At 37.2% G+C, this 288,358-nt stretch overlaps 1 protein-coding gene and 1 pseudogene across 1 annotated transcript; both read right to left on the bottom strand.

The window, feature by feature from the left end:
• Window positions 1-63,016: 63,016 nt before the first annotated feature.
• Window positions 63,017-65,517, bottom strand: LOC114106121 (DNA endonuclease RBBP8 pseudogene; annotated as a pseudogene).
• Window positions 65,518-243,919: 178,402 nt separating this feature from the next.
• On the bottom strand, window positions 243,920-246,771 carry Msc (musculin). The gene is made up of 2 exons (XM_027947047.2): window positions 245,986-246,771; window positions 243,920-245,065 (listed from the first exon to the last, which is right to left on the bottom strand). The coding sequence occupies exons 1-2, from the start codon at window positions 246,517-246,519 to the stop codon at window positions 244,979-244,981; spliced, it is 621 nt and encodes a 206-aa protein (XP_027802848.1). The 5' UTR covers window positions 246,520-246,771; the 3' UTR covers window positions 243,920-244,978.
• Window positions 246,772-288,358: the final 41,587 nt, after the last annotated feature.

The raw sequence follows: 288,358 nt of genomic DNA, 5'->3' as shown, positions 1-288,358 counted from the left end.
AACATTTTAGTTTTAAACAAAAGCACATATAGTCTCAGTATTCATTCATGTACACAAAAATCTAACTTTATCAACCAATCTTTGGGCAAAAGTATATTTCAACATTTCCATTACAGATGTCTTTAAAAATTACCTAAATATGGTCTACACTGGAAGCTTGCTGTCCCTTTGTTACCATGTTGAGGACCTACATTGGAGTCGTATGTGCTTAGATCTGACAACTGTCTTAATGTTATGGTTGTCAGTCACATTTGTTTTATAGATAAGTTTAACTTGTTGCCGATATTCTTGGGTACAAAACATGTATTTGGTTTGCTTTTATAAAAATACGATTTCCCACGATTATGAAGAACATAACTGTATCTCATCTACCTACAATTTTTAGAAGGCATTACATTGTGTAGTCATTTAAGATTTCTTTTGCATGAAGGGTGAAAATAGCCATAACCTCCATCAATAGAAGATAACTTATGACACATATATATGCAAGATGACCATTTTTTAGTAGTAACCATTTTTATTTTGTTGATTTCAAAATATCTTCCTTGTCATGGGTGTAGTTCACTTCCTTGTCACGGGTCACTTCTGGTGTAGTTCAATATTTCTACAATTTCAAAAACAATATGATTGCAACTAGGGATGGTACGTAATTTGTGTTCTCAATACTTACATTTACCATGAAGATATTGCCAAAGGGGAAAAATCAGACCAGCAACAAATCACTGGAAGCTGTGATGTGTGTGCGCGCACGTGTGTGTGCGCGCGCGCACGTGTGCTTGTGTGTTGTATGTAAAAATAGTTTCATAATCCTACTATTATGAAAATTGCAATCTGATTATTTGACTACCAAGTTCTTTACACAGATTTTGAGAGCTCAGATTTTTATTATTATTATTATGAATTAACTCACTACCCTTCACAACAACTCTCTGGAGAAGCTGCCTTGATTATTCCCATTTTAGGAAGAAACTGAGTCACTGAAAAGTAACTATCTGAATCACACAGCTGGAATTTGGAACCTAAGTATTTTATTGGCAAATAATACAACACTGGGAACATTGACCTTCTATACTAATCTAGAAAATGATAAAAAATGCCTTAAAAGGCATAAACCTAACTTTGCCAACCAAGCTTTGGGCAAAAGTGTATCTCAACATTTCCATTACAGATGTCTTTAAAAATTACCTAAATTTGGTTTACACTGGAAGCTTGCCATCCCTTTGTCACCACTTAAAAGGAATTTAAGTGTCTACAAATCTTCACCCTCATTTTAAAAATTTGCCAGCATTGGAAGTACTATGTGAAAATAGGTGAAAAGTGGATAAATGCAGATCAAATATAGCTACTATAGGGGTACATCATAGTATTGGTTTAAGATGGTGTCATTTCCCCTCACCATTACATTTTATTTTATACATACACATCTGTGTACGTCAGTTGACAACCATGAAAGGATCTTATTGAGACAGGAAGAAAGAGGTCACTTCATAATTAGATGGGCACACACATATTAAAAAGACTTTCATCCTTAACCACATGGAAAAATTATTTTCAGTAGAAGGAAAAAGTAGTAGACCATAAAAAAGGAGGATGGAAGAACATTGACTATTTACATTTTTTAAAAGTAAATGAATTTAAAGAAGGGATTGGATTAAGGTGACAGCATTGTACAGGGGAAGAACTTTGTTTTGAAGTCAAGCTATACTGAGATCTTACACAAGGCTAGAGCCTCCATGTCCCCATCTCCAAAATGGAAGCAGTAAAAACTCATGAGTCTTTGAATATTATGGATGGTGATACCTTGAGAAGTAGGCTGGCCACCTAGGTTAAGGTAGCATTAGACAGTTGGTTCTCAATCCTTGCTCTATAAAACCAAGGTAAGTCAATTTTTCCAGACCACAGGTCCTTATCTGCTAGGTGATTGTGAAGAGAACTTCCTTACAACATTAGAAAATTGCAGGTTGAAAATTAGAAAACTGCAAATTAGAAAATATAGATTAGGCAACTAATAGAAATCTTGGCAAACAGTAGGCGCTCAGTAAGTGCCAATATAATTATGAACATTTGAGAGAGCAAAACAAGAATGGTAGAATTTGATCATCCCTATCCTTTCTACTCATTTAAAAACCCAATCAAATAATAAATTTCTACTTTGTGTATTATAGAAGCCTGTGTCCTACATTTATTGTCTTACCCCACTGTGTTTTTTATCATTTGAACTCTAGTTTCTTCATCTATATAATGGGTATATTTCTACTCCCTAACTCTGTACTGTTAAAGATATCATTAGAAAATCTTTATGTGGAATTAAATTTCTCAGATTTACATCTCTGTGTATAGCACACAAAAATGATTAATGAACAAACACTTAATGTTACATTAGCTATCATTTTGTTAGACTAAATTCTTAACCCTGGAAACTCAGGGGATCATTCTTAATCCCAGAATCTCTGTAAAAATCAATTCATTGACTTGAATAGGATGACAACCTATTCAAACAGATTTAATTCTAAAAAGTAATTTCTGAACAAGTCTTTCTTTTAAAACCCATCCTGCATACATATAAATTTCATGCAGCAACTTATAAATGCCAGTGGGAAAAACAAGTGAAAGAAAATATAAAACAATTTGTCCAGACTTAAAGGAAAGACTGTCAGTGGAGAATGTTTTGGGTGACCGTCACACTGTAAGTCACCAAGAAAAGATCAAGGCACTTTGGACAGTATCTCTGTGTTCTTTATATCTTGACCTTTGTTACAGCAGACTTGGAGTGATCTTGACTAAAAATTACCCCTGAGGGTACAATGAAATTTGCTCGTTAAACTATTTTAGTGTTTTTTCTGGATATCATGCATAGCATGCTGCTGTCTCTCCCTGGTGGAACCGAAAGCTAATAGCTTTTACTGATTCTGCAGATAAATATCATATGTCGCTACCCATTAAAAACCTGTTCTAAAATCCAAGTGTCCCCCTCCATTAATCAATGTTGTCTTTGTTTTCAAATAATTAACTTAAAAATAACACAAGAAAACTTATAGAGAGTCTGAAGTGCGTTAAAGATGGAAAATGTTCTAAACTAATCTTTGGTTTCTATGTATCTTCTTTATTTCCTTTGAAATATAATACTATGTTCAGTACTGTAGTTCATTTATCTAGAAAGAGCTGGACCATATATTTTACTTTCAAAGCAGGATGCTTTTGAGAATATTGCCCCAAATAGCAAGCTTGTCCTAGGATAGAAGGAAGGAATATCTCCCTAGCTATGAATAAAAGTATGAACCTAAAGATTTAATTCTGTAAATTGTGGAATAAGTTGGTAGCTTCCTGAAAAAAAAAAAAACTTTGTTTATCAGTTAACATCAATCAATATCAATGGTGATTATCAGATTACGCTGAAAACAAATGTGCAAGGGTCTTTAAATCCTAATAATTTTCAAATTAGAGAGAAGTCAGAAATCCATATTATTGTAGACTACTTGGTGTTCTTTGGATCAGATTACATGAACACTTTTACCTTTTCATTAAATGGCTTTAGATTTGTCAATTGAGAAGAACTCATTTTGAAATGAATCTAGTTATTATTTACTATTATTATTATTATATCTCTAGCATTTAAAACAGTTGTACTCACTAGATATTTAGTAAATGTCTGTTGAAGGAAGGAAAAAGTCAACCAAAATATTTCTGGTTAATTTGGGGCTCTATGGATAACTCAGACCTAATCAATAAATTAAACAATGTTCTTATTCTAAAACTTTATGCAAAAATAAGATCATGTTCTACTCTTTTTTAGAAGTTATTTACATATAAATATTTATAGAAACTATTTACTAAAAATCCAAGCCCTTATAGACACATAACTGAGATAAATCACATAATATATCCTCAGACACAAAAATGCCACCTCATTAACAAAATGAGTGGCACTGCTGGTTTAGTTAAGTGAACTATTTTTGGTGACTAGCATGTTCCTTCAAATTCTTGAAATATAATAAATATCCAATCATGACTAATGAGATAATTATTTAAAACTGGTGTGTTCTTTCATATTTAGATGCTATTTAATACTATAAACTAAGTTCATCTTCCAGAAAATAAAAATAATTTTTAATGTGTCTCCTCTTCAGACAATACAAATAATTGATAATGTCTTATTATCCTAGGGTTTCACTTTTTTTTTTTTTTGACCAAGTATTGAACCCAGGGGTGTTTAACCATTGAGCAATCTCCCCAGCCTTTTTAAAAATATTTTATTTAGAAACAGGGTCTTGCTGAGTTGCTTGGGTTTTGCGAGGTTGCTGAGGCTGACATTTAACTTGTGATCCTCCTGCCTCAGCCTCCCAAGTCACTGGGATTACAGGTTTGTGCCACTGTGTCCCGCCTTGGGTCTCATTTTTATATAGCAACTTGAAGCTTATCTGATACAAACACTTATCCACAATCTTTCACTCTATTCCAGTCCCCAAATGCCCTCTATTTTCTTATTCTTGACCCAACTCTGAGACTTGGGGAACTAAGAAGCCACTTTCATGAAGCTGTTATCAAGGACTAGTTGTTTATTTTCCAGCTCCCTATAGGACTTAGACCGACATTTTTTTTTTTCTATCCACTGCTGTCCTTAGATGTCCCACTTGAGGCTCATGCCATTCAGCTAGGCCATTCTTCTAACCTCACACGGAGACAGACACTGGCTTTTGGCTTATAGTCCTCTTTACCCCACACCCTGCCATCACAATGCGTTCGTTTAGTACCCAAGTTTCACCTGCCTTCACCAAGGCCTCAGTGCCTTCCCTCTTACCTCACTCCATATCATTTCAGCCATGCCAGCCAGTCTCACCTCAGATATCATCACCTGCAATACCACTAATTTTGGAGTCTGCCTCTGATCACAACTCTCTCATTTTCAGAGAATAATGTTCAGTGTATCTTTTCCTCTTGAGATAGTTATACATCTATAAGTGGTAACAGAGAGATTGAAAATTTTAACAGAACTCTAAGCATTTTTAAGGAGTTAAGGAGAAAAAAAATAGGAATTCAGGGGCATGGTAAAGACTTCATACATTCTGTGGGATCACTGAAGGGATTATACCCTATGGGTCAAAGTGAATTACAAAGACTTCCTAAAGACTAAAAACCAAACCAGAATCAATCCAGATTCTGATTTCTTTATGATTTTTTTCTATTTCCTGCTGGTTGATAATTTCTTTGTAAGAAAACATCATTCAGAGTCTCAAATGTATGATATTCAATCAAAATCAACAAGCATATCAAGAAACATGACTAAATGATTGAAAAGTAGGAGAATAATATAGACAAACAGACCTCCTGGAGATCTAGTTATTGAAGAATCAGATAGGAGCTTTGAAAAATCTGATTAATATGTTTAAAAAAGGGAGAACAATATGGTAACATTTATCATGTAATTAGAATATAAAATAAACATGAAAAAGAAACTCTGATACTGAAAATAAGCTAATTAAAATTAAGAACTCAGTAGTTAGGTTTAATAGCACATTAGATATAGCCAGAGAGAGGATTAATGAACTGGAAGATATGTCAACAGAAATGATTCACAAAGACAAAGGGGAACCATGTATAAGGGACTTGTGGAATGTGGTGGAGAGGTTAAGCGTATTGATTTTTGAGTTTCAGAAGGGAAAAGAAAAAGAAAATGGAATAGAAGCAAAATGAAGATATGAAGTCTAAAAGTTTGGAAAACTGATCAAATTCATCAACTGATAAACTCTATAATGATGCATGGGTTTTTGGTCTGAAAACCTGGGCATGTAGTATTATTTTCTAAAGATGGGTAACAGTGAGCAGAAAGCTTCCGTAGGGATGGGAATAGAGGGATCACAAATTCAGTTTTAGACATATCAATTTCAAAACATGATACTCTAGGAAAAAAGTTCCAGAGATAATTTGTTATACAATATATGTGTGAAAAAGAAACTGTAGTAAAAGTTTCCTGCTTATTTTCTCTAAGAATGACTTCTTATTCTTTTATTAGAGGTAAAAGCATAATTAAACTACAAGATCCATGTCACTTTGTATATACAATAATCTTTAAAATCAAACCAGTCAAAATATAATACTTAGAGAATTGAAAAAAAATACATATGATAAATATCTTAGACTTAAGATCTGATGCATAATATGTGACAGTCAGGATGGGAGTATATATTATTTACTTTAGGAGACCACTTAGGAAGTAGGCAAAGGGAGGGAAAATTCTGCAAAGATTTAGCCCTTGTTACTATCATACTTAGGATGTAGTTCAAGGAAGAGATTCTAGCACAAGACCTGGGAAGGAGGATCTAGTTGGGTGAGAGAAAACCCAGGTGAGTGGCATGTCCCAGAAACTCAATGAATAAAGGAAGGATTGACCATTAATACCAGATGTTGCTGAAAAGTCAAGATGAAAACTGGTAATTGACCATTCGAATTGCCAATTTGGGAGTCACTGGTAACCTTGAGAAGAACTGTTTTAGTGGAGTGATAGGGATGAAATTGTGATTTGAATGGTTTTATGAGAAAATGAGAGATTTATGCTTCTGGTAATGATACTCAAGGTCATTCAGACTAACCTTTCCACTAAGATAGTTAAAAAATATGGATAAATTATTTTTCTAAACTTCTAAAAGCAGTTGTGAGCCAACAACAAAAAAATGAGTAGTTGCAGGAATAAGATGCAGGAGAAGCTGGAAATGAAGAGAAAGGAGTCTGTGACAGGGGGTTGTTTTTGTGCAGGGAGTATTTGTTGATATGGAAGGTGTGGCCAAGAGAATAATCAGTGCTTTCACTCAAAGAATTGGTGAGTAAATGCTTTTGTCCAGCGTCTGGCATGGAGGGCGAGTCTTGGTAAACGATCATCTGCTTTGGGTGTCCTGAAAGTATGTACATTAGAAAGGAAAAAGGAAGCAAAAGTAAAACAAGTTCTGTACTGACACAGTCTTTGACACATCTTGCAAATACAAAAAACCTCAAACCCTGAAATTAAATCGAAATGATGCTGGTTTGTTCTGTCCCCATGTATTTGGCAGAAGAAGAAAAATATCCTCTCAGAAGGATAGATAGACAGATGGGATAAAGTAAAATGTTACAGGTGCTAACCAAAAAAATTCTTTAAAATAATCACTATAGTTGAACATTTAAAAACAAAATCTTGGTAAAAGAAGACAGATGTCTCTGGAGGAAAGTAATATTATTCAAAGTTTCAAATAATGTCCTCCCTACCAGTCTATAGATTATTTGTGTCCCCTCCCCACCCAAATCATATATTTTAATCTTACCCGCAAAGTGATGGCAATAGGAGGTTGGGCCTTTGGGAGGTGGTCAGATCACCGGACTCTTCCCTCTTGAATGGGGTTAGTGCCCTATAGAGAGACCTGAGAAAGCTTGTTCCCCACCCCCCTCTCTCTTTTCTCTCCATCCTGTGAAAATACAAGAAGTCAACAGTCTGGGACACAGAAGAAGGCCCTTGCTAGGACCTGATCATGTGACCCACAGATCTCAGACTTCCAGTGTCCAGAATTATGTGAACTACATTTCTGTTGGTTATAAGCCATCCAGTCTGTGGAACTTCACTACAGCAACTAGAACTAAGACACCAGGCAATCACCAGTCTACTCTACCTCACCAGAGATTAGTTTGTATTTTCTAGGTGTTTATATAAATGGAACCATAAACTATGTACATTTTGGGGGGAATACCTGGAATGATTTATTCCAGGATTAATTCGTGTTGTTGTCTGTGTGTCTTTTTTTGTTTTGTTTTATTTGGCAACACTGGTGGGACACAAACCCACAACTTGAGAGTTCTTTATATTTTCTAGAAACAAATCCTTTATCAAATTTGTGCTTTGTAAATATTTCACTCTGTGATTTCTTTAATTGCTCATCAGTGTTTTTCAAAGATTGTAGATCTTTGGTTTTATGAAGTCTAATTTATCAGTTTGTTCTTTTATTGCATTTGGTGTTTTATCTAAGAAATCTTAGCTTAATCCAAGGTCACAAAAATTTTCATTGTGAGGAATTTTTTTGTTTTATGTTTTGCATCTAGGTATATAATCCACTTTGAGTTTCTTTGTATATGGTATGAAGTACAGACTAAAGCAGAGCTTTTTGGCATACAAATAACTAATTTTTACAGTGCCATTTGTAAAAAAAAATGGCTAACAATTGCCTTGCTATTTGTTGAGAATCATATATAAAATCTATTTTTGGATACTCATCCTGCTTTATTGATACATCTATTTACCTTTAAACCAAAATCTTACTCTTTTAATTATTGTTGTTTTAAATTAAGTCTTCAAGTTATGTAGGATAGGTATTTGAACTTTGTTCTTTTCCAGAGTTCTTTTTTCAATTTTAGATTAAAATGATTTTTAGTCAGATTTTTTACAAAAACAAGCAAACCAAAAAACCTGCAGAGAATTTGGTTGGAATTCTGTCAAAGTATAGATCAGTTTGGGGGAGAATTGACATATTATCAATATTTCTGAGCCATGATTATACAATATCTATTTAGGTCTTCTTTAATTTCTTCTCAGAAATATTTTCTAATTTTAATAACTTAGTTTTCTACATTTTCACCAAATATACCACTCAGTATTTTTTATTTTTCAATTTATATATTTTTTAATTTTTAAATGTTTTATTGGTGCAGTATAATTATACATAGTAGTGGGATTCATTATACCATATTAGTACATGAACATATAATTTGACCAATTAATTCCCCAGTACCTTCTCTTTCCCTCCCCTCCTCCGTCCACCTGATTCACTCTCTACTGATTTACCTTCTATTATTACTACCAGTAATAATAGTAGGACATTATAATTATTATAATTGTGTGTGTGTGTGTGTGTGTGTGTGTGTGTGGTATATAATCCATTGTAGTATGTTCATGCATGGAAGTAGCATAATTAGATAGATTTTTGTGCCTTATTACTTCCCTATGCCCTTCCCTCTTCCCTTTTTCTTGATCAACTTCCTCTAGCAGTCTCTCTTCTACTTTCATGAAGCTCCCCTTTTAAAATTTAAATTTCTTTTTGTTTTCTCCCCCTCTCTAGTTTACACTTTTAAGAGAAAACATTCAATCTTTGACTTTCTGAGTCTGGCTTATTTCACTTAGCATGATGTTCTAAGTTCCATTCATGTACCAACAAATGCCATAATTTCCGTTTTCTTTATGGCTGAATAAATTGCATTGGGTATATATACCACATTTTCTTTATCCATTCCTCTATTGATGGGGACCTACACTGGTTCCATAAATTTGCTATTTTGAATTGTACTGCTATAAACATTGATATGCATGTATCTCTGTAATATGCTGATTTTAGTTCTTTTGGATAAATCCCAATGAGTGTGATAACTGGGTTTTGTGGTGTTCCATTCTTAGTCTTATGAGGAAATTCCACACTGCTTTTCAAAGTAATTGTACCAATTTGCAATCCCATCGTCAATGTATAATTGTATGTTTTCCTCCACATCCTTGCTAGCAATTATCATTTTTTTGTAATCTGGATGCTTGCCATTTGAACTGGAATGAGATAAAATCTTAGTGTATTTTGATTTATATTTCCTTGATTGCTAAGAATATTGAACATCTTTTCAAGTATTTTTTTTTTTTTTTTTTGGTCATTTGTGTTTCTTTTTGAAAACTGTTTACTTCTTTTGTCCCTAAGAATTTTATATATTTTAATGGTATTATAAAGCATATTTTTATTTCACTTTCCGTGCATTCTTACTAGCATAGAAATAATTGTTTCTGTATGTTGATCATGTATATTTCAACCTAGCTAAACTCTGCTTTACAATTCTAAAGCTTTTTTTTTTTTTTTTTTTGTAGATTTGGTTGGACTGACTTTCCTTTTACTCTCCCTCCCTCCCTCCCTCCTTCCCTCCCTTCGTCTCTCTTTCTTTCTTTCTTTCTTTCTTTCTTTCTTTCTTTCTTTCTTTCTTTCTTTCTTTCTTTCTTTCTTTCTTTCTTTCTTTCTTTCTTTCTTTCTTTCTTTCTTTCTTTCTTTCTTTCTTTCTTTCTTTCTTTCTTTCTTTCTTTGTACCAGGGATTGAACCAGAGGTGCTTAACCACTGAGCCACATCCCCAGCCCTCTTTACTTTTAATTTCGACATAGGGTCTTGCTAAATTGCTGAAGCTGACTGAGTTTGCAATTCTCCTGCCTCAGCCTTCAGAGCCTCTGGAATTATAGACGTGTGCTATTGCATCCAGCTGGATTTTCATTCTTGATGATTATTTTTTCTATGACCAGAGATAGTTACTTTTATTTTGAATACAGATATTTTTATTTGTATTTCTTTTTTGCACAGGGTAGTATCTCTAATACAATGTTGAATGGAGATGGTAAAGAAGAATTATTGCTCTTGGAGGGGAATCACTCAGCTTTTTATGCTTAAGTATGATTTAGGTGTGGGTTTGTAAAAGCCCTTGTCTGGGAGGTTTTTTTAATCAGAAATAGAGATTGTACTTGTTAAATGCTTTATCTGCAGCTCTTGAGATGATTGTGTGGTTTTTCTGTGTTCAATTTATACAGTCAACTGATGGATTTTTGCTTGTTAAATCAATATTGTATTCCTGGAACAGGCAACACTTTGTCATGATATGATAGTCATTTTATTATTCAATTTTCTGAAATTTTATTTATAATTGTTGCTTCTATGTTCATGTCAGGTATTTGTCTGTAGTATTCTTTTCTTTCTTCTTCCTCCTTTCCTCCTGCCCCACTTTTTCTTTTTCTTCCACCCCTCTTCATTTCTCCTTCCTTTTATTTATGTGTATAACATCCCTGTTGACTTAATTTTTTGTCTTTGAATGAGTTGGAACATATTTCCTCCTTTTCAATTTTGTAGAAAATATATAGACTTGATATTTTTATCTTCATGGAATGTTTCATAGAACTTGCAGAACTTGCCAGTGACACTACATGGGCCTGGAATTTTCTTTGTTGGAAAGGTTTTAATAATAGAGTTAGTTTTTTTTTAATAGGTATAGGGCTTTTCAAGCTCTTTATTTCTACCTGAGTGAGCTTAGGTAGTTCATGTCTCTCAGTGAATTCATTCAGTAAAACAAAACATATCTGGAAAATCTCCAACTATTTGGAAACTAACACATGTATAAATAACCTATGGGTCAAGGAATAAATCATAAAGTATGTTTATCTGAATATAAATGAAAATACAACATTTCAAAAGTTATAATTTATAGTCAAAGTAGTATTTACAGGTTAATTTAAAATGCTTAATGTCTATATTAGAAAATAACTCTTTAATTAATAACTATAGCTCCCACTGTAAGTAACTAGAAAAAGAAGCTAAAATACAAAGTAAGAACTGAACTCAGTGAATTCATTTTTTCAACAAAGCTCTTTATAATTTAATGGCATAAAGTTCTTCATAATACTAGTTTATTATATTATCTTTTAGCATATTTAGATTCTGTAGTGATATCACCTTTCTCATGCCTAATATTGATAATGAGTATCTGTTCCTTTTAATTCCTGGTCAGTGTGGCTAATAGGTTTATCAGTTTTATTGATCTTTAAGAATCAGCTTCTGGTTTCATTTTTTTAAATTGACACCAAATTCCTTTATTAAATATCAGTACACCAAATCTAAGAATACAAGAAAAGGAATGTACACCTTGACCAAATAGAGATTTTCCCAGGAATGTAAGGTTGACTCAACACTCGAAAAACAATTAATGCGGTATATATATATATATATATATATATATATATATATATATGCATATATGTGGTATATCATATATAAGCAATCTTCTCAGTTGATGCAGAAAATACATTTAAAAAATCAACATCCTTCAAGATAAGAGATTTCAGTAAATTTATAAGAAAAAATCCTCAACATGATAAAAGGGACATGGAAAACTTAGAGCTAATATCATACTTAATGGTGAGAAACTTAATGCAGTCCCTTGAAGTCTGGGAACAAGGAAATATTGTCTGCCTCCTCAGATTGGAGATAACAGTTGTATAGGTAGGTAATCCTAAGGGACCTATAGATTTAAAAATTGCTGGAGGGGCTGGGGTTGTGGCTCAGTGATAATGCACTTGCCTGGCATGTGTGAGGCATTGGATTGATTCTCAGCATCAGATATAAATAAATAAAATAAAGGTTTAGCAACAACTAAAAAAAATTGCTGGAAAAAGCTGGGTACAGTGGGGCGCGCTTGTAATTCCAGTAGCTGGGAGGCTGAGGCGGGAGGATCGGGAGTTCAAAGCCAGCCTCAGAAAAATTGAGGTGCTAAACAACACAGGGAGACCTGTCTCTAAATAAAAAATACAAAATAGGGCTGGGTATGTGCCTCAGTGGTCAAATGCCCCTGATTTCAATCCCTGGTTCCCACTCTCCCCAAAAATTGCCGGAAATAATAAGCAAATTTAGAAATTAAATTTATTATTACATTCTATGGAATGCAATATTAATTGACAAAAAATAAGTTGAATACCTCGATGAAAGCATGACACATGCAAATAAGAAAGCAATTAGCCAAAACATCAAAAAAATGAAGTATTTAGGAATAAATTAAACAAAAGAAGTTTAAAAGCAAATCCTAAAAACTATAAAACATGTTTTTATAGTTTCATTGAGAGAATTTAAAGATCTAAATAAAAGGAGAAATTTTCCATATTCATGCATTAGAAGACTTAACATTGTTAGAATGGCAGTTCTCAAAGAACAATGGGTATTCACATGCTTAAAGTAAATGAATCAAAAAAAATTACCTCACACTATATTCTTTTTTCCCACATACCATAGACCAAATTACTCAACTCATAATTCTAATTGTAAGAATTAAACCATAAATGTTGTGAAAGAATACAAGAGTAATTAAGCAAAGATATCTTAGATGTGATACCAAAAGCAGGACCCGTGACAAAAAAAAAAAAAAATAGAAACAAATTATACCTCCTCAAAAAATTTTAAAGCTCTTGAAAATATGGGGCAAAAGATAAAACTTCAGGAAGAAAATGAAGAAACAAATTATGGACTGGGGAAAATAATTTCAAATCATAGTCTAATAGTTTTTATATCAAAAGATAGATATTTTTGTTATTGATTTCTAATTTATTCTACTGTGGTCAAAGAACATACATTGTATGACTTAAAATATATTTAAATTTACTGAGAACTGTTTTATGGCCCAGGAGATGGCCTATCATAGTTAAAGTTCCATGTGTATTTGAAAATAATGTGTATTCTTATGTTGAGTGTAGTGTTCTACAAATGTCAATTGAATTGCTTCATACTATATTTCAAGTCTTTACTAATTTTCTGTCTACTGCTATTTCTATTAATTATCTCTCACTAAAATCTCTGATTTAAATTGTAAATTCATCTATTTCTTCTCACGAAGAAAAAGTTTAGAATTGTTATCTCCTGGATAAGTTGACACCTTTATCATCATGAACTAATCACCCTTATCTCTGGTAATACTTTTTTATCTGGAATCTAGCTTGCCTAATTGTACTATGGCAGATCTAGATTTCATCCACATGTCATTGCAATATTTCTTTTCTTTTATTTGTGGCCTATATTTTTTTAACATACCGAGTTTTTTCTTATACTTAGTATATTGTTAAATCTTGCTTTTTAATTCAATGGTATTATTTGCATCTGTTAATTGGGGTGTTCAGTGTTACATTTAATGTTGTTATTGATTTGGTTTCCTTTAAATCTACCATTTCGTTATTTATTTTCTGTTAGTTCCATTCAGGACTAACTACATAATTTTCAGGACCTGGTACAATATGAAAATATAGGGTCTTTGTTCATAAGTTACTTCGTGGATTGCAGAGCATTAAACCAAACATGGGCCTTTCCAATACAGGATCTCAGGTGACTGTACAACTCAAATACCATGAACTTTTCTCGGGTTCTATCTGTTTTCTGCCTTTTTTTTTTGGTCTTGTTTCCTTTTTCTGCCCTTTTCTAATCAAGAAAAAAGTTGGGTTTTTTTATTATTTCATTTCAGATCTTTTGCTGACCTATTAAATGTAATGCTTTGTTCTGCTATTCTAGTGATTGTTAGAATACATATCTACCTGGATATATCTACCTGTATACCTGTCTAGAGATACATATATATATATATATACATGTACACACACACACATAATCTTAACAGTTTACCTTCATTTTTTTTATTTTGGCCTCTTAGATATTGTTGCTATATATTTACTTATGAATATGTGGCAAGCCCTAAGTGCATTATTGTGTTTATTTTGAACAATGCTCTCTTAACTATGTTTAATAAGAAGTATTTATATTTACTTGTGTAGTTATCCTTTCTAATTCTTTGTTTTATTTCTTTGGGTAGATTCAGGTTTTCATCTGGCATCATTTTCTTTCTACTTTAAAAGAATTCTTTCATATTTTTGCATAATAGGTTTACTGGTACTATCTTTCAAGTAGGTCTGATATGCCCTTATCTCATCTTGGTCTCTGAAGTATATTTTTCACTGGATATAGAATTACAGGCTAACAGATTTTTTCTTAGTATTTTTATTGGTACAGATTAATTATAAAGAATGGTTTATTTTATTGTGGCATATCCAGGCATGCTTATAATATAGTTTGATCAAATTCATTTTCCTTACCTCCCCTTATCCTACCCTCCTTTCTCCCCCGATCTCCTTCATCTAATATTCTCCATTTCTCCATTATACATTCATGACATCGCTCCCCACCCCACCCACCTTCATTTCCTCCTTCCTCTAGCTTCCATGTCTGAGAGAAAACATGCAATATTTGTTTTTCTGTGTTCAACTTATTTTGTTTAACACCATGGTCTCCAGTTTCATTCATTTCCCTGCAAATGACATAAGTTCATTTTTCTTTATGGCTGAATGAAACTCCATTGTGTATACACTACATTTTCTTTATCAGTTCATCTGTAGATGCATACCTATACTGATTCCATAACTTGGCTCTTGGTGAATTGCGCTATGATAAATGTGGGTAGGCATATATCACTAAAGTAGTTTGATTTTAATTCTCTTGGGTAAATATCAAGAAGTAATGTTATGGTTTGAATCTAGAATGTCCTCCAAAAGCTCATGTGTTAGGCCATGCAGCAATGTCCACAGGCAGAGTTTTTAAGAAATGACTGGATTGTGAGGGCTGTAACCTCATTAGTGGATTAATTCCTTTGGTGGGTTAATAATTTGAATGGATTACTAGGTAGTAACTATAGGCTTGTGGGGCATGTTGGAGAAGGTAGATCACAGAGTGCATGGCCTTAAGGACTATATCTTGTTTTGGTCCTTTCCCTTCCTCTCTCTTCTCTTCTCCCTCCCTCCCTTCCTCCTCCTCCTCCTCTTCCTCCCCCTCCTCTTCCTCCTCCTCCTCTTTCTTCTCTCTCTCTCCTCTTTCCAGCTGCTATGCTGAGAAGCTTTCTTTGCTATACCTTTCTGCCTAACCCAGTCCCAAAGAAATGGACCCAGCTGACCATACACAGAACCCTCTTAAATTATGAGCCAAAATAAATCCTTCTCTAAGTCATTTGTTTCAAATATTTATCATAGTGACACAAAGCTGACTAACACAAGTGGTGATAACAGGATCATGTACTAGTTCTATCTTTAGTTTTTTGTTTGCTTTTAAGGTTTTCTCTGTATCATGCATCAAAATTTGATAATGACCAGTCTTGATGTACTTTGTTCATATTTATTGTGTTTGGTATTTGTTGAGTTTCAGGAATCTGTGGGTTAATAGTTTTCATCAAATTTGAAAACAAAATTAGCCATTACTGTTCAGGTATTTTTTTCCTTCACTTCTTTCTTTTCAGAGATTCCAAAGTGTGTGTGTGTGTGTGTGTGTGTGTGTGTGTGTGTGTGTGTGTTTGGCTTTGGTTGCATAAACTTATCTCAAAATTCACTGAACGCTGATAATCTGCCCCTTTTAGTGAATCCTTTTTCTCTCATTTCATTTTGGATATTTTTATTATTATGTCTTCAGGTTTACTCATGTTTTCTTTGTCTAATTAGACATTAATCTGATTCAGTTTGTTTTCATCTTAATCGTCGTGATTTTCATTTATAGAAATTTGATTTGTTCTAGTTTTAGATCTTTCCTGTATTAAGTTTCCTCTAACACAAGAACTGTTTTACTTTTCTGATAATTCTATTTTTTGTATCATGTCAGAGTTGAGTTCAATTAAGTTCAATTTTTCCCTCACAGTAGCTTAGTTTTTCTGCTTCTTTGCATATTTGGCAACTTTTGTTTAATGACAATAACTGTTTTTTTTGGGGGGGTGATAGATAATTGGTATTCCTATACATTTTCCTGAGCTTTATACTGGGATGTTCTTAAGTTATTTGGAATTAGTTGGATCTTCTTGGGTCTCTTTCGTTATATGAGACAAAAGTGGTATCTAGTATATAGTTAATTGTTCTCCTCTGCTAAGACAGGACCCCTTCCCCCATTTGTATTCTAATCTAACTAATGATTCATGAATTATGAGATTTTCCACTCTGGCTATTTAGAGTAGGTAATAGCCCTCTCTGAGTATTTGAAGCACACACTGACTATTTGAGGTAAGCATTTGGCAGATCTCTAGAGTTCCCCCTTTACATAGCTCTCTCCTCTTCCATACTTGGTTTTATAGAACCCAGTCACCGTGTTTCCTTTGATATCCCCCCAACTCAAAAATATACCTGGCTCCCTTGGAGGTTACCCTCTCTTCTCCACTACAGTCTGGAAACTTTCTCTAGTCAGTAGAAGACACAATGACAGCGTTTACCTCTTTGGTTTCTTGCCCCTCAGAACTTAATGTGTGCGGTTTCCTTATGTTCAGAGTCTTGAGCTATGTTTCACATATTTTGTCTATTTTTTCAGTTGTTTCAAATGACATAATGAATCTGGTCTCTGTTACTTAGTTTTGGCTGGAAGCAGTGTCTAATATTAGAGTTTCATAAGTCAAGGCTACATATTACAATTTTGGGCATAAGAACTAATAAAATATCAAGAAAACATTTAAGTTCCAAACCAAAAAAGAAAGAAATGGAAGAAAAAATTTTAAAAATAGCCTAAGATGTGGCAACAAGGGGGTGAAAAAGTAATAAAGAGCAGAGAAAACTAATAGCAAGTCATGGTGGAATGAAGCCCAGATATATTAGTAATTACCTTAAAAATTAAACATGCTAAATTATGCAATAAAAGGATTATACTGGATTAAGCAGAAACTACCTTGTGTTATTTTTATGAATAATCATTCATAGATAAGGGTACAAAATAGTCGAAAATTAAATAATGGGAGAAAGATACACACTGTTAACCTAAAAACAATTAAAGATGCAATGAAGTTTTATTAAAATCAGTAAAAAAAAAAAAAAGGAATTCTAGAACTTAAGGCAAAGATTATGACTAGAGATAAGAGGAGTCACTTCTTAATGACATCGTTAGTCATACATAATTTAAATTTATGTGACAAATAATAATCACTATGTCTCAAATAATAAAGCAAAAATGGAAACGACTGTAAGAAGTAAATAAATGAGGTGGAAGATTTGAACATCTCTCTCTCAGTAGTTAGTAAAACAAGCATGCACTAAGCCTGTAAAAATATATGCGATTTGAATAACACAATTACCAATTGTGATGTAATGGATATGTTGGATGTACAATTCAGCCATCAACTGCAGAGAAATCTTGGTTTTTTAATGCACACGGCGAACATTTGTGAATATTGATTGTATGGTGAAGCAAGAAGTCCATAAGAAGAATAGCTCCAAGACCATAAAATAATTAAAATAGAAATCAATAATAAAATGATATATAGAAATCTCTAGATGTTTGGAAAATAGGTCATATATCACTATGTGTAAGAAAGAAATTGCAAAGAAAATTAGAAAACATTCTGAACAGAATTGTAGTACATATATAATAGATTCATATTGATGGGAAATTTTATAGCCTTAAATAAATATATAAAAGAACCAAAGTTAAAAAATAAATAAGCATTTATCTCAGGTAATTAGAAAAAGAATTCCAATTCAATCTAAAAGAAGGAAATAATAAAGCTAGAAAAGACATTATTGAAACAGGAATAAAAAATAAATACTCATTATAGTTGACAAAATTCTGTCATCTTGAAACTGGAAGAATTAAAAAAAAATCCCCTCAAACCTAATTGATAAACTCCACTAAATACATTAGTACACAAAATTTCCAGAGAACTGAAAAAGTGGGAACACTTCTAAATAATGTTTATGAGATAAGCATAAAATTTGTCAGATTTAAATGTGACACTGATATTATAATTGAGGAATAATTTAGACAGACATTACTTATGAGGATGGAAGAAAAAAATTCTAAACAAAATACATGCAAGCAGGATTCAACAATACACAAATTGATAATGCAAGTCTAAACTCAATTGATTCCAGGAACGTAATATTGGTTTAACATTTGTGAAATTTTGCATCCAGAGGGTCTGTCTCATTAATGGAATAAAGGAAAAATTGCAATGATTGCAGGGAAAAAAGCACTTAATAAACTTTGCATTAGCTTATGATAAATATTCTTAGCAAACTAGGAACAGAAGGGAACCACCTTATCTATAAAACATCTGCAGCTAAGATCACACTGTGGACCACATGAATGATGTAAGTTGATGGAGTGATGTAACTGCCAAAGAACTTGACCCAAACTTAGAAGGAATCTCAGGGCTCTGCTCGAGGAAGGCAAAATCCTCTTCTCTGCTTAGATCACAGAATCTGGGATATTATGCTAGTTTGGAGGAGAAGGCACTCCTCTAATAGGGACATGGACAAACTGAATAGGCCAAAAAAGATGAAGACCATTAATCATAATTTGTAAGCAATGATGAAAACAGGCTTCATAAATGAGCACTTCTGTGGGAAGGAGAGTCTAAACTTATTTAAAGTATGTAGTGAGAGTGTAACTAGTATAAGAGAAAGGTAGTTAAAGATAAATGCACCTTGAAAATTTATAACCAAGAATTCTTTAACAATTAAAACTCTCAAAACAGTGGTACATGACCCAAACCCCAGCAACTCAGGAGGCTGGGGCAGGAGAACAACTTAGCAAAGGCCTAAGGACTTAGAAAGACCCTGTCTCAAAATAAAACATACATAAAAAGGGCTGGGGATGTGGCTCACTGGTTAAGTAACCCTGGGTTCAATCCCTGGTATAAAAACCAAAACCAAAAACCTGTCTGGGTAAGAGAATCATCTGCTTTCTAAATTTTCTGATGCTGTCATTATATATAAAGAGGCTGAAGGAGACTTCAGCAGGGATATTATGGAAAGGACTGGAATAAATAAGTAATATCTACTATAACTTCTATCCCTAAGATTCTATAATTTAATAACCACAGGTTAGAACTTCAATGTGTTTTATCAAAGGCCATCGCAAATTCACACCATGATACTTACGGAACCAAACACAACCCTCATAACAGCAGTTCTAGCTGTTAAATGCCTTTAGACCTCCTTTTCTGACTGTTGTAAGCAGTCACTGAACTCAAGTCATTTTTAGAAGACTCTGGGTCAGTCAATATAAGATTGAAGATGGTGCTTCAGTCTTTCACTTAGCTTCTACTTTTGCAGTCAGGATGCTTTGTGAGTGAGTAGCTCAAGGACCATCCTTAAGATGGCTCATGACTTCTCTTCCATTATATTCAATTTATGTATATCATGTGTCTTCTCTTAAGACTGGCTCTATTTCCAAACTGCCTTTCCTATTTTTTCCCACCTAAAACATCTTCTAAATTTAGTAATCACAAAAACGTATCATTGCCACAAAATTCCCCACCTAAATTTCTTGGAAATCATGACCGTGTTAATGTACACATCTAATTATTTGCATAACTAACTACTGTCTTTTATGAGCCATGGTCTATGAAAATCATATCCTATTTCTATGGGTTCATAGGAAGAGGAATACCTCATATTGCTATTAATTTGATTATATGTCATTTCCATCAAATATTGATATGGTTGCAATGTTTGCTAGAGAATTTTTGAATTTTGTTTTTTTCCCAAGTGATCAATGGTTCTTTGTAAGTGAAGACTTTGTTAGCTCAGTAGCGAGAGAGGGTGAGTCCCAAAGCCAAGCTTTGAAAACAGCAGCTTCAGCCAGAAGTCCTTCCTGACTCTAATGTTTGAAAACCACCCCTAGTCTCATGTTTCTCTCCAGAATCATCTAAGCATTGAGACAATGGTTAATGTCAAGGCTAGCACCCTCTCACCTGAAATCTAGCAATGTATCAAAAGGATGTACACACATGGATATTGCATATAATTCCCTAGTTATAACTCTTACTATATTCCAACTACAGTAGAAAGAGGTTTAAGTAAATCTTTGTCCTTCTTTTCAAATAAATGATTTTATTTAAGAAAATAGATATTTATTGTTTTGTTATTACTTATTTTTGTCATTTTATTACTTTAGCAGAGAAATTTTAATGGAATTAGAATATTTAGAAATTGTTAATACTGAGATTTTTAAAAATGCATTTAAGGATACTTTTAAGGATTCCTTTTTTAATTTTTATTTTTAAAATATTTTTATTAGGTGTTGATGAATCTTTATTTTATTGACTTATTTATTTATATGCAGTGCTGAGAATCAAACCCAGTGCCTCACACATGCTAGGCAAGAGCGCTACCACTGAGCCACAACCCAGGCCCTAAGGATTCCTTTTTTTAAAGATCAGTATTTATTTTTATCTACCCCCCAAAATTCAATAGAACCAAAGCCATATGTGAACTCTTAAGAAGTCCTTCCTAATTTATTTTTAAATTTACCTAAAACCTTCATTACATTATTTGAAAGTATACTATTTTACAATGCTAAGTCTTACGTGGTACATAATAGTTTAAATAACACACTAATAGCCCATCAAATTATATTTATAGGAAATACTGACACAGAAAAATCTCATAAACTTTTTTGCAAGTTCAATCTCTATAAAATGTTCACAAATTTAAACATTTGACCACAAGCAGGTATTTTAGTAATACATATATTTAGTTGCCTACAAATTTCTCTATGCAGAATTTCACAAAAAATAGATGATAAATTCCTATATCATAGTTTTGCTAAATGAAGTTGGATTGTATAATAAATAACAAAACAGGCAGAAAAACATTACAAAATGCATGGATGTTTTATTGTAACACAACATTATGTACAATTTGGTATAACACCGATTTGCTTGGGGTTCCTTCCAAAACAGATTACTTACTAGAAACACTGGAAGAGTTCATTCTGATATGGTGCTGCAGTCTGGATCTTGAGCACACAGTGAAAGAAATAGGGAGTAATTAAAAAGCAGTAAGTGGCTAGAAGGCCAATACAAATAGAAGTTGACCTTGTAGTAATTTGATGTTAGAAACCAAAAGTATATTTAGGACCTGGTTTTCCAAAGATCAAGTAGGCTTTTGCTTTCACCTCTCTTCATTTCACAAAATTTGTCCCCTAAAAGGGAAATAAGCTTTTAGCAAAAAGTTTTTAAAGTGCACAATTTACATATCCTCTGGGAAAAGTAAAAAGAAGATAATTCTATTTTATTTTGCTTTGATTTGCAATAAGATTCGAAAATGACAAGAGAAAACATAAATATCAAATTACTCTAACATGTTAAAAATAGACTTGAAATGATAAAACTCAAAAGATTTTATAACTATCTGATACAGAGGTACAAGTCAGGTGTGGCTACCTAAATTTAAATTTAGCATACAAAGTTAAAATTTTGTTTTCCTCAATTGCATTAGCCACTTTTTAAGGGCTCAATAGCCAAGTATGGTTAATGCTATAATATTGGGCAACACCAACATAAAACATTTCTCTCACCACAGAAAGTTCTATTGGACACTGTTGCTCACTCAAAAGTCATGCAGGTATTGAGTAGCAGAATTGATTGACAGTAGACCTTTATAGAGTGATAAAGCAAAAGAAGTACACAATAACATATCTGAGTAGTAAGAAGAATTGGGCAGCCTGGTTACTGAGAATAGATTTGGGCCCCTGTGGATGGAACTGACTGCTGTCCTTAAAAGACTTCCATATGACCAACTGGGAGGAGATGGAGTCATGTAACCCTGCAGGTTGTTCCTTCTGGGGCAATCCTCAGGCTCAGGGCTCAAGGCAGCAAGTGAACCAGAGAATTCTGGTCAGAGTGGGGGTCGGAAATTCTCTTCAAGACAGAAAAAATATTCAACCATGTAAATTCCAACCTTCAGAAACCAGTTCCAGGAAAACCACAGTGACTCAGCAGGAAAAGTGCTTATTTGAAAAAGTGTTTCTAAATAGAGACTCCAACTCTGCATTTGATTAAATCCACTTAAGAAGAAAACACCCTCATTTTGTGTTGGTCTATTTTCTTCACATGATTAAAATGATATCATTACCACTTATAAATTTTATATCTCCTTTAAAGATTACATTTTTGAGAACTACTTAAATGATACCATGCCACCATAAAAGGCAGTTTCTCCTCACACTGAAATAATATTCCCTTAGGGGTCAGATTTACATCTCATGCAATGCCATGGGAGAATTAGACTCCAAGAAAGCAAAGAGAATCCTCATAGAGTTACATAGGATGAAAATTTGGCACAGACATTATTTTTTAGATGGAAACCGATAAACAGAATAAAAGTTAAAATATACAGAAATGGTGATCCAAAGTAACAATGACGAAAGAAAGAAGTCTTTTGTTATTTCCAAATTGTTTTCTTCTCCCTTTTCTGTGCTATTTTGGTCAGGTCTCTCCTGTTTGTTCTTATAGTCTCCATGCTAAGGCCTGGTAAAATGAAAAAGTAGGAATTCAAGTAGCAAAAAATGGCTCCTTTTTCTCCTAAGCTTTCATAATGGTTAGCTTTGAGGTGGGTACTCCAACTGTTTCAAATTGTGAATTGGAATACCAGATTCTGCCTGAATAATTCAGAAATCAATCCATGAGTTCATGCAAAGCACAGGGCAGCAAATGCACAGAATGCCTCTCAACTATCAAGAGGCTCTGGGACTGGGGCATCCTTATGTTTAGAAAACCAGTGAGGTCTCATATATTTCATTTCTTTTTCTTATAATCATTTTCATGCTTATATTTTATTTCCTTTGCTTTATTGCTATCACAAAATATGCTAGTATGTTTGATGCTAATTCCAAGAGTGGATGAACTGTAGTCTACATTACTTATTATTACTCAAATAGCCTATAATAGCTCTTAGTAATTTTAAAACTCCAGTACATGGAATTCCTTCTCACTCTTTGCAAACACAACTTACTTTTTAGTTGCATGTGATATTTTCTATATTCTGGGCTGTTCTGAAATTACTTTTTGATTGATATTATTTGGAAGAAATTCAATTCCACAACCTTAAGTCATCTTACAGAATGTGGAAAATGTTATTTTATACCTGCATTAAGCATATTTTCAGATATTCCTAAAATGCTAATTTCTGATTTTAGAGACATAAGGCTAATTAATCCCATGTAATATATAAAAGAACCATATGCAGCTCAAAACACTGTCTTGTTCCTGTTCCTGTGGTATCTATGGATAGTTGCTAGTCTATGAGCTGTGATTGATACATTTAAAATTCCAGGTACTTTTCAATGAAGAAGCCAATACTGCAGTTGATTTGCAAATTGAAAAAAGCCATATGCCCGGGCTCCTATCTGCAAATGTGCATATGTGTGGGAACACTGCTCTGAGTCTTCAGATGTACTATTATTTCTTTAATTATCATATTGTCACTATTGTCCCCATTTTGCTGATAAAGAAATTGCCTAGAGAGGTTGTATAATTGGTCCAAAGACTCACAGCTAGAAAATGGAAGAATTATAACCTGACCCCCCCAAAAAATCTGACTTCAGAGGATCCATTGATTGCAGTGAGAAGTATACAACTGGATGTTGAAAGAATCATGAGGAATATTTAATGAGCTTTTGTATTTAATTGCTTAGTGTTCGTGAAGTCTTATTGACATCCACAACATAACAATAGCTTTATCAATTAAAGGAATGGTCCCAAACTTATTGAACACCTGTCGTTGCTCAGCACTATGTCATTTCATAAAGTCAGCAACAAAGTTTTAAAATATTTGATTTCCTACCATGTCAAAGGAGACATAATATTTCATATTCAAGTTTCTTAAATCATATTGAAATCTGCAAAAAAAGATCAGTAAGATTGGTGGCAAAAAAGATCAGTAAGATTGGTGGCAAATGAACAATTGAATTAAAAGAATAGTTGCCAATTTTCAACATGTGTTACAGTATGTAGACATTGGAGATTTAAAAGCATATGCTATTATGGTAAAAATATGCTGAAAGTGTGACAATTTTTTTTGAAAAAAATTCTATCTATCTTTGCATCTATCTTTTCTTCTATCCATTTAAGAATCTTTGCATAGAATTATGTTTTCTGTTACTTTATTTATAGATATTTAGTAACTTCATTTTTCTTTTTTGCTGAAAATTTCACTCCCTAATAGCTATGTGTCTCCATTAAACTTTTCTTCCATTGTTTGGTGGTCACTCTCAAGGAAAAGATGAAGGGGAAGCAAATTGTTCTTTCTTGGAACAATATATTTCCAATTCCACCTCTTTAGCTCCCCAAAGCTCCTCTTTACCATTATCACTACCCCTTTGGGCTTTTCATTTATTTACCCCAACATGGTCTCTGGGCTATTTTAGAACCACCATAATGCATAGTCAGAAGTCATTGTTCCGTGTGACCAGATAGAGCAAGTTTGAGCACCTGCACCTGTACAGGTATAGTGTAGAGGAGGCTTGGGTATGCATTCAGCCAAAACTTGTTTGAAGGGACTGAAGGAAATCCACGAGATGGTGCAATGCCATGATTGCATGTTTCAGGAAGACAGGAAAAAAGTTTTCTTTTTGCCAGAGGCAGTAAGCAGTGACCCCTACCTTCTCACTGTGGGGAAAAACAAAAGACTTTTTCCATTTTTGTTTGAAAAGGAGACAGAATAAGACTTGTTTGTCCCTTCTACAATGTAATCTTAAAAGCAGGAGAAAAGCCTGAATATTCATACTTGTATCTGCAAGGCTACCATCCTCTCCAGCATATTGTTGGTGTTTACTCTATGATTGTATAACAAATCAAAGAATTTGTATGTCGCCAGGGATGCTGAACTACAGGTGAAATATATTAGGAGATTGTAACAAATGTTTTGCAGGGGAGGTTGAAATATGGGCACATCTTGAAAAAAGCCTTAGACAGGTGTGTGATAACGTAGTATGTAAACAATCTGGAAAATATGCCTGGGTTCACCCCATCCCTGCTTCCTCACCCACCCTGTCTCAGAAAACTGCAAATAAATATTCAGATCATTTGGGGTGGGTAGGAACATCACAGAAAGAAGGAGGAAATTTAGAGATATCTGAATGCACCCACTCAATTGTATGAATCTATGAAATATTTATTGAAGGCCTACTATGTGTTCCAATAACTGTTCTGGGAATAGAAATACAAAGATGAATAAGACACTATTGTTGTCCTTAGAAACTAGCAATTCAGTGGGAGAAATAATTATAGTGGACTGGAACTGCCAGGACAAATAATAATAATAATAATAATAATAATAATAATAATAATAACAACAACAACGATGATGATGATGGAACTGTCCGAAGGTATTGTGGGGCCAGAATGGAGGCACCTACCATGGCCCTCCAGATGAGGGAGACTTCTTGAAGGAAGGAAGTGATGCCTGAGTGAAATGCTAATGGTTAAGTCAACCTTGCATGTAAGAGGAAAGAAAAGAGTAAGACAGTAGAAGAGAAGAGCCTCTCACAGAAACTATATGCATGCTAGAGTTATGAAGTAGCAGACAGATTTAGAAAACTACATGAAATTCAGTGTTATACAAGCACAATGTATAATGTAGGGACGTGAGGCCCCAAACATGGGCCGGCACCAGAAGATCTCACTCCAAATAAACTTGGCAACATGATCAAATTTCCATCCAGTGAGATCTGGGAAGGGTGTCTAGGGAGGCTCTTATGTTAGTAAAAATGAGAGATGATGAAGGGGCATCATGGGCAGTTCCAGTAAGGATCAAGTAGGATGAAGAAGGGAGAATAGTCAAAAATGTTCCTGCTTTCTGCCTCAAAAGACTGAGTGGGTGAATACTGCTTCTATCTGGACAAAAGAATCTAGAGAAGTAGGTTCTAGAAAAAAGTGATGAGTTCCATTCTGGATATATTGAGTTTGAAGGGCTTAAGAAAAACCCAGGTGATGTGCTTGAGTTTAGTGCCTTAGCTCAAATGTTTGTGTAACTCCAAAATTCATGTTGAAACTCAATCCCCAATGCAATGGTGTTATGAGGTGTACCTCATCTATGGGAGGTGATTAGTGAGGGTTCTGCCCTCATGCATGGTACTAGTGCACCTATGAAATGGCTCAAAGGATCTGGATAATCCCTTTTGCTCTTCTGCCCTATGAGGAAGCAACAAGAAAGTGCCATCTTGGAATCAGAAAGCAACTCTCACTCGACATTAATCTGCTGGCATCTTTATGTTGGAAGATCTGGAATAGGAGCCTCCAGAACTGTGAGAAAAGATTTTATGCCTTTTATAAATTACCCAGTCTAAGTATTTTGTTATAGCAGCAGGAGTGGACTAAAACAGTTACTTAGAAACATCGAGAGTGAAGGAGGAGTCTGGGTTGTAGATTAAGAGCTAGAAAGTTCCCCTATAAAGGTGGTCAGTAACATGGAGAGTACATTGTATAATCCAAGGACTGAAGAACCTTAAGAAACATAACTATTTAGTAGCTGAAAGAAGGAAAGAGATAACCAAGGAGAGAAAGAAATCTCTGAGAAGCACAAGGACTAAAGTATGGTGAATCAGAAGTCTTCTTGACACTTCCCCTTTGGATGCTTTTCTTCTGTGCTCCTCTAACATTATGAACATATTTGCTTTACTGTTTACCAAAGAGCATTGATAATATTGATATCTTATTTTTTTTTGCATCTTTCCTCACTAGACTGGAGGCTCCTACCGAGCTAGAACTGGGTCATCATTGATCATTAGTGCCCAGCACAAAGAACAGACTCAATCTATAATAAGCATTCAATCTATAAGACAAATATAAGCAATACAAACATACACACCCAGTACTCCTTGTTTCTTCCATGAGAATATTTTGATTGTAAGTTATAGAGACTCAACTTGAATTTGATTGTGGCTCACAGTATCCAAAAAAGTGTTAAACACTCAAGCTCCATGAATGTCTGGGAAGGACCTTGGCTTCAGGGACAGGTATCAGGAAATGCAAGGTTATTAAGACTTTTTAAATCTTTCATTTCTTACTAGATGTTTTTTCCCCAACATCTTGAAAATATAACTACTAGTAGTGCCTGCATTTTGCATTTCATATATTCAATCACTAGACAGAGGTTAATCTGAAACTTCACTTGGTCCAAATCCAGAAATCCTGGGGCTTAGTTAGATTGATTGGCCTAGTATAGATCAAGTGACTATATCTTGATCATCTGACTATACCCATGGGATCAAGTCAATTTTTTCAAATGTTTGCCTTCAGTGAAACTATGAAAATAAGGAAGCAATTCACTGAGAAAAGGTAGCCCACCACAGTAGATTATGAACCTATTCAAGGGTCAAAGAATATGAGAAACGGAGAACACTGATTACTCAGGAATATTGAGAATCCTGGAAATAGCCTGTGGTTTGAAAAAGCATGGCGTAGTACAAAAATTTGTAGCCTTGACAGAGATTTCATCTCCAGCGTGTCTTTTATTACCTCTGCGGACTTGGTGAACTTATCTGGCTGGAGGTTTTTTCTTAGATATAATATGCAGATGATACTATTATCATGTTGTGAGGATAAAATGAGTTAATGCAATAATAACAGCCTTTACTGTATGTTTTAAAGATCTAGATATGGTTTTAAGTGCATTACATGTATCTATGATAGACTTCATTTTTCTTTTTTGTTTCCATTTCTTTTCCTCTCCTGGAGAAGAAGACTAAAATCTGACTTCCTAGGGTTTCACTGCCAAAAGTGATGAGTTGAAATTTTATCCCAGGTATGGAGTGACAGAGCTCAATTTATAAAACACTGCCTCCCTTATTAAATACTGTCATGATAAAGTATGTAAAGGACTTACAGTACCTGGTCCCATTTATGGAACAAATTCATTCATTAGACTAATAAGTATTGAGCATCTACTATGTCAGACACAGTTCTAGATACTGGAAGGAGACCCGTAAGACAAAAATCCCTGACTTCACCAAGTTTACATTGTAGTATGGCATGAAGTCTCATACATGCATAAGTAAAAATAAATGGATAATTTTAAGTAGTGATCAATATCATAAAGGAAGCAAAAGAGGTCCATAATGCAGGGTGTCTGGGTGGGGAAGGTCATTTCAGTTCAAGTGATATTTGATCTTTGACATAAATGATGAGAAGGACACAACCGTGTAAGTCCCAAGGGAAGAATTTTTCAGGGAGAGGACAAGCACTGCCAAGGCCCAAATGGGAACGAGTGTAGGTTTGAGGAACACAAAAGAGACCAATCTGGTTAGGGGCAGGTGCAGTTAAGGGGTAGGGGAGAAAAGATGTAGGATTGACTGGATTATTAGGAAGTTTATGGCATGGTGAAGAGTTTGGATTTTTTTCCTTGATGTAATAGTCTGTTTTAGGGTTTTGCGTAGGTAGTGATATCATCTGATTTAGACTTCAAAATAACTTTGATTGTTATCTGGAGAATGGAGAGTAGGCAGCAGGGAAATCAATCTGAGGATCCAAAAGATAATGATAGTTTACACTAGTTTTCCCTGATATGTGGATGCTAATTCACAATAAGGTGGGGGGGGGGCAGCTAGGAAAGAATAGACATACTTTGTATTAGACAGAGGGGAGTGAAAGGAGGGGAGGGGGCATGGGGGAACAAATGATAGTAGGATGAACCAGACAATATTACCCCATGTGCATGTATAATTACACAACTGGTGTAACTCTACATCAGGTACAACCCGAAGAATGCGAAGTTATACTCTGTTTTTGTATGATGTGTCAAAATGCCTTCTACTGTCCTGTATTGCCGCAGTCCGGCTGCAGCAAAATAACCGGGGTGTGACGAACAACTTGTGTATGTTGATACAGCAGGAATGGAAGCCGTTTATTGTAGGACAGGAGTGGTATTTATACATTCCACACAGCTTATCTTAATTAGCATAAACTAGATACATCAGTCAACCAATAAGGAATCTCCACACTTAATGGCTCGCTGGTGTTACTTCACAAACCACTCCCTCTGGCAATATGCCAGGCGCCATCCAGACTTGTTTACAGACTAACATTCCCCTGGCAAAATGCCAGGCGCCATCCTGACTTGTTTACAGACTCTAACACTGAACTAATTAGAGCAAATAAAAAACCAAAACAATTAAATATATACATATATATGTTTATGTATAATTTCTGTAAATTTTAGTCTAGTGAACCACTGTGTTCTGGTAAAAGCAGGAAACAATTCTTGTAAGACTTTTTTTTTAAATCCTATTTAGGTTCTTAGAGGTTGTACTGTAACAAGTCATCAGGTAGCAAATTGATCCATAAATCCTTCAAATCTCATTAGTTTGTAGCCCCACTTTCTCAGTCTACCTTTATGGCAATTGACAGACAGCTGGGACATAGGGGAAGGTCTTCACTGAAAGCCATGTAACCTGGGACAGGATTGCCTCACCCACCTAGACAATGGGGCTCTCAATACTTCTATCATTTTCTTCTGTCTTTGGGATAAGGGTAGATTTTCTCCAGAATTCATCAAGTATAGTGCTGCTGATTGGTGTAGTAACATGGTCTCTTTGTACTTTTCTAGGAGTTGGACAGACTCCAATTCCTGCTTCCCTGCAGATTTAGCCTAATTTCACAACATGGGAAAGTATCCAACCTACTTTTGAGGTGACCCACTCTCTATTTATTACCCTCCTATTTTGGCTCCCAGTTCTGAATACCATCTTTATGAGTGTGTAAGGACCATTACATACCAAAGATACTGCAGCCCCATCTGAGGCTTGTGTCCTAGGTCTTTCTTTCTTTCAAGAGTTTGGGTTTGACTCTGGTGTGACATTTATATATGCATTCAAATTAAGAGAGGTTTAACTCAGTGGTTTTAGAAGGTTTTCTACATAACACTGAAGCAGAGAGGATATCAAGCAAGGGCCCTGGGCCTCCCTCCTCCATGTCAGCCATAGCAGCTCCACATTTTTTTTTCCCTTCATATATTTGGGTTCCAAGTGAGGTGACATGCAGAATAACTGAGAAAAAAATGTTCAACAGGCACTTTTGATACAACTAGATCTGAGACTATAAAAAATAAGGCTAACAGGTTAAATTTGCACTCTTCCCTAGTTTAGTTTACTGTGTATACATCTTTCAGGGGCATAAAAATAGACCAGGGAACTGAGGTGAAGAAAACTTATGCTCCCCACATCAACACCCCACTTATCACCAGGAAGGGTTGGCTGCCCAGAAAAAGGAAGGGAAGAACAACATCTTTCTCTGTGTGCTGGCCTGAATTTTCTGAGTTGCTTTGGCTGGTGGTTTAGGCTAGAATCCTCATCAAGCTCATTTGTTCTTGAGGAGCATATATTGAGTGAGTGTTACTCTGTAGTTTACCAGTATTCTAACCATCCTTGTTGACTGCTGTGCATGCAGCAGGGCTGGATAGAGCAGCTGGTTTTTGTTTTCTCTCTTCAAGACACTGACAAGTTTTGGGGATCAGGGCTCAGAGCTGATCCAATTAAAAATCTTCCCTCTGGTTATCTTTTGTTAGGTCAAGAAGATGCGAATCAGCTTGTGGGTTCACCAGGATGATTTGTTATTTTCCATGGAAAACTAGAGAATTCTGTAGAGTCAGCAGCTTTTTTTCTGCTTCCTTCTCCTCCAGCCCTCTAGCCCCGTCATTCTGTAATTGGGTTTACAAAAAAATAAAAAAAAAAAGAAAGAAATATGGAAAACTTTCTCAACTGTACTAACACACGGGAACTTGTACTGCATCCAGAAATCCAGCAACTCCTTTGGGACCTGGCAGACAGATTCTGGCGTCAACAGGGCACCAAGCTCCAAGATCTAGCTAAAGGTCTACAAACAAAGGAGCTGTCCAAAAGGCTGTGAGGCTCTGATACCTGGACCTGCTACAGATACCACTTTCAACTTCTGGGTAGGGTCCTATCGGTTATATCTATAAGCTCTACTTAACAAGCTCACTATTAATGAGGTTCTTCTATGTGCTCCAGGAAACCATTTTTTTTCAGGTTAGTTTCACAGGGCTGTGCATCTTATGATCATTATGCTCCATCCAAGTTGCTAATGGGCTGAACTAAAGTAACTCTGAAAGAACAATATAAATACAGCATGACCTAATATTAATTGCTGAGATTTCAAGGAAAAAAGTTTCAACTAAGTTTTCTTCCAGTGCCCTTCCTCCAAAATGACTGTTTGATGAGCCTTCCTACTTTTTCCCCCCCAGAAACCTCTTCTACTTCAGTCCACATGGTTACTACAAGGGTTGGCCAGGATCTTATAGGATGCCCTGCTACTAGTTAGAGATAGTAGACACAATGTCCCTTGAAGTAGCTCACCCACTAACTGTAGGTAATTGACAGGGGGAAAAACATCAGTTACAAGTGTGTTCTATGGGCTCACTGACTGTGCTTGACATAGTCAGAGATAGGGGGAATTCCCTCCTCTATGGCTGGAGTACATAGCACTGCAGACCTATTGGTGGTCACATTTAGCGGCATGTAAGAAGCCATTTTTTCAAAACAAAATATTCTGCTTTGTTACATATGACAGCAGAATGCATTTCAATTCATATTACACACATACAACACATTTTTTATATCTCTGGTTGTATACAATGTAGAGTCACAATGAGTCATGTCTTTATACATGTATTTAATGATGTCCATCTCATTCCACTGCTTTTCCTACCCCCATGCTGCTTCCCTTCCCCTCTCTCTCCTTTGCCCTATTTAGAGTTCATCTATTCCTCCAGTGCTCACTGCACCTCCTACTCCCATCCCCATGCACAATTCACAATAGCTAAGAAGCCATTTTGCAGTAAGAGGAAAATAAATTGACTTGCAGAGAGTAGCTCTCTGGCTTTGCCTTGTAGTCTCCCACCTTCCTGCTCTGGCTCAAGCTCTTTCCTTGGCCTGAGATGTTCTTCATCCCTGACTCTACCTGGTGAAACTTATTCTTCAAGTAGTGGATCAGGTATAATTTCCATTGAGAAGTTTTCTTTCAGTTTCTCAGTTTCTGGTACAACAAACAGCTTTCATATCTCTATACTCCAAATCTCCTCAAGGACCTAGAGGGCAGGAACTGTGAACTTATTTCTTTTGGTAATTCTCCTGTCCTGGGTTTGTTGAGGAGAAATAAGCTGAGTCTTGACAAGCTGACACCAAATTGTCTTGTCAACTTGTCTGGGAAATGACTGGGAAAAAGTCTTCTCAATTGAGCTTTATTATGTGTCTCTGCAGCCTTGGGTGAAGAAACTCATGTCCCCTGATGGAATCAAGGTTTTAACTTCCCAGCTGATAGTGTTCCTTGTGGTGTCACAGCTTACCCGACATTGGAACAAGGTCTGTTCCTTGCCTTCACCAAATCTATCAATAAATTATTTTTTTCTGCAAATGTTCACAATTCCTGAGCCTCAACTTCATATCAAGGCATATAGGGTAAACAAAGCTTATTTGTTGAATTACAAAGTATGGGAGGATATGATTTCATAAAGAATTTCCTATGTCCACTTACCTGTGAACATGATGCCAGGGTTTACATATTTGGACAGTGTAGTTTATATATTCCTGAGATTCTGTGGGCTGGGAGCAAGGGGATGCATCTCTGAGAAGGGCTGAGCAATCTGCTTGACCCAAATATTATTGGTAAAGATCATAAACTCTATGCTGTCCTGCAAGAGAGATATCTACTCTATTTTGCTTCACCTTCTGTTGACTATACAAGTTTTGAGAGCAGTACTTGCAAGAGGAGACTGGACCTGTCATGTTCCATACAGAGAAGTGTTGTCAGCATAAATTTTTGAGTGCACTTGGGACTTACTTCAAATATATAATAAAATCTAGCATGCCATTTTTATCCATTAATTAATTAATTAATCCAAACTACTATGTGAACACAACAGGGAGCAAAACCTGACATGTCTCTGCCAGAGTATCTTGGAGTTTACCTCTAGTAGGGAAGAGAGACACATAAATTAATATGAAGTTGCTACTGATAGGTATTGCAGAATAGAGATAGCCAGGGCCATGAGCACCCTTAAGATTGGGCTGAATCAGGGAAGTGAAAGGGGCTTCTTTGAGGAAGATGAAAAGAAGGAAGAACTTTCCAGAATGTGCATCTGCAGATTCTGTGCAGCAGAACACAGCATAGTGAGCTCCAGATGCCACGAGAAGGCTGGTGACCCCTGAGGGCAGGAAGGAACAGGAGAGGAGCTTAAGGAAGGTCTGGGAGGAGTCCTACCATGTTATAGAGGTTTGGCTTGATCTTGAGAGAGATGGGAAACTTCAAGGGTTTTAAGTAAAGTGACATGATCCAATTCATATTTTTTTAATATTTTTAATTTTTTTTTTTTTTTTACTTTTTGGTAGACACAACTTCTTTATTTTATTTTTATGTGGTGCTGAGGATCAAACCCAGTGCCCTGCGCATGCCAGGCGAGCGCACTACCGCTTGAGCCACATCCCCAGCCCCCCAATTCATATTTTTAGAATGCTTTTTCTTTGTTCAAAATAGAAAATGAATTGTAGGAGGTCAGATGTGGTAAACTGGTTATTCTGCTACTGTGGTCCCAGTGAAAAATGATGGCAAATTGGACAAGAGTGATAGCAGAAGAAATATATCCAAAGGAAACAGATAGATTCGAGAAACAATTAGAATGTAGATGTACATTTTCCCAGGCAAGGTATAGAGAAGATTTTTGTGTTACTAGGGATTGAACCCACAGCCCTACACATGCTAGGCAGGTGCTCTCCACCACTGAGCCACATATCCAACTGTTGTTTTTTTTTTTTTTTTGTTGTTGTTGTTTAATTTTGAGACAGACTCTAAGTTGCCTAGATTGGCTTGGAACTTACTACCCTCCTCCTTCAGCCTCTTGAGTCACTGGATTCCAGACATGTGCCATCACGCCCTGCTGTAGAGAACTTCTTATGTGGTAGGATTGATTTCTGATCCTTGAGTCAGAGCACTGAAAGTATATTAATGCTTTTTTTCAGAAAAAAATGTTTTATTTATAAGAAAGAAAGAAATACAGAAGACAAAAAGAAAGGAGAAAAGTCATGAGTCTTCTATTCCACGTAAGCTATTGGACTAGAAAGAGTTATCTGAAACTTCCAGGCACAAAAATAATCCTACCTCATGTGGCTTGTGCTTAATATTAAGATGGGATAGAAAAGGTTTAAAAAAGGGAGATTTTAATGTGACTTAAAGCTTTCAATAAATGTGTAGCAGCAATTTTAATTTACTTACTTTTTGGTACCAGGGGTTGTACCCAGGGGTGCTTAACCACTGAGTCACCCCAGCCCTTTTTATATTTTGAGACATACAGTCTCACTATGTTGCTTAGGGCCTCAGCAGCAACTTAATGTGACTATTTATTGATGCTAATTTTTTTTTCATGTGGGATTCCTCATTGTTAAGATATTTTGGAAGGTAAATGACCATTTCTACTCCTGAAAACAAAATAATTCATTCGAAGAGAGTAATTGTAGTCAAGGAGAAATCAGTTATTTGGAGTAGGCAGTTTTTAGTGAAAACATTCCAAGCCCAACAAGCAATTTTATTCCTGTGTTTATCCCTGGGACTCCATTCCTATACCACAGAGACACAGGGTCTTCTGTGTGTCTCTGAACAGGGATTTAATTAACCATGAAGGTGCTTGATGGTGAGGAATCCTGCTTATTCATGGTGTTTTAACATCTATGAAAAGGAAATACCATGGTTTTTAGGTCTGGTCACGCAGCCATACGTTTCCATTGAGAAACCTAATTGGGAGGGAACATATTCCTTAAATAAACAAACTAACTGAAAATACAGGCTGCTACAGATGAGATATTACAAAGACTGACAGTTCCTGTTCTTAGATGGATCAAAATAACTCAAATGAGAAGAATTTGTATATATGTGTGTTTGTATATTATAAACAATATATATAATATACTTACATATATATAATATACAAACACACACAACACACACAAACACACACACATATATACACACACATACATGTAATGCTGAATAAATGAGAATATATACTGATATTACACTGAGGCACATATTTGAATCAAGAAACATCTTACATGCGAAGTTAGACCTCTTGATGTAATTTCAAATTTTGCGACATAGATGTATCCCCCAGTGAGAATATATTTTTCAACAAGAATAGCCACAATTTGGGTTAACTAGAGGACTGGAAAAGAAAGACAGAAAAGCCACATGTGCCTCAACCAACTGTAAAATATGAAACAAAAACCATAAAGGTGAAGACTAAATTTCCAGGGCTTTCAACTTTTCAAATCTGTTTGAAGAAGGCACAATGCCATTTTTCATAAGGTGCCAAGTGTTACCTGGTGGTAATTTCCCCCAGCCCTGGATCCATTTTCGGCTGCATGAACCAGTAACTTTTGTTTGTAGCCGTCAGTTGGTCTAGACAGACAATTCTTTTGAGATCTGTTCTCTTTTGAAGGGTTTATCAGATTTCCATCCCCCAATTTTTCCTTTATAGTTTTCTATATCTTCCTGTCTCTTCTGCTCGCATGTGTGATGTAATGACACTCACCGGGAAAGGTCAATCAATGACCCAAAGTCTCCTATAGAAAGAGGAAGAGAAGGAGGAAGAGCAGGGTTCAATGTTGTCGCCACCACCCCAGCTCTAAACTTTCCTGTCAGGATAATTCCCTTCCCTACCTCCTTCCATAAAAATAACCACCTCAACCTCATTCTCTGTTTCTTTAAATGTTAAATACCAAGAAAAGTTCATGCTATCTAAGCAGCAATGAAATGGAAAATTGAGGAATATACACTACATGGACACTCAGTCTCCTGATCTAAGCCCTAAATTTGACACTATTAGATGTGTAACCCTAAGCAATTAATTAAACCTTGTTTCACTCATTTGCCCTATCCGTAAGGGTCCTGGTGTTGTTGTGAGGCTTTCTCAAAAAAGGCCTCAAAACTTCAATATGCAATGCCTATCATGTTATAAATAGATGTTAGTTATTTATAATAACTTTGATAATGAAAATAAATGTTAGTTATTATGAAAAGTCAAAGATGCATCACTGGAACTCCAGCAGGGAGACACTAGGAGCCTGGCATGTTGAATTCTGTGAGTACATTGTGCTGATATTTATTTCCTCTGGCAAGCTTTATTTTGTATGAGAACAAAAAAAGAGTTCTGTCCATAAAGAGGCTTACCTACAAAGAAAAAAAAGAAAAGAAAAGAAAGAATAGGTTGCTTTAATCAAGTTGTGGTCCACCATGGAGATATTTTTTGTTTATTTTCAAAGTTGGAGGATTTGGCACTGCTTGGCCTATCCTGCTGGATGTCTGAATTATTTAAAAATCAATTCCAGAAATCAAAGTAGTACTGTTCAAGATGCATCAGGGGCTAGACTTGGGACATCATCAATGTGAATCATGTGAAGGCATAGGTCACATAGGTGGTAAGTTGAACAAAATAGAAGGAGCATGACATGCTAACAGAAGAGTTAAAATCAGTAGAAAATAATCAGTTGAAAGTAACAAGTTTATTTCTGTAGACATACCACTTAGCCCTAAATATATAAGCACATACGTATATGATGGCTACAAATGAGCTTGCAACTTTCCTCCAAAAGTATTTGAACAGGAAATAAAACCTTTTCCCAGTGGATGAAATAACAGTGGTTTCTGCCAATCTAAGCAAGGCAGATTTAAATTTTATACATGTCCAACTGCTTGTTCCCCCTTAGCTAATAACCTGCATGCTGGAATCATTTCAAATAAAAGGGAGTTCACAGCCCCACGGCCCAGCTCTGAATATATCTACCATGCATGTAAACAAGTAAACCATTATGTTTCTTATTGAGATAAAGAATACAATGATAAGTGGGGACTTTCACAAAACAAAGAGCTTCCTATTGCGAGTGTGGATAATCTTCCAGAAAACCCTGTGTTTTGGCAAATCGCACCAGATTAATCTGTTAGGCATCTCCTTTCATTATCAAATTTCCGCTGCCTATCACAGTGGCTGCCTTATCAAGCATCCCTCTTTCAATAGCAGACCCATTCCTAAGATTTCAGATGCTAGCCCTCCCTGCTCAGAAAACAGGTGTCCCTACTGTTTTCAGACAGCAAAGGTCCCTGCACAGAAGCCTGGGAAAGGGCAGGGCTATCAGGCTCGGTTCTACCTGAAGGAACAGGTAACAGAAAACTGTTGATTCAATGAATATAACCTAATTGGCACACATTAGCCAGGAGTGAATGTTTTTTAGAATTAAAATTCTTTAAAAATTTCCCACTGACAAGAAAAGTTTAAAAAGAAAAAGTTACAGAAGATGGTTTTATAATAATCAAACAGATAGCTCCAAACAATGGAACCATTCTTTAGGGGATTCTTTTGTAAGCAAACTATTCACCAAATTCATTCTTAAAATGAAGTATGGCAGTTTACCACAACTTCACAAAGTTACCTACGGGGCTTACACTGCTGAGCACATTGTCCAGAGGAAATGCATTCCATGACTCTACAAAGGGCTAATATTCCAAGTCAATTAGTAAGATGTATTAAGTTTTCTGCTTCTCAAAGTCTCCATTGCCAGTCCGTCTTCTCTTTCTTACTTAATAAAACTGGGTGTGTGGTTTAGGACCAGACCTTTTGCATATTAGGTCAGGGATACCCACCAAGAGTGGGCGGTGAAGCCCACTGCTAACAAAAATCTCAGCTTCAACAGTGATGTTTGAGAATGTGAGCATACTTAACCACCCAGTTACGGTGTAGTATAGATAAATGTCATGCTTACATTAAGATTTATTCACAGGTGGTCATGCAGAGGCAGATAATCATTTTATTTTGCTTAGTCAGTGCCAAGATTTAACTTCTTCTTGTTAACTCAGTATGCAGCAAGTTCTTGTCTTTCTAGTAGATCTGTGCCCATCTGCATTCTCCAGCAAGTAGAAAGAACTCTATTCTCTGCCCTGAACTCAGCCCTTAAAAAACTTGGCTGGTGTGTACTTTACTGTAATAAAATAAAGGCATTCAGGAAGGCCACCGTACTGACAACCGGAAGATCCAGTCTGTCTGCTGCTTCCCTGCCTGATGGCAGGACAGCTTTGAGATGGGTGCTGGGTCTGCAGGGTGGGTAGGAAGCAATTGATAAGCGCATGCCTTTGCTTCCGGTCCTCTACAGCACCAGCTTTGTTTCATCTACAGATGATTAAATGGTCTACGAGGCAATTATGAACTGGAGGAAGGAACAGCCAACTCTATCCAGGTTTCCTCAATCAGCATGATTGAATTTCTCAAAGGCAGGCAGCAGTAGCAGAAGCCGTTTCAATGACTTTTCCTGGAAAATGTTCGGCAGCTCAGAATTGAGCCTTTCATTTAACTACTTGCTGTTTCATTTTATTATGTGCAAATTGTGACTTAATAGATTTACAGTCGCTATAAACTCTCAACAGTTAGAGTAGCCCAAGTGGCTAGTACATATTAAAATGAACCCAAGAAAATTGATAGTAGTGGATTTTAACCAGGGGTAGAATAAAGTCCATTTCAATAAATAGCACACTGACATCCTACACTATTTTCATTCTAGGAAATATAATATTTATATATATTATAAATGATAGGAAAGTGTAAGGTATTTATTTTTAAGGGGGGAAAAATGGAAGGAACTCTTGGGAAAAATGGAAATAACTATCATGTCACAGCTGAAAGGTAAAGTGCTCTTATTTAAATATATTGGCTTTGAAATTTATACAATAGGCAAATATTGTATAAATATTGTAAAATATTTATGTATATAAATACAAGTGTGATAAGTTTTATTTTTTTAATAAAAGTAGATATTAGAATGACTTTCTTTCATCTTCCCTGCATATTAAATATCAGCAAAACAAAACAATTCATTGTTGAAGTCTAATACATTAATTTCTAATTCTGTGGCAAAATATTCCTCATGGATTTCTATCAACAATGAACATAGCCAGATTAGAATCTCTATAGTTGGGTTACTTAGCAAATATGAATGATGTTCGTAGATATGTTGAAATAATCCATAATCCAAAAGGGGATTCTGAAAATAGCTTTATTAGAACTATGCATCTCATTTGAGCAGCTGTTTTATGAAAAGGAATCCTGGACTGGATGTCTGTGTCCCTGCAGATAGCACACTAACTTGTTGTTTGACCTTGAACTCAGGGACTTAGTATTGACCTTGGATTGCTGGGACTTGGATTCCTTATCTGTCCAATGGGGTTCTATCATTCCTGACTGGTTCAGGCCACTCGGTGAATAATAATAATAATACATTAATAATAATAAAAGTGAAATAGCTTTGACAAATATAAAATGGCCCACCAAAAGAATATCAATGTAACAATAACTCTTTGTCAAAAAGAAGTCATTGGATGGGTTGGATTGGTTGTCTATGTTAATTAGTTGTTTACCAAACATCAAAAGCATCTAAAAGGATTTAGATGGTGATAAAGAAAATACAGTCTGCAAGATGAAGGGGATAAAACAATTTAATGTCATAAATTCCTTTATGTTATGACTTGAGTTTCTGAGAGAATCACATAAAAAATGGCATATATTCTGTAATGGCATGCAGCCATTTTAAGCATAAGCAGCCAACAGTTTAGAGGCTACTGTTTGAATGCTCAAATTCAGGGGTGGTTAGGTCTGGACAATTTCATGAGTAGGCAGAACAAAGTGATTCCTAATTTTACATGACTTGTCGGAAACAAACACAATCAGTAAACACTGAATGACAAAAATGTCATATGAAGCTTTCATCAGGATAATATAATTTCTTTGGGTATCATTTAGAGTAAGAGAATCTTTTTGCCCTAAATTATATAATAAAACCTATGGTCAAATACTAATCTTAGGAATCTGAGTTTGAGCCACTGATTTAAGTGACATAATCTTTGAACATTGAAATGATATACTTTTACTCCACAGTAATTTTATTGACTGATTTATTTTTCCTCTAGTGTTTTCCAGAGGAAAAGCAAATTAATATATTGTAGATTGGATTAAAAAATTAGTGACTTATTCAGGCTGTAAATTGTCTATTTTAACATGTAGTGAAATCTATACAAGAAGGAAAATTACATGAAATTCAAGTCAATTAAATTGCAACCTTTTTTGAAATTGGTAAAACACTTGAAGTAGAAGGGAAAAAAAGGGAAAGATTGCACCATAAACTTTAGATCAGGTAGAGAATGTAATGCTGATTTGATTACATTTAAATTCACTACTATGCTTATCTGAGTTGACATTTTGTAACTTTTTGGAAATAATGAGAGGCAAAGCTAACATAGTCCAAATAGGGTAACAAATTCTTAAAAAGGGGGTTAAAATGTGTTAAAGCAAAACCCAACTATATAGAAGAATATCAAAATTGCTTCAGAATTTTAATTAGCTGCAATTTCTTTGAATTGTACTAAAAAATTTAAGATGTGTTTTAAAATCATTACATAAACCATTGAAATAAAATTAATGTGTACAGTCTTCTTTCGTTTACAAATTCCCAATTTTCCTGAAAACAAAGGAATATATAATTATTCACTAAAAAACATGATTTGAGAAAAATCTTCATTATATGCCTTTGACATAACATCTGTTTTATATAATCTAGATAAGAGAACAGTCTTCAATTCATCCATCCACACAGCCACTTAAAGTGTAAGAATATATAAAGTATAATATGATTTGCTACATTTTTGTTGTGAAACTTAATATTAAAATGGTTCTGATGCTTCTGAATATAATTTAAAAATTGCATAGACTTCTACACTTCATTAACAAAGTACAGATATATAATAAGGCTCTTTATTGGAGAATATGTTGTTTTGCAGCTGTTCGCACAATGCAGTAAAGGGGCCATTTGCAAATCTCATTAATAGTTCTACCATTTTCCACCACTTGAATGAAAAGTGATAATGTATAGATCTCACAGTCATTAAGAACTTTCCGTTATTCCTTTAGGATTAATTTGCGCTGACCCAGAATTTTGTATTTGCTTAACACAAGCCATGGGTTACTTTGATGTTATCTGCTTCTATAAACAGTAATATACAGTCCTCTCCTGGGCTAAAACAGCTCCTATTCCAGTGAGAATTGATGGTATTAATCATTCTGAAGTCCAAGAGTGCTGATCATAAATTGTACGAAGGGACCTCACTTAGTACCTCCCAGGACTCCCATACATCAGCAATTCCTCTTTTCCACCTGGATATAATGTACATAAAGAGTAATTTATCTCAGAAATTGGGCTCTGTGATCTTCTTGATGTCTAGTTGACATAAGAAACATTTGGCAACAAATAAATATTTATTCTCCTATCTTTTCAAATAAAGACCTAAATTACCTGCCATTTCTAAAGTCTGATTCCCTCAAGTGGCCAGAATGGAAAATGCACATCTTGCCTTAAAGTTTCATGCATACGAAATAAAACTAAAATGACAGCAAATAAAGGAATCATTTTTCAACAACATTAAAAATAAAAGATAATAACCTTAAATCATGACAAAAATATCAACACAGACTTATTTTTATCATACATTAAGGCTAAAAATGCTAGCCTACAATTTATGAACTGTCAGGTCTGCAAAATGTTGAGCATTATTTTTTTTAAATGCAAACTTGCAAGATCTGCAGAAATATTTACCTTAAACAAAAACTGAACTAATAACTCAGCTCACTATCAATACAAATCAAGAGAAAAGACAGAAATGAACTCCACTACGTAGATATTATTTCAGAATCTTCTTTCCACACCACCCAAATTAGCTGTCAGATCTGAGAAAGGGTGAATTTGATAATTTGCTTTTCAGGGAAAAATATATCCTCATAAAGGATGGAAGAAGATAAGCTACAGGAACAATAACCAGGACGGGTGGTTAGAGGCTACATGGGAATCTTGAATTTCAGGAGGTATACATTTCTCCATATGATCTCATTTGGTGACTTTGGAGATTTTTTCCTCATGTAAGTGCAAAAAAAGCAAACCACTACATACAGACTTAAACTCTTGACCATGGAGACATTTCTGCAACATTTCTGATTTTATCCTAAATTTAGCTTAGATTTCTAAATTTCAAAGCTCTCCCTGTTTCATTGTGAACATGTGGCTCTAAAATTTTGTGGCATTGCAAATTTATCAGTGTGAGTTTATATTATGTTTAGCATCTTAAAACTCCAATTCTTAAAATGCCAATAGAAACAACTAAAACATAAATAAATCATTGTACTGAGCCAAAAAATTTTGATTTCAGAAAGTAAACCTAAAATATCTTTGCCAGAATGTAAACTGAAATGCCTAAAAATCTTGCAAAAGCAATCTTTATATTTTTACTGCAACTATAAACTTCACAACATTTAAAAATTTATGTGATTAAAAACTGTGGAAATATATGATATGCAAAGTTATTCGATGAACTGCCATTTGACAGTCTTTGGAGCATTAATTTAGTTTGTGCAGAGTTCTGCAATCAGAACTCAATTTTCTTAGTATACCAGTAGTTCCTCACTAGATGACTAAAGGATACTTGTTCCCCTGTTAAAAAGTGTCTAAGTTTGACATTAACAACTTTATTGATCACTGAACATTGAACTAGTAATGAGTCAAGAATAATATAAATATTCTTGTTTCTACCTAGGAATTTAGCCTATTCCTTCACAGGTGATGTTATGAATGATATGAACAACATATTTGCAAATCATGTATCCTATACATGATGCATATTAAGAATATATAAAGAATTTTTGTAACTCAATAATAAAGACAAATAACCCAATTAAAATTATGCAAGAGATTTGAACAGCTGTTTCTCCACAAAATGATATGCAAATGTGTCATATACATATGGCAAGCATTATCAGAGAAATGCAAATTGGAAACACAGTGAGATGCCACTTCATACCTACTATGATAGTTATAATAGGCAAAGAGTAACAAGTGTTGACAAAGATGTGGAAAAATTGGGTCCTCTATACTTTGCTGGTAGGAATGTGAGATTATGAAGCTACTTTGAAAAACAATTTTTTAGAGAAAGTTAAACGGAGTGTGATAACATGACCCAGCAATTCTACTCCCAATGTCTAACCAAATTCAGTGAATATATATCTCCACACAAAGACTTGATTGTGAATTCTAACATTATCCATAATACCTCAAAAATAGGAAAGGCCTAAATTTCCATTAACTAATGAATGGATAAACAAAATTGTAGACACATATGACACAATACCACTCTACATTAAAAGGAAATGAAGTGCTGACCTGTGCTATAACAGAAAACCTCAAAACCATGAATTGTCAGGCCTGACAAGTGTCTAGAGAATGTTTTTCTTTTCATGCTCAGTGAAAGAAGACAGCCATGAAAGACTACTAATTATATAATTATATGTAAATGAAATGTCCGGAAGAAAAGGAAATGTATAAAGATAGAGAGTAGATTAGTGATTGCCTTGGGCTGGGGGTGGGAATAAGGAAGGGCTAAATGGACATGAGTCTATCTTTCAGGATGATGGAAATATGCTAAATCTAGATTGTGGTGATGATGGTATGACTCTGTAAATACATGAAAATGTTTTGAATTGCACATTTAAAACAGGTGAAACACAACTTTTTTGATGATAAGGCTGTCAAAAAAAATAACCAGAGAGTGAGGAGAGACACAGGGGGGACACCAGAGATGGATAATTGAGGATCTTATAAGCAGGTCACATTAAGGAGCTTTGTCTTTTCTGTAAAACAATGGAAAACCATAAAAGAATTTTAGTGAAGGGTGAGTGCAGGGATGATACGGTAAGATTTGCATTCTGATAAACACCAAAGCAAACATGTGCAATACAGCTTAGATGTAGTGGTAAGCCAGGTGGATTTTTTTTTTGTATGCTCATCAAGTCCTATGTTCCTAATTTCTAAGTTATCATATTCATTAGTGATTTATCCATTTATTTGCATATTTATTCTTTTTTTCTGTAGCACCACAATGAGTTCTGCAAGTAGAGACAGTGTTTATTTAACTTTGTATCCCCAGCACCCAACCCTTGGTCTGGTATATAGCAGGTTCCTGAAGAATGTTTATACAATGAATGATGTTGAAAGGAGCAGAGCACACAGGGCAAATACAACCTCCAGTTATCACTCTGCTAATTGGCTAGGATGGTTGTCTTCAGATCCAATTGGTAGTTTTGCAAATGGAATAATAGTTTGATCTCTAAGTAGAAGATTCTGCATTGTTATCATGTTACCCACTTTGAATGAAACTCTTTGGGAATCTATATTTTAGGCAAAAATAAACAAATTGAAAAATTATTTATGATGAGAACATACTCTCTGTGTCCACTGCAGCAGTGCAAACCTTGGTAACCAAATTTTAACTTAGATATTCCCTAATTTTATGTACTTTCAACTTGAAGTCTTAATAGCCTATTTCAATAGGTTGAATTTGGTTTCTTAAGCTAAATAAAGTGTGGTAAAACTGATTATGTTTCCAAATGAACTGATGTATAAGACAGGCAGACTAATAATATTAAATAACATGTTTTTTTGAGAGAGAGATTCATATAATTACTTGCTCATTATACTTCATTTTTAAGGGAAAGAGCAAAACAGTCTCACACAGTCCAATACGTAAAAACAAAGCCAAACCAAAACAACTCCCAGTCTATATCCTGGAGATAGTCCATGTTCAGTCCAATCACATTTAAAACATACATAGCATGTTTTGTAAAAGGCTCAAGGCCAGAATTATGTCCACGAGACTTTGAATGATTCTAAGCAGGAAATAAAGACTAGTACAGAGTAAGGATCAGAAGTAATGATAGAAACAAAGAACAGCTATGGAATTTAATTGGCCACAATTGTTTCCTATTATTTCATTTATCTGAAAACCCATTATACAAAAGTAAATAACTGGCACCCATTGAGTCCCATGGCACCATTCTCCAGGGATGTTAAAACCTTCCTGGAGTCCCTACTCCCCGAACAGAAAAAGTGGAGTTACATATTACATATATTATATGGATACATTATTGATCACCCTGTGGTTATCCTCTGTCCGATATTCCTGACCTATCAGGCAAAGCCAACTAGACACTTAAAAAAAAATTTTGTTCAACAACCATTTCAATCAACTGTATGGTTTAATTTTTTTTAAAGTCCAAATTGAACAGTTAACTAAATTGACAGATTGTTTTTGCATTTGTGTCTAGGGAGTAACTGTTGGCACACTTTTTGATTTGCTGTAATGAACCAGGCCAAGATCTTCATTGTTTTAGCCAATACAATCTTCAATTTCATATAAGTACTCTGGCATTTTCAAATAACTATATTAAATTTTTGGATAAAATTTTCCAATTTGCTTTTCTCATTGAGCTCTAACTAAAAGGACTGTCTGATATCCTAAGGTTTAGATGTATTTGAGTCATTTGAAAGATGAAAAAAAAGCCAAAAGAGGTAAAAATATGTTTCTTTCATGTTGCTCTCACTCAAAAATAAAAGCAGATTTTTCTCAGACTAGACCCCTACCCACAAATCAACTTTGGGAAGCATCAAACAGTAATTTAATTTCAAAAGAAAAATTTTTAGAAAATGACATAAGCCATTATGATTGTCTTGCTAAACAATTTGAAATCCATCTATGCCATAGAGTCTTTATAAGGTCACTGTGCTGTTTTAAACATTTTAACTTTAATAATTTCGATTATAGGTATGATATAAACCATCTGCATCTTTCTAGTTGTAAGCAGTGAATTTTCGTCTTGCAGCTGGCTTGGACTTAAATTCTGTGAGCTAGAGGACCAGCTGACCTCCTCATGTATGGTAGCCATCTTTTGTAATAGAATCCGAAATAAGAATATGCTGTGCAAAGTTGTATAATGTGGTCCTAACCTCTACTAAACATTATCTCTATTGTGTATTTTAAACTCAAGTCATTGTAGTTTAAAGGTCAGGGAAGATTCTGCAAAGACCCCAAAGTGTGGATTACTCAAAATTTTTCAGTCATCATAAAACTTCATAAGTTAGTCATCCAGAGTGAAAAACATCCATTAACAGATGTTGAGAATAGACTACCACAGCTTGGCAAATCTCAGGCTATTTGGTAAGGCACATGTGCACACATTCTTGAATTTGTCTAAAAAGTGCCATTAGAATTGATTTGTAAGTAGAGATGACAGAACAGTTCATGCAGTCTTCTCTTGGCATGTGTTTTAAAGCAGATAATCAGCCAGCTAAGATAACAGCGGTATCATTGTTAGACATCTCATGAGGATCCAGGAGGAGAATTAAAGGGAAGGAAGAATGGTACTCACCTCTGCAGCCTAAGACTTCCTTTAGAAAGTAGAAGGAAAGTCGAATGGAGCAGGCTTAGCAGGATGCAATCAAGTATTGCAAGAACAGTTTAAAAGAGGAACCACGGTGTCAGCAGACGGAGCAGAGGGTGCTGACTCAGCATGCAGAATCAGTAGTGAGGCCATAGTACCCAAGAATGGGACAGCATTGGTGAGAGAAGGATAGTACTCCATCCATGCTTTGCAATCTCACAGCCTTGCAAGGTTGCTACCCTTACTCCACCCCAATTCTTCTGGTGGGCTCGACTGGCACATTGTCTTCCTAAAAGGTACATATGGATTTGTCCTTTGGGTCAGCAAGGAGTGGGCCAAGCAGCCATTTCGTGTTGCCGTGATTTGTGTGCTTGTGTAGTTCTATATTCATACTTCTTGTTGCCAGACTCTGTAGCTTTCCAGCAGGTAAAAACAAGACTGTTAAGTAAAAGGGAACGTCTATTGGAAAAAACAATTCAGCAACTTTATGCAATGATGAGTTCTGGGTTAATTTTAACATGTCAGGGGAAAAAATGATGTAGCCATGCATGATAAACCCATTCTGACAGCTCAATGGAAGTTCAGTTTGTAATGGCTGGCGGCAAGCTTGGTGTGTGGTCAGCTGAATGAGAGTAGGAGCCAGGTTCAGTGGTACACATCTGTCATCCAACTACTCAGGAGGCTGAGGCAGGAGGATTGCAAGTTTGAGGCCAGCCTGGTCAACTTGCAAGATCTTTTGAAATAAAAAAAAAGGTTAGGGATGTGGTTTCAGTGGTAGAGAGATTACCTACTATGTGGAAGGCTCTGGGTTCAATCTCAGTATTGTGTGTGCGCGCACACAAACACATACACACACACTCAAATAGCATGCCAGGCACACATGTACTTCAGGATGCTCCAGTGATAGGTCACTACTATCCAAATATCCCCACAGTATACTAGACTGTGGCATGTATGCTGAAGCCACACTATTCCACAGGGAACTCATCACTTATGTGCTATACTCTTACTATAAATGTAAATCTACATACAAACCTACACTTTAATGATTTTTCTCTTAGAAAACACATGATAGAAAGAAATTAAAATATCCCTAATATCCTTTTAGTTTTTTTGTTTGTTTTAATATTTTTTTTAGATATTGATGGGCCTTTATTTTGTTCATTTATTTATAGGTGGTGCTGAGAATCCAACCCAGTGCCTCACACACGCTAGGCAAGCACTCTACCAGAACCCCAACTCAGCAACATCCCCAGCTTTTGGTTCTGAAATTGTTACACAGTGGGGAGTAGTTTTATCCTTAGGAAAAAAAATAGTGTAACTAGTTTAGAAAGAAGTAGTATACTTTAATAAACATTTGTGGAGTATCTGTTTTGTGCAAGGTAGGTACTATAAAAAATGCATAGGACATCGGCTTTACCCTGTATGCATGACCAGAGTCTAGTGAGAGATACTTGATAAATAACTAGTTATACTGTATGAAGGAAGGTAAGAGTACTTTCATAAAGGAACTTGTGAAATGCTGATAAGGTGGTGTGGAGCATGACTTTATTCTAGAGTGTTCTTGTAAAACACCAACATTGTATCTTCTAATGTGTGTCACCATTGTGCCTAATGCTGGAGCAAAAAGAACTGGTGCTATCCTTAATGAGGACATCTCAGTCATAGTGCATGGAGTATAAATGCTTTAGGGTAGATAACCATCTTGGAATTTAGACTCAGTCACTGAAAAGGTCACACTTCACTGAATTTTCTTCTTTCTCAGGAATTTGCCCCTCATCATGCCCAAGAGGTTGTTTGGGTGTAGGGGAGGTTATCTGGGTATCTGAGCATTGCATCAGTTGCTCAGTGGTGTTAGGTTCCATGTGGTTTATGGTGCTGGTCTCTGTCCTGGAGCATATGCTGCTGCCATACCTGGCCATACTAGTCAGTGGCAGCATCTCCTGCTGTTGTCTGAGGATTCTGTCTGTCCCTCTTCTCAGTGTGGTCAGCTGCATGAAAGGAGAGCCAAGAGCCACGTGCAGTGGAACACTTCTATCATCCCAACTACTCGGGAGGCTGAGGTAGGAGGGTTGCACACCTCAATTCTATTCATGGGGATGTACACACATGGGATCTCCTCCAAGTTAGGCCTAGGGAAAGTGTGTGGAAGCTCTTATGTTGGGCTTTTTCTTATCCTAAATATTCCATGCCACCATATTTTCTTTATTATGACCACCCCACATGGGAAACACTGTGAGGGTCCACCTTGTTGAAATTGCAGGTGGGAAGCAGGGCCAAGTCTCTTCTCTCAGAAGCCAGTCTGGAAATCCACTGTGGGGTTTCCTTTACCCATTAAGGTAAAAACTAGAGGCTAGCACCAAGGAGCTGAAGTCTGGCTTTCCCTTCTCTTTCTCTTCAGCCTCCTTCTGTCACATGTGGCAGGAGTGAGAGAGCTGAACCATATTTCAGCTCTTCTCCTTTCTGGTTTGGGGTGAAGACTCTCTCTTGATACCTAAAGAAAATGTTTGAGACTCAAGATAATCTTTCACTTTCAAGAACCAAGTTATTTCAAATAAAAAGATATTTGATTTCAGCTCATGTACTTGACTCTTGTCTACAGTTATCTTTACATTTTCAATTGTGTCCATCCTTGCTTGATTCAAGGGCCCCACAGGTGGAGAACTGCAGAGTTCTAGCACATCATCCAGATTATATGCAACTTTCCTATTCTGAATTATTGCAGATTTCTGTGAGTTGTAGAAAACTGATGCAATGCATATGATGCTTGTTAATAAAAATGAAAATAAGTTTTGTCTGGTGCAGATGCCTATTGGCTAGTTTTGCATCTGTTAGCAAGTTCACTTAAGAATTTCAAATGGTTTATGTATAGTGTTGTTTTGAATTCTCCTTTGTTCCTGTTGTAACAGTTAAACTACTTTCCTCCTTCATTAATGGGTTCAGCAAAATTCTTGATATATATTCATTTATATTTGTATGAGAATCATGCATTTATCTTTTACAATAATTATTTTTAAATCATTTTTAATCCTTGTTTTATTAGAGAAGGAGATCAAGGTTTAAACAATTCTACCAAATCACTCAAGATGAGAAAAGTAATAATTGATTAAAGAAAAATTTGAACCTATATATTTGATACCAAACCCAAGCTTTCAAATTCTGTACTGCTCCATGATTTAAGCACAAGGAAATTTGAAAATTATCTTAAAGGTCTGTGAACAAGTAATCTAAAAATAAAAATTCCATAATTGTCCCATATGATTTTTTTTTTATTTACTATGTAGGTCAGATCCAGTTTTGTGCCTGTGTTGAAAGGGAATTTATGTCCTTGGCATTGTAATTTTAAAGTAAAAAGATTTGGAACCCATTGTTATTATGCACATAATGTTATAATTAGCTACCACTGTCCTCCCCATGAGTTGGATGGTTGTCAAAGAAAAATAAAATTGTATGGCATTTCTGGACATACACTAGATTGATTTTTCCAAGTATATTTTAACACTATGCTTTATGGAAAATAATGGTGAGTCATAGCTAGAAAAAAATGCCTCCAATTTATATGCCACATAGTTAAATACTTCATATGGAGATAAGGGAGATAAAGGGGAATTATTAGAATCACCTAAAATTGTCTCTGCAGAAGGCCTGTGGTTAGAGGTATCTCAAATTTATTTTTGAGTGATTAATTAACCTATGTCCTGATATAGAACAAAGAACACATTGAGCAAAAACAGCAAATTTCAGCTACATTGCTTGTCAACATTTTATACTGTACTCTTCAACCACATTTCAAATAGATCCAATTTTCTTAAAAATGTCCCCATGTTTCAAAAAATTTTGAACTGTGCTAAACAAGACCAAGCACATGGATGAATTCATATTTTTAAATGAATTTTGAAAAACTCTAAGGGAGGATAAATGAAGATCCCAAGAAATAAGACGAGTTAGCCCCAGTAAGCAGTTCCCAGAACTATGTAATCTGTTTTAGGAGTTCCTTGAAAAAAAAGTCTAGTACTCTTCTTGGCTTGGGACACCTGGACTGAACAACTTTAGAGACAGCAACTGAATCTTGTTTCTTTTTTTCAGTCTGACAGGAGATGGAGTGCTGTGACAGAATGGTCCTTGGCTACCTCATCATCTTCCTTCCTAGCTAAAGGAAGATGTCACCACATTTTATTCAGGTCACAGGTGGAGTCCCTTAATTTCAGTGAAAGTAGACCTCTCTGAGGTCTTTCATCCCCAGTAAATAAAAGTTATGACTGGTTAATCAACACTGGCATACACGAGTTATGGTCATCTATGTCCATGAGTCAATCATATATGTATGGCCGTGACACTCAGTTTCAGTGAGATGTAATAGAAGTTCTCCTGGGTAGAAAGTCGAATCTTAAACCCTTCTTTCTGCTTGGGATGCTGTATGGGTCCCGATGACTTGAGCAGTGGCAGTCATTTTAAAAACATAAAGCAAAAAGTCAACATTGCTGAGGATTTTGAATCATCATAAAGGACAGAGACTTGTACCCTGATGGTATTACTGAGCTACTGCACCAAGCCTAGTATAGCTTCCCACCCCCAAATCTATTATGTGAACTAATTCAATGTCTTTATTGCTAAGCCACTCTTCAGTTTTGTTGTTTATGTTGAAAATATTACTAATAAGTTTTAGTTTTAATTTCATAAAACATTTCTAGTTTTAATTTTCAAAGCCTATTGTTCAATAGAGTCCATGTGGTGGGTCTTTGATATCACTGGTCCTAATCTGTTGAGAAAACCATTTTCTACTGTGAATAGAAATAGAAATACTTTGTGAAGATGACACCTCATTGCCATTGTCTTGCTGTTGAGGATAAGGCTCACAGCAGAACTTCCCACTAATGGTCTGTGTGCCCCCAACCCTGAGGCTTTCCTGGGCAGGCTTCAGTGCCACCAGACTTTTAGTCCCCATCTCAGCACCCACTCTAAACAAAGCCCCATGGCCTGGATTCTTTTGAAGAAATAATAATAAGTATCCAAGGAACAATAAACACGTTTTTTTCCTGTTACATATATCTGCCCACTTTTGATTCAGTGCTGAGGAGCAAACCCAGGGTCTTGTGCATGCTAAGCGCATGCTGTATCACTGAGCCACACCCCCAGGTCCCTAATATACAAAAACATATTTTGACAAATTGTGCTTATTTTGCAATTTTTTCACCTACTGTAATTTATAATTTAATATCAAATGGGTTATTTTAACTCAATACCATTCAGTTCACCTTGAGATATTTCATTTATCTCTGGTTGCATGTCCATTTTTTTTTTTCTTGGTGGAGGTGGTACCAGGGATTGAACTCAAAGGCATTTAACACTGAGCCACATCCCCAGCCCTATTTTGTATTTTATTTAGAGAAAAGGTCTCACTGAGTTGCTTAGTGCCTGGATGTTGCTGAGACTAGTTTTGAACTCTGAGATCTTCCTGCCTCAGCCTCCTGAGCTGCTGGGATTACAGGCATGGGCTACCATGCCCCGCTCATGTCCATTTTCTAATTTAGGAACAGTTGGGTGAATTATGCAACTATTTTTGTCTTTCTTCTCAATAGTAATATGTTTCTAATCATTTTCCCTTTTACTTAAGGCCTTGATCTTACAAACCTTGAGAACCAAACCTTGAGAGTGGTATTTTGTGCCTAGTGCACAGGAGGCAGCTAATAAGCAGCTGTGTTCTTGAGAACTACCATGAAAGTTCTGAATGCACTTTGTGATACAAATGCCAACAACATTAACTGTGGGTTTCTCTTTTCTGTTTACAGTGATGTATCTGTGATAGAAAATTTGGTAAATACGGGCAGGTGCAATGTTGAAAATTCCACTATAATATTTAACATGGGTAAATGCAATGCCTATGAATTCACAGAGAGGAGCACATAGGTAGAAAGCTGGGGGTCCTGGAGGACTGTGGAGACAGTTCAGTTCTGTTAGGCCTGGGAGTGCCCTTGGGATTGCATTTAATGCTGCACATGTTAATGCTGCTGTTCTTTCCTGCCCAGGGCCAATGATCTGTTACCCTTGGCTACTTTAAGTGAGACATTTCAGGGGTCCTGATCAATGTCTGTATCTTCTAGCTACAATTTGTGGGTGGTTTCTAGACAGAAGAGGAAAGGCCCACTTAACTTCAATCATTTGGTCATACCTCTATTTATGTGGTGAGACTGCACCAGGGGGGCAGTAGCTAACTTAAAAGATGTGATCACTGCTCTTTTTTAAGGAAGATGTTTAGGTAGAAAAGAGAAAGGATGCAAGAGACTGTTTCCAAGGTCCAACAAGGAACAGCAATTCTCTTCCAGTTAGTCAGGGGAGACTTAGCAACTGGAGCCACACAGTCACTTCTATGTTGGTGTTTTGGTTTTGCTCAGGAGAGGGATTTGTGCTGCTCCCAATTCCAACATTGAAGGCCACACTGCTTAATAGAGAGATGAGGAATTTTTAGTGATAGAAACATCAACAAAGGAAGAAACACTTTCCTATAGCAATTCATTTTGAACAATTTTTTTCCTTTCTGTTTTGGACAAAATTTCCAACATTGAGACTACTAGAAAAAATCATTTCTAAAAACTGTCTATCTACCAAGTCATCTCTCTTGTAGCTACCTGTCAACAATGGAATGATTCTCTCTGGCTGCATTTGTAGGCTCCTCTCTGCCATGACCACAACACACTTTTGAAAGTGCTCTGAGTTGGAGATTAAGCTCTGTTCCACCAGAGAACTCAGAAAATAACATTCTATTGCACCTCTCTCTCTCTCTCTCTCTCTCTCTCTGGATGCTCATGTCACATGCAGAGGGATTCTGTGTGACTTGAGAGGGGATATGATGCATTGCTCTGCTCTGAGATGTCTTTGGCTATTGTGAAACAATTCTATAATTTTACGAAGGGTCTCAGGGGAAAAGCAAACTCATTTTAAGGTATGGGGGGAAAATAATCTCCAGGGAAGAGAAAGTAATGGACCCCCAAGAGGAAATGTGATATTTCCAGGAATTTAGAAATGTAACTTTTGTATTTGATGTATCACTGAGATTAGAGGGCCATCTTCAGTTTCAAACCTGCTGGGTAACTCTTTCTATCATTAGCCAATAAAAGTCTGCTATGTTACATTTCTGTGGTCAATTCTCAGGGTTATAGAATTTCTCTGAGATTTTTCCCAAGGCTCCACTGCCTAACAAAGGGAAGAGGTAATGCCTTTGGCCATCAGCAAAAAAGTTACAAGCACACAGAAAATACATGATTGCAGAACAGAACACTTAATCATATCTAGAGGTATTAAAAGAAAGATCCCTTGAGCTAGCAGACCACAGGACAATGGATCAGCAATTTTGTAATCTATTTCTGACTCTATCATTGACTCAGGATACTGGGAAAGTCCTATATGTTTCTGTTTTTAAAAATTTATTGCACTATCATGGCAGTCATCATTCATTGGTATAAATGATGCTTGCTGAGCACCCAGAATCTCGAGACATTTTACCAGAGCAGAAAGTAAAATGATTTTTATCTGCAAACATAAGGGAAGAATATTAACTGCCAGCAAAAACATTTAAAGACATATACAGGGATGAAGGACTGGGATATGATATGGGGAATCTTTCTTTAAGGGCCCCTGAGAAGGTTTTATTTTCTCTGTGAGTTTGCACTCACAGAAAGGGGATTAAGGGCTGTGGAATATAATTTTCTTGTGGCCAGAACATGATGAACTTTGCTTTAAGGCCTAAATTAGGTAATATCTTCATTTTGCAAATGGGAATACTAAGCATGGAAGAATCTTGGAAAGTTTGATGAATCTGCTGGTCCTGGTGACTTGAAAGCCTGTACTTAACGCTTTTACTTTATGGATCTAAAAGTATTTCCCATAGTTAAGTGTTAATCCCATCCAGTGAACATTGCTTTCCTAATTTTATTCTGCTTCTCTATTAAATTTGTAAATTCCAGGGTTAGGTCTGGAAATATGGGGTATCTCCAGAACTCTGAGATTCAAGTATGCAGGGCTTACATGTGCAGATATTCTAATTATTATGAAAGGCCTCCCCAGGAAAGGGAAGTCCTCTGGTTCTGTTTTCATTAACAGAAGTAATTTCTGACTATTTCTACCAGTAGAGGGAATTTCAGGCTGAAACAAAGTTCTCACCCCTCTAGCCATCTCTGCTAGAAGAATGCATTTTCAGATTCACAGTGTTTGAATGGATAGTCCTTCTTCCTTGCTTCCTCCATAGTAGGTAGCAAGGTTTACTATCATGCATGCCAAAATTCCACTCTGGACTATCTAGGACAATCTTCCTTATTTAAAGCTAACTAATGGTGTGCTTTAATTTGCATCTATACAACACCTTCACAGAGCAGTACCTAGGTTAGTGTTTGGTTGAACAACTGTGAACTGGAGCCTAGACAAGTTGACACATCAAAAGACCATTGCAAACATGGAATAATTGATTATATTAAGTTTTCATAAGCCACAGGAGAGTTTTGGAGTCCCAGGTCTAGGAGAGAGAAGGTTGTCAGTGATAGTTATCAGAGGAAGCTTTTGTGCTATCACCTCTTCCCGGAGTCAGGTGGGTTTAACCCGTTTCTTGGTGGCCCAGCTCTCATTTAGTTCCCAGCAGATCTCTGCCTTCCAAATTTTCATACTAACAGTGATACTGGGCATTTGTAGGGAGATTCATATAGTAATTCTGGCTCTGTTGTTATATGACAGGAAACTAGAATGGTCTGCCTTAAGATTAGTCACAAGATGAACAGAGGCATATATACAGTTACTTTGCAAAGTAGACACTGAATCTGGAAAGCATTTATGATTGTGGACAAAAGAAACATACAGAAATACTAGTGGAGAAATTCAGAAAAAAAAAAAAAACATGCCATATTTAATTGTTCCATATTGTAGACTGAATGTTTGTATTCAACATTGTAAAGGCTTTGGGAGGTAACTAGGGTTAGATTACGTCCAGGAGTGGGGCCCTGGTCCAATGGGATTAAGGCCCTTATAAAGAAAGCGCACAGAGAGCTCACTCTCTCTCCCCCAGTATATGAAGACATAGTGAGAAGGCAGTTATCTGCAATCCAAGAAGAGAAACCTCACAACAACCAAACCCTGCTGAACCTTGGTCTTAGACTTTCTAGCCTCCAGTACTATAAATAAATAAATAAATAAATAAATAAATAAATAAATAAATAAACAAACAAACAAATAAATAAATAAATAAATATTGTTTAAACCATACATTTCATTGTAATTGTTTGTGGTGCCTGAATTGACTAATACATCCCTAAATTATTTTATCTTCTTCAAGCATCATTTCTACTATCTTTCAGAATCCTCACCAATGCAGTCCAATCCATTCATTGTTAACATTACTTTGACTCACCTGTTCATCTTGCTGAGACATTTGTCCATCATACACAACCTATTGCTTTTGAGATGTGAAATCTGAAAGCCAATTTTGGACAAGGATCTTTTTTATGGAAAAGAATTTTGGGGTCAGGAGGTAAAAATGGTGGTTGTAGGGGAGTTGCTAACTGTTGAAAAATTTAAAAGAAACAGACAGAAATTGTATACCTGCAAATAATGCATCCAGCATAAAAAACATTAAACTCCTTTACTTTTTGATAGAATTCTATTATCTGTCACACAAAAGCATTCTGATAAGGGTTAGAGGACTGGTAGAGTACTTGATTAGCATTCACAAGGCCCTGAGTTTGAGCTTCCCCCAATAAATAAATACTGATAGAAGAAGGCAGATATTATTATAAACATTGACAGCTTAAAGCAATGGAAAAATAATAATTGAATGAAAGAATGGGGACTGGGAATGATCAAAACTGGGATGATTAATTTTACAAATACATGCTCTAAATATGTTTTCTGATAGAGTCTCAGAAATACAAGTAGAGTCGTCTTTGTGTAAAAGCACCTGTGAGCTCTGCTTAGTGCGTCTCCACCTTCTCCTGGCTGTCCTGCCTCACAGTCTGTGCTGAGGCCAAATGCATGGTGAAACATGGGCCTTGATTGGCTACGTTCAGTGAACTATTTGGGTTTTCTCTCTAGGCTTAAAAACATTTGCACGTCTAACTTCAATGTGCTGATGCTGATGCCTTCATTTCTATATATTTATTTTCTCACAATTAATTTAAATGGAACTTGAATTCACAAGCCAAGGAGATAGGACTTTCTATAATCTTCTCATTCTCTTGGATTTTCTTGCTCAAGAACATGGAACTCAACGTGAGATGGGGACTACTGGAACTGTCTTGTATGAGGTTTTCCTCTTTCTAGCCTGTTACAAAGGTGAAAAAATAATTAGTTATTTCACACGAATTAATCCCATGTGATGAAATGTTAGGCTCCACCAAGCCAGAGAACAGTACAGAGAAGAGTAAAGGTGTGTTGAGGCTGGTGTATGTGTGTGGTGGTGGGGGTTCCTTTTTCTGTCCACATTGGAACTACCATCATTTGGGGGCTAAGATTTGCCTTGAGTGGAGCATACTTTCTGCTACTTATTCAGATCCTTCAAAGCTCAGATGAAGGTACTACCTCGACACACTCTTGCCTTACCTAGAGTGATCTTTCTCTTTTTGGAATTATTACAGTAAATGATATAAAAAACAGCCCACTTTATATAGGTTTGAATGTCTTACTAGGTATTTCATAAGCTTTTTTCTTGCTAAACAGAGATCAAGTCTCTTCCTCCTTCTGCCCTTCTGAATGCAGCTGGCATTGAAGAAATCGTAGTGTGAACCAAGTTTGTTTCTTTCACCCCTTTTCTTTTTCTAGTGCTCTACCCATAAGTTTCTAACCCCTTTATTTTTGTCATAGTAGAACTTTTCTGCGTCTCTTTTGAGTCCTATTATCTGCTCACTAAGATGATGATTAATATCTACTAAGTTAATCTTTCAAAGCATGGGTTCAGCCACATAAAATTGCATTTTTTTTGCCAACAAAAGCAGGAATTTCACACAGTTTAACTTTTTAAAGTCTTGGTATATTATCTCTCACACATGACATCCGGTGACACAAAATTATATCCCAGAAAAATGAAATTCATAAAAAATGTAATTTAGCCATAGCAGTTTAGCAGGGAAGAGAATCTGGGTATTAAGAGGCCTTGACAGCACATCTCAAGTACTATCCAATAGACAATTACCTTACCTGCAAATGTAGATGCTCGGGCCCCTGTCCTGGAAACATATGACATACTATTTGTTGACTTTCTTCTTCCTTAAGTGTGTTTCATATTGATAATAAAGTCTAAACATTAAGGAAAAAAAAAACTTGCCTGGTTGGAGCCAGGATGAATGGAAAGGGCCATGGATAAATGACAACTTATTTTTGCTACCAAACATCTTGTCATCTTGTGTGTGTGTGTGTATGTGTGTGTGTGTGTGTGTGTGAAGTTCAAACTAACAGAATGAGATTGTAGGATATGGAGAGAAGAGTGGAGAACAAGGTACATTGAACCAATTTCAAGTTAATGAAAATTTCTTTACATATATTTAAAATTTCTCTACATATATTTCTTTACATATATGCTTTATTATTTAAACTAACTCTTCTCTTCAGTATAACACTCTCCCAACTGAGCTATCTAGGTTCCTTCTAAAATGACCCCTCTCTTTAGAGCCTCATATAACACATTTGTATGAGTTTTCTAACTCATGCACTAAGAAGTTCAGATTAGATATATACGGTCTTTTGATTTTATGTTCTATAAAGGCACTTTATGGAGATTTTCACATAATGTTTCTGTAATACTTAAAAGTAAAACTGGAGTTTATTAAAGTCACGTGATACCCATATCCTACAATTAACTTTGCATTCATTTTCAATTCTTGCCTCCTTTAGTTTGAACTACTGAGGTTTTATTCTATTTTTCTGGAATAAATTTCATTAGTTTTTACCACAAAACAGATTCTATTTTTATTGGCTTTTTAGTTGGGAAATTTCAAAAGGGATCAGTTTATAGTTCAAGAGCTATATGGCCAAACAATTGTCTCTAGAGACAAGAGAACACTTTCAGGTTACGATTTCAGCTCTTGGGTCTTGCGTAGGTCCTCTAGAGGAACTTTTATTTTGTCTTTGTTATTTGCATATCTGTATACCTGCTTCCTCTATTAGACTGTAAGCTTTCTGAGGGGGGAGGCTACATATTACTCAACTTTATACCTTCTGAAACATCTAACACAATACCTTGCACATCAGAGGTGTTCAATTAATAGTTAAATTCCCTTATATTATAAATAACACAATAGAATTTCAGAGCCAGAGGAGAACAATTGAAATCATCACAAACATTTTACAACTGGGAAATCAGAAACCCAGAGGGGTTAAGACATTGGCCCAGGGTTATGTGGATTTTATTGACATGAAGAACTGTAACTGTGCCCAAGCCTTGGGGAATAAGCCCTGTTTTCTGTGTCTCAGAAACAACGGAGAGCCCACAGACTTTTCCCTGTTCCTTGATGGCTTACACCATGATGTGGCCACATATGCAAGTGTAAGAGAGCACTTTATTTATTTTGGGTAGCTTGATTCATGATGTAGTGTTAACCTGCTTTCCTGTGGTTATAATCACTCTTTCCTTCCCCCAATAAAGACTCTGGATTGTGTTGCATCTGCATGTGCCTCCAAGGAAATCGTGTTTCCGTAAGAGATGGATGACCTCTGAAAATGAAGTTTGTTGATAAGCTTAGGATGTTGCCACAGATGAACCCCAACAGACCTTTAAGTGCGTGTTGGTCTAACCCCTCAGGACCCCAGAGCTACATTTCATGCCACGTGCACACATCACAAGCTCTACCAACCTAGTAAGTGGAAGCGGAAGAAACTCTAAAACTAGCTCCCTATGGTTCTGATATTATATTGCTTGCTGTTCTATGCTATAAAATACTGTGAGAGCTACAGCATTTTCAGATACGAGTGTTCATACTAACTTCTCCTCTTATATCAAGAATAATATAATTTTATTGTAGGAAAACAGGAAATACAGAAAAACAAAATAAAAATCAATTACAATCCTAGTACATTAAGGTAGCTGTAGTTAATATTTCAGTGTGCATGTATACACACAGATATGTATATAATGTATACTTTAAATAGAATAGTACTTAAATATCTTTTCAAGAAAATGAATTTGATTCTAAATCTTTGTTATTGACCATATTATATTCCAATTAATTATTTATTGTTGTTTATAAAATTCTTTTCAAAGGCATGTATAGTTCTAGTCTTTCCATATTCAATGGTAATATAAGCATAGTCAGTAAGCTATTACATTATTTTTTTCCACTATTAATTGTTTTTCCTTGTTTTAGTGTTATAAAAATCTAACAAGACCACTTTAAAAATATGTGATATGTAACCATTTTTTATGAGCTAGTAGATAGAGTTCCTGTTGAAATCAACTTAGGAGCTGAGCATGAATAGGAACAGTATGTTTTGCTGTCTCAAGTCTTTTAGTAATCCAAGCTAGCTCACCCAGAATGGTGAATAGGGGAAAGATATCATTATGCTGAGAATTTTCATATGCAATTTCCCCCAGCAATGTAATATTTTATACCATCAACTAATAATAGCTAAACACAAACTACATGAGTGCCACTGGTTGAAAACTGAGAGGAATAGTTTACTACATGGGGCACCCTCCCACCTCACAGCCTCCTTCTTAGCTCAGTTTTGGCGACAAGCTGTGTCTTAGAAATCTTGTGATATCCTGTCCACATGTAAGCTTTCTATCCTGGTCTCCATAACTCAGCAGCCTCAACCTTTCCTTATTTCTTCTCCTATTAAGCTACATTCACTTAAAACAAAAAACAAAAACTCAGTGTCTTATCTGTGCAAGAATTTTTAATAGATATTTTCCTTGTTGGCATGGTGATTGGCTTTTTCTCTGTTCCACCCTCTTTCTCTTTAGGACACCCTCTTTCTCTTTGTGGGAGCTACTCTTAATTTTTATGTTAACCCTGATATTTTTAATATGAATATGCAGGATGTGGAGTCATTCATCAGTGCATATAGAATTTTGTGGCCAAAGTTGATCTCATGCTCAGGCTTCTGTGTACAGACAGCAGAATAAAACCAAGTCATAATAATCCCTCTACTGATCCTTCACAAAGTGATCCTCCCTGCCTCCAAGCAAGAGGAGAAAAACCCAGCAAAAACAACAACAGCAAACAACTACCAACACCAGACTGATAAAGTGACAAATGCCATGACATCAAGTTTGGAAAAGAACAGCTTTAATGTGCTAATTTCACCCCTGTGCTTTCAAAAAAGACTGTATCAGAGAAAGAAGGTAAGTAAGGAAAATCCAATGAATTCTTCCTTTTGTATCCCTTTGTGAGAGAAGGATGAGTATGAAATTTGAGGGCTGGGTATGTGGCTCAAGTGGTAGCACACTCGCTTGGCATGCGCGAGGCACTGGGTTCAATCCTCAACACCACATAAAGATTAAAAAAAAATAAAGATATGTGTCCACCTTAAAAAAATAAAAAATAAATATTTAAAAAAAAATTTGAGGAAAAAGTAGAGGAAAAATTCTCAAGAGTAGGAGTGCCTAGCTACTATCAGCAGCAGCTCATTGGAGAGGTGAACAGATTCTATATTCAATAATTTTAGGGGGCCATAGTCCAAACTTAAGGATCCAAAGCAGGAGTATCCTACCCAGGGAATGAACTACGCCCTCCACCAGGGGTAGGGATCAGGGTAGTGTTCAAACTGGTAAAGACATTTAACAAAATCAGGGAGAAAGCAAAACTTAATGTCATTTAATAAAAGTTACTTAAATTACAAACACTAGGTGGATCACATTTCCCAGTTCACAAATGGTAGTTTGAAGTGAGAGAAAAAAACACAAAACCAGTATGAGAGAGGCAATTAAGAATCATATAGTACCTCTATCAAATGTTTTGGAAGTCCTGAGCTGTGCTGTCCTTCTAAAAATAACCAGAAACAATAAATCTGTACAAATATCTATAGCACACTTCTAATTAAAAAAAAGAAAAGAAAAATAAGTGGGCAATGAATTTTCTGATTTCCTTGTGTTACAACTGAGTTGTGCAAGGTAACTATTTTCTCTGCAACTCTCTGAACTTCTTCACAGGTGCTCCATTGCTATGGGTAATAGAGACAAATCAGAGATAATGTCCTGATACAGAAATTAAGACAGAGCCCTAGGTAAACACTCAGATCTTTAATGCTGTGGATGCCACGTATATTACATCTACAGGCAGCAACAACTCCACCAGTTATGTTATGATTTTTGCTTTCAACAGCCAAACACATTTTAAAGGCCTTCAATGAAGAATAGTCATATTTACCCCAATATTTAACATTTCTGTTGCTCTTTTATCACTTCTGATGGCCTGTGTTCCCTTCTACATCCTGAGGAATTTCCTGTCCTATAAATTTTAGAGCTGATCTACCAGGATGATTCTGTTAGTGTCATCTCTGACAATGGCTTTATCTTGCCTTCATTCCCAAAGGATATTTCTTGCCAAACACAGAATTCTGGGTTGACAGTTCTTTTCTTTCAGTACTTGAGAGATATTATTTGACTGTCTTTTGTCTTTATAGCTTCTGATGAGAAAACCAGAGTTGAACAAATAATTATTCCCCTGAATAAGAAATATTACTTTTCTCTGGCTGCTTTCAAGATAATTGGCTTTCAGCAATTTGCTTATGATCGGATTGGGTATAGTTTTCTTTTTCATTTATCCTATTTGAGGTTTTCTGAATTTCTTCAATTTCTAAGTTTTTCTTTTGCACAAAATGTAGGAATTTTTCAGCCAACTATTTCTTCAAATACTTTTTTCTCTGCTGCACCCTCTTTCTCTTTGGGACACCAGTAAAACAAATGTTAGACTATTTGTTGTCCCACAGGTCCTCAGCATCTGTTCATTTTTTCCATATTTTCCCTATTCTTTTCAGACTAGATAATTTCTGTGAGTCTAACTTCAAGTTTCATGACTCTTTCCTCTGCGATCTCCACCCTGATATTGAGCCTGTTCAGTAATTTTTTTTTTAAATTTCACCTGCCGTGTATTTCAGTTCAAAAATCTTTTTTTTTTTAATTTTCAACACTGTAATAACCAAATAAAGTAAACAAAAAACTCTTAAGTTAGAGTGCAAAATGCACCTTATTGTTTTAAAGGTGCAAAAATAAGAAATATAAACTCATTCATATTTTAAATAGTTGTATGGTAAGTAAATTCCATTTAGAAACATTTTTTAATGGAAAAAAGATTTATTAATCAATTTACAAAAGATAAAAAAAATCAATTTTTAATATCAACTTTAAATAACTAAAAGGGGAAAAACTGTCCTCTATCTTTCTGTTTTCACTTCAAAATCTATGTCTTCTGCTTTTTGCCTTTTGGAGAAAACATTGCGTGGTGAGGCTACCATCTTTTTGGGCAAGAGCAAAGATCAAGATCTTCCTTAATACAAGTCTGTGTGGAAGGAAAACCAACTTCCCAGAAATTCTCTGGTGTGCTGGGTGGAATGTAGTGAGATCAGTGTCTTGAGCAGGAATCTCACTTCTTTTCTCTCTCTTCTGCTTGCATATCTGCATAATAAGTTTCACATTCCTTACGAGCCTGCCCAAGCAGATTTCTTCTCTCTTCTTTCTTCTGAACTATCTCAATATGATGAGAATTTTGGAAGCTGGGCTCTCTCTGATGGTCTTTACAATATGGCTCCACAAATGCTTTCTGCTGGATTTTATCCTGTTTATCACCATGTGTGTTTGGTTTCTCTGTGGCAGCGGACAATTCCTCCTCCACATCTGCCATCTGGGAGAAATTATCTGCCAAACAAGATTCGTATTCCTCATGTGTCATCGGATCAAACATATCTTCCAGGCTACCATCCATATTTTTTTCTCCATTTGAACTTTTTTCTCCTTTTTGCTCTGCTTCATTTTTTAAAGCATGGTGTCACTGACCAATGTACAGTCCATGTCCACTGTCTCTCCCAATCTTGACTGACTACCATTCTTTATCTATTATAGAAACATCCATTTTATACCTAGAGAAGTCTGCTCCTGGATCTATACTCCACTGTGGATCTCTACTCCACTCTATATTTTCAAAGGACACATCTTGATTGTTTTGCACAGACTTTGTTTTAGCAATTCCACAGGGATTTAATGAAGGACTCATGCAAGTTCATATGCTCCTTAGGCTGACTGGGTTTTAATTTTTATTGGCTCATGAGAACCAGCATCCTTTATGTCATCAAAGAGATTCTCTGTCTCCAAACTTTCACGTGGCCTTAGGGATTTTGAAGACAGGATTTTCTTCTTTTATTTGTAATGGTGTTTTGTTGGCTGGTGAGGATTGATTCAAGGATTGAAGGATGCAGTACTAGGGCTCCTCTGAGGAATCGTTGGGTAATATTCAGCTCCCACCCAAGGCCTTGTGGCCTGAGGAAGAGTCTTTTGGAATGGGCTTAAAAGCCTCATAAAGAGTCACTTGCTTAAATCTGTTTTTAAAGGTCTCATTTGCTGGGTTTTTTCTTTTGACACTGAGTAGCTGGAAATCCATCAGACAGATCCAGAGGTGTATTCATCACGTTGCCCTCATTCATAGAAAACTGACTATCCACTGGAAAAGGAGAAGCATTTTCTTTATCAAAAAGGACTTGTGGGCAACTTAACTTCATGCTCACTTTCTTCCTCAGTTTTTTTTTTTTTTTCCTTTTGGATATTCTGCCTTCCAAGGATCTCAGGAGCATCAGTAATATCATCTTTAATGTGATCAGTGTTATTCTGTTTACCTATGGATTCACTTATATTTTTATTTATAAGTATCTACCTATTAGAAGATGACTGGCTGATGACCTTGTTCAGTGCAAAGGGCACTGTCTTCAGATCTGGCGTAGGTTTCTCTGATTTAGAAATAGAAATGTTGCTGAAAGGGTTGTTTTCCAATGATTCTTTCCCCAGTGTCTAAAAGACAAGCATATATATTTGTATTCAAACATAAACTACTTTTCACATTAGAAGTAGCTCCAAATACAGGAGATGGACATTGAGTCTGAAAACCTTAAACTTATCTTTACTATTTCTTGTAGATGCCTCAAAAGGCTGTTTCTTGTGATCTGCTTCTGAACAGTGGTAGAGCTTATCACCAAGATAGATGGCTCAGAGGACTTTAAGATTCAGAGTCTTCTTGAGCACTAAATCCAAGTGTTTCAGCAACAACTGTCGCCAAATTAAAAGATGATTTATCAGTGGGATAACTGCTCGTTCCACATGTGTACATGCAGTACTCCAATTTACTCTGTGCTTTTTTCCATGTATGGAACATAGAGATTATCCTTTTTGTAGCTGGTTAATAACAGGAAATAAAAAGACTGTCATTGGTGAATCTGGAATAACATTTTTCTCACATTCAAGGTCAGTTGCTTTAATGCTATTGATCATTTTCGATTTTCTGCTGCAGTTGTTCAGAAAGCTTTTTATTTTCTTCCTGAAGAGTATTCTTTTCATTCATGAATCCTGTAATAAGTTTAAGATTCTGTTGTCAAATATTTTTCAAATTCTTGCTGCTATTTCTGCATATGTTCTTCAGTTACTGCACTGGCTCACATAATCCTGCCCTCCATCTCAAGTAAGTACCAGACTCACCCATCTTCTAAAACTTTAATGGTTTCATGAAGGACTTTCTGTTGCTCTCTCAGCAGCGGATTTTTAGTGAAGAATTCTTCTAGTCTTTGTGCTTAGTTACTTTTACTTGTAAACCTGTGCTTCTTTATCATGACATTCTTTTAGTTCTGTCCAAAGTTCCTTAAAGTCATTGGATAGATCTGCGGAATTAGGGCATCCACAACTGCTTCCAGAGATGTTCATCTTAAGAGCTTCACAGGTTCCACAGTTCCATTTGCTTAATGTTTTCTGTCATTTTCTGTTACATTATATAGGTATGAAGTTAGCAACTTCTTTGCATTAACGACTGTTGATAACTCTTAAGAATTTTTTTTTTCTTTTTGTCTTTTCTTTCCTTTTTTGGTCAGTGCTGGGCGTTGGGCGGGGGAGCTGTTAAATTCCTCTGGAGAATGTTGATTTGTATTTTTTAGGAGTCAATCAACCAGCTTATGTTTAGGCCATAACTTAGGTCTAACCCCCTCAGCCAGTGGTCCCAGTCAGGTTTTCTAAGCCTGTGCTCTGTGGTCCAGATCTGCCCTGCACATGTGTTACTCAGTGGTTAGACTGAGACTCTGGTAGTTTTGATCCTAGTTCAGATTCTAAGGCCTTTGCTGTTTCTTTCCCAGGGTAGCTCAGGGGTGAGCCTGGGTCTTAAGGTGGTTGATGCACAGACAGGGAAACCCTTGCTCCAGAAATTTCTCTCTGGGACCTTTCCCCCACACTTTCTGACCTTTGAGAGTCTTTCTCCTTAGCTCTCTGGCTAGAAAGCCGGGATTTTTCTCAGGATTCTCCTCCCAGGATCAAGATCATCATTGGCACTAAGCACTTGTGAGACAAAGGAGAAAGGAAAATGGCAGAAGCCCATCCCCATGCTCTTCACACTTCAGGGGCCCCTTACCCTGCTGTGGACAGAGAGGTGGGTTTTCTCCTGGAGATTCCAGGTGCCTTTACTGCCAGTGTCACTTGGTGGTACAATTTTATGACTAGGACTGCCATCAGGTAAGGACCAGAAAAGAAAAGTCAGAAAGGAAAAGAATGTTCTTCCCTGACCCCCCACACTCTCTCCAGCCCACAGAGGCCCTGCTTCACTCTCATCTGGTCAGCAGCAGGAGGCCTCCCCTGGAGATTTTGCCATCCACACCTGCCACTCAATCCAGAGCATCCCCCTAGGTCAATGTCAAGGATAAAGGAGGGTAACTCACTGCCATACGGGTCATTCTTCCAGCGCTGACTTTCCTCTCATCGGTCTGATCTTGGTAGCTTTCCAGAATGCTCATGCAGTTGCCTGATTGTTCTGTACAGAGTTGTTTGAATTAATGAGAGAGAGAGAGGCTCTAGTGGGCTTAGTCCATCTTGGCTGGTGCCAGAAATGCCTCTTTGTCTTTGTGTCAAATGCCCAGCCTCTTGGATAGTGTTCATCTCCATTTCCTGTTCCTGATTCTCTCTAGGAAAATATCTGGGTGATCAGGGTCAGGGTGTGTGTGTGTGTGTGTGTGTGTGTGTGTGTGTGTGTGTTGTGTATTCTACATAATACAATGTTAGCAGTAGAGTAGGGGGTCTCAGATTCCCTTCTGTGTCATTTAAGTATCCAAAGATACGTTGGTACCCATTGAACACAATTTCTATTGGGCTGCTATTGGTCCCAGCCAGCATTTGGGAGCCATGTTTTTTATTGATTCTTTTTAGTTATATATGACAATAGGATTCATTTTGGCATAATTATTATAGCATGGAATATAATTTGTTCTCATTCATTCATCAGTTCTCCCCCTTCCTTTCTCCCCCCACCTTCCTTCTGTTTTTTTTTTCTTCTACTCTACTGATCTTTCTGTTATTTACTTATAGTTTTTTGTTTAAATCAGTGTCTTGTGGATGTACATTATGTTAAGATGCACTGTGGTATACCCATATATGTACAGAGGAAAGTGAGGTCAGATTCATTCCACTGTCTTTCCCTGTCTCATACCTTCCTTCTCTTTATTCCTTTTGTATACTCCACTAATCTTTCTTCTATTTTTTTAATCCCCTGCCCCATTTTGTATTAGCTTCCATGTATCAGAGAAAACATTTGACCTTTGATATTTTGGGACTGGCTTATTTCACTTACCGTGATTGTCTCCAGTGCCATCCATTTACCAGCAAATGCCATAAATTCATTCTTCTTTATGGCTGAGTAATACTCTATTTCTTTATCAATTCATCTGTTGACAGACACTTAGGTTGATTCCAGAGCTTATATATTGTGAGTTGTGATGTGATAAATACTGATGTCACTGTGTTTCTGCTGATTTTAAATCCTTTGGATATATACTGAGGAGGTAACTGGGTCAAAGGGTGGTTCCATTCCTAGTTTGTTAAGGAATTTCCATGCTGCTTTCCAGAGTGGTTGCACAGTTTGCAGTCCATCAACAATGTTCGAGTGTACCCTTTTCCCCACATCCTTGTTTTTATTGTTATTTGTATCCTTGATAATTGCCATTCTGGCTGGAGTGAGATGGAATCTCAGTGTAGTTTTTAATTTGCATTTCTCTAACTGCTAGAGATGTTGAACATTTTTTTTTTCATTTATTTGTTGACCATTGTATTTCTTCTTTTGAGAAATGTCTGTTTAGTTCCTTTGCCTGCTTATTGATTGGGTTATTTTTGTTTTTGGTGTTAAGTTTTTTGAGTTCTTTGTAACCCGGATATTAAATCCCCTATCTGTGGCAAAGATTTTCTCCCATTCTGCAGGCTCTCTCTTCATGCTCTCGATTGTTTGCTGTGAAGAAACTTTTTAGTTTGATACTATCCCACTTATTGGTTCTTGATTTTATTTCTTGCTCTTTAGAAGTCTTGTTAAGGAAGTCAGTTCCTGAGCTGACATGTTGGAGTATTGGGCCTACATTTCCTCTAACAGTTGCAGGGTTTCTCATCTAGTTCCTAAGTATTTGATCCACTTGAGTTGACCTTTGTACAGGGTGAGAGATAGAGGTTAAGTTTCATTCTACTACATATGGGTTTCCAGTTTTCCCAGCTCCTTTGGTTGAAAAGGCTATTTTTTCTCCAATGTATGTTTTTTGGCACCTTCGTCTAGTATCAAATAACTGTATTTATGTGAGCTTTTCTCTATGTCTTCTATTCTATTCCATTGTCTTCATGCCTATTTTGGTGCCAGTACCATACTGTTTTTGTTATTATAGCTCTGTAATATAATTTGAGGTCTGGCATTATGATGCTTCTTGCTTTGCTTTTCTCACTAAGGGTTGCTTTGGCTATTTGGGGCCTCTTATTTTTTCAAATGAATTTCTTTTTTTTTTTTAAAGAGAGAGTGAGAGAGGGAGGGAGGGAGGGAGAGAGAGAGAGAGAGAGAGAATTTTTTTTAATATTTATTTTTTAGTTATCAGCGGACACAACATCTTTGTTTGTATGTGGTGCTGAGGATCGAACCCGGGCCGCACGCATGCCAGGTGAGCGCACTACCACTTGAGCCACATCCCCAGCCCCTTCAAATGAATTTTATGACTGCTTTTTCTACTTATATTAAGAACATCATTGGAATTTTAATAGGAATTGCATTAAATCTGTATAGAACTTTTAGTAGTATGGCCATTTTGATAATATTACTTCTGTCTATCCAAGAACATGAGTAGGCCATCTTCTAAGGTCTTCTTCAATTTCTTTCTTTAGCATTCTAAACTTTTCATTGTAGAGATACTTTACCATGTTTGATAGATTGATTGACAAGTTTTGTTGTTATTTTTGAGGATACTGTGAATGGGACAGTTTTCCTAATTTCTTTTTCAGCAGATTAATCATTGGAGTATAGAAATGTGATTAGTTTATGAGTGTTTATCTTGTGTCCTTCTAGTTTGCTGAATTCACTTGTAAGCTCTAGAAGGCTTCTGGAGGTTTGGTTTTTTTCCTCTTCTAATAATAAGATCATATTTTCAGCAGAGATAATTTGAACTCTTCTTTTCCTATTTGTATGCCTTTCATTTTCTTCTCTTGTGTAGGACTATGTTTGAATAAGTGTGATGAGAGTAGGCATCCTTGTCTTATTTCTTTTTTTAGAGAAAATATTTTTAGTTTTTCTCCATTCAGAATCATATTGGCCTTGGGTTTAATATATATAGCCTTTACAATTTTGAGGTAAGTTCCTTCTATCCCTAATTTTTCTAGTATTTTAACCATGAGTAGGTGCTATACTTTGTCAAATGCTTTTTCTGCATCTATTGAGATGATCGTGTGAGTTTTATCTTGAAGTCTATTTATGTGGTGAATGACATTTATTGATTTGCATATGTTGAACCAAACTTGCATCCCTGGGATGAAACCCACCTGACCATCGTGCACTCTTTTTAATGTGTTTCTGCATTCAGTTTGCCAATATTAAGAATTTTTGCATCAATGTACATCAAGCATATTGGTCTGAAGTTTTTTTCATTGATGTGTCTTTGTCTGGTTTTGGCATCAGGGTGATAGTGGCTTTGTTAAATGAGTTTCTGAGAGTCATATTTTGTCCACCCCCTGGAGCCACTATCTTATCATTTCCAACTTGAGTCAAAGTTCCTGTCTACTTCATCCTATTTCTCTCTTCTATCTCCTCTGGGCCTGTAAGAACCACAGATGTGGTTCAGTCTCATCTACTGTGTGCCTTCTGACACATCCTCCCTTTGACTTCTGTGCCATGCCATCAGTGATCCTCAGGAGCTGTTACTCTGGACTTTCAACTTCCCCTCTCATATCCAGAGAGTCAAATCTCCTGGCCCACTATACTCAGTCACCCTGCCCCCATTTGGCTGCTGTTGCAAGCCAAGCTCCAACCTCTGCAAAAAAGTGGATGTGTAAGACCCTGGCATCTCGCTGCCTCCCTTGTTCTCTGTCTCTATGCTTCCTTCTTCTTCAATTTCTCAGGCCTAAAGTCCCGGCTTGCTCCTTTCCCTTCCTGTCTAGCATAGATCTCTCACGTGTAAAATGATATTATCTTATTCTTGCTGTGTTTAAAAGAAAAACAAAGAGACCTAGAAATCCTGTTCAAAATCAGCCATAGTTAAGAACACAGAAGCTGTGATAAAGGAACACATATAATATTAAAATACAAGAGGGGTGGGCAAAAGTCTTTAGAGCAATCAAAATATGGTAATCTGACAATTTTTTTTATTTCTATTTCTTTTTTTTTATTGGTTGTTCAAAACATTACAAAGCTCATGATATATCATCTTTCATACATTTGACTCAACTGGGTTATGAACTCCCATTTTTACCCCAAATACAAATTGCAGAATCACATCGGTTACACACTCACATTTTTACATAATGGCATATTAGTGACTGTTGTTTTCTGCTACCTTTCCTATCCCCTACTATCCCCCTCCCCTCCCCTCCCATCTTCCCTCTCTACCTCATCTGCTATTGTTCAATTCTCTCCCTTGTTTTTCCCCCCTTTCCCCTCACAACCTCTTATATGTAATTTTGTGTAACATTGAGGGTCTCCTACCATTTCCATATGCTTTCCCTTCTCTCTCCCTTTCTCTCCCCCCACTCATCTTTGTTTAATGTTAATCTTTTCCTCATGCTCTTCCTCCCTGTTCTGTTCTTAGTTGCTCTCTTTATATCAAAGAAGACATTTGGCATTTGTTTTTTAAGGATTGGCTAGCTTCGCTTAGCATAATCTGCTCTAATGCCATCCATTTCCCTGCAAATTCTATGATTTTGTCATTTTTTAGTGCTGCGTAATACTCCATTGTGTATAGATGCCACATTTTTTTTATCCATTCATCTATTGAAGGGCATCTAGGTTGGTTCCACAGTCTAGCTATTGTGAATTGTGCCGCTATGATCATTGATGTGGCAGTATCCCTATAGTACGCTCTTTAAGATCCTCAGGGAATAAATAGTCCGAGAAGGGCGATAGCTGGGTCAAATGGTGGATCCATTCCCAGCTTTCCCAGGAATCTCCATACTGCAATTTTTCATTCAAATATTGAAAAAACACACATTTTCAAATATGGAAGAGCTCAGTGACTATGACACCTATGAGCTATTCTTAGAAATATAATTACAATAATCCAGCAATTTTAATTCTTAAAAAATTGTTGGAATAAGTCAAATGTTTAACTGCTTGAATGTTAATAAGAATGGAAATGCCATATGTCTTATGAATTATAATAAGAATAAAAATATCACAAATAAAAGTAGGAAATAAGGAAGGAAAGTTTAAACAACTTTTAGAGAAAAAAATCATTTTTAATATTGTCATTATATAGGATTTATAGATAATGAATTAATACAGTCTATCATCAACATATACATGTGACTTTAATTTCTTTGTGTGTTACCATATTTTTTCTTAACCTTGGTAGGAGTATTTGAGACTATATCTTGTAGCAAATAAACATAAACATTTCACTTCTATTTCTGCTAAATAAAAAGTTGCTGAAATTATGTGCACTGTGTAATGTCATTCTATAGGATTATTTAGATTAACGAATTCCCACCCTTCCAGGTGTGTGTGTGTGTGTGTGTGTGTGTGTGTGTGAGACATTTTCCTAACACTATAATAAAGCTACATCCAGAATTATGTCCATTAATGTTAATGATGTTTTTTTCCTAATTATCAATTTTGGCTATATTTATATAACCAAATATATATAACTGCCTGAATAATAATAATAATAATAATAATAATAATAATAATTATTATTATTATTATTATTATTATTTGGTACTGGATATAAACTAATTATCCAAAAATTCATTCAGTCCTCTTCTTGGGAATTTTGACAGACATAGGATGAACTGGAAAATGTCTCATGAGTGCATTTTCTTAGTTTTCATCCAGAAGGAGCAGCCATCTCTATTAGCATGAAGCTATTCGGCAAAGGTTAATTAAACTTTAAAGTGAACAGCCTCTTTATATAAAAAAAAATACAACCATATTTGCTAGCCTTCATCATTGCTAATGGCTCCCTATATTTTGCTGAACATTAAAAAACAGACACAACTCTTCGGTGTGGACTTTTTAAAAGGAATGATGGAAGGAGCTGTAGATGCTTATGCTCCCTTTTCTAAGATTCTAGCACCTACCAGTGCCCAGCACACTGTAGGAACTCAACCAATGCTTATTCCATTGAACTGAAGTAATAAAGGTTTTCACCTATTTCAAAGACTGACTGTAAAAGAGATTCTGCTTGTTCTGATTGATATCAGATGGCAGTACAAAGATCATGGGTGGAAGTCACTGGAACACAGACTTGACTCTATAGTAGAATAATATTTAGTCATTTAGAAATCACATGGGCTGCTTCAGAAGTGAAATGGCTTCCACTTCAACATGCTCAATAGAATCTGGGAATTATTTCAAGAGTACAAACAAAGCAGGGAAATGCCTCAGAGGCTGCCTCCAACCTCCTACTATTCCCACTCTGAGACTCTATGATTCTGTGAACTTGAAAAGGCAAGTGAACATTGGCATTGGGTGCCTTTAACCACTGAATTAGGGGCTTACCTTGATCACTGCCTGCATTTCCCATGGACAAAGTGAAAGAGCTGGCTACAGTGATTGTATTACTTTTCCAGTTCTAAATTTTTCTCATCCTATAATTTGCTGTATGTGAGGAATTTCTACAATCAAGTTTTAATTCTTTTCAGCAAATATCTACTAATTGCCAACTGTGTGCTAGGCACTGTGCAAGGTACTAAGATGGTAACTTTACTCTGTTTCTTCATGCTCTTTGTCTTAGAGGAGCACAGAACTGATGGGTAGAGAGGGGTGTCCAGCTGGCTTTAACACTGTATGTGAAAACCAGAAGTTAGTACTGTACAACATGCACAATGTTTGTTACCGGAAGGTTCAGACATTCTGTTTGTGCCGATTGACATCATCAAAGAGTTTCTGGCTGGCCTGACATATATTTTTTCCTTAGGATGGCTTTCTAGCAGTATGTCAAATCTTAAAATTCACAGAAGGCTCCCCAACTGCCCGGATGTGAGAGGTGTCACCTTAATCGATATAATGATTTAAAACTGTCCTACAGACCTAAACCTCAAGGAAGAAGTGAAAATGCATCTGTTTAAAAAAAATTGATAAATCAGGTGTGGTGGTGCACACCTGTAATCCCAGTGACTAGAGAGGCTGAGGCAGGAGCATCACAAATTCAAGACCAGACTCAGTAACCCTTGAGGCCCTAAGCAACTTAGAGAGACCCTGTCTCAAAAAAAAAAAAAAAAAATGGACTGAGAATGTGACTCAGAGGTTAAGAACTTCTGGGTTCAATTCCTGGTGCCAAAATAAATAAATAAATAAATTTATGATGAATGACATGGTGACACATTTTAGCTTCCTACCTGAAATGTATAAAGCATGATAGTCTTTAATTTTTACAATTTAAATAGTCAGTGACTACATTTTTTGAGGTAATCGCGAAGCACTCTCTCAAATGCATTTATTTTTCAGTGTAAATTTAATATAAAATTGCAATTAACTACCCCAAAATTAAGATCGTAAAATTTTTTATTTACTCAAATTGAGTTTTAAGCATAAAGTTTGGATTTCCTATTACCAATTTCTTCCACCACCTCATCTCTGTTGTTATTCACTCTGAGTACTGTTTATTGAATGCAGTCACGGGGTGGAAAGTCAACAAACCCAGATGATGCAGGTGTGGATGTGAGGAGAGCTGATAGACCCTATAGTCCCCAGTGAAAATAAACAGAAGCCATTGATTTAAGTGAACTTAAATGTTGTCTGTAACCCTGAGGTCATTATCCTTCCTCTCCCCCTTCCTTTATCTTCTACATATATGCATTTAAGTGACACATAAACATTCGGACTTAAAGATGAATTTGGGATAATTCCTCAAGGAATTTAAAAGATCTTGTTCATCATAAAAAAATCAAGATTAATAATGCCTCATTAGACAACATTTACAAGCAACATTTTGTTAAAACTTACCATCTCTGATGCAATGCTGACCCGGGAAAATGTTTTGCACTACTAATTTCTAAAAAGTACCATTGGGCAAGAATTGTTTCTGAATGAAATAAAACAAGCCTGGTTACTGTGAGAGAATCACACATAATTTAATACAAATTGCTTATAGTTGAAACCAAGCGTCTCTGTTTACCATGATTTTCCATTGTTTCCTACTCTCCAGCATCATAATTGTTCTGAACTTTCTTGGTCATTTTTACCTGGTTGGCTATGAATCTTTGAGTTTACAATATTTGTGTCAGGTGTAGAAAAAATACATTACCCTGCATTTAAAGAAGTTTTCTAGATTTAGATAAGTCTGGATAGTAACCCCTTATGTAGCTACTTTTAATTTCCATTAATAAATGTAAGTTTCCCTCATTGGTAGCCTATGGAGCTCTGCAGGAGGGTCATGCAGTTTCTCTAGGACACCTGAGCACTTTTAATAGGCTTCAAGGGGTAGAGGAATTTCTAAGAGTCTGTGGTGTAAGATTTCCTATACTTGTTTGACCACATGACTTTTCTTTGCAGTCAACTATTAATTAAACCAATGTCTTAAGTAGCAACCTTTAGGAAAGATTCAACTACAAAGATACAGGGGGGAAAAAACTAACAACATAAAAAACTCTAACTTAACACAAATACTTCTGGGTCTTTCTCCTCCCCTAAGGCTCATGCCCACACATTGTCACATTCTTGAACAAATCCAACCCTCAAACGTCTTTGGAAGATTTCCTTTTTTTTCTAGGTTTTTTTTTTTTTTTAAGTTCTCTTAAAGAAATCTAGGAGAGGGTTGGAGAGTGTGGGACATAGCAAAGCTTTCTAAAAATCTAATGAACAAGTGCTCCAATCACAGGATTTCTATGCCTCGTTGCATCATAGCTTATCTGGCTCTAACCTGTCCTAAGCCCCCATTCTCATGATCCCTCCAGATCTCACTTCCTTTGAGCAGTTGCAAGCTCTAAAGCTGACTAGGGTTCCACTGCATTTGCATCCTCTTCTCTTTCATGATTTAGCCAATCAAAAGGAACTATTTCTGGACTCAACCTCTTTTTTTTTTTTTTAGTTGTAGTTGGATACAATACCTTTATTTTATTTATTTATTTATTTGATGCTGAGGATTGAACCCAGCACCTTGCACATGCTGGGCAAGTGCTCTACTGCTGAGCCACAACCCCAATCCCAGCTCCAAACCTCTTTTAAAAACTTGGGACCACAGAAATGCAAATAATAATCCAATAGGGGAACTTCTTGGGGGAGATTAACTTGGGTCTTTTATTTTTTTATTATTCTACACTCGCCTAGGAAGGGTGAAATTGTTTTTCACCCACTCCCTCTACTCCTTCCCAGAAAGTAGCAGCCAGATTTTCATGTCACAGCGCCAGTTGTGTTTCAGGACTTGGTGGAAGTGTAGATTCTCTAGGAGGACCAGGTTAATTAGAAGACTCAGAGAGAGAATTAGTGTTTTTAGTCTACATGGGGTGGGAGGGAATGGACCAGGGTTGTGGGGTGTTCTGGAGGGAGCTGGAGTCCAGAGGAAGCTTGACTTAGAAGTCTGAACACTGCTGATGCTGGCTAAGGCCATTGATTGTCCATCCAATGTTTCCTGAAAAATTGAAGAAGGAGCATTCAAGACACTACCTTCATTGCTAGAAAACTGTGATAATACACAAATTTTGTTAGAAGGTGACACGTCACTGCCATCTGCTGAAACACTCTAAATAGATATGTGTATCTATGATGTTGACAATATGCGTGATGCTCCCATGCGTCATGCTGTTCCAACTTGTGCAACTTACTGTACACGATGGCCCTAATTCTGGCCTTGGAAGCTGGAGTGAGCATCTCTGAGCAGCATCTTGATCAGTACCTGGTCTTTTAGCAAAGATGAGATCTCAGAATCAGCAAAGAATTGAAATAGCCATGCTTCCTGAAGCTCTTCCTAAATGACAGAGGCGGCACTAATCCCCTCCTCTGGGTCACATCACTCCATTGTCATGATAATCTTTGAGGCTGATGCCACTGCTAATGCCACATGTTTGCCCATGTGAGGAGAAGCTGGCTTAAAACTATTAGCCAAAAGTGGTAGGGGCTATTTCTACTTCAACATCAGTTGAATTTTTAAATATCTTCACCTCTTTCTCATAAATGAGGTTTAAAGTTTTCATTACGATGACAGTTCTTATAAAATGCTATTTTTTCTTTTTTTGATTCTAATCAAGCTATATCTCTACAGAATGATTTCCCAAACCCTGCCTTATTATTATTATTATTATTATTTTTGCTTTTGCCAAGATTTTTCCCCACTTTGATTTTTCATGAAGCTTGAAGTGCAATATTTTGGGGTACAAGCTAAAGAAAATATGCAAAGCTTCATTCTTTTCCTTCTTTAAATATCTCTAGAAAATAGTGAAGTTTAGTTGATTTTTTTTCTAATTATGTCCAAATTTTTCTCTTTTCATGTATTTTGCATGTATAACTTCATTAGGGAAGCAGCATTGCAAATGGATATAGTTTAAATAAAAGTTTTCCTCTTATATAATTTAGGTATCCTCACATAATTAAGGACAAAAAAGCAGTGTTTTCTGTGTGAGCATGTGGCTTGAGCCCAGGGGCATTCTACCAACTTAGCTACACCTCCAGCTTTTTATATTTCTTATTTCGAGACAAAGCCTTGTTAAGTTACCTTGGCTGACCTCCTGCCTTGTGATCCTCTTGTTTTAGCCTCCTTTATGTTATGATGCTGCTTATTAATAATCATTCCATTCAGTAGGACTCACTTCTGATTTCAAAGTATCAATTGCCTCCAAACACACTTAAAAGTTAATTTCCCCTCTCTACCCAATTGCTTCCATACAGAATCTCTTACTCAAATGCCAGTTTTATGACAATAGAGCCAGCATTGTTTAGGGCCCTCAGTGGAGGATCCTATTTTATTTCTTCCCTTGCTACACTCAATCATAATCAAATCCTGCGATTTCTTTATCCCTATGCACTGAATTTATATTTCATGCCTTTATTACAGCCCAGGGTGCACTCACTGCTCTCCAGCCCCTCACACCAGCAATCTCGTAGTGGTGCCCCTGCATCTACTCTGGCTCTGTTCACCTGGCTCTGTCTACTGTTCATTCAGCTGATGGCTTAGTCACCCTGAATCATCCAGGGTGGGCATGCCATAAACAGAATTCAGCTGTGGGAGGGAAGCATTCTTTTAAAAATTAAAATTTAACAATTCACATATAGGTATAAATATTAAATATTGGCAGAGCTGAAACTGTGATGGCCTAAGCCACTGGCTTTTAAGTGTAATACATACATTGCAATAGGGGACTCCCTGGAAAATGGTGGGATGACTCTGGCTGAACCAGCCCAGCAGGAGAACAAGGGAGGGAGGAAGGAAGGTGGGACAAGAATGTACTGGCTTTTCTCACTCTCTCTTTTCTTTAGTCTTAGCTTTCTCTGCCTCTTACTGCTCACTCTTTGCTTACTCTCCTCTTCAGTCTCTATTTCCACTTTTTCCCACCATTTTATTCTCTTTCTACTTCTCTTTCACCTTTTCTCCTTCTCTTTTCCCTCCCCTCAAACAACTACATGGACTCACTCTCCCAGGGATCTCAGAGTATGTTTGTGTAGGTTGTGCAACCACCAAGCTCCGGGGGGGGGGGGGGGCGGGGTAAATCTCTGTGAATTTGATCCTCAGGAGTTGAGCAGTGTACAACCTAATCAGCCTTTGGCTGAGGACTGTGCATGTTAGCTGGCTTCACAGCGCATGACAGTTTGCATGGACATGCAGTGGATAATGTCAACAGAGGCAGACAGGGAGACTTGGGGGAAATGAGCAGATTCCTTGTTCCTGGTTCCTGCAACACTACACCCTACCTACTTGACAATGTTTATTGAATAGGTAGGTGCAAGTTACTATTTTAGGGGGTAGGATGCATCAGTGAACAAAACAAATATTCCAAAGATATGAGATGATAAAGAATAAACAACAACAACAACAAAAAAATCACAGCGGGTGACACAGAAAAATAAGGTGTGGGGGGAGTAGGGAGAGAATATGTATGTTGGTGGTAAGGGGGTTGCCATTGAAGTGGACAGTCAGGGAAAGACTCACTGAGAAAGTGACATTTGAGCTTGACCTGAGGAACATTAAGGAGGTGAGAGAGGTGATGTGGGGATTTGGGAGATACGCACCCCAGACGGAGCAGACAGGTGCAAAGGCCTTGGGCAGCCTGACACTGTTTGGTGATGCAGTCTATGGTTCCTACTGGTGACTACAAATAATGTCTGATCAGCTCATTTTAAAAATATCAATCTATGAGACAATGGTTTTCTTGTCAGTGACTGTCACACATTCTGGCTGTTGTTAATGCTTTCCTTGAGCTGTTCCTGGTGTTTTGTTAAATGCTTCAGTGGTAAGTGAAAGTTTTTGATCATGTTGCCGAGGGGGTAATATTGAATCAAGTTCCTGAAAAGGTTCTGCTGCACAAATAGATCAACAGCAGCTTTACTTATATATTCAGTTATTTAAAGAGCAAATGCTTATCAGGCTCTGGGTGTGGGCCAGGAGAAATACTATGTTTCAGGGATTGTGATGAGCAATAGGAAAGAATTCCACTTTGCTGTGGGGTCAGACAATAAAATGATTGATGATGATGATGATGATGATGATGATGATGATGATGATGATGATATAGTAGATTGCTAATAGAACTAGGAAAAAATAAATAGGATATGTTTAGAACATAAAGTATGGGAACTTTTTAATGTAAACAAAGAGAAGATGGTCCAAGAAGGTCACCCTGGGGAGTGACATTTAAGCCAAATCCTCAAAGCCAAGAAGGTGTGTTAGTTAGCTTTGTATTACTGTGACTAAATACCTGTGATAATCAACTTTAAAGAGTAAAGGTTTCAGAGGAATTGGAAATTCATGATTAGTTGACCCCATTGTTTTGGGCCTGTGGTGAGGCAGTGCATCATAGTGGGGAGCAAACTGCTAATTTCGTGGTGGTTGGGAAGTAAAAGAGAGAGAAGGGGCTGGCATATCAATTCTCTTTCAAGGATATGCCCCTGTGGCCTAACTTACAACTAGGATCTGCCTCTTAAGAGTTCCACTACCTCCCAACAGTGCCACAGGTTGGTGACCAAGTCTTTAACATGTGGGTCTTTGGGGACACTTATCCAAACCCTAACAGAAGACCGCAACTTGGCACAGAGGAGAAAAAGGACTGTTTCATACACAGAGTCTGAACTGGGCAGGGGATGCTATAACAATGAATAGAAATCCCCAGAACCCAGAGTTTGCTTATCAAGAGAGAAAGCATGAGGAGATGATGTTAGAAAAATAACTGAGGGCTAGGACAAATAAACTCAAAGAACATGGAAAAGGGCTTGGATTTTACTCTCTGCTCAATAGGGAGCCACTGGATGGGAAACACAAGGTCTCAGTGACAAGTACCCCCAGCACCAGTGTGCAGGCAGACTTGGAGGAAGTTACCAGTTGAAGTAGGCTGCCCACCCTGGAGGCTCTGTGTTTATCTGGGTTTTGGTTGTGCATGCCTGTAATCCTAGCCACTCAGGAAGCTGAGGCAGGAGGATCACTTTAAGGATAGCCTCAGCAACTTAGTAAGACCCTCAGCAACCTAGTGAGACCCTGTCTCAAAATAAAAAATAAAAAAAGGTTGGAGATGTTGCTCAGTGGTAAAGTGCTCCTGGGTTCAATCCCTAGAACCAAAAAAAAAAAAAAAAAGTCAGGGGAGGAGGGGAGGAAAAGTGTTTGTCTGGGGAAGATGCTTGAGGCATCATGCAATGGAGAGGGGTATGTGGGTAGGTGCTCCTGAAAGATATACTTTGAAGGAAGAGAAAGTAGGACCTGTGTCTGAATTGAACCTGACAGAAGGGAAGCAAATGGAAGGGTCATAAATACCTTCCCAGGTTTCTAGGATAGAAGATGCATGGTGGTGACCATTGCTAAAATGGGTAAACCTGAGTGGGGTAGAAGGAGACAGATTTGGGGGTCCCTTGTGATTTCCCTTGGTAGATGCCAGACAGTAAGTATGAGCTTCATTTATGACTCTTGGGTAACAGTTTGCCATAGGAAAGGGGACCCAGAGAGAGCCAACTGGGCCTCTACTGGGGAGCCCCCCACACCGCACCCCTCTACTGTCCCACAGGTCAGGTTGCAGGCAGGATGGACAGTACAAGAGACAGGAGCCTGGCCCAGGTTTGATAAACTGTGGGGTGCAGAGGGGAAGGTCTGATTCCTGCTTTTGAGATACAATCATTCACTTTGATTAATGAGGATCTCACAGGCAAGTGTCACTGCCCTGTTGCCCCTCCTGGGGAAGGCGGTGGAAGCCCCTCCTCGTTGACAAGAGAAACAATCATCAGGGGGTTTCCTTCAGCAGAACTCATTTGTCCAAGTTTAAGGAATCTACAGATGACAAAGAGGATGTGACAGGCCACAGTATTAAGTGATACTGTCTTTTACTGTTCCCCTTGCTGAAAACTCTGCTAAATAACCCTGACTTATGAATAGTTAAGAAACCTGAAAAAGTGAACACCAAGCCTAAACATCTATGGATGGATAATTACACATAGTAAAGTAAATTATTATCTGATCAGCATCATTATTTGTGAAGAAATTGACTTTTAGGGGTTATAACTCATCATTGGTATTGTCAGTACATAAAGAAAAATGTGTTGATTAAAAAAATTTTAAAAATTAATTCATTCTGTTTTAACAATTGCAGGTCCCAAAGAATGGCAAAGGTACTTGGTTTCAACTATAAAATTATTATTAAATATGTTTACTTAGTAAGTCAACTATAATAATAAAAGAGATCAAGTGAACATCTACATCAAACATACATTGAGTGTATTAATAAATAGATGCTAAGTTAATAAATTATTCTTCTCTAGTAAATGAAGTGCCCAGGTCAAGCTAACTAATGCTCTGATAGTACTCCTCAGCAGTGTGTTAAGTAAAACCTGAAATTAAAGCTCTTGTTTTCCTATCATAGGAATACCTACAGCTACTTCAAAGTCAGATAATAAGGAACCTATGGTTAATTATATGGCAAAAATGTTTGCTTTCATAAATAAAATCAAGATATTATTTAAAAATAATACTCTAAGAGAAATGACACTGCATTTACCTTGAAAACAAAAGTTTAATTTCGCAATGACCTTTGGGAGAATACCTGACAGTATGATATCATGGAAATTTTGTGAACTTCTGATTGGTCCTCCCTAGTCCACTCCACTTAGGTGGCCACTAGGGTGTGCAGGGTTCCAAGTAGGCTGAGACAGACACTTCAGGAGGAATCTTGGTCTGGTGGGGCTGGCAGGGACCAGAGGAAAGGGCCAAGGCTCAAAGGGACTAGCCAGGGAATGGGGTTAGAAATGAGGTAAATCCTCAAAGAAGCCCGGCCTGACCTATGTATAACTTTGTGGGCTGCATTTCTATCTTTAACATTTTAAATGTGATTTCTATTTCATTTTTAAGTAGGTAATTTATTCACATGATTCAAAAGGAAAAAAGGACTGATATTCACCTCTCAATATGTGTTCTTGCTTTCTTTCTCATCACAGCCAAAAAACTACTTTTCCCAGAAGACCTCTTGAAAAAGATCTTGTTGGTCACATGCCTAAGGACACTCAATGGTCTGTGGTGGGTTAGGTGGGACTTCTGGGAGCATTCTGAAAGGGTGAGTCTCCTCCTTCCCCCCCCCTCTACTTCTGGAAGTGGATCTGCTGTAGGGGCCACCTGAATACACAGGTCATACCCTGAGAGTCATAGTGGAGGGCAGGATAGATCCAGGGTTGGTCTATCAAATTGTCATTCAACCTTGGATTATCGACCTCTGGGTTTCCCTCTTGTTCTTTCCCTCTTGTTTAAGCCCTTATTATTTTGATTTTTCTGTTAAATGCTGCCAACCCTAATTTAACCTAATCTAGATTAATTGTGAAATTCCTCTCTTTTACCCAGATAACAAACCATATAATTCCCTTTAAGTCCTTGTTATTTTGATTTTTTTATTAAATGCTGCTAACCATAATTTAAACTAATCCAGGCTAAGTGAAATATCTCCTTCTTACCCGGATAGCAAACCATGTAATTTCCTCCCCGAAAAGATTGTGCATATCTTTTGAAGACATTAAGGTAGTATTTTATATAAGTTTGTGTGTATGCTTGTGTGTGTTATCTTGAGAATATTTTTATCAAAATGTGAAGAGCCTCCTCATTTGGGGGAGGGGGTGGTTGTAGAGATTTAGTTGGAGTGATGCACCGTAAAGAACAGATTTATTTGTAAATTACTTCCAATCTTTGGCTATTACAGATGCTGTCTTGTAAGTATATCTGTATGATAAATTCCCAAAAATCAGTGTCAGGCCAAAGAGAATGTACATTTTTAATATCTATAGCTGCCATTCATAGCTATTATGCAGATTCATCTTTTAATGGCAACATGTATGAATATCTACTTTTGAATCCTCATGCTTCCTAAAGAAGGCTGAATTCATCTTCTTTCTTGACCTGGAATTGAAGAAATGGAGGAAAGATGGAGAAAGAGAAGAATTGGTTAAGATACAAGTAAAAGGTTTATCTTTAAAACTGTCCATGTTAGGTGCATAGAGTCTGTAGTCAAGAGGTAACTTGGAAGGGTGAGACTTTTAGAAATTCAATTCAGTTTTCTTATGGAGAAGTGTTTTGTTTAAAGATGAGCATAAAAAAGCTTGGATGATTTACATGCTATAGAATGAATTGTGGTTTATGTGATGAATCTCCCAGAGATTAGTCTATGGCATGATTGCCAGGCTTGTGTTTACTAGATAACCTGCAGTGGTATGATTCTGCACTGATGTGGTTTGGAGCTTAGGAGTACATACTCTCCAAGTCCCTGAAACAAACTGGATGTCCTGAGGCAGGACTTCCTGCCTGCAGGGATCTCAAAGAAAGCCAGCATTGTACAGGATCTTGCTCACCTTGTTGTAAGACAGGTTAACTCTGGGCCAAATCCTGAACCTGAGGCACCCACCCACAAGCCATGGCCTGTCTGTACATTTCTCCCTGCTTTCATTGCAAGTTCTTTCTCTGGGGCTTAGCATTCTTGTGTTGCCTGGAGAAGCCATAAAAGACTCCACAGCACAGGTGAGGAAAAGCAGGCTCAATGATGATGACCATCTTATAAGTAAGAGCACTTGAACATACTAGCCCTTGGGGCATCACAACCCTATGTGTAGCACTTATTATCAACATCCTCATTTTATGGGACACTGAGGAACAGAGAGGTTAAGACAAGATCACCCAGATAGTAAGGAGTGGAGCTAGGATTTGAATCTAAACTGTCAGAATCCAAGTGAAAAACAAGGGTAAAGACAAAAAGTACTGAATGCACTCTGATGTCCAAACATCCTTTTTGGGATACCCAGTTAATCCAGTGGTCTACGTAGGAACTGGATGTGGTGTGCCACACATGGTCAGATGTGTGACAACTCCGCTAACTTAGATGCCAATTTTAGTCCATAGCTGTCAAAGTTTGGGATAACTTAGTTTGTAGGCCTTAAGCAACCATCTGTGCAAATACAGGTCCTTCACCTACAGTTGGCTTGGCTAAAGAACGGACTTGGATTTCTTTTCCCCATTAGTTGATAAAGACTCTCATGGGAGGGCTGGGGTTGTGGCTCAGTGGTAGAGTGCTCACCTAGCATGCTCGAGGCACTGGGTTCCATCCTTAGCACCACATAAATGTGAAATAAAGCTATTGTGTCCACCTAAAACTTAAGAATAAATATTAAAAAAAGACTCTCATGGCATGTGGCTATTGATTGAAATTGTGAAACTAATGATATGTGAAGTTTTATTTCTTATTAAATAAAGACTTGAATTCTTGGGAATGTTGGCAGACAGTGTACAATAACTTAAATCCTATCATGATGTTGTTATTGATGTTATACTGATTGTTTAGAGAAGAGACACATCAATGTGCTCACTTGAGTGGGGGCAAAATCCTTATCCCCATCAACAGTCAGAGTGTCAACAGAGGAGTCAGGTAACAAATTTTGAAATCAAAAAGTCTGTGATCTTGTGTATTTCTGTAATTATTTGTGAGTGTCCTCCACTGTTATCTATAATTATAATGGACCAGTAAAACAAAAATTAAAAAAAGTGTTTGTGAGTTTGTTCCTTTGGGGCATTTTGTGCCAAATCATACCTATGTATGAGCCACTTAACAGGAACAGAGAGCTTCTGAATCCTACCAATCTTCATCCACACCCTTTCTCATTCCCTTGAAATAAACATATAATCTAAGGAAAAGGAATATACTTTCTTAGAAATCCCTCTATCCAATTCAAACTTGCAGCTGCTACACCCTTCATACAGGGATATTCTGAGATGTCTTTGTATTTAGTTGATACATACCTGCCAGAAAGACCATTGTGACAACCCAAAATCTATGGTCTTTGACATAAAGGATGGCATGAGAATACTATTATATATAATACACATCTTATATTTGTCATTAACTTTCCAAGCACAAGGAAATTGTAAACATCATAAATACTGAAACTTAGGATGAGCGTTTATCAGTAGGAATAAGCAGATTTTTCATAGGCAATTGTGCACCCAAGTTTAAAAAGCTAGGCAAAGAGGGTTTCTACTATTCACATTTCTCATAGGTCAGTTCCTGTCATTGTAGACATTTGTTACTAGTCCCCCAAAGGCTCCCATTTTCATTTCTAGAAATCATTGACAAGCAGTGAGGTGGTGATACATGTGTACCACAAATCATTCCTGTGACCGAAGCTGTGCAGCTCAGAGGCTGATGCTTCTATTGTAATATCACACGCCAGGATGAAATTCACTACCAAGATTAAGAGGACAGTGGAGAAGCCGATATCACATGCAGCCCAACAGATTGGGATTCCAGAGTAGAAACTTAGGCCTGTTTTGAGAAAATGTAATTGTTTGTCATTTAGACTATTTTAATATATGTTGTCTTTCTTCCTGCATCATTGCCTTCGAGACTTCATTGACATTGAGATGCCTAATCTCAGGAGATTTTTTTCTGATACAGTGATTAATAAATAGCCCAAATGATTCAGGCCTTGAGGATATATATATATATATATATATATATATACACAAACACACACACACACATATATATATATATATATGATTATATAATAGTGTATATATGTAATAGTATTATATATATATAATTGTATTTTATATATATGTATACATATATATATATATACACATATATATATGCATATATATAATCAATGAGGGATTAAGTAGGAAAAGCCTTCAAAAACTGATGAGGTTGGGATTTCACAGAGGATACAGATTTCTGGAAGAATGAGAAAGGGACTAATTGAGTCCCATAAACTGTTTGATGATGCACTTAATTTAAAGACAAGAGACTTGTGACTGAAGGAAGGAGAGGAAATGGAGACAAACATAGATGCCAACAAAGGAAAATGAATTGTCGTTTCAAGATTCCCAAGAAGGGGGAATCCAACTTTGTGATAACATTAATGGCTTCTGACTGTTTAAGTACCCTCGAGTGATTGCTTGGAGCCAGCGGTCCATTTGTTTTGAGGCTGTGATGTTTTCCTTTATCTTTAAGAGTGCAATAGAAGCTTTGATGTAATAAGGTCAAATTCAACCACTTTTGCCCAGACTCTGTGCAAAAAATACTGGGTTTGAGTTTCCAGGGAACAGAAGAAGTCATTTCGGCCAAGCTTTTACCACCCAGAAGTCCTTTTAAAAGACTTTCAGAAGCATCCCGAATTTGCACATTACCTCCTTGACCTTGCAAGCAGGGGTCAGAGCTAGAGCACGTGGTTTCAATTGTCTGATAAGATGCATCGCTTCACTTCTGGCCCCGCTAGAGGTTAAACCAGCTGGTTTCTATCTCTTCTTCTCTAATCATTAGACATTAGGCAAGCCATGAAAATGTTACCATAGCATTTTATTAAAGTCGATACCAAGTTGCAGGGTGAATGGGGAAAATAGAGGCAAAGCAAACAAAACAAGAGCACTCTAACACAAATCTAGATTCCTAAATAAATTTTTAAAACTCATGATTCCTGGTAGTGAGAAAAACTGTTTTTTTTTTTTAAATTCAATAACAAGCTTGTCTCTTGAAACAGTCAAGCTTTCTTTTGTCAGAAATTGGAAATTATAAAATTCCATCTAATTTTTTGGGGAATTGGTTATTAAAATGTTTACACTTAACAGTACTGTTTATGGACTGTCCCAGAATTACATTATCCCCATTTCCTAAGCAATAATTTCTCCTTTCTCTACATGATTTCCTATTTTTAAAAATTTGAGTTAATATTATTTAATGTCACTTTAAAAATTATCATATTGAGCTTATAGTCAAATTGGATGTATTTTAATATAAACAAAAGCAAAGAAACAAACAAGATATCCCAAATTGTGACTGTTTACCTAATACATTATGTAATTTTAGTAATGACATTGACCTATAAGTCACCTTTGTAGACCTATTGAATATATCACTTTCCAATCAGTGTTTTGGGCTATATGAAAAGTAACCCTAAGCACTTGGAAAATGTATTTACTAGTATCTAAGACTCAAATACTTAAGACTCAAATGCTTAAGAACATAATGGAACCTGATGCTTTTATAAGGTAATAGCTACTGTATTAGGGCTCTTTCAATTGTATGTAATGAAAAATTCAACTCAAACTGGCTTAAGGTAGAAGGAAAATACATGGACTCGTAATTGAAAAATACTGGAGTGAACTTAAATACAGCTGAGTCCAAGAGCTAAACAATGTTGTCATGTGCCCCATTCCCACTGCCACTCTATGCCCAAGAGCACATACTTCATACTTCTCTCTCATGGACTGCATATTCTCTGGAAGTCAGCTTTCTTCTAATGGCGACAGATGGCTGCCACCAACAGCTACCTCATAGCCTATCCACTCATCGACCCAGCAGAAAAATTATTTTCAACAGGGCCAACAAAAGCCCTGCTGTTAAATCCGGTTGGTTCCAATTGATCCATGTGTCTACCTTCAAACTGCTCCCTGGGGCCAGGGGTGCATGGTAATTTATTTGAATCTTGTCTAAGCCACATGCCAACCCAAGGGTGTAGCTCCACACAAATCACATGGGCCAGGAATAGGGGATGGGCATTTTGAAGGGGGAAATCATGGAGCTGTCATCAGAAGGGAACAGGCAAAAATCACAGATGCCTGCTATACTATTTCACTCAACCAGACCATTTTTTTTTTTTTTTGGATCTTGTTTTTCCAGGAAATTGGATTTCTGCTTTAAAGTTAAGATTGATCATTGAACCAACTAGGAAAGGAAATCCTGGTCTTGCTTATTCACATGAGATGCCAATGAACTCCTGAAGAATTTATTAATAAAAACTGTACAGTGACATTAATGAGTGACATAGACCAAATTTTGTTTCCTAACACTATACTTGTGTCAGCATGTTAGCTTATTCAAATGCTTAACTGCACATTACTTTACAACCTTGCTAAAATGTGGAATGTTTCATCATTTTTAAAAATCTCTACATTACATTTATCACATGCAATGTTTTTGCCTATTCATTTTAGCCATGGTAGTTTGGAGGTTAAGGTAGGAATTAGTAACTCTTGATTGAATTATTTTCCTCTCTTACTCATCATAATTATTACAATAAAATGTATTTAAATATATATAATATGTCTACTGTGGAATTAAAAATAAAAAAGGTATGTAGACATGGATTTATGGCAAGAAGTGAGATCAATATATTTGACACTATTGTAGTTCTTCAGGGACAACAGAGTCCCAGAAATGTTCACACTTCATCTAACTTTAGTTAATCGTTTGATATGTGTGGGATATGATATCAGTGGAATGTTCAACCCTTGAGCAATTAGAAAAAAAAGAATAAAAGAATATAAAGGACAGAATAATTAGGTATGGCAGTAAGAGGTCAAATCTTCAGGAGTGGCCACTCTGCTGGATTTTGTGTTGGGTGTTGGAGAAAAAAAAAAAGAGCTCAAAAGATTAGCCTGTGATACATAATTCAAAGGGCAACAAAAAAAACAATAACAACAAAAATGTGTTTAATCATAAAGTGACCTTCCGGTGCAAATACACCCAGATGCTACCATGTCCTATTTGGGTAATCTCAGAAAAATTACTTGACACTTTAAAGTATAAGTTTACTGATTTTCAAAATTCAGACAGAATGCCTACTTCGTAGGGTCAATGGAAGCATTAAATGAAATAATAAATACAAAAATAGCAAATATTTTTGAAACACTTAATCTGGGCCAGACAGGTTTTTAAGTTCTTTACATTATGGGTTGAACATCCCTAATCTGAAAGTTTAAAATCCTGAATGCTCCAAAATCTGAAATTGAGTAATTGAAAAATACTGGGGTGAAGTTAAGTATAGCTGAATCCAAAAGCTAAACAGTGTCATCAGGTGTTCCCCTCCCGCTGCCACCACAAGTGGAAAATTCCACACCTAACCTCATGTGATGGATCACAGTCAGAACTCTAGTGCACTGGAAATGTGCATAAGATGCATATAAAACATAATCAAATATTGAGTTAAGATGTGGGTCCCATCCTCCGCCTATCTCATTATATATATATGCAAATATTCCAACATTTGAAAAAATAATCCCCAAATCAAAATACTTTGGGTCCCAGGTATTTTGGACAAGGGATGTTCCATTGGTATCAGTTCATAGAATTGTCACATAAGCCCATGAGGTAGGTACTATATTTTTTTCTCTAACTCCATTAAAACAATGTAGGAAAATCAAGACTCAGAGAAGTTAATGACCTTACTTAAGGTGGTGGACTCTGGATTTGAACTTGGTCTGGTGCTGAAGCCTTGCTCTTTTCAGTAGACACAGAAGTATGCCTCCAGATGACTCCTTAAGAAAAGCCTTGTTGTCTAGCTGTACTGGCTGCAGGGAGTGGAGCCCTTATAGCTCATAACTTGGTGAATGTCTCCCTTAGGGGCCTTGGGAGCCATTAACCAGGATCATGCCCTTCCTGGGGAAGCCCAGATCTGGTGACTAAGCAGTGTGCAATTATGACGCCTCACTGTTTCCACCTAACCCAGGACACTGTGACCAGGCATGTTCTACTGAGCACTCTTTACTAGGCTGACCAAGGCTTAGTCAGGTCTGCACTACCATCAGATTTCACCTCTGCTCGATTCTGCCTTCTTCTTCTTTTCACAAGTGAGAATGCCTCATCCAATTGCCCAGCTGCTTTACATTGCCCCACAACTCACTGATGCTCTGTTCAAGTTAAAATACTTGTCTTCTGTATTTCAGTTTGGATAGTTTTTATTGGTAAGTCTTCAAGTTCATTGATCTTTTCTTCTGCAATGTCTAATCAATATATTTCCCATCTTGTAACATTATCATTTTCATGTCTAGAAGTTAGATTTGGATGTTTAAAATTTTATTTCATGTCCTTAGGTATCTTTTGAATATATTTTTGAATACACTGAATATAGTTACAGTACCTCTTTTAATATACTGGTTTGCTAATTTTAGCTTTTGTATCTATTCTGCTTTGGTTTAGATTAATTTTACACCCCTCCCCATCATAGGTCTTATTTTACTGCTTGTTTGTAAATCTGATACTTTTATTTGACAACATCGTGGGTTTTACCTTGTTGGGTGCTGGGTATTTTACATGTCTATAAATATTCTTGAGCTTTGTTCTTTGAAGTCCATGCATTATGAGGTTTTTCTGCCTACTAGAAGCAGCCACTATTTTTTGCCCCCTTTTTAGTTTTTATTTGTTCTTTTTAGCTGTACATAACAGTAGACTCTAATTTGCTGTATTTATACAAGCATAGAATATATCTTATTCTAATTTTGATCCAAGTCTTGTGGATTTACAAGATGTTGAGATTCACTGTGCTGTATGCATATATGAATATAGGAAAGTTAAGTCAGATTCATTCCACTGTCTTTCTTTTTCCAATTCTCCCTTCCTTCCCTTCATTCCCTTTTGTCTAATCCACTGAACTTCTATCCTCCGTCCTCCCACCTTCTGGGTTAGCATCCGTATATTAGAAAGAACATTCTATCTTTGGTTTTGGGGGATTGGCTTATTTCTCTTAGCATTATAGTCTCCATATCCATCCATTTACTAGCAAATGTCATAAAAGTCATTCTTATTTGTGCTGAGAAATATTCCATTGTGTATATATACTACGATTTATTTATCCATTCATTTGTTGATCAGCATCTAGGTTAGTTCCATAGCAATTTATCTATTGTGCTGCTATAAATATTGATGTGGCTGTGCACTGTTGTATGCTGATTTTAACTCCTTTGGCTATATACCAGGGAATGGAATAAGTAGGTTAAGTGGTGGTTCCAGAGCTGCCACAGCCTGTTAAATGCTTGGGAACCAAGGACTCAGACCCATTGGTAATGACTGGGGATCCCTGTGAGCAAACTCCCTATCCTAAAGGCAAGACTTGCCACAGAGGTTGGTGAAGAGGTGGGTGACGTGCACAGGTTTCAGCTTTGTTTAGAACTGCTGAGAGGGCTACTGTTCACTGTTTTTAAACTCTGAGATTCCCAGGAAATAAAGTCAAGTTTAACTCTGCAATGCTGTTCCCAGGTGGAATAAATTTGCTACACGAAGAAACATATCTGAGTAGTATCAGCTTTGAACTATAGTTAACTCTGTGATGTTGTAGAATAATCCTTCAGGGTCAATGAACCATCCCTGTCTGCTGCTGGATCCTTAACAGGACTTGACCTTCGCAGCAGGGAAATACCCACCCAAGGTCATACACATTTTCAGAGGGTGGCCCACAGCCAATGACAGGCAGATGTGAGGATACAATTACTGGCCCCTTGCCTCCAGGGGGAACAACTCTAAGGAATCATCTTGTCAGGGGCTCAGCTGAACTGGAGAGAGGAGGGAAGCTCTCAGGTGACAGGGTAACCAATTAAAGCAGCAAGCAGCAAGTTAGATGTTCAGCCTGTAGTCATTTACTACATAAGAGAATTTAAAAACATGTTTCTTGCTGTCCTTTTGCTCAGGCTCTTCCCCTCCATACTTGGGCTTTGGGACCCATATAAATGTGTATTACCGCTTTTTGTGTTGATATTGGTTGTAAGTTCCTACATCCTGGGACTCCAAAAAGTATAGAGGCATGTTCCAGGGTTGCTGTAACAAAGTATCACTAACTGCGGCTTCAACCAGCAATGTGTTGTCTCAGTTCTGGACATTAGACATCCTAGGTCAAGGTGTTTATAAGGTTGGTTGCACCTGGGAGCTGTGAGGGAGTATCTGTCTACTTCTGGCTTCTGGTGATTTCCTGAGAATCTTTGGCATTTCTTGGCTTTTAGAAGCATCACCCGATTTCTGTCTTCACCTTCGCCTAGGAAATTCTCCCTGTACATGTCAGCATCCAAATAGCTTCTTCTAATAAGAATATCAGTGATTTTGGATCAGAGCCCATCCTACCCCCAAATGACCACATCTTAACTAATTATGTCTGCAGTGACATATTTCCAAGGCAGGCCACATTTTGTGGTATAGGGGTTGAGACTTCAACATATGGACTTTGGTTGGACTCCATTTAACTAGTAATCCCCTGTATTCTTGGAAGTTCTTACTGCAAGGAAGCTGCACTCCATTTCACTGGTCCCACACTCTCCAACTCTGCCATACTCTGTCTCTTGGACCATAAAGGAACTAGCCTGCTGTCCCACATGTCCTCAAGTCCCTCTGAGAACCACACCTTTAGCTTCTACTGTTGCTTCTCACTTGCTTAGGATCTGATGACATCTGGCAGTCTTGGGGGGACAAGCCCCAGGTTTTCTTTAGTCTTTCCCTCTCCCTGGTACCTGTGCACAAAAACATCCTCTTGTGTCCTTTTTTCCCCCTCCTATTACAAATTTTGCTTCAATAAATAGCCTTGTGATTACAGCTGTGTGAGAGACAATTACCTCTCATATTTGGGGGGCACACTTAGGAAAGCTCTTCACAGGTTTTGGTGTCAGATTTTTATATGTGGGAGGAGAGGTGCCTTTGGATACAATCATGTGCTGAGATTTACCTCAAAGCATGAGTACAGCAGAGCTACGCATTCAAGGCTGCCTCCTACCCTGCCCTGCCCCATACTCATGCCAATCAGCTTCTGGTTGGTAATGCTGCCCCAAATCATTGCTATCCTGCTCCAATCAATCACAGGTTAGGTCAAGATGGAATCTCAGACCTGCAATCACTTTTGTAGTTTAAAAAACCCTTTCACATAATCTGTATTATTTGATCTTGAGACAACCCTTTGGAGGACAGACAGAGAAAAAGAGCACCATAGGACTGAGCTTTTGGTAACTTGTGCTAAGCTTCAGAGAGTTAAGAGCTTGATTCTGAAATTCTGTACCTTACCATGTCCACGCTCACTGCAGCTAAATCTCTCTGCATCTGACCTACTTATTTTAGTCAGCTTTTTCTTCATTGTGATCAAAAGACCCAACAAAAACAATATGGAGGAGGAAGAGTTTATTTTGGCACATGGCTTCAGAGATCTCCATCCATGGATAGCTGACTTCATTGCTCTGGGCACAAGGTGAGGCAGGACGTCATGGCAGAAGGGCATGGAGAATAAACTAGTACAGAATATGGCAATCGGGTGAGAGCCGTGCTCAAAAAGGGACATAACGTAAACCCCAAAGGTGTACCTCCAGTGACCTACTTCTTCCAGCCATGCCCTATAGTTACTGCCCAGTTAATCCATATCAGTGATTAGGTTATGGCTGCACTGATTTGGTTAAGGCTCTCAAAACCCGATCATTTCACCTTTGAACTTTCTTGCATTGTTTCACACATGAACTTTTGTGGCAAGACTCATATCTAAACTATAATACTATCGTATGAAGAATGAGTAGAGTGCATGAGTGTACTTTTCATTGGTGAGTAATAATCTTAGAGAGTCACTGAATGACTCTAAGAATTCAAAAGAAAAGCCGAGGGGCTATCTAGAATGTCTAACCCTGTTAGCCCCACTTAAACTTTTTATTTGTTGGGAAGGTTTCTGAGATTTGCTTTTATGTTATATCTTATTGGTTTCGTTTATGAGTTCATTCTCGATGTACATAATATTGGAATTCACTTTGACATAATTATATAAGCATGGAATATAATGTGCTCCAATTCAGTCCCCAGTAATTCCCCTTTCCCTTCCCTCCTCCCTCCTGCTGTTCCCTTTCCTCTACTCTAGTGATACTTCTTCTATTTATTCATCGTTCTTTTTCTTTACATTGGTATATTGTGGTTATACATAAAAGCGAAATTCACTGTGGCACGTTCCTATGTACATAGGGAAGTTAGATCGGATTCATTTCCACTGTATTTTCCTTTTTCTCTCTCTCCTCCCTTTCTCTCAATCCCTTTCCTCTACTCCACTGATATCTCTTCTATTTTTATGAGATTCCCCTTCCCTCTCCCTCCCAACCTTCCTTCTTTCCTTCCCTTCCATTCTGTTCTATTCCTTCCCCTCCTCTTCCCTTTTCTTTCCCATCCTTTCTCTTTCTCTTTCTTATTTTGGTGTAGCTTCTGAATTTATTAGAGAAAGGATTCAACCCTTGACTTTCTGGGTCTGCATTATGTCACTTAGCATGATGTCCTCCAGTTTCTTCCAGTTACTGGAAAATGCCACAATTTTCATGCTTCTTTGTGGCTGAGTAAAATTCCATTGTGTATTGAAAGGCATCTAGCCAAGTTCCATAACTTGGCTATTGTGAATTGCATGTTCATGTGGGTGCAACCCTAAAGAATGCTGATTTTACTTCTTTTGGATATAGACCAAGGAGTGGAATAGCTGGGTCATATGGTAGTTCCATTCCTAGTTTTTTAAGGAATCTCCATATTCTTTCCAGACTAGTTGTACAAATTGGAAGTCCACCCACAATGTATGAATGTACCTTTTCCCCCACATCTTCACCAACATTTATTATTATCTGTACTCTTGATAATTGCCATTCTGACTGGAGTGAGATGAAATCTCAGTGTAGTTTTTATTTGCATTTCGCTAATAGCTAGTGATGTTGAACATTTTTCCATATATTTATTTGCCATTTGTACTTCTTTTGAGAAGGGTTTGTTTAGTTCTTTTGCCCACTTACTAATTGGGTTATTTGAGGTTTTTTTGGTGTTAAATTTTTTGATTCTTCATATAGTCTGATTATTAATCATCCATCTGAGAAGCAGGTGGCAAAGATCTTCTCCAGTTCTGTAGGCTCTATTTTCATGCTCCATTGCTGGGCAAAAATCTTTTTAATTTGATGCAATTTCACTTATTGATTCTTGTTTTTATTTCTTGAGCTTTAGGAGTCTTGTTAAGGAAGTTGATGCTTGTGCCAATATGTTGGAGTGTTGTGTATACGTTTTCTTCTAGCAGTTGTAGAGTATCTGGTCTAATTCCCAGGTGTTTTTTTTTTATCTACTTTGAATTGACTTTTGTGCAGGATAAAAGATATGGATCAAGTTTCATTCTTGTACATATGGATTATAGTTTCCCCAGCACAATTTGTTTAAAAGGCTATCTTTTCTCCATGTAAGTTTTGGCATCTTCTTTGAGTATCAGGTGACTCTCTATATGGCCTTGTCTCTGTGTCTTCTATTCTATTACACTGGTCTTCCTGTCTGTTTTGGTGCCAGTACCATGCTGGGTCCCCCCCCCCCATTTTTAGAGAAAATTCTTTTAGCTTTTCTTAATTTAGAATGAAGTTGACCTTGAGTTTGTCCTATATAGTCTTTACAAGATTGTGGCAAGTTCCTTCTATTTCTAGTTTCTCTAGTATTTTAAATATGAATGGGTGCTGAACTTTGCCAAATGCCTTTTCTGCATCTATTGAGATAATCATATGATTATTGTCCTTAACTCTATTTATGTGGTGTATTACATTTATTGATTTGTCCATGTTGAACCTAACTTGCATCTCTGGGATGAAGCCCACCTGATTCATAAGCTTCTGGGAAGAAAGTGAATTCAGTTTTTGATGAATGAAATATTCTATAGATGTCTTTTAAGTCCATTTTATTAAGAGTATTTTTAAGAGTCTTTTCTTAATTTATATCTGAATGATCTATCTAATGGTGAGAGAATTATATTGAAATCACCCAGTATTGTCATATTGTGGTCTATGTAATTATTTACACTGAGAAGTATTTGTTTTATATATGTAGATGCACCATTTTTTAGGGCATAAATATTTACAATCATTACTTTTTGTTGGATGATTCTCTTAACCAATATGAAGTGACCCTTTTGTGTCTTTTGATTGTCTTGAAGTCTATTTTTTTCTGATATGAGAGTAACTATCCCTACTTGCTTTCAGTTTTCATTTTCGTGATATATCTTTTCCCACTCTTTCACCTTTAGTCTGTGGATGTCTTTGTAGGGTGAGGTCTTATTAAAAGAAAAAAAAACATATATGTTTGGGTCTTGTTTTTAATCCTATCTGCCATTCTAGGTCTTTTGATTGATCAGATTAGAACATTTGCATTCACTGTTATTATAGAGAGATGATTTGTATTTCCTGCCATTTAAATTTATTTCTAAGGCTTAATTCAGACTTGATTAACTTTAATTGACTATTCTTTTAAGTCAATTCATTCCCAAGCTGGTTTTCATATTTATCTTTTATTTCTTCTGCATTAAATATTTCATTGAGTATGTTTTGTAATGTAGACTTAGTGGTTATGAATTCTTTCTGTTACTGCTTATCATGGAAGGTTTTATTTCACTTCAATTCTGAAGAATAATTTTACTGGATATATCTCCGTAGGCACCAATTTTCTTTCAGGGTTTAGACTATATTATTCCAAGTTATCCTGGCTTTTAGTTTTGAAACTGATCATTTGAAATATGAATTTCAATTTATCAGTTGAAATATAAATTTCCTCTATATGGGACATGCTGCTTTTCTCCTGTGGTTTTTAAAATTCTATCCTTATTCTGTGTTAGGCATTTTTATTATAATGTATCTTGGAGAGAATCTTTTTTGATCTCACCTATTTGGAGTTCTATGTGCCTCTTGTAATTAGATTGCCACCTTGTTCCTAAGTTTGAAAAGTTTTCTAATATTATTTCATTGAAGAAATTGTACATTTTTTAGTTTGTATTTTGGAGCCTTTTTCTACCCCAGTGATTCTTGAATTTGTTATCTTAATGTTACCCAAATTTTTAAAAAATATTCTAGTCATGATCTCTTAACATTTTTTTCCATTTATTTAAAATTTTTAAATTTGTTTTAATTAGTTATACATGACAGTAAAATGAACTTCAATACATCGTTTTGTTGACTTTATTTTCAAGATTATATACTTTGTCTTCACTGCCTGAAAATCTATCTTCAAAGTGGTCTAATTAATTGGTTATTGCTTTCCATTGATTTTTTTTTTATTTTGAGTCCATTTATTTTATTTATTTATTTATTTTTTAATTTTTTATTGTTGGCTGTTCAAAACATTACATACTTCTTGATATATCATATTTCACAATTTGATTCAAGTGGGTTATGAGCTCCCATTTTTACCCCATATACAGATTGCAGAATCACATCAGTTACACATCCATTGATTTACATATTGCCATACTAGTGTCTGTTGTATTCTGCTGCCTTTCCTATCCTCTACTATCCCCCCTCCCCTCCCCTCCCCTCCCCTCTTCTCTCTCTGCCCCCTCTACTGACATTCGTTTGTCCCCCTTGTATTATTTTTCCCCTTCCCCTCACTTCCTCTTGTATGTACTTTTGTATAACTCTGAGGGTCTCCTTCCATTTCCATGCATTTTCCCTTCTCTCTCCCTTTCCCTCCCACCTCTCATCCCTGTTTAATGTTAATCTTCTTCTCATGCTCTTCGACCCTACTCTGTTCTTAGTTACTCTCCTTATATCAAAGAAGACATTTGGCATTTGTTTTTTAGGGATTGGCTAGCTTCACTTAGCATAATCTGCTCTAATGCCATCCATTTCCCTGCAAATTCTATGATTTTGTCATTTTTTAATGCAGAGTAATACTCCATTGTGTATAAATGCCACATTTTTTTTATCCATTCATCCATTGAAGGGCATCTAGGTTGGTTCCACAGTCTAGCTATTGTGAATTGTGCTGCTATGAACATCGATGTAGCAGTGTCCCTGTAGCATGCTCTTTTTAGGTCTTTAGGGAATAGACCGAGAAGGGGAATAGCTGGGTCAAATGGTGGCTCCATTCCCAGCTTTCCAAGAAATCTCCATACTGCTTTCCAAATTGGCTGCACCAATTTGCAGTCCCACCAGCAATGTACAAGTGTACCCTTTTCCCCACATCCTCGCCAGCACTTGTTGTTGTTTGACTTCATAATGGCTGCCAATCTAACTGGAGTGAGATGGTATCTTAGGGTAGTTTTGATTTGCATTTCTCTGACAGCTAGAGATGGTGAGCATTTTTTCATGTACTTGTTGATTGATTGTATGTCCTCCTCTGAGAAGTGTCTGTTCAGGTCCTTGGCCCATTTGTTGATTGGGTTGTTTGTTCTCTTATTGTCTAATTTTTTGAGTTCTTTGTATACTCTGGATATTAGGGCTCTATCTGAAGTGTGAGGAGTAAAGATTTGTTCCCAGGATGTAGGCTCTCTATTTACCTCTCTTATTGTATCTTTTGCTGAGAAAAAACTTTTTAGTTTGAGTAAGTCCCATTTGTTGATTCTAGTTATTAACTTTTGTGCTATGGGTGTCCTATTGAGGAATTTGGAGCCCGACCCCACAGTATGTAGATCGTAGCCAACTTTTTCTTCTATCAGACGGCGTGTCTCTGATTTGATATCAAGCTCCTTGATCCATTTTGAATTAACTTTTGTGCATGGCGAGAGAAAGGGATTCAGTTTCATTTTGTTGCATATGGATTTCCAGTTTTCCCAGCACCATTTGTTGAAGATGCTATCCTTCCTCCATTGCATGCTTTTAGCCTCTTTATCAAATATAAGATAGTTGTAGTTTTGTGGATTGGTTTCTGTGTCCTCTATTCTGTACCATTGGTCCACCTGCCTGTTTTGGTACCAGTACCATGCTCTTTTTGTTACTATTGCTCTGTAGTATAGTTTGAAGTCTGGTATCGCTATACCGCCTGATTCACACTTCCTGCTTAGCATTGTTTTTGCTATTCTGGGTCTTTTATTTTTCCATATGAATTTCATGATTGCTTTCTCTATTTCTACAAGAAATGCCGTTGGGATTTTGATTGGCATTGCATTAAACCTATAGAGAACTTTTGGTAATATCGCCATTTTGATGATGTTAGTTCTGCCTATCCATGAACAGGGTATATTTTTCCATCTTCTAAGATCTTCTTCTATTTCTCTCTTTAGGGTTCTGTAGTTTTCATTGTATAAGTCTTTCACCTCTTTTGTTAGGTTGATTCCCAAGTATTTTATTTTTTTTGAAGATATTTTGAATGGAGTGGTTGTCCTCATTTCCATTTCAGAGGATTTGTCGCTGATATACAGGAATGCCTTTGATTTATGCGTGTTGATTTTATACCCTGCCACTTTGCTGAATTCATTTATTAGCTCTAATAGTTTCTTTGTAGACCCTTTTGGGTCTGCTAGGTATAGAATCATGTCATCTGCAAATAGTGATAATTTAAGTTCTTCTTTTCCTATTTTGATGCCTTTAATTTCTTTCGTCTGTCTAATTGCTCTGGCCAGTGTTTCGAGAACTATGTTGAACAGAAGTGGTGAGAGAGGGCATCCCTGTCTTGTTCCAGATTTTAGAGGGAATGCCTTCAATTTTTCTCCATTCAGAATGATGCTAGCCTGAGGCTTAGCATAGATTGCTTTTACAATATTGAGGTATGTTCCTGTTATCCCTAGTTTTTCTAGAGTTTTGAACATAAAGGGATGCTGTACTTTGTCGAATGCTTTTTCCGCATCTATCGAGATGATCATATGGTTCTTATTTTTAAGTCTATTGATGTGGTGAATAACATTTATTGATTTCCGTATATTGAACCAGCCTTGCATCCCAGGGATGAATCCTACTTGATCATGGTGCACAATTTTTTTGATATGTTTTTGTATCCGAGTGGCCAGAATTTTATTGAGGATTTTTGCATCTAGGTTCATTAGAGATATTGGTCTGTAGTTTTCTTTCTTTGAAGTGTCTTTGTCTGGTTTAGGTATCAGGGTGATGTTGGCCTCGTAGAATGAATTTGGAAGTTCTCCCTCTTTTTCTATTTCCCGAAGTAGCTTGAAAAGTATTGGTATTAGTTCCTCTTTAAAGGTTTTGTAAAACTCTGCTGTATACCCATCCGGTCCTGGGCTTTTCTTAGTTGGTAGTCTTTTGATGGTTTCTTCTATTTCCTCAATTGATATTGGTCTGTTTAGGTTGTCTATATCCTCCTGACTCAATCTGGGCAGATCATATAACTTAAGAAATTTATCTATGCCTTCACTATCTTCTAATTTATTGGAGTATAAGGATTCAAAATAATTTTTGATTATCTTCTGTATTTCTGAAGTGTCTGTTGTGATATTGCCTCTTTCATCCCGTATGTTAGTGATTTGAGTTCTCTCTCTTCTTCTCTTCGCTAGCATGGCTAAGGGTCTGTCAATTTTGTTTATTTTTTCAAAGAACCAACTTTTAGTTTTGTCAATTTTTTCAATTGTTTCTTTTGTTTCGATTTCATTAATTTCAGCTCTGATTTTAATTATTTCTTGCCTTCTACTTCTTTTGCTGTTGTTTTGCTGTTCTTTTTCTAGGATTTTGAGATGAAGTATGAGATCATTTATTTGTTGGTTTTTTCTTTTTTTAAGGAATGAACTCCAAGCAATGAATTTTCCTCTTAGAACTGCTTTCAATGTGTCCCATAGATTCCGATATGTTGTGTCTGTGTTTTCATTAATCTCTAAGAATTTTTTAATTTCCTCCTTGATGTCTTCTATAACCCATTGATCATTCAGTAACCTATTGTTCATTCTCCAAGTGATGTATTCTTTTTCCTTCCTTCTTTTATCGTTGATTTTCAGTTCCATTCCATTATGATCAGATAGGATGCATGGTATTATCTCTACTCCTTTATATTGTCTAAGAGTTTCCCTGTGACATAATATATGATCTATTTTTGAGAAGGATCCATGTGCTGCTGAGAAAAAAGTGTAACTGCTTGATGTTGGGTGGTATATTCTATATATGTCAATTAAGTCTAGGTTATTAATTGTGTTATTGAGTTCTATAGTTTCCTTATTCAACTTTTGTTTGGAAGATCTGTCCAGTGGTGATAGAGGTGTGTTGAAGTCTCCCATGATTATTGTATGGTGGTCTATTAGACTCTTGAACTTGAGAAGAGTTTGTTTGATGAACATAGCTGCACCATTGTTTGGGGCATATATATTTATGATTGTTATGTCTTGTTGGTGTATGGTTCCCTTGAGCAGTATGTAGTGTCCCTCTTTATCCCTTTTGATTAACTTTGGCTTGAAATCTATTTTATTTGATATGAGTATGGATACTCCTGCTTGTTTCCGAAGTCCATATGAGTGATATGATTTTTCCCAACCTTTCACCTTCAGCCTATGTATGTCTTTTCCTATCAAATGCGTCTCCTGTAGGCAGCATATTGTTGGGTCTTGTTTTGTGATCCATTCTACTAGCCTGTGTCTCTTGATTGGTGAGTTTAAGCCATTAACATTTAGGGTTATTATTGAGATATGGGTTGTTCTTTCAGCCATATTTGTTTATTTATGTTACTAAACATGGTTTGTTTTCCACTTTGATTATTTTTCCCCCTTTAGTGTCCTACCTCCCACTGTTGGTTTTCATTGTTATTTTCCATTTCCTCTTCCTGTAATGTTTTGCCAAGGATGTTTTGAAGAGATGGTTTTCTAGCTGCAAATTCTTTTAACTTTTGTTTATCGTGGAAGGTTTTAATTTCATCTTCCATCCTGAAGCTTAATTTCGCTGGAAACACAATTCTTGGTTGGAACCCATTTTCTTTCAGTGTTTGAAATATGTTATTCCAGGATCTTCTAGCTTTCAGAGTCTGTGTTGAAAGATCAGCTGTTATCCTGATTGGCTTACCCCTAAATGTGATCTGCTTCCTTTCTCTTGTAGCTTTTAAAATTCTCTCCTTATTCTGTATGTTGGGCATCTTCATTATAATGTGTCTAGGTGTGGGTCTCTTATGATTTTGCACATTCGGCGTCCTGTAGGCTTCTAGGATTTGGGGTTCTGTCTCATTCTTCAAGTCTGGGAAGTTTTCTCGTATTATTTCATTGAATAGATTGCTCATTCCTTTGGTTTGAAACTCTGTCCCTTCCTGTATCCCAATGACTCTTAAATTTGGTCTCTTGATGTTATCCCATATTTCTTGGATGTTCTGCTCATGGTTTCTTAACAGTCTTGCTGAGCTGTCTATGTTCTTTTCAAGTTGAAATACTTTATCTTCATTGTCTGATGTTCTGTCTTCTAAGTGTTCTACTCTGCTGGTAGTATTCTCAATTGAGTTTTTAAGTTGGCTTATTGCTTCCTGCATTTCTAGGATTTCTGTTTGTTTGTTTTTTATAACCTCTATTTCCCTGTATAGTTGATCTTTTGCTTCTTGGATTTGTTTATGTAATTCATTGTTGAAGTGATCTTTCATTGTCTGATTTTGCTGTCTGATGTCTTCCTTGAGACTCCAGATCATGTGAAGCATGTATATCCTGAATTCTTTATCTGACATTCCATCTGCTGCAGCTATTACCTCTTCTAAAGTTGAGTTGACCTGCAATGCTTGTGGTCCTTTCTTTCCTTGTCTCTTCATACTGTTCACGTTCCTTTCTCCTTGGTGAAACTGTTGTGCTATTGAATTTTCCCCCTATATATTTATATTGGTCTTGTATAGTTGCAACGTCTCCCTCGCAGGCGCGGGCGGTGGCTCTGCCCCTCCTCCAATTGGGGCAATGTGCCTACCACGCCGGCAGGCCGCTGGGCCTGCTCTGCCGGTCGGTAGCAGGTCCGCCGACCTTGCAGGCGTGGGCGGTGGCTCTGTCCCTCTGCGGGCCGCTAGGCTTGTTCTGTCGGTGGTCGCAGTTCTGCCTACTTTGCAGGCGCAGGCAGCGGCACTGCCCCTCTGCAGGCCTCTGGGGCTGTACTGCCAGTGGGTCGCAGGTCCGCCTACCTTGCAGGCGCGGGGGGGGGGGCGGCTCTACTCTTCCTCAGGCCACTGGGCCTGTTCTGTCTCTCGGTTGCAGGTCTGACCTGTTCTGATGGTGGTCACAGTTCCGTCTACCTTGCAGGCGCGGGGGGGAGGGGGCAGCTCTGCCTCTCAGCAGGCCGCTGCTCCTCTTCTGCTGGTGGGTCGCAGGCCCGCCTACCTTGCAGGAGTGATTGGAAGCTCTGTCCCGCTGCGGGCCACTGGGCCTTTTCTGTCGGTGGTCACAGTTCCCCTACCTGGCAGGCGCGGGCGGTGGGGGGCGGCTCTGCCCCTCAGCAGGCCACTGGGCCTGCTCTGTGTTTGGTCACAGTTCCCTCTACTATGCCGGCGCAGGGGGAGGGGGCAGCTCAGCCTCTCAGCAGGCCGCTGCTCCTCTTCTGCCGGTGGGTCGCAGGCCCGCCTACCTTGCAGGAGTGATTGGAAGCTCTGTCCCGCCGCGGGCCACTGAGCCTTTTCTGTCGGTGGTCACCGTTCCACCTACCTGGCAGGCGCGGGCGGTGGGGGGCGGCTCTGCCCCTCAGCAGGCCGCTGGGCCTGCTCTGTGTTTGGTCACAGTTCCCTCTACTATCTCCATTGATTTCTTAATTTGATTTATTCATTCTTTCATTTCCAAAATTTCCATTTGGTTCTTTTTTAGAGTCTTTCTTTATTGAAATGATATTTCACTTCCTGTATTTTATATCTAAGTTCATTTCTTACATCTTCTCTTTGCTCATTGAACATTTTAACTATAACCTTTCTAAGTTCTTTCTTCTACATTTCCATCACTGTTGTGTCCATGGGGTTAGTTGTTGAAGTGTCATGAGATGTTTGGGGTCATTTGTTTCCTTTCTTTTTCGTACTTCTTATATATCTAGCCATCTATTTAGATGGTTATTGCTTCTTCTTTTATGCAAGGGACCATTCAGTGAGCCTCTTTTTCCTAAGAGCACCAATCTGGGTAAATATCCAGGTATTGATACTTTCACTCAATGAGTGTCCTCTGCTGCTCCCAGTATCTGCACAACTTTGAGAGAAGTCATTGGATCCTACTTACTACCAGCATTTGAGAGCAAAGCCATGTTCTATTTGACCTTAGAAAAAGATAGAAAACTTGTTGATACTGTTCTCACAGTTCCTCAAATCCAGTTATAAACTTAAATAGTGATGTTCTAAAATAGATTGAAAAGTTGGTTATCAATGTAGTAAAATTGTTGTAACATTTTATAGGTGAGGAGATAAAAATTGGAGAAAAGAAGAGGAAAAAAATATCAGATAGAAAAGAATAATACACACCCAGGCAAAAAGAAGAAAAAGATAGATGGGGGGATTTGAGACAATAGCAGGTAATGTAAGCAGGAGAAGATGAAGTAAGAGGAGCAAGTGTAAACCTGAGCTAGGAAAACAAAAACATAGACTAATGCTTTTAAACCATTAAAAGAAATACAATCAAATGGCTTGAGGGTACAATATCAAATACTAGGACAACAACTATCAAATCAAAATGAAGAGTGAAGTATATATATATATTTTTTTTCAAAGTTTATGTTAGAGCTATTTATAGTATACCATGCCAAGGTAAAGAAAATTCTTACTGAGTCTTGTTTTGGATTTCATTAGTATTTGGGACCTTTCAAAGATGTGTATCACTTTTCAACTTCAGATTCCCCTAGAGGTGCTGGGGCACAGGAGCTACAGACCTCCTATCAGCTGGTTATAGTTTGTCAGCCCAGAGGCCTGAGGCTGACTGATTGGGAGGTGTTTCTATTGTGTAGGAACTCAGGATGCAGTGCTCTAGGCTGTAGCTCTGACTGTTGTACATTACCACATACCCATTCCCCTCCACAAGGTCCTCTTCAAAATAGTATAGTCCTGCCTGGTGACTGTCTGTAAGCATGGGACCTGTGGTTGTGGGTTCTCTGAGAGTGGTGTGCAGTGCAGAATTGTCCTCCCTAAACCGACAAAGATCACCAGGGAACTTGTCCATGGTACCTGGAAAGATTGTTCATCTGGGTTCTAGCTCCCTCTACCCAAGGTTGTGTCATGGGCAATGATTTCCTCCATGGACTGAGACAAAAATAGGCATCTCCATGCATGTCTAAACTCCTGCTGGCTGCAGCCACAAATTATGGGCACCATTGACCTCTGCCACCAAGGGGTGAGACTGCTTTACCATCTGGTTCTGCACTCTCACTTCCCACCACTGTGAATCAGGCATCTGCCCTGTCTCTATCTGGGCTCCCATGGAGGCTGTGTGGAGTGCAAGGTTAGGCAAGCACTTCCCAGTTCAGGTCTTCTCCACCCCATTTCCCTTGCCCTATTGAGGGGGAGGACATGTTAGCAACTTTCTGTTAGCAAGGATCCCTCTACAAGTTTCTTCCAGCTAGATTACTGAGACCTCCCACTACAAGGGTATTCCCTCTAGTTATATCTGTTATATCTGAAGGTAAGGAGATGCTGTGTTGATTTAATTTCTTTTAGTGAGACTGGCCAGAGGTCTCCACAAAATGGCTGTTATGCCCTGCACAACTTTTTCTTCATAATTTGGCTTAAACTGATTGATCTCCATTCATTGATCTCCATTAAATTTATCTCCATTAATTTAATCTACTGTGCTTTCCAGCTGCTGTTAAGGAAGTGACCTTATGTACTTTTCCCCTTTCTCTCTGTCTCTTGCCCCTTTCTGCACCCCACCCCAGTCTGGGTTCAGTTTTAAGAAACTGTGACCTTATTATCTGTTCCAGTAACTGAACTTCAAGTCTCTCCAAATCTCAGACTGTCAAATATTCAGTCTTAGAGCATTTAGTCTGTTACCTGCCTCACTGTTCACGACCTCTGTTCTGTGCTGTGGAGAGGCTGGGGATTGCTACCTAGCTTCACTCTACCATCTTCTCATCCAGAGACTAAGACTTACTCTTTTCCAGCTTTTAATCAAACCCTAACATGTTTTGTTTTTTTTTTAAATCATCTTCATGGTCTTTGAACTCTGTGTGCATGAAGGAGTGCAGCTATGTTTATTTCTGCAGTTCTGATTTTCTAATGGAGTCATTCTCCTCATTTCTTTAGAATCTCTGACAAGATGCAGATTAAACAATTAACAGGCTTCTGGGAGGAGGATGTGGTATAGCAAGTCTGGACAGGGCCAGTGAGAGAGATATTGTTTGCTTAATCTCTCTCTCTCTCTTATGTTTTAATGTTAATACATTTATGTGCTTGTTAAAATAAGCCAGCAAACACAAGTGTGATCTTGAGGTTAGCAAAAGTAAAATTCCAATGATAGTTCCAACTCTTATCAGTATGTAACTGTGACCAAAAATCCTGAAAAGACAGCTAAGAGAAGGAAAAGTTTATTTGGGCTCATGATTTCAGAAGTTTTAGTCCATGGTCAGCCGATTCCGTTGCTGTGGGTCCAAGGTGAGGCAATGCGTCATGGCGGAAGTGCATTACAGAGGAAAGCTGTTCACCTCATGACTGGCAAGAAGCATAGAAAAGTGCAAGATTCCAGGGACAAAATATGAACCCCAAAGGCATGCTACTTTCTCCAACCACACACTGTCTGCCTACAATTATTACATTCAAATTATTAATCTATCAAATGAGTGAATCCATTCATTGGGTTACAACTCCCGTAAACTAATCATTTCACCTCTGAATGTTCCAGCATCAATACACAAGCTTTTGTGAGACAACTCATATTCAAACTGTAATAACCGCAAATACCACAAGCTACAAGGCTCCTGTGAGTATGTGAACACACTGCTAGGATAGCTTCTAGGGCCTCAGCAAAGACCAATGGGAGAGGAGGACTTAGGACTTCAGCTTCCTCAGCTCCATGGTAGAAACTCCCATGTTCACTTCATTTGTGACTAAGCGGATTCAAGGAAATGAAGTTAGTGTGTGCTTGGCACACATCTATTCGTAAGTGCAAATCTCCAACCCTTTTCATGTCCCCCAAGAACTCCTCAGGCAAAGGAGGTCTTTAGGACATGCAGCTGTCCCATTGCTCATCCCACACATTCCTAATTTTTCCTCAATGTCAGTTTGAAATCATAATGGTAAAAACATTACAGAGAGTAACAGAGGATTAAATTAAATTAAATATGTAGAAGTGCCTCACTTAGTGCCTGGTTCCTATTGAATTAATATATAATTGGATTATGGCTGGATAACACCTCTAGGTAAGGGGAGTTTTAAGTTACTTGTGAAATAAGATACATGCACAGTAGTAGAAATATGGGAACATGGATCTAAGAAAGTGCTTGTTATCCTAGGAAGAGAAGACCTCTATTAGCGCCTTTAGAGAAATCTTGCTACCCAATTTGAAAAAACACATTCATTTAAAACAAGCCTTCACTTGAATTGCTTACTGTGTGAATCCAGTTTCATTGTTGATACTTTGCCATGTGTGTTGTCCTGTGTTGATTCCTACCTCAAATGACATATTCCCTTTAAGTCAAGAGGGTCAGGTAAAATGAGCATGGGATTCCAATTAGGAATTTTGTGAATGGTCTTGTGTGAATGTGTTGTGTATGTTGATATTCAACTTATGTAGTTTTAACTTTGTATGTATAAAATAGATCAGTTTAGAGTCATCTTTATTTGCATATGTATTTGTTTTTCTTTTCAATTGAACTTTTATTTTGCTTTTTTACACTTTCTCTCCTTTCCTTATCTTTTATGGAAAAGTAGTAATACGATTACTTTATTTTTTGAAGAAACTCAGATTACACAAAACATCTGTGAGAATTAAAACAAAAAAGAGAGGCATTTACTGGTAAATGCATAAGGAACCCATGAATCTTGACTGGAGAATGAGCCATCAAAGCAGTCAGATAGAATTTTGACTCAAAGTCCAAAATCCCAAACAGACCTACATCTTAATCCCTCTTATTTCTAAAAGTGGAGCTCCCATGAAAGCAGACAATCTGTACAAAATCTGCTTTATCCTCCTTTAAGACAGCTTTCCAACCAAGTCATTGGAATCAATAACTATAGCCAGACAAAGAGAAGCAAAAATATTTGGTAAAAATCAGACATTTTGGCTCTATACTGAGAAAACATCAAAATGCTTACATAGAAAATTCTTGAATCAAATTGAGTTATTAAATATCTGAATTTAACTAATTAACTCAATTAATTCAGCTACATTAAATGTCTTTAACTGCAAATTCAGTTCAATAATGGTAAATAGTAAATAATATTACATGTTAAGCAATAATAAATAATCTAAATAGTAAGAAAATCTTCTCATTATGTAGACAAACTAGTGAAATAGTGTCTTAGCTTTTCTGCATTGTTCTGATAGCAGGCAAATTGGAGAAAAAGATTAATATTTTAATATAGGAAAATCTTACTGATAAAGATTGAAGAAAAACCTGGTTTTCTGTATTAGAATGAGTAGACTTAACACATAAGAAAACGAATTCATTTTTGTAGACCCCTTAAGAAAAACTGAATAATTGAAATTATGTATACTTTTAGGTATACAAGTAAATGCAAAAGCATTTTAATCATACTGAGTATCTGGCACTAGATAGTACTGCAATTCTTCTTTGTGGATGACTTGTGCCTGGCCTAAACTAACATTTTTCCCTGGTATTAGTGATTGAACCCAGGGTCTCATACATACTAGGCACTCTACCACTGAGTTACACTTCCAACCTTTTTATGTTTTAAATTGAGATAGGGTCTCACTAAGTTTCCCAGGTTGGTTCTGAACTTGCAATCCTCTTGTCTCAGCCTCTTGAGTAGCTGGGATTACGAGTGTGTCCAGCCCAGGTTAACAATTTTTAGGGGCTGCGTAATAAAGCATCTTAGAATAAGATCAGAAAGCTCAGTTGTTCACCATTGCAACATAATTGAGTGGTTGGTTAGTTAAAGTGCCTATTCATCTTATTGAAGTTATAAAAATCAATCTTGTCATTTAATAATAAAAATGACTATCATTTACAGCGTTTTCACCATGCATCAAGCACTGCTGGTGCTGGAGTAATGATACCTATTACATGTGTAATCAGCACTGCTTGTGAGTATTACAAGGTCAATTAGGTAAGTGGTAGCAGAGACAGGGTCTTTTAGTCTGCTGAATCCCAAAGCTTGTTCTTTTCTCTAACGCTTGTGAATATATGCTATTGAATAAATGTTAACACAGACATCTATCAGAACATTTGTGGTAGTGAATTAGAGAATTAAAGATTTCAACCTATTAATTGCAATTCAGTGACTTGGAATTAGAAAAATAAAGCCATTTACCCAACTTTCCTCAATTAGCATGCACATGGGTGCTCAAGGAATTCCTGTGACATTCATTCTCTACTGGTGTACTGCAATCATAGTCCTTCTTGTTCTAAACAGCATTTAACTTTCAAGAAGGCAGCAGTTCACACTGTGAGCCTAGAATTCCATTGGTAGGCTCAGAGGAGCACTATGAGGCTTGTACCAAGAAGTGACAGGAATTCAGAAAGATCTGCCTCATTAATTCTAAGTAAATTTTATTGAATATTTGTTTCATTGATGCACAGTATTGCCTAGTCCAGAAAATGACCTCACTTTGAATTTCTGCTCAAAAGCATTCTCCACTGAGCTATATCCCCAGCCATCTGACTATTCTTTTTTGGGTTTACTTCTTCCAGGCCCAAGAGGCAACCATTGAGACACAGAGAAACTAGAGATGAACAGAAATTATTCTTTCTCTCTACCAAAAAATAGCATTCGATAGCCCATGTATTTCATGGTTATCCAGGAACTGAGCAAGCTGGAACAAACTAAGAATTTCTGTTTGGAATGTTGACATGAGTTTCGTCTTGTTATGTTTACAAGGAACAAGTATAACCCCTGTAGTTTGTCTTGATTAAAGGATGATTGTATTAGTCAGCTTTCTGTAGCTGTGACAGAATACCTGAGATAAATCACTTAAAATGAGAAATTGTTTATTTTGCTTGATGGTTACAAAGATGTCAATCTGTGGTTTCTTAGCCCCATGACTTTGGGGCCAGAGGCAAGCAGTATATCACAGCAGAAATGTGGTGGAACAAAACTGCTAACCTCATGGTGACTGAGAAACTAAGAGAGAGAGGAGGAGGGACCAGGGTTCTTCCAATATCAAGGGTACACCCACAATGACCTAACTTTGTCCCACTAGGCCCCACCTCATAAAGATTCTCTCACCTCCTAATAGTGCCACAGGCTGAAAACCAAGTCTTTAAACACATGACCTGTTGAGGGACATTTAAGATCTAAATCATTATAGTGATGTCTTCTCTGGCAAATTTTTGTTAGTTGTAACAATATATTCACCTTAAGAAAGATAAAAAAGGAAGAGTCCAGTGGAAAATGTGTAATTATTATAGATAATTACCACAAAATTACATATGGACAAAAATGAGAAAAGTTCAAATAAAGAAATTCTGAAAATGCAAAACAATGAAAATTTACAAAAGAATAATAATGAATCAAAAAAGAGAGGAAAAAAGTACAAGAAAAGTATGATACACAGGGCTGATGAAAGTTTCAGGAAACAGAACTCATTCTTCATTGATGCAAATGAAATTTGGGAGGATCTTTATATCTTTACACATTTCAAATTTTCATTAGAATTTCTTCTCTTGTTCATAAACATGAATTATTTAGAAGCAGGTGCTTTATTTCCCCTATGTATTTCTCTGTTAAAGACTACCACATGCACTTTTTATCAGAGACATTCCTAAAATGTAATGACACAGAAATCTTTCCTAACCTAAGGAAAGATTCTAGAGCCATATTGACTGATTTAAAAGTAGAGAGTCATTGGACAGACAAATCATAATTTACCAAAATATGTAACAATCCTAATTTTTTTCACATTCTTTCTCCTCTGCCCTATCTTTTAGTTTGTCTCTTAAAAACAAACAAACAAAAAAAAAACATGTAGCTGAATTTTTGAAAACTTCCAAACTGGCTCTGGATTCTGGTTTTTGTTTAGTTCTGGGGATTGAACCAGGTGGGGCGGGACAGTTACTACTGAGCTACATGCTCAGCCCCATTTATTTTTTTTTATTTTGAGAAGATCTTTCTAAGTTGCTAAGGCTGACCTTAAACTTGCCATCTTCCTGCTTCAGCTTTGGGATGGCAGGCATGTGTCACACCATTCCCAGCTCTATTGTCTTTTATCAAACAAAAAAAATAATTATCTTCATTCACAGGAATCACAAATAGAGTTGGATTTATTTGTACTATCTTATTTGTTCTTTATTATATTCCTGCTTTTTTTTCTTTCTTTAGTTTATCTTTATTTCCTTCTTTCTGTTGGATTATTGGAGTATTCATGATTCCCTTTTATTTCTCACTATTTGATTTCAAAGTTATACATCCTATTTTTATTATAGCAGATAGAAATTATCTTTCTACCATCAATACTTACTGAGATTAACTTTTCTTTCTCACTTCTAGTACTTGGATTTGGGTTCATTTCTCTCCTTGCTAAGTGCATTCTTTAGAAGTTATTTATTTCTTTTAGGGACTATGTATAATAACCTGTAATGTCTGAAATATAACTTCATCATACATAATTTCACTCAAGACTGACCAATTACTATGCACAATTACTATGCTTTGTTTTCTTTATTTGCTTTCTCTAGCAGACTTTAACATTTTCTCCTTATCCTCAATGTTCTGCATTTTCAGTACAGTGTGTCTGGTAGTGATTTATTCTTTATCCTATTTTATAATCAGTGTACCCTATCAATGTAAGGGCTTCTGTCTTCTTTTGGAAAAATCTTAGCTATTAATCACCTTGAATGTTATGTTAATCTCATTCTGTCTGTTTTCTGCATGTTTCATGATTTCTTCAATTCTCTCTTTATAAATTTTCTCTTTAACCCTGTCAAGTATACTTACCTAGGCTTGGACTGGGACCTAGGGATGGATAGCAGGTTGATGAATTGGTCCTCAAGTGTATGCATGGAAATAGGAAATTAAAGTCTCCATTAGATATTTCCTGTGGAAAACCTCAATTTATTTATGGGTGTTCTGCAGGAGTGAGATAGGTTTCCATTACTACTTGTGATATAACAGAAGTTCACCACGGATTGCAGATAAGGCTCCAATATCTCCTATAAAAAATAAACCTGTGGTGGACTCCTTGGTCAGGTTGCTGTGGTATAGTGAGGAAAGTAGACTAAGTTTCCATAATTCACATAAACTGACATGGGTGGGGGGGCTGGTTATTGGCTTGATCACTTCTGTCAACTCAAAAATCTCTGAGATATTCATCTTTCAGCTTCCAGTACCACCAAGTATCAAGTATATTCAGGACATGCTCCATGTAGTGTTATAGTGTGGACCTGAAATGTCCCCCAAAGGTTCACGTGTTGGAGGCTTGGTCCACTGTTGGGGGGTGGTGGAAACATTAGGAGGAGGGACCTATTTGGAGGATGTGGGGTCACTGGGGTGTGTTCTTGAAGGGTGTATATTGTGCCTAGCCTCCCTCACCCCCCACCCCGTCTCTTGGAGGCTGGGGTGAGAAACTTTGTTCTACCACACCCTCCCTGCCTTGATGTTCTACCTCACCACAGTTCACAGCAATTAGGCCAACTGACTCTTGGCTGGCACCTCTGAAACTGTGAGTCAAGGTGAATCTTTCCCCTTTTAAGTGGTTCTTCTCAGGTATTTTATCACAGTAACAGAAAGCTGACAAACACAGATGTTTCCCATTCACATTTTTCCCCCATTACTAGTTACTTATTGTTCTGGTGCCTAATGCACTGGATGTATTCTCAAAATCTAGTTAGAGTTTTGAAATCTATTTTTAAGTACTGACTTCTATTTAGGATTTCAGCGATATGAAAGAATCAAGTCAGTGGTGGTAATAGAAATACAGACAATGGTATATGGACTTTCATGCAGGGGAATTAAACATGAAAATATACCCAATATATATGTTTGGACTTACATGGCTATTGGTAGAGTGCTCTGTGAATTTAAGAGTCTGATACTCTGAATAACACTCTGTGGATGATGGTGGTATATTGGTGACTTTAAAGTTGAAGGGATTTCAACTGAGACTTCTAGATCTTGGAGAATGATTGCAAGCTGTGGCTAAGTACTCAGTGCAGGTCAAAGAACATATTAATAATAGGCTGACAAATAATTTTAAAAAGAGACTCAGTGAGGGGATGAAGCATGCCCTTAAGGTAAATTTGTCTACCATCACCAGGTTGTGGTTATGTCAATGTGAAGAGATAGGTAAGAGACATAATCAAGGATATTATGTTTCAGGGGTATTTGTGGTTGAAAGGAAATGCAATAATCTTTGAGGATGCTGAACTTGGTCTCAGGTAGTTGTATAATAAACAGGGTATTGTTACTATGACAGGTCCATTGGAGGTCCCTGAGGCCTTACCCAATTTCTCAAATGAGCCATAGCAAACTAGGTTGGTCCCTCTGTATTCAGGCACACAAGCAATTCCACATAGAATGTACATCAACACTTTCAGCAATCTGAATGGAATACATGTTCTCTTCGTATGGCTTGGATGAGTCCGACTCATCTACTTGGATTCATTTGAAGTGTACTTTCCTATCAAAGTAGTCTCTGACACCCATCTCCCCTACGTTCTGCCAACCCAGAATGCAAGCCTTCCTTGCTACCTGGGCCTCAAGTATCCTCTGCTTTGCTACCTTTGAATATTTATTATCCTTATAATCATTTATTCAGTTTTTAACTTTGTACTAGAGACTGTAAACCCCAGGAAGGCAAAGACAATATCTATCTACTACTGAGAACGAGGCTTACAATATGATTATAGTTGACAAAAAGAATGAATGAATGAATGGCCATGTCAGGGCATCCCTGCAATCCCCCAGACTTGGAAAGATTTTTGTTTGTTGTCTTTAAAGACACATCTCAGTAGCTTATAATTTTCAAGCCAAGGATCTTTCAGTGAAATATATGCTGCCTTTTAGTTTTCTGGCTACTGGTAAAAAGTGCATATTTGCTGGTTTGGTGATATAAGATAGCAAACTTAAAACACTCTTAAATAATGACCTAAACAGACACTTTAAAAATAAAAGTATGAATGCCAATAAGCAAATTAAAAATATTCAACATGATTATTTACAGGAAAATTCAAATCAAAGCCATATGAGAATACTATATACCCACTAGAATGGCTGAATTAAAAAATTTTTTTTAAACTAACAGTACCAAATATTAGTAAAGGCAAGCAGTTAGAACTCTTAAACTTTGCTGGTGGAAGTGAATAAAATGATACATCTACTTTGGAAAATAGTTTGGCAGTTTTTAGTAAAGATAACCCTACACCTATTGTATGAATCACTAATTCCGCTAATAGGCCTTTACCTAAGAGAAGTGAAAACAGATGTCCATAAAAGGACTTAATCATGAATGTTCATAGCAGCTTCATTAATAACAGTAAAAAACTGGAGACAGCCCAGGCATCAATCAGTAGCTGCATGCATCAACAATAATGGTATGCCCACGCAACAGAATACAAATTAGCAAAACAACAACAAAACTCAAAACCCAAATTACTGATACAAACATAGGTGAATCTCAAAAATGTTATGTCGAACAAAATAAACACAAATGAATACATTCTGTCTGACTTCATTTATTGCATTCTAGTTGGGCTGAACATAAACCAAATAGGCCTGATAGAGACCTTGGTTCCTATCTCAATGCATCTGCACAGGGAAACCTCTTTTTTTTTTTTGGTAGTATGTTTCCAACCAAGATCCATTGGACCAGTGGGAAGTGAGAAGCCTCTGAGACCCAGGGGTGGTGTGTCTATGGGTAAGCGGCCCAGGAGAACTTTACGGATTGACAGAAGTGTTCTATATCTTGACTCAGATGATGGTTGCATGGGTGGATAACTTGTCAAAATTCACCAAAATGTCAACTTAAAATCTGTGCATTTTATTCTCTATAAACCAGGCTTATTAAAATTAAAAAATAATAATTTATAAATTTAAAATGCAGAAATCTACCCCCTACCTTCCAGATCTTTGCTCACACAACAAACTAGTGATGGAAACCTTTCAACCCTGAATTTTGGGAACCTTCAAATCTATAAGGTGTTCTTCAAAGCGAATAGTTTCCATATTCTACTGTTCCAGTTGACCTCTGTTGGGACTACCCTACCAGTAAAGTATGTATCCAGGTGCAGATGAACTGAGTTCAGGACAAAGGCAACTTCAGCCAGGGCAACTTGGGCTGTGATCTACCCAGCTAGAATAAAACTACTAGAATGCCACAGTGGCCTTGAGGAACCAAAGCTTTCCTGCCTCCCTTTTAGGGAAAATGTTACTTGACTATAGTAGCAACAAAAAAAATTCATAAATACTACTAATATATGGGAATCATAGTATCTATATACTGAGCAAAGGACCCAGTATCTGAATTAAGTCTTGTGTAAAGGGTAAAGAACAAGAAAGGATTTAGAAAGAAAGGTTAGCAATAAGAAGTTGGAAAAAATAGAGATAAGAAGTTTGGAATCCTGAGAATGAAACTGCCTGGCTCCCAGTGATAGGGTATTTTAAATCCTCCCTGTAGAGGAGCTTGTGAATGAGGACAGACAGCTCAGGATGCTTTGGGCTGCCTTGAACAGTGGCCGGAAGTCATTTTGACAGAATGTTTTCTTTTTTAACCTATGATTGCATCATCCAGATGTAGCCACCGTCTGTGTTTTGTGCACACTTCAAAGTAATATTTTAAAGAGGAAGAATTATAAACGCTAGAAATCTGGAATCTCTCTTTGAAAAATAAGTTAAAAGTAATTTAAATTAAAATACACTGATTAAAATAGCCCTGTTTCAGATTTTGAGGCATGCCAATTCTTACTGATAATTATCTCTCAGTTATTTAATACAAACCACCCCTACATCAAGAGAACGAGGCAGAAGTTTTGTGATAAAACTCAGGAACTATTCACAAACAGCCCCAAACAGCTTCACAGATAGGCTCCTGAAGATATTTAATAAGTCTGTAATAATCAGGACATGATCCTCAAGAAATGAGAATAAGAAACAGCTGCTTTGTAGCAAATCCCAACTACAGTAGGGATTAATTCTAAACTCATGTCACATTTAGTCAGTTTTCATTTGGGACAACAAGGAAAATCTTTGCCAGGCTCAGGCCAATTATGTATTTGTCAAAACAGATGAAACATAAAATGTTAATTTTGCTTTTCTCTCAGATAAATATTTCTGTGGAACATGGAATCCTTTAATGTCAGAATAACCCATGAAGAAAGATGGCTAACAGTTCTTCCTGTGCCGGCCTTTCCCGGTCTCCCTCACTGTTTCAAATCTGATCTTAATTCACTTTGAAAATTCCTCGGTGGTGATGAATCTTTCCTCCATCCCTCCTTCATTCATCTCCACAATGCATTTACTCTTCATAAGGACTCATAATGCCACCCATGGCACATCTACTCACGAGTATGACTGTCTCTGAGAATAAATCAAATTGTGATTAAAAACTCAAAACTGTAGTGTTCCAAGTATCTAAACTTGAATCCCATTTCCACTATTTATAAGCTATGTGATTTTTCCAGGTTTTCATTTTTATTTATGAATTAGTCATTTCATCTCCAAAATGGGCATAATCATAGTAGTTTAGTTACACTGTAGTAAGGAGATTATTCATGACAAGCACAAGGTCAGCATGTGGCCAGTAATACATAAATGGTAGCTATGATGATGGTGGTGGTAGCAAATGTTCTGGAAGAGCTTCCTCATGTTAATTGCTGATGAATCACCCAGGCAGGATTCTGCTTTCATGGATTCTGCTTTAATAGGCCTGGTGATGAGCCTGGGACTCTTCCTATCCAGCAAGCTCCTACGGGTTGCTGGTGTTGCTGGTGCACAAAAAAAATCCTTTGAATAGCAAGGGTCTCCATCCCATTCTGGGGGCAAGACAGGGCAACCTGGTTGGTTCACTGATTGGTTGTCAGTTATGTGCTACTTTGCCTTCCTATCTTTCACTATATGATTTAATGAGCTTATCTCTTTCTAAGAGACCAAAATGGTCAAGATAGATGTACAGTTTTTAAATTACCTGGTTGTTTGGTCTATACTATGTCCCAAATTTTGGATGTTATGGAGAGCAAGTATATGATTGTTAATTTTTGAAATTTTTAATCACATAATGTTATGGTTTGGATTTAAATTCTACATTTATGGTTTAAATTCTACATTTAGTAAAATTATCTCAGTGAAGCTTTCAGTCCTGATGCCAGCTGCTATGTAGGGATACTAACTCCTGTCTGGCTGGTGTTCCTGGAAGATTTGGGCCACAGTGGATAAACTCTTAGGGACACAAAAGCATCGAGAATGCATTATCTCTGTAGAAAAATCACCTGAGTTTTGGAGTTTTGGGTGGTCAGGCAAAGAGCTGCAGATCCTATTATGTGTTCTCAGTAACTTGCATTGTGATTTCCATCAGGGAAGGCATCCTTTCTTTTTTGAAGTTGGTAGTTGATAAGTAGAATGAATTTACATAAACTGAAGGAACATTTTCACTTCTACTTTAATAGATAATATAGGTTAGCCAATGTAAAGAGTAGGAAATCTAGAATCAGATCAGGATTTAAATTTAAGCTTAATTTCTTATCAGCTATGAGAATTTGTATAGGTTCTTATATATACAAGATTTTTTTAAAAAAGTTTTGTAATGGAACCACTTTAAAAATGCCTACTGAATGATATTAAAAAATCTTAAAATATTCATGTACTTTTAAGTGTGTTTCAGCAATTATTAGCTCACAGCAAATCTCGTTTCATCTTTACTTCGACTATTCTCCATTCCCTACATTATTTAGAACCAAATCTCAGGTATCATATGAGTTTGTCAATAAGTAGCTTAGTATATATTTCTAAGATACAAGTATCTTAAAAGAAGAAAAAAAAAACTTGTATGCCTTGCCTGGAATGTTTAAAATTCTTTAATCTGATTAACATCTAATAAATGTTCAAATTTCTAATCATCTCATAATTTTGTTTTATGTTTGCTTGAATGAGGACCTGATTGCTTTAATTATTTCAGGAATCTTGTAATTTGTCTTTCCCCCACATTACATTTTTCCCTTGTAATTTATTTTTTGAAGAAACTGAATTGGTTATTCTGTAGAGTTTCCCATCAACTGACTTCTGTTTAGTGGGGAACTATAGTGTCACTTAGCATGTTCCTTTGTACAATTAAATAGTAAATTTCTATTTGGATCTAGAGGTTTAACAAGATCCAAGCTCAATTTTTGGAAGAAGGACATAGGTAGTGTTGTAGTTCTTCCATCAATGATCACATGTTTTATTTTCTCCCTTTGGTGATATAATAGCCATTGATGATCATTATAGACTCACTAATTCACTAGGAGTTGCAAAAATGTGATTATTTTGAATCTATAATTACTTCTTTAATTATTAGCTAACAAAACTATATAAAGAAAAACTTCTCCTCATCTGCTATTGGATTATTCAAAGGTGTCATTTGCACAGAAAAGATGAGTATTCAAAAGAGTGAATTGATAATATGAGCATCATTCAATAATGGCAAATAAGTTTATCTTTATAAACTTACATATTTAAATTCACTTGTTTTAATCCAATTATGATGATGTCCTTATTTATTTATCTGCATCCAATTTAGGCCAGTGGGTGACTCTTTGAGTTGATTCCTGCATGTTTTTATATGACTTTAGTCATGTTTTGTAGTGTCATTGCAATGTAGTGTAATGAATTGATCAAGATTCGTTATGTACATTTCTTAGTAAGAACTAGAAATATTTGAACCCCCTCCAAGTGTCTTAGTTCTTATTAATGGCAAACTGTATTTGGAGGTTTGTATCTGGGCACTGAGAGTACTCATTGCTATTAGGTTGGTTATTATTTCTAGATGTTTTTTATTAAAAAAAAACTAGGAAAAAATTTAAAAATAGAATTCATCAGCCAGGCACGGTTGCACACACCTATAAGAGGCTTGGTAAACTGAGGCAGGAGAATTGTGAGTTTAAAGCCAACCTCAGCAAAAAAAAATGAGGCACTAAACAACTCAGTGAGACCCTGTCTCAAAATAAAATACAAAATAGGGCTATGGATGTGGCTCAGTGGTCAAGTGCCCTGAGTTCAATCCCCAATACCTCCTCCACCCCCGCCCAAATAGAATTCATCATAAATTTAGATACTTCCAAATAAAATTGAGGACTATAGGATTTTTTTAAGGTCTTTGATCTTAAATCAAAATCTCCTTTTGCTCATGCTGAGAATGCGAGTTCTAGCGATATAGAGTGATAGAACATCAAATAATTTTATTTTTTTATCTCACAATATACCTGCAATAATCTCATAATAATAATAGTTCTATTTGCTTATCTCACAATATACCTGCAATAATCTCATAATAATAATAATAAAATATTTGCCCCAACCAAATGATTTTAATAAAAATAAATAAGTTTTTTTCAATTATTCATTTTTATTATTTAATTAATGAAACTAAATAATAAAAGAATATTTTCAATGAAAATTTTTTTCTTGTTTTAGGATATACTGTGTTAGAGATTACAGTCTAATTAGTATGTTTTAAGTCACTTGGCATCTCTGCATGGATATGCTACCAACTTATTTGGTTAATTTTTATTTTTATGAATTGTGTTTTTACTTTCATTTTTATGGTTATATAGAATATTTACATGGCCTACACCAAATCTATAAAACAAGTCTAGTTTCTCTCTCTGACTCCTATATCCTTTTTCTTTCTTCCCCCCATATGCAATCATTCTTTCCATTTTACATTTTATTTCCTATATTAGTTTTTAATTTCTGCCATAAAAGATTATCACAACTAGTGGCTTTAAGGAAACACAAATTCATTATCTATTCAGTTCTTAAGGTTAGAAGTCTGACACAAACTACAACCATTGTCTGCAGGGCTGTGCCTTTCTGGAGACTCTTGGGGGAAACCAATGCTGGCCTTTTGTAGCTTTTAGAGGCCACAAGTTTGCTTACTCCCAATGATCTAAAGACCTCTCACTAGGCTCCACCTCTTACAGGTTCTATCACCTTCCATTGGTGCCTCCCTGGGTATTAACCCTTCAACACATTTAAAGGGACATTTAAGATCCCAACTATAAGAGACAATAACTGCAAAATGCCATCCATCATCTGAAAGAGGCATCATAACTTCAGGGATGTAAAATGTGAAAATATATGTGCATCTTAAAGTTGATATTACTCCGTTCTTTAGGTATGCACAATTCCGACTCTGCAGAGTACCTTTCACCCCACTTGCCCCTGCCCTTCCCACATCAAACCACCAACAGAGCTCTGCATATACCTGTTTTTTGCCTCTGTGCATTTTCATGTGTAGCGTCCACTCTGTGATAGTCCCCTGTCTTTCCTCCCTGTGGCTGTAACTACAATTCTTACTCATCTCTCAAGGAAGAGCTCACATATTTCTTTACAGGACTAAGAAAACATGCTTTATCTCCCAACATAGTTCCCTTCCAGCTCCCTGTTGAATCATGCTCATGTTTCTTCCTGTGCCAATGCAGAGGATTGGGACTCCTTTTTTCTTTTTTTATTTCTTTTTTCTTTTCCTGTTTTACTGGATCTCCTTGAGAGCATAAGTTGTGGCTTTTACCATTTGATTCCCCTGTACAGTATCAATATATATGAGGCATAAAAAGAACTTCCCTAGATGATTGGATAATTTCTTAGACATCAGCCTTATAATAAGGGCATAGTTTTCACTCTAGAACTGATTGCTGAGGACAGTCTGTACAGATGACCAGTCCTGGGTAACAAAAGGGGGAAGAACCATGAAAGGCTAAAATATATCTACAAATAAATATTTCCAGTTGCTCAATTTATACATGAGCCAACAGCATGTTCCTAGTTCTGATTGTAGCAAAATCGCTTTTAATAGCCAAGCAATTGCCATTTTGGCCATACTTAGTGGCTGGTGTTAGGAAAAAGAATGAGCTTTTGGTGTGCAGTGAAATCTTATCAGTAAAGATCGTCTGTTAAATACAGCATGTTTATAATTCTGATTTTCATGCATAGTTGGATATCACCTTTGTTAATCTCATTAGGCTTTTTCTTGACCACTCACTTTCTGTGAAATGACTCTTAATGGACTCTATATCTCCACATCCCAAAACAATGATCTGCTTTCAGATATAAATTATGTCTCAATGTTCCTTTGCTGATAAAAACGACATATCAAATAAGCTTTTAAACAACATAAATGTGAATGATCCCAAGTTTGTAATAAATATCACATATTCTAAAGACTAACCAACATACCAGTATTTATTTAAAATGTCCTTTAGCTGTTATATCTTTGTATGAAGAATTCAAATTGCTCTTATCTGCTGCAAAGTCTGGGTATTGCTTTTAAATAGAAATTGCAAAGTACAGAGCTCATCCGATATAGTTATTTGGGTGAGGTAAATTGAGTATAGAAGAATCTACACTTCTGAGCTCTTGTGTTGTATATACTAAGTATATAACAAGTTTAAGGAGATCCAAAGTGGATAATATTTTTAATTTTCTGCTATTTAAATAAAAGTTTAAAAGCCCAAGTTTTAGTTTTGAGAGGAGAATAACACTATATGTATAATATAGTACAGAAGAACAACGAAAAGCTAAAATATATCTACAAATAAATATTTCCAGTTGCTCAATTCATACATGAACCAACAGCATGATGGTTCATGTATAAATTGTAATGATACATGTAATGATATATTACATGTATCACCAAAAAAAAAGCATATATATTGTAACACCTCCTTATATTTAGAATGAGGAATAAAAATTGAGGAAACAATGTTTTGAGTATCATTGGTAACTTGTGTGTGCCAAAGATGAGTTAATACATATTATACAATCATTTTATTTTTATGACTTCTTAATCAGGTGGCTAATTTTATAGATAATTAAGTTGCCTGTGTCCACTGAATAAATGAAATGCAATAAGCATCTCATTTGTCTCCCATTCTGATGTGGGCTTAATTGAGTTGAATTTGAGAAGTTGATTTAAAATATATGAAAGAACCTATGAAAGCTAAAGATAAAAAAGGAATTAAAAAAGGGAATCTTGAGAATAGAAGAAAGATCAGTGGAGATAAGAGAGTGGACCAACGAACGGCAAGGAAAGGGGATGGACTGGAGAATGTCACTGACAAAATCATACTAGGCACGTGTATGAATATATCATAATGTACTTCAATTTTATACACAACCCTGTGATGTTTTAATCAGCTTTTTTCACTGCTGTGACTAAATGACTTGACCAGCACAACCATAGAGGAGGAAAAGTTTACTTGGGTTGGGAGTTCGTCACAGTTTCAGAGGTCTTAGTCCATACAAGGCTGGCTCCATTTCCCAGAGCTCAAGGTGACCCTGAACATTATGGTGGGACAGGGTGGCAGAGGGAACCAGCTCACCTGGTGATCAGGAAGCAGACACAGAGAGACTCTACTCTCCAGATACAAAATATATATCGCATAGCCACACCCCACCTGCCTGCAGTTACCAATCAGTTAATTCCATCAGGGATTAATTCACTGATGAGGTTAAGGGTATAGCCCAATCATTTCTCCTCCAAACCTTCTTGCATTGTCTCAAATGTGAACTTTTTGGGGACACTTCACATCAAAACCATAATAAATGTATCAATTAAAACAATAAAGATATCAATACACAGAAGATCAGTAGAGTAGAGGAAGGGGATCAAGGGGAGGGAGAAAAGGAGGGAAGGGAATAGTACTTGAGATTGAAATGGAAAAAAACTATTTTGTATATTTATGGATATGTAAAAGTCCTATTATGTATAATTATAATGCATTAAAAATAAAATAGAAACAATGATAAAATATATGAAGGCAGTAAGAGACATGTGCTGCCATTTATTAATGTTTAAATTTCTTGTTCCCATTTCACAAAAAAATGTCAGTTAATACAAGGTTGTTGATATTGAGCATCTGTCTAGAGAACCTCTCTCTCTTTCTCTCTTTTATTTTTATTATTTATTTATTTATTTATTTTTGGTATCGGGGATTAAACCCAGGGACACTTCACCTCTAATCTACATCCCCAGTCCTTGTTGAGACACAGTCTCCTTAAGTTGCTGAGGTCCTCATTAAGTTGCTAAGGCTGGCCTTGGAACTTTCAATCCTCCAGCTTTGGCCTCCTGAGTTGCTGGAATTACAGGGTGTGTATCACTGTGTCTGGTCTCTAAATGTCTCTTACACTGAAGACAATCTCTGATAGTATGCAATTTAAAAATGCAATTAATAACTAGTAACTATGCAAAAAAGAATTTACAATATGGTATAGTTAAAGTATTAAAAATTAGGTATATTTGCATAATTTGTTGAGCAAGTGAAAAAGAGAATAATACATAATTCAGTGAGAAAAATCTCATTAAGGGAATAATGGAGAGAAGAACTTCAGTATGTCATTGTCATCACCATTATTCTCTTGTCATAAATATATGACAAAAATATACAAAAGAATGGAAAAGGAAGGTAAAAAATACGTATTCTATTATTTAACATATGCTATAATGTAAGACATTACAGAGGGTTAATGTTGGATATGGTCCATGTGACTAGTGACATGGAAGGCTCCTATCCTTTGTTGGAACATGGGACAGAAGGACACTGTTGGGCTGTGGTGCATCAGCATTGCCACTTGGGTCATCAAATTTTGGAGACCTTGTGTTGGAGTTTTAGTAGTTGAAAAGATACAGTGGGAAATGCTGTTTCTTTCTTTGGGAAAGAAAATGACAAAGATGCATGCAAATCTCAAGAAACATTGATTATGTAATACAATAAAAATGATACTTAATATGTGGATTAAAAACTGAGAGGGATCCAAAAGACTTGTTTAATAACATTATGTTAAAATGAGGTCGATCAGAGTTAACTCATTCTAAAATCCTTATATTACTTGGTAGAAAGATAAATGTTTTGATTAATTTTATATTTCTATATTTCTGTTTGCATTTTAAGAATAGCAATTGAAAAGGTTAAAATAGACTGAAACCTGCATACTATTATGAAGAAAATATGTAATGAAAAAATTTAAAACTCAATCTATATGAGACAATACTTGGAAAAAGAAGGGAAAGTAGAATAAATTGGATAAAATAAGTTTGCAGTAGAAATAAATTCAAATATACAATATAATATTTGCATGTCATAAAACTATGGGAAAAAAGCAAGAGAATAATAAACAAGGATTCATGATAGTTTCTCCTTGGGAGGGACAAAGTTGAATGCTGGCATGGAAGAGTACAGAAGAGCTTTAAATGGGGAGCAATGTTCTTTTTCTTAAGTTGGGTAATAGATCCTTAGATATCTGTCTGTGTTTCAATATATACAGATACAAAAATAGGAGGCATAAACTCTATTTCTTTAGCTATTGTACACCTATACATAAAAATGTTTATAAATTAAATTCAAATTCAAAGAACCAATTAAATTCAAATTGTTAATATTAATATAATGTCATTTTGTTGAAAATGGGCCAGGATGCTGCATTTTTTTTAAGTTTGGCACACCTTAATTACTGTGTATGCTATGTGATATTTCAATTCATTATTTAAAATCTATCTGAATTAACTTTAAAACCATATGTATAAACACTTCATTAACATATGTAATTTCCCTCTTTCTCAGTCTGAAGTTTGGTTTTAATATAACAGATGCTGATACTATTTTATAAGAAAAGGCAAACACCAGCATAGACATTGGTACAAATGCCCAGTGAAAGGGTCCTTCAAGGGAGCCAGAGTATGTAATTAGTTTTTAGATAATCATCTAAATAAGTGAAAACACAAATCATCTAAATAAGTGAAAACACATAATTAAAGTATTTTTCAGAAAACATTCCAAATCTTACAGATGAACTACATAGATCTCAGTCAAGAGAACTTCAATATTTCTTTGTTGAAATCGGATAATTATTTCTTAACATGCAGGGAGTGCTGTGTAAGACAATAGTTAAGCAATTTTCCTGATAAATTCCATGAGATCTACCAAGTGGAAAGATTTGCTTTCTCTTCTATACCTTTTTCCTGGAGCCAAAAGATATTTCCTTCCCGGGACACTAATGGCCCTTCATGGCATACACATTAATCTGAGAATTCAGAAACTTTGACTTGGAAGTCTGGATGCCAACAGTGGTGGGTGTAAAATGAAGTAATTTATGTGTCATAGCTAATTAAGATTATAGTATTTCAAGGCATTTAAAATTCAAGTTCAAAGAAATTTTAGTGCTTTGGTCTGATAGGTGGTGTCAAGGAGCCCTTGAGAGAGCTTCCTGCCTACAGCAACAGGCATGCAGTATCTCATTTACCATGTCCTATAATTAAATAAAGCAAAACTTCACTCAGGCTTCCTTTGAGTACCAACCTTTTCAAAGAAAATGTGGTCATTATTTGTTGCAATTTTATCAGAAAGAAGAAAGCTTTTGTGGGATTTATTTTATGATCTTTTCATTAGGAAATAGCTTTGATTGATTTAAACTATTTTTTTCTGATGTAGAAAAAGTATAAAATTATGAGTAGAAAGGAAGAAAAGACAATTGTACAGAAAAATTGTGCAGATTTATCTACTAGAACTAAAAACATTGATTATTATATCCAACAACAGGATTTTTTTCCCTCCTAAATGATGGATTCTGATTCTTGTCCAGTCCTACTGTGAAGTGGTGTGTCTACCACAACAATCTGTTTGCCTGTACACCAAGAGTTAGCTATGGGAAAACTTATAGCTGCAACATACAAAATAGTAGCTAGGCAGAATGGCGCATGCCTGTAAAACCAGTGGCTCTGTAGGCTGAGGTAGGCAGATCAGGAGTTCAAAGCCAGCCTCAGAAAAAGCAAGACACTAAGGCACTAAGCAACTCACTGAGACCCCTATCTCTAAATAAAATACAAAAAATAGGGCTGGGGATGTGGGGATGTGGCTTAGTGGTCAAGTGCCCCTGAGTTCAAATTCCGGTACCCCCCCACCCCCCCCCAAAAAAAAATATATATATTACACACACACACTTATTTATACATATGTATATATGTGTGTGTGTGTGTGTATATATATATATATATATATATATATATATATATATATATATATATACACACACACACACACACACATGTATACAAAAAGTAGTAAAAAACCTGGAAACAATAAAATGTCTATTCACCATATAATAAGGAAAAAAATGTGGTATAGTCATATAATGGAAAACCACACAACATTGAAAATGAACAAATTACAACTATACATTAGGACATGAGTGAATTCCACAAATAGTGAGGGAAAGACACTAGACACCAAATAATACATTCTGTGTGATTTAATTTACATTAGATTAAAAATAGGCAGACTAATTCATCATGCTAGAATTCTGTCTTGTGGTTACTTTGGGTAAAAGAGAACTGATTGATCGGGCATGAGGGGGCTTTAAAGTAGTGGCAGGGCTTGATTTCTGGGACAATACTTACTGAGTATTCATGGCTGAGTTCCTTAAACACTTGAAATTTCACTTGTGAAATGGGATTATGTTTACCTCAAGAGGTCATTGTAAAGATTTAATAACAACGTATGAGATTGGTGATGCACACTGTACCTGATATGTTAAATTCTCCAACAGCTGTAATTGTCACTGCTATTACTATCAGTATGCAGCTGTGCATTCAATATGTTTTGAAATTTTATATTATTAAACATGTTCAAATACATATATTTTGGAGGGGGAGCTAGCAGAGATCAAACCCAGGGGGTCTTAACCACTGAGCCACATTCCCAGCCTTTTTATTTTTTTATTTTGAAGTAGAGTTGCTAAGTTGCTTAGGGCCTTCCTAAATTGCTGAGGCTGGCTTTGGACTTGTGATCATCCTGCCTCAGCCTTCTAAACTGCTGAGATTAGACATGTGCTACCATGTCCACCCAGTCCCTATGATAGAGACCTACAAAGGAAAGATCTTTTTCTTAATATGGGAATTATTGTGCTTCTCCTAAACAAAAGTGTTGATTATTGTCTAATTTTAATTGTACACATATTGTGAATCCTATAAATATATATACTGGCTTCCTATTTTGCTATCAAATATCTTAAAAGAAAATCTGTGTGCTTACTTTATCAAAAGTGTAGAATCTTATAGCATGCATTTTCTGCATAAATTCCATTTTCCTTATTCAGTTGTTTTTATTTTGCTTTTTATTTCATTTTTATGTAAGTTACCTTAGATCATTTTTGAAGCAAGAAGAAGAGGGTCTAAATAAGTAAACAAATGAAAACAAATGACACCATATTGAATTTAGTTATGGAAATATTTGCCAAAGACAGTGGTACTTCATAGTTGACACTTCATCTTAAGTGAATACATGAGTGATTTGGCACCTGGGATGTCCTCACAAAGAGTGAAAACAGTGCAAGGTTTTGGAAAAAGTCAAAGCCTATAGCATTATTCATGAATAGTAAACTGGACTTAAATGCACTGAAAATGAATTGAGCCAAATCAATATGGCCCTGTGGGCAATAGAACATTCTATATACTGAGCATGGAAGTGCAGGCAGTAGATGATTTTTGATTGTAATGGAGGGCCAGGATGATAGCAGTGAATACACAGAAGAGACAAATCCAATTGGAAGAATTAATAATCCTGGTAACATATGATAAAGCAAGTGAAAATAACTAAGAAATAAGACTGTTTTTTGCTTAGAACAAGAGTGGGAATTTGAAGAAGAGCAAGCTAAAGAAGCAATATTCCAACAACTCATAAGATACTTTTAGAGGTCCAGGAAGTTAATTAATGGCTTTATTGTAAATTATTTACAAAATCTGAACCTGTGAACTCTGATGATTTAAGCTGTACATTTCATACACTAGGTCAATGTTATATAAATTTTTTTTCTTTGGGGTTGGGTGTAAGCAAAGACCAGTTCAGAACAACCAATGGATAGATCAGAGTGGGGAAAAATCCACTGTGGCTTCAGCATTTTAAAAACAAAACAAAATATAAAAGCACAGTTTGTATTAAAAAATCAGTAAAACCACTACTAACATGATCTACATTTAGTATTTTTTATTGATTTCTTTACCCTCAACTATTTATTAGTACCAAGTGCATACAAGGCCCAGTGGTAGACAGGAGGGAGATGAGTCTTCGGATAATTACTTCTTATATTTTGGGAGAACAACCCTAAATAAATATCTATTTCTATAAAATTACTCATATTTCTTTTTTATTTATTTTTTTGCATTACAATTCTTAATACACCATTATGCAATAATTTATCATATCTCTGATTATATATAAGGTATATTGACACCAAATTCACATCTTCATACATGTATTTTGTAAAATGATGAGGGTCTCCTTTCACCATCCATACTATTCCCCTTCTCTCTCCCTTTCCCTCCCACCCCTATTCCCTATCTAGAGGTAAAAATTACCCATATTTATAGTAAGCTTACTGATATAATAACTTCCTTTTTCTACTATGCTACAAAAAATGTTATCTACAAAATACAAATTGCTCTCTCTGTGTGATTAGTTCTGTAGATTTAAAATCACATTGCCACTTACAAAGCAGCATTACTAAAATAATGAATACTTCTTTCTTATTGATTTCTCTGGAAACTGTCTTCCTTATTTCATTCACACTTCATCTATAATTGGGAAAGGGAAACTACTAAATTGATAAATTCTACAAGAGGGGAATATATCTTGATACGAAGTGTTATTACTGTTGACAGTCCAATAAGAGAGACACAATGGAAGAATTTATGGGAGTTCTTGAAATTGGCTGAAGCAATTTTCAACACGCTGTATTTCATTCTTGGGAAAACTAAAGTCATATTTCTTACACATTTTTTTTTAGAAGTCAACATCTAACAGGCAATGGAGATTTCTCCAAAAGCTGTCTGACATTATCCAATTTCATCAACTTTTTAAAACTTAGGTATTTGAGTATTGGGACTTCTAATTGTGATGTCTAGTCATTTAATAATTCTAAGAAGTTTATTTTACAAGGTATGTGCCTGGCAATAACATTCCATAGTTGCTTAAATGCCTTACTTTTAGAACTGCCTGTGGGGAGCACTTGTAGTTACACCTGACTTGGGCACCGTGAATTTACTGGTCAGATAGGGAAACCTTAACTTGCATGACCTTGACATATCTACTCACCTGCTCTGGTTTTCATTTCTCCACCTTTCATTTGATTTTTTTCCTTTTGTTTTTTCCTCTATGAGGCATGTTTCTCAGGAAAAACTGGGGGGTCACTTTCCTCAGTATCTACTCATTCCTAACATCTTTTCCATGTTCTATTTTCCTTTCCTTCATTTTTTTCTTTGTTTTAAATACCTGTGTTGATAAGTGCTTTCACTCCATGGTTCTGAGGCTCCTGGATCAGATTGAAGCAGAGATTTGGGAGATGTATTTTAAAGTATATTATCATTATTTTAAAGGTGAAGAAGTCAGCTTTAGGTGAATTTCCTAGAGTTTAACAGAGTTCCATGTTCAGAACTGATATATAAATATGATGGCTCGTGAACAATGAGTCCTGGCTTCTTAATTCCTGAGTTCTATATGTTTTTCCATCATGGACCTTTACATTTATTTTCTTCTATATAGCAGTAGTGTATCCCATGTGTATTCATGGTCAAATTTGGTCAAGAGTACTCTGTAAATTGAGAAAATGACCCTAATATTGTGAACACAAAATAAAATTATTGTGTTTTTCATAGCTTAATAAATGATCTTGGCATGCCATTTAAATTTTAAATTATTTTAGTGATATTTGTATGTTTTACTTCACTTTTGAAAACATTAGAATATTTGTTCCTCAAAAATATTTGTCAGAAGAAAACTTTTCTTACAATGTTTAAATTATAGCAAGAAATGTTATTTGAAATAAATTATCGCTTTTTTGTTCATGCGTGGTGTCTTTCTGTTATTCTTACAAATGCTCCAAACACCAATCCTAAAGCATGCACATTGTCCAGTATGCCATCAACACATATGTAATGGATGTGCTTTATTAGTCTTGAAGAGATAAAGGAAATAAGTCAAATGACCAGTTTAGAAAGTGAGGTTGCCCTTCAATTTTGGGAAGGATCTTTGTTCATGCCATTTTCATACTTGAAGAGCTTTGATGAGGGCATACAATTCTTAGAGTAAAACTTATATCTGGCTTTTACCTTTCCAAAATTTTTCCTGCCCCATTACCTCTGTCAATCCTCACCCTAACCCACAGGCGACAAACTCACAGGCCAGTGGGCTTGTTAGGTAACATACATGAGTGAAGAAATCCAGGGAAATAAACATGTGCTTGCTGTTTGAGTGATAGCTAAGAAGACCTTGGAGAAGGTCTTCTGCAAGTGTCTAAGGGGAGGATATCACTCAGCTGCATTGTTGGTTGCCCCACAGAAAGAAGGGTCCAGTGTTGCTAAGGGTCCAATGTGCCCTGCTTTTCTTTAAGAAAAGGCATAAAAATAGCTATTTAATTATGAAATATCCTGATTTCTTTCCAAAGCTTAGCATTTTGTTGGCCATGTTGGTGAGCTATTTTTTTTTTTATCTATTTGCTGGTCGCTGGTCTCTCCAAAGTCACACTTGAGCAACATTGACCACTTGCAGTGTTCTTCAAATAGCATATTGTCACAGTTCCAGCTCTGACTCATGTTTTTCTTTCTGCTTGAATGCCCTTCTCCACTCCCCTACTTGACAACACCCTCCTCACCTATTCTTAAACACCAGCTTGAAGACAATATTGGAAAAGTATTTCCCTGCTTCCTTCCTCACCTGGTCTCCAACAGACTAGCAGAACCATGCTGTTCCTGTGCTTCACTTAATATTGCTTGCACGATATGGAGGAGCCATGATGGAACATATTTAGGTGTGACTGATAACTCTTCTCCCCCACTGGCATGTAAGCCACTGGGTTATTTCTCCTCGAGTCTTCCATGCTTTTTAGAGTGAGCCGTATCAAGAATGGCCAATACTTGCTGAGATAGAATGAAGAGTTCTTACAAACTTCTTTTTTTATTAGTTGTTCAAAACATTACATAGCTCTTGACATATCATATTTCATACATTTGATTCAAGTGGGTTATGAACTCCCATTTCCCCCCCATATACAGATTGCAGAATCACATCGGTTATACATCCACGTTTTTACATACTAGTATCTGTTTTATTCTGCTGTCTTACAAACTTCTTTACTTGTATCTTCATTAGTATGTATTTTCTTTCTGTACCAGAGCAAGAAAGCCCACAAAGTTCCAATTTTAGTGAATTAGGACATATCCAAATCATGTCATTTTAACTTAATTATTTCTTTAAAGATCTTATCTACAAATTCAGCCACATTCTAAGATACTGGGAATTATAACTTCAACAGATAAAATTTAGTAGGGGATGTTGGGGGACTCAGTTCAGCTTATAGCAAATGGGAAGCTCAAATTCTAGAACTTTTCCACTTCCCCTCTACTCCACCTCATAACCTAGCAATGTCTGTGGGGACTAAGAAAGAAGGTGAGGAGATCTGTTCCATTTCTCTTTACTGGACTGGTCACATGCAAACATTTGCATAGAAAATTGTTCTGCTCCTTCCAAGCCATGTCTGATGTTCTCCGTGGGGCTGGCCTACAGAGCTCATGGAATGAAACTTGACTTACCCTAGTTTTACATCACAAAACTTTTTTTCCAACAGTTCTTTTTCATATGGTTCTGTCAGCATCTGTGTTCTAGAATCTGCACTGGTTTTATATAGGATGATTCTTCTAGTGAGATAGAAGATTCTGTTGTCGAAATTGTTTTTCTAAAATAAGTTAACAGATAAATTTCTAAGCAACTTCCTCTGAAAAGTTATATAATTAACATACTACTTACTAAGATTCAAATTTGGCACTGCTACTATCTAAAACAGTTTTCCTTTATGTTCTTAAAAACATCAAATACTTAGCTATATTGGTAATACTGAAACTAAAACCTTGTTTAACTAACTTGAACCTCCCCCCAAAACTTAGGGACATCTTTAATCACAGACAAGAATGTTAATTTCTACACTCATTAATCTATATGACTAAAGAAAAAAAATATTTTTAATTAACAGGCAGGGGTTTGAACACATGAGTGCTCTACCAATGAACTCTTTCCCCAACCCTTTTCATTTATTTATTTATTTATTTATTTTGAGACAGGGTCTCACAAAGTTGTCAAAGCTGGCCTTGTGATCATCCAGTCTGTGCTTCTCAACTAACTGGAAATACAGGTATGTGCCACTGCACCTAGCAATTTTTTTTTATTTACTGTAATCATCTATGTTTTTTTTTTTTTTGCAATGATTTAGTAAGATATTGGTAGGGTTTGTTGCCATGGGTCTCTAAGTTATCACTATTATTGGTTATTGAATACCAATAAGGTGTTACATTGATGAATAATCAATGTAACCTTTCCTTTAAGACACATGCAAATGTAGCATGACTCCCTCCAGGTAAAATGTATACACTCACCTCCCTGGAAACCTCACAGAAACACACCAAAATCTGGGGAGTGCTTAAATTTGGGTGGCAGAAATTTAAGTAATTTTAGTTTCCCTTTTTTGTGTTTTTCTATATTTTTTCAAAAAATAAAACATTTTGTATTTATAATAATAAAAAAAAAAACACCCAGGAAAATTTGTATTTAAAAGGGAACAAAAATATACAAATGATCAGTCTAACATTAGTGGCCAAATCAAATGAACTATTTAGCATATTATTCTATGGCTTATTCATTTTTTTAAAGTGGCAAAACTTTATATGACCTTAAAATGGTTGGATTAAATTCTATTGAGAGAGAGACTGAGGACTATTTAAGCATGAACCTACATATATGAGGCAATCACGGGGAAAGAAAATGCACCCACAACAAAGCCCCACAGATTTTCATGGTTTACACAAGGCAACTGTGCTCTGGTTCAAAGAGAATTGTTTCAGGGCATGCTTTATGATTTCTTGTCACCACATTATACTTACCAGATTTATAGGCAGAAGTCCCAGTTTTCTCATTCGTAGGACATGGATGAGATTTACCTCTTCCTCCTTATTTGTTAAAACTATACCAGCTCTTAGAGAACAAAAATAGACAATACAAATGGAAGGTTCTATAAACTATCACATAGAGTTAGAAAAGATTTACTTTTTATAGGACTGACAAACGTTGAGAAAAAGAATCTGAGAATGATAGAAATATTCAATCATTTATCATTTTTCCCCCCTGTCTTTCCTTTTCTTTTTTTGGGGGTGTGGGGGGAGTGACAGTTGGAGAGCACTGGGAATTGAATCCAGAGGCATTCTACCACCTAGCTACATCACCAGCTCTTTTTCATTTATTTATTTTTTATTTTGAGCCAGGGTCTTGGTAAGTCATCAAAAAGGTCCTCAAACTTTCGATCCTCCTGCCCCAGCCATCCAATTTGCTGGGATCACGGGCATGCACCACCCTGCGGGGCCTTAACAAATATTTTTAAAGATGGACTGCCTGTGAGTGTGATTGGAATATAAGATCCCTGCCTCTTTGAGGCATACAATCTAGTGGAAAAGAAAAAGGAAGGAACTGAGGGAGGGAGGGAGGAAGAAGGGAGGAGGGAGGGAGGGAGGGAGGGAGGGGGAGAGAGAGAGAGAGAGAGAGAGAGAGAGAGAGAGAGAGAGAGAGAGAGAGAGAAAGGGCAAAATAATTACCCAATTGATGCAAACAATAGTGTAATCATATAATTATTTTACAATTAGTTACAGAAATAATAGTGCTTAGTACTATGAAGTAAAGATCATGTGAACATAAGCATTATTCATTGAAGGTCTCATGTAAGTGGTTTTATCTTGCCCCTTTAAATACAGAGATTGAACAATTCCATCAGGAATTCAAATAGTACAAATGAACATTCTTTCAGATATTCTAACACTACACAGCTGGCTCCTAGGAGGAGAATCAATGACTAACTGGCTATAAAGAAGCATTTTTTCGTATTAGGGACATTTTCAGATTTAACTCATCTTCAATCACAAACTTACACGTAATCATTTTACTCTCAGTTTCTGCAGCATCTTTGACCTTGTTGGAAATGTCAGAAAATTGTCCGACCTTTATGCAGCCCCTACAGAGCCATTATAAGCCCATTTTGTGAAAGTAACAAGTAGAAGGATGGGTGGAAAAAAAGAAAAACAAATTTTGTCACTCGTGAAATATGCCCAGATCCAACCTTCACTAACCCCATTGTGTAAAACATTTAGAATATTATTAAGAGAAAGCTTACAAGTGTAAATATACTTATTCTCAATGAAATCAACACCATCCGACTGATTTGTAACTACTCCCTTAATGCTGCTATAAACTTTATTGCAGTGAAAACACTGGTTCTACAGATTGCTTTCCTCTTCCTCAGGATGTGTCTGACCTTTGTGGCATTGCCACTATAAATCTCATGGCCCAACAACCCCTTGTCTGCAAGTGATTTCAAGCACTATCATAAAAATGAAACAGACAGACTTAATTTGAGTTCCAGACTTGAGGAAACTCAACTAAAATATTAGCATAATTTCACTGAGGATGGAGGAAATTGTTAAAATATGTGTATTAGAGGGTCTGCAATTCGATCCATCTTTATTCTGGCTCTTGGGTGCCACCCAGTGATTGGTTTAGCTGCAGATTTCTGAAGGGGTCTGTGGTTCACAGGCAGTCGCAGGAGAGTGGGTGGGGGTAAGGATATTGAGACAGTAAGAAGCCTTGGTACTAAATTAACTTTTAGGAATTAAAAAAATCTTTTTAATTTTTGTCCCATCCAGAAAAATCTGACCACTGATGATGTGTTCCTTTTAGGCATCCAGACATTGATGATGATCCTGTCTGTGAATTAGCAAAATCAGATCTTTAGAACACAGGTTGCATCTCCAGCCACACAGAACAGAGTGGCCAAGGAAATCCCCAGTACAATTCAGGCTCCCTGTTCTAGTTCCTAATCCTTTCTTTCTACTCCTTTTCCTGCTACCCAGTTTCTCTCCCCAAATCTAAGACAGAGCTTGAAAACCTGTTTTAACCTCAAAGGCAGGAGCCTGACTCAGCTGGGCTGTTATTTTAATTTCAAACCTACTAGACTGTTTTTTTCACCCCTGTAGTTCATGGGGTTGAAAATGAGAACAAATGCATCCCTTAATCTCACATGCCACAAAAATCAACAGCTATCAAGCACTGTTTGTTTTGTTTTTAAAAACTAGATTTTCTCTTTCTCTTAATAATTGCTGTGACACATTTAATAACATTATATTGAAGATTTGTGCCATTTTGGGGGAGATGAAGGTATTGTTTCTTCTAGAAAATGATAATGGTTTGTGTGTGTGTGTGTGTGTGTGTGTGTGTGTGTGTGTGTAACATCATCTACTTATTTTATCCTTTATCTCATCTTGCCTGCACTAACCCCTCTTTTTTCTTTTTTTCCAGTACTGGAGATTGAACCCAGGTGGGTATTGAACACAGGGGTACTGTACCACTGAGCTATACCCCCAACCCATTCTACTTTTATTTTGAGACAGGGTTTCACTATGTTGCCTAGGCTGGCCTTGAACTTGCCATTTTCCTGCCTCAGCTTTATGAGTCCCTGGGGTTGCATGGGTGCGACTCTGCATCTGGCCTGCACTAAGTTCTTAAAGGTCTACCCAGGCCATGCTGCAGGCAGGGTAGATCCAATCCAGAAGGATGAAAGGGAACTGAGTTCTTCAAGCCATGGGGTTTTCTGCCTGTTCAGCTGCTGTCATAGTGATTTCTGAAAGAGGAAGAATGGCAGGACCAATGATTAGAAGGAAAAAAAAAAGAAAGATGTGTTTCCAAAGAAGAAGGGAGGGGGCTGGCTGTGAGTGAGGTGATGGTGGGTTGGGGAGCAGGACGTGGAATGGGAAAGAGAACCTGCCTGAGTCTATCAGGGAGGCAGGCTCCACCACACATCTACCTCAGGATCCCTCTTCCTCCTTGCCATCTGTGTCCTCTCACTGGGACTTGGATGCACAACTCAGCTAAATAAAGCAAAAGGGTCTTTGTTGGTGAGGGTAGTGATGGTGGCAGTCCTCCCTGATGCTGACTTGAAGCACTCGGGGACAGCAAACTCATCTACAGAAAAAAGAACCACTAAGGTGCCCATTAATGGTAGATGCTAGGAAAATTGGGGGCAGACACAAGGAAATTTACCTCTGAATAAATCTTTAGGCACAGCTCACAGGACTTGGAGTGGTCTGTCATTTAATCCAGGTGACTTGAAGGGGCCGGGCGTTCTCTCTGCCATTACCCACTCTCATGTGCCATTTCCTCCTTGTATTTTTTTTTAATCTTCAGGAGGAAAGAGGGGAGAGAAAGGAATCAGACGCTCTGGTCCTTTCAGTTAATATTCCCTTTTTCCCTTTTCACAATTGGACTGTTTTGCCAAAAATAAGCAAACAGATTAACAATTAGGCCCTTATATTGGCCCTTGAAAGAACCCCTGGAGACCCCTCCTGATTCTTTCTGCTCACTGCAATATCATAATAAGGAGGAGGATTAGATGCTTTGGGTTTGATGAGCTCATACCCCGGTTAGTCAACTTCAATCATTCATTGGTTATTTACATATTCCAGGCATGGGGCCTATGTCATTTAAAGTTTACAATCTTTAACTATATATTATTATTATATTCTTTTTCGTAGTTGCATAAATTGGGTCATAAAAAGGTAAATACTTACTTAAGGTCATATTGTTGGTAACCATCAGCTAGGACTCATCATCTGGCAATTTGACCCTAGAGCCTTTGAACAGGTCATTTGATACAATACATGAAATAACATATATTATAAACTTTAAAATACTGTAAATAAAAATGATTCCATCTCAAAATGGAATGAGCAAACTAACCTAGTCTCAATATGGGTTAAATAAAATATTAAGTAAACCAATTTCCATTTTTAACAGTGTTGTTTTTGGAAATGCATCCTGACTTTGTATGAAATTACAAATATGACTTGGAAACACAACCAGATTGTAAATTGGGTATTAGCTATATGTATATAATTTACTGGGAAAACCTACCAAAATTTTTACTTACCACAAAATCTGATATTTTAAATCTGTAATTTCTGAGTTACATTCCAGCCCTGTTTATTTATATAAACATTCATGAAGGTTAATTCTTTTACCTCATAACTGCTGGCAGCCAAGTCTTGCTTAAATAGAAGCTTTGGATTCATCCAGTGCTGAAATGAGTACTTCATTGAAGCCCCAGGTTTCTACATTTTAACACATGAAAGAAATATCCTTCATCAGAGAGATTTTTAACCTAGATGTTAGCAAGGTTCTGCTTCTCCAAAGAAATGTTCAGTGAAGATTTTATTTTACAAAGACTTCCTCTTGATGTACCCACTAGAATAAACTATCCCCTAAAATCATTTTCAAATAACGAATACATTTCATGTGGAATACATTTTTTTTCTTTCTTTCTTTTCTTTTTTTTTGGTAACTGAGGATTGAACCCAGAGGTGCTTTTCCACTGAGCTACATCCCTTGCCCTTTTAAAACTTTTTATATTTTTGAGATAGGGTCTCGAAAATTTGTTTAGGGTCTTGCTTAGTTGCTGAAGTTGGCCTTGAACTTGCAATCCTTCTGCCTCAGCCTCCGGATTCACTGGGATTACAGGTGTGTACCCACATTGTTTTGCATTATGTAACTAGAAGTCAAAAATAATCAGTTTGATTACAGCATAGTTATTATTTGTTCTTAAAAATAATTGATCACAATGTCTATTTGCTGGTTGACCATTGGAAACAATGGTTGTCCTAGAATCAGATAGGTGATTCAACTATCATTGTATTAATGCATCAGTGGTTTTCCTGTTGTAAAAGGAAAGTGTATTTCAGTCCACTGAATTGCTTTAAGAAATTGTTGTACAGACTTTCAAAAGGAGGTGCTAGAAAAAGCTTTATTTTATACCATTTAAATAAAAAATTTACTGTGACAAAGGGTCATTGCTGCTATTCTAATTCTTTGTATTGCATTACAACAGTGTCTGTGATGGAGAATGACATACACCAGGTTGGTGCCGAATTGCACTGCTTATCTACTCTGGGAACAGACCCATCTCCTGTAAGTGGAGGAGATCAAGAACTGGCTCCCTCTGGATATGATAAAAGATTTCAAGGGCCCAAATGGACAGGACAACCCAGGAAATATACATTCAATTATGGGCAAGGTGACAACTTCAGAATCAAAAAGAACTGGTTTTGTGTCCTAGGTCAGCGTCTTTTCATGGCATAGAGGAAGACATTTGGCATCCTGATGCCTGCCCACATACCACCATATCAAAGAAGCCTTCCCTTTCCTTCCTTCCCTGCCCCCCCTAATCTTTAATCCTTTCTCCTGCTCCATTCCTCTTCTGAGTACTCATCATGACTGGGTATGTTATAAGTCTATTTATTTCTTAGTAGTTTCCATCAGCTAAAAGGTAAGTTCTGAGAGAATAGATTCTTGTCTACAGTCACATAATACATATTCATTAAGTAACCAGTGAATGAATGAACTTTTGCAAGTCTTAATTATTTTTCTTTGTAAAATCTTGTTTTTCAAGATTGATGAACTATATTCCTTATACATAACCAGTATTTTGTGCCCATTTTGTGCCTCTATAAATGAATGCCCAAGACTGGGTAAATACATCTAACAGTTTTGAAGGCTGGAAAAACTGATTGAGGGGCCTATTCTTGGGAGGGTCTTTGTGCTATGCCACCCTACAGTGAAAAGTGGAAGGGCAGAAAGTGTGTGTATGCAAGAGACTGGGGAGGAGGCTAAGCCCAGTCTTCAATCAGGACCCATTCCCTTGATAAGGAGTTCATTCTGGTGATAATGACATTCATGAGTGAAAGCCTTCATGGGCTCATCACCTCTTAAATCTCCCAATGAAACAGCATCGGGGATTAAGTTTTCTAATCATGAACTTTGGGGGACACATTTAAACCACAGCAGTCCTTTATGCATTTTTCATACTGATTAGGGGAGAACAGTTTTGCTTCTGAGCAGCTCTCATTCTTATGTTCCCTAATATACATCATTAAAAACATCAAAACCACAATTGACTTCTTTCATGTCACATGGACGGCTGGGAAATTCTGTTAGAATAAGTAATTTATTCACTCAACATTTATTCAGCACATATAGGGGCTACTCTGATGCTTTGTAAAGATTCTTTTTATCTCTGAGCACTAAAACTTTTATTTTATTTTTTCCTAAGGTAAACTGTTCCTGAGGACAGACCACTATCTCAATATTGAGTCCAGGTTGAAAGACTGCAGTGGACTTCTCCATGAGTGATTATATTTTCCATGGCTTATTGTTGGCATGAAAATTGTGCTATTTTGTCTTTCCCCGACTCAGGGTAAAACTCACTTTTCTCTTGAGCTTTTTCATCTAGACAATTATCTTCCTAAGGGAAAATTGCAGCAAAGAATTTGATTTCAATTATAGTGGCAGAAGTCCTTGTTCTCGCCCCATAGCTCTTATCCAAGCTTGTTGTTTGTAACAGAAAAAGGGAAAATTAGTGAAGAAAGCAGTCACTAAAATATGTTCTTGTTTCAAACACTTAAGCAGTCATAAATCTGGATTGAGTTACCCAAGATACCTACTGACCTGTATCTTAGCCAATTTTTTTCCTCATATGCATAGAGCTGCAGTATCAATCTCTTATTGTAACAACTGTCCTCACAGTATCCTATAGCTAGTAGCACTGTTGACTAATTAGTTACTTCAAAAAGATGAGTCATGATGGTCACAACCTGGCAAGTTTCTATCCATAAATCCCTAAAATCTAGCTGATGCTTGTCAGAGACAATGCACCTGGAATCTGTATAGTGTTAATAACTGGCCCCCGACTTCACTTAAGTATCTTTTGTCTCTGATGACAGGAGAAGCTCTGTGAACCACTTTAGCTGATTTATTGCAATTGCCAATTCATTCTGCAAAACTCATATGGGGTTTTGGCCAAGCTTTCTTAATTCACTTTCAGGGAAAAGAATGTGCCTTTGACAAAGTAATGGTTCTTCCAATCTTTGCTTTTAAGCTAAGAAATTCCAGCTATCAGGGTAGTGCAATGGTCATCATCAGCCAATGCAGTTTATCTGCAAATGGACTCTTTTGTGACCAGACTAACTCATGCTTATCATTTTAGGATACTTTAACCTCTCTGGTAGTTTTTTGAGTTGTTGTTATTTTGTTTTGGTTTGGTTGTCTTTTTCTTTTTTTTGTATTTTTTACTAAAATTAATCTCCATAGAAGATGTAAGCTACAGAAGCTCAGAATCTTGAATAATTGTGTGATTTGGTTTGCTATAAGAGACAGGCCAGAGTTTATATTAATAATATTAAATTGTCCAATGATAGTGATATATCATGATATTGGATATTCCATGGCAGATTGATTCAGCACATTTGTTGAGACTGTTCTTTATAGCTGTAGGAGGTTATTAGACAGAAGCCCTTAGTCAAAGATACAGAATAGAGTTTGGGAGAGTCCAAATACAATTATTGATCACAATGAATTACTATGAAAGGAGAATAATAATTTCATAGTAATTGCAGAACTATATGCTTCTGTCAAAAATAGTTTTGTCAACTTATGTTTGGGTCTGTGATTCTAATCTGTCTGCTATTTTTCTTGAATAAAGAATAAAACATATTTTTTCCAAAATTATGTAGAAAAAAAATATCTCCAGTTCAGAAGTACAAGGGCCTCTTAAATTTACTTGGTAATACCAAAATATGCCACAGGTTCTACACGTGAGACCTTTGATGTCAGTTTCCACAAAAATTGTTTTACAGTAGAACATTATTGTAGAAGAGAACCCCAAATTTAAACATATTGTAAAGATGAAACATGAGCTTTCGAAGAAATTCTGAGCTTGCTTTCCTCTTGCCATGCTCCTGCAGTAGAGTCTACCATATCCCTCTCTCTGCCACTGGGGATCTCAGCAGGGAAGGCTGAGAAGAATTGCTTTATGCCAAAGGACCCAGGACAAGAAATTCTAATGTGTTCAAAGACTGAGGAGTGAAGGACCACTGCATAGTTTAGAGCACATCCTTAGACTGGCAAGTCCATCATCATCAAATGCCTTTCCCCCTCACGCAACACTGGAGTCCTACAATGGCTACCCTTTTGTGGAAAAAAAATGTAGTCAAAATCAAAAAGTACCAGAAAGACTAGAAGAGCTTAATTTGCTTTTGTAGAAGTTACATCACAGTTTGTCTCCTCCTTCCCTAACCTGAATGAAGCAAATACCAACTTAATAGTGTCTCTACTGTAGTTCTGATTCTGCAGATTTAATTTTTCCAATGATATGTCAAAGCCATGTGGGACTCCCTAAAATAATTCTGCGAGTTTATGTGCAGTTAATACCATAACATGTTCAGCCAGTTGTCTTGTTGAGCCCTTGAATCCATCAGAGCCCTCAGCCTTCTCTTATTCTATGCTCAGGGGTTGGAATCTTTTTTCCACAGTAGGCCAATGGTAAGTATTTCAGGCATTTCAAGGCATGAGGTTTCTGCCACATCTATTTAATTTTGTGTTGTAGCAGGAAAACAGAAATAGATAATATTTAAACAAATGGGCATGGCTATGTTCCAATAAAATTCTATCAACAAAAAAAAATGTGAGGGGCAGGTGAGAGAGAGGACTTATTTTTTGTTCATCCCTGCTTTATGCTTTTGCTTAGAAGGTCTCACCATCATCCATTCACTCCATGGTACTCAAAGTTCTCCCTCTCCATTCCTAGCCCAGACAATCATTAAGTCTGTTGTTGTTGTTTTTTTTTTTTTTTTCAGACTTCATTATTAGTTTCTCAGGGCTATGGTAACAAATTTACAATGGGCTTGATAGCTTCAAACAATAAATATGTATTCCCTTACCAGTGGCTAGAAGTTCCAGGGACTAGAAGTTCAAAGTCAAAGTGTGGGCAGGGCCGTGCTCTCTGTGAACGCTGTCGGGGTGGAGTCTTTCTTGCTTCTTCCTTGCTTCTATTGGTTGCTGGCAGTCCTTGGTTTGCAGCTGCAGCAATCTGCTCTCCGCCTCCATTGTCACATGGTCTCCCACAGGTCACTGACCCTGTATTCAAATTCCCCTCATCTTATAAGGACTACAGTTGTATTGGACTTAGAGTCCAACCTACTCCAATATGACCTCATCTTAACTTTGTTAAACCTGCAGAGACTGTTTCTAAATAGTGTCATCTAGAACATGAATTTGGATGGACTATCCCTATTTTGCTAATCTGTTCTTTACTTTCCATCTCAGGTACACCACCTCAGTTCAGATTTTTTATCATTGCTCATCTCTCATCTGATTATTCCAATAGTCCAATATTACTCCCACCAATATCTAGAGTGACCTTCTTAAAATGCAAAATTTACTGTCTCTCTTTTTAAAAAAATCCTCCCTGTTCTTCTTCATCTCAGCAGGGGTTCTTCACCTTTGGGCATTGCACAAGGTGGATGAGTTCACTGATTGGCGTGCCCAGAATCAGGATGCACAGGCTGTCAAATTCCTTTCCTTTTCCTCCACTTAGTTAATTGAATCTGCTTTGATTTACATACTAATGTAAGTTGTTTATGTTATTACTGTTGGCATGTTACTTTGAAATCACCACTGATGACACCAAACAGTGCTTTCCACCTTTATGGCTAGAAATCAATGGCATTCTGGGATGAACTCCTCTATGATGGATGTTGCCAGCACCTTCTTTTGCCTTTGGTCCTCCAGCAACCAACACCTGGGCTCATCATCTCATTATCGTTTCACTTATACAATTCTTGCCTTTCCTTTTTCAAGAAGAAAAAGGCAATGGACTTTGCCTCCAAGGAACTTGAAGATGACATGTTCTTACCTTATCCTTGGGTATTTGAAGGAGTTCCATGAGTGTAGCTAGCCAAATCTGACAGGTATAAGTGTACTTTTGGAACTAACATGAGGGGACATTGAAATCAGGTCTATTCCAGCACATCAAAATCAGGTCTGCCCCATGGGGAATACAATAATATCCTAAAAGGTTTATTTTTTTAAATCTGTGTTTTCCAAATTTTCTATAATGAGAAGATACTATCGTAAAGGAAAGAATTCTGACTCCTGGTGGCAGTTCTGTTTGTGCCAGAACAATTTCCCTCCAAGCCAAATCTCATCACTTGCTCCTTACTCTCTTCTGGGTAAAGTTCTTATTTTTTTTTAAATTTTTTATTTGGTTTAAATAGTAATATATGACAGTAGAATGCACTTTGATACATCATATATAATGCAGTATAATTTCTCATTCTTCTGGTTGTATATGATGTAGAATCATACCAGTTGTATAGCTATATATGTTCATAGGATAATAATGTCTGATTCATTCTACTATCCTTTCTACCCCATAACCCCTCCCCTCCCTTCACTCCCCTGTACCTAATATAAAGTAACTCTATTCTTCCCTAGCCCATTCACCATTGTGAATTAGCATCCTCATATCAGAAAAAACATTTGGCTTTTGTATTTTTTGGATTTGCTTGTTTCGCTTAGCATGATATTCTCCAGCTCCATCAATTTACCAGCAAATGCCATGATTTTATTCTTCTTTAAGGCTGAATAATATTCCATAATATATATTTCACATTTTTAAATCCATTTATCTGTTAAAGGGGACCTAGATCGATTCCATAGTTTAGCTATTGTGAATTGAGCTGCTATAAACATTAATATGGCTTTATCACTGCAATATGCCGATTTTAAGTCCTTTGGGTATAAACCAAGAAGTGGGATAGCTAGGCAAATGGTGATTCAATTCCAAGTTTTCTGAGGAATCTCCATACCATTTTCCATAATGGTTGCACCAATTTGCATTCCCACCAACAACGTATGAGTGTTCCTTTTTCCCCACATCCCTGCCAACATTTATTGTTGTTTGTACTCTTGATAATTGCCATTCTGACTAGGGTGAGATGAAATCTTAGAGTAGTTTTGATTTGCATTTCTCTAATTGCTAGATATGTTGGATATTTTTTTCATATATTTGTGGATAAATTGTATTTCTTCTTCTGTAAAGTACCTGTTCAGTTCCTTAGCCCATTTATTGATTGGGCTATTCATTTTATGGTGTTAAGTTTTTTGAATTCTTTATATATCCTGGAGATTAATGCTCTATCTGAGGTGCATGTAGTAAAGATTTTCTCCCATTCTGTAGGCTCTGTCTTCATGTTATTGATTGTTTCCTTTGCTGAGAAGAAGCTTTTTAGTTTGATATCATCCCATTTACTGATTCTTGATTTTACTTCTTGCACTTTAGGAGTCTTATTAAGGAAGTCAGATCCCAAGCCAACATGGTGAAGATTTGGGCCTACTTTTTCTTCGAGTAGGCACAGAGTTTCTGGTCTAGTGCCTAAGTCTTTGATCCACTTAGAAATGAGTTTCATGCAGGATGAGAGATAGGGATTTAATTTCATTTTGTTACATGTGGATTTCCAATGTTCCCAGAACCATTTAGTGAAGAGGCTATCTTTTATCCAGGGAATGTTTTTGGTGCCTTTTTCTAGTATGAGATAATTGTATTTATGTAGGTTTGTCTCTGTGTCTTCTATTTTGTACCATTGGTCTGTGTATCTGTTGTGGTTCCAATACCTTACCATTTTTGTTAATATGGCTCTGTAGTATCAATTAAGGTCTGTTATTGTGATGCCTCCTTATAGCCCTTATCTTTAATGTGTCCAACAAGGACCTTCATGTCTTGCTTCTTTCAACCTGTTGGCCATAACAGAGGTAGCCTAGGATTTGGCTCTCAATTGTTCCTCAGAAAATATCAGTTGAGTGAATGAATAATGAATGAATGTGTTAGAGTCTGTAAACAAGTCAAAATAACACCTGGCATTTTGCCAGGGGAATGTTAAGAGTTGTAAACAAGTCTGGATGGTGCCTGGAAAAATGCCAGAGGGAGTGGTTTGAGAAGTAACAAAAGCGAGCCATTAAGTGTGGAGATTCCTGATTGGTTGACTGATGTATCTAGTTTATGCTAATTAGATAAGCTGTGTGGAATGTATAAATACTGCTCCTGTCCTGCAATAAAGGGCTCCTACTCCTGCTGTATCAATCTACACAAGTTCTTCGTCACCCCCCGGTTATTTTGCTGCAGCCAGCCGGGCTGCGGCAGATGGTGGCCCGTTTCGGGGAGCCCCGGGACACTCAGGGTAAGTGACGAAAAAAAGCTGCCGGTCCATAGATAGGACAGGAGCAATCTGCTCGTCCCTAGGCAGATAGGGCGAGAGGAAAAATGGTCATTTTGAGAAAATGGAGAAGATTGATACAGTATGTTTGTGTCTTGTTTTGTCTTGAAATGTTGTATTGTCTTTATGATGAAAATATGGAAGGGGTGAGAAGTAAATTACTAAGGAAGGAAGGCACCCCAGTGGAACCAAGAATAGTTAGGGCATGTGTTGATAAGAGCCCAGGAACTCTAGTCAGAAAGAAAAAGAAAGTTCAGAAGAAGAAGGATTATCAGAAAAAAAGTTGCAGCAAAAGATTATTACTGAATACTTTTTGTTACCGGAGGGTGCGTGAATCAGTGCAGCGGCCGACACGTGCGCGAGCCAGTCATGGTGCAGCAAGGGCTTTCCAAGCAGCGGCAGCTGGCTCTTCCCCACCCCTGCTCAGGGGAACGGGATGCCATTGCAAGAGCCCAAATCTAGACCTGACCTGGAGGCACAGTCTCGCAGGCTCTTGCTCCCTGTGCCCAGTAGCAGTTTGAGTCGGGGACACTCCCCAGGGCCTTCTGGGGCTGCCCAGGCACTACAGCCAGCAGAAGACGCTACTGGTGTCCCTGATGTTTGGTCATTTTCAATGCCAATAACTAAGCTACAATGGTTCTCCCACACCTGAAAGCTGATGAGTAATGAGCACTATTAATGCTTATTTCAAATGTAAAAAACCTTGACAAAATGTACTAAATTGTTCAGAAGGTTGTTTTCTTAGTAGAATGCTACAGGATTTTCTTTAGCAATCCGGAGTTCCTGCCTTCGTCCCAGTGCCGGTAAAGACCAAGGTGGAAGAATTTCCAGTGTTGCTGAGAACCGGACAAAACTTCGGCTGAGAAACGGACGAGACTTCGGAGCTGTTGCTGTTTCTGCTGCTACAGCTTAGGCTAGCTGCCTGCGGAACTTACCTGGACTGTGATTTAAGCTAGCTGCCTGTAGAACTTACCTGGACTGTGATTTACCTGGACTTTGAGTTAATCTATTGAGACACTGCTTTACCTGGACTGAGACAACAAACTGTAATCTATAACAAATTGTAACTCAGTATCTTTGCTAACAGTGTCATTGCTGGTATAATTTTTCCAAGGGCTTCTTGCATGGAGCCATCAAGTGGCTTGGTATTGTGGCATTTTGTATCCTCCCTTTCTGTTTGTAGCAGGTTATTTATGGTGTTTCTGTAAAAACCACTATGGTTGTTATTTAAATTAAACAAAAGGGGGAAATGTTAGAGTCTGTAAACAAGTCAAAATAACACCTGGCATTTTGCCAGGGGAATGTTAGAGTTGTAAACAAGTCTGGATGGTGCCTGGAAAAATGCCAGAGGGAGTGGTTTGAGAAGTAACAAAAGCGAGCCATTAAGTGTGGAGATTCCTGATTGGTTGACTGATGTATCTAGTTTATGCTAATTAGATAAGCTGTGTGGAATGTATAAATACTGCTCCTGTCCTGCAATAAAGGGCTCCTACTCCTGCTGTATCAATCTACACAAGTTCTTCATCACCCCCCCCCACCCCGTTATTTTGCTGCAGCCAGCTGGGCTGCGGCATGAATGGAATTTTTATAACTTAAAAGATGCTTATTTCAACAAACAAGATCCCTTTACACAGATGAGGACAGCACTGCATAGAGAAAGTAAATAGTTTGCCCCAAATCACACAAGTGACCAAAGGTATTCTTACTATAAATGTGTTCCACAGAAGTATATCACATCTTTTTTTTTTATCATTTTAAGTCTTAAGCTACTCTCCTGCAATCAACTTCATAGCTTCAAAAGCCATTGGCTTGATTGATCAGTTTACATAAGATTGAGAACATCTAAAGGACCCATAAGATACATTTTGTACTTTTAACAACTGAATACACTGAAAGTAATCTTTTTTGTTCATGTTCTTATTTTTGTTGTAAAATTGTTGAAAGTTAAGTGACTCTGTTAGTCAGCTTTTCATAGCTGTGACCAAAGTACCTGACAAGAACAACTTAGAGGAGGGGAAATTTATTTTGACTCATGCTCTTAGAGGTCCAGTCTGTGGTCAGCCAGGTCCATTGCTCTGTCCCCAAAATGAGGCAGAACATCATGGTAGAAGGGCATGATGAAGAAATACTCTTCCTCTCATGGCACCCCAAAAGCAGGGATTGTGGGGCAAGGTAGATGAACATTTCTAGGATACACCCCCAGTGATCCTCCTCCTCTAGTCAAGGCCTACCTGTCTACCGTTACCACCAGTCAGACTATTCAAACTAGGTTTGCCTGCTTAGGATACATATCTCAAAATCCAATCATCTCACCTCTAACATTCCTACATCAACACAGGAGGCTTTAGGGGACACCTCATATTCCAAACCATGAGAAAGACCATCTCTTCCATCACTTCTTCATAATGTTGAAAAATCATATCTAAGTTACATGCTGTTCAAAGTTTCTGAAATATGGTATGCGAAAGTAAGTTTTCTTTTTCAGTATGTTTTTAACACCTCCTTGATAATGCTTTCTCATTTAATGTTATGAAGTTCATTAAAAATATTTGTGTCTGTCTTTCTAGTTGTGATTAATGCTCCCTAGAAAGAAACATTAAGAAACAATTAGAAGGAGGAGGAGGAGATAGAGAAGGAGGAATAGGAGCAGGAAGAGGAGAAGGAGAAAGAGTAGATAATGATATTAAAAAGATAGGTGTCTAACAACCTGTTGAATTAAAGGGAAAAAAGCTATAGATTAGCAACTAAGTTATACTGTACATGCAGTCAAAAGAAACTGAATCCAAGATAATGTAACTTCTCATTAATACTTAATGCTAAAACAACAGAAAAATATGAAAATAAACATTTTCCCCCAATGTTGGAGGAAAGTGAAGGGAATAGTTTGGTAAAACTCATTTTATTTTGATAGGGTAGAAGACAGACACATGAGCATCATCATTCTGTAGTCTTGATATGGCAATCAAACCGCTTTGTTTATGTAGACATGAGCTTAAGGCTCCTTTGCCAAGTTTGCATGACAGATCACTGCTGGGAGTACTGTAGGGAAGGCTTGTTCTTGTGGGTGGATGAGAAAAGGAATGTCAGAGACCAAACTCCCTGAGCTTTCCTCCTTACTTCCTGGCTTTGCTGTTCTCAAAATTTCCCTACATCTTCATCCAACTTCTTCCCCACTTCCACTTCTTTTCTCCTATTCCGTTCTAATCCTTCTACTTAATCCCTTGTTCCCATCCTGAAACACTGCTGAATCAATTACCTGGCCCCTACTCGTCCCCACTGACGTTGTTAAGATCTCTCTCCTCACCAGTGCCTTCCACGTAGCCTGCCAACATGCTATTGTTTTCCCATCCGAACCCAGCTTTGTCTTGATCCTGCCATTCCCATAAACTACCCTGTGTTTCCCATGTTTCTCCTTCAGGACATTGCCAAACTTCTGGAAATACGATTGTCCAAGTTTAAAGACCATGGATTTGATCTTCACAATTTCTTGAAATATTGCTCAGACCATGGATTTGATCTTCACAATTTCTTGAAATCTCTCTCTCCAAAACTCATGCTGGTTTATGGGACTCTCACTTATTCTCTTGTTTTCTAAATTTCCCATCATTTTCTCTACTTCTAACTGCCATCCCCAAGGATATGTCTTGGCCTCTCCACTTCAGCTCTTCCTCCTCATTATTATGGTAATCTAATCCAGTCTCAACTACTACGCAGGCAGGCAAATACTAAATCTTTATTATTATTTTTTTAAACCTGTAAGTGTTCGTCTAACTCTGAACACACATTTCCGTGTGCTCCTGGATATCTTTAATTTTCTAATTTGGTCTTAAATTCATTCATTAATTTATTTATTTAATCTTTTTTTTCAATACACATTTATTAAGTGCCTACTATGTTAGCTAAGATGAAGGTTAGCTCTTATCTAAATCCAATGACTTTACTAGTGTAAAAGTTTATGTTTCTTCTTATTTGATTAGATGGCAGAGTATCTCTTCTCCACAGAGACATTCAGGGATCCAAGGGCCCCTCCGATATATTTCTCTGATCTCCCCATCTGTGTTCACAGAGATAGATTATTTTTATGACAGAATGTGAAAGAGAGAGAGAGAAAATGAAAGGTACATGCTCAAAGTTTTAAGCCTACCCCAAGAGTGGTCTACATCACCCTAGCTCATGTGTCATCACCCTGTCTTAATCCTGTCACCACACCATGTGGAAGCATGAGTCTTCAGCTGTCTGCCCTAGTATGTGGCTGCACTCTATTGCCACAGAAGGAGGGGAGAACATATTTGTGGGGGTGGGCAGCTAGTGGTCTGTCATATTTTACCAAGACGAGGCATTATGCCAAGCATTGAAATTCATTAAGTTTGAAATATTTTTCCTATTTCCTTCCAAATCTGGCTTTTGTTCAGTGTTCAATTCTTCCATGGATGGCACTTATATCCTTCCAGCCCACTATTTTAAAAGCATCTGAGATGTCATTATGCTTAATCAACCTTTCTTAACTCTTACCCTCACAATTTTTCAAAGTATTGAGTAATCTTCCTCTATTCTATTTCAGGTTTAGCACCACCTTTTTCTACCATCGCAAACACTTTCAAAGGGTTAGTGTTTGTTACCATGTATTTGAAGAAGGGGGGGGGGAGGATAGTCCCCTTTAACTGATCTCCTGTGCCCAATCTTTTTCTGCTCTTATTCATCCATCAGTAGAAGTTTCTGGAATATGTCCAGCCCTTGAAAAAGGCTTGAAGTGTGGACTCCTCTGGATGGCATTTGAAGTTAATGAGAAGAGCTCCTGTCCTTGTCTGGGACTGGTAAGACTGCCTTCACTCATCTTCCTCACCCAATTCCCTACCACCCATTCTGACATACTCTTGATTGAGTCATGGTAGGTATTCCACATTTTCCTCCTCTTCACATATATTTTTCTCTGGTTGTAATTCCTTTCTAGATCCACAAATGTTAGTAATATATAAGGCATGGTTTAAATTCTACTCTTTCCAAAAAGCTGTCTTTATTTCTTTTAGGACAAAATTCTCTCTTCCTCCTCTGATCTTGTATAAAACTTTATTTTTACCTCACGGGTGGCATTTAGCTCTTTGATTCCCTATGTTATTACTTATGAATACCTGTCTGATCTTCCATATCAAGCTGCTTAATTTTGTGACCAAGATTCAATTTTCTGTATATGTTTATGTTTAAGAACAACTTGTGACTCATAGTGGGTGTTCAACCGAACAAATTAATAATAAGTATTTGAAGAAAACGTTAAAGGAAATTCAGAATAAGGTAACTACTGAACTGCAAGTCTTTTAGGAGAACACATAATTTCACTAGGGGATTGAAAAACTATTTATTACACATAAATAGAGCAAATTTTCATTCAAAATATTAATAAGTCCTGGCCATTCATTTAGGAAGATATATTTGGGATAATAGCAATGGGTACCTTGGGCTTGTAACTTTAGTAATATTGACACAGGTTTAAAAGAATTATCATGAAAATGCAAGTATTTTCTTCATCAAGATGTACGTCTCTGAGATTATCTAAAATGCTTTTGAGGTCCAAGGCTTTTGAACTATCATAGGGCTTTTTTTTTTTTTTTTTTCATTACATTTTCCAATGAAGCCTACAAATATTGAAATCATTTTCATTCTAATTATTCTGTGGTATTTCCATAGTCAAGACTCTGAAAACTCCTACTAGAAAGACTCTTTTCATTGCATTTTCCAATTGAATTTTATAGCCTGGAGATATTGCAATTCTTAAGATAATTTTCCCCCAATGTCCAACATTTTTCCAAGCCAGAACTCCAACTCTTTTGAAATTTATGTATCTAAAGAATTGGTAAAATAAAACTAGCATTTTACTTCTGACAATTCTACATTTGCCTTCTGGAATTAAAGCAACATTTTAAAGTGGCAGGATCTCATAAATATTTCATGGGAAATAAGAAAAACATGCTATAAAAATCACCAAACCGTGAGATAAGAAGGAAGAGGAAGGAGTGGGTGATCAATGAGGCCCTCTGGGACAATTGTGGAATAAGTCCTTCTGAGTCTTGGGCCAGATTTTCACAACTCATAGCAACTTTCTGGCCATAGGTCAGATAATTTTGGAAATTGCATTAACCCTTTCAGGAGCTATACCACCTTTATGTACATGGCTCAATTCAGTCATTTCTATATAATCCACATTTCATTCTGGAGCTCCACAGATGTCCGTTAGAAGGGGCTCCTTAGTAAATGTTACTCTACCCTCTGCAAGCCTCCGTGTCATTCTCTATTAAAATGTTCTTAATAGAGACTTCAACTATTTTAGTGATGGTGAGCCTTTACCTCATCTTTGTGTGTGTGTTTGAAATATTGGGTTTTAAATTTAGTATACAGCTAAAACATACACAAGGTTTGTAAGAATTTAAGATGATAATGAATATAGACCACCCAGTTCAACACATCACATAGCTTAATAATGGATCACTATTATTGCTTAAAATGATGATATTTCAAGTGACAATTACTGTTCTTCCTTGGCAGTATAATCATGTACAGAGAAATATATTGGGGATTGGAATCTTGGGAGGGAGACTAGAGACAAAAAACAATAAGACCCTTGATAGAATGAATAGACATGAAACTGTTAAGGAAAATTCAACACAATACATGATCAAGGTCAAAATGAAGAATGAAAACTATAAAATCCAAAGAATTTCAGTGAAACATGTGTTCAAATAATTAGTCTGTGTGTGTATATGTGCATGTATATATGTGTGTGTGTGTAACAACCTCTAAATAGGGCCACACAGGACTTTGAGAAAGCAGAAACTTTGACATTTCAGCCTGGAATAACAGTGTCTCTAGAGTTTGTTATTTAAGATGAATTCTTTCAGGGCCCATTTTTGGAAATGCAGGGACTTGTTTGTGACAAATTTTTCCCCTTCTGCCTACAAATGCCACCCATGTACCATAACTGTGACATATATGGTAAAGCATAAAGTATGCTGAAACCACTGAATTGATGAGTTAACAAAACACACATGAGCATCAGGAAATTAACAAGATGATGGGCCCTGGTTAGCATGAGGCACAATAGCTTTTGCTCTGCGTGGTTTTCCTGGCATGTTTATCAGACTCCTGGGCAAGGAAATGCCTCTACCCAGAGATTTAGATATTAGAATTGATACTCCCAAGCTAGAGCACGCCTTTGTAATAAAAGCAGTCTTTGTGCATAGAAAATAAAAACTGCAAGCTTTGTACACTTGTAAACCACCACTGGATTACAAGTTCTTCATATTTTACTCTCAGATTGAAAACGAAAAAAAGGCATTTGAACCTGATATATTTTAGTCTGTTAAAAAAAAAAAAAAAAGACGGGATTCTGTCAGCCTAATCTCATTACACGTGTAGCCATTACAGTCAAAATGAGTTTCCTCTGAGTAAGTTTGGGTGAGTTTCAAACCAATTCTCAGAGGAAAAGAGTCATTATGCTAAAGTAGTACGGTACTAAATAGAGCTTCCTATTATATGGAGGTATTCAATTCATGTTTGCTTAAGCCGTAGGGTGGTGAGATGAATAATCCAGGTTTTGTTCAACACAAAATTGAACTAAATGAAAGAAGGAAAGACAAAACACTGGAAATGCATAAATGTTAATACCTTGTTTTATTTAATAAGGAGAAAGAAATAGCTTTGGAAAAATAGGTTCATAGTAGTTCCTTCTTGCTTCTAATTTATATCCTACTGGTCTCTTTATCATACACACTACATCGTATTCAGAATCATTTGCCTGTTGGCCCATTCATTCTATTTGAACCCCTCACTTCCATCTTCTTCTTTGTTCTTAAATGTAAAACTGGGCCCTATCAGAGTATCAGCTACTTGATGACAGAGACATGGTCTGGTCTGTGCTGTGTCATCAGAGATGAGGAAGGTGTCTTGATCACACGGTGGGAATGCAACAAAAGCTTCTCAAATACTGATTTGTTTTCTGAAGCACCCTCTGCTAGGGACTACTCTTGAACTAAGTTACAAAAGATGAAACTCTTGTACCTTTTAATAGATCAGAGCAGTAATGGCTGCACATTTTAAAAGATCAGGCTGACAGAACCTAGATTCTAAAGCAAATGTTTAGAAAAAAACCAAGACACTAATTATGGCAATGTTGCAAGAGTCAACTGGTTTAAGGTGAGTAAAAGACAATCCTTGATTTGCAAGTCATTTGCTTTGTGTGTGTGTGTGTATGTATGTGTGTGTGTTCCTAGGGATTGAACCCTGAGCCTTTTGCATGCAGATCAAGCACTCTACTAACTGAGCTATATCACCAGCCCAGCATTTACTCTGTTTGCCAGTTTTTCTCAACAGTCAATTAATGAGAGTTTAGTTTATTGGTTTTTAGTATTACCGTGAACTTGAATTTAAACGTATTTGATATGTGTCAATCCACTGCTGTTATTTTTCTTGTTGATGCTCAATTGTGACTCCCTTGGCTAAAAAGAGCTTTTTCAAGATGGTGACTTGGTTCTCTTGACAAAACTCTGGATAGCTTATTTGCTTTGTTGTTATGACATGATGTAGTAGCCTCATTTTGTCCATTTTCTACCCTAGACGTGGACTCAGCTATGTCCTTAAGGAATATTAGTTCTTTACAGCAGGAAATAATTTTTGGATGTCACAATTGGTGCAACAGGGACACTCCTTGGCTTTTTTTGTGGATAGACTAAGAAATGTGAGTGAGTATGTGTGTGTGTTAAATCATTAAGTGATATTGACACTTCCAATTCAAATTTGGGGATATATTTTTCTTAACTTCATTTATATCTGTACTTACTTTCTTTCACAAACATCTTGGTTCCCAGAGATGCCAATAAAAAAATATTCCCTTGCCATTTTGTAAGCCCTCAAAACAGTCTCAGAATAATGATATCAGCAATACAATTACTGCAAATATTGAGACTTAAATTTCTTTAGATTTTTGAAACATATATAATTAAACTTATTTTATAATGATATAAAATATTTGTATGCTTCTAAAATCAAGCCTATAAAGCAAATTATTTTCTTTTCTCAATAAATAATAACCATATACATACATTTTCACTTGGCCTTTTTTCTTTCTTTTTTTTTTTTTTTTAATACTGGGGATTGAAACCAGGGGCAATCTCTGAGCCACATTCCCACCCATTTTTATTTTTTTAAATTTTGAGACAGGTTCTCACTCAGTTGTTTAAGGCCTTACTAAGTTGCTGAGGTTGGCTTTAAACTTGTGATCCTCCTGACTCAGCTGGGATTATAGGTGTGTACTACCATGCATGCCAAACTCACATTTTTTGTTGTTGTTGTTTGTTTTGTAACTTAAAATAATACATGTTGATCACTCAGCATGACTATGAAGATTTTTCTCATTCTCCTAATATTTCTATTTCATCCCTCTTTGAAAGATATTTAGATAGTTTCTGTGTTCTTCCCCTCATTTACAAAGATTGCTGCCGTCAACAGCCCTGTGCATATATCTTTTTGTCTTTTTGCCTCTGTATCTATAGCATGGATTTCTACAATGAGATTACTTGGTTAAAGAATAAATGTTTATGAAATTTTCTTAAAGGTTTCTGAATAGTTCTTTGACATTTTATCTTCCCACCAAACATATGAGAATGCCTATTTCCCTACACCATTTTCAACAGAGTATTGTCAAATTTAAAAATTTTTGCTAATCTATTAGATGAGAAATAGTATCTGAAGGGAAAGTGAGGAATGAGAGACTGGTAAGCAAGAAACAAAAGACAGAGACCAGGCAGAGATACACACGAGAGCTTATTTGTCAGAGCTGATAAATAAAGGTCATCTCTCTATAGGAGAGAGAGACAAAACAGGCTTAAATTCTGGGACTTTTATGGGACAGGATCAGGAATCATAGCCAGGTGGGTCCTAATGCAGTGGTTAGGGGTTGGGTTCGTAAGAAGGAGTGGTGAGCCTTTCTCAGAAACACCCTTGCCCTTGGGTGGGAAAGCATAAATGGTCGCTATCACTTAAGATGGCCCTCCAGATGCTAAGCAAGGACCTTATTGTATCTATGCATAATCTTAATTTCCCTTTTTCTTCTCATGATCAATTTCGAGCATCTTTTCCCATTTGGCTAAATTCCAGTTACATTTCTTTTCTGTGAATTCACTGTTTATATTTGTAGCTGATTTTTCTATAGGATTGCTTTGGTCTCTCTTTTCAGAAGCTGCTTATATACTAGTGACATTAATCTTTTTTCTTGCATATAAAATGCAAATATTTTTCCAGTTTGTCACTTTTCTTTTATACTATATGGTCTTTCAGCCATGCAACTTTTTTTTTTTTTATGGTGGAACTTATTGATCCTTTTACTTTCCCATACCTGAGCCTTAGAGGAATTATTCATACATTCTTCGGTTACCTGTATGTTACTTTCTTTTCATTTTTTAAAGTATTTAATTTGTGGTCCATTTCCACTTCTTTATTTTAGAGTGAAGATACTGTTTTTCTAAAATGAAATTTCCCCTATTTTGATATGTTCCTCATGCCTTCATAGAATCAGATATCTAAATATACTTACAGATACATCATTAATTACTTCCATCTATCTGGAATGAAAGTAACTATTTTTAGTGCCTAAAGCAAAAGTAAGGGAAATTTAGGGAAGAGGTTTTGGGGGAAAAATAGTTTTCTTTATTTCTTATTATCCTCTAGGCAGGTTTCTGAGAAATTTAAATCTATATCTGAATAAAGTAAAAGTGGCCATAGGCCCATACTTGTGTTCTCTATTGCAGGAGATGCAACCACCTGGAAGCCAGGGAAGAGAGGGTTCAGAATATTTATTTGGTTAGACTCAACCCATCTTCTATCCCATTGATTGAAATGTGTGTGTTTCCTTTCCAGAAAGCAATGGAATGTTGTACCTCTCAGTTGCTTGAGGAAAGAGCCTAGGATATCTCTGCCTATGATTTTTTTAAAAAAAACTTTGTCGTGTTTATTTATTTATTTTACACAATACCTTTATTTTGTTTATTTAGTTTTTTTTTTTTTTTTAAATGTGGTGCTGGGAATCAAACCCAGTGCCTCATTCATGCTAAGCAAACACTCTAACATTGAGCCACAACCCCAGTCCCTGTCTTACTTTTTATTTATATTTTTAAATATTTATTTTTTAGTGTTAAGTGGACACAATATCTTTATTTTATTTTTTGTGGTGCTGAGGCTTAAACCCAGTACCTCATACATGCTAAGCAAGCACTCTACCACTGAGCTACAACTCAGCCCCTGCCTATGATTCTTACTCTGGGATTCTGAGAAGGTAGCCAGAGTTTGGCCAGGAAAATAGACACCACTTTAGACTGGAAGAACTAGCACAGGGAATTGGAGGCTCCTGTAATTCCGAAGGCTTGAGGAGTCAAGGTCAGGAGAACTACTTCCAAGGATCTCAACCTGGAGCTGAGAAGAGACCCTTTTAAGTTCAAGGACCTCTGGGAAGCTCCTACCACCAATCCATCTCACATTGAAACTGAGGTTGCCTTGGTGCTGCCAACAAGGGACTGGAGTATAGGCACTTCCTCTTTCCTTCTAATGTTCAGCTTTGCATAACCACTTCTCAGTGGCCCATCTAAACCAGAGCTGTAGTGAGAAGGGGATTCTGGGAAATGAAATGTACAGATAGCTTCAACTAGGCAGTAGTAGAGGCAAACACTAACTAGCCCTTGTGTGGCTTTTAGGGAACACATTTTTCCCTAGTTTGAATTCATTCCATTTTATCTTAACTCTTTGGATGCAAAAAACAAAACAAACAAACAAAAAAAAACGGTGTGGAGCCAACTAATAATAATAAAATAATAGGACTTAGCAAGCATTTATTATGCACCAGGCACTATGTTAAAGTGTTTGTAGGAATGAAGGACAAGGAAGGAGGTTCTCACTTTCACAGTATTCTTTACCTGAGTTCCAACAATTATTACACTGAATAAGGAAAGGATATGTCTTACTAAGCCAGTATTCACTAATGAACTGATACATAATTAGACTGCACTAAAACAGTTTTCTTCCCAACTTCTTTCTTTAGCCATAATTTAAATATCTTTGTGGAGCACTATATTGCAGATTGTAGAATATCATGAATATCTAGTAATAAAATAGCCAATATATTTAAAATAGTTGAGAACACTCACTTTGTAAATATTAGTGCCCACTAAAATGAACCTGGCTTAAAAAAATATACAAAGAAAAAATTTCGAGTAGGAAATGTATACAATCAGATTGGAAGTCTTATTGTACCAGAAAGTTAAAATTAATAAATAATAATAATAATAATAATCAAGATCACTGAATGATATCAAAAGAATTCAGATGATTATGCAAAGAGGGTGCAATTGGCCAAATGGGATAATTTGAAGATTAATAATAACAACTTCAATTAATTAAAATATGTTTAAATTAATATTCACAATGATAAAAGGGGGAAAAATCTTCATTGGGGAATGCTAGTAAATAAACTCATTATTCTGTAAACTGACTAATAAAAGAAAAAAATTAACAGTTAATGTGCTTTTCTTCACATATGAGTGGTACTTCCACGTAACCAAACACTTCATAGGAATACAAATAATTCATAATTAAACTGGATTACTATTGCTTCATTGAATTGCAAATAAAATGAAGTAATTGGCTTATGATATTTATTATGGCTCTGAAATACCTTCAGACTAAAAATATTTCACATTTCCGTTACCCATGCTGTTTTAACTAAGTAGTACTAGATATTCATTAATTGTCTCTCCCTTTAGAATGTGGGTACTCTGACACCTTTTTGGTCTTAGATTTGGGACCTACATGCCAATTATGAGGTAAAGGGGAAAAACTCCCACTCAATATATTTTAAGATATATTACATACACATACGTATATATGGCTTAGAAATACTTTACAATTTCCTATCTTCTTCAAAATTGATTTTGATAGAAATTTGTAACCTGATTTCACTGACCAAAGAACATTGGTAAGAAAGGTAGCTTATATCTTCTAGGTACAGACACTGACAATTCTGTTAAACCTGAGAATGGATCAAGATTTTTATATAGGATGAGCTTGTCTATGTATGGAATGGGTCTTCTTGAGGAAAGGTAAAAGATATTGAAATTTCATTTATAGAATTCTATGTTGAGAAAACATCAATTTTCATAGAAGGAAGGATTCTCTGGAAATTACAGGGCATGGGAACCATAAGAATTGTAAAACTTTTTAATGTCCTTATTGCCCTAGACAGTGGGAGAAAAGGCTCTCTGGGCCACTGTATGTCTGGGAGGAAAATGATGTTCTATTCTAATGAATAATTAAACAGGCTTCAATAAAGGATTTATTTATAAGATATGGGAAGTCAACTGACATGGCTGGAAGCCATTGAAAGAAGAGTAGGAAAGTTTTACCTGGGTGCAGAGAACTATGGCTAGAGCTGTAGAAGAGAATACCCAGACAGGAGATGTGGCCCGCAGTGGAGAAATTCAGTCACTGCCAACTTGGGACCTATCAAGAATTGACATGTTTCATTTTCTCTCCTCTGTCCTCCTGCTGGCACTTCTCACTGGATGAACTGGACAACTGGAAGTACACACTGAAGTAGATCTTAAAATCAGTGTCTTGGGGTGGATGTCAGCGGGTCAGTAGACAGAGAAGGAGAAGGGAACATCATGTCCCAAAGGCACATAGAGAAAAATTGCCAGAGACATCACCACTCCTTTTCCAGAGAAATGTTGTTAATTGATGGTCCTATCTCCATTTATTTATTTATTTATGTGCCATGGATTGAAACTGGGGGCACTTGACTACTGAGCCACATCCCAGCCTCCCCTTCTTATACCATATTGAATCTCTGACTTTTACTTATCTGCAATCAGGACAACGTTTCATAATATTATGGTTCTTGGCAAAAATTTTCACAATTCAGCACATATCCACTTATTCCTCATAAATATTCTGGAAAAATAAAACAGAAAATAGGTCACTCATCATTGAGTTTGAGCCCAATCCTGCTCTCTGTTTATCCTTATTCATTCTCTTTATTCCAGTCTGAACTCCTGTGCCATTTCCCTTCTCTTTGGCCAAGGCAGACATCACCAATTGATCTTGGCTCTGTCTCCTGATGAGCTGAGATGCAACCACAGAATATTTCCTAACCTAGTGCTTGAGTGACCCAATCAATCAAGTGGAGTTGAATGACATCAGCAATATCATTAATCGGAAGCCTTCCTTGAGCTTTCTAAGCACTGAAGTCTCACCACTTCCCTTATACTCTGAGTTCCTTTTCTGTTGTCAAGTGTAGGTTCAGCGTTTCACCCCTGCTCACCATTTCTCACTATTAACTGCACTTTCACTGCCAGAACCTGGAGCTTCCATCCCCTCCCAGGACAGACGTTACTTCCTCCCCAGGGTCTGCAATAACAGAACACCTCATATTTGTAGAATGCTTTACAATGCACAAAACACTCACACATAGAGTTAGGAACTTCCTTCTGATCAAAGGCAGCCTTTGTGATGTCATTAAAGGATCTTGGATTTTTGGTTTTCCAAGTCTTTTCTTGGATTTCAGAGTGTTATTATCTTTCTATGGATTTGAGTCACCTTCTTTAAAAACTATCTTTCTACCCACAAAATCCTTCTTTTTTCTCTCACATATTTTTCTTCAATTACATAGGTAATTTTGGCTTTAGAGAGTTGGTCAAAGGAAGTAAGCCTTTAGAAAAATAAATGTGTAAAACAAACCTCCGATTTAGGAATTGAACTGCAAACACTTTCTTCCTCCACAATGACGTTCAGCAACTGAACTTACATAAGCCAAAGTACATGTGTGCATTTGCTAGCAATTTAGCCATGATTTCAGAAACACAGTCGTTGCTTTAAGATGCTTTTTTTTTTCCTTAAGAAGTGCTCTTTTTGAGGTGACTAATGTTCTAATCCCTTCTTTTTTCCTGAAAGGGGAAACAGTTTGACATATTTCAGCTGGTCCTTAGAGGAAGCTGCAGAAGAAATTTACTACATTTCCTGTGGGTTTTTTCTTTTAATAGGCATCTTTAAAAAAAAAAAAAAAGTCTTTTTACCTTTTTAAAGCCCACTTCACTGATGTCTTTCCTCTTGGACATAATTCCTCCAGGTGTTCAGGCAGAGCTTATAAAACTTTCTACCATGATAAGTCTTTCTTTAGACAGCAAGTCCTTCTGAACTTTTTAAAAGAATGAGACCTCACCAGTCAAATTTATCACAAGGTTCCTTTTCCTCCCAGTCTAACCCATTGATCCTCACATCAATTCATAGTTGGCCATTGGAGTGTAAGACAATGGTCATAAACAATGGAAAGTGTTTCCTAGGTGTCCAGAGCTCTTCAGGAGAAAGAGGAAATAACCAAGTGGTTTCATGGCAGCCTATAAAGTCGTCAGACACATTGTGATGCCATTATTAATCTTGAGCTGTGAGTCTAGCTTCTCTTTACTGTTTTTTTTTCTCTTTCCCCAGATATTTTTCTTCCCTTACCTGATACCCTTAAAGCCAATGCCTGTGGTACAGACCCTACATTGGAAAATAGAAAAAAGGATCATAACAGTTAAAATCAGAGTTTCCTTTGGTTCTTTTAATATTCCATCTGTTTTCCAAGGAGTTTCCAGATCATGATTAACTGAGGGTTTGTAGCTTTAACATCCTTACCACCTTGTCTCTTCTATAATTCAGGGCTACTAACACCCCAGGGAGTGTCTTTAAAACAGGAAGTTGCTCAAGCAAATTATTATCTTTAGGAGGACAGATCTATGGCCCAATCATTGCAAAGGCCAATTGCCTGTTCTTCAGGGAGGGAAGCAGAAAGAGGCCCTGTTAGGAGCAGAGGAACTAAACAAGGCTGCCATGCTCTCTCCACTCTCTCACTCCTCAGAGGAGCCACTGGCTGAACTAAAAATAAGAGTCACTGAGAGCAAGGTTTTCAGAAGTCAACAGAGACACTTGAGTTTGCTCATATTTTTCAGTAAAGCAGCAAATGGTTACAAACATCCTTCATTTTCCTTCCAGGGCCTCACCTTGCCCCATGGTTCAGTGAGGAGCCTCACAAAGCCTTTTCATTTAAAATTCATTCATTCATTTATTCATTTTTATTTATTCTGCTTCATTTGTTACAGAGAGCTCCACCTCTTGTGTGTCCGTTCAATTGGCTCCCAAGATCCAAGAGGGTGGGGGAGGCAGCCAAAGAGCCAGGTAAGGAGTTCAAACACTTTGATTAAATGTATCCCATCCTTTGTTACCTTTATTTTCTGTTTTGATTGAAAACATTCCTGAATCTTATTTCCTAGAGCCCAGGACAAAAATGGGATTGAGAGGGAGATCCATTGACCAGCGTGTGAAAAGTCTCTGTACTCAAGTCCAAATGGATTTTAAATTCAGTGTTAAAATCTCTTCCGGAGTAAAACTGAAACATTGAGAAAGTAAACAATAAAGCAATTCTGTAATAAATGTCTATGTTGACTTTCTGACATGGGATGAACATAGTTCTTATAATCTGCTCAGAACAGGAAGGTCCTGTGTAATAACTGATGTGGGTTAGGATTCTTGGAGGCAGAGGGGTGTCCTAGCTGACGTTTCTGCATGGCGACCACGACAAGGCATGGCACACAGTGGGCATTCAAGAAATGCTTGTTGAGTAAGTAAGAATATGAATAGTAAAACAGAGTTAATATTAGATTCTCGATAAGTTCAGGCAAACTGTCATGGGAAAGAGAAATAGAAGGTAACCATTCAAAACATCCCTTCATTCAATTGAGGTTCTCAGGATGAGTGGACAGGGGATCCAAAGTAAAAGAGACTGAGCTTATAGATCCTTCCAAGTACAATTTTTGAGGTTTAAAAAATAAAAAAAAAAGCTTTCTTTCAAAACAAAGTATCACACTATGAAAACACTACATGTTTGATGTAGAAGCCTTTTTAACATCAGTAAAAAAAAGAAAAAAAATCTTTCATTATTTCAAAAACAGGAAAGTGGTTTCAAATTTCTTTGAACATTTTAGAATTTAAAGGTATTTCCCATGCATGAATAAAATCAGATTTTCATCAAAAGGCTTTTGAGCAAAACTCCACACTTTTCTCCATAAAACAAAACAAATATTTTTCAGAGTAATATTCTCTTACACAAAAGATTTTTTACAAATCATTACAGTGTTCTGTGTGAGGGAAATAAAATTCAAAATTATTCAGTAAAATATTTTTCTTTCATTTTTTATTGCTACGATGAACAAGAAAGCATTAAAGAGGATGAATGACTATAGATGAAAGTTAGCCTGCCAAACATAAAGAAAAAAAAATTCTTTTAATGTTTTGGTCACGAACTCTGACAATGATAAATCACTTTTCAACAGCTGCAGACAGCTGTTAAAGTTTGGAGCCTAAAGCGCTTAATTGGGGAAGTGTGTTAAAAGTTAAAGGGCCAGTGTCCTTTAGGTTGTGTGACAAAATTTTTCAGCAGATTCGCAAGAATGCATTCTAAGGTTTGAGAAAGAGTATGCTAATTGCCACATTGTTAGACTAAAAACTTTAGATGGACAAATATAAACTACAGGTAGATATAAATAGACAACAATACAGATATAAAGACATAGAGACATAGATCTGAAACAAGAGGCAAGGTAGGTTGCAAGAGGGTTTTCAAAATCATATTTAGTGATGAATCTAGGGGCTTCTTTCTGCCAGACATTTGACATGGAAATTCCTAATTGCTTCAATAGCACATTATTACAATTAGTAAAGTTTCCCAAGTTTAATTTACTTAGTGATGAGTCTCAACCCTATTCAAATCAATAGAACAAGAAATTTAAATTTTTTAAAAATTAATTTGTGTGTGTGTTGTGTGTGGTGTTTGTTCTGCTAATGTTTGGGCAGTGAGACACTGCTAGTTAATTTAGGGATTTCTCTACATTAAATTTTTCTTCATTAGCATATTGCAAACCAGTTTTTAATTTTTTTTCTTTTTTTCAAGATTAACAGTTGCCAAATAATGTTCTTCAGAAGCAGCCTTTGCTGATTGAGCATGATATTTTTTTTCCAAAACATGTTCTTTGGTGTGTGTAGCTATCTATGGATATGTTTATATTCTGCTATTCTCTGCAAGAACTGATCTGATGGTTTTATTTTATCTTCGCCATAGGTACCAAGAGTGTGAGGTTAAACATCATATATCTGTTTGAAGAGGGCATTTCCCCTTGAGTAACTGTCGCTAGGTCATTTCTCCTCTGTAAAACTCCTGACACTCAGGAAAGGGAGTAGTTCTGTTTCACACTCCGTAGCAAAGGTGATCTCTGGGAATTGTTTGCTGAGCAATCTGCTGTTACACAATACATCATTTTTATTGGAAATAAGGCAGATGTCACCAACAGCGGAGTTTGTCCAAGGTTGGCTCTGAAATTTCCTTTAAGACATTGTGCTCCCAATCAGGCAGAAAATTGCCGTCAGCTATGGCAGATTGAAAGATCACGTTGCAGCGTCCAAGGACGGTTTATGACTTTTCCAGCTAGACACAGAGTGGGTGGTGGAGAGTGGCCTCGTGTAAGCCTATTTGTTCCAGCTATGATGCATCTGGAAACATTGTTCCTGTTCGCCAGTGTATAAAATGTGGGGAGAAACATGCCATAAAAATATGTTGTAGGAAGTTAGTCTTTTGTAAAGTAGTGGGTTAATGTCAGGGATAGAAAAATAAGAGGATCTACCCACAAGTCAGTAAGAGGTCTCTGTAGAAAACTTTCCATTTGAAGCAATCCTATCTTTTGCTTTTTAAAAAAATAACCTAGGATGAAAGATTTTAAGCTGAAGCTCTTTATCACTAATTTTAATTAGAGAGACAGGTTTGCACATTTAGTTTGTAGGAATCCTTTAGGTCATTCTTCACATACTGGATAATGACCATGGTTTTGTGACTTATATTGCAGAACTTTACAAAGGCTAGCCAGATTCAGAAAAATCAAGGGTCAACTGTTTTCTCTCATATGAGGAAGGTAGAGCAAAGTCTGGGGGGAAAGGGACGGGGGCATTGAATATCATAAATGTAGAGGGAAGATCAATGGAACCGAGGAAGGAGCATGCAGGGAGGGAGGGAGGGCGAGGTGGTCACTGGGGACTGAAATAAAGTAAATAAAATTCCATGCATGTATGATTTTGTCAAAATGAACCCGACTAATATGCATAACTATAACACATTTCTGAAAGCACAAAAAAGACAAATATTATAAAAAACAAGTTTCAACCATACTTCAAACATGAGACAGTATTGTACTAATACTCTGCACTAAAATTTAAATGATGGTTTCCTTTCAATGTGGAAGGATTTTTTTAATCCCACTCATCACATAACAAAGAGCAGTGGAGAAGGATGATAAAATTCATGTATTCCTCACAAGGGTGGTAAGAAGGTTCCTGTCCTCCCCTGGGTCCTGCCTTACATTCCCTTGCTGCCTCATTATTCACAGCGTGATCATGACGATATATTTTTGTGAAGTTAACACTAACTGTTGTGAAGAGGTTCGCCCTAATATTTCATTCAGTGACTCAATAAAATGAGTGTTTGTTTCCTCTCACATTCCAATCCATTATGGGTATTCCTGGTCGGGCAGTTCTGCTCAAGTGATCATTTCAAGGGGCGGCATTTATCAGTTCTGTGGCTCTACCATCCTCAACATTTGGCTACCAAAGTAGCCTTAGGGCATGATATCCATTAAGGAAGAAAGAAAAGGGAAGTGTTTGGGGTACTCATCCCATTTTTCAATACCATTGTTATCAATCATGCCATCACAGTTTCTGGTTTTGTTTTGTACTGGGGTTTGAATCCAGGAGCACTTTACCACTAAGATACATCCCCAGGCCTTTGTTTAATTTTTTTAAATTTTTTAAGACAGGGACTTGCTAAGTTACTGAGGCTGGCCTCAAACTTGCCATCCTCTTGTCTCAGCCTCCTGAATCACTTGGGATTATAGGTGTGTGCCACTGCACCCAGCTCAATCACAGAATTTGATCTTCATGCAAAGAATTCTGGGCAATGTACTGCCTGGTTGGGCAGATACTTCCCAGTAACTCCATACCTCCAATGCAGGCAAGGAGTTTCAGTAGACTGCTGTTATGGTTTAGATATGTGGTATCCCCCAAAAGCTCATGTGTGAGACAATGTAAGAACCTTCAGAGGAGAATGAATAGACTATGAGAGTTGTAACCCAATCAGTGGATTAGTCACTGATATGGATTAATGGGGTGGTAACTGTAGGTAGGTGGGGTGATTGGAAGAAGTAGATCACTTGGTTGTGACTTTGGGGCTAGTGCTTTCTCCCTGGTGTGTGAAGCTCTCTCTCTTCCATGTTCTGAGCTGCTTTCCTACATCACATCCTTCTACTGTGGTATTTTGCTTCACCTCAGGCCTAAAGCCATGGAGTTAGCTAACCATGGACTGAACCTCTGAAACTGTTAGCCAAAATAAACTTTTCCTCCTCTGCATTGTCCTTGTCTTTCTTGTCACAGGAAAGTCAAAGTTGACTAAAACAGGCACAAAGATCTCATATATCTCTCCTGTATTTTCTCTTTCTCTGCACCCAATACTTGTTTACCTGTTTTAGGGCTCATGAACTGGGGCAAGACTTTGAGCAAAAAAATATAATAATAAAAACAATGAATACTATAAATTTTATTTTGTGCAAATCTTATTTTCTGCAAATACTATAAATCTTATTTTGCTGGAAGTCTCCAAGAAAAAGAAACTCTTTGACTGCTTTTGCTTTTAGGGTTGTTAACTTGTTAAGGACATAAGAATTTAAGAATTGGAAATCAATTAATATAAAGGTATGGCTCCATTCCCCCAGTACTCTCCCGATCACCAACCAGACTGAGAGTTCAGGGTATTAGGCACACAATTTTTCTTAGTATTCAAAATATCCTGGAACATGTTGATCATTTTTACCCAAAGTACATGTATGAAGACACAAATTGGTGTGAATATGCTTTGTATACAACCAGAAATATAAAAAATTGTGCTCTATATGTGTAATAAGAATTGTAATGCATTCTGCTGTCATATATAAATAAAAAATAGAAATAAATAATGTAGAAAAAGTGAAAAAAAATAAATACTCTGAACTTAAAAAAAATCTAGCACATAGTATATGATAGATAAATCTTTGAATGTTTGCCTATATGTGTACATGGGAGAGGGAATAATTTGGGGAGGAGTAAGCACAAATAAACTTAGCATTTTCCCCTGCTGGAGACTGTTTCTAAGAATAAAAATATTAATTAAAATGTTTCTTACTACAATTTTCCGAAAAAATGAGAGGTATATAAAACCCTAAATTTAAAAATTAATTTTAAAATGGTACATAAATGGTAGAATTGGAGATGCCAAGAAAAAGAAGTAGAAAATTCAGTGAATAGAAGCAGTTTAATTATACAGATTACTTATGTTTATCAACTTAAAAATGTATACCAAAACTTTCTCTTTTTTTGAGGGGGTGGGGTACCAGGGATTGAACTCAGGAGCACTCAACCTCTGAGCCACATCCCTAGCTCTTTTTTGTATTTTATTTAGAGACAGGGTCTCACTGAATTGCTTAAGGCCTCACTATTGCTGAGGCTGGCCTTTGTTATGGGCAATGACCAAACAGACTCCATTTTACCCTGAGACTCCATATCATGTAAGAAATGCTTCTCCCATATGAAAGCCCTGCCCCTGTACCCATTAATAGTTACCTAGCATAATATACTTGGCATCACAAAATAGCAATTCTTATACAATGTAAAATTGTTCTCTTTGGTTTCCATTTTTCTTGGGCTATGTACCTTGTCAGAGATTGACTATCTAGACATTAGTAACTATTCTCTAACTTGTACTCAACTAGGGTCATTTTGACCCACTTCCCTTCTGCTTGCTTGCTGCTATGCCAACCTGGAAAGTCCTGTGGGAAATACCAGTGTACCCATTGCATTGTCTTGCTAAAGCTTCTGTACCTCCTTGCTTGCAGCTAGTCAACCTGGGTGTGGGTTTTGCAGTTTTTGTCTTAAAATATCCGAAAATGCTCAGGCTCGGGGCTATTCCTTGCAGAGATAGTTATGGGTCCTGTGGGGAGCAGTTGCTGAAAAGCTGGCTAAATAAAGACTCTTCAACTTGGAGAAAACTGGGACTTGGTGTGTTTTCTGAATGACCTGCCCCACAAAACTTTGAACTTGTGATTCTCCTGCCTCAGCCCACCAAGCCAGTGGGATTATAGGAGTACATCACTGCACCCAGCTAGAAGACTTTTACAAAGGTGTTTTTAAGTGCTAAACATGAGAAATAGCAGTAACTGGGCTGGGTTGCAGCTCAGTAGTAAAGTGCTTGCCTAGCATGAGCGAGGCCCTGGGTTTGATTCTCAGCACCACACAAAAACAAATAAATAAAATAAAGGTTAAGTTCTTTAAGAGAGAGAGAGAGAGAGAGAGAGAGAGAGAGAGAGAGAGAGAGAGAGAGAGAGAGAAATAACTATAACAGTTAGCACACATAAAAATGGAAAAAAATTTAAATAAAACTGATTTCCACAAAATAAAAGCAAACAATTCCATAAACTGATATGCAAATATATATCCCCAGAAGTAAAAAGTTGACATTGATCCTCAAGAGTGAATCTAAAGAGAGAGCCGAGAAAAAGTAAAGGAAGTGGAAAGTCATGCTCATAGAGGAAAAAGAAATGTCGAATACTAACATTTCAACTTATTTATATTTTAAAAGTGAAATAGTTTCTGTAAATCAAACAGAGGGCAAATAATGCTTTTTAAATAAATAGAAAACCACACTGTGTCAGAAATAATTTGATAAAACCCAATTTAAAAATAATTGACCAATGTCTTTACAAAAGACATCACTAATGATAGGGGAGAACCAGCATCGTACATAGTTTGAAACAAAGGGAAAAACCTTTACCACTCATCACTGAGGAAGTAAGAAAAGGAATCAAAATGAAACCCATTCACACTCACAGACATTAGGTCTGTAATAACCAGGAACAAGTTTTTTCCAGGCTGCGCACATATCTGCCTATGACAAAATGAAAACCAGCACATGGCCAAGAGAAGAATTTCTCAGCTACTGTACTCAGCACGTTCATTAGGAAGCCCAGAAAGATATCTGCGACTACTCAAGCTGTTTCATACTTTCAAAGCACTGCTTTTTGAGAAAATGGATAGCAACAAGTCAGTATCAATCTAAGAAACATCACAAAGAATTAGTAGAAAAGGTTGGTCCTGGGACATCATTTCCACCAGACCATTTATGCTGCTTTCTTGGGGAACCACAAACTACTTCCATAATTTGAGACTCCCATGTCCCAAATGCTTGAGATCAGGAGTGTTTCGAATTTCAGATTTTGAAAATATTTGGAAATATTTTCTTGCATAGAATCTCTTGAGCATGAAATTCATTTATGTGCTCTATGTACTTTATATGCATAGACTGAAGGTGATTTTATACAACCTTTTTAGGGTGATCCATCACAAGGGGTCAGGTGAGGAATTTTTGACTGGTGGCATTAAATAGGTGCTCGAAAATTTCCAGATTTTGGAGCCTTTAGAATTTCAGATGTTCGGATTAGAGATGCTCAACCTGAACTTCACTTCATACCTGCCCTGCTCCTGCCCTCATCTTGAACTGTAATTTAAGTCATTGTTGGACATGATGACGTTTTTGCTATTTTTGCCACTAAACTAAAAGCTCAATAAGTTGGGCCTCCTCTCTGGATTATTTCTGAATTTTCAGTACAAACAGTCTTTGGCATTTAATAGACTCTCAATAAAAGTTGCTTAAGGAGTGGAATGATCTGAGGGCTGGAAAAATGTTCTTTCCTCCATTCTTGGCCACTCCTCATCTCTTAGGTTCTGGCTTTCTTTGGGAATCTTCCTTGCTTTCCTAGATTAGCCAAATCTACCAGTTACATATTCCCTTAGCCCTGTGTTCTTTCACTAATTTTGATCAAGTTGCAATTTTACATTTACTGGTTTAACATCTCTTTCCCTCAATAGTCTATAAACTTTATGAGAATAAGTCATTTTATTTTTAGTAGCTAGCATAGTGATCAGCATATAATTGGTTCTTAAGTCATGCAGTTAGTCAAATTAATCAGCACATAATTGGTTCTAAGAGTTGGCTGAAGGAACAAGTAAATGAATATATAAATTAATGAAGAGGAAAGATATTCATTAAGTTTGTCACTAAAAGAATTCTGACTCTGGGAAGAGTCTATATACATATAATTAGAGAATAAAAATCTAAAGTGATGTTTCAAAATTGCTATGGCAATGAAAAACAAAATTTATGAAGAAGATAATAAGATTAAAATGTTAAGTACACAGTGAAATGATGAGAAAACACACACACACACACACACACACACACACCAGATACCTTTTTCCTAGACATAAGTGAAGTCAAGGTGACCAGAAGATGGATGATAATTTAAAGCCCAATACTGAGATTCTAAAATTATGTTGGAGGAATAATCCAAGCACTCTAAAGTCATTAAAGAAAACTTGGAGTAGATTTGGAGAAAATATGTCAGAAGAATGAATGAGGGCTTAAAAATGAAGCTTCAAGCAATGTTCAAAGAACTAGTGTCACTGAACTTCAAGAATAGGAGAAAAGGGAGGCTGGGGATGTGTCTCAAGCGGTAGCGTGCTCGCCTGGCATGCGTGTGGCCCTGGTTCGATCCTCAGCACCACATACAAACAAAGATGTTGTGTCCGCCGAAAACTAAAAAATAAAAATATTAAAAAAAAAAGAATAGGAGAAAAGAAGCAGCCTCTTTCATGTGAAACTGTTTACACTTAGATTTTAAGAGAGCTATTTCCAACTCTCCTATTGTTCAATAGTAATGAACAAAATATAGTAAGTGGGACTTACATAAGAAGTAAGGATAAGTGTTTGAGGTTGAGATTTTCAAACCTTGGGCTCAATTATTAAGAATACCATGTTTCCCTGAAAAGTCCATGAGGTCAGATCTATTCTCCTTGGTATGACATGATGTAGGGGAAGCGATGAGAATGAGTTTAGGACAAAGGTTTTATTCTTTCTGGTGCCCTCCCCCTTCATACTGAATAATGGCTAGGATTGGGTAACCTGAGTGCTTTAAAGTGGAAACATTTTATTCCTTCATTATAAACTTGTTTTGTATTCACCCACATAATCTGCCAATCTGAAACATCTTCAGGGACTTATAAATAAAGAAGAAATCATAGTATATTTATCCAAAATATGAATGGTAATGCAGGACCCTCAATTCATACAACATCCAATTGGGATTTTTTTTCTAAGAATTTGGTATTAAATTGAGAGTTTGAGAAAAAAATTCATATTATTAAACCAGAAACAGACTGCAATTGATAACAAACTCATGAAAAGGATAGCTTTCAAGTTGATTATGCTGATTTAATTGACCTCGGATTGAGTGTTTGAGTACTGAGAAAGCTATAAGTTTTTGTCCTGAAATTTCCCTATCTCATTGGTGGCTGCATTGATGATGAAAAACAGAATTGCTATGTGATGCACTAGTTCACTTTATTCATTTATTCAGCATTAATTGACATCAGCTGAGCACCTATCATTGTGTGTGTATAGCGTTAAGCTTTGTAGTGCACAAGAAGTTCCAAATAAGAAACCTTCCCTGTGAGGTTTGTAAACTAAATTTCTTTGGTTCAGTGTAACAGAATCAAGATTTAACAAAATTTTATCTACATTTATTCTATCCTACTGTAATAAAACTTATTCATGTATTGATTCATTCAATCAATATATATTATCATAGGAAATGTGAGAAAATCTCTCCTCTCCAAGGGATTTGGTTTACAAGAAAAAAAATAAGTAGACACCAACAACAAATATTGGGCGACAAATATTCTCAGTGACTGAAGCAAATATTTACTATGGGTCAGGTGTATTCTTTTGACACTCATTGCCAACCTACTACCCCCTTTGTTTTCCTAATATATGTTAGAAACCCAAATGCCAAATTCTTAATTTTGCAGCCTCCCTTGCAGTCAGGTGTGGCCATGTGACACAGTGCTCACCAACAAGATGCAAGACATAGTCTGCCAATGGAATTGACTTTACCTTCCAGACAAAAATAAGATATTATCTTTTGTTGTCCTTTCCTTATCTTCCTGTTTGTGATGAAAAATGATACCTGGCAATGCAGTAGCCATTTGTATTGACATTTGTTACATGCAACCAAGTGCATTCCTAACAGACACAATAGTAAATCACTCCAGAAGACACCAAGAGCTACAGTGGTCCAAGGAGAAAAAGGGGTAACAAGCAAATTTTTCATGGGGTATCTTATTCCATTAGCACTGCTATAACAAAATATTTGAGTCTGAGTAATTTAGAAATGATAGAAGTTTATTTTCTTACTGTTTTGGAAGCTGGGTATCAAGGTAGGGTCAGTATCTGGTGAAGCATCCTTCCTCACTGATGTCATGTTACTTCATCCTCACATGATGGAAGGTGGAAAGGAAAGAACAAGAGAGCGGAAATGCTCAGAAGGCATTTTTCTGATGCATTAAACCATACATGAGGTCAGAGCCCTCGTGACTGAATCACTTCCCAAGGGCATTACCCCTTCCTACTGCCACATTTGAAGGTTAAGTTTAACACATAAATTTTGGGCAGGCATAACATTCAAACCATAGCATGGGGGAAGAGGCATTTGTTTACATAATGTTTACATAACTTGAAGACTCATCTCATGTACTAGGCTGTAAGCTCTTTGAGAGAGGCAAATGCTTCTTATTTCCCTTTAAATACTTATGCCAAATGGTTAAGAGAGTGTTCAATATATAGAAGGGCACTTATAAATATTTATTAAATAAAAGTTTACATTGTTTCATTTATCTTAAATATAACAAGAACTAACCAAAAAATATTGTGCCCTCTAGTCCAATTCTCCAAATCAGTATAACCATATATTTTTGATCCCACAATTTCATTAGCATAGCACAAAATATATGTGTCCATGCATGTGCATGTTTGTGTGTATGTGTACTTATATACATAAATGGTTATGTTAGCATACATGCTGTAAAACATACCAAAAAACTATAAGAGAACAATATAAAAATAAATATAACAGACATCATGATGCTCCCCACACCTCAGTGGATCAAGGTGAACATGACATTTGAGAACATGCCTTTGTGAAGCTCTGTCTGGGGACTATTATAATAATTTAAAGTATCATCAAAGTATTTTAAGGTCAAAAAGTAATTCCTAAAATCATATAAACCAAGTCACTATCTCAAATCAATATGAAATTATTGTACAACATTTTCTTCTAAGTTTTCCAAGTTTCATAGATGTAAGAATTAGTATACCTTGGCTGAAAATAAACTAATAGGTAATTAGGAATCCAATCAACTGGTCCTACCTCCATTTGCTCTGAAATGAAATGAAATGTACCCAACCAAACATTTACTGATCTCCACTGTGCTGCGGATAGCATGCTGGAACATAAAAATCACCTGTCCCAATCTTCAGGAACTCACTGTTCCTTGGGAAAAAGAGGCAAGTGAGTAAATAAGTCACCAGAGTCAATGATGAGACCTTGTCCTGATATAGAGAGCCATGAGTGAAGCATTCCAGCCAAACTTTAGAGAGGTCAGCACCGCGAGCTGACTGTGAAGTTATTAACATGGGATCTGCCTCTTTACTCACTAATTACTGTCAAGTAAAATACCATTTGTACTTCATTAACTAAATGATGTCTTCTCAAATTGACTTTTATTATCAATAAAATTTAGAATTTTTCTTTTAACTGGGAATCTGTGCCTTTAATGGAGTTGGAATAACCATTGAAAACCTGTCTTGGAAACATCCAACTGATTTTTTGGCATCCTGCTTTGTAAAGCTCAGGTCAATCTTAGAGTCAAGGTAAACTTATTTTCAAAAGTAGATAAATGGCTCTTATTGTAAGGGGGTCTTATTCAAGAGTGCATTTATGGCCCCCGAGGATAGTGTTAAAATAGTATTCTGCTTTAGTCATTATTAAAAATAATATTTTATTCAGGTGATTTATAAATGAAGAGTTTATAATGGTATAATTCTCCTTTTTTAGAAAAAATAACCTATAAATGCATTAAAATAATAAAGCTTTTTATTTTCTATTCCAGTAGAGGGACAGGTGATGAGAGAAACCTAGAAGAAAGTTCATTTTTCCTCTGATTTTAGTTGTTGAGCTCTCCCCTGGTTATCCCTAAGGTGTTTCCTGCACATGCCATCCCTGATTTCAGTTCCTGGAAGCACAAGGCTCTTTGCTTCAAGCCCTTCAACTTCCATCCTCACATCCCACCCTTCAACCAACCCCAGGGCCTTCTCATTCAACACCTCCCTGAGCACATGAGGTAGTTATTTTTTTTTTTTTTTGTCTAAAATTGTCTAGACAGATATTAGGAGGCAGGCAGAATTCCAGATTGCTTTTTTTTTGTATGATAATTGAGGCTGTATTAGCTTACGAATAGCAGTTCTTACTAAAGAGTTTAAAATTTGCTAATGTAAATCTATTTATTTTGATAAAACTAGGTTCAGTTGTCTATTATATAATTGTACATGAACATTATGAATATTGGGTTAGCAGAAATAATCTATTTGGCCCATGACAAATGTCTTGCTGTTTAAATCTGTTCTTTGACAGAAGTATACTGCATGCTTCCGTTACCTAGGATTTGGTTGACAATAGGAATCCTCATTATTATATTTTTATATTTTTGTGAAATGAATGCCTTGTTTTCACATTTCTGACAGAGATGTCCAGTTTCTGCAAGAATGTCATAGGAATTTTCATCACAACGTGAGGAAAAAGAATCTTTTGAGGCTGAATTATCAGTGCATGCCAAAGATGACCTTGTATAGTCTCTAGAAATCTGAATCTTCTCCTAGGGATGGTCAGCTGGATAGTGAAGAAATGCATTCTAGGATTAAAAGTGATTATTTTCTATGTGTGTGTTTATGTGTTAGTGTGTGTTAGGTCATGTGTAGCTGTTGTGGTATCAGTGTGTGTTAGTTTTTATTGATATATGTGTTTGGTGTGTATGTTGGCATATATATTAATATGTGTATTAGTCTGTTGGTTTCATTGTGTGTTGCTGTCTGTGTTAGCATATGTGTACTAATGTGGATATTGATATGTGAATTAGTATGTGTTGGTGTATGTATTAGTGTGTGGTGGTGGGTCTATGCATTAGTGCATATTAGTGTATGTGTTGCTAGATGCTTTAGTATGTGTTGGTGTATTAGCTTATGTGTTGTGTATGTGCATGTGTGTTAGTATATTTGTGTGTTAGTGTGTGTGTTAGTGTGTATGTGTGCTGCAAACACAGGGGTAAGGATGAACTGACAAGTAAGAACGGGAACCTTGATGATCATATTAACAAAGTAAGGCTCTGTTCTGTTTATCTTACCCTTGGGAAAACATTGGCTGGACCTATTCACTCTAAAGGACTGGAGCAAAGAAGTTGGGAAGAGAGCAATAAGTTGAGAGAGAGCAAGAACTACAGTGTGGAGAGAGAGCAAAACCTAGACAGGAAACAAAGAGAGAAAAAGAAGCTGGGGAAGGAGGGAGGGCGACATCATCACCTTGACCCATGGGTGTCTGGTTCCCCTACGGGAACTATTACCAAAGAGTGCATGAGGAAAAATGATTTAAAGGTCAAGTTCAACAGCCTGGGCTGAAATCCATCTCACCTTGGATGCTGCTTTGCTATTTTTTGAGGAACGTTAATGATCAACCTGATGAAGGACAGTGCATAGACCAAGACCCCTGAAAGCTTCCAAACTGTGTGGTGACTCGCCAGAGTTGACAACCTCCTCCTGTCACCTCAGCATCAGCCCCAGAAAAAAATAGGGAAAGCTGCCCCCAGGATAATTATGTGTGGCAGGAGTGGGGGCAGGGGTGGTCTGGAGCAATAGAAGAAAGAGAAACACAATTTCCCCATATATTGAATGCCTTTGTAGCTATTCAGTAGCTTGTCCTACCTGTTTTCACACTGAGATTGAACTAAAGATTTTTAAATATGGTACGTACCACCAAAGATTTTAGCCATGGACAATCTCTTTGCAAGAACCTCACCTAGAAAAAACAAAATAATCACATTAAAGATTTTAAAAACAGATCCAAAAAAAAAAAATAAGGAACATGTTTGTGGGGGTGAATCTTCATTGAAAACATGGAAGGATGGTTTAGACTACTAAAGTTACAAGAGGGTAATTAACAAGAACAGCAAGAAGCAGTGTTTGCGAGAACTAAAACAAAATATAAAACTCACCAGAGGGTGATGTGCCTTCAGACTCTCGCAGTCCTCACACTTTGCCCCCACGTCCATCATTCCCCTCTCAGCGGTCACTAACCTGGTTATTTGTCTGTTTCCACACTACTGCATCACAAAACATCATGCCCACTTGCCTGGAAAAGATAATATCTCACACATATGGGGCCTGCCTTTGATCTCTGTGGTCGAGCGAGAGGTCAGAGGCCTGCCTTCTCCAGGCCCTTACTTCAAATGATTCCTTTCATTTACTGAGAACCCAAATGTTAGAAGGAAAGGAAGGAAAAATAAAAGCTGTGATTTAAATAGCAATTTATGTGTTTGGCCTATTTCGGGTTGGTTTTTATCCTCTTTGGGTCACATCTACTCTACTCGTCATTCCTCACTGTTCCCCTCTCCTCTCCCCCCACCATTTGTTTGTTTTGTGGCCCTGCGACAAATTGGCACTCCAAGAGATCTTCTCTCCAGAACTGTCATGCGCCATTTTGTCTTTCTTAAAGAGTAGCGTTCAGAGACTTACTCCACCATCTCTTACTGGCAGAAGGCACAAATATATAGCAAGCGCTTATAAATTTAACATTTTAAACTGTGCATAGAAATGGCTTTCTTAAATTCATATAACTCATTGGAGGGGGGTATAGGAAGGGCAGCAGAATACAACACACACTAGTATGGCTGTATGTATAAATGTGGCTGTATAACCAATGAGTCCTGCAATCTGTACACGTGGAAAAATAAGAATTCATACCCCATTTGAATCAAATGTATGATATGTCAAGATCATTGTATTGTCTTGAGCAATGAATAAAAAAAAGAGAGAGAGAAAGTTCTATTTGTACACAAATTGGGAAAGGAGGTTGATGTTGGAGCAAGGGGGACCCAGAACAGAAGTGGACCTAAGACATAGAAAACACTTTATAATATTTCTCTTTCGTGAATTAATTAAATTTAAAAAGGTATAAATTTTCATGTAAGATATAATCAATAATTTTGCAAGTTCGTTAATGGTCAGTCATTGCAATGTTGTACCTCACTGTACAATAATAACACAGGATATTCACACTGATTGAAGATGTCCCATGTGCCAGGCACTGGGGACGGAGCTTAGTCTAAGTTTATCTAAGTTCATCTTCATAAGGAACCTATGAGGCAGATGTCATTTTTCCTCTTTAAAAAATGGAAAGCATTTACCCAGTTAATCAGAGCTACACACACAAAAATGTAAACCTGGTTTGATTCTTAGGGAACTGATGTTTCACTTGGGTGAGATTGACTACAATGGGTAAGTTATATGTGAAGAATTTGAAAATACTATCCTCTTTATACAGAAGGACTGAAAACTGAGCTTCATGTTATTATGCTAATATCTTGGCTACTCTCTACTTTCTCTGATAATAATGGATGAAGCCTCCCTGAGGGCTCTGGATTGAGAGAAGTGGAATCCCAACACTGATCTTAGCCATGTGTCATGGGCAAGTTAAAAAACCCTGGATTCCAGTTTCTACCTACCTCACAAGGCCATCATGAAGATGAAATGACACATGTGAAACCTGTAGTCTTGTGCTTTCTATGTGCCAATATATTTTTGTCTTCTCTATATGTCCATATTTTAACATACATGTTCCTCATATCTCTATTCTAACATATATTTTTGTGTTCTCTATATGTCCATATTTTAACATACATGTTCCTCATATCTCTATTCTGACAAGTATATTCCATACATCCATCTTATATCTCTAGCTATCTCTGTATGTACAGTCATACTTAGTGAGGGGGATACATTCTGTGTCATTAGACAATTTTACCATGGTGTGAACACCAACAGAATGTCCTTACACAAACCTGTGTGGTGTTTTAAACGTTTAAACATTAAGCAAACATTTGATACAGCCTCTTGATATAATCAAGGGACATAGTAAACACATGATATATAAGGCAGCTGCTGGAGTAAGAGCATACAGCTTTACAGCAAACTGTTTTTATAAGTAGGAAGAGTAACTCTAGAATGGTGATAAAAGTATGGTATAATAAACCAGTAACATCTATTAATATTATCAAGTATTAGGTACTGTTCACAATTGTCTGTGCAGTAAGTTTGTTTACACCAGCATCACCACGAACATGAGCAACGTGTTGGGTTGTGATGCCAGGAAAGCTATGAGGTCACAAGGCCATGGGAGATTTTCAGTTCCATTATAATCTTATAGGACTGCCTCTCTATATGCAGTTTGTGGTTGACAGAAATGTCATTTTGTGATGCATGAGCAACTTGGAAACTATGGCGACACTCCAGGGGACAGCACTATTGAATACAGGCTATCGTGCATGGGGACACAACAGCCAGGTATCATAATAATAATAATCAAAACCTCTGCATCTCAATAAGGTATGGGAGGGGAGGTTGAATTGTTGACCATTAGGGAGTGGTTGGCTTATGGAGACTTGGAAAAGAACAAGAGGAAAAGTCCTGTACACGTTGTGTTTTCTGTCTATAAAAACCAAACCCAACGAAAACATGAAAGTTAGTTAATACCATCTGAGATGTTTTATGGATGCAGCAGGAAGCCAAAGATTCTGTCCTAGGAATGTTGACTGAAACATGGGAAGTCTGTTGTGAACAAAATCATGCTCAATTTTCTGTCATTAAAAAATGGTAGGGGATATGTCAGTTAAGACCCTGGATTCAGGCATCCTCAGTTCAAATACCCTTATTGACTGTGGAACTTTGAGCAATTTAATTAAACTCTTAGTATCTCTATTTTCCCAATTGATTCCCAGGTAAAAAACAGGGTGAGGATTAAATTAGCTGATGTGAATGAAGCACTTATAGTCCTGCCTTGGACAAAACCAACCCTTCCTCAATAGATGATCACTGCACAGAGACCAGGTGCTAGGCTGGTCCTCTGAGTAGATTTGACTCAATGCCTAGAAAGTCTGCATAGGCTATTTTCCAAAGCTTTCTCTCATGGCTTTCAGAGTCTACTCTAAACTTTATTAATAAGAAAAGATACAGAATTGGGAAGAGGGCTGCATGAGCTTTCAAGAGTTTTCTAGTGTCTGATTGACTTGTTACTGGGTTCTTAGACACAGCATTCCTAGCACCAACCAGGGTCCCTTTAGCTTCCTGTGCTCAGACCACAGTCTCCTGAGAAAGACGCATGATCCAGGAAGAGGCTAAATGCGGAGCAGAAATGACTCTAGGGAATCCTGTCTGACTGAAGCTGCAGGAAGATCACAGATGTTCCAAAAACAGGAATTGAAATCAGAAAAGCTAATGGGTGGTGAAAATGCTCTAACATTGATTGTGGTGATGGTTGTACAACTCACAACTAAACCCTGAACATTCAAAAACTGTTGGAGCACACATATTCAATGGGTAAATTGTGTGATGTGTGAACATATGATGTACATATTGATATGTATATCAATAAAGCTATTAAAAAACAGGAGTTTGATAGAAAACTAATGTCTATTTTTATTAGATGTGTCCATGAAGGAAGGAAATTTAGAAGGATTTTGAGGGCTAAATTGCAACTTAAAGCTAATATAAAGGGAGAGAGTTAACAAACACATCAGTCATAAGATGATCACTGAGCAGGGAAAATAATACTATTTCATAGCAATGTATAGCTTTTACACATTTTACATAAAGCTAATGAATGTATTTCACTTAACAAACATTTGCCTATAATTTATTGGCAGATCTGTGATAGGACAGCCTTTTTTTTTTTTTGGAGGTAGGGGGAATGCCAGGGATTGAATTCAGGGGCACTCGACCACTGAGCCACATCTCCAACCCTATTTTGTATTTTATTTAGAGACAGGGTCTCACTGAGTTGCTTAGCACCTTGCTTGTGCTGAGGATGGCTTTGAACTCATGATCCTCCTGCATCAGCTTCCCAAGCTGCCGGCCAACCCCTATTTTGTATTTTATTTAGAGACAGAGTCTCACTGAGCTGCTTAGTGCCTCACTGTTGCTGAGGCTGGCTTCGAACTCAGGATTCTCCTGCCTCAGCCTCCTGAGCTACTGGGATTACAGGCGTGTGCCAGCACATCCAGCTAGGAGAGCCTTTATGGGCATGGAGTTTAAGGATTAGCTTTTCTCTTTACTCTGAAAGGAGTGACTCTCATGAAGGGGAAAATGTACTGGTTGACATATAAGAGGAACAGGCAATTACCAAATTACCCTCAGAGTCTCCTAGAGTTAGAAGAAACAGCAACAGAAATACATATTAGGAAAATAAGTTAATTAATTATTCACTGGAACCAGAGACGCAGAGCTTGAGGCCAGGAGCACAGGGAAATTCCCTCCTTCTGGTTCCTCTTCCAGCCTGGCTGGGCCATCTGTATGGTTTCTCAGGTGTGCCGCCCACAGCTGGAGATGCTGCCGAAAGTGACTGGATGTGCAGCACCTGTGAAAACCCCAGCTCTGGCAGTCCTTGGAACACAGCACACAAGCTCCTCTCCTGTGAGGAATTCCAACTTTTAGATTGCTTGGATCACACCCCATGCTGCCTCTCCTCCCTTTTCCTAAGCCAGTGAGCCATCTTTCCTATTTGTTTTTAAAGTAACCGTTTTGTGGTCTTAGCCCCCACCCTGAGTCACTCACACTCACTAATCTCCCCACTCACAAGAGTTTAAGGTCCTGAAAAAGTGGGACTCTTACCCACCTGCTAGTCGTTAAAACAATTACATGGTCAGAAGCCCACGAACAAAGCAATTAATAACGTACCTGGGTCGTATTACCTCCCGGTCCCGTATGCAGGAGGATGAATTATGTCCTTGTCCCATTTAAGACCTGTGGCTCTGGAACAATGGCACACACACAAAAGAGTGGAAGAGGGGGTGGGTTTCTTTTTGACTTTTTTCTGTCTAGACACCTAATTCTTATATCCCTGCATTCGACAGTAAGTTCTCTTGCTTCAGTTAGACAGCCATCATAATTTACTTTTATAATCCTGTGCTTGCTTATATTTCTTCATTGTGTGTCAATTAATTTGAGTTCACTAATCATTCAGTACTTATTTACTGAAAACCTACCATTCTTGATATTAGGGGTGCAGCTGTAAGCAACCAAAGTTCCTGCCCTGTTGGACCTGATGTTCTCTAAGTGGTCCGACCACAGACTTTGCAAGTTGGATGGAATGTTTTAACCACGGTCACTAGAATGCATTTTAGTTTTCTTTTGGGTAATAGTACAAATTATGATACCAATTATCATTTGTACCATGCTTCATAAGTTATAAAGCATTCCAGCCCTGTCATTTGACTGTGTTCCTTTCAAAACAATCACATCTCTGCTAGGGCTCCCATTTTGAGGCAAGAAGTATTCTACCTTTTGTTTTTTTGGGGGGGGGGGTTTCCTCAGAACATTCCACAGATAATGCGATTTTTTAAAATTTCCTTTTTTTAAAAAAAAATTTAAGCATTTCTTACAAGAAAAGTAACAGTGTAATTAAAATGCATACAGCAGAGGATGAACATTTTTTCAGAAAACTTGACAAGGTAACATTCTAGCTGGGGAAGTGGAGAGGAGGCATAAGCCCTTTGCAAAAGAGGAAGCCAGGTGTCTGTGACTCCTGCATCCTGAGAGCTGCCCTTTTAGTCCAGTTTCCACTTGGAAGTTGATCTTATGACCTCCCCTCCCCATACATGCCATTATGGCTTAGAACAGTGGCTTCTGGCAAGAAAAGGCAAACATAGAGCAAACCAGCTGCACAGGCTTTTTGAAGAGCTTGGGGTGTGGCCACCCTGCTTCTTACATAAAGCTAATGAATGTATTCCACCTAACAAACATTTGCCAAGCTCCTTTTTTGTGTGTGTGCTGGTTGCTTTGTGAGGGTTGGGTTAGGGAGAACAGACTGTAAGAAGAGGCATTTATCTTTGAAATTACAGTGTGAACTTGGGATGGTTACAAATACAAAACTGAGAATCATCACATGATATCTATCTACAAAGGCCCTGATGGAAGGAAGCAGTCATCTCAATGGGACCTGAAGTGACCATGAATACTTAGCAACATAATTAGAGGAAGACAAAAGCAGGGGAGGGGAGTAAAAAAAATTCTGGAATCAACCAGAAAAATGACAATTGCTGATAGACGGTCAACCAATCTCTACTGAGAAGGAATAAAACAGTATAAAAACACCCTCATATATAATTTGTTGCATATGCCTATGCCTAAGTGAATGGGAACAGTGTTCACTCAGGCAACATACCTGCATTGAGCACTAATATAATATTTTCCACCCCAGCCAATGCTAAATCGCTTGGGAAGCCACCATTCCAGACCAAATAATTCAGAATCTTGATGATGGGGTATATAGACTGGTTTTGTTAAAGACTCCCAGGTGCTTTTAATGCACAGTTAAGGATTGAGAATCATTGACCTAATATATTGATCTCAATCATGGCTGTACAATAGAATCACCTGGAGAGCTTTAAAAATGTACTGACCTTATGTCTCAACACAGACCAATTAAATCTGACTCTATAAGGTAGGACCTGGACATCCACGCTTAAAAGTCTCCTAGTGTTCAGCCAAGATGGTGAACCACTGGCCAATGCCAGGCACCCCCTTTATATACTCCTAAGCAGCAGTGAACAAATCTGACATAATCCCCATCTTCACAGAATTTAGGGTTTAATGAGAGAGGCCAGGCACAGGCTAGGCTCAAACAAATTGTGATCTACTGTGATGAATGTGATGATGAAAACTAAGAAGCAGCAAGAATTGGAAATAATGGTGGAATAGGAAATGACAATCAAATTAATCAGAGAAGTGACATTTAACCTGAGAATTAAAGGAAGACAAAGAACTAGCTTTGGAATAGAGGAAGGGAGATGAAGAGAGGATGGAGTGACGAATAGATAGTTCTAAGTAACTTGAACAGTACATGCAAAGGCCCCAGGGTGAGAAGGAGTTAGACATGTTTAAGAAAGGCACAAAATGACCTGGAAAAATTAAGCATGGATCTCATCAAACATGTTGTATAAGCCATGTTAAATAACTTGCATTTCATTTTTTAAAAATATTTTCTTAGTTGTCAATGGACTTTATTTATTTATTATTTATATGCAGTACTGAGAATCAAACTCAGTGTCTCACACATGCTAGGCAAGTGCTCTACCACTGAGCCACAGCCTGCATTTCATTTTAAGCTTTATAAGAATCTATTGAAAGTTTAAAGCAGAAATGTCAGATACTTCCATTTATTTTTTTAAAAGATCCGGCAAGAGATGAGACAGGCTTGGAAGAGGGAGATGCAGTGGAGATGTGAAAGGATACCACCTGTTGGTTTATAATTACATATAGGCACCCAAAATAACTTCAGACAGGGATTCCATTTTCTCTTACGTACTAAGCACTTCGGATTTCCCCTCTACCTTTCTTAGAGAAGAAGAATCTCACACTTAGAACTTGGCTGATGCAGACCTGCTACACCTTCACTCTGGGCAGAAAGAGGCAGATCAGTCCCCCATAGAGTCCACACACCTTTAAAGATCTTACTTCCTGCAGATCTCATTCCTTTCCTGGGAGACCCATCTAATTCTACTGCCTACATTCCATTACCAGGACTTCATTACTCCAATCTGCAAGGGAGACTGCAAAATGTAGTTCTTCAGCTAAGCCCTTTGCCACCCACATTGATAGCTGAATCTTGTTGTAAGTAAAAAGAGGAATATTGATATTGGGTAGGCAGACTTTGCTGGGGTTTAGATCTATTTGGAAGTAGAATCTATAAACCTTGATGAATGGAAATGGGGAAGAGAGGGAAAGCAAGTGATCAAGATGGAAGCCTCAGGGGATGGGAGAAGACCATGGGAAAATAGGTCCAAAAGTCAGAAGTCTGCTTGGGAACTTTGAAATTTAAAATACCAGTAAGATATCTAAGAGACATTAAGCGAGAAGTATAATTAAAAATAAATAAATAAAATTGAATCCAGAGAAATGGAATAGACTAAAGACATAAATTGGGAGAGATCAGTTACTTTGAAATTGAAGCTCTAGGTAGACTGAGATTGTCCAGGAAGAAGGTATATAGAATCAACAGAAAGTGGTTGAGGACAAATTTTTTAAAGCACCAATAATTAAGGATCAGGCTGGTGAGAGCCAGCAAGCAAAACTGAGAAGATGCCAAGGATTCAGGCCCAAAGCCAGGAGGGTCTATTACAGCAGCCCAGAGGAGAGAGATCAAAGGAAGGCTCCAAGTCAACTTGTGTAAAGCTTTGAGAAGCTGAGAAAGTTGAGACAAAGACAAATCTGCTAGATTTGGCAAACAGGGGTCACTGGTGACCTTGAGTAGAGCAGGTTCAGCCACTGGAGTGAGGGGAGGCCAATGGAGCTGAGTCAAAGAGCGAATAGAAAATGAGGAAGTACTCTGAGCATGTGAAGACCCTCTTCAAAGAGGTTCTCCATGGGAGAGGAGCAGAATGATAGGGTCATGACTGGGGCGGTGGGGGGGGAGTAAGAATCAGAATTGTGTTTGTGCTTTTTAAGTTGAAAGCTACAAGAGAATCTTTGCACACTGAGGGAAATTATCCAATAGGGGAGAGAATGGTGATGGAGGAGAGATGGGGAGAGTCTTGGAGCTCCCTCTTGAAGAAGGCTCACTGGGATGGAATCCAGGACAGTGGAGTGTATAGGTTGGCTTGTGGTGGAGGCATTCCTCATCTCCTATGATGCTAAATCCCACAGTGAAAGTTGTTCTAGAGTTTGGCTCTGCTGACTCTTAAGTGATGTTCGTGTTTTGTGAGAAGGTACCCTTTGGAATCTTTTTATGGACTCCAGTCTGGGCTCCTGAAAACCATCATGGGTAAATGAGGTTAGGAACACCTCCTATAAAATGCAAGGCTAAAACTGTAGAACAATCTAGATGTTCCTTAAGAGATGAATGGATAAATAAATTGTGGTGTGTGTAGATAGATAGATAGATAGATAGATAGATAGATAGATAGAGATATAGATATCAGAATATTACTAAGCATTAAAAGAGAATAAAATTATGACATTTGCAGGTAAATGGATAGAGTTGGAGACTATCATGCTAAGGGAAGTAAGCCACTCCCAAAACCAAAGGCTGAATGTTTTGTCTGATAAGTGGATGCTAATCTATAATGGGGGGTAGAGAGGATGGCTTGGGATGAGTGGAGGAACTTTGGATTGGGCAAAGGGGAGGGGAGGGAGGGGAGGGAGAATGGGGGTAGGAAAGATGGTGGGATGAGATGGACATCATTACCCTAGGTATATGTATGATTGCACAAATGGTGTGACCCTACTTTGGGTACAACCAGAGAAGTGAAAAATTGTGCTCCATTTTTGTACAATGAATTAAAGAGCATTCTGCTGTCATGTATAACTGATTAGAACAAATTTTTTATAATGCAAGGCTATTCTACTCAGAAAGTAAAAACACACTTTACCAGCAAAATATTTTCAATTTTTTTTTCAATATCACACACTGAATATAATATTATTTCTCTCTTTCCTTTCTCCTTTTTCACCCAGCTCTTTTAAGATTTTGTTCTGGAACACATGCACATGAATGCTTAACTCAGCTGGAATTTGAGCACTGTGTTTAAATCTTAAATGTTTACTTCTAAAATTGGCACATGGCTGGGTAACCAACCATTCTGGTCTGCCAGGAATGAAGAGTTTCCTGAGATGCAGGACTTTCAGTGCTAACCTGGAAAAATCCTGAGCAAACCTGCACAGTCAGTCACTCTGAGTGTTGGCTATATTTGTAAAGATTGTTTAAAGATCTTTGGCTTTGCTGGACACGGTGGGACACACCTTTAATCCCAGTTGCTCAGGAGGTTGAGGCAGGAGGATCACAAGTTCAAAACCAGCCTCAGAAACTTAGCAAGGCCCCAAGCAGCCTAGCAAGACCCTATCTCAAAATAAAATATAAAATGGACTAGGCGATATGGCTCAGTGGTTAAGTGCTCCTGAGTTCAATCCCTGGTGTCAGAAAAAAATAAAAAGAAAGGAAGAAAGAAAGGAAGGAAGGAAGGAAGGAAGAAAGGAAGGAAGGAAGGAAGGAAGGAAGGAAGGAAGGAAGGAAGGAAGGAAGGAGAAAGGAAGGAAAGAGAGAAAGAGAAAGAAAGAAAGAGAGAGAGAGAGAGAGAGAGAGAGAGAGAGAGAGAGAGAGAGAGAAAGAAAGAAATCATTGGCCTTGGGGTGAATAATTAGTAACATATTATTATTTCTTCTCAGTATTAAATCAATCTTAAAACATAAATATACTTCTGAAAACAATGAGTGCAATCAGCATTGTGTAGAGCTTATCAACCTAGCTTTGGAGTCAGAAAAACCTGTTTAAATTTATGGCACTATTGCTTTCTGGGCTTGGAAAGGTTAATGGTCTCTCAAAGCTTCAGTTTCCTCTTGAATAAAAAGGTATGATAACAATAAAACTTATCTCTCGGGTTGTTCTGAAGGTCACTCAGGATAACACAGGTAAGGCTCAGTGCTTGGCATAGAAACTCAATAACTAAAAACTATGATATCAGTTGATCCTAATAATTAGACATGGGTAACAGCATCTGATCTATGCCCAATTCCACACAAACACCTGAATTATACTGTTTTATAACCAACACAGTGTAACTGATATTTCCATGGCAGCCTAGAGACTAAAATATTCTTCCAGTCTATATAATTGAAGAAAAGTTAAATTGTATCACTATAATTTAGTGAAAAATGTGTGAATTCTTTTCAAAAAAATTTTAATTACAGGTAATGTAGCATATGGTTGTGAGCAGACGGCAGAGGCAGACTGCCAATATCCAAAGCCCAATCTGCTACTTACCAGCTAAAAAATAATGGGAGTTATTGAATCATCTGTGCTCCATTTCCTCATCTTTAAAATGGGAATAATATAAATTCTTACCTCACCAGATGATATGAACATGAACTAGGAAATTGAGCACATAATACCAATAGGGTTCCCATAATTACCCTATTGTGGTGGTAGGTAGCTAGGATGGCATTCATACAAATTCTGTTATTAAGAATATTTAATACTAATTCCACATTGAAAAATCCATCTTATCATAGTTTAAATTTAAAATCATTAAACAATAATATTTGGAAAAATTCATAAGAAAAATGTTAATTGTTTTAATAAACCAAAAAATGCCTGCTTGAATACTAAAAATGATCATTGTCTCTTCCTTCCCAGATACAATACATTAATTTCACCTTTCAAAATACTAAAGAAGGGTTTTTGTTACCAAAAATGGGGGGGGGGGGTATCCTTTAGTTATAAGGTTATAAATTAGAGGTAAACATATAGTAGAGATTCAAATACTTTCAGTTCAGAGTTTTAAACTAAGACTCTTTACAAACTAAAAGAAATGTAGGATTATTATTGAAATATGTTTAATTCAGAAAAGCACAATAAGAAGCAAAATAAACACTACCTCAATCCTCACTATCTAGACATTAAACTCTTGGTATTTGCACTGGCATTATATTCACACATACACATTTCATATTTTTTCCTAAAAATTATTAATAATGCACATTATATTTTAAGTTATCTTCTCTTAATAATATGCAATGATGCTCAGTTCATTAAATATTTGTCTACAATATTATCTACATATATTTATGTACCACGATATATTTAACCAATCACATTTCCTTGAACAATTAAGATTTATCCATTTTACTTTATACATGAGATAAGAATAACTCCATAAATAAAGTTGTAATGCCTATTTTATAACTTGGAAGAATAATTTGGTGATTTTTATTTTTATTGAAAAGAAAATATTTTAATTAATAAAATTGGTATTGGGTTAGTAGAAATAATGGCTATAAAAATAACACAAGTTAAAACTCAATGAATTTATAATTGCAATATCTTGAAGAATGAAATACATCCAAAAACTGTTTTGCTGAAATTCCTAAAGTGGTAAATTTTTAAAAATGAACCTTTTAAGTTCTATACTGAACTGGAGATGCTTGGAATCTTGACTTTTGGCTACAGATTCAGGGATCTACCAAAAGTTACTTCTGAATGTATCTTAACTTCACTGTGGGATTGGACACTTCAAAACTCCATGGAGTACATGCTGTCCAGTTCTCTGATCCTAGTGGTCATCACAGGGACAAGTGTTATGCCCTTGAGAACCAAGTAATCCTCAAGTCAAGCACACATTTACAGACTTAGCTTACACAAAACTGAGGGTGGAGAACGCAAGACAAAGAAAGTGATTTCAGATTTTTCTAGATTCCCAAGATGATAGAAATAACCAAAGTCAAAACACAAAAATGAAGGAAAAGAATTTAGTGAGGAAAAGTGCTTTCGTTTTTTTTTTTTTTAAGTTATTTAAAGTGGACTAAGAAGGCATGATAACTTAATGCAAGATGGGATTCTGGAACAACAAAAAAAATATTGTTTGACAAATTGGTGACACATGAACAAAGTCTGTAGGCCAGTTAATAGTAGCATACCAAAGTTAATTGCTTAACTTTGGTAACTGTACCATGAGTATGCAGGTTGTTATTTTTACAACTTTTCTCAGTCTAAATATATTTCAAAATAAAAATTAAAAAAAAAATTTCTAACGACAAGCATGAAGTCAACAACTATGGCCACTTTACTCTCCTAAAATACAAGACAATTCAGAAAGCATTTCCTAATTATTTATTTTGAGGGTGATTAAAACAAGACAGAAGTACAAGCATTGAAATATCAAAGTCCGTGAAGAAAATCAAAATGTACAACAGTGTATATTTCCACCCAGCTCTAGCTCAGAGTTATGATTTTTTTAAAAAAAACTAAATTAATTCTGTACCACTGAAGCTTCATCTAAAAAATAGTGGAGGTTTGTTTAATAGTACTTATCTCTGTTTAAGCTGAACTCAGTGTGGCTTAGTATCCAGGAGCCTAATAGAAATCATTTTCTTCTTTTTTTCCAAAAGCCTGAAAATAAAGTGTATAAACCTCAATGAATTTTATCATTATAGTTATTTAGAAGCCACATAAACTCAAGAAAACACTTTCCACATGTGAGTTCATATTAAAGATTGAGAAAACAAGGAGATACATCTTAATTAGAGTGTACATGAAAAATTCGAACTGACCATATAAATTATGTTAGTTCATTACGTGCTTGTCACCTTTCTATCACTTTTATTAATAGTGGCATTTTATTTTTAATTTTATTAAAAGGTTAAAAAGGGCAGAGTTTTGGAGTTTATCTTTTTAACATGAATCAGCACAAATATACACGTGTTACAAATAATTCTCACCTGCCAAAGTGACCTACATGTTATATTTAAGAAGCAGTGCCAGCTAATAAATAAAAGTGAAAAAAAATGTAGATGACATGTATTTACAATTTTTCACCTCAAAATATATCTTTAGGACTCAAATAATTACTTTCCATTAATATAGTGCCAAAATATCTCCAGGAACTAATAAAAATAGATTTTCCCTTTACATTCAATTTCCCTAAAATTCTGCAACCCTACAAAAGGCCATCTACATTTTAAAAAAAAAAAAAAAAAAAAAAAGCTAGTGTATCTATCCTGACAATAAAGGGAACCAGAATTACCTTGGTGATATTTTTCTCATACTAACTGGCATTGAAAAAGTCAAATTGCTCAAGGTTAATCAGCCTCGTCTGAAGGAGAGGAAGTTTACCCCTCATTTCCCAACAGATTCTCTTTAATTTGGAAGCAACACTGACAGGTGGCCTCAACACTCAGGGCATTACAGACCACCTTGAAGGTCTCAGAGCCAGTAGCCTTTGAAGTCAGTATAATCAACAAGTCATCTGATACCCTATCAGACAGAATGGCCCCACAGAGAAGGCCATCTCTCAGGTAGACTGAGTGTCTATCAAAGTGGGAAAACTCTATGCAGTTTGCTGAGCAAATTCATACTTTAATGGAACTATAAAGTGGAGAGAAACAACCATTGCAATTTGATGTTCAGAGCTCTTACTTTCTATACAAATGTTAATACAACTTTCTTTCAAGAGTAAACAATCATCTATCAGAAAAAAAATGGTTTGTGGTCAGTCATAAATTGTTTGATCAAATATTTTGAATAAGAAGCCATCTCAAGTCATGTATTATGCAAAGAAAAAAATTAAATATATTTTTTCCACAATGTGTTAATAATATGGAGGAAGGAATTTCCATTCTTGAAAAGAGACTCATGTTTTTCTATCAGAACAAAATTAAATTTCCTGGGCATGAAATGTTCTCAACTCTCTGAAAATCGTTGCTAAGGTTTCTATTTACCAAACCTGATTCCAGTTATATCTGTTCTTGGTTGGTTTTGCATTCAGTTGAGCAGGTAAGTTCATATTTTACTTAACATAACTATCCCATCCTGCTTCAATGAGGAGAAATTTACAGCTAAATTGCATGTTCAGGAAAGAATCTAACACTATTTGCATGTATATCTGTGACACTTACATTGCCAATGTTCAGATTCATTCAATCTAACAATTTTTATGTCTCCACTATGTTTCACACATTGAACTAGATACCATGAAGGAAACTGTATGGATTAAAATTTGTAAGTGAATGATACTTTTGACATTCTTTACATGGCCACACTTCTCAGAAAAACACTGGTGTCTTATGTTTAGGCATTCCCAAACTTCCAGGATGTAAAATTATTTTACTAGTTAGGATAGCTTCCGTGCTTTGCTAGACAAATTTAACCTGCCCTTTATCCACCGTTAACTCTCCAGTCCCTTCAGAGGTTCAAACACAATGAAGAAAGGAGGGAGTAAAGATATTTCTTTGAAAATGAATCAAAAGCAAATGAGAATGTTCCAGAAGAGTGGAAGACCCATCTCTCTATGGAGGCTGAGTTTGTGGACCATTTGCCTCATTATAAGTGAACATTTGCTGCCTATTGTTGCTGGTAGCACTACAGCAGAATAAGGCTGTGACTCTAGTTCTAACTCTGCCACTTAGGAGTTGAGTAGTCTTAAATGGATCACTTAAATTTTCAAAGTCTCAGTTTCTTCATGTGCAAAATGTAAGTATACACCTACCACATTCTCAGAGGCTATCATGAAAGTAAAGGAGATAATGTAAGTAAAATGCTTTTCACATAGGTTTGATGCACTGTCCTATAGCTTGTATTTGTATTTGGAAATGTTCAAGTCATACTCAGAGTTACCTGGCAAAGCAGATAGTATTTTTCAAGACCCTATTCATTGTGGTTATTGTTTAGCAATTAATGACTATTCCTCTTCCCCCCTCTCACTCCATCACATCGCTAAGTTTGAGAATTCAAGAAATATCTTTAGAAAGTAAATGAATAGGGATCATTCATATTTTTTTGCCAGGGAGTAGGAGAAAATAAAAACTGCCATGAATACTAGACTCTGGAGGTTGTATGCAAAGATTTTTAATCTGTAAAACAGGAGCAAAGTTGTGGTTTAGGAAAACTAGCTGAGAGTAACAAGCTATGCACATTGACTAGAGACAGGAAAGCCCATGCCAGAGACTAAAAATAATCCAGGTGTTCACTGAAGGTAAAGGGGAAGGCCTAAGAGAGGGAAGAGGGAAACTGGATATACAGTTTGAAGAAATTAGTCCAGAAAGTAGCATCATTCAGAATAGCACCAAGAAGCATGAACTATTTAGGAGGAAAAGTCTAACAAGATATGTCAAGGTCTGTCTACTAAAAAGTACAAAATACTGATGAAAGAAATAAAAGAACACTAAATCTTCACTTATTAGAAGGGTCAATATTGTTAAGATATCAATTTCACCAAATTGCTTATAGAGAGTCAATGCATTTCCAAACAATATTCCACAAGGATTATTTTACAGGTATCAACAAAAGTAATTCAAAAACTCTTTTTGAAGAGCAAGCAAACAAACAAAACCCTCCAAAATTAGAATAACCAGAACAATTTTGGAAAACGTAAAACAAAGTTAGAGGACTATTTAATTTCAAGCATCATGTGTAAGTAAAGGTGCAAAAATCAAGACAAGTGGTATCAGCAAAAGACCATAGATCAATGACACAGAGAAGAAAAGCCCCCAAATAGATGCACATAAATGGTCAATTTTGACAAAAGTACAAAGGCAATTTAAGAAGAAAAATACATAGACTTGTCCACAAAGGGTGCCTGGATCTCCATATGTAAATAATAAGAATTTTAACCCATACCTTGTACATACAGAAAAATTAATCCAAATGGATTATCAACTTAAATATGCAGACCCAAAGTGTAAAACTTCTAAATGAAACATAGAAGAAAATGTTTATGACTATGGTGAGCTGAAGATCTCATACATTTGACACCTAAAGCATAATCCATACAAGAAAAAAATTCATAAAGTAGACCTCATCAAAATTTAAAACTTCTGTGAAAAATATCATTAGTTTTTTTTTTAATTCATAGACAAGAAAATATCTGCAAATGATATATTCAACAAAAGATTTTTATCTAATATATATATATAATGCTCAAATCTCAATAATAAGTAAACAACCTAATTTTTAATAATGAGCAAAATATTTGAATTGACATTTCACATGGCATATAAGCACATGAAAAGATATCAATATTCCTCAGAGAAATACAAATTTAAAGCATAATTAGATATCACTGCAAACCTATTAGAATAACTAAAATTGAACAAGACCAACAGGACTTATAATACCAAGTGTTAAAAGGATATGGATCAACTGGAAATCTCAGACATTGCTGGTGGGCCTGAAAAGTTATACAGCTATTTCGCAAAACAGTTTGCAGTGTTTTAAAAAGTTAAACATACACTTATCATATTATCCAATAATACCATATTTAAGATAGATGAAAATTTATGAATATACAAAACACTTCTACCTACATTTTACAATGTCTTTGTTATCTCTCTCTCTCTCTCTCTCTCTCTCTCTCTCTCTCTCTCTCACACACACACACACACACACATACACACACACACTTAGACTTAGAAAGACCCTGAATACCCTTCGACTGATAAACAATGGTACATCCATTCATTGGAATACTACTCAGAAATAGAAAGGAAAATATTGTTGATACATGCACATAAGTCAAGATGGATGATATGAATGTAGTATGCTACATGGAAGAAATCAGACTCAAAGGCTAAGAGTATGTAATTCTACTTATGTATCATTCTGGAAAAGGCAAAATTATAGGAACAGCAAATAGATCAGTGGTTGCCAGTAGATTGTGTTGGGAGAATGGGTTGATTACAAAGGATGGCAGGAGAAAATTCTGAGAGGAGATGGAACAACGCTGACTTGATTCTGGTGATCATTACACCTAACTGTATATCTAAACTATATGTCCAAACTCACAATCTGAACTCTTGTAAGAAGTCTGTTAAAGATAAGAAAAGACTAAGATAATTATTACTAGATGGGACTTCAGCTCAAGGGTTGGATTTTTCCAGATGGTAACACACCTGGGCATGTAGGCAACAGGAGCAAGAGGTTCATAAAAGAGAAGTTTGAAGATGCTGAAAGAGGAAGAGGTGGGGGTGAGGACATAACTCCTTTTAAGATGGGAAGAAACAGAAGCTAATCTTTAAGGAAGGGCAAAGGCCCCTTGATTTAGAGGGAGAGACCAGAAAAGACAGTAAGATTAAAATAGGAGATAAAAATCACAAGGGGAGGTTACCCTCACAGGGTCTGTGTATTCCATTCCTCCTTCTCTCTATGGCAAGGAGTTTTTGGACACGGTAAAATATTTTTATACAGCTCCTTCCCTCTCGTGGTAATTTCAGAATGGCTGGCATGACTTCTTTTAGTACTTTTGATGCGCCTATCTTTGTGAAGCTTGCCCTGATTTAACCTTGTGCTCAGGAAGGTGTTTAACTAGCGCCCCCTTGTGGGATGTTGGGGAAAATGGGGCTTTTTGAACGTTTGCAAACAAAACCCTAGGTGCATGAGGTGCTTTAATAGGGGTGCAGAGGCGCTATTATATCCATCGACCTTTTCTTCTCCCCGGAGGTAACCAAGGTTTAGTCAAGTGTCACCTTGAATAAATACTCAGGGATAATGTGAAAGCAGAAATGTTAATAATGAGTAAAAATAATGTTTGAATGAATTCTACTTCCAGATGTGTTCAACTATATTTGTACCTTTCATTCTGACAAGACTTGTGCACATATAACTTTTGGCATTGGGGAGGAGGAGGGAAAACACCATTCTTAGATTGTTCTATTCCTAAGCTGTTACTTAATGAAAGTCTTTCAGAAATCCATTTGTAAAGCTATCAACCACTGACAGGGAGGCATGAAAACCAGTTTGCAAAGGTGTTTGCAAGGGGAAGCTTGGGATATGGAGGTCAAACATGAGCAAGTTCAAAGCAATTTGTCATGAAAAGGCCTAAGAATTGATGAAATTTGACATATGTCATACACTGTGTGCCAATTAAGTTAAAACCCTACAGAGACACATGTAGTACTTTAATATGGCAAAAATAACACCTGGCCCTAAGGAGAGCTACAGCAAGAATCCTCATGATTTCCATTACCTCTAATTGGAATTAAACAGCAAAATCCCTGGCCTCCAGATTGGGTATTTGTTTCATAGCTGACATTTGTTTTTGTTGTTGTTGTTGTTTCTCAATTGCTATTTTAAAATTATAACTTAGGAAGAAAAATGTTTTAGGACTCTGCTTAGTTCAATGTTCTAGCCTTGATTTCTACCACTACAGCCCAAAGCCAAGAAAAGCCCTTTCTCCATACTTTGGAGCCATATGGAAAGACAAAAATATAATCAGGTAATTAGTAAGCACTTCCTTTTAAAAAAATGTCAGTAGACTTTTACTTTATTTATTTATATGCAGTGTTGAGAATTGAACCCAATGCCTTACACATACTAGGCAAGTAGTCTACCACTGAGCCACAACCTCAGCCTAGTAAGTGCTTCCCTCTAAGCCATACTATGAACAGGAAAGTACTGTGGCAAAGCAGAGAAACATGTGATTTTCCTCACTTGAAGCATGAAAAAAAAAAGGAAAAAGGAAAAACATTAGTTCATGGTTTCTATTATTAAATGGAAACAAAATGGCTTCACCTTTGACTCTGAACAATTTTGTCCATCACATTAGAGTAGCTTCCACAGGCTGAGCAGTTCCAGACCTTGAAATGATTCACTACAGATAGAGTGAGCAGCAAGATGCACCCAAATATCTAAACACAACTAAACCATAAAAGCTGATAACCTGAAAACTGAAAAATATAACAATTTCAAAGTTGCCATAATATTTACTTCTTGAATTTCCCTGTTTGGGGACTAGTAGACCTATTGAGAAGTACTGCTATGTGGAATCCTTCCTTGGTGGTGCAAATAGTGAAGAAAAATTAAGGTAACCTTGTTAATGGCTGAAAAATTATTTGGTGTCTTCCTTGAGTCTATACAATGGGAACTAAGTGTAGAAACTTACAAAAAAGCAATAAATTACCCTTGCTCTTTGGCATATCCAATATCTAAATGCACAAAACTATACACACAATAACTTCCTACCTATGTCATTCCTAGGATTCACTAAAATTTACTCTAGGTAAACTATAGTAAGAAATATTTTAGATAAGACTAGATGTAAAAATGAAATAATTCCTGAGAATAATGGCAAAGTTGGAAAAAGAATGGAATAAGTAGGGCATAATTTCTGGACTTAGCCATAGGGAGAAACTGCACAAGCAAATGCATTTTCCAATTTTTAAATCATGGAGAAGTCCAGCAGAGGGTTAAGGCTACAGCACTGGTAGGTAATGATGATCAACAGCACCATTCCCTCACATACCTACCGTTGCTTTCTTTTTCATCGCTAGCTGATAGGTTATGTGTTTTTGGTGTCTCTCCTCCCCACTTCACCACTGTATACAAGAGCTATAAGAACAGGTGTTTTATTTTGCTCCTGTTGAAGTCTCAATGCCTAAACCATGGATGGCAATGCTGTAGACAGATGCTCTAGGAAAGCACTCATAACTGGTGATAGAAAATAAATATGAGTAAAAGAGACCAGAACAAGAAGGAAAACTGTAGAAAGAATCACAAGAAGTAGGTGGCTATTTGCTGACAGGTAAGGATGAAAGACACAAAAGCAAAAAATCTGGGAAGGAGCTATATTTCAGGATAATGAAAATCGGAGAGAGGTGTAGTAAGTCAAAACAAGGCACATCATGAGTGGTTGTGCAAGCCCCCTACTGAAAAATGCCCCCCTCTACTGGTCTTCCATAGCACCCACGAATCTCCTTTGAGTGAAGACAAAGCGTTTGCTGAGTCTCAATGAAAAACAAAAAACAGGATGCATAACAGAATATTGAAAAACACTAACATATTTCTTTCTCATTTTGTCACCTTTCTCCTTCACTGTATTTTTTAAATGACAACATAAATGTATATATAACATGTCACAATGTCTTACCAATTATTTGGAAATGTCACAGCAATTAAATTTGATTATAGAGATCACAATTGAGATACATTTGTAGTACACAATGTGACATCTTTTATAGCACTTTGACTTTACTATTTTGGTTTGGTCGGCATTAACATAGTTTGTCATTTGTGATTATTCATACTGAGGATAGAAAAATTGACCTTAGAGGCTGATACGGTACAGAGGAAGCAACTTGAAATATGAATGTCTCTGGATACTGTACATACAACCTGCCACCTAATATTTCTGAATCATAATTACTGATCAAGGGCAGCCAGCCAGAGGAAATGCATACATCAGAATTCTACAGGGCTCCATCCAGCTCAGGCTTCGGACAAATTAACCTTTTAATCAATGACTCATAAAATAGAATCAGAAGTATTGTCATTAAATATACACATGACCCAAATTAGGTCACCATAGTGCTATAGAAAACCAGATTAAATAGCAAAGCAATCTTGTTACATTGTCAAATAGGAAGGAGAAAATAGGTGAACAAGACAGAGTGGACAGGATTGAAAGAGAAGCCACAAAACACGTATGAGAAAAATATATCTTATTTTTATTTACTACCAAAATAAATTAAAAACAAGGAAAACTTCATTTATATTATTTGAAGGGAAAGAGAATTAGATCATAGTTTGATAAGAATCGAACCAATAAGGACGTATGGGGGGAAGCAGAAGAGGGGGTAGAGAGTATCCCTTCAGTGAAAACTGGCAGAATAAGATCTGAAGATCTCAGAGATCTGCAAAATAAACACTAATTCACAATTTTTAAAAAGTATCATAGGTGGGTAAACACTTCACTCAATGCTTGACATAAAGTCAAGCACTTTTGTGAAATGGAGGCTGTTAGCACTAATACATAATAGGGCCATGGGGGAAATCTATGAGTTGTCTTCTTGGTTTGTTAAATTCATCCTAAGACTGAAGTCAGCCAGCCACAGAAAGCAGCTTTGCTACTCAAGCCACCAATCTGGGCTGCTGAGATCTCCTGGACTGTAGCCATCTTTTCACAATTAGGTTTTCCCAGAGTTCCTGATTCCCCCAGGTGATGGTGGCAACTTATCCAAGCTCATAATTATGTGAGAGGGAAGACTTGGCGAGAAGGAGCACCCCATGAGGAAAGGTAGCCTTAGCCATCTGCAGAGCTAACCCTTCAGTCCAGTCACTTTGCTAGAAACACCTGAAATTAACGACCACTCTCTGCTGATAGGACAATTTTTCTGCTACTTAACCATATCTCCACTCCAACAGCATGCCCAGCAACTCCCGCTAATCCCAGTTGTGTCCCATCTGTCATCACCAGGAAGAGATGGGCGCTCGGGGGTTGGGGGGGGGGGGGGGAATGAGCTGGGACCCAGGTGCCTGGAACACACAGGGATCACTGAAGTCCTGACTGCAACATCAACTGGATGGTAAAGTGCTCAAAAACATTGGGCTTAAAAAAAAATGATTCCTTAACGTTAGGATGCGGCCAATCTGGAAATCAGTATGGAGATTCCTGGGAAAGCTGGGAATGGAACCACCATTTGACCCAGCTATTGCCCTTCTTGGGCTTTTCCCCGAAGACCTTAAAAGAGCGTACTACAGGGATACTGCTACATCGATGTTCATAGCAGCACAATTCACAATTGCTAGACTGTGGAACCAACCCAGATGCCCTTCAATAGATGAATGGATAAAAAAAATGTGGCATTTATACACCATGGAGTATTACGCAGCACTAAAAAATGACAAAATCATAGAATTTGCAGGGAAATGGATGGCACTAGAGCAGATTATGCTTAGTGAAGCTAGCCAATCCCTAAAAAACAAATACCAAATGTCTTCTTTGATATAATGAGAGCAACTAAGAACAGAGCAGGGAGGAAGAGCAGGAAGAAAAGATTAACATTAAACAGATAGATGAGGTGGGATGGAAAGGGAGAGAAAAGGGAAATTGCATGGTAATGGAGGGAGACCCTCATTGTTATACAAAATTACATATAAGAGGTTGTGAGGGGAATGGGAAAATAAACAAGGAGAGATATGAATTACAGTGGATGGGGTAGAGAGAGAAGATGGGAGGGGAGGGAGGGGGGATGGTAGAGGATAGGAAAGGTAGCAGAATACAACAGTTACTAATAGGGTATTATGTAAAAATGTGGATGTGTAACCGATGTGATTCTGCAATCTGTATTTGGGGTAAAATTGGGAGTTCATAACCAACTTGAATCTAATGTATGAAATATGATATGTCAAGAGCTTTATAATGTTTTTAACAACCAATAAAAAAAAAAAAAAATAAGTTTGGGAACTTGATCTGAAGAGGAAAAGAGAAATGAACTGCCTGTATGGAATGAGCAGAAGGGACTCCTGTGTGGGGTCTCCATCAAGGGGGTTCTGTGCACGAGGGCAAGCTGCTGTACTATGTGCACTTAGGAATGTTTCAAAAGCCTTGCTCTGCAGCATGATGGGTTTAAGTTAGATACGAAGACTCTACTGAGTGAATCACCATTGAGATAATAAACTTTGATGTACATTTTTCAGAAAAGATAGCATTTGAGAATATCTCAATTCTGTTACAGTAAAGGTATGTGAAGGATGTGAATTTTGAAATCTCACCAATTGAGAACTGCCTGCATCACATGTAGGCATTGAAGAGGGAAAGATAATCTTCCAGGAAAACTTAAGTATTCATGACTTCCAGTCAATTGGACTTGATTCTTATTTTCTTCATACTCCAGATTTTTTTTTCTTGTACTCTGGAGCCATATTTAAAATAGGGTCATAATTAAAGTTGAAGGAAAATTTAATAATCAAAGGAAAGAAGCCTGGAGATGACTGAGTAGAGAAAAGGGTGCATATTTCTCATATGGGCCAATCTAGAAAGATAAGGGTTTGGGAGTCAGGCAAACCTTGCTTTAAATTCCAAATTAGTGAGTTAACTAGCTCTGCTACTGTGAATTAATTAACTTTTCTGACCTAACAATCATCCCACAGATAAAATTGGGATAATACTTCTATCAACTTTGCCCTGATGTTGATAGTATTAAGTAAGATTTAGGATAGCTTTAAGTAAAATTCCTATCCTATGGTGGGGACTCAAAATGTAGTCATTGTTACTTTTATCCACTCATATTTCCTACACAGAAGTAAAGTGTATTGCATTGTGAAATTGTGTATATTGTAATGTATACATTGAAAAGAACCAAAGGGGATTTTTTTGGTGTCTAATTACAGGGATATAAGAAAATATACTAAAAGTCCAGCTAAATTTGGATTTCATATAGGCAATGAATAATTTTTTAGTACATACCAAAGTAAAAAGTTACACTAAAAAAATACTTTTATATTGCATGGTACATGCTTGTCTTGTACCCTTTTGAAAAAACAAATTTATCTGAAATTTAAATTTCAGATCACATTTAGCTGGGAGATTGGCATTTTTGTTTGCTGAATCTGACGTGGTAGCTCAGGGGTTCACTCAGTAGCTGCCATTCTTACTGGAGTGAGATGGTATCTTAGACTAGTTTTTATCTGCATTTCTCTGATTGCTAGAGATGATGACCATTTTTTCGTATATTTGTTGATTGATTGTATATCTTCTTCTGAGAAGTGTCTGTTCAGGTCCTTGGCCCATTTATTGACTGGATTATTTGTTTTTATGGTGCTCATCTTGTTGAGCTCTTTATATACCCTAGAGATTAGAGTTCTATCTAATGTGTGAGGGGTAAAAATTTGTTCCCAGGATGTAGGCTCCCTGTTCACCTCACAGATTATTTCTTTTGCTGAGAAAAAACTTTTTAGTTTGAATCTATCCTATTTGTTGATTCTTGGTTTTAATTCTTGTGCTATAGGCTTCTTATTAAGGAAGTTGGGGCCTAGCCCCACATGATGAAGATTAGGGCCTACTTTTTCTTCTATTAGATGAAGAGAAAGAGTCTCTGGTTCAATTCCTAGATCCTTGATTAATTTTGAGTTAACTTTTGTGCATGGTGAGAGATAGGGATTCAATTTCATTTTGTTGCATATGGATTTCCAGTTTTCCCAGCACTATTTGATGAAGATGCTATCCTTTCTCCAGTGCATGCTTTTGGCATCTTTGTCTAATATAAGATAGTTGTAATTTTGTGGGTTAGTCTCTGTGTCCTCTATTCTGTACCATTAGTCTATCAGCCTGTTTTGGTGCCAATACCATGCTGTTTTTGTTATGATTGCTCTGTAGTATAGTTTAAGGTCTGGCATAGTGATAACACCTGTTTCACCCTTCCTGCTTAGAATTGCTTTAGCTATTCTGGGTCTCTTATTTTTCCAGATGAATTTCATGATTGCTTTTTCTATTTCTATGAGGAATGCCATTGGGGTTTTGATCAGAATTGCATTGAACCTGTATAGTGCTTTTGTTGGTGTGGTCATTTTAATAATATTAATTCTGCCTATCCATGAGCAAGGTAGATCTTTCCATCTTCTAAGGTCTTCTTCTATATCTCTCTTTAGGGTTCTGTAGTTTTCATTGTATAGATCTTTCACCTCTTTTGTTAAGTTGATTCCCAAGTATTTTTTTTTTAGGATATTGTGAATGGGGTAGTTTTCCTCATTTCCTTTTCAGAGGATTTGTCACTGATATACAGAAATGCCTTTGGTTTATGGGTGTTGATTTTATATCCTGCCACTTTGCTAAATTCATTTACTAGTTCTAGAAGTTTCCTGGTGGAGTCTTTTGGGTCTTCTAGGTATAGAATCATATCATCAGCAAATAGTGCTAGTTTAAGTTCTTCTTTTCCTATAGTTATTCCTTTAATTTATTTCATCTGATTACTCTGGCCAGTGTTTCAAGAACTATGTTGAATAGAAGTGGTGAAAGAGGGCATCCCTGTCTTGTTCCAGATTTTAGAGGGAATGCCTTCAGTTTTTCTCTGTTTAGAATGATGTTGGCCTGAGACTTAGTGTAGATTGCCTTTACAATGTTGAGATAAGTTCCTGGTATCCCTAGTTTTTCTAGTGTTTTGAACATAAAGGGTTCTGTATTTTGTGAATTACTTTCTCTGTGTCTATTGAGATGATCATATGGTTCTTATCTTTAAGTCTATTGATGTGATGAATTACATTTATTGATTTCCATATGTTGAACCAATCTTGCATCCCTGGAATTAATCCTACTTGATCATGGTGCACAATCTTTTTGATATGTTTTTGTATTCAATTTGCCAGAATTTTATTGAGGATTTTTGCATCTATATTCCTTAGAGATATTGGTCTGAAGTTTTCTTTCTTTTGGTTTTGGAATCAGGGTGATATTGGCCTCATAGAATGAATTTGGAAGTACTCCCTCTTTTTCTATTTCCTGAAATAGATTGAAGAGCATTCGTATTAGTTCTTCTTTAAAGGTCTGTAAAAGTCGGCTGTATATCCGTCCGGTCCTGTGCTTTTCTTGGTTGGTTCTTTTGATGGCTTCTTCTATTTCCTCGCTTAATATTGGTCTATTTAAGTTGTGTATATCTTCCTGACTCAATCTGGGCAGGTCATATGACCTCAGAAACTTATCAATGTCTTCACTATCTTCTATTTTATTAGAGTATAAGGTTTCAAAATAATTTCTAATTATCTATATTTCTGTAGTGTCTGTTGTGATATTGCCTTTTTCATCACATATGCTAGTAATTTGGGTTCTCTCTCCTTCTATTCAATAGCATGGCTAAGGGTCTGTCAACCTTATTTATTTTTTCAAAGAACCAACTTTTAGTTTTGTCAATTTTTTCAATTGTTTATTTTGTTTCAATTTCATTGATTCAGCTCTGATTTTAATTATTTCTTGCCTTCTACTGTTTTTGCTGCTGATTTGTTCTTCTTTTTCTAGGGCTTTGAGATGTAGTATGAGGTCATTTACTTGTTGGCTTTTTCTTCTTTTAAGGAATGCACACCATGCAATAAATTTTCCTCTTAATATTGCTTTCATAGTGTCCCTTAGATTTCGATATGTTGTGTCTGTGTTCTCATTTATCTCTAAGAATTTTTTAATTTCTTCCTTGATGTCTTTTGTAACCCATTGTTCATTCAGTAGCATATTGTTCATTCTCCATGTGATGTAGGAATTTGTCTTTCTTTCCAATTTCATTCCATTATGATCAGATAAAATGCATGGTAGTATCTCTACTCCTTTGTATTTGCTAAGAGTTGCCCTGTGGCATAATATATGGTCTATTTTTAAGAAGGACCCATGTACTACTGAGAAGAAAGTGTATCCGCTTGATGTTGGTTGATATATTCTATATATGTCAATTAAGTCTAAGTTATTAATTCTGTTATTGAGTTCTATACTTTCTTTATTCAATTTTTGTTTGGAAGATCTGTCCAGTGGTGAGAGAGGTGTGTTAAAATCACCTATGATTATTGTGTTTTGGTCTATTTGACTCTTGAACTTGAGAAGGGTTTGTTTGATGAACATAGCTGCACTATTGTTTGAAGCATGTATATTAATGATTGTTATGTCTTGTTGGTGTATGGTTCCCTTGAGCAGTATGTAGTGTCCTTCTTTATCCCTTTTGATTAACTTTGGCTTGAAGTCTATTTTATTTGATATGAGTATGGACATCTCTGCTTGCTTCCGGGTTCCATGTGAGTGGTATGATTTTTTCTGACCTTTTACCTTCAGTCTGTGTATGTCTTTTCCTATCAAATGAGTCTCCTGTAGGCAGCATATTGTTGAATCATTTTTTTAATCCAGTCTACTAACCTATGTCTTTTGAATGATGAGTTTAAGCCATTAACATTTAGGGTTACTATTGAGATATGGTTATATTTCCAGCCATATTTGTTTATTTTTGTTACTTAATTTGACTTGATTTTCCTCTTTGATTAGCTTTTTCTTTAGTGTACTACCATCCACTGTAGGTTTTCATTGTTATTTTTCATTTCCTCTTCATGAAATGTTTTGCCAAGAATGTTTTGAAGCACTGGTTTTCTAGCTAAAAATTCTTTTAACTTTTGTTTATCATGGAATATTTCTATTTCATCTTCAAACCCAAAACTTAATTTTGCTGGATACAAAATTCTTGGTTGGAACCCATTATCTTTCAGCATTTGAAATATGTTGTTCCAGGATCTTCTTGTTTTCATAGTCTGTGTTGAAAGATCAGCCGTTAACCTAATTGGTTTACCCCTATATGTAATCTGCTTCCTTTCTCTTGTGGCTTTTAAAATTCTCTCATTGTTCTGTATGTTGGGCATTTCCATTATAATGTGTCTTGGTGTGGATCTTTTGTTATTTTGCACATTTGGCATCCTGTAGGCTTCTAGGATTTGGATTTCCATTTAATTCTTCATATCTGGAAAGTTTTCTAATATTATTTCATTGAACAGATTGCTCATTCCTTTGGTTTGGACCTCTATATCTTCCTTTATCCCAATAACTCTTAAATTTGGTCTCTTTATGCTTTCCCATATTTCTTAGATGTTCTGCTCATGGTTTCTTATCAGTCTCGCTGTGCTGTCTATGTTCTTTTCAAGATGATATACTTTGTCTTCATTGTCTGATATCCTATCTTCTAAGTGGTCTACTTTGCTAATGATACTCTCATTTGAGTTTTTAATTTGGTTTATCATTTATTTCCTTTCTAGGATTTCTGTTTATTTGTTTGTTTGTTTTTTATAACCTCTATCTCCCTGTAGAGTTGATCTTTTGCTTCTTGGATTTGTTTATGTAATTCATTGTCAAAGTGATCTTTCATTGTCTGCATTTGTTGTCTAATGTCTTCTCGGAGACTCCAGAACATCTAAACCATGTATATCCTGATATCTTTATCTTACATTCTTTCTGATGTAGATTTTACCTCTTCTAATGTTGTATTGTCTTGCATTGTTTGTGGTTGTTTCTTTCCTTGTCTTTTCATATTACTCACATTCCTTTCCAACTCTGTGAAACTGTTGTGTTATTGTTTTTCCTCTGTAGATTTATATTTCTCTTGTATAGTTCTGAGATCTCTCCTTTCTGGAGAAATACAATGTTAACAGTTCCCAATATCAACAATATATAATCTATGAACAAGTTTTTGTTATTAATACATTTATAGTTAGTCTCCATGTCTAGAGATGTTGGATTCAATTATTATTTAAAATACAGTCATAGTTTCATAAAAGGCGTACAGTTTCTGGTGGCATATAGAGAACTGAGGGTCAGACATAGGACATTATGTTAAGGGAGAAAGATGTGAGAGTATGGGGTTAATATATCTTAGCAACTTTGGAGGAGAACTCTAATGCAGGGGGCTATTAGCAGGAGAATAGACAGGAGGTATTTAGGGCGCACTTCAGCCCTGAAGGATCAGTAACCCTGCACCTCCGCTCTGCTGCCAGAGAGCCGCTGCATTCAAACTCCGCCCATCTGGGAGGGCAATAAGTACATGGGAGGACAATAAGAAGCATAGAAACAAACACTTATTTGCATTTAGTAAATTACACGTAGTAGACATAGTAACACTTGGCAGGTTGAGAGAAGAAGAGAAGGAGGAAGAAAAGTAAAAAGTAAAGAAGAAAAAAGGGAAAAAAGAGAGAAAAAGGAATGAAAAGCAAAAAAAAAAAAAAAAGGAAAAGATAAAAAGGAAAAAAAAATGCACTCTAAGAATTCTGTTTTCTTCTCTTCCAGTAGGTGGCATTGTGCATTCCAGGTTGAGTCTCTGCCCTCAGAGTGGTGGAAGCAACCGGTGTGAGGAGGCTCTCCCTCACCTGCCAGGTGCCTCTCCAGTCCCCATCTCTTTCGGTTGCTCCTGGTCTCTCCCTCCCCTCTCCTGCCCACCAGTCCCCAAGTGATGGATCTCTTGTCCACAACCCTGGGTTCACTCCAGGCAGGCGGCACCCTCGCTGCCCCACGCTTCTGATGGACTGAGCGCTATCTCCATATTGGGTAGTGACCACGCCATCACAGCTAGGGAGAGGGGGAGTTGAAAACCGGCAACCTGTTCTTTCTTATTCCCTCTGATAGTCACACCCACCGAAAGCTGTCGAGAAAAGTTTTGAGTTATCACAGCTGGGGGGAGGGGGAGTTGGAGACCAGGCACCTTCTCAGTCGCACTCTACTGTGATAGTGACACTCACCAAAAGCTGGCGAGAACAGTTTTGAGTTATCACACCTGGGTAGAGGGGGGACTGGGAACCACACACCTGTACAGATGCCTGTTCGTGCTGTCAGCCACACCCGCCAAAAGTTGGTGGTATAGATTTTCCAAGATGGCGACTGCCCATTTCCCTCCGGGGGCATCTGGTGAGGTGGAGGGAGCTGGACTGTTCCTATGATATGTCCAGAACTCTGTCCTCAGTCCGGTGTCCTGTGCTGACTCAGATCACTCAGTCTGGCATGCTTCATCCCTGACGGATCAGTAAACCTGCGCCTCAGCTCTGCAGCCAGAGAGCCAGGGCGCTCAAACTCTGCCCATCTGTGGCGGGCTCCAGCGCCATGCTGCTGGCCCACTTCTGCTGGCAAAGAACGACTCGGCTTTCCCCACGTTCTGCGCTGTGCTTCCATCAATCCACTGTTTAGAAATCTGTCACATGCTCCGAGAAGCTTAAATTCATCATTGGGAGCCCCTGTGGGGGAAACCATCCAACCACTCCCTCAGAGTCACTCACAGAGAAACAGTAAAGGGTTCTCCTCCTGCAACCAACCATTCTAATCCATAAAAGGACACATTTTTCCCCCCATATTTCCTTATATTTTTTTCACCCTTAGCGGATACTGGCTAACTTTCTAACTATAATTCTTGATATGTTCAGGAGAATTAAGAAGGTAATCAAAAAGTCTGACTTTGATAAAATGTATAATAACTGTCACAAGATTAGAAAATTTGGGGTAAAATATCTTCCTCCCAACTTAGGGAGCGTGTTTTGAGTGCCATTGTGTCTAGCGTTAGGATATTATTCTTTTATCCTGGTGTCTGAACACTGAAAGCATCCAAACAATGTACTTGTCCAGAAATTTTTAAATTTTAAAATAACTATTCAGTATTAAATTGCATACTGAAATGCTTGGAAATAAACTTAAGAGTGTTTCTGGGGGAGAGACCCACTCAATATTATACTGTGATCTAATCAAGATGAAAATCAGAATAAAATTATCACAAATGGCCTGTCATCACAGTGGACTCAAGTCAAAGTGCTCAAAATAGGGACAGGTTTGTATCCATCAGGCTCAAAAAAGAAAAATGAGCTCAAAATTATTCTCCCCTGATGGACAAGTCAGTTGATCTCAGCAGTTCTTACTTTTATTATTAATACTGTCATCCCTATCTGTGGGATTCTGCACCCTTGAATTCAGCCAGGTAGGGATGGCTTACTATGGCTGCATCTGTACCAAAATTTAGAGACCTTTTGTCTTGTTGTTATTCCCTGGGCATATGGCATAGCAACAATTTACATAGAATTTGCATTGTGTTTAGTATCATAAGTAATCTAGAAATTATTTAAAGTAGATAAGGGGGTATGTGTAAATACTATGAGAATATAGCCTAACTGCTGCTACTGGAGTTAAGTGTACAATACTTTTAAAATCATGATGATAGTGGAAGTTATGGCCCTTTGTCAGTCCCTCTATTAAAAATACATATTGCTAATTTATGTATAGGAAGTCTGACAAACACTTCTGGTAACCCTCCTATTTATTCAGAGAAAAACATTAGTTTCTCTGTATATTGTTATTACCCAATTGAGTCTTAGATGATGGTCTATCTATTTGAGGCCCTCAGAATTGTGTGTGGGGGATGTGTGTGTGTGTGTGTGTGTGTGTGTATAGGGGTGCTAGGAATGGAACTCATAACTTCCAGCATGCTAGGTAAGTACTTCACCACTGAGCTGGATCTCAGTTCTGCACTTGGAACTTTTATATAGAGTTTGTATTCAGTTTCCAACTGAATTGATAAGAGCATACTTTGACAATATCCCATTTTGTCTTTATCTGGGCTTTCCTTGATAGCTCAGTATCGATTTCAAATTAGACTCTGAGACTTAGGCCAAAATCTCATCCCTTAAACATCACTTGGGGATGTTAGAAAGAAGAATTAGAAGAATTATCAAGTTGAACTCTTCCAGTAAGTACTCAAAAATGACTTTTGTCAAACTCCAAAGGCAAAGTGAACAAATCAGTCAATAGCTCTCTTTGGAATGCTTTATGTCTTTGACAGGTATCTTCTGGATTTGTTACAAAACGGAAACTTCAGTTTTCAACTTTGAATAGGAATTTTTGTGCTTAACTTAAAAAACCTGCAACCCAAGACGATATCAAAGAATATTTTTTTTCTAAACCAATTACATGGTAAAATAGGATTATCATGTGCATCTCATCTATATAGAATTCATACCATCTAAATGATAGATCTGCTAATTAATTGCTTCCAAAGCACTTAGGTAGTGCTGAAGAATGCTTTTTTTTTTTTTTTTTTTTTTTAACTCTCAGACCCCCTCTTTAATTAGATTTTCAATATGTGGCACTTTTTTTTAAGTGCTTCTTTTTATTCTTCTCCATTACCTCATCCTTTTTCCTCCTTGTTGGACTGAGTGACAAGGGGCCTTGAATTCATGATGAAAGAAGATGTAATTGAGCCTAGTGAACTAACCACAGGAAAATCTGAGTTCCAACTCTGGCACTGTCTCCCCTTCATTATCAAACCTTAGAGTTTCATAACGGAGACAATGTATATTGTTATAATATTGCATGGAGATGTTGTAAAGATTACTGAGTAATGTTTATTTTGGCATCACTGATCCAAAGAGCTAGGCAGGGAGAAATGCTTTTCCAAATGCATTCCACTGGAGTGAGGGCGGGAGGTCTGGGAAGCACTCTCCTCCCAAATGCCAATCAAGTCAACAGCAACAAGGTGATTAGAAGTGTGATTTTTCCACTTGCAGGAAGTTGTAATTCACCTAATTTCTTTTGTCAGCAGCCTGAGGAACCTGTCTGGAGACTGGCAGGAAGGACCCGTTTTTTCTTGATGTGCTATTGACTTCATTCTGGTATTGGTTTCAAAGGCAGGTGAGAGCAGCAGAGTAGTCCTAGATTTGAATACCCTCACTACTTTCTCACACGGACTGGCTTTTCATGCACTCTGGAAAGTACCAGTGGATGGTGTTCAATGCAGAATCCCTTTGATCACTACGCAGCCCTATTATGCTCCCATGGAAGAACCTTCTCAATGGTGACATCTCAGTCTGTGGCAGGGCTTCTCAATGTTGGCACTCTAGACCTAGAGAGTAGGATAACTTTGGGGATTGGAGGCTGTCCTGTGCAATGGGATGTTTAATAGCAAGCCTGGCCTCTACCCACTAGATGTCAGTAGCATTACCTTTCCCAAGTGGTGATAATCAAAAATGCCACCAGACACTACAAGATATTCCTTGGAAGGCCAAAGAAACATTCATCTACAAAGTCATAAAATATTGTAATTAAGAGAAACTGCTCATATCACATAGTTCTGCTTTTCCTAAGTTGTGGCTAGTTGGCTGCTCATGGTACCCTTGGTGATTTTAGGTAGAAGGCAACATTAGATGACATTGAATCACATAGTAGTAGCTAACGTCTTTCAATTGTTTTTCAGGTGTTCTCTTTAATCAAGCAGAAATTCTCCATTTGGTACTAGAGCATTGTTAACGCTTTCTAATATTTTACATATGGAGAGGTCAAAAGAAGAGAAACCTCAGGTATGTAGCCTTCAGCAGATATTAGGTATTATTTAGTAACATTGCTTCATTTTTACAGCATTTAGTTTTAAGATTAAATAGCACTGGTTCTCCATCTGTCCTACTGATATGAGAGTTTCTTTTAATATTAATGCATTTAACAGTCATGTTGGAAAATATTTACCTACGACTCAGGGGTTCTACTCCTGGGTATTTAGCAACTGAAATTCATAATTATATTCACCGAAAGATACATGAAGATTGCTCCCAGCATTCTTATCAGTAATAGTCTCAACTTGGATATTATTTGCATACCCATCAACAAACACACCATCTATACTCACACGATAGAATTTATTCAGCAATAAGAAGGATGAACAAAATAGTGTGGGTGAATCTCACAAATAAAATATTGATTGAAAGAAGTCAGACCAAAAAGAAAGAAAGAAAGATGAGAGAAAAAGTAAATGCTACATGATTCCATGTCCTAGAAACTCAAAAGCAAGTAAACCCAAACTATTCTATTAGAAGTCAGAAGAATGTTTGTCCTGTGGAATAAAGACAGGGAGGGGCACGAGGGGGTCTTCCAAGGTGCTGGTGAGGTTCTGCTTCTTGATCTGATAGCAAAGGCATGTTCAGTTCATAAAATTCTGTCTATAAGGATAGTCATGATTCATACACACTTTTATATATGCTACACTTCAATTATAATTGAAATAAAAATATATAAAATGATAAGTAAATAGAAAAATATCAAATAATATTAAATAAATAATCGAACAGGTGGTATGTCAAATTAAAAAAAACACACACAATTATCAATGTGTTTTGTAAACACCTGAATTCAGGGAGATCCAAGTTTTGTACAACATCTTTGTCTTAAAGATGGGCAAGAAGAACGAATGACAGATTTTTATGAACTGATCAGAGTGATCAGCCAATGAACAGCCAACGACTCAACTCTGTGACTACAAAAGAAGCTTCTACTCTCTGTCCACTCTACTTTCTAATGAAACAGGTCCTCTGCCAATTTCTTGCCACCTGGTCTCACCCTCAGTTTCTGGATTCTCTTAATGTCTGCCTCCACACTCAGCAACCTGCCACAGACACTCCAGCACCTTGGAGTTGACAGACCTGAAACATGGAGCTGAGGTATTTCATCATCATGGCACTTAATACCAAAGTGATTCTATGTTGGTACTGGGAATTATGCAGAGAGCCCACTGATTGGACTAATATTTCTTCTCAAATGCTGCTAAATCTCTCTGCAAAGTAAGAGTAAGAATACCCTTGATCTTTGGCTGGTGGTACACTGAGATGTGACTTCTAAAGTGATTTTGAGCCTACCTGCTATGATTTTTTTTTTTAAACTTCACAGACCACAATTCTGTCAAGAGCAAAGGCTTAATCATTGTCTTGTCAATGTGTTTGGGAACAATGAAAGGCCCCTGGTTTTACTTACAAGTGACAGTTACATCAGCCTGAAAGAAGGGAAAAAGCTACTATAATGAGAAGTGAGACAGTAAAGAGACCTAACATTTGCAAGTTTACAAGTTGTTGGATTCCAACTAGCAGGAGAGGAAGCCCTTCAGCTAGAATTGACATGTCATTCTGTAGCCCTTTGCCTGACCTTCTCTACACATCAACTCACACACAAAAGACACTGTGCTCTAAATGACTATCTTACCTCCAGGCTGGTAACTATATCATCTTCCTGAACTACGCCCCTACCACATCCACTCTTGTCAGGAAGGAAGCCTTCTTAATTTTTTAAGCTCAAAGCCTGCAATGATCTTCACAGTGACCTTGAGGGACCGATCACCCCTTGGTTCTTGCCAACTACAGATTAATTTCTGTTGTTTAGCCCGGAGAAAACTGTCAAGGAACTGCGGATTCATGGAAGTCTCCCTCCGTGGGCTAAGTCAGCTTAAACATATTTGCAGATAAATTGGTTTGTGATAGATATTTTGATGGGAATTACAGAACACAAGAGGCTATTTAAAATTCTATTAGAAAAATCATGCACAACATCAGTAGAGATGAATATATTGGCTTCCATGTAATGACTGCAAAATTGTTAAAAGAAAAAATGGAAGTTAAACTGCTCTATTTTGTTAACTAAACCAAGAGAAACAGAGCCAGGGACTGGATTTGAGGATTGGCCTCAAATAGTTTCCTGTAATGAAAATTGGGATGAGAGCAACAATCCAAAAGCAATGAGAACCAACCTTAATTTAAACAAAGCTGTTGGAAGCTCTGAGGGTGAGTACTTTTCCTTACCTCGTTTTCCGTTTAAAAAATCCTCTTTCTCACTTAGGCTATATGAGAAATCACTTAGAAGTTTTTGAAAAAAAAAATTGTTGTAGGGCCATCTAAGACATTTTTCTTCCCAGCAACAAAAGAAAAACCCAGGGGTCCATCAGAGATATTATTCAAGAGCCGAGTTGCTGGGAGATGAATCTGGAGATGCTTTTTACAGTTCTGTGTCTTGTCAATGAGTGGAGATAGATCGAGTTCTGTGGGAATTGCTGTAACATTATGCACATATGATTAGTCTCTGTTTTAGGGCCTCTGTAACTAGCAGGTGTTTAGGGATGGGTGCTCTAATTGAGACAAAAGTCACATAACATAAAATTAGCCACGTTAAGGTGCAAAACCCAGTGGATCTTTTTTTTTTTTTTTTTTTAGCATATTCACAATGTGTGTACCCCTTACCTCTTTCTACTTCTGAAACATTATCACCTCCAAGAGAAATCCATGCCCATTAGCAGTCATCCCCCATTGCTCCTTTTCTCCCAACCTTTCATAACCAGAAATCCACTATCCCTATGGATTTCCCCATTCTAAGTGTGTATTCTTGTGTGGCAGCTTCTTTCAATTAGCATAATGTTTTCAAGGTTCATCCATGCTACAGCACATATTAGTACTCTATTCCTTATTATGGTGGAGTAATATTCCATTGTGTGTCTATAACCACATTTTGTTTATCTATTCACTCATAGATGTGTTTGTTGTTTTCACCTTTGGACTACTGCAAATAGGACAGCATGCACATTTGTGTATAAATATTTGAATATTCTAAATATTCAAATTCTAAATTCTGTGTACACCTAGGAGCAGAAGCTCTGGGTCACATAATGCTAGATTTAACTTCCTGAAAAACTACCAAACTCTTTTCTACAGCACTTGCTCATTTACTTCTGTGCAGGCAATTCATCTTTCCTAACATCTCTTTGAATAAGACTCTTGTAAAATTGGCCTCTTCTGGATAAGGCTTTAGGTGAGCTGGTCTTAAGAACAGTAGAAGCAGCAGCAAATATCTGTTCCAATTGGTAATGCCCTCTGGTGGGGCTGGTGATATGGGAGTTTGTTTAATCTGCTTTGTGAACTCACCCAAACTCTGCAGGGGAGGCCAGCTGCAATATTCAAAACTGTTAAATACAGTAAAAACTACGGGTGGTCTTTTAAGCCCTCGATCTAAGATTGGCAATCCTCCTCCTTCCTTCAAATTTATGTACAGCAGCTGGGAAGCTTTTCAATCAAAAGCACCAAGCTCCAGAGGCCCTTGCAGTCGCTGAGGCCTCTGTTCTTGTGATGTCTCCCAGATTAGGCTGAGCCTTCTCACACTCCTTCACATGTCTGGGGACTGGCTCCTGAGCTTTGAGAGATGGGAGTAGTTCCGAGGTGGGCCTGCAGATAAGGGTAGAGGAAGTGGCCCATGAAAAAGCACAGCCATCATCAAGCATGAGTGACAGGAAGGACTATTGAGACAAATATGGAATATTTGCAACACTCTCTGTGGGAAATGGGATGTGGAACAGACCAGAGGCTCTTGAGAGACTGTAAGGCATTGCTTGGAATCCTAGATGAGAGGAATAATTGCTTCTTCTAAAATTTATTTTTTTTCTTTCTTTCTTTCTCTCTCTCTCTCTCCTTCCTTCCTTCCTTCCTTCCTTCCTTCCTTCCTTCCTTCCTTCCTTCCTTCCTTCCTTCCTTCCTTCCTTTCTTTCTTGTCCAGTGCTGGGGTTTGATGATGCACATGCCTAGTGCATGTTAGGCAAATACTCTGCCACTTGGTGCTTTCAGTCTCGTGTCTGAATTTTTTAATCCAAAATTAGAATAAAGCTCCTTTGCTTGGTTAAAAAACCAACAAGACCTATCTCTAAACTCTCCCAAATTGCTCAATTCAAACATGGATATGTACAAATGTGAGGTTTGGACATTCTAGAAAGTCATCCAAACCATTGTTTAAATTTTGATTCCATACTTGTTTTTACTCAGTGTTTGCTGAAAGTTTCCAAGTTCTCCAAAATTAATAAATAATGAGAACAGTTTAGTTATTTCTGTGAGTTGCTTATGTTAGAAATCCTTCTCCAGCATTTAGTCTTCCAAGCATTCCTCTACATCGCAGATGGCTGTTGATACAAATACTCATTTTCTGAATGTTCCGCTGGGATACAGAGTCATATTAAACATGGGCTTAAGAAAGCGTTTGGTCTCTCATTATGACTTCAGGCCACTCTGACTTCTTTATCTGTGCTCATTTACCAGGCAGACAACTTGCTCTTGAAACTACTCTTTTAATTCTTGAAATTTTAGCAGATTGGAATCTTGTCTGCTACCTGGTGCTTTCAAAAAGGGCCAGGTTGCTACCTTAGATCCTCTGGTGGCCACAGCAATCTTACTTGACACAGCAAGTAGTTCATTTATGACCCCAGGTAAAATTGGAAATCAGAATCTGATTTATTGACCAGTTTATTTAAGAGTCGGTCCTTTTTGTTTCTCTTGTTAATAGATTATCTTTGATTAGGCTGATATATTTTGTACTGCCTACTGTTCCTTTTAACCTTATAATAAAATCTGAAAATTTCATCTCAACATTTTCTCCTGTCATTGAATACTATCTCTCACAAGATCAGGAAATGTTAACAGTATTTCAGATGTCACACCTTTTCTCTGTCACCTAAAGAAGGGAGAGTGAATATTTAAGAATCGTATTTCTAATAGCTTGAATAGTCATGGATGTTATGAGAAAGGAATTAAAAATGCAAATCAGCTCCCAGGTCTTCTGGAAAAGCCCAAATCATGTCTGGTGCGTTGTTCCCTGAGAGGTCCGAGGTCTCACTAGGGCTGGAGCCAAGACAAGACAAACTCAAGCTGGGATTGGAGATCACAAAACAGCCACTAATAAGCCCCCAGAAGGAGACTTGATTGTGGAATAATTCTTTCTTTTTTTTTTTTTTTTAGCTAGCCCCAAGACACAGTGCTAGATGGCACAAATGAAGTGATGAAAACCCCAGTCTAGGGTCATGTCTTGTGTTATTCCATGTTTAAATATCCAGTTAAGAGGCCAGTGGTGTCTATAGGGAAACTCCACTCAAAGGAGAACACAGATGCCCAGCCACACCATCTTTGAGCTCCTATGTACTGGCAAAGCCAGGTCCTTGTGCTTAGCCTGATTTGTATGTCAGTCTCCTTTTATTTTATGGGGGTCACAGATTCTGTTTTGTTTTCCATGCTTTTTTCCTGAGAGCGAGCCACAGCGTTACTGTACCTTTCCCCAAAGTGAGTCAGATGTGCTGACCGTTGGAATACCAGAGTGGTGGTTCCCATAGCAGCCAGAACCACATGGAAGCAAACAATAAAATACCAACGCTGTTCTCAAACCCAGAGGAGAGCTACAGTCACTAGAGTGAATTGAGGATGGATTCAAAACGCTGTGCCTTTCTGAAGTTGACATTTTCTTTTCCAAACTGCAAGCAACATTGTACCTCCTTCCCTGAAGGAGTCTTCGCTAAAGCGAATATTAAGCCACTCAGACTTCCCATGAAAGGACTCCTTAAATTTCCTCTCACACGTACAGCTAGGGCTAGGATGACGTTATGTGGTGGACTCACATACAAGACCCTTTTGTGGACTTTCAAAGTAAAGCCAGATGTGAGCTGCTGCTTCCACAGAGACTAAATGAGGTTTCAGGTAAATCAGATATACGCATGATTATAAAATTGCATGGTCCATTTCATTGAAATCTGCACTGGTGCAGAACATGATCTCCACGGTACAGCCTTAAAATGTTGAGCTGAGGATTTACCTGAAAATATTTTCAACTTACATAGAATCACATTTGGGTGAAATAATTACAGGGACTCACCAGTTTTAGAATATTTTCCTTTGGAATAAGGCAACAGAAAAAAACACATCTTTTAAGAAATATAACCAGAAAATATTTTATGGGTTCAGTGTAAATAAGACCCAGAAGACATTAACAGCATACTATGAAATAAAAAGGAATGTGTCTGAACTGATTCATTTGCACAATAGAGAGACAGTATGGCTTAGGGGTTAAGAGCACTGCCTTTGCCTGTTTTGTGTTGCTATAACAAAATACCTGGTGCTATTAATTTATAAAGAAATGAAATTTATTTGGCTCACAGTTCTGGAAGCTATATTGGGTAGCTACTTCTAGCATGGGCCTTTTGCTGTGTGATAACAGAGCGGCTGGCATCACAATGGTAGAAATTGGTATAAGAGCAGCAAGTGATACATGCAGAAGAGATATTCAGGGGACGTGCCAGGCCAACTCTATAGCAACCCACTCTTCAGGTAACCAGTCTAATCCTGGGTAAGTGAGAACTTACTCCCAAGAGAAAGAGCATAAATCCCCCTTAAAAATCCTAATGCCTTGACACAGGGACATTAGGAACCAAACCTCAATATAATTTTTGATGGACATAAACTATATTTGAATCATAGGAAGTGTACATCTTGGAGTCAGCAGGTCTGAGTCTGTCTGAGCTGCCACTTTAACAAGCTTGCGACTTTAATGTCTCCAAGCTTTTCTTTTAGGAGAGACACTGTAGAAATAACAATTCTTCCCAAGTTGTTGACCATTTGCTGCATGACAGGGACTATATGAAATATTTATAATCATTATCTAATTTAATCTTCAAAACTGCTTTAAGACATCAGCATTATTATTATCCAAGTATAATTTCAAGAAACTGTGCTAGGGAGAGTTTAAGAAAATTGCCCACATTCCTCATAGGATTGACCTGTATATGGAGTGGTTATTAATTAAGTATATATTTGCACTTAATTAATGATACCGGTGATAGGACTGGATATTTTGTACAATGTGTGTCATTTTAAAACTCTCTTTTTTTATGATGGAGTTTTAATTTTTTTTCTTCTCATTTTCAAACTTGAAATGTTAAGTCCCAGGTCCAGATCTCCTCCCACCCATAAGAAATAATTCATAAGTACTAAATAAATAAATAAGTTTTCTTATGCTAATTTTTCTCCACCAAGAGTTATCATTGAATGGCAAGGGGCCATTTCAGTCTTTGGAAAGTTGTTTTTATACTACTGTGAAATCGGTCCTCTAGCCTCTCAGCTTTTGATACCTTTTTTCTATGTTTTTGAAAAGGCATTTTACCATTGGTTTATAAAATTTGCTCTTTAACTTTTGGGAAAGTATACAGCAAAATTTCTCTAGGGAGAATTTCTTCCATGAAAAGAAAAGCCTAAAAATAAATCTGAGCAATCCAAACATCCGTGAATATTTTAAAAGAAAATATTAGGATCGTTACATTTATACACACAGAGATATACATATTTTCTGAAGGTTGGACAAGAGCCTCAATTCTGACAGGTTGTGCAAAATGAGAAAACAAAACAAAAACGAGTGCACACAGAGCTATGATACAGTGAAAACTCTCCTAAGCCTTCTTGTTTCATAGCCAGATAAAATAAAAATGATTGGGAAAGAATTCCTTAAAATGCAGCATCATCAAGAAGTAAGTTAAAAGATCTGGTAGTGAAATGAGGGCCAAAACAGATAATCACAGACTTAGTAAATAAATAATCATCTGTCCATGGTGTGGTTGTGGCCCATGAACCTTGATGCATTCTTCTGGCAATGGGATGAAGGTGCACTGACCATTCTCACTATCTTCCCTGGACCACCTCGTGATGAGTGCCAGGAATTTGCAGATGATGTATGGGGACTGAGCACAATCCAGATCATAAATTGAGGGCACATTGTCCTGCTCCAAATTATATCTGGTGGTAGGGACACAGCTTTCTAATGAAATGAGTTGCCTCAGGAAACTAGCAGTTCCACACAGCCTTATTTCCAGAGTTCCAAAGGCTATTGCATTTCCCTTTATTGATCTCTTGGGGCTCTTGTTCAAAAGAGTTGCCATGGGACACCAGCATGTCTTCTGATAGGATGCCTGTGCCTTACAGGTTAGTAAATATTTTTGATTTTACTGAAAGTTATTGACTACTATAAAAACTTGATAGTTCAACAGAACTATAAGAACTCCAAAAATATATTATACTTTTGAAAGGTCAATGCAAAATCAGACATGCAGAATTTACTGTCTAAAATTGTCCTTGCTCAGTTCACTTAAATATGAGATTTCATTTTTGTTTGTTTGTTTTATAGATGAATTTCCAGAGTTTCCATTGACTGTTAGTAAATGATTCTTAGATAAGGGTACAGGCTTCTGCTATCAAAGGAATTATTTAAATACACCTTCTATGACTCTGGGGTCTGCCTACTGAGGCTAATCACCAAGTCTTGGGAGAATACGGGCTTCCAAACACTTTTGAAGTACACATATAGACATCATAGTTCTGGAACAACTTCCAATATATTTGCCAAATGTGTTCTCCTCTCATAATATTTGAACATATTTAAAGGAAATCGAATCCATATGTTTCTGACTCATTTACATTCGAATCACTAATATATTATTTTCTAAGAGCCATCTAATGTCCAACAGCTTTTTGTCACTTATAAAATATATATATATTTAGAACTTTTCACCTTAAAAACAGACCAATCAACTTTAAATGAACTTATAAGGCCAATTCGAATGTTCAAGGTTCCTCATTTTGAGTGCATCCTAAATCTGGCAATGTTCCCTACTTGTTATGTTAACTGTGAAGCAAGCCAATTTTTCATTCTTTTACTATATAATTATTAACTTCTCTGCCATTGTGGTTCCTGTTAATTCATTCCACACGTTGGGTATCCTCTGGAGACTTTTATTTTTCAAGTATCTTTAAGCTTAGGTCATTTGGGGCTTAAGGAGTCAAAGAAGTATGGTGGAGGGACAATTTTGCTTTTTTTGGAATGCGAATTATTTTTCAGCAAATAATTTCTCAGCAAGTATATACACTGTGTGATCCACATCCAGCTCTGAATTCTTTGAGTTCATTTTAAAAACAAATAAATAAAATACCAGACAGCACAATCATTCTAGGAAAATCCTTCACGGACATTAACGCAGTCCTTGAATTTAAGGTGATTTGAATAGAAATCCTCTCTTTCCAATGCTCATGTATAAAGAGGATTGAAAGACTGCAACCTCCAGAACATTAGTATTACACATTACTGTGCAACAGCCAAAAGCTTTTATTATTTTAGCAAATATTATTTTTTCACTTTCTCCAAAAATGTTCATCTTGTTTAATGCATTTCAGCAATCGCCATAGATATGTTTCTATTCCTCACTGAAAATATTTCTATTAATTGCTTCCATGTGTTAGAATCCATGGTGATGTAAAGTTGTCTTTGCTGTAAAGCACCCAGGTATTTACTTGTGACATGACATTTTAAGTATCCTATCTTTTTCCCTACATTTACTTAATGACTTCATATGCTTCATAGAGTACAATTGCTGTCAGATTTGTAGATTTATCTTGGGAAATAAAATGGAGCTCAAGAATCTTCAGAAGAAAAATTACTTTGGGTCCCCTGAGGTATTTCATGTGTCTGTATATTATCTGGCAATCTCTCTTCCAATGCATATCTAACACAGGGTACAATTAACACGTGGCAAGAATATCCTGGCTCTGCTAAGCTGTTTAACTCAACATTTTTTGAAATAATTTTTTCATTAAGAAAGAGCGTATAAGCATTCACAATATCCACGAGGGCTATTTTGATTAGGAAGTAAAGCAGAGGTTATTAGAGGGTAAAGTAAAATAGCTGAGACTATGTCTACATGATAGACTCATTATAGTTTTATAATGTGTGGATCTGTAGCAACTCATGGTCCACAAAATGAATGGCATGATCAAAGAAATAGATGGTGTGGGTGGCCTTGCCTCTGCAGCCAAATAGTTTGTTGGTCCCACCCCAGGAGTCATTTCATCAGCCTGTGCACTTGACTGATGGCCCCTCCGGACTTTGTACCCTCCCTGAGCTTGATTCTGCCCCTCCCACTTTCTTGCATGTTAGTTCCAGAGTCATCTCTCCTCCTCCCTGACACATTTAAGACATCTTACTCCCTTCCAGAGCTCCCACCAACATACACAAAAACACTGGCCTGAGATGTATCTTTGTTCTCATGGAAAGTCAGCCAATATTTTAAAAGAACTCACAGCAATTGAGAAGGAATTTGCTATCATTTTCCAAGACAGATCCATGTTGGAGAACATAGGAAACTTTCAGCAATCAATAAAATTCTAGGATCAGAATACCTTCCTTAAGTATATTTTGGACAATCAGCTGTTTGGTGCTATTTTGTACTATAGAATTCACCTCTATGTGCTGATTGATTCAAGCAGACACACACGAAGAGCTTTATCTGCCTTTAGTAGCTGCTCCAAGCTCAAATGTAAAGGGCAGATCAAAGGAACACATGCTACCATGAGCAGTGTCAGTAGCTGCCTATTCTATAATTAAATCCATACTTTAGATCCATACTCCTATCTTAGAAATGAAAATTGCTACTTTGAATCTTACTTCAAGCCAGAGAAATACAACATACATTTTGGCAGTACTGAACAGTGTGGAGAAAGTTCCCAGTTGGAAGCCAACTAACTCCCTTTTAGTTGACATTCCCAGTGCTTCTTTACTAGGGACCCATGAACTAATGTTCAGAGGGATTTTGCTCTGGAATCCTGACTCTGCCCTTGGCTTGATATATAATTGTGGACATGCCACTTGTAGACCAAAGGATCTGATCCACGTAGTATTAATAAAGTATAAGATTTAGATGAAGAATCCTTTAACACACATCTGAGGAGAAATGAAAACAAAAAAAATGTGGAAGTAAATTGTATGTGTTTGCAAAAAGAGGAATTTGCACTTTTTGGTAATATTTTTCAAAGGTAAGAAAAGTCTTGAAATGACACCCCCCGCCCTGAAACAAAAACAGATAAGCTAATTGATTTCTGATAGTGGGAATCTACTTATTAATGTACACTTCTCCCACACAAAATGAATTTTGGATGAGAAATTGCTGGATACTGGCCAAGAGTCAAATCTCATGAAGTGGGAAGTTCAGTGACCACAAGTTCACCCTAGGGGAGTCCAGTTCTCTAGGATAGCTCACATCACCCCACATGGGGGGCGCACACCTGCCCTACCACACAAGCACATGATTTGTTTAACACGTCTACTTAAAGTTTCTGAGATTGTTCTAATGCACTTAACAAACCAGTCTCCCTGGTATGCTTTGAATACAGTTACAAATGGAGGTAGAGTTCTGGGAACATAGTGGACCTGAGAGTAGAGCGAAGGAATGGGGGGAAGAGGGATCTAGAGGTGAAAACTCAAGGTTGCTCTTTATTGCACAATTTGGATTATTTATTGCAATTCACTGAGCGTTGGTTTCATTAATTTTAAAATAGGAATGATGTTATTGCCTGTGAGAGAATTTAAGTCCTCCGTATGTTAAGAAAACTCCATACCATTGCCAAACATTATTTATTTTTTTTATTTGACAAATATTGAGTGAGATTCATTATAAACAGTCCAAAACATTATTAAAATGCTCTTAGCAATGAGTAAGATATGAAGGTTCCCACATTCAAAGAACACAAAGTCTGGTGGGAAATATGTAAGTGAGCAAATCTTGATAGAATAGAACATTGAAGACGCAAAAATGTACTAACTGATGTGCATTGGGCTGCAACTGCCTTTATTTAGGAGAAATACCTTAAAAGTGAGGACTGAAAAGGGGTATGAGTTATCAAGAGCCTATTTATTTAGTAAGTATTTATTGAGAACCTACTATGTGCTAGGCTCTCCTGCCTCTCAATACCCAACCATGAACAAAATCCCAGATCCTTGTTCCACAAAGATTGCAGTCTATTTGACCACAGACAACTATTTATAGGACAGGAGTATGGGCATGCACATGCATGTGTGTGTATGTATGCTTATTATCAATGGGCTAGGTAGGCCTTACTGAGAAGGGGCCACTGAAAGAAGTGAGGAAATTAGCTATGGGCAATTTGAGAAATAGCATTCCAGGAAGAGTCTCCAGTTAGCCCTGCAAGTAAAGATGGGAGGAAGTCAGCCCCTTCTGAGGACAGCAAGAGGCAGAGTCAGAGGAGTGGGAGAAATGATGCAGAGAGGGGAATGAGGGCTGAGGGGGAATGAGGGTTGAGAGTTAATGGCACCAATTCTTACTGACCTACAAGTACTCTCCTTTCATACTCAAGTGTCACGTTGAGTTTTGAGGAGGGAATCATGACTTCCATTTGCGAAGAATCACGCTGGCTGGAAATTCCTCCTTTTAAAAGACAAGAATGGAAGAAGCTGGGATTTCTGGGGGGGGGAAGGAGGGCAATGAGGAGAGGGCAGGGTAAGGGAAAGCAAGCAGTCCTCGTGGCAGGAGGCTGGACCTGCTGAGAGTAGAGAGAAACTTCTAGCAGCGGGTGGGGACGAAAGGACCCTGGTCCACTAATGCTCAATATTCAGTTCTATAAGTCATTTTTGTTGATGTGATATATAAAATTTCAACACTTATCTAAACCCTCAGTAAGTTCAGATGATTCCCATGCATCCTTACATAGCCGTTTAGTGGGGAATAAAGAATCCACCCCTCCCCTAGGACCCAGGCCTGGGAGACGGGTCCAGTCATAAGGAGGAGTGGTGCAGGGTCGCATGGGATGGTGAGCAGAGAAATCAGAGTAGAACAAAGACATCTATAGAGGGAGGTGGCCTGAGAATGAGGACAAGTAGGCCTCTGGCAGATATTACTATAACTACAACTGCCTGAGAATTGCAAGATGTCAAGAGAGTTTCTCCAGCAGTCAGGAAAGATATCTGCTCACAGTGACCATAACTAAAGACCTGAGGATAGGTAGGCTGGAAGTTGGGCTTGAGACCATGGGCTCTGGGGTCCAGGTGGAATGGCCAGCATGGCCCAGGACCGGGCATCATTGCAGACGTGGTGATCGGGGAACCTGTGGTAGTTCACATTTTGGCTGAAGAGTAGAGTGAGGAGGAGAAGACAGAGGTGACCTGAAACTGATGAATTCTTCAAACCATTTTCTCAAGGTCATACTTTATCCTCACAATCAAAGGACGATGCAAAAGAGATATGAAGGCTGGACTTTCACAAAACTTTTGAAAACTCTCTCTGGTTAAAAAAAAAAAAAAAATATATATATATATATATATATATATATATATATATATATATATATATATATATAATTGAAGTTTGAAGTCTACAGAAGCTCTGTGGACCTTTGAAGGCAACTCAACATTATTCTACAGACTGCTGGGGAGACTACCACTTTGTGAATACCTACATTTTCTTCTTGATTCTTATAATTATTAAATGAAATAGAACAACATCAGTGGGGTTGCATGAATTATTTTAATGACCCAAACTCTTGGAAAACTAATAAGTACTTCCTCAATGAACTATCTACCTACCCTGGCTAAAAGAATAACTTTTAACCATTTGATTCCTCCTTAATACCACTGTTCATATCTACCAAATTATCATGTATGTGCTCAGTGATAATAAATATAAATTATTCCATCTCCTTTCAGGTCATCTCTAGGGGTGATACAAATTAATCCAATTCTCAATGGCAGCATTCAGGCATCTATCGTAAAGTGATAGTAACTGAATAAATCACTATTGTATATATCACTAAATGACACAATAATATCTCAGATAAAATACTGAAATGGCCAGACTTTCGAATCAATACTAAGCCTGTTCCCTGACCACTCAGCTTTTTTAAAGCCCTCTGGCCTCAAGCTGTGGCATCTGTCCAGGGCCGCTGAAGAACCATGTTATGGTGGCCGGAAAGGGAATGGACAGAAGAGAAAAACAACTTGAGATATGGACTGAGAAAAGATCAAATAGCAAAAGAGATATGCTAATCTGCAAAGGGGATTTTGCTCAGGATTAAATGTGGCCCAAGCCGGGGAGAATAGTTGTTCTGTGGTTATTGTTACGTCAGATTGTGGAGTTGCTCTTTGCAGGTTATATGTTCAGTTTCCACTGGAAAAAAAATATTTATTCCACTAACCACTCCATGGGACATGACTAATAAATAATAAATGGAAATAATAACTCCACTCTGTACAATTTATTTCGGTGGGTCAGGGCACACTTTTATTGCTTGCTGTTGAGGACATTGTGTTGGGAGTGGGTCCATGTGTCTATTTATCAGGAGACAGGTACTGATATTGGCGGAAGAGGGAGACCAACAGGAACTAATCAATTCCACTGGTGCGGCGTCTGTCAAGTTCTTCAGCTGCCAGAGTACAGTCTGCATTCAACATTCTAAGAGCCACGGAAACCACAAGCCATTAAAACCTTCTTTCCTCTTGCAGTTATGCATCCTATCGAAAGACAGATTTCCCTGGTTTAGGACACACTGTGACATTCAATGGTGGGAAGGAGGCGGGGGCCATGCTGGCTGGCACTGTTGACTGTTGGGCCAGCTGTGGGGCGTCACGTTACTTGGAAAACAACTCTCCATTTTTCCCTCCCCTGAAGGTGGAGGGCGGTAACTCTTGGGCTCATTACCCTTGTCTGTAAAATATAGGAATGTGAGAATGTGCTGGGGTAAATTTCAAAGCTGTTGGACTTCGTGGTCTTGATATCTACTTGGGTGCCCAGCTTTGCATTTTATAAAACTATGGCCTTGTGCACTTTGTGGGCATCATGCAGATGTGGAGCGACCAGACAGTTCTACTGTCTATCATTAAAACTACATAGAAATATTTCTAAGCTACTTACTATTAAATAATTTTTAAAAAACAGGTGGCAAAAGATAAGTAAATATCTGCACAGATAAAAACAAATGTTACATGTGATATTCATAGGAAAAATCTGGAAATAATGGCATATGTTACACTTAGCTATTTCTAAGTAGTGGGATTTGAGTTAGTTTTGTTTGTTCATTAACTATACTTTTTCCTACTTTAAAGAGTGAAGATTCTGGGCTTGGAGTCTACCTCTACCACTTCATGAGTAGCTGAGTGATTTTACATGTTATTGAACTTAAACTTCAGCTTCTCCATTTTAAAATGGAAATACTAAGTATCCACTATCCACTAGTACATGAAATTAGATGAGATTAGATATAGGAAAAGCTTAGTTTGGGCCATGACTCACAGTAAGGACTCGGTAACTGTTCAACGTTCATCATTATGTTATGTTGGTACTGTTGTCGTTATTGATGTAATGTGTTTATCAGGGAAAACTAATAGAGTCTTTGCCACAGACTAGTAATGACCTGCCCACATTGTGTCTTTCCTACACCCTGTGGCTGAGGATTGTCCCAACAGCACTTCCTAAGAGGGTGGGATTCATGAGTCCCAACCCTATCCACACCACACACCAAACAGTCTTCGTCCATACTTTTAAGAAAAATCATATATTCATGGTTTTCCCTTAAGTAAAGAGAAAACAATTTTCAGAGCCTGGGCTTTTCACCAGGATCTTTTGCATTCTTTTAAATCACTATAATCATATTGAACGCCACAGGCAACGTAAGGGAGAATCTAAGGAAAAAAATTCCACAACAAACATCTCACTCCTGTAATCAAATCCTTCATCTTCATGAAACAAGGCAAAATATCCACTGGTGCATGAATCTTGAAATCTGAAAGACTGGAAAAAAAGGCAACAGGTGAAAGAATTGCACACTTAGAAAATAAGTTTAGTTAGGTTGCTGGAAATCCTCACACTTTCACATGCATCGAAATTGAGAGCTTTTGGGAAGGGTAGTGAAAAGTTTGGATTGGTCTCCAGATATTTTGAGTTTCTCCACAATGTTATTTACCCAAAGAGTCTCTCTATAAATCCATATAGATTGAACTTTGTGCATTTATATATAGAATCAATGTCATGTGGGAGCATTTACCTACCGATAAAATTCTAAAAACCTAAAAAAGTCATGTCTTCCAAAAAATAGTTACCCCACCCATTTGTCAGGACATTGTCCTCCCCTCCTACAGTTGTTCTGAAATTCCCTCAGAGGACTTGTTTCTCTGGATTAGTCATTATCTCTAGAAAACACATTTCTTTCTTTCTTTCTTTCTTTTTTATTTTGGTGGTGCTAGGGTTTGAACCCAGGGCTTTGTGCATGCAAGGCAAGCACTCTACCAACTGAGCTATATCCATTTGAATGAGAGAAGGTAAGGATTTTAGTTTAAAGAGCATCCTCACCTGGCCCTCTCTACCCTGGCATTCTGATATAGCTGTTTCCAAGATGAACATCTTTTATTTGTATAACATTTTGTGGTTTCCAAAGACTTCTAGCAAGTTGACTCCTGTACCTATTGGCAGACGCAGAGTGTGAGGAAATAATGGTGGCCAAGGCTCATTGGGTTTAGTGAGGGCAGTAAACTGAAGGAGAATAAGCCCGGAGACTGGCCAACTTTCCATGCCTCCATCCTCTCATGAATGCTCATGCCCTCTCCCAAGCTTAGATACATGCTCATTCACCGAGTTGAGGTTTAGAAGGTTCTCTATTCCAGAAAATCTTAACTTCCTCCCCTTAAGTCATCCTCTTCCCTAGTGTGGGCTCTCTCTGCTAGTGGTATTGTCTCCATGTCCCCCTTCTCCTCCGTAGCCACCCCTTCCCCACCATAAAACACATCCTCAGGATTCTAGGCAGTGTCTAAATTACCACCCCTGCCCCCTGTTCGCAGCAGGGATCTTTTGATTTCTCTGTGAAGACCCCTCATGAGGTTGGGACCTGTTCAGAGCAGGTGTTTAATAAAAGTGGAATGAATGAAGGAATCATCCTCTCACCTCTCTCAATTCCGTATCCTCTGGGTCATAACTCAGGTCTATGATACCTCTGTGTAAAAACCGAAGTCACCCCCTGAGTCTGCACTTCCTGTGTTGGTTCCACCTCCAACCGTTCCCCACACTGCCCTCTACAGCCTTGTTCTCACCTCACCCTTCCTCATAAAGCTTCAAAGTCCTTAACTTGGCCTTGGAAGCCCTCTACAAATCTGCCCCAGTTTCTCTCTTCAGTCCTACCTCCTGCTACATCCCATCATAAAACTCCTGCCTTCATCAGCCCCACACCCAAACATGGCCTGGCCAATTTCTGAGCCCTTTTCTCTCTAGAATATTGCTGGGTGTCACCCATGCCCACCCCATCTATACCATCTAGTTCTACCCACCTTTGAAGTCTCCTTCGCACAGGGTCTTCATTAGTAATTTTCTCTGTCCTCTCAGAGACATAGTAAGTTTTACTTATGGCATTGATCACATTCTTTTCTATATTTTGTTTATTTTATTTTTATTTTTTTGTTACTCTGTCTTAACTTCCTCTGATGGGTGAGATCTCATGGTGGGAAAGAACTGTATCTATTCATCTAACAAGTGCCTTATAAATTTTAGGCACCCAGTAAATGATTCTAATTGAAGAAAAGTAAACACAGAAATACAATTTAGTCCTTACAGTGCTTATTCATAAAAAAAAAAAAATTGCGGAAAAAATACAAGAAAGAACATGACAGAGTGAAAGCTGTCAGCGTGTGGCCCTGGAGATAGTTTACCCAAATGGAAAACGCAGGCTCATATTCTCTTCTGTTTGCGTCTGTTTTGGTGTTTGACAGAGAACTGATTAATGCTTTCTAACCTGATCAGAGTATTTTCAAAGTTTAAGTACACATAAAATTTAGTTTTTTCAATTGACAGTGGATTTACAGAGCTCTTCAAACTTCTCATTTCAAACAGGAAGAAGCAAAGCAAAGTTCAAGGTAGTTAATCATGCTCTTGTATATTAATAATGTGCTTGATGCTGTGTTAAATACTTTATATGCGAATCACCTTGAATCCTTATTGCCCTATGCTGTACGCATGATTATTAATGCACATTTCATAGGTGAGAGATCTGACTTTGGAGAGGTTGAATTATTTGTTCAATTTACATAAAGCAAGGAACAGGCAGAATTAACAAAATCCATGTTGTCTGATCCAGCAACATCCTCTATTATGTAAGTAGAACATTGCTTTCAGTGAGACTCCTGACATCACTATATGTCTCTCATACATTACTTTTAGTTAGATTTTGCTAGTAGGTAAAAACCTTTTCCAGTACCTAGGAAATGCAAATTTAAATCGAACACAGCTTGCTTTCATATCCCTGAGTGATATCTGTCTTAATGTTTACACGGCTTTCTTATATTTTTGAAGCTTTCTATGATTAAAAAAGTCTATGACAAAAAATAAAATAAGATTTATTGTTCTCTAACACTACAGAATCCTCCTGGGGAAGGGTCATGACAAAAATTCCTTGGCAGGCTTTATTTTATCAAAATTTTTTCCTCCACCCAAAAAGGATTTTTGTTTCAAGATGATTTTCTACTGAGATTTATCTCACAACTCAATTTTCAGTTTGGGTAATGAGTTTTCAGGGGAATTCCTCAGAAAGAAGGAGAGCAGAGATCAGCCTATTTTGAGATCTGTGAGGGAGGAGGGCAATCTTATTCCTTTCCCAGGCATAGGCTGCCCTCTGCTGTCAAATATAAGGTTTACAACCCTGTGATGGTTGACTTGGCTCAACTTTTCTCTCAGCTGTACTGCGTAAAACAAGACTGTGCCATATTAAGTGCCACATTTACTTATGAAACTGATGGCCTTAGATCTGAAAGGCAAAATTCAGATATTCCAGATGGTGGGTTGAAATAATGAGATAATTTTCACATGTGCCTGGAAAATAGCACTTTTATTTTATTGTGACTGCTTGAATGCTCCAGTCTTCTAATGGAAGGTCAGAGCCACTGGTCAGATCATCTCTTGCATTCTCCTATTAGAAGAAAGAGACAAATGATCTGAGACAAGTCCCCAATGCAGGATTGTGGTCCAGATTAAGTGACACCCCCGAAGCACCCAGGCACTTGGGCACATAGCAATTGCTTAGCAAGTAGAAGCTCTTGTCTGATCTTCATCATATTCTTATCAAAGGGAGACTAATGAAAACACCTCCTGGAATGACCTGGTACATACATGATTGCCCGCCCTTCCACTATTTAGACCCAGAGGTGGGTACCATAAGAATCCAGGTATGACAAAGGGACCCTAAAGCACTGTGTCACTCACTTGTACTCCTGGCCTGGGATTCCCAAGGCTAGCCTTCCACATTTCAGTAAGATTATCAACAAAGAACTAAAACAACTTGTGCTTAAAGAAAAAGCTTGGTTAAGCCCTAATGTGAGTTGAAATATCCATCAGAAAAATCCCGACGTCATAAGCATCTAATTGAAATTTCACCATTGTTTAGTTTTCAGTGATTCCTTCTGAAATCTTTGACTCTAAATGGATTCTAGTGCTGATGAGTGGCAGGAGGGAGCAGCCTGCTCTTTTCTATTCCAACACTCCAAAGTCCTGAAGTAACTCTTAGTCCTTTGTCGGAGGTCACTTCCTACAGGAAATAAACATTATATTAGGCTCATAAGATTATGTTTTGGCCTCCTAAACTGGCATTTAATTTCTCAAGTCACTTACAATCTAAAGCGCTATTGACATAAGGCACCAACTATGGTAGAAACACAGCAAGTAAGATTTTGGTGGATTTGACTTTTAAAATTCTGTGAGTGATTCGGCCAACACATCAACTATTACCAGGCCCACCACCACATCCCTTTCCAAAGAACAATTCAGGAAAGTAAAACAACATATCAACGTCACTCCAGTTTTGCTTGCTGTGGTTTAAATTTTTCTTGTGTTTTGGGAGTTAAAAAAAAATGAACCAGAAAAGAGTGCAGTTAATGCAGAGAAGAATATAGTGGGCTGATGTTTTTTGGAACAGAGATAAATTAGCCTTCTACCTCTTCCATTCCCTTACTATGGAAAATACCTCATCCTTAGGCAGATAGTCAAAGTTTGCCTCCATAGGGTGCTTTTTTTTTTTTTTCTTTTTCTGGGAGGGGAAATAAGAGTCTTTGTGGTTTTATAAATCATCTTTGTTAACCCCAAGTCATTCTCATCAAATTTTTGGAGTGTGGCAGATACTTTTGTGACTCCATTCATTCAGTGATGGCAGGGGACTTACTAGGAAATCACTCACAGAATTTTAAGATTTCTTAGCAATGTCCACACGCTTTTGATGATCCTCCCTCAGGCTTCCCTTCACCTTCTCATGCTCCTCTCCAACTGGCCTGCTGATCCCTACATCCCCCATGATTGCTCTGTTCCATCTCCCTGTCTCTCTGCGTAGGTTGGTGTTCTGCTGAGATGCCTCTCCAGCCCTATCTTGTTGGTCACACTTGTGGCCATTTTTGACTTGTATTAACTCTCAATGCTTGGGAACTGCTTCATGGTCAACACAGACTTTTTTTTTCAGAGAGCACACTTCCATTATAGCACTTCTTCCAATATAAGATAGCTAATTGTTTACATACTAATCCTAACAGCCAACACTTGCTGAGCACATGTAATAGTGTGGGGATACTGTGATATGTTTTACAGGCATCATACCTACTCCTCCCTTTGAACAGGAGATATGGAAGCTGAGGTAGAGGAATTAAGTGGCTTGGCTATGATTGCACTGCTTTGAGTGGAGTGCCCATGTGATCCCATGCCTTGCTATTGGTCGCCATTTTGCAAAGCCCTTGGATTCACCACCTCCTGGACCTTAAGCTCCTCATGTCGGCGGCACACAAATTTGACTCCTGTTGGTAAGTCAAGTCCCTGTACCTAATTTCATGGCAAGATGAATACTGAAACAGTAAATGAAACTAATGGATCATTGCAAAACCTTTGGAAGCAAAGATCAAACAGTTTCCTCGTGTCCAAAGGTCAAGAGAGCAGATTCTCAAAAAAAGTCAACATAAACTGCTCTAGGTCCAACTTCATATTCTCACCTCCCTTTTACTTTCTTGCATTCGCCTCTTCTCTGTACTTCAATCTAGCAGAGGGGTTGAATTCTACTTCCTCAGAACAACCAGCATAGCTGCCTACATGGCACCAGATCTTCTCACTGCTTTCTCTGTTTTTCATTGAGGCAGACTGTGAAATCTAAACTCCCAACAACAATACTTCCCTGGGACTAATCTGACAAAGACAAAGGGTAAATAAACAACAAAAGATAAAAGCTATGAAGTGCAACCCTAGGGGGGCAGCTGTGTCCCGTAACTAAAGTTGGGTAAAGGGCATGTGAGAATTTCATGGCATAAGAAAACCTTATTAAGGATGTCTCAACCATAAATAGTATTTATTGAGAATTAATGAAAACAAGGAGAAACAGCAAATTATTGACATATATCTATAAAATTCACTAGCAAATGATAATTTCAGCTTATGTTCTAATAGTATAGTATATAATATTTATGAATGGAAAATTCCTACAAAATGGATATTAATAATCAAAGATTTTTCTTCTTTATTCACACACTCCGCAACCTTCCCTAGTAACATAGAAGTCAACAGTAATTTAGTGCAGTCCTCAACAAAGAGATCTTGTTGAGTGTTTAATAGAAAAAAATGATGTTAAACTTGAAAGTGACATTAATGATTCTATAAATGAAGGCATTATCCCCAAGTAGAAAATGTTGGCAGAAGGTGAAGTGATAGGTTCCAGATTCTTTACTTTTGTACCTGCCCTTCCACTCAAAAAATTAGAAAATAATACAAAATAATCAATGCCCTTTGTATTCCTATCCTGAATCTCATCCACATATTTATCCCAAGCGATAACCACCAACTTGGTGTTTATTATTCCCAGGCACAATGTACCTCAGAAATTAAGGGTCATGGTAGCACTCTGGGGACTAAGGGTCACCATGGCACACAGAGACTCAGGGTTCACTGTGGGAGTACGAACGGAGATACAGGAAGTGAGAAGTAGAACTTTTCCAGAAGAGAAGAAATCCTTGAATTCTGCCACATTTACATTCTATGTCTTGTCATCAGTGAATATGGCCTTAATTTTGGCCATAATTTTGGAAAATTAATTCACCTTGTTTCTGCCTTTACTCCAGAGTTTCTAAATGGGCATGCACTGCTGCTGCCAACTGGAAGTCTTCTGGTAGCCACCAGACTGGGGGGAAAATGAAGAGAAGTAGAAAGTTCTTTAATGGAAAGGGCCGTCCTTTGTTTTGAAATAACATCTTTCCTACATTTTCTTCTGAGTGTTAAAATGCTTTTTATTTTTGAAAATGTGATAATATTAATCAGTAACTAAATTTTAAACATCCAAAGTTGGCAAAATAAAAATAATTGACAACCCCATTTGTGACATTTTTTTTTCAATTTCTAGAAAATAAAAAATCTGGACACCAAAACTTCAGATGACACTAAAAGAAAAATAAGATTAAAAAACATTTATTAAGACAGGAACCACAAAATTCTTGCCAAAGAGCTTCTTTTCCTAAGAAATCAGCAAGGAAGCAAATGTAAGGTCTGGTCTGTTTAAACATTACGCATGGTTTGAAAGGTTTGTAAAATTCATGTGTGCATTTTTGCTAATACAGGATTTAAAAACTTGTATGTGTATAAACCTATGTACATATGCATGTAACTGATAGTGGGACAATAAAATTCAAATTCTGTACCAGAGTAATAACCATAGCAAAAGTCGTTTCCTAAAAATAACTATCTTTCTCATGGGTACACCTATATTCTTGTGGTAATAATATTGACCACAAGAGGGCAGTAAAATTCATGTTATTGCTTGTTGACTAAATTATCAGTTTTATCTCAGACTCAAACCAGTCTGGCCATTTGTTCAAAGTGCAAGAATACATATTAACAATTTTGTCCGTGTTTACATATTCATCAGTAATACATTGGGGATTAAAGAGTTAAGATGGAAAAGAAGAGCAGAGCACAGTGTTGCTTTGTGTGGTTTTATATTTTAAAATAGACATGTAATCATTGCACATGTGTGAATTGCATCCTCCTATTTTCAAATGGACACAGCAATTGAATCTACTACTGTCTATTTATTCTTAAACAAAGAATAGCCTGAGTTTAACACTTGGAAAAAGATAAATAATTATAATAATCTCCCTTGTTTACTTCACAGACAATTTATGAAGTTCAAATGAGATGAGTATCTCTGGCCTTTACTTGAACTAGTTGCCAAATTCAAAAAGATCTTCTCTGAACTGTATCACCTCTTGCAAATGTGACCAAGTAACAAAGCACAGGAGCTAACTCTAACTTCAAGAGTCATTAGTAAATGAGTAAATAAAATCCTCGTAGTAACTCCTGAGAGCTATTCTCTAGAAGAGCTATGATAGCAATCTTGTTATGGTGGAATTATGAGGGATCTGAGATTCCACAGATGGTTTACAGACAGGAGAAATAGGGACCTGTGTGGGTGCCCCTGACCTGTGGAAGGAGTGCAGAAGTCAGTCTATAAGCCTCTAGCATTTCCCTCCAGCAGGGTGTGTGCTCTGAAAACAGCCCTTCCACCACCACAGAGCTCTGGAAGAGGAGTCTCTGGAGCCTGATCTCTGGGAACCCAAAGTGGAGCCACTGGAAATACCCCTTTCTTTCCTCAGGGCCTCATCAACATAACCACAATTTGACCCAGTAAATTCCTGGGGCCTGAAGACATCCTGAAGATCCTGAAGCTGTGGCCAATATGGATCTGTGGGCATTGGTGTTTGCTTGGTCTTTCCCCAATTTCAGCTATCCTGGGACTCCAAATCCCAGTAAAGAATTAACATACACACTTTTGCTTCAGGCTCTCTTTCCCAGGGAATCCAAGACAAAACTTTATATATATATATAAATCCAAGATAAAACTTTATATATATATATATATATATATATATATATATATATATATATATATATATATATAAAACTTTATATATATATATATATATATATATAAAACTTTATATATATATATATATATATATATATATATATATATATATATATATATATATATTGTGCTAATAATATAGTATTGAACCCAGGGGCACTTAACCACTGAGCCACAGCCCCACCCCACACCCCTTAAATATTCTATTTTAAGTTGTTTGGGGCCTTTGCTAAACTGCTGAGACTGGCTTTGAACTTGCAATCTGCCTGCCTCAGCTTCCAAAGCCACTGGGATTATAGGTGTATGCCCAGTTAAAATAGTGTTTTGATATTAAAGATCGTGATGACTTCAAGAAGGTGTGCAATTTCAATCCTAGTATTCAGGACTAATGCTCTAAATCATTTCATCTTGAAGTCAGAAATTAACCTGGGAGTTAATAGGTCAGGAATTGTTGCAATTTACATATTGGCCACAAGATGGAGAGCTAGTAATATCTTTCCATGAGTGGGACCGGCTTCCCAGAGCTCAGAATCTTGTCTGCTTTCAGTTTAGATCTTTTTCTAGTTGAATCTGTGATTAGCACTGGAGCTGCATAAATTTCCCAAAAGAACAGAAACAGTTGGCCTGTAAGCAGTTGACAGAGTGTGAAAGAGTCAGTTGGCCAATGTCTTAACTGCCCTGGAAGTTGGCTTTCAAATGACTTCTTCTTGAACTTGATAACTTGTATCACTGAGGTGATATGCATATCATACAAAACCAGTCATTTCAATGTGAACAATTTAGTGACAAATAGTACATTCACAGTATTTCTAGTTCCAAGCCATTTCCATTATTCTAAACTAAAACCTATGAGGGGTCAAGAACTTTTTTCCCATTCCTTCTTCCCCACTATACCCTGGCAATCAACCAAGATGCATTGGTCACAATGGATTTATCTATTCTGGATATTTCAGCTAAAAGGAGTCATAAAATATGTAACTTTTTTGTGTCTGGATTCTTTCATTTATGCTATAGTTAAGATCTAGAATGTCTCCCCAAGGCCCATGTGATAAAGGCTTAGTCCCATCTTGGTAGCATTGGGAGGTGTTGGAAGCTTTAAGAGGCAGGGCTTAGTGGGAAGCCTTTTGGTCATTGGTTGCATCCCTCAAGGGGAATATGGGGCCCCAGTCCCTCTTCTTCCTCTCTTTCACTTCCCGGCCAGGAGGTAAAAAATTTTGCTCATCCATGTACTTCCCACCATGATGTGCTGGCTCACCACAGGCCCCAAAGCAACAGGGCCAACCACGCATGACCTGGAACCTCCAAACCTGTGAGCCAAAACAAAACTTTTACTTTATAAGCTCATCTACTGTTCTCAGTTAACACCTAAGGTAAGGTTGGTCTTGTTGGTGGGGTTTCTTTCACCCTTGAAAGACCTCCCTTAGGGAGGCCACAGGAAGTGGCTGGTCAAGGGTCACATTCTGAACTAGAGAGGACCAGGTTTAAACTCTGACTCTACCACTTATGCCCTGTGTGACCCTTGGTAAGTCGCTGAAGTTTTCTGAGCCTTGGTTTTCTTATCCATAAGTGAAGATAATCTCAGGTCTACTAATGGGCCTAATGAGAAGCTAAAGGGCTAATGTTTGTAAAGTCTATAGCATGTCTACATTATTATTTTGTCTTTTCCAGTTTCAAAGCCTTCATCCTTTATTGGACTCATCCAGAAAGTTTCTTTTCTGTCTGAGGGATCCCTGGAATGATCACATGGAGTGCAGAGCTGGTGAGTTCACATGAAGCAGGAAGAGCAATGCCAAGCACCAGAGAAAGGAAACACACTTTCCTGACTGTCCATGATGATTGTCATGATATCTTCAGTAGCTCCAGGGTACAGACTTTCCCAAACCAAATCAACGTCATTTTACAAATGAGAAAAGAATTCAAAACTAAGAGTAGAAGTGACTATTTTCTATCAAGAATAATTTATCAAATACTTATTGACCACTTATTTTGTATGAGATAGATGGGGAACATAATTTCATTGTATACAAAATGTAAAAGCATGATCCCTGCTCTAAATATGTTTGGGATATAATAAAAGAAAAAAAGGCAAGCTCAGGCAGAGCCGAGGCCAAGGATTTTGTTTCCAAGCTTTGTGTCTCTAAGTTTTTGATTGTTAGTACACCCCCTTCCAATGAATCTAGACCCAAAATTTCGATAGCAGTCTTTTTAGGTCAACAAAGAGTAGAGTTCCTGAGTGAATGATATGATTTCTAAATTCTGTACTGTTTTAAACTTGCCCTTTTAAACCTGAATGACAGGCAATGACTCACGGTGGCTTTACTGTTCACTGTCTGGCCCAAGTTAGAAACCTCAGAGTCATCGTTACTTTTTTCCTGTCTTTCATCACCCACATCCAGTCAATAATTTCATCACAACAATTACTAATATAAAATCACACAGTCAATTTCATTGTAGCAGTTGAATGTCTCCTGACTTCATCCCTTGGGTTCCATCCCATTGTCCCAATCTAGACCCTTTGTTTCTCTGGCCTGCAGTGTATGATCCATGCCCCACTCAATCCTTCTGCACATCACAAGTCACATCACATCTTCCTAAGAGCTCATGCTCAGGGGATCTCATCTGGAGAGAAGAAGGTGGCTGAGGTGGGACCCCAGGAATACCAACAGTATGGTTTGGGAAATTGTTCAGAAAAGTGGAAGGTAACACAGGAAAGCAACTAGAAATGTGCTACTTTATAAGGGGGAAAACCTCCTAGGTTGGTGAAGCAAAAGTCAACATTTCAGCATTTCATGGGCTTCTAGGAGTTTAAAGAAAGCCAGTAGTTATTTACATACCATATTTTTGGCTAGGAGTACTTTCATTTGGATCTGTTGTTTTTCTGCTACAACTTTCACTTTGGGGAAAATCAAACACGATCATAAAATGTTTATTAAAAGGTCTGAGAAATGTATGTCATGATTTCTTTTAACACTAATGAAGTCTGTCTTTAGGATGAGATAGCCTTCTATACCATGATTTCTGGGCTTCATGTCCTAAAGAGGCTCATTTGTACCTTTGTAAGAAATGTACCTTTGCACCAGAATCGAAGAGTTTGTGGTAAAGTTTATGATCAATAATAAAACTGAATAGAAATGTCACAGATCTCCTTCAGGACCAGTTGAAGGGCATGCAAGGGGTTTGAATCTCACCCAAAACATTTAAGTGAAGTTTGGCTTTGTGAAGTTGTGGTTTGATTATTATTTTGTCTTTTCCAATTTCAAAGCCCAAAAAGCACATGTTGGAAAGATAACCAGCAATATAAAGATAACCAGGATTGGGAGATGGGGCCCACAAGAGAGGTGTTCAGGTCATGCGGGCTCTGTCCTAACAAACAGGTTAATGCTGATTATAAAAGGGTTGAGGTGCCATATTGGATCACTCCCATATGCTCTTTCACCGTGTGATGCCTCCTTACATGGAATGATGCAGCAAGTCGGCCCTTGCCAGATGCTGGCCCCTTGACTTTGGATTTCCCAGCTTCCAGGACTATAAGAAATAAGCCTCTGTCCTGTATACATTGTGCAGTCTCAGGAATTCTGTTCTATCAGCACAAAACAGACCAAAACAGTCCTTTCAGGCTTCTAGCTTCCCTGAGTTGTACAGTCAATTGCAGGAGACACAACTGATACCATTCAGAAGCCCTGTAAACACAGCTGCCATTTTAGAACTGTAAGAGACTTAAAGCACCATCTAGCCCAGGCACACGGTTTTGGGTGAGAAAGCAAAGTTGGAAAAGGAAGTGCTTGTCCAAGGCCATCCAAGTCAGGTTTTCAAAACCCTCCACCAGCCACCGGAGGCAGCCTTGGGGGCTTGGCCAGTGTGCATGGAAGCAGCTGCAGAAAAGAGCTGTCCTGGTGCCAAATTCTTATCTTCTAGTGTCCTTGAGATTGGGTGGGCTGACTGCCAGGGGGAAACTCAGAGTCTGTGAATTCTAATCCTGGACTTGCTAGTAAACAGTTCTGGTCATAGTGTCTTATATTTCCCTCCCTTTGTCTCAGGCTCTCTCTGTCTAGCAAACAAGGGGTAATTGCTCTAAGTGATGGAGCAGACAGAGGTTCTGGGGTGCATCCTGAAGGAGTTGAAAAGCAGCAGAGCTCCTATGAGTACATCTGAATCTGTGCATCTTGTTGGTGTTATTTTTAACCCTTGTTTGTTACCGTAGCCTTATAATTAAGCTGTACCTCTTTCTATTCAGCTCTCCTGACCACACAGATTTATTTTAACAGTCTATTCTCTCATCCCCAGTATGAACAAGATGTGTTGTTTGCCATATAAATCAATATTTAAAGATTTTTTGAATCTCAGAAAAGGTCAACCTCTTTGGAGGAGAACTGAAATACAATCGCAGTTGAAAATCCTGATGTCTTAGATTCAAGGAAAAATGAGGGATGTTCTCAGTACTTGCTCAAAGCGTGCCAAGGGATGCACAGGTAATCCCTAAGGTAGTGATGATGATGATATGGCCATAATAATAGACTAACATTTGCTGAGCACCTACTATGTGCAGGCACCATGGTAATGGTTTTATATTTGCTATTGCATTTAATATTCTAATAACCCCATGGTAGGTTCCATTATATCATCATCCTACAAATGAGAAAATCAAGCCTGAGTGAATTTGAGTCACCTATGAAGTCCATGCTCATAACCACCACTGGACACTTAACCCAGTCATTGGATTGGAAATGGAAGCTGCTCATCATTTACAGGTCTTTCTGGTATGCACTCCTGCTCCCTTGCCTTGCCCCCACTCACAAGTCAGGGCTCTGAGAAGTCTTGCAGGGTTCTCCAAAGCCTGGTTTTGTGCCTTTCCTTCCAGAGTGCTACTTCCTTTCACAGCGCTCGGCACACTGTGCTTCAATTTTTGGTCAATTTTCTCCTCTTTCTCCCTTAGGACTCTTTGAGATGAGGCAACCATCTCATTCATTTTGGTCTATCCATAATGGTCCTGACTCATAGCTGATGATCAAAATGCTATCTATTTATTTTTGGATAAATGGTTGATGTGAAAATTTACTAACAATCTGTTTGGGCTACTGATTGCTGAGTAAGAGATTTAGCCAAATTTAGTTGCTTAAATTAATAACTATATTATCATGATGGCCTCGTGGGGACAGGTCGCCTCTTTATCTGTACTTGGTGGCTTCTTCAGCCTCCACTAGAAGACTCCACAGTGGGTTAGAGCGAGAACCACTGGGATCAAGTGTCTAGGCCTCAGTACTTGCTGTTAGCTGAGCCCCTCAGTTTTCTTGTGTGAAATCTCTGGGCTCCTGTCTCCTGTGAATTCTGCATGTGGTCTCCCCAGGAACATGAACAGGCTTCTAATGTGGAAGTTCAGGGTCTCAAATCAGTAAAACCAGAAGCAGTGAGTCTGCCAGGATCAGAACTAGCAGAGTCACTCTTGCCACCAGGACCAGCCCTACATAAAAGGACTGAAACTGGAGGCCTAGTTCATTGGCGATCATCTTTGGTAACCAAATGGCCCATAGTTTAGTAGGACCACCTCCATCCCACTCCAAGACTCCAAAAAAAAAAAAAAAGTTAGCCAGAGGAAAACTATCTCATAGAAGGTGAATAGCTTTTCTTATTCCATCACCACAATATGAGGGGAAATCTATGATTAGGGCACATAAATGTTGGGGTTCCCAGAGGGTTTGGAGCATGTAAATAACCAGTGGATTCCTAAGATGTTCTTTTAGGAAGCTATGATTTGGCCTCTGTCTTAGCCAAACACCTCTGGCTATGCCCAGATCTGGTGTGTGTTATAACTATTGTCTTTCCCTTCCCTTACAGCTCTCTGCCCTTCTCTGTAGTTTCCCAATTTTGTCCTCCTAGGCTCCCCAGGCTTTAGCTGTCACCCTTAGAGCATTGCCATTTGTGATTTAAATGTCCCTTAATTAGATTTAGCCTGAGGAGTCCTTGATATTTTTGCACATTTCTCTTTCCTGATTGTTGCATAGTTACCTTATGGATCATCAGAATCCCTTGGACCTCATGTCCCTGAACTTGTTATCTTGCGGCATCCTTTCTTTGAATATGAAGAGGCTTGATTCCAAGGCATGCAAGAATTTTCTGGAGTTTTATAAAATCATTTTTATATTTTTATTTTTTATTGCCAATTGTTTCTTTTTGTTTATTTTGTACTCCAATGTCACGTCAAGGCATTCAGTCACTTCACTGATGGTCAACTACTTGGCAGAACTACAGAGAAAAGGGGTTTCATTGATCCAGGCTCAGAGCAACACACCTGTAATCCCACCCCTTAGGGGGACTGAGGCAGGAAGATGGGGAGTTCAAAGCCAGCCTCAGCAAAAGCGAGGCCCTAAGCAAATCAGTGAGACCCTGTCTCTAAATAAAATACAAAATAGGGCTGGGGATGTGGCTCAGTGGTCAAGTGCCCCTGACTTCAATCCCTGCCCCACCCCCCAAAAAAAAGGTTTCATCGAAGATCAGTGGAAATGATTTCTGTGTTTTCTTATATACATGTATTAAGACAATAGACTGTAATGATTCTTACATAGCCTTCAGAAAACATTCATATATGGGCAAAAGGAATGGGATTTACAATTCAGAGTTTGGGGTATCACTTTCCCTTTCATTTGAAAGCCAGGTCCTGTCATGAGGCTACAAAGGCTCAAAATTCAAGAACCTAAATAGAAGGCAGGAGAGGTGGGTGTCAGGTGTAAGAAATGGTATAGAAATCCTTCTAAGTACAGCATCTGAAACCAGCACAGGCTTTGGCCCTGTGGACTTTCCTGGCCTGACCATAGAGCTATTGCATGGAAACGGTCTGTTCCTACCCAAGAACTCCAGAACTCTCTACCAGACTTTATGATGAAATGTTTGCTGCCATATCCAACCTAGGTGTGATCTGCGGGCTCCTATCCTCCTGAGATCACCACAAAACCAAGAAAACACAGATTCTTATCCATGAAAAGGCTTCAGGAATTATCTAAGTGATTCTCAAACTCTCTTGGTCTTTGATCTCTTTAGACTTTTAAAAACCAATAAACACTCAAAAAGCTTTTGTTTATGTAGCTGGCTTGTATCTTTTGATATGCACTGAATTAGAAATTAAAACCAAGCAAAAAAGTTATTTTTATTCATTTAAAAGTGGTAATAAACTAATTACATGTTAATGCAGATAATATTTTAAATGAAAAATATTTTTTTCCAAAACATTTTAATAAAAAAGTGGCATAGTTTTATATTCTTTGCAAATATCTTTAACATCTGGCTTAGAGAGAGCTGGATTCTTTTTAAAAAATATTTTTTAGTTGTAAATGAACCTTTATTTTATTCATTTATATTCAGTGCTGAGAATTGAACCTGGTGCCTCCACATGCTAGGCAAGCACTCCATCACTGAGCCACAACCTCAGCCCCAAGAGCTGGATTCTTATACATGTTTTCTACTTAATTCCTGATTCGACTGTAATATGTTATTTTTGGTTAAAAATCCAGCCTCACACAGATATGTAGTTCTAAAGGTCAGAAGTATTTTAATGTCCAATTCAGGTTATTGTGAATATTCTTTGATATTATACAAACTTCACAAGTATAGCTTCTTAAAAGTTGGCTGCTACATGAAATCTGAAATCAATGAATGCTTTGTACTTTGTAACACTAAAATCCATCAGTCTATCTTGCACTCTAAAATGAGTTTTAATCTCATGCATAATTTCTGATGTGTATTGGTATGGTCTTTATCTTTATGAGGAAATTAAATGAAAATTTGTCCTTTATGGTAAAAATAAAGATCAATATAGGAAAATTAGATGTGGCATAAAAGAGCCAGGTGATAAAAGTGGGTAAAGGGAATGGCAGGACAAATTTGTAGATGAGAGTCAAGGACACATGAACTATTATATCAAAGAAGAAAAGAAAATCGAGACTTGGGTTTTTAAACGTTAGCTTTGTCTGAGTGCTCAATCATAATAATGTCCTCTCCAGTTAGGAGGCAGGAGGGGTTCTGAGCAGTCAATATATATGAAGATGCAGAGTCAGGAATCATGGGACGAGACTGGAACCAGCTACATCTAGCATGGCAAATTTTCTTAAAAATGGATTTTTAAGAAACCTAGGAGTGGCACATGCCTGTAATTCCAGCGGCTTGGGAGGCTGATGCAGGAAGATGGAGAGTTCAAAGCCAGACTCAGCAATTTAGGGAGGCCCTAAGCAACTCAGTGAGACTCTGTTTCTAAATTTAAAAAAAAAATTAAATTAAAAAAACTTTTTAAATAAGCAAACACAAATAAACAGTAAAAGCCCGTTGTTCCTTGTTCCTCTCTTCTCTCACATTCGAGGGTTAACAGTTGTAGTTGATACGAATACCATATTTTTACCAAATGAAAACCCCTATTCTTAATTGCTTCTGGATCCTTCTTATCATGAGCAATGAAGGAACATAAAATTGATCCAGAACCATTTGGTGACAGCAGAACAAACAGGGAGAAGGCTGAGATCCCCTGAGATAATTACTACTTATGTTAACATTATTCCATCTACATGTCTGGCACTAGTTACTTTCTTAGAATCATGATTTCAAAGTATTTCTTTGGGTCAGTTTTTACTGTTGGGGCATAAAGAAGAAAAATAATTCAAAAGCAAACAAAATAAAGAAAGATAAGTGGTAGAAAGATCCAAGCCCCCTGGTGGCCTTCCAGTGGGTGGGGGATGTGCAGAAGTTCCCACCTAAAGGAGGGGCAGCCAGGTGCTTAGTTACAAAGGGAGTCAATCTGGTGACTCCTAGTGATTTTTCCCACTAGTTAGATTCTTGATAGTGAGAAATCAGTTGTGAATTTACCCAATTTTGTCCTTCCAACTGGGACTAAAATGACTTTCTGAGCTATTGTAATTTTTAATGTTTTCCAGAAATATCAAACAAAATTATCTGTCTGTTAAATTAGGAAGCATTCTTTTCTATGGACAGAGAATTTTTTCTTTAAAACTTTTCAGCATTTGTTGGAGGGGGGCAGGCTGCCCATAAAAATCGCTTTGTAAACTGCAAGCCCTATTGTTGCTATCTGTGGAAGGAGCCACCAGACTAAAGTGAAATTGAACTTGAAGCCCAGTGCAGAAGAATACACACAAAATCAATTCAACATCCACAACCAAGAGAAACGCCTAAATGTTTCAAAATTACAGTGCCGAAAGCATTTCTTTTAAAATATTCATCTTAGGAAGAGTCTGTGGAAGGGGATTTTTTGTTCTCTTTGGTTGAGTCAGTATCACTAATAATGATGCTTTGGTCCTTCAAAAAGCCCCCTGCAGAGTATTTTTTTCAATTTACTCATTTTGTTTGTTATTCACTGCTTTTTACATTTAAGGCTTTTTTCCCCATCATCTTTTCTCTTAGGGCAGTATAATTGAATTGATGAAACTTTAAGTCTGTACTTACTTCTCCTTTCTCCCCACCCTACCTCCATCCAGATCCCAGCCTCCACTCTCATTTGTCCAACCTAAATCTCTAATGGAAAAAAAGTGAGGAGGACTCTGGGATGTCTTTCTGCCACTCTGAGCACAATGGTAGATAAAGAAAGGGCTGCTTTAAGATGCCCAAGGCTCTCTTAGTTAGCAACCTTTGCCCAGAAACTTGAATCAATTTACATTCATTGCTTGCAACTTACTAGAAATTGCCCTTTTCTTCTTTTATAAAAAATGATCCTCGGCATTAGACTTTTTATAGAAACCATGGGGCAGAAATCTTTGAGAAAATTTTTTTATTCTCCATAAATTTTAGGATTATAAAGTCATCACAAAAATGAATTTGTTGGCACACTTCCAGCCTCTATGTACATGTGAATTGGCAAACTGAACCTCCTAAATGGGAGGGGAGCAGGTGCAGAAATCTGTACATTTGTCCCTGAAGTACGCTGAGAGAATATAATGATAAAAACAAATATTTTAAATATTATTTATTTCCTTATGAAAATTCACAATATTTCCTTTTTTATTTCAATGTCCATTCTTATTTGTATTCATTATAAACATAGGTATTCATTCTGTTTTTTTTCTGTGTGCTTTCCTAGGGCATTTCTTTCTTTTTTTTTTTTTTTTTTTGCAACCTTTGGAAACAGGACCCAGCCCTTTTGTTGGTTTCGTTTTACTTGGTTTTTTGAAATGGGGTCCTGCTCTGTTGCCCAAGCTGACCTCAACCTCATATTCTCCAGCCTGGGCTTCCCATGAAGCTTAGATTATAGGGAGTGGCCCAAAGGAAACCCAAACCCGACTTTGGACCCAGTCTTTAAGGCTACTCTGAAATTGCTCCCCTTTACCTGTTTCCCTCTGTTTCCTGTAATAGCCAGTTCACTGCCTATTAGAAGGTTTGCTTTTTAAATACAGGATGGTTTGTATGTCCCAGGCAATCCTCCTAGGTAGTGTTATCACTGTAGATGAGGAAACAGGCTGGAAAGGGTTATCTAATTTGCACTTGGTCACTAACCCAGTGAGGTGGCAGAGATGGGTTTTCAAGCTAAGTTCTCCTTATCCAACACACTGAACTCCTCCACCCCCATAACTTGCTTAAGAAATGACCTTGATTAAGATTTGGCTTCTAGCAGACATTCCAAGCTCAAGAAGCCTGCTTCCCAGAACTCATGGAAATGTTTTTGACCATGCTGGGATCTCCTGCCACTAGTTACTTCACATTCCCTTTTGCCAGAAAGACCCTGATACCACAGAGAGTTCAAGGTGACCCCCATCCCCCAACCAGGTATCTGGCAGCTGAGGACTGAATCCCAAAGCCTGGATCCCTGAGCCCCTGAGGGATAGGGGTATGAACAAAAGCTCAAGAAAAAAATGGTGTCATAAGGCAGCTCTCCAGAGTTTGAGTTTGGTTTAGTTCAAAACAGGAAGTCATGCTCCCCACCTCTCTCTCACCTCCTAACTAAAGTCCAGCTGTGTTTTCTCTCTGTTCAAGAAAACTGCCTTTTATTTTATTTAAAAAAAAAAAAACAGGCAAAACCCCAAATTGGATGGTTAAGTAGTTTTATCCTTCACACTTTAAAAAATCTTCTACAAAAGAAATGTTGCTTTTGAAAATATCACCATTTTTTAAATTGCTATTATGAATTTTCCAAGTTATTGCAGTGAAAATGGAAGAAAATAACATGGAGAATGAGGTGGTGTGAGACCAACATTTGAAAAAAAAAAAAAAAAAAAGGAGTTTTGCTGAAATACAAATTGGCTTCTTAGATTGTATTCTTATTCTAATTCCCAATTAGACTTGAGACCTGGGCGACTCAGGTAGATGGGCATTTAGGGCATTCTTAAACTACTTGCAGTTGTATATGCTGGAGTGTGATTTAGGTTATTAAAGGCATTTGGTGTGTGTGTGTGTGAGAGAGTGTGTGTAAGAGAGAAGTGCACCTATATTAGCTTCCTGATTGCATGCCTCTCAAGATAGCTCTGGCCTCAAAAGACTCTCAGGGGCTTTTTTAAAGTCTCCATTTCTTTCCTTCCAGGAATCATTACTTGAAAGAAAAATCAGAAATATACAGATTAATAATACTAAAACAGACATTTTAGAAATGTGACCAAAACTTGATTACCATCAACCATGGTGACAGTGACCCAGCACCCTGTCCAGAGCTGAGACCAGCTCCTTTAAAGTTAACTTCCAGACCAAACCCTCTCAGGTAATGTGCAACAAAGACCACATTCTGACGCGCTTAGGGACACACAATTTTCACAATGTTTTTATTATTCATAAAAAAATAAATTTATTTACATCTGTTATTTATTGTGGTAGTGCAGCCTTATGGCAGCGGTGCAGTACCGCTAATCATGGTAACCATTGTCAATGGGTCCCAAACAGGTCCAGAAGCCCTCCTATGTTCAAGGAAGAACTTGGGCTGCAGGAAGAACTTGGGTACCAGAAGTGGTGATGGGGGAAGGGCGGCCAGAGGTTGGGGGTGGGGGTGAAGCCTGTCGGGGAAAGTCCAGCATAGTGAATGAGGCAACTTCAAGGAGCAGGGAGAAGGGAGCGGCCCAAAGGAAACCCAAACCAGGTTGGTACCACCAGGCTCCAATGGTACCATTAGACTGGGAGCCTGTGAGTAGACCATTAATTATAAAGAGGAAGGGGCTTGGAAAAAAGACCCCAGTCTGTGGGGAGTAAGAAGTCAGACCTCAGCAAGGAAGTTGAACAGCCCAGAACGTGCCTGGCAAAATCTGCCTGAGCTGGTCTCCGAAATGTGTCTCCATCTCGCCCTATGCGAAGTGGCAAGTCCCACCTGTTCCGAGGGCGCTGCCTGGTGGGTTACAAAACTGGTCCAGCTATGCCACTCTCTTTTCTTTGCAATTTAAAAACATGCCTTGACGTGGATCCCACGCCTGGACTTTTAGGCGGATCAAGATATCTCTCTAACCGTGAAAGGCCCAGATTGTGCAGAATTCTGCCATCACATATATGACAAATCCGGCTCAGCTCAGAAACTAGCGCCTAAGCGATTTGATGCTGGGCTCAGCGGTGGATGAGTCTTGAGAGCTAAGGGCCCAGACTGGATCTAGGTCCGTGCTCGCCACAAGAAGGGAGGGTCTTTCTGATTACAAAACGTGGTCGCAGGACACCTGTCCTGTTCACAGTTCCAGGCAAGGGGAAAGGTCCAGGAGAATCCTATGGGACCTTGTACCCATTCGCTAGTGTCCTCTTGCTCTCTCCCTTCTTTCCGCGGCTCCCAAACACACGCGCTTAAGAAATAATCCCATTAAGTGAATTCCAGTCCTCTCTAAGCAGTGGTTCCACATAATCTGCTGGCTGCGGAAACTTCTTTCGTGTCAGAGTCAGGTCGTCCGGAGACCACGAATGGCCACGTCTGGAAAATTAAAAAAAAAAAATTAAAATTAGAAAAAGGCATCCGATATTGAGGACTAGCGGCAGTCTTAAACCGAAACTACTCTCCTAGGAGAACCACAGTTACCCCTGGCTTTCAGTAGTTCAATTTTTATCAGTGTTCTGAAAATTTGTGAGTCTTGTCCCTAAACTTGGATTTTAATCTTACTAGACACTGATTAGGAGAAGACATACAGTATCCATTCACGCTTCTTCCGGGTCTATGCCCACCCGATAATTCGCGTATGAGTTTGGGGCTTTTGAGTTTTAATTCCTCATCTTTCTCTTTTTTTTCGCCCCCCCCCCAACCCCTCACTCCCATCTCCATCTGCTCCAATTAGGAACTGAGGCTTCAATAGGCTTGGATGCGATCTTTCCAAAGCTTGGAGAGTTGGCAGATCAGAGAGGGACTTTCCAGACAATGCTGTCCGGGGAAACCCTGTTATTCCGCATCAATTTTTAAAAATCCAAAAGTTCTTTTTTTAGAAATCGGTCTTCCCTCCTTTTTAAACAAAAGTAGGGTTTGAAACCGGCAAGGACCGGCAAGGACCGGCAAGGACCTAAAGTGGAAAAAGTGGGGCGATTGGGATTTGCCATCCACTTTGCAGTCAGCTAGTAAACTCCGTTGAAACTAAGATTTACCCCGGAAGTAGGATACTAGCTAATATTTGCCACTGGACGAAACACCATATAAACTGATCAGAATGATGCAAACACGGAAGACTGGATAATTCTCCAGAAAGATGACTGGCCTCTCCTCCCCTGATTTGGGAGAAACTAAACTGTCTTCCTCACCACCGATCCTGGAAACCTCCCTTTTGGGTCTGTCTAGGGGCTTAACCCAAGAGCCAGTCTGGACACCTCTGGGCTGTTTGCCCCGGGACTCGCGCGCGGCGTCCCTACCAGGTTCACCGGGTGCACGTAGCCGTTTTCATAGCGATCTTCCTGTAGCAACTGCCGCAGGTGTGCGATGTAACTGGAAGCGAGTCGCAGGGTGTCCAGCTTGGAGAGCTTGGTGTCAGGGGGTACCCAGGGCAGGCTAGTCTTCAGCCTGGAGAAGGCTTTGCTCAGCACACGCATCCGAGCGCGCTCTCGGGCGTTGGCTGCGTTCCGCTGCGACTGCTTGCACTCAGCGGCCGATCCCTTGGCCGGGAGTGGCTTTTTGCCACAGCCGCCTGCACTGCCACCTGTGCCGCCACTCCCAGCCACCCGGGGCCTCTTTCTCTTGCAGCCTCCCGAGTCGCTTGCTGAGCTCAGAGAGCACTGCTCCTCCTCGCAGTCGGGGTCCTCCTCCTCGGCAGACGAATTGTCACTAGGAGAGGCGTAACTGCGCTCGGCGCCACGGAGAGGCGGCCTTTTGGAGGCGGGGACCGGGTACCCCCGCTGTAGCCCCCGCAGCTCCATCTCTTCGGGGTCACTCACCGAGCCAGTGGACATAGCGTCTTTCCCCGCGCCCACGCGCGCTCGCCTTTCTCCGCCCTGGCCAGTATCACCGTCTCCGCCTGCAGCTCCCTGGCAGAGACGGGGGCCAGGGAAAGCTCGAAGGAGGACCGAAGACCTCGGCCCCGAGGCGCGGAGGCGTGTGAGTGAAGTGGGCGGTGAAAGTGAGCGCGCCCCGCAGCTGACCCCGGAGGATGAAGCCCAGAAATTGACGTCGGGATCCAGGGTCCGCACGCACAACCACTAGCTGTGCCTTTTGACAGGACTATTTATCTGTACTCCTCGGGACAAACCACCACCACCCCCACAAAGAAGAGGGGTTTGGAAAGGGGGGCAAGAGGTGGGGCAGGGGCGTGGAAGGGGTGGGGATCACTTTTCCTCGCCCAGAGGAGTGGATGGTGGGGGAGGGGAAGGCAAGGTCTCTATTAAGTCAGAATTTGGGCCCGAAGCCCCACTGACCTTCACGGATGTCTGTGCGAAATAAGTGTTTTATGGAGGAACAAAGGGCGACCCCTTATTCCTACCCAACCCATCATCACACTCAACTGATCTATAGTGTAACGAAGATTGTCTGACACTTAGACCCCCGTCAGAGTCCAGATCCTGCCGGCTGCTTCTCTCCCAGTCTTTTCAGTAGAACCCAGTTTCTCAAGTTCATCACTCACGGCCTATCCAAGTCTCTTCCAACAGAAAAGGCAAAACAAGCAAGTCACACCAACAATGTGCAACAGCCGCCTCTCATTCTTCTCCTCCTCTTTTCCTTCTATGTAGCTTTATGATTTATACAGCACTTTTATCTATATTGTTTCGTTTCATCTTCAAACAGCATCTGTAGCTTAAATGTTATCTCCATTTTGCAGAATCACCAGGCTGGTTCAAAAAAAAAAAAAAAATCTGTTTAGGATCCCTAGCCTGTTGGCACTCCAGTAGCTACATGTCTGCCCACCACACACCAATGGATTTTTAACTGGTATTAAAGTCTTGAGAGTTTCCTGCCCTAACTCTTTTAGTTATATTTAGGGAATCCATTACTATTTTAGCTGTGATACTGAAGAGCAAGCTACTGGATGCGGAATGCTAACTCAGCACAATCATCCTGCCAAAAAAATAAGAAAAGCAACACCTAGAATTATTACGTCCCATTCCATCAAAACATAAAACACCTATCCCTCCCCCAAAGGAAACAAAACAAAATTCAATTCCTGTCTCCTTTTTTCCTAACTGGAAGGCTGTTGCAATGCGTGGTCAAGGGATGGTACTTCCTTTTGGAAACCATACCAGTGGTCAGCCCCTGAGTGAGTGTGGGCTATGTGCCAATGCCATGTGAGCAGCCCACGGAGGAATTCAACCCCTGTGAGGTTGAGATTTGGTTATTCCCTTCTACCATGAGGAAACTGAACTTTCGCGGTTAACCAGTTGTTCCTTTGACCTTCCACTAAAAATCCCCAGGCTCCCAAAATGAGCGAGGTGCAAGGAGACTAATGGATCATCAGTTTGGGACAAGGAAGACAGAAGCCACTGGGTCAGCCTCGCTCCAGCGGATTCTTACAGCAGAACAAATGCGAAGGGCTCTGTGCCTGAAGTGCCACGACAGGTGGCTGGCCAGGGGTGACTTCATCACTCAGGCATGGTTCCACCTTGTCTCCCAGGCCATGCCTCTCCCGTGGGAGAAGTTTCACACAATCAGTCCCGCGGGCCTCCATTGAAAGCGTTTGCTTTCTCCCTGTACATTTTGTCTGTGGTTAGGTAGTGGGGGATGGGCTAGTTCTGGGAGGAGCTCAGTAAAAAGATCGCTTGCTCTCAGCTCTCTCTGGGCTGGAGAAACGCGGGATTATTTGACAGAGCATGGAAATTTTCTTGGGGCGCTTGAACTTGAACTTGACTCTAAGCACGCTTGGCCTGGCTAAGGAGGGGAGAGAGACAAAGATGTAAGGAGGAGATCTCAGGCTAGCTTTCTGCATTGCCTATTGATGACTTGAAGCTATCAGTATAAATACATAGTCTCACACATTAGGGGCAGGCATATAGGTTTTTAAAATCTGGATTGTTTATACAGGTGCAGAACAAAGTCTTTCTTTAGAAAAGATTAATGGTGGGGAGAGCACTACATTTCTCTAAACAGTCTCAAGAACTGTACCCAGCCTCAACACTAAGGGGGTCATGGCCAGTTTCTTTTTCTTGAAGAAACTCCCTGACCCTAACAATTCAGGCTTATTTTTCATAGCTTTTGCCTTCCTTCTCTCTTCTTCCTTCTCTCTCTTTCTTCTCTTCCCTCCCTGCTTTTCTCTTTTTCTCTCCCCCTTCTCCCTCCTTCTGCTCTCTTTAAAGAAAGTCAGATATTTTTATTTTTGTTTCTTCATTTGTCTTCCTTTCATTTTCATTTTGTGGCCATTTCTTTCTAGCTACATTCTCACCCTTTTAACTCTTTTTATTTTCCAGCTTGTGGATGTGCAAGGAAGATTAGGAAATTTATCATATACGTATTTATTTTTAGTGTAGAATTGCAGTTTGCTTTCATGTGTCTGTAATATCTGAGGTTTGTCACCTCTTTCCAGTATTTTTACTTTTCTTTCTCTGGGTGATCCTAACACCTGGCAAGTTGAACAGTATAAGTTAGTCAGTCTCTCTCTCTCTCTCTCTCTCTCTCTCTCTCTCTCTCTCTCTCTCTCCCCCCCCATTGTTTTAATGTCGTTCCTCATTGCAAGTAAATAAATAATAAAGTCCTAGTTTTTGTATCAAAGTGCACACTGAACCCAATTTCTGTTTGCCTCTGCTTTACAAACTTCTAAATTTGTAATAAATATACACTGTTATCTGTCCTGTTCATTGAGGGTCTTGAAATATTTTATTCATATTCTTTGTAAATATACAGTGTTGGGTGAGTGGGGTTAAAGTTACTTTATAAAGCAAACATTAATACATTTAATAATTTTTCCTCAACCTGGATTTCCTGCTTACTGGATATATAATTTGGGGGACAGTTTGCTTTTTTTGAGACTTAGTTCTCTGATCTATAAAACGAATTATATTTTTCTGGGAAAGAAGAATATGTATGGACTATTGTCTACATCAGAGACTGGCACATGGGAGATCAGTAAATGCTACTTATTATTATTATTATTATTATTATTATTATTATTATTATTATTAATGGTCTTGCCGGATATCACACATCTAATAAGTGTTAGTGTCTGAGGCTGATCTGGGGTTTGGATAACACCTGGATTTTCATTTGCTTTGAGTGCAGTCTTCAAGGGTCTGAAGTGCAAAGTCTCATTTCAAAATATTTTCCATAGCTTCCATAAGGGCACTCACTGAGGAAAAAAAAAATGGATGAATGGGACTTCATTAGAAACTTTCCTTTCTGTCCCCAAGTCCTCTCATTGAAAATTAAAAACTTTTTTTTTTCTGGCCCTACTATCCCAACTGAAAAAAATTAAGGAGGTGGGACAGGTAAAATGCCCAAATCAGAGTTTGTAATGTGCTGAAAGGATTAAAGGTTGTAGTATATGTGACAGCAGCATGCTTGGGTGTAACATGGAAAATTGTCTGATAAATAAAAATATTTTTAAATGCAGACTTTTTTTAAAATTAAAAAGACAACAAAGTGGAATAATAATTACAAAACATAGGAAAAAAAGACCCATTCACTGACCTCCCCCAACTCTATGGTAATCCTGGGTGAGGAAGCTTAGAATTTGGCAGGTTAAATGGGCTGGGTTTCAGGGAGAGCAGAGCATTCCTCTATTCTCTGTGAAGGGTAGATGCAAATCCTGTAGTGAGTAGGTACTTAAGAAACCCTTGTGGGAATGCATATGAAGGGATAGAGCTCTCCCCATATGACTTTCCTGATGCTGTCTCTCTCATTATCTCCTGAGCCCCACTTTGTCCCATTGGCTGAAGGAATTTCCCATACTTTGAGGCAATTGTCTGTACTTTGGAAAAACAGCATTTAAAAAATGTGGATCAGCACTGGATATTAGCTACACAAAGCTACTGAGCCCAAGAAACCAGCCCAATCATGGGCTTTAATATTGAATACCTACTGGGTATTGAAGATGTAATGTTAACAAAAGAATGTAAAATAGCTCCTCAATATTTAAAAATATTAACTACATGTCAAAGTACGCTAATATTTTGGGTATGTTAAATCACATGAACTTTACTATCAAAATTAATTTCAACGTTTAATTATTATGTAGTTATTTAAAATTTAGAATTATATATGTAGGTTCCATTGCATTGCTGTTGGATAGTTTGGTGATTAATCTCAGGGATTATGCACTGCAGTGAACTTCTATCTGCTATTAGTAAGAGTGGCTCCCTATCCCTTGAATGGAAACTGTCATGACAATATGGTGAGCCCATGTGACATCATTATTTTCCCTTGTCATCTGGCCTGCATCTCACCATGTGTACTTAACCTCGTGCAGTCCTGCGAAACTGTCAACATGCTGAAAAGCACTTCCAGTTAGGATTTCCACAGCCCCTTATCAAACAAACCTTCACCTGGAGAAGTGTAGGATTTGATGGGCCACTCTGAAGACAGGGCTCCAGTGAGGGATTTTTCTGGGTAATGTTGGGATGAAAGTACAGTGCCCAGGACAGAAAGATGAAGGTTTGCATCCTGTGATATCCAGTCAAGCGGTATGCAAGTCATGTGGCTTTTGGGTTGTTTGCAGGGTGCAGCATTAGGACAGGATCTCTCAAGACTTAGGCCCTTTTTTAGCTCCTCTATGTAAACACCTGAACCCTTCTCTAGGTCCAGGTCAAATTTTATACTGGTGTCACCCAGCATGTCACTGGTCTCCAGCCATCATCAGGCTGGGAGCCATGAGATCAGGGGCTTAAGGGAACTGTTGGAACCCAGGGAAGGAGTCCTCTGTCATCCCTAACATTACTAGTCCTCAGCTACTAGTTTATTTTTCCAAGAGTTTGCTGCAAGATTTTTGTTCCTTCCATTGTGGCTTTTGTTGCCTTAGTTGTAGGGAGGCCATCATATAGAGTCAATAGGATCATGGAGACTGGAGGTAGGGAGAAAAGCTGGGAGTTAGAATGAGAAATGGGACTAGGGCACAAAAAGGGAAAGTGATACGACTCAGTAGAGACCAGATTTTCCCTGCTATGTGAGATACAAGACAGACATCCTCATTGATTGTCTTTACAACTAACAATACAGGTGGCTTCAGGGAGAAAAAAAATCTATCTACCATCTATCTATCTTAGACCTTAGGAAGCCTCAGATTCCATGTGGAATGTTGTATATCTCCTGCAAACAACTTTGAATACCATATTAGCCTGCTGAAGAAGACTAGCTTTCAGGAAGGAAAGGCCCTGTGGTGAAGGCCCCTATGGACGCCTGTTTGCAGAATATATGGCCCTCACTCATGATGTTGGACAGTCCTGAAGGATGAGCCAGTCAGAGTTAGGGCTGAGGCTCATGGGTTTGAGAACAATCTTATTTTTAAAAATCTCTAGAATCAGTCTTTCATTCTTAGGCAGAAGCTAAGAAAGTTCTGTCTTGGGGAATTTCCTCTTTCTAAGTACTTTTGATTTTGTTGGCAATACTTAGAAAATACTGAATCACCTCTTGAAATTCTGGTCTTCAGTGTGTGGTCTCAAGTCTTCTTTGATTTAATTATGCAGTTAGGAGAGAAGTGCCACCTTATCATGAGGCATGCTCTGGTAAAAGCCCCTTCAGCTAGGAATATTAGGAGGTCAAATGAGACTGCCTGAGACAGGCTTCCCTGGAAAATGTAGAGCACTGTCCAAGGTCAGTTAGTACATTATTGTTCCCATCTCTGTTAGGGGCTCATTCTTTTCCTGCCTCCTCTTTCCAGTCCTGGACTCTGTTCATCCTTTGTAGAATTAAATACCTCCTGGCTCCAGAAGGAAGTTCTCACATAATAGATACTTGGTTGTGTCAAAGAACAGCAATTCTGTACTCTTTTTCAATCAGTCCCTTAACCAATTCCTTTATAAAAGACTGGCCTAGATTATTTACATATGAGATTTACTTTCCTAATCCAGGCCTCCTATTCCAAAGGGACTCCTTAATAGATGATCAGAACAGGGAAGCATTTGGGTCAGTATGCTCAGTTTCTTTTTCTTTCTTTCTTTCTTTTTTTTTTTTTTTGCTTGATTATGCTGCTTTGCCATAAAAAAAAAAATAGCAGAAAAAAAATACACTGCTATATTCCTCCGACAGTTTCAGTCCTGAAGAAGAATATGAGGCTGTTGGAAATAGAAGGAGAGAAGGTACTCTCCCACCTTGACTTATCACCCAGTCCCTCTCCTTCTCAGATTACTATATTTAAGCAACTTCTTTTAGGAAAGAGAGGAGCAGAATTCAAATAAAAAAGAAAATGGGAAGACTAATCTGCAAGGTCAAGGAAGGCAGAGTCTATCTTGTCCTTATGAGTATCCCCAGAGTCTAATAGCTTATGAAAGGAAGGACCTATATAGCTGATGATTGAAGATATTCACAAACACATCAGCACCCATGATTCCTGGGAGACACACACTCAACCCATTATATGTTTGCCTTTCATTTAACCAACTCAGTTTCCTTCTCTGTGCTCTATTCCACTGCCAACTCTTAGACCCAACTACATTTCTCATGGATTGGATAGATTTCTAAAGAATATTTCCTATTTTCACATGTAGTTTATAAATCCATTTATTTATCACACCTGGTATTTGCCACAAACTCTAGAATAATTTTTAGACAATTGAAGAATTACTCTTATTGTAAATGTCCCAGCAGTGCTATTTTCTGCTTATAAAATCCATCCTTAAATGCCATTTGTAATTGTTTTTTTTTTCCTATTTGAAAAATATTCTGAATTTTCATAACATTTCAGGGACTCGCAGACGTACAATGCCTCATCTCGAAACTATTACATAGATTGACAGGAAGGCCAAGTGCAGGGCCCTTAAAAGTCCACACATTTAATGCTGAGCTGAGAAGGCAGTAATCAGAGAGTGGAGAGAAAAACCAAGAGAGCAGTGTTACTGAAAGCAAGGGAGGTTTTCAGGAAATAATGGGTGGGGACTTCCACTTGAGGTGGTCTGGTACAATTGCATTTTGAGTGAGAGCCAAAATGTAAAAATATAATTTTTTTTAAAAGAGAGCCATGTTTAAGAGGAAAAAATATCTCTTTGGACGAGGTGTGGAATGGAAAGTGAATGCTGAGTGAGGCTGAAGCTCTTGCCAGGTCCTCTGGGTCTGCTTCAGGCAGGAACATCCAGGAGTTGAGGTCCTTTGCAAATAAAGGAACAAAATAGTTCCCTGAATGGTGAGAGACTGATCTGGGTCAGTGCTCAAGTGAGAATGTTGGATCAGGTAAGGAAGTGAAGGGGTGCAGGCCAGCCGGGCCAGCATATTGATTCTGTGATTGGGCCAGTTTCGACTCATGTTTCTCCTCATTACAGGTTATTATTTTTTCTTGTGTCTTTGCGTGCCTGTTAATTATTGGCTGGATGCCAAATGTAGTGAATTTTGACCATCAAGTCCTGGCCATTTTTGTATTCCTGTACATTTGATTGAACTTTGTTCTGGGATGTAGTTAAATTACTTGGCAATAGTATGATCCTTTGGGGTCTTCCTTTTAAGATGTGTGGAAGGAATTGGAGTGCTTCTCATTCTGGGACTATTTATTCCCCACAACAGAGGTGAGACTTTTCTGAGTGCTCAGCCCAAGGTCCTGTGCTTCGTGAGACTTCCTAGTCTGACAGGAGCAGGTGCTCCCGGATTTGTGTGAGTACCTGGGCCTGTTCCCTTCCCTTCTTAGCACTTCTTCCTTCAGCCTCTGGTACTTTCCTCACATCCTTGTGATGATCAGGTGAATGCTCCAGGAGCCCTGCAGACCTCTAGGCTAACTTCCTGTGTACCTTTCTTCTCTCTGGTACCCTCTTCTGTGTCCCCAGACCCCCAGCTCTGTCTTCTCAATCTAGGCCCCTCCTAGACTTCCTCTTTCAGCTTCACAGCTGAAAACTCTGTCATGACAATAGCTGGGGCAATTGTAGGGCTTTCATGTTTGTTACCCATCTTTTAGGGTCACTGTCTTTCATTGCCTCATGTGCAGAGTTGCCCTTTTTTATGGTTGTTTGAGGCAGAAGGGTAAGTCTCATCCCTGTTAGTCTTGATCATAAATGGAAGTTTTTGGACTGACACTTTAATAGGAGATTGTATTGTTATTTTATTTTTTTTTGTTGTTGTTTTTAAGGATGAGAGTTGCTTAAGTATTCTTTTTTTTAATTTTTTATTGTTTGTTGTTCAAAACATTACATAGTTCTTGATATATCATATTTCACACTTTGATTCAAGTGGGTTATGAACTCCCATTTTTACCCCATATACAGATTGCAGAATCACATCAGTTACACATCCATTGATTTACATATTGCCATACTAGTGTCTGTTGTGTTCTGCTGCCTTTCCTATCCTCTACTATCCCCCCTCCCCTCCCCTCCCCTCCCCTCTTCTCTCTCTACCCCCTCTACTGTCATTCATGTCTCCCCCTTGTATTATTTTTCCCTTTCCCCTCACTTCCTCTTGTATGTACTTTTGTATAACCCTGAGGGTCTCCTTCCATTTCCATGCAATTTCCCTTCTCTCTCCCTTTCCCTCCCACCTCTCATCCCTGTTTAATATTAATCTTCTTCTCATGCTCTTCGTCCCTACTCTGTTCTTAGTTACTCTCCTTATATCAAAGTAGACATTTGGCATTTGTTTTTTAGGGATTGGCTAGCTTCACTTAGCATAATCTGCTCTAATGCCATCCATTTCCCTGCAAATTCTATGATTTTGTCATTTTTTAATGCAGAGTAATACTCCATTGTGTATAAATGCCACATTTTTTTAATCCATTCGTCTATTGAAGGGCATCTAGGTTGGTTCCACAGTCTTGCTATTGTGAATTGTGCTGCTATGAACATCGATGTAGCAGTGTCCCTGTAGCATGCTCTTTTTAGGTCTTTAGGGAATAGACCGAGAAGGGGAATAGCTGGGTCAAATGGTGGCTCCATTCCCAGCTTTCCAAGAAATCTCCATACTGCTTTCCAAATTGGCTGCACCAATTTGCAGTCCCACAGCAATGTACAAGTGTACCCTTTTCCCCACATCCTCGCCAGCACTTGTTGTTGTTTGACTTCATAATGGCTGCCAATCTTACTGGAGTGAGATGGTATCTTAGGGTGGTTTTGATTTGCATTTCTCTGACTGCTAGAGATGGTGAGCATTTTTTCATGTACTTGTTGATTGCTTAAGTATTCTTTTGTTTTGAGGAGAAGATGCTAGAGAAAAGGAAGAGATTAAAGATATAAAAATATGGGAGCTGGGCATAGTGGTGCACACCTGTAATCCCAGTGGCTCAGGAGGCTGAGGCAGGAGGATATTGAGTTCAAAGTCAGCCTCAGCAAAAGGGAAGCACTAAGCAACTCAGTGAGACCTTGTCTCTAAATAAAATACAAAATAGGGCTGGGGATGTGCCTCAGTGACAGAGTGCCCCTGAGTTCAATCTCTGGTACCAAAAATTTAAAAAAATAAAAATTATATGGGAAAGATAAAGGGCAGACTAGATGGACCATAATCCCTTAGGCGGTGGAAAAAGAAAGTCATCTTTGTAGAAGCAGAAGTGCATCTCCTTGCCTGGTGCAAGAAGAAAATAAATAATGCAGGTTGCAACTGTAGATCAGCAGAGGTTTGTGATGGAAAGTTAAAGCAGTAGAACCCTGATAATTGTTTTCCCTTTGGAGTATAAATTAGATTGTTTACTCAGAATGAGTAGATGTGAACTATAGGGATCAATAGAAATGGAAAATTGGGGAGTATATAAAATTTGGAGAATACAAAAAAAGGGTCTGACTAGGAGTAATAAAAGTGTTTTAAAGTTCAGGTCCTGGTAAGGTTGACTGACGAGCACATTCACTCACTAACAAATGTGAAGTGAGACCTCACCGTGATTGATTTGTAGATTTCTGTTAGAAAGAGTAGAATATTGATAAGATTATCTGTTTACATCTTTGATAACATGAGCTTGGAAGAATGAATCATTAATGGGTTTGTTAGGTTTTGATGAGGTAGAGAAGCATTTAGGAACGTGGGGTTCAGGGAAGGTACTCTTCAATATTTAGATGAAGATTTTACAGTTGGGGCAGAGTGAAAGTATTCAGTAGGGAGGAAAAATGAAAATGTAGTTTATTTTTTCTTTTCTGGGGTCAGTGAAGAGGAAAGGATTTGCAACAATTAGCACCAAAGCTCATGTGCTGAAGGCTTGGTCCCAGCTAATGGCATGACAAGGTGGGCACTTTAGAGAGAGATGCCTCCTCCTTTAGGAATTAGGTCATCGGGGGTATGCCCTTGAAAGATATATTGGAACTCTGGCCCCTCCTGTCTCTCTTTGCTTCCTGGGCATCATGAGGAGAGTAGCTTTGCTCCAGCACACCCTCTCCACCATGATGTTCTGACTTGACACAAGCCCAAAGTAACTGGCCCACAGGACCATTAACTGAAACCTCTGAAACTGTGAGCCCAAACAAGCCTTCCCTCATGGAAGCTGTTTTATTCAGGTATTTTGTTGCAGTGACAGAAAACTAGCGAAAACAACAATGTTGTACAAATCTTAGTGATACAGAATACAATGTAAAAGAATCTGTATATTTCTCATATCTTTATATTGTGCCTTGTTGGTATAAAATAGAATGAAGACCAAAATACATGAACACATGCAAACACTTATACCTAAATACAAAGTATTCTTCAAATTTAGGTTTCACAGAGGTATTCACAGATTTCTTTCAGGTTATTCCCGCACCATTCAGAACATAGCAAATTTGGAGTATTTTAAATCAATAATAAACCTTTTGGGTTGCTCAATATTAGCTATAGGTCACTTGTTGGCATGTGGTATGCAATTTAACAGGGGTAAAAAAGAGGTCGGATCATTACCTACACCCTTATTTTATTTGTTTTGAACTTACAACATCCTCCACATTTTACATTTTATTGAGGTTAAGACAGGCAAAGTCTCTTGCTCTACAAAGTGAGTTGAAAGAGTTTAGATTCCAGAATGAGAGTCATGCCTACTTGGCTAAGCCACAGTACTCAGGTATTTGGTCAGATATTATTCTAGATTTTTCTGTGAAGGTATTTTTAAAAGATGAGATTAGTATATAAATCAATAGATGTCTAATGAAGCAGATTACCCTTCGTAATGTGTGGTTGGGTCTCATTCAATCAACTGAGGGCTTGTAATAGAAAAAAAAAAAAAAAAAAACCTCCCAGGAAGAAGGGGAATTCTGCCAGCTGACTATCTTCTGAGAATTGCAGTTCTGCCCGGGTCCCAGGCCTATCAGCCTACCCTGCAGTAACTTGCCAGCCTCCACAACTGTTTGAGCCAATCCCTGAAAACTTCTCTCTCTCCTGTTCCTCCATATAAATATAGAGATATATACACACATCTTATTGATTGCATTTTTCTAGAAAACCCTGATTAGTGCAATGCTGTCACTAATACAACAATGTTAAATCTTAGAGAACTTAGTAAGTAGAATGATGTGCAACACCAGACTCTGTTCTCAAGTGAGGGGTTTAAAGTAGACCAAGGAATAGTGAGTATCATAGTTTTTGAAATTTGGTACTCATTTTAGAGGCCATGGAAAAATGAGTCTGATCAGGGAGAAAATGCTGCAAATAACCATAAAATATCAATACATTGAATTTCCATATTTTCTTTTAATATTATGATACTTGGTTTAAAATACTAATTTTAATTACAAATTTTCCTTCACATTACTTAGATGGATGATACCACTGAATCTTTTTAATAAATAAAATATTATTCTCACACCATAAAATTTATTCTTTAAAAATGTGCAATTCAATGGTTTTTTAGTATATTCAGGAAGTTGTGAAATCATCACCACTATGTAGTTCCCAAATATATTATCACTCCAAAACAAAAAAACCCCACAACAATAAACAGTCATTCCCTATTTGCTCTTCTCCTGCAGATGCTTGGAAACCACTAATTTTGTTCTTTATAGATTTGTCTTTTCTAGATATACCAAATGAAATCATATAAATCCATTTAAAAGTCATCCATACCCTCCCTCCAAAAAAAAAAAAAAAAAAGCCACAGTTTTTATAAGAAGCCATAGATCTTATGTGCCTGGTTAATTTCACCAAGCATGTTTTGTTTCCTTTTTTTAAAAAAATATTTTTATTTTATTTATTTATTTTTATGTGGTGCTGAGGATTGAACCCAGCACCTTGCACATGCTAGCCACCACCCCATCCCTCCAAGCCTGTTTTCTAAGGTTTATCAATATTTTCGTACATTTTACTACATTATTTTCCTATGGCTCATAAAATATCCTATTGTTTGTCTATACCAAATTTTATTTACCCATTCAATAATTTATGTACATTTGGATTATTTTTAACCTTTGGTTATTATGATTTGTTGTGGTTTTGATTTGCATTTCCCTGATGACTTATAGCTTCAGCATATTCTTATGTCTTTGTACATTTGTGCATCTTTTTTGGAAAAATGTCCATTTAAACTCCTTTGTCCATTTCTCAGTTGGATTATTTGTCATTTTGTTCTTAAGTTGTAAATATTCTTTACTTATGCTATATAGTAGCATCTCCATAAGATAAATAATTTGCAAATATTTTCTTCCATCCTGTGTTGTCCTTTCACTTTGATAGCATCCTTTGAAGTCCAACAGCTTTTATTTTATTTTGTTTAATTAATTAATTAATTTTTGTACTAGGGATTGAACCCAGGCGTGCTTTACCACTGAGCTACATTCCAGACCTTTTTTTTTCTTTTTAAAAAAATTTTACAACAGGGTATCATTAATTTGCTTAGTGCCTTGAACTAGTCCTTTGATTCAGCCTCCTGAGTCCCTGAGATTATAGGGTTGTGCCACCATACCTGGCCCCAAAATTTTTAATTTTATTGAAGTCTAATTTATCTACATTTTTTGTTGATTTTTTTATGATTTTACTGTTATGTCAAAGAGAACACTGTCGAATCCATGGTTGCAAAGATTTGCCTCTGTTTTCTTCTGAGAGTTTTATGATTTTACATCTTGATATTTGGTTGATTTTGATTGCATTCTTCGCCATGTGAATATCTATTTATCCAAGTGCCATTTGTTGAAAAGACTATTCTTTCTCTCATTGGATTGTCTCATTGGATTGCTCATCAAAAATTAATTGGTAAAAAAATGCATGTATACTTACCTCTACACCATTAATCTTTATGACTATTCTTGTGCGCCTAATGGGCAGCCTTGATTATTGTAGCTTTGCAGAAAATTTTGTCATTGGAAATTTCTTAAGATTGTTTTGGCTGTTCTGTCACCCATGAGTTTCCATGTGAGTTTTATGACTAATTTTTCAGTTGCTCAAAAAGCCAGATGAAATTTTGATAAGAATTACATTGAATCTTTAGATCAATTTGGGAAAGTATTGCCATCTTAACAATAGTAAGTTTTCTTATCTATGAACATGGGTGTCTTTTTGTTCATTTAGCTATTCTTTAATGTTTTCCAACAATACTTTGTAGCTTTCAGAATATAATTTTTGCATTTGTCAAATTTATTTCTAAATATTGTATTATTTTGAATGCTGTAGTGGAATTATTTCCTTTCTTTTATATTCAGATGGCTCATTGGTACCATATGAAAATGCCATTATTTTTTTTACTTATTGATTTTGTACATTGCAAACTTTTTGAACACATTTATTCATTTCAATAGTTTTTAAATGGATTCTTTAGGATTTTCTATATACAAAATTATGTCATCTGCAAGTAGAGGTAGTTTTACATTTTCCTTTCTAATCAGGATGCCTTTTATCTGTTTTTCTTTCCTAAATTCCCTAGCTAAAATTTCAGTACATGTTGAGTAGAAGGGTGAGAATATATTCTTCTATTGTTCCTGATATTAGGGGGAAAGGATTCCTTAGTTCACAATAAGTATGATGTCAGCTGTGGGTTTTTGTAGATGACCTTCATCAGTTCAAGAAAACATCATTTCATTCCTAGCTTGTTTAATGTTTTAATCATGAAAGGTATCAGATTTGGTTAAGTGTTTTTTTTCTTTTTGATCTATTGAGATAATCACATTTTTATCTATTTTTCTGTTATACGATGTATTATAATAACTTTTATTTCTTCTTGAGTCTTTTTTGGGAGTATGTGTATTTATCTACATTTGTCCATTTTATTTAGATTATTGATTTTTTTGCTTTGTAATTGTTCAAAATATCCTTTCATGTACTATTTGTTTCTGAAGGATCAATAATAATTGATCCTTTAATTTCCCATTTTAGTAATCTGAGCACTGTCGCTTTTCTTTTTGGTCAGTCTAGCTAAGTGTTACATTTGCCAAACTTTACAAAGAACTGATTGATTTTTTAAAATTTTTTGGATTATCTGTTTTATTTTCATTTTTCCTTTAATCATGGTTTTATTCCAACTTCTACTTGCATTTGGTTTAGTCTGTTCTTATTTTCTAGCTTCTCAATGTGTAAACTTAGGCTATTGATTTGAGCTCTTCTTTTGTTTTCTGCTCTTTGAAATAAGTTTGTACCCATTACACTATACAACATGTCATTTTAAACACTGACTTTTAACTCACTAGTAAGATAAAGGAAAGACAAAAGCATTTGTCTTATTAGAAAGAAAAGACACCATCATTTATACTCTTCCATCATTATTATACCATAATTTTCACAATTTTATAATGTATCCATGAAATAATCTGTAGACAACTAATTTTAACAAACCAAAGAATACTTTTAAACTTATGTGACTATCTTAAATTATTTATTAGGTTTTAATTTTATAAAGAAGTTTGTTGTGGTAAAAAATAAAAGACAATGTTATCATATTAACCATTTTAAAATATACAGTGTGTGAATATAATGTTGTGTAATCATTATTATCCATCTCCATAAGACTTTTCATCTTCTAAATCGGAAACTATATATCTGTTAAATAACAACTGTGCATTACCCCTTCCTTTCAGCTCCTGGAAATCACCAGCCTACTTTCTTTCTCTATGATTTTGACTACTCTAAATACCTCACCTCAGTGGGATCATATGGTATTTCATGGTATTTCTCTTTTTTGTGTATGTTTTATTTCACCAGCATAATCTCCTCAAAGGTCATCCATGCTGTATTATATACTAGAATTTTCTTCGTTTTCAAGGCTAAGTATTTCATGGCGTGTGTGTGTGTGTGTGTGTGTGTGTGTGTGTGTGTGTGAGAGAGAGAGAGAGAGAGAGAGAGAGATTTTGCTTAATCATTCATTGTCTATAGAAATTTGGTTGCTTCTATGTTTTAGTTTTGTGAATAATGCTGCTTTGAATGTGGGTGTGAAAATATCTCCATGAGAACCTCCTCTCAATTCTTTTGGGCATATATTCAGAAGTGGAATTGCTACATCTATTTTTAAATTTTGAGGAACTTACCATACTGGTTTCCACAGTGACTGTACCATTTTACATTCCCATGACAGTGTACAGCGCTCCCAATTTCTCCATTTTTATTTCCTATTTTTTGCTTATTTGTTTTTTTTTTTCTTTTTTAGTAGCCATCCTCATGCATGTATAGAGGTATTTCCTTGAAGCCTTGATTTGTACTTTTTTTTTTTGGTGGGGGGGCGTGCTGGGGATTGAACTCAGGTCCTTGTGCATGCAAGGCAAGCACTCTACCAACTGAGCTATAGCCCCAGTCCTGATTTGTACTTCTTTAAAGATTAATGATATTGAATATTTTTTCATGTGCTTATTGGCCATTTGTATATCTTCTTTAGGGAAATGTCCATTCTAGTCCTTTTTCCACTTTCAAGTTTGTTGGGTTTTTTTGTTTATTTTGTTTTTGAGTTTACAGAGTTCTGCAAATATCCTGTATACCAATCCCTTATGAGATATATGCTTTGCAGTTTCCCTCTCAGTTTATGTTTTTTTTTTAAACTTGGTTGTAGTGCCTTTTGATACTCATAATTCAAGATTTTTATTAAAGCCCAATTTGTCTGTTTATTTCTTTTGTTAACTGTGCCTTTGATGCCATATCCATAGACTCACTGTCAAATCCAATGTTGTGAAGCTTTTGCCAATGACTTCTTTAAGAGTTTTATAGTTTTAGCTCTTTGATTCACTGTGCATTTGCTTTTGTAAGTGGGGTTCAGTAAAGGTACATCCTTATCATTTGCATATGGATATACAGTTTTTCCAGCAAAAGACTATCCTTTTCCCCCATTGAATGGTCTGATAGCCTTGTAAAAAAAATCATTTGACTATGTATGAGAGGGTTTATTCTGGCCCTTTTATATTTTATTCCATCAGTGTATATGTCTATCCTTTTTCCACTACTATACCATTTTGATAACTGAATCTTTGATGTCAGGAAGTCTGAGTACTTGCATGTTCACAATGTATCTGATCATTTGGTATCCCTTGATATTCTGTATGAGTTTTATGATGGCTTTTCTTATTTTTGCAAAAATAAAAAAGCATTATTAGGATTCTATTAGGGTTTGAATCTATAGATCCCTTTGAGCAGTATTGACATCATAACAATTGTTTTCCAAACCACCTATTTTTCATTGTACCAGACTTTCACTTCTTTGGTTAAGTTGATTCTCAGGAGTTTCATTCTTTTGGATGTGGTTGTAAATGGAATTGTTTTTGTAATTTCCAGTTCAGATTATTCATTATTAGTATATAGAGATGCAATTGACCTTTGCATCTTAACTTTGTATGCTGAATTCATTTATTAGTTATAGCAGGGATTTTTTGGTAGACTACCCAGGATTTTATTTTTACTTCATTTTTTGTAGTATTGGGACTGAACTCAGGGGTGGTTTATCACTGAAGTACATTCACAGCCCTTTTTACTTTTTTAATTTGAAACAGGATCTCATTATGTTGCACAGGCTGGCCTCAAAGTTGTAATCATTCTGCCTCAACCTCCTGAGTAGCTGGGATTACAGATGTGCACCACAAGGGAAGTCTCTGGTTTAGGGTTTTATACATATAAGGTGATATCATATACAAACAGAGGTAGTTTTATTTCTTTTCCTCTCAAAATTTGAGTGCCATTTATTCTGTTTCTTGCCTAATTGCTCTGGTAAGAACTTCCAGGGGTATGCCAAACACAAGGGGAAGAAACAGGCATTCTTGATTTTTTGTTGTTGTTGTTTTGTTTTGGGTTTTTTCCCATCTTGGAGATAATTCTTTCAGTCTTTCACTATTGAATATGATGATCATGATAGGTTTTTCCATATAGGGCTTCTATCATGTTGAGGTAGTTTCCTTCTATTCATCATTTGTTTAGTGTTTATATTAAAAGTTGTTGAATTATATGAAATTCTTTTTCTGCATCCATTGAAATGATCATGTGGTCTTCTCCTTCATTCCATTAATGTGATGCATTCCATCAATCTATTTTATATATTAAAACATCTTTGCATTCCAGGAAGAAATCCCACTTAATCATGGTGTATAATCCAGTTAATATGCTGCTGGATTTGATTTGTTAGGATTTTGTTGAGGATTTTTGCATTGATGTTCATAAGGGATATTGTTCTGTTCTCTTTTTTTTTTTTTTGGTATCAAAGACTTATGAGTTATTGAGTTTTTCCCCTCTTTAATATTTTTTAGAATCATTTGAAAAGCTAGTTAGCACTAGTTCTTAAATATTATATTATTTACCAATGAAGCCATCAGGTTCAGAGATTTTCTTACTCGAGATTTCTGATTACTGATTCAATTTTTTTAAAAACAAGTTATAGGTCTATTCAGGGTTTTTAAAAATTTCTTCATGATTTAGTCTTGGTAGTTTTTGTGTTTCTAGATATATTTGTCCATTTCATCTAGGTTATCCAGTTTTCTGGCATACAATTTTTCATTGTATTTTCATAACCTGTTTTATTTATGGAGAGTCAGTAGTGATGTGCCCACTTTCATTAGTAATTTCGGTCTTCTTTCTTTCTTTCATAGTTCATCCAGCTAAAAACTTGTCAGCTGTGTTGATTGTTTTTCAAAGACTCAACTTTTGGTTTCATGAATTTTTCTTTCCTTTCTAGTCTCTATCTCATTGATCTCTGTTCCAATACTTATTGTTTGCTTCCTTCTGGTAGCTTTTGATTTCATTTATTGTTTTTCAAGTTCTTTAAGATGTAAAATTAGGCTGTTGATTTGAGGGGTTTTATTTGCTTTCTTTTTTTTTTTTTTTCAGTGTTAGGGATTGCACTGGAGGGCTTCATAAATGCTAGATAAGCACTCTACCACTGAATTGCATTCTCACCTTTTTTCTTGTTTTTTAATAGAGGTGTCATATGAAGAAGTTACCCCCTTGGCACTGCTTTTACTGTGTTCTGTAATTTTGGTATGTTGTGTTTTTATTTGCATTTGCTTCTAAATATTTTATCATTTCCATTTTAATTACCTCATAAACACACACACACACACACACACATATTTGTTGGGTTTTGTTTGTTTGTTTGTTTTTGGTATGGGGGATTGAACCCAGGCATGCATAATCACTGAGCTACATCCCCAGCCCTTTTTACATTTTTATTTTGAGAAAAAGTCTCACTAAAAATTGCTCAAGGCCTCACTAAGTTGCTGAGTTTAAATCATGTAGGAAACAAAAAAATAGTTATAAATTAGTGTTATAATAATTGTTGCTCATGTATTGATCTTTATTGAGATCTTTTTCTCTTCTTTTGGCTTCTAGTTATTATGTAGTGTCCCTTCATGTCATGCAGGACATCTTTTAGCATTTCTTTCAGGACAGATCTTGTGGTAATTTATCCTTATTTTCTTCCTCACTTTTGAAGAACAGGTTTTCAAGGTATGAAATTCTTGGTTGACAGCATTTTCCTTTTAGCTCTTTGACTATATCGGGCCCACTGTTTTCTGCCCTCTAACATTTCCAATGAGAAATCTACAGATAATCTTATTGAGGATCACTTGTATGTGATGAGTGACTGTTCTCTTACTGCTGTCAGATGTTCTTTACATATTTGTCTTTCAAAGTTTTAATTAACATTTAAATAACACGTTGTTTTGGTGTGGGTCTTTTTGAGTTAATGGTACTTGAAGTCTATTGACTTTTTTGGGTATTTATATTCATTTCTTTCATCAAATTTGGGGAGTTTTCTGCCATTATTTCTTCAAATATTCTCTGTGTATTTTCCTTCTCTTTTCTCCTTCTGGAACTCTCACAATATATATGCTGTTTTGTTTGATGGTGTCCCACTGTACTTTAGGCTTTGTCTTTTCTCATCCTCAAGCTATTTATTTTTATGGTTTTATCCTAAGATTCCCCCAATTCTTTTTTTCTGTTGGTTCAAATTAGCCTTTGAATCTCTCTAGTGAACTTTTTACTTCAATTACTATACTTTTCAACTCTAGAATTTCTCTTTTCTTTTTGGTTTTTCTATCTCTTTATCAATATTGCCATTTTGTTCATATATTGCTTTCTTGATTTTCTCCAATTCTTTTAGTTCTTTCAGCATCTTTAAGGTGTTTAGTTCAGCATATTTTTATGTTTTTTTGTTTTGTTTGTTTTTGTTAAGACATTAACATCATCTCATCATCTGCCATCAGGTCTTTTATTTTGGGGCAGGAATTGTTTCTGTGGATTTTTTTTTCCTTGAATGGCTCATATCCATCACACTTTTTTTATCCTTTTTTAAACTTGGCCTTTGAATCTAATAATGTAACTCTGGAACTCAGATTTCTATTCTTTCCCAGGAGAAGAATTCTCTCTCTCTCTCTCTCTCTCTCTCTCTCTCTCTTCTTTTCATTTTTTTCCTTTCTTTTTTATCTCTCTCTATAAGGCATGGTTCTTGTGGCCTACAGATGTCAGCCAACATATCTTTCTGTGTTTATTTATGGACTGGCTTAGTGATCCATTGGGTGTCAGGAATTCTTACAGTTTCATAGAATGGATTGATGTAGATAACTTCAAAGAATTTGTACATATATTCCCAGTCCAGACAGAAGTCCCTCCTTATCAGTAAATATCTTTGATAAATAATCCTGAAGAAAAGATGTCTTCTGCTGGATGAGCTCTAGGTTAAGTTAAATAAACGCTTCTTTACAAGTGGGGTCTTTAGGAAACTAACTGACAAGGCAAATAATGGCCTTTCTCTTTCAAGAAACCCCAGAGACCATTGCACCTCCCCTGTGGCTGTCAGGCTGTTGGCTTTCACTGTGATGGTGAACTCTCATTTTTAAGGATACTATGGAGATGGAAATAGGAAAGAGAATGGAAATAGGGTAAGTTGCACCCAACAAAGGTCACCATTCTTGCTGAAAGTCAGTTGTTTTTCCCAAGATCATACAGATTGCAGCAAGTCTTTGGTTAATTTTTAGCATTCTGAAAATATTGGTTTTGAAAATTTTTTTGAGTTTTTTTCATCACATTTATGGAAAAGAGGATTCTTGGAGGTCCTAACTCTGCCATTTTTGCTGACATTACCCTGTTTGCCACTGAACTTGATGTGTGTTTTATATTTCATGAAGTCCAATTAGAAGGGCAATGCAGTCAGTGCCAATTATCCTGCTCATTGTGTAGGAAGGAGAAAAAAGAGTTCCAGTTTCCAACTTCCTTTGGTTCAAGAGTCAGTGTGGAGCAGAGGAACCAGGGAGGAGCTATCTACTGAATTGAATAAGATCATACACATAGGGCTGTCCCATCACATCTTCCTACAGGTAAATCACACTTACGTGCATTTGTGTTCTTGTTTCTCCATCTTCCCTTGTAATACCACCATCCTTAGACTATCCATAGCAGAGGCTGAATCATTCCCTTGAGGGTCTGGCCTAAGGACAGCTGTATGTGTCTGCAAGTCTCCAACATCCAAGAGAGGAAATTATTTGTGTGGTGTGTGTGTGTGTGTGTAGGATTAACTGTTTGTATCTATGATGATGACAAGTTGATAGTCATGCATCTTTTTATAAAAAAATACTTCTAGGTAAATAAAATGAATAAAGACTCTTTTTGGTTTCTTTTATTCTTATCTCTCTAGTACTTTCACAAACAAACACAAATCTTCTCTATGACCAAAAGAGTAATTTGAGCATAGATTCAATCAATAAATTATGGGATGAACCCTGTTAATTTAGTTCTTTCAGGAAGAACACCTACTATGACTGTGTGGTGATTAAATGTTTGTACTGGCATTCTCTAAGAATTTCAAAATCTTACTATTCTTTCTGACTGCTAACCATGGACTATAGATTTAGCTTTTGTACTGCCCCTTAGTTCATCTTCAGAACAAAGTGAATGTTTCTCCTCCCTCTTTTTGTCTTTTTATCCCACACCCATACTGTAAATTATTTTCAAAAAAGTTTACATAAGTAAACAAGGAATGTTTGGTAAAAATTTTTAGGCTTGTACCACTGCCTAGCATGAGATAGGGCACACTAGAGAATAGCCACCAGTACTTTCTCTTTCTTCTTCGCCAGATTTGCAAATGATGCAGAGACACGTGCATGTGCTCATTTGAGATATTGAGATTTTTGAGACATTTTCCTCTTTAATGATTCCACCTCTACTTCAGATATGTTCAAGAAATCATTTTCAAAAATATTTCATAAACTTACTTTGCAGAGTTCAGAATTTCCGGGGTCAGTGTTAAAGTTAGGGGATAGTGCCCAGGTCTGCCTATTTATTGTCTGTTACCTTATTTCCTCTTTGTACATAAGCAAACAGATTTGACATGTAGCTTGATACTCTTGGTTATGTGGGGGAGGGTGGGAATGTTGACAGCTGCCCAGAACTGCTGCAGGGTGGACGGCTGGATGCAGGTGCATGGACTGTCTCAATTTGACAGGCTTTAAGGCTTGCATTATCTCTAGTGATATCCAATATCCTACCCAATGAGGTCCTTAACAACAACAGAAGCAACACATTTATAGATATTCACCAGGGCACATAGTTCCATAATGTTCACTCAAATCTACATAAATTAAACATCTATAGTGTGTTATTTTTGTGGTCTTTATGATCACAACATCACATCAGTTTAGAAATTAATGCATGCCCCTGAGATTTTGATAAACTGTTAATTGCATGAGTTTCTTTTCTGCCTATGCCTAATCTGCATGCTATGTGAAGATTAGAAATCTTCAGCTGCCATAATTTCTTGCCCGAGGAGTTTGAGGGATACGAAGTAACCCTGGGTGAATCACTCTTTGGATTTTATCTTAATTTTGAGATTCTATCCTCAGTGTCCAATGATCTGAAATTAGTTCCACTTTACCACAAAATAGATCATGGATAAGTTACTAGTTTTGAATCTCAATTTTCTTTGCTTTAATTGAAATTAATGATCCTCATGTGACTTATCATAAGCTACTTTTGAGCATGAAATGGTAAGAATGCATGTGAAAGTAGTTTGGAAAACACTAAAATGACTATTAGAGGCAGGCAAGGGGTAATATGTATATTTCCTCCCTGCTACATTCTAACCTCCAGACTGGAGAATTATTAGTCAAATAGAGGCTCAAAGTATCATCTTTTTAGGAAATAAATAGACAATAAAGGGCTTGGGAAGTGTAGATTGAAGAACATAACTTTTTGAAACCAAAATTGAGTCCCCTTTCTTGTAGCCTAGATAAAACTCCTTTGTATTTGTCAAGTGAACTGAGTCTTTTATGTGACCTTCCAGCCCACCTACTGCAGGTTTAAGAACTGTTTCTGGAAAGTACACAGAACACAGATGGTACAGCAAGCCTGCCCACTAAATGAAGCAGGCCTTCCCTGGATGGGTTAGTACTCAGACAGGAATTGCAAAAGCTTGTGCTAGGGGCAGGAGAGAGATCTTACTGGACAAGTTCAGGACAGCTCTCAGAGAGAGCTGGATGTCAAGCCACAGGTGAGCAGTGACTGTAACCCCATCAAGTAGGAAAGTAGCCTCTACTAGAAGTCAGGCCCTTCACCTCATAGATGTTACCTCCCTTTCCTATGGAGATGAACAAATAAAGAGAGAAAGAGGCTGGGAGTCTTGACTTGATTACTCTCCAGAGTGAGGAGGAAATTAGAAGTTTCCCCTTCTATACATGGATTTGTGAAGAAGAGCATGAGTCCTTCCCCTCACCCAACACTGAGGTATACAAACAAGTGAGAGTTTGCTTGTGGAAATTCAAGGCAACTGGCTATATAAGGTGTATTAAATAGTCCCCTTATTTTATAGGAAGAAGAGGACTAGTGCAGCTAGTTGACTAGTTCTCACAAAAAGGATTAAATTCAGAAATGGACAATCACCAAGAAGATAGATTTCAATGGGGGGACCTGGCTGCCAGAGAATAATAGCATCACAGGGGAGCAGAAGAGGGTGCTGATACATCAGAGAGGAGTGCAAAAATCGATGTGGAGGGATGGCCATGATTTTGTTCACAATCATTGTTTCAAATATTAAAATATAGGGATGATTTAGATAATCAAGAAAAAATCAATAAACATTTTTTTGAGATGTAAAAGAAGGAATAAGTATTTTTTTTCTCAGTGCCATTCAAAGGTTCATCTTCTCTGTTGTATTAACCCTCCAGTTCTTATGATAGAAAGAGCACTTAGGGTTCCTCCTGGGGACCATCATTCTTTTAATCCACATGTTGAAGAGGAGGCTGACACCCTCCCAGGGCTAATGGGTGACCTCTGACTCAGACCTGACTAGTCAGAGCATTTCATTTTCTTGACCATAGGAACTGGTTCGGGGAAGAGCCTGTGACCCAACCCAAGCAAATAACACCTTTTCCTAAACTTCTCAAAAATGAAAATTTCCTCTCCTGGAGAGTTTGAAGTTCAGATGATAATGATAGAAACCTAGAGCTGCAGCTGGTTATCTTGTAACCATGAGGAGGAAGTTGGTGTGAGAATAAAGCTGAAAGAAGAAGAGAAACATGATGTTTTAGCACCTTAATCAGGCACGTTCAAGGTCAGCATCCCACTACAATTTTTAGTGACATGGACCAATTAATTTCATATGTTCCTTTATTTTTGTTGAAAGCAGATTAAATAGTTTTTTTTATAAGTTGAAGTCAGAAGAATCTAAATACACTTTCTTTTTATTCTTTGATATCTCTTAGATATGTTACCTGTGAATAACAGTTCTCTTTTCTTCCTGCCTCCTTTCTCATTTTTATTTGTAACCTGATAATAAATTCTGGTTAATATATACCTAGCTGAACAATAAAACAGAAACTCACATCTTGTTTATCAAAGGTCAGGAGATTTTTTTTCATACCACATGTATACATTTGTGTGTATATATATATATATATATATATATATATATATATACACACACACACACACACACACATACATATACACACAGGTATGGATATATATATAAAACATATCTTTGCCTGTGACTCTATGATTATACAGTGCTTATAACATAATAGAAATCTCTTTTTTTATAATTAATTGTTACATAATCAACTACCCCCAAATGTATGGCTTACAAGAACAGAAATTTGGGCAAAAAATTGGCTTTATAGTTTTTTTTTTCTCCACATGGCATCAACTGGAGTCACTAAGAGACATTCACCTGATTGCTGGCCTGGTCTTGACAGTTCAAGATAGCTTACGCCTGGTGTCCTAATCTATTTTGTGTTGCAACAACAGATTTCCATGGACAGGGTAATGTGTAGCAGACATTTATTTCTCATAGTTCTGGAGGCTAGGAAGTCCAATAATAAGGTTCTGGCACATGGCAAGGGCCCTCCTGGTGGAATGTGAGACAGTGAGAGAGGACAAAAGAGAGCAAGAGGCCAAACCCTTTTATAACTAACCTTAATCCATTCAAGGGGGTGGAACCCTCAGGGCCTAACCATCTCTTAAAGGTCTCATCTCTAAGCACTGGGGATTGAGTTTCCACCACATGAACTTTTGGGGGACCACTCACAGATGACATAGCACCTGGTTGATTCTCCTGGAACCCCTTCCCAATTAGCCTCATCACGCCTTCACCACAGATTCTTTCTTGTTGCTAGAACTCCCTGAGTGATTGCTCCAAGCGATCTTATGTGTAACTGCAAGCCTTCTTTCACCTAAACTCAGAAGTCCCAGGACGTCATTTCCACTTCATTCTATCAGTCAAGCAAGTTAGGAAAGCCAATCAGAGTATATCTAAAGCCAGATAATTCAAGGCAGAAGGGGTTAGACAACTGACTCTGTCTTTGAATGAGAGGAGTAGCAATCTGTACTCTGACACACCATGGGGTGGTGCAGTTGAAAGAGCTTGAGCTTTGGAGTTACTCAGACCTGCCTAAGAAAGGGCTTTGTCACTCCTTGAATGCAATTATTTCATAATTACATTCGTCATACAGTTTTGAAAATTAAGTAAAACAACACCTGTGATTTGTCCTAGGATAGCACTCGCTACCTAGTAGTCAATTAGTAAGTTACTCTCTTTAGAAAGATTTGTCCTTTGATGATGTGGGTTGTCTTTCTGCTAAGAGTAGGGATCCTCTCAACTGTTACAATACATTAAGTGTGCTGAGATTTTTATCTCCTCCTATTAACGGTCACCTTTTGGTGGTCATTTTGGGTGGTCAAAAACTATTTCATGAACTCCAGCTACTTCATCTTTGCTCCAGAGCTAACACTGCTGTTGTAAATAATTGTTAGATTGTTACAGATAATATCAGTGTGCCTGGGACTAGCATCATTTATTCTGTAGAAGAATAGTGTTATCTAAAGGCAATAAATTCAAGTCCGGTATGGTGGCGACTGCCTGTACTCCCAGCATCTTGGGAAGCTGAGGCAGAAGGATCACAAGTTCAAAGCCAGCCTCAGCAACTTAGCAGGGCCCTAAGCAACTTAGCAAGATCCTGTCTCAAAATAAAAAAATGAAGGGCTGGGGATGTGGCTCAAGCGGTAGTGCGCTCGCCTGGCATGTGCAGGGCGCTGGGTTCGATCCTCAGCACCACATAAAAATAAAATAAAGATGTTGTGTCCACCAAAAACTGAAAAATTAATATTAAAAAATTCTCTCTCTCTCTCTCTCTCTCTCTCTCTCTCTCTTAAAAAAAATAAAAAAATGAAAAGGGCTGGGGATGTGGCTCAGTGGTAGAGTGTCCTTGGGTTCAATCCTTGGTACAAAAAAAAAAAGATAATAACTCAGCATCTTTCTCAGGACTATAGTTCTCTTTCTCAGAGCACGGGAATTTCTCAGTGTGCCACAGCTCTTGTTGCCACCTAGACACAGTTCAGGCGTGGGCTGTCATTGAAGGGCACTTGAAAATCCAGTTGAGAGCTGAACAGTCCTTGTGTGTTGAAATCTCATCAGTGACTGCTGAGATCCCCAGCCTCAGGATTCCCTTGGTATCAACATCTGTGCAAACAGGTTGTTCTACATTAGTGAAGTCCCTCCCTCTTGAGTCACATACCCACTTCTTTTATGTCACTCTAATCATAATAAATTGGAAGTACATGCTGGCTGCCTGTGATGGAAATAAATTTTATGGTTATAGCATAATGGGAAAAAAGAAGAGACATGCATAATACTCATACTTGGAATTACTAGACCCTGGAAACCATTTTTGTTATAGCCACAGCCAAGTCTGTGGGTTTACACTTGGCATATGAATTCCTATATGTTACTGCTGAAAGTTATGTGCAGGGGGTGTTGTTAATAAATTATGAGCCTTCGGTAGTCTAAGCTTAGTTTTTTGTTCAGTGTAATATATGGGAATTGCCTTCATTCTTCAGTTGCTTGAGAAAAATACTGACTTTTAAATGCTCCCCTATTTAAAATAGTTGTCTCTTCTTTGATTTTTCTGTTAAGATATTTATGTTTTTATTCCTTTAAGTCATATTGTGTTGCAATATTGAGGCAATCTGGAATGTGGGTTTGCAAATTCTGCCCAGAGCAGCTGGCCAGCTGGGAGCCTCACACAGATATCATGCTCCATGCCTGTGGGAAAATAAAAACCCCTTGCACCAATAATGACCTCTATAGACTCAATACATTCTGAGAAAAACATTTTAAAATTATTGCTAGTGACAGTCCATTCTAGTTCTTGAAAAATTTTTTCCACTTAAGTATTGGAAGAAATAAGAGAGAGATAATAAGTTATTATTTTAAAGTGAATGATAATGCCAATTTGATCTACAATAGATTTTTAAAGAGGGTAATACATGCCTGTCCCCCTCATTTCAAATTTTAGGATTAATTTAGGGAAGGATATACCTTTAAGAAAATATATATTAGGTTGAAAGTTGCAGTTACTACCAGCTGATATATTACCAGGTTATTTTCTGATAATTTAGCCATTAAATTAATTTTCTAGAAAGCAAAAATCTAGATTTTTATTCTACCCCATCAAATGCTTCATAGTCACTCTCAAGCCATTTGAACTGTGCTTATTCCAGTGACCTCTAGACATAGGAAGACCTCTTCTTATTCTCTCATATGGAAAATCCCTTGAGTCATTTTTGTATATGCCTCAAATTCTTCCAAATCGTACACATTACTCCCCAAATTCAAATATATGTCTTAAAGAAGTCTCATAGCATGCACATAGTTAAATAATTGTCCTTTGTAATTACTTTACAATAACACAATATATCATGAGTCCAATTAATGAAAAGTTCTCTTCCCCTTCCACTTTATCAACATTTCCATTTTCCACTTATGTTACACTAATGGAAAAACAGTCATACTGAACCAATTAAAGCAAGCAAAGAAAAGAATTGACTGAGAAAATCCGTGGTGTTTTACGGGTGAGATGGCATATACTGTATCATACCCATATTATCATGACTTACTGACTTTTTACTTTATTTTTTTTTATTGGTTGTTCAAAACATTACAAAGCTCTTGACATATCATTTTTCATACATTAGATTCAAGTGGGTTATGAACTCCCATTTTTACCCCGTATACAGATTGCAGAATTACATCGGTTACACATCCACATTTTTACATAATGCCATATTAGTAACTGTTGTATTCTGCTACCTTTCCTATCCTCTACTATCCCCCCTCCCCTCCCCTCCCATCTTCTCTCTCTACCCCATCTACTGTAATTCATTTCTCTCCTTGTTTTTTAATGAGTGACAATAGCAAATCTGGAAAACATCTGCCCTGAAAAAGAACACTAATGCTCTCAACTTAAAAAATGTTGCTCGGTTATTACTATCAAGTAGCCACGCGTATCATATGATGGTATGAGATGTCTTCGTTGCAAGAAATTAATATTCTCATGTTTGATTTCAAATTGCCTAGAACAGGATCCCAGTATAATTCACATCATCATAAAGCCACAGTTGGAATAAAGAATATGATTTACTCAGCAAACTTTCAACACTGCTACCCAATTCCCTGCAATCATTATGACTTGGGTGAAGGAAACATAGGAAACTGTTCTGTGTTTTAGTGGCATTTGAAAAAGAAAATCTGCAACATAAAAAAGCAAATCTGAAATATCATCCATTTGTTCAGCTGACCTTTTTGATTGAAAAGCATTTTTTGGCTACACAATTAAAAAGTATTCTTTAAATCACATCACCACTACAAGAACAGGTACAGTTGGAATAAATTTATCAATATTCTCACCTATGTTTCTCTCATGGATAAACACATTCATCCTTTTTTTTTGTTAACAATTAATAGGTGTTTGGAAGTTGAAAACCTGCAATTTTTAGAAGAATCAAGAACAATTCTAGGATCAACTTATGTATTGCACTGTTCTATCTTTTCAAGTTATTTTTAAGCAGGTCTGAAAGAAAAGCAGCTGTTAATGCACTTATTTTTTCTTAAAGTAGGAGATCAGATCACAGTAATGAAAGAAAGCAGTGAACTGATTTTGCACTTGGAATTCATGTTCTCATTGTAGTAGTACTGTATTTTAAATTTTTAAATGATTGCAAAAGCGTGGAGTTTGGCAGGATGTTAATAATTTCTTTCCTGGCTTGGAAGATAAATTTGGTCATGGAAAAGAATTCATTTCCAGACTATCTCAGATATTTGTTATCATTTTTTTATTTAATTAATTTTTTCATTTCAGTAGTGATGCATTATTATTACAAAGTGTGAAAATTTTCATTCAGGAGTGACTTTATCCAAGACATTATCTCATTGAACAGCTGGTACCCTTGTTCAGATTGTCCATGAACCATAGAGAAGTTTGCAATCCTCACAGACCCTTGAATTCCCATTGTTATAAACAGAGCATAGTCTAAATTATTTATTTTAACCATTTAAATCATCATCTATTGTTACATTTGATGAACTGTTTCACATAAGTTGAAGATAGAGTTTTCCATATACCAAATGAGTTTAAAATTACACATTTAGTTGAACCTCAAACATTTTTAACTATCCAAAAAGCTTCGAAATTAGACTTCATGATTATATTTATATATCTCTGTTGTAAACAATTCTGTCTAACCCAAAGCATGAACATATTTGAATTTTTAATCTTGTTAGTTCCAGATGGCAAACCTAGCAGTGTGTGAAAAGGACAGAGCCCAAGATCAATGGTAGTCTGTGAATATTCCTGACTCTGAATGGAATCATATTCTGTTTACAGTTGTCTTCTGCCTGCAGGTGCATTGTGGGAAAGTAACCCACCACTGAAGTCACACGAATCCCCTGCTCCAAGTTTTCAGTCACATAGTAAGACAACAATGCTGTATTTGTTTTCTTTTTAATATTTCTCATATTTCTTATCCTCATTCTGTAGGAATGCATTCTAATCCAAAGACACATTCTCATACATTCATTAATCCTTGTGCTCCAAAATGATTCACATGAAAACTCAAAATCAGATGGTTTCATGTGTTCCAACTTAACTCTCGCTAAAACAGGCGTCATCCTTGAACTTGTCATCTGCTAAGGTATTGAATTCCCTATTTCACTCAATTACATGATCTTAAGAATGTGGCCATTTGCCATTTCTGTCTCAACTTTGAACACATGTTTTTGCGTCTAACAGTACAATTTTAGGGTCCCCTCAATAATAAATGACCTACTAGAGGAAAGAGTAAGTCATTTAAGGAGCTACTTAAATAATACATAAAATGTTGTTTATATTTAAAAATAAAGTATTATTAGTGCAATCTTCCTGGAAGTGACAAGTTTTAACTCTGGAAAGCATGCAATTTCAATATCTGAGATATAAATCAATTGCTTAAAGAGTAAAATATTCTTTTAGCTATAAGAAGAATTTTTATTTATTTACTGAAGTTGTGTAAGGGTGACATTTTGATAGAAGAAACAATTGATTTGTTTTTCTTCTAATTTAAAATGGATCCTGATGTAGAAATATTATAATTGTCCAAAATTTGTTTTTACATGTATATATTGTTACTCAGCTTTCTTCTAGAAGTGAAGTTGATTGATATTAGTTTCAAAGACTTATAATTAAATAATTAAACCAAATTAAACATATTTGCCTCTTCTGATAGATTAAAGACTCATTAAGGGCACAGATTATATCCCATTTATTCCTCAGATACAGAAATGGGAAGGTTTGAGCTATGGTAGGTTTTCGTTAAATATTGCCAAAATGATCAAATCTTTATTTTGACCAGTGTAAAATGCCTGTTCTATTTTTGACCCATAAAACTTTTGACTAAAGGATAAATGTAATGTCATACCTGAATTTATCCCATGATTCTCAGTTTTCAGATGATTGTCACATGGCTCAATCATTTGATCCTTCTGGGGTGATGGGTACACTATGCCTTATCAGACCAATTCCTTTGCTTCAAGCCACACTACTGGTTAATTCTATAGTGGGAACTGGAAACTCTTTTTGTCTCTAACTCACAGGGTCTTTGAGCTATACTTATTCAGTTTTATGAGAAATGCTATATGCAATAGGTCAAATTGCCTCTTTGTAAAAATGGCTTCTGATTTCAACTTACTCTGCTTTGAATGTGTCCTCCAAAGTTTACCTGTTGGAAACTTAGTCCCCAATGCCACAGTGTTGAAAGGCAGGAACTTTAAGTGGTGACTGGTCTAGTCCTGAGGGCATGAAATTATGTCAATATTGTAGGAGGAGAGGGTTTGTTATAAAAATGAATTTGGTCTCCTCTTGCCTTCTGCTGTGGGATGATGCAGCAAGAAGGTCTTTGTCAGAGGTAAGCTCCTTTTCCAGATTTCAGAACTCTTAAGAATTATACCTGTGTTTTATAAATTATCCAGTCTCAGGCATTCTGTTACAGCATCACCAAAGGGACTAAGACAAGCTTGAAGATGAAGAGAACTGAAAAGACCATCATTCCCACCCTAACAACAAGAAAAAAGGATGACAAATCAGAAATTAATGACTTTTCTTGAACCCATGAGAGTACTGAGATTGTAGGACAAACAACGATCTGAGGAGAGACAAGTCCTGCAAAGATGTTGCCAAACTCTCTAACCCAGAAAGAAGGTGCTAGAAATTTATCAGTTGCTAAAGATCGAGGTGACTTTGAAGTCCCTGGGGATCCTGTGTGTGTGTGTGTGTGTATGTGTGTAGGAGTTACATCCTCTGGCAGGATATTCCTACAGGATCTCAGTCAAGTGCTCACAGGGAAAACTGAGGCCTAAGAAGTCTCTCCCTACAGCACTGACTTGAGCAGGGGAACAGGAGCCACTGCCCTGACCCTGCTAGTCTCATTTTCTGTATCATCTTCAAGAAACAAAAACCTTAATATGCAGGGAGAAGGGAGCGAGCCTGCAGAGTGAGTCTCCTGGGGGAGGGCTGGGTAGATATGCCAGGCCCAACGTTACCTTTAGAGGAGGAGCATGCATGCTCCTGAATATAACAGGCCCAAGACAGGGTTCACAATGTCTGCCTAAATCTGAGGCTTAACAATAACATTAGAGAACACAGCTTTCCCCTGCTCTTCCACCTCAATCACTCTACCAAGTATCAAATAAATCCTAGAGTGGAAGATTCTGGGATACAAAGCAAAAATCTCAGTTAAGCGGAGAGGAAACTTCCAAAGCAGAAAGGAAAATTCAAACCCAGTCCTGCTCCTGACTAGATTCTCACAAACCCCAATAGCAGAAGGACATAGCAGAAGGAAACGTTTCCTCATCTCTAAGAACAAAATATTTTTGCTCTAGGTCAAGTTGCTATAACAAAAATACTACATTTGCAGGTAAATGGATGGCATTGGAGAAGATAATGCTAAGTGAAGTTAGCCAATCCCCAAAAAAACAAATGCCAAATGTTTTCTCTGATATAAGGAGGCTGACTCATAGTGGGGTAGGGAGGGAGAGCATGGGAGGAATAGATGAATTCTAGATAGGGAAGAGGGGTGGGAGGGAAAGGGAAGGGGCAGGGGGTTAGCAATGATGGTGGAATGTGATAGACAATATCCAAAGTACAGGTATGAAGACACGAATTGATGTGAACATACTTTATATACAAACAGAGGTATGAAAAATTGTTCTATATGTGTAATAAGAATTGTGATGTATTCCACTGTCATGTACTTAAAAAATAAAACCAATAAAAATAAATTTAAAAAATACTACAGACTTGATGACTTACAAAACAGACATTACTTTCTCACAGTTCTGGAGGCTGAAAGTCCAAGATCAGGGTTCTGGCATTGCTGAGCTCTTAGTGAGGGCCCTCTTAGTGGGTGGTAGACAACTTCCTTCTCCCTGTGTCCTTACATGAAAGGGAGGAGGGGAGGAAAAGAGAGAAGGAGAAAGAAAGAGAAGAAGGAATACAAACTCTCCGTTCTCTTCTTATGTGGGTGCTAATCCCATTGTGAGGATTCCACCTCCATGGAATCCAATTGCCTCCCAATGCCCCATCTCCTAAAACCCTCACATTGGGTTCAATGTTTTCAACAAATGAGTTTTGGGGAATAAATTCAGTCCCATGAGAATTTCACCTCAAAATTTATTGTATTACACATTCAACTTTCAAAAAAAATTTTATGAGACATGAAAAAAAGGCAAGAAAAAACAGTCTAAAGCAACCAAGGAGTCATCAAAGCAAGGCTAGATACTGGGACTACTAGGTGAGAATTAAAAATAACTGGTTGATGAGTTAAAGGCTTAAACAGAAAAGGTGGACACCATGCATGATCAGGTGCATTATGATCCTTCCTGAAAACCTGAAGTATCAAGACTCTAGTAGCAACAAGTACACCTATTGCTCAGTTCTTGGTTCCTAATAGTTTACAATAAAAGGAAAGAGGACTTCTTAGAGAAATGGCTGTGTAACTGATATGATTCTGCAATCTGTATACGGGGTAAAAATGGGAGTTCATAACCCACTTGAATCAAAGTGTGAAATATGATATGTCAAGAACTATGTAATGTTTTGAACAACCAACAATAAAAAATTTAAAAAAAAGAGAGAAATGGCTGATTCTAGGACTGGGGCAGAAAATCTGCAAGATGAGACTGGAACACCTACATCTTGTGTTATAATCTAAAAAATGTAAAACCAACAATGATGGAATACATATAAGAGCCAATTAAAAGAACCTTCAATGGTCAAAGCTGGAAGAATTTTAGTAACAAAATAAATAAAAAGACATTATATTACTACTTAAAATATAAAATAAATATGCATGAATCAACACAGACGTATGTGATTTTAATAAATAAATTAACAGGGGAAGAAAAGACAAATGCCCCATGAAGAAGAATTTCATTTTGTGACCTCTACCCAGACAATTCAATCAGAATCACTCAGGAGTAGGGGAGAAGGAACATGGATGGGGATTCCCAGATATATGGACTTATTTTAAAACAGTGCCAGGTGATTCTAATTCAGTTAGGGTTGAGAAACATTGTTTTCAGCAAAGAAATGATATATAACACAATTATGTAAAATGATGGTGTATATTCCCTGCTTTTCTCTAATACCCAGGCTTTCTTACATTATCTAGTAGATCTCAAGGAAAATTGTTTTGTGTGTGTAACTTTAAACAAGTAAATGCCAAATAGTACTTTTAGGAAAAAGAGATAGTCTACCATCCTTTTGACTACTATAACATATGAAAAAAAGTTATATTTTACCAGTTTAGACAGTATATACATATATTTGCAAGTAGATCTATATGGACACATATCTAATAACTAAATCTAGGAGAACTTATACCCTGAACATATCTCTACAAGTTCAGAAATAGTAAGATAGGCTAAGTCACAAATTCCATGGGACAATTTTGTTTGTTGTGGTGGTAGAAACCAGCTAGAGGATCACTGCTAGACAGCTTTTGGATACTATATAGTATATAGAGATTGAGAAAGTGTTGAACCTAGCCAGGGCAAAAGCCAGGGAGGTGATTACCACTCTTCTCTCACTTCCTGGGGATTTACTCCTTCAAATTCCTGGAGTTTTGTGCTTTCTTTTGGTGTGTAGATTGCGGTGTATCTTTAACCTGTTAGGGGATGTTAACTGGAGAAATAAAGAGCTAAGGAGTGGCAGGACAACCCAGTGACTGTATAAGTTACTATTAACCCTTCAGCTTCAGCGTGGAGAGCCTTTTCTCATTTCTGCATCTAGAACACCTAAAATTCTAGGCAGAATCATAATCAATAATGTGTTTCATTCCTCTTGACTTTTCCAGTCTTGGTGAGGTTTTTGTTTGCTTGTTTGTTTGTTTTAGCAGAGTGAAACGTATTCTTGGGGAGATAGTCAGAAAAGCACAAAAACTGAGTTAATTACAGAGAATTAGTAGTTGAATAAAATTAATTATTACTGATGGTGCAGTTTTTATGGGTCATTTACCCAAAATTGGAAATAATTTGCCTTGTGTGGTGGGAAGAACATGGACATTGTGGACATAATAGTTGTAAATTTCATTTCTACCACTTACTCACTGCATACTCTTTGGTAGATTTATCTCCTGGAGTCTCTGCTTTCTAGTCTACATGAAGGGGATGGTAATATTTGCTTTTTGAAAGATATTGCAAAGATTAAATGAGGTAACATGTGTACATATTCCACTCATTCTGGTTTCTCTTCCTTTATGACATCTAGTGCTTCCTTGTACGAGGCCATTCCCCTGGGCTCTCAGGGCCCTGCCTATTGTCCACACTAAGTTCATTCCACTCCCTTTCTTCCACTTCAGGTCACAAGATACTGGCCATTTACTTCTCCTTCTCCACTGCTTTCTTCCTTTCACTCCACTTGAATATTTATTGAGCACAATTTTGTACTCCTTAGGTGTATGTTCACTTCACTATTATTTGATAATTAATACATAATTATGTTCTCTTAATCTTCAGCACAATTTTATTCCTATGTTACAGATGAAGCACCTGAGACTTCAAGAGAGAGATTCCCCTATGTCATGACCAAGGCACTTTGATGGTTGGCTCCAGGTTGCCCACAGTGCCCCCATCTCCAGTAGAGCAGAACACTAGACTGTTCACAGTTGGGCCCCAACCTCATATCACTCTTCACTTGAAGCTCCAAACACTTGCAAAGCCATTCTTTGACCACGCCATCACCTTGCTTGCTTAGTGCCTTTCTACACCTGTGTTCTTCCTTTAGTCTGAAATGCTGTCTTCTTTCTTCTCCATCCACCTGGCAAGCTTCTGTTTCTGCTCTGTCATCTGGCAAAGATGTCAAACCCTCTGTGCATCCTTCTCTCCTTTATCCAGGCCTTTCACCCACCATAGCTGGTTACACATATCTATAACAACGGCACTTACTCTGTAGAAATTAGTGATTTATTTGCCTGTTTCACTATACTGTTACTGTCCTAAAAATGTTAGTGAGGAGTAGAATTTCTGCTACTTAGTCAATATTTAATAATGTGTTTAGATGAAATTTCTATTAAGACAATGGTAGATTAGATTCATATGAAGGTATAAGAAATAATAGATCCCTTATACATTTTGCCCCTTTTCCCCACAATGGTAACATTTTATAAAACTAGAGTAAAGGGTAAAGATTTGCTCCCAAGATGTAGGCTCTCTATTCACCTCATAGATTGTTTCTTTTGCTGAGAAGAAACTTTTTAGTTTGGATCCATCCCATTTATTGATTCTTGATTTTAATTCTTGCACCAAAGGAGTCTTATTAAGGAAGTTGGGGCCTAATCCCACACGATAAAGATTAGGGCCTACTTTTCTTCTATTAGACGCAGGGTCTCTGCGTTTTATTTCTAGGTCCTTGATCATTTTAAGTTGAGTTTTGTGCATGGTGAGAGATAGGGGTTTAATTTAATTTTGTTGCATATGGATTTCCAGTTTTCCCAGCACCATTTGTTGAAGAGGCTATTTTTTTCTCCAATGCATGCTTTTGGCACCTTTTTCTAATATCACTAATCTCTGTGGCATATAAAGAACTCAAAAAGTAAGCACCAATAAAACAAATAACCCAATCAATAAATGGGCCAAGGACATGAACAGACAGTTCTCAGAAGATGATATACAATCAATCAACAAATATTTGAAAAAATGTTCACCATAACTAGCAATTAGAGAAATGCAAATCAAAACTACTCTAATCTCACTCCAGTCAGAATGGCAGCTATTATGAATACAAACAACAATAAGTGTTGGCGAGGATGTGAGGAAAAAGGCACATTCATACATTGCTAGTGGGACTGCACATTGGTGCAGCCAATATGGAAAGCAGTATGGAGATTTCTTGGAAAACTGGAAATGGAACCACCGTTTGATCCAGCTCTCCCTCTCCTCCCTTTTATAACCACTATACTCATAGGACTTAAAAAGTGCATACTACAGGGGCACAGCCACATCAATGTTTATAGCGGCACAATTCGCATTAGCTAAACTATGGAACCAACCTAGATGCCCTTCAATAAATGAATGGATAAAAAAAATGTAGCATATATATACAATGGAATATTTCTCAACAATAAAAGAGAATAAAATCATGGCATTTGCAGGTAAATGGATGGAGTTAGAGAAGATAATGCTAAGTAAAGTTAGCCAATCCCCAAAAAACAAACGCCAAATTTGTTTTCTCTGATATAAGGAGACGAATTCATAGTAGGGTAGGGAGATGTAGCATGGGAGGATTAGATGAACTCTAGATAGGGCAAAGGGGTGAGAGGGGAAGGGAGGGGGCATGGGGTTAGAAATGATGGAATGTGATGGGCATTATTATCCAAAGTACATGTATGCAGACAAAAATTGGTGTGAATATATTTTGTATACAACCAGAGATATGAGAAATTGTGCTTTATATGTGTAATAAGAATTGTATTCATTCTGCTGTCATATATAAATAAAAATTAAAAAAAATAAAACTTGAGTAAGATATCAAAACCACGGTATTGATATAGAAAATAATAAACCAATTTGGATTTGATTTGGTATAATCTGAATTTGATTTTATATGATTTTCCAGTTTTATTTGGACTCATTTGTATATGTGATTTATAAATTTTTATCCTTTGTTTAGGTTTATGTATCTACCACCATAGCCAAGATACCTACAGTTCCAGAAACACAGGACTGTGACCTTTTATAACCACATCCATGACCTTCCACCCAGATGATCACTTCTCTATCTTCCATTTCCAAAATTTCTCATTTCATAAATATTCTACACATGGAAACATACAGTTTATAATCTTTGGGAGTTGGTCATTTTCACAGAGGAACTCTGAAGATTCATTTAAGTTATTGGTAAACTCTTCCAGTACTCAGATAAATAACAGTAGTAAGAGCAGAGATGCCTGCCTTGTTCCTAATCCTGGGGGGAAAGCACTTAAGTATGAGGTTTGCTGTAGATTTTTTTGTGGATGCTCTTTATTGGATTTAAGAAGTTCCTTCTGTTCCTATTTTCTCAGAGTTCTTAACATAAATGGGTATTGAATTTCATCAAATACTTTCTGCTTCGATTGACAGGAGCATACAATCATTCTAATTTAGCTTGTGATATAATGGATTACATTCATTGACTTTTGAATGTTGAACCAGCCTTGCATACTTGGAGTTAACCCCACATAGTCAAGATATATAATTCTTTTTATACATTATTAGATTTCATTTGCTAATTTTTTAAAAAATATATTTGACATCTAAGTTTATGAGAGATTGTTGTCTGTAGTTTTCTATTTTGTATTGTGTCTGGTTTTGCTATCAGGATAACGTAGCCCTTAAAAATAAATTTTGGAAGTGTTCCCTCCTTTTCTATTTCTCTGAAGGAGAGCATGTCAAATTATTACTAATACTTTAAATGTTTGGCAGAATTTGCTAGTGAAACTATTCAGGCCTATAGGTAATTCAGGGAAGATTTAATTACAAACGAATTTATTTTATGGCCATAGTTGATTCAGATTGTGTATTTCATCTTGGTTGAGTTTTGGTAGTTTGTGGTTTCTGATGACTTACTCCATTTTACCTAAGTTGTAAAAAATTGTGAGGATAAAGTTCATTCATTTCCTTTTTAATTACTATGGCATGTGTAGATAGCTTGTATTTTATTTCTGATCTTGGTGTCATATTTAAAAATTTTTGAGTATTAATAGAATTTTATCAATTTCATTAATTTTCCCGAAAGAATATGTTTTTTAAAAATTTTATTGATGTTCTCTTTTATTTTCCTCTTTTTAATTTTATAGATTTCTGTTCTTTATCATTCCCTTCCTTCTGCTTGCTTTGGGTTTATTTTGCTCTAAGTTCTTAAATAGGAATTTGAGACATTTTCTCATTTTGAATACACCTACTTAGGGGAGTTAAAAAATCCCTCTCAGCTTTGCTATATTTATGCATATTTTATATATTGTCTGTTGTCTTTGTTTTCATTCAGCTCTATGTATTTTAAATTTCCTTTGGTGATGTATAGAATTTATAAAAGATAAATATACTTTATCAAATGTACCCAATTTCTGATCTTTATTATTCTTTATATCCTAATGATGCAAGATTTCTTTTCTCCTTCTCCTCCTCCTCTTTCTTCTTCTTCTCCTTCTTCTTTGTATTATTATTACTAATAATTTATTAAGTAAATTTCTTTAGTCAATCTTTAAGGGTAGGTTTGCTAGCAACAAAATCTTTTAGATTTCTTTGCCTAGATTGTTTTTATTTCTGCATCATTCCTGAAAGATAGTTTAATTGGATATAGTTTTTTTTTAATTAAAAATTCTTTTAGCACTTGAAAAATATTTCTTCTAACCTACATGGTGTCAGGTCAAAAATTCACTGTCATAAACTGTTTTTTTCCTATAGGAAATCACATAATCAAATATAATCAAATATTAATTTCTTTTTGAGTTCAGGAAGACATTCATAATTACTTTTGAATATAAGTGTGACTGATGTTCTGGGGACTCACTTCAAGTAAAATGATGTAACTATTCTTGAAGAATAGGCTCAAATAAAAATGGGGGTGTCAGGTTGCAACTCTGACCATCGATCAATCCCTCCATCCTGCCTCCTCTTTACAGGAAGAGACGATCTCCTGTCTGTTCAAAAACATCAAATTCATAATTTGTTTTAGTATTCAGAGTATTCATATAAATAAAGCAAAATCAGCACTTGAGTTCAAGAGTTATAATCACCATATCTTCCGAATTATTTGAATAATATTTCTGATTTTATGTAACAGTATTCTTTTCTATGCTGGAATTTATTAATGTTGCATTGAGATTATTTAAAAATTTGATGGGATTTTTTAATACCACCTTAACATATCTGGGGAAGGGATTCTCATTAGATCTGAGTCCTGCTTTTTGACATAGAAACTATGGAAACTCTAACCTTAGAACATGTATTGGCAATGAAATTGGTGTAGACAAAGAGACAGTATTGCCAAGGATAAGGAAACATTGAATTATTTGTCTAGGATGGTGGCTTTGATTTATGGCTATCTAGCATTACTCCTTTGCGTCATTGCAGAAAAACTTTTGTTCTTCCCTCCCTCCCACTTTGTTCTTCCTTCTAAGAATTACCCGCCTTTATTTTGTGCAGTCTTTTATAATGAGAACATTTTTAGGTAGGTGCCTGGTTTCTTCTATGGATATTGATTTTCCTGTGTCTGTACAAGGTCAAATAGCAATGGTGGGCAGGAAGGCTGGAGTTCTTTCATGGTGGGGTGGCGTTCTGACCACTTTCCTGCTATGGGCTCTCTTTCTTAGCCCTCATGGTTTCTGCCTGTCCCAAACTGGGTTCTTCACACATTCTTCTAGGAGAACTTCCACATGCTTCTCATTAATGCTTTGCCTAGCCCTGCATCTGTTGCTTGCAACTTAGTATCTGCCCAATATGGTTTGCTCCTTATAATTTTTGTCACTATAATTATTTATATTGCAATACTTAACATATTTCAATGTTTATTTTCAGTTTCTGTAAATACATAGAACTGTGAAATAATGTGGAATAGAACTAAGTTTAAAAGAAAAGGTTGGTGAGCTCAGGAGGAGAACAATTATATTTTCTGGGTGGAAATGAGGACATAAAATCAGGAAAAGCTTTGTGGAGAATACAGAATTTGAATTGGGCCTTTAAAAATGAATTAAGTTTGAGCCAGGCACGGTGGCACATGCCTATATGCATGGTGGCTCTGGAGGCTGAGGCAGGAGGATTCTGAGTTCAAAGCCAGCCTCAGCAACGTAGCAAGGCCCTAAGCAACTTAGCAAGACCCTATCTCTAATAAAATATAAAAAAAGGTTGAGGATGTGGCCCAGTGGTTAAGTACTCCTAGGTTGAATCCCCACTACCCAACCACCCCCCACCTCCCACCCCACCCCCCCCCCCAAAAAAAAAGAAAGAGAGAAAGAAAGAAATTACATGTGGACAAATTAAAACTCAAACTGAGTGACCAGTTTCTGAACTTTGGCAAAATAAGCTTAGCAAAATAAGCATATATAGATTTTTAAATTATGACACTTTTCATTCCTATGAAAGAGTATAAATAACATGTGCACATTTTAGTAAATACTAAAAGAAATAGGATCCTATTCCCCCAACAGTTTAACAAGTAGGATATTACCAGTATCTTTTGTTACATCCATTGAATGCTTCTGCACAATACATATTGGATATTTTTCCACAGTTTTATAATCTCTATATTTACACATTCTGAGTAGGTATGAAACAGATTCTGTAGTCTAATACAATCTGATTACCTTCATTTGGTGTGAGTGTGCTTGTGTCAGCCCTCAAAGAGAGTGTTGGGAATTGAGATGTAAATGACAGTCAACAGCTGGAGAAGGGCTGGGGATGTGGCTCAAGCGGTAGCATGCTTGCCTGGCATGTGTGCGGCCCAGGTTCCATCCTCAGCACCACATACAAACAAAGATATTGTGTCCGCCAATAACTAAAAGAAATAAATATTAAAAAATTCTCTCTCTCTCTCTCCATCTCTCTCTCTCTCTCCTCTCTCTTTAAAAAAAAAAAAAAAAAACAGCTGGAGGAGAGGACACAATCTGCTGGAGCAGCCCAAGGTCCTCTACAAAATAATGCTATTTTAAAAAATTATTGTCTTTAGTTTTGAGTTTTATCCAGTTGCAAAATTATATTGAGATATAATTTTTCATACATCCACATTCAATTATGTTGGAGGGAATTATATGTCTCCCAGGGCCCTATCTAGTGTGCTATGCTTACAGTGGGGGCTGGTGGGAAAGAAGTGGTGTCAATGAAAGGAGCATGAGGTGAACTTGTAAAGAACTTCTTCATGTGTTGCAGACATAAGTCAGCATGTTTATTATAATTACTGAAGTCAGAGGATGGATTCCTACACAGAATGTCATGATCTCACTAAATATTGTATTTCACTTAGACCTAGAAACAATGAAATCTGTATCAAGAAAGGTAAAAGTAGCCTCTGAACTATAGCTAACAGATCAAAGAGAACTGTATTTGATCTTGTTAAAGAAGTAATTTGTAATACT

The sequence above is a fragment of the Marmota flaviventris genome, chromosome 15 (assembly GCF_047511675.1).
Source record: "Marmota flaviventris isolate mMarFla1 chromosome 15, mMarFla1.hap1, whole genome shotgun sequence".
Taxonomy (NCBI): Eukaryota; Metazoa; Chordata; class Mammalia; order Rodentia; family Sciuridae; genus Marmota; species Marmota flaviventris.
Note: the sequence above shows the minus strand (reverse complement) of the source record. Positions and strands in the feature narration are given on the sequence as shown.

What these genes read in the sequence shown, in the direction of transcription:
- Msc (XM_027947047.2), bottom strand. Translation starts at nt 246,519, where the DNA reads ATGTCCACTGGCTCGGTGAGTGACCCCGAAGAGATGGAGCTGCGGGGG. An exon ending in ACGTGCACCCGGTGAACCTG is followed by an intron (nt 245,066 to 245,985) that starts GTAGGGACGCCG and finishes TTAATTTTCCAG; the next exon opens with ACGTGGCCATTCGTGGTCTC.